The sequence below is a fragment of the Rana temporaria genome, chromosome 8 (genome assembly GCF_905171775.1).
Source record: "Rana temporaria chromosome 8, aRanTem1.1, whole genome shotgun sequence".
Lineage (NCBI taxonomy): Eukaryota > Metazoa > Chordata > Amphibia > Anura > Ranidae > Rana > Rana temporaria.
Genome location: NC_053496.1, coordinates 110,899,989 through 111,188,346, shown reverse-complemented (window position 1 = coordinate 111,188,346; position 288,358 = coordinate 110,899,989). Strand labels below are relative to the sequence as shown.

The window sequence follows — 288,358 nt, the reverse complement described above, 5'->3', positions numbered from 1 at the left end:
ACTACAAGTGGCAGTTTCAAAATTTGTTATGCAGACATAGCCTGCCTTTTCCACCATTGGGAAAGCCATCCATCCGACGCTGCACGCATGAAGTGCATGCATATAGACAGAGAGTGGCTACAGGAGATGAACACCCCCAAGATGCAGGATAAAAAAGGTGAAAACAGTATTAACAGTATGGAAGAAATAGTAGTTGTTTGTGTTATTAAGTGCTTTACCAAATTCCTTTTCGTTAGAGTTTACATCTACTTTAAATAATTATATTTACTGATTTCAGCAGATTCTATTTTAAAGAATGATTTTGTGACAATAGTTCTATAATATGCTGTTCCATAATTTGTTTGGCTCTTGATTGCTTTCTAAGTAGCCTCTATAGCAGATAAAACTGAAAATCTGGCATGAAAACCATAAGGGATATAATGTAAATAATGCTGGCATGAAAACAGTAGCAATCAGAGGCAGGTGGAAGCAAAAAGTTAGCAAAAGACTTTTTAAAAATAAACACCAAAAAAAAGTCAGCAAAACAGTTGTGTCTTATACAACAAGTAATCTAGAAGTGTCTGGCGTTACAAATGAAACCTATCCGAAAATTAAAAATGGCTTTCTGAAAACACTATCCATGAAATAAATAGTCATACTTTGCGGCACATCTGGCTGGAGAATTAGACATAGGGATGTTCTTGATAAATGATCCTAGTAAAATCTTTGAGTCACTGCAACAGATCTTTACAATATGCTATATATTTCAAGCAGGACTAAAATGTCTTACCGAGGAAATATTATACTAAAATATCGTAGAACAGGAGTAAATCAGCAAGCCCAAGCTGTTAATCATATTCTTATATTTACCACTGCATTTCTCTCTCTCACTAATTTATATTGCACCCAGAGTATAGTGGTAAACTAAGTAAGCCTGTCAAGGGAATTTAGGTATTGCAAATACGAATAATAATTCTAAATTTAATTTAAGTTGGAGTCCTTTGTTATATTCTGAGTTAAGTCTGCTTCTGAAATTGAAAAATTAAAACTAAGACAGTCCAAAAACAAGGCAAGCAAGTTCAACCATAGCTGTAATTTACAGATGCTGTTATTTCCTTTACACCACTTATTTTTTTAATATTAGTAGTAGCTTGTAAGGGTCCCTCATTGGATAACAATTCCCTCCATGTTGACTCAAGACCCACCCTGCATCTTCTTGGATAGGATAATCACCTACCTGTTGTTTTATGAGATACTCCGCCATGTTGTGTAACTCCTTCCAGTGACCAGAGACCCACCTCCTCCATATTCCCAGCAAAGAATAAGATAATGTCCAGTCCAGTTACATTTTAATGCCTTACTGCACAACTCAGGCTTACTCACCAATACACCTTCTTTAAGGTAGAATCACAGTGCAGAGCACATGACATTAGGCTAAGTACCTGCATACTCAGCCATCTTCCCACCCTATGACTCCACACATAGGGTGAACCAAGCCACACGACCTGCAAAGGTCAGGGGTGGCAAGGTTCCACCATCTTTACCCTAAATCTATAGCTAGTCTTCTGGCAGTTCAGCCCAACTAGGTTCCCTCTCTCAGCTTCACAGCACACAGACCTACATGGTGCATCATATTAGTAATGTAAGGGGTAACAACCAAAGGGACACTACATCTGCCAACTCGATTCTTTGTCAAAAAATCATCAATTTAACAAAAAAAAATTCAGTTAGCTGGATCGTCCCCACTAACCAGATACTTACATCATATTTGTTATGTAAGGACATGAAAAATATGCTCAATGGATTAACTGTTCATGCATTTTGGTACTCTTTCTCCCTGGAAAACACATGTGGAAACACATGAGTATCACATGTAAATAACACATGCATGCTGAAGTAACAATGAGCTAATCAGCTCTCAAAGGGCGAACAATCATGCAGGCATGATCTGACTGTTCTCGGAGCACTCAAAGACCTGCAAAGGGCACCATAACTTTATAAGCTCTCCCAGGTTTGTATGTATGCTCTGTAGAAAGGGCAGAGAGGAGAGAGCTGGTGTTGGTGTTTTTATCAGGCGAAAAATTACATTAAGAACAAATTTTCGAACTCACTGATTATCTGTTAACTCTAGTTAACCACTACTGGAATACTTGCTAATACCTGCTCTTACCTCCACACACTGTGGTTCCTTTTCATCATATATCACTATAAGACATAAGAGTAAGCAATAGGAACAACAGTATTCAGCGGGGTGAGGAAGTATTCAACAAACCTGCAATTACCATACTATACTAATAAAGATACTCCTTGAAAAAATAAATTCATGATAAATACATTTCTTTTCGGCAACCAAGGCCAATTAATAGATCCTCCGGAGTTAAATTTTAAGAACGAACAATGTGTGTGAATATATATATATATATATATATATATATATATATATATATATATATATAGTTGAAAAAAGTAGAAACACTTAAAAAGTACTCTTGAAAAATGACAATTACCAGCCAGAATCTTCTTTGAGGCTTTCACCTAAAACTATAAATAACATGTCATTTCCCTTTAAACAGATCTATGCTTCCCAACTATTTCACAAGTCCCCTGGTTCATCCTTTTCCCCTTCTAACATTAATCTTTGGCATAAAAGAATAACATTGAGGCGGAAATAAGTGCAAAAATCTGCTCATGTCAAGCATGCTTTTAATGAAATATATCCACTATATTTTATTCACAGTAATATGTTTCTATCCCCTGCTCTAGGAATTGCAGACACATTGAAAACAAAGAGACAAAATCCAATTAATCTTGAAAGACACCTTTATCGGGTTAGCTTGAGCTCTCTATATTAGATTTTTGCACTTATTGAAAGTATGCTCTACCAAGGCAGCATCTGCTAACCTTTAGTTCCCATGCAATTAAGAAATAGGGAATCATTTGTCTTTATAAAAAAAAAAGGTAACTAGTATATTTTTTATTATTATTTCAATTTATAGAAAAATTATAATCATTGGAACATTTATTAATTAAAGCTGTTACTAGTAAATTCAAAATTTCAAATAAACATTATTCTCTTAAACTGAGTTCATTTTAAGGATTTTGTCACTGGTGACAACAATGACAGGATTGGCAACAGACCATTTGCTATGTTGTCACTCCCTCACTAACCAGATCCACAAAATTTCACTCCCTCACTAACAGGTAACATCCTGCAATCATAAGAGTAACTCTATTACGGCAAGTGAAAACCCCTTCTTGGAAATTCTGCTGTTGGTAACACAAGTTTGCTTTTTTAAATAAATATACCAAAAATAACCAATTATCTGATTCAATTTCAGTAAAAAAAACACATATCACACATTTGTGTTGTGGTATTGTTGCAATAATAACCATAAATTAATCACTATAATAAGCTTTGATGGCATCACATAGTACATTTGTATCAGCTTGGCATTTGCCCATGATGCAATGAGAGCATTGCTATGTTCTAGTATTAGAAAAAGTTGAGCAAGCGAAAATGGGAGTTTAAAGTTGCAGAATTAATTAACTTTGAAACAATATCAATTTTATAATTTTATTGAACAAACATATTTAAAATTGGTATTTTTTTTTTTAAACCAGCACATAGAAATCATGTGGTCACAGTACAAAGGTGTGTTTCCTCTACATGTTTCGCCATAAACATGGCTTCTTCTGGAGCTTTTGTAACACTTTATATATAATATCACTGAAAATAATAAAAAACACGTTTTAATAGATATACAAATACTAGAAAACATCAATGTGTGTGTATATATATATATATATATATATATATATATATATATATATATATATATACATATACATGATAGATAGATAGATAGATAGATAGATAGATAGATAGATAGATAGAGAGAGTGAGAGTAGTGACTAGTAGGGATGAGCTGAACACCCCCTGTTCGGTTCGCACCAGAACCTTCTAACGAACCGAACGTTCGCGTGAACATTTAGAACCCCATTGACGTCAATGGGACTCAAACGTTCAAATTCAAAAGTGCTAATTTTAAAGCCTAATATGCAAGTTATTGTTGGAAAACGGGTTTGGGGACCCGGGTCTTGCCCCAGGGAACATGTATCAATGGATTTTTTTTTTTTTTAAACGGTATTTTTTTCTGGAGCAGCGATTTTAATGATGCTTAAAGTGAAAAAAAAATGAAAAATTCCTTTAAATATCGAACCTGCTGGGTGTCTATAGTAGTGGCACGTGTTTAGAACTGTCCCTGCACAAAATGAGATTACTATAAGAAAAAGGTAATTTAAGACTGCTTGCGGCTTTAATGTAATGTTTGATCCCTGCAATATGGATAAAAAATCACTGAGAAAAATAGCATGGGTTTCCCCGCCCCCCTCCCCCCAGGTCATTACAAGCCCCATTGGCCCTATATACTTTGAACAGCAGTATACAGGCGGTACAAACAAGACAGGGACTGTAGGTTTGTTGTTAAGTAGAATCTTTTTTTAATTTTCAACTGGTACTTCTTTAAACTGTAGCTTCAGTCATAAAAGCTTTTTTGAAAACATAGATAAGGGTTATCACCCCTGTAACATTTGTTTTGCTGTCTGTGTGCATCTGTTCAGAAGATTGCACCTCACTTTCTGTCCCAATGACAAACAATTTTTTTTTTTGTGAAACAAGGATTGTGATAAAGCATCAGTGGACAGGAGACACCTTTTACAGAAGAGAATATCCCTTCCTAGGGGTAGATTTCATCTCACTTCCTGTTGTCTCCTTCTGTTTGCAAGTAGGAGTCGTTTGTAAGTTGGATGTTTGAATGTAAGGGCCTGCCGTATATACTCTGTATAAATTTGGGCCCTAGGTGTTGGTGTTGCCACAACACTGTAAGCCCTCACAGTTAGTCTTGGTGGGCGCTGGAACGTCCTGCTGTGAAATATTAGATCAAGAATTGTAATTACATGCCCCTGTTGAACAGGGGCAGAAAAATTGGGCCTTAGGCTCTGGTGCTGGTGCCACAACACCGCAACCCCTCACAGATACTCTAGTTGGAGCGCAGCAATGAGCCCACTGCAAAGTATTGCATCAAAAATTGTAATTACACGCCCCTGTTGAACAGGGGCAGAAAAATTGGGCCTTAGGCACTGGTGCTAGTGCCACAACACTGCAACCCCTCACAGATACTCTAGTTGGAGCGCAGTCATGAGCCCGCTGCAAAGTATTGCATCAAAAATTGTAATTACATGCCCCTGTTAAACAGGGGCAGAAAAATTGGGCCTTAGGCACTGGTGCTGGTGCCACAACACTGCAACCCCTCACTGATACTCTAGTATGAGCGCAGCAATAAGCCCGCTGCAAAGTATTGCATCAAAAATTGTAATTACACGCCCCTGTTAAACAGGGGCAGAAAAATTGGGCCTTAACCACTGGTGGCGGTGCCTAGAACCAACAATGTTCTTACAAGCTATCAGCAAGATCATTAAGGAGGAAAAGGATATTCACTCAGCATAACAGGATAGTCACTCAGCATCAGCATAGGCAGTCTTGAAGGGATCTGACATTTAAAAAAAAAATACTCAGTTACATCAGCATCAGGTGCTTGGTAGCTGGTGGTGGTCCAAGCCTGATTAATTTTTATAAAGGTCAGACGATCAACCGAGTCGGTGGAGAGGCGCACCCTGTGATCGGTTACAAAGCCTCCAGCAGCACTGAATGTGCATTCTGAAAGAACGCTGGATGCAGGACAAGCCAGTAGCTCAATTGCGTACTGTGCAAGCTCTGGCCAGTGACCGATCCTCAAGACCCAGTAAGCCAGAGGATTTTCAGTGGGAAAGGTGTCCAAGTCTGATCTTGCCCCTAGGTATTCCCGCACCATGTAAAACAGATGGTTGCTGGAACCGGTCATACCTTGGGGCTACGGACTAAAAAATTGTCTGAACGCATCGGTCAGACGGCCACCTTCTCCACCGCTCCTTCTGTGACTGACCGAAGCCTCAGCAACATGTTGTCCAGGACCAGGATTTTGTAACCCCCCCAGTCTCTGGGAACGCATTGCACAGACCTTTCTGCAAGGCCTCCCGAAGATGTTTCATCTTCTGCTCCCTCTGCGCCGGCAAGATAAGGTCCGCACCCTTATTCTTGTAACGTGGATCAAGGAGAGTTGCCAGCCAGTAATGATTCCTCTCCTTGATAGCACGAATACAAGGATCCTTCCACAGGCTTTTCAGGATTAGGGAGGCCATGCAGCGTAGGTTTTCTGAGGCATTTGGTGTGGAGTCCTCTGGGTCACTGAGGACAACATGATCCGCAGCCACCTCATCCCAGCCACGTACAAGTCCATGGGTTCCTTGGGACTGTAATTGATCCCTTGAAGACTGCTGCTGATGATGAGTGCTAGGCTCCACCTCCATGCTGACAGAATCCTGCTTCTCCTCCTCCTCCTCCACCTCCTCCACCTCCTCCACCATAGGCGGGCAAGCAGGAACACTGTCTGGATAAAGGGGGCCTTGAGAGGTAAGGAAGTCCTCCTCTTCCTCCCTCTGTTCTGCCTCAAGGGCCCTTTCCATTATTCCATGCAGCGTGTGCTCCAACATGTGAATAAGAGGGACAGTCTCACTGATGCATGCACTGTCACTGCTCACCATCCTCGTGGCCTCCTCAAATGGTGACAGGACAGTGCATGCATCCCTGACCCAGTTCTGCTGCCATATTGGCACAGATACTCATTGATGGCCCTCTGCTGCGTGTGCAGCCACTGCAGCATGGCCAACGTAGAGTTCCACCTGGCGGGCATGTCACAGATTAGGCGGTTCTTGTGCAGGTTGTATTCCCTTTGGAGGTCTGCCAGCCGAGCAGTGGCATTATATGACCGTCGGAAATGCACACAGACTTTCCTGGACTGCTTCAGGACATCCTGTAAGCCCGGGTACCTGTCCAAGAACCGCTGCACCACCAAATTAAGGACATGAGCAAAACCGGGCACATGGGTCAGTTGTCCCTGTTGCAGGGCGGAGAGGAGGTTGGTGCTTGTAACAGAATGATCCGTGACACCCAGAGACATTTGAAGGATGGGGGGTACTCCTGTGCCAGCATCACTAATGACTCTTGGGTCTAGGGTCACCCTGTGCCCCTTTTGGGCATAGGGTGACTGAGAAATTCACAGTACACACCAAGTAGCTTTAGGTGCAAACTGCAGAGGACACGGGCAGTACACACCAAGTAGCTTTAGGTGCAAACTGCAGAGGACAAATACACCACATGAGAATACTGCAGCTAGCACAATCACCTGCCTGCCAGTAAATTAGGAAGAGCTGATCTAACTAAACTATACAGTGTATAAATATATATATACAACACCTGGGATGCATATATATCCTCTACACACTAACTTTAACTGACTAGCCTGTCTGCTCTATCTACCTAGAACAAAATGACACTCTCTCTGTCTCCAACCACCGCCGCAACACACTACACAAGGCCGACCTGCCGGTGGCCTTTTATAGTGTGGGGCGTGTACTAAACCCCCAGAGCCATAATTGGCCAAGCATGCGGGTCATAGTGCATGCTTGGCCAATCATCAGCCAGCAATGCACTGCGATGCTGCAGTGAATTATGGGCCTTGAAACGCTACTCAAATTTGGCGCGAACGGCCCGTAACGTTCGTAATTCGACGAACGGTCGAACATACGATGTTCGAGTCGAACATGGGTTCGACTCGAACACTAAGCTCATCCCTAATCCTGGCTTACACTCTTTTTGAAATCCTCCCATCTGACATGGCAATCCTTGTGTGAAGCAGACTTTTCATGCTGTAGTATTCCTTTACCAGTTTCGAGTGCATTTTTCCAGTTTTTGTACCCTATGTTGACAAACTGTACTTTTTTAGCATGCCCATGGAGATATTTTGATGTTGGAAAAAAAACGTCACGGGAAATAGTATGCAGCATCCTGGGACACCGAATATTCCAACCATTCAAACGATCCAAACCACTGTGGGCAGAATGACCTGAAGCATGCTCCCATTTGTTTCTGTGGGTATTTTTTTAATACAGGCTGTCTTGGCCCTTCACTAGCACACTGGCTGATATCATGTGGTCCTTGTACCTTTGTTTTTTCAATGCTAGCAGATGTTTGTGCACTCTGTGGCTGTTCAGCTTCACTGAATTGCTCTTCATAAGCACCGTGTTGAATATTGCTTTGTGAGGAGGTGCTTGCGTCCTCAACCTGCAATGAAGCTTTATCATTATCCGATATTATTTCAGCAGTGTCATATTCAACGTCATCCTTCTCAAGTTCTTCACACTCCTCAATGGAAGAAGACGGACCAGGCTGACTTTTTTCTTTTTGCTGCTCTTTTGGCATATCAGCCTTCTGGGCCTTAACATTTACCACGGAATAAAATGAATGGATGTCCATTTTTGAGTTAGATAAGAAAATGTTATCTGTGAAAAAAACATACATGTTGTTCTCATGGAACACTTAACATAAATGAATACCATTTGTTTTATTAAATGTCTTATTGATAAATGTAGTTGCCGATCCAACCAGCAACTAGCAATCAACTAAAATAACTAAAGCGGAGTTCCACCCAAAAGTGTAACTTCTGCTTATTTAATCCCCCCCCCCCTCCGGTGCCACATTTGACACTTTTAACACGTTTAGGTACCCTGTCCCTACTTCTGATGGACTTGGTCGCGGCGATGTGCTTCACCATGGCCGACTCCTCCTACCCCCACCACTGGGCCAACACAGAAAGCGCAGTAGGGAGCTGGCCATGAAGCTTAAAGGCTACACTGTTGGTATCCATTACCCGCAATAGCACCGGAAGCACCCGGGGGTGCCAACATAACTCGATTCCAGGACAGGTAAGTTTCCTAATATTAAAAGTCAGCACCTGCAGTATGTGTAGCTGCTGACTTTAAAAAAAAATTCTGGGCGTCGGAACTCCACTTAAATAAGAAACTGCATTATCACACACACCTTAATAAAATGTGCATTATTAAAAATGTCACCATAAAAAAAATCTGTGTATACACACAAGGTACATGACCATTGATAAATAAGAACAATTACCGTATTTATCGGCATATACCGCGCACCCCAAGCTGAGGAGGGAAGTTTAGGGAAAAACATAAATTTTGGATGTCTTGCCCGGCGTCCATCGGCGGCCTTGTGCGGTATCCGTCTGCGGCCTTGCGTGGGTCTGTTTGGCGGGGGGCAATGCGATGTGCTGGGACGATGCGATTTTGTTGGTGGGAAATACGATGTGCTTGGGCAATGCAATTTGGCAGGGGATGCTGCAATGGAGGAGGAGATGCGATTTGGCTGGCGTGCAATGCAATTTGGCTGGGGGCAATGCAATTTGCTGGGGCGATGCGATTTGGTGGGGGTGCGATGCAATGTGCTGGGGCAATATGATGTAATTTGGCGGGGGGCGTTACGGTGAAAGAGATGCGATTTGGCGGGGGCAATGCGATGTGCAGGGGCGATGCAATTTGCCAGGGGGCGCTGCGATGGAGGAGCACACACACACACACAAGAAATATATATAACAAGATATCTATATATATATTTTATGAATAATATTCTTTGAGCATGCGGTATATTTCCGGGTTCCTGCAAGGAGGAGAGGTTTGCATAGATAAGGACAACTTCCTCTAACAATGCCGTTGCTATGGAAACCTGACATGAAACCTATTACACCGCTTGTGCAGCAGTGAGCGTGTGCGAGATCTGCAAGCATGAAATCCAGGAAGTAATACAATCTGGCTTCAAATGCCCACACTTAAGATGGCTACGGTCTAATGCTAGTTTATAACCTTTCAAAATGCTGTAATAACCTAACAAAACGGACCTTAGTTTGCAGACTAACTTTACTAAAATACATTAAGCTTGTGTATTATAGGGGTATTTTTATTTAAAAAGTGTAATTTTGGCTAGAAATCCACTTTAAAGTGGTTGTAAACCCTTTACAACCACGTTATGCTACAGGTAAGCCTACAAATAAGGCTTCCCTGTAGCTACCCAGGATATCTCCTAAACCTGCACGCATACCTCCAAACTTTCTGAGATGGGAATGAGGGACACCTATCAGCAAAAGTATGCAGGCATAGGACACACCCCTTGCCACGCCCCCTTAAAGGAGAATTGTACAAAAAAATAAGATTGGTTAAACCCACAAGTGCTTTTTTTACCACTACTATTTCTTTATATTGGCTTTTGGAATTTACAAATGCAGCAATTTAGAAATCAGATGAAAGTTTAGTGTTGGGAAAAACTTTTTGATAGATAAAAAGTGCTTTTTCTATACATCTATATAGATCAGACCAAAATGAGGGACAAATGAGGAGAATGAGGGACAGAGGGACATTGCTCCAAATCAGGGACAGTCCCTCGAAATCATGGACAGTTGGGAGGTATCCCGCACGGTTTAGGAGACATCCCCTGTCCCCAGCATGTGCCGATGTCATCGGCACATGCGCACTGAAGCAAAGGCACGTATGTGCTGTTGCTTTAGTGAGCGTGCCATTAACGGGAGTGTTTTTGTTTTTACGGTTCACAACCACTTTAACTTTGTATAACATGTCAATGAGCAATACATGTTTACACTTGGTATATAATGCCAAAGAGCAGTAAGTACAGTAGGCCTCATATTCATGCACAAACTTAATTTCTTTAAATTTGCAGATTTTTTTTACCTTTACCTTATCTCACTGCAATAGTAAACTGGGACATATACCAATAACACGATTTACAAAAGCTCAATAAAAAAAAATCTCTCTCTCTCTCTATATATATATATATATATATATACAGTAGGTGTTTGTGATATTGTGTTTTTAGCATGACAGCATCGCGCTGATTCTCGGCGACATGGTGCCGAGATCTCGCCGACATCTCGCACTCACTGGAATAGTGACAGCACATTCCAACGTGCGCGTCATAGAAGCGACGGGAGATCCGACTTGGATTCCCGCCAATTCTACACGTGTGCGGCGTTTGTTATGAATCCTGAGGGGGAAGTCCCCGCCGGATTTTAAATAAAAATTCGTCATGGGTTCCCCCCTCAGGAGCATACCGGGCCCTTAGGTCTGTTATGGGTTGTAAGGAGAGCCCCCCTACGCCGAAAAAACGGCGTAGGGGGTCCCCCTACAATCCATACCAGACCCGTATCCAAAGCATGCTACCCGGCCGGTCAGGAAAGGAGTGGGGACGAGCGAGCGCCCCCCCCCCCTCCTGAGCCGTACCAGGCTGCATGCCCTCAACATGGGGGGGTTGGGTGCTCTGGGGCAGGGGGGCGCACTGCGGCCCCCCCACCCCAGAGCACCCTGTCCCCATGTTGATGAGGACAGGGCCCCTTCCCGTCAACCCTGGCCGTTGGTTGTCGGGGTATGCGGGCGGGAGGCTTATCGGAATCTGGGAGCCCCCTTTAACAAGGGGGCCCCCAGATACCGGCCCCCCACCCTAAGTGAATGGATATGGGGTACATCGTACCCCTACCCATTCGCCTGGAGGAAAAGTGGTAAAAACACAAATAAAAAACACAGGGTATTAAAATATTTTATTAGTCTGCTCCGGAGGCTCCCCCTGTCTTCTTTAGCTCTTTTACCAGGGGGAGCTTCTTCTTCCGATTTCCAGGGGTCTTCTCCTGCTCTCCGGGGTCTTCACCGCTCTTCTGTGACGTCTTCTCCGCTCCGGGGGGTCTTCTTCTATGTTCGCCGCTCTCCGCTCTTGACTCGGCGCACCCCGGTTCTTCCTCCCGCTGTCCGGTGCCTTCTCCTTCTTCCGCTGTTCTGTGACGTCTTCTCCTCTTCTTCCGCTGTTCTGTGACGACTTCTACTTCTCCCTTCAGGCCGCTGTGCTGTGACGTCTTCTCTTCTTCTCTTCTCCCGATGTTGACACGCCGGCTCTTCTCGCTGAAATGGCAGGTGCGCTGCTTTCATCGGACCTATATAGGCCTCACAGTCCCATCATGCTCTGTACCTACCCATGTGATACCTACCCACGTGGGTAGGTATCACATGGGTAGGTACAGAGCATGATGGGACTGTGAGGCCTATATAGGTCCGATGAAAGCAGCGCACCTGCCATTTCAGCGAGAAGAGCCGGCGTGTCAACATCTGGAGAAGTGAAGAAGATGACGTCACAGCCCGGAAGAAGAAGAATACGTCACAGCACGGAAGAAGAAGATAGACGTTCAGCGCTGAAGGAGAAGGCACCGGACAGCTGGAGGAAGAACCGGGGTGCGCCGAGTCAACAGCGGAGAGCGGCGAACATAGAAGGAGACCCCCGGAGAGTTGAGAAGACCCCCCGGATAGCGGAGAAGACCCGTCGGGATAGCGGAAGAAGAAGCCCCCCCGCCGAAGACGCCGGAGGAAACCCGCCGGGGGGTGGGGGCTTTTTTAAAAGCGACCCCCCCCGGCGGTGGAAGAGAACCAGACGGCGGCCCCCACCCACCCGAAGATGTCAAAGAAGAAGCTTCCCCTGGTAAAAGAGCTAATAAAGAAGACAGGGGGAGCCCCCGGAGCAGAAAAATAAATTATTTTAAAAACCCTTGTGTGGTGTGTTTATTAACTTTGACATTTTTCCTCCAGGTGAATGGTTAGGGGTACGATGTACCCCATATCCATTCACTTAGGGTGGGGGGCCGGTATCTGGGGGCCCCCTTATTAAAGGGGGCTCCCAGATTCCGATAAGCCTCCCGCCCGCATACCCCGACAACCAACGGCCAGGGTTGTCGGGAAGGGGCCCTGTCCTCATCAACATGGGGACAGGGTGCTCTGAGGTGGGGGGCCGCAGTGCGCCCCCCTGCCCCAGAGCACCCAACCCCCCCATGTTGAGGGCATGCAGCCTGGTACGGCTCAGGGGGGGGGGCGCTCGCTCGTCCCCACTCCTTTGCTGGCCGGCCGGGTAGCGTGCTTTGGATACGGGTCTGGTATGGATTGTAGGGGGACCCCCTACGCCGTTTTTTTCGGCGTAGGGGGGGGCTCTCCTTACAACCCATAACAGACCTAAGGGCCCGGTATGCTCCTGAGGGGGGAACCCATGCCGGATTTTTATTTAAAATCCGGCGGGGACTTCCCCCTCAGGATTCATAACAAATGCCGCACACGTGTAGAATTGGCGGGAATTACGGCTTTGTACGCCTTCGGGTCTTAGGCTGCAATACTTCGGCCACCGCTGGGTGGAGTTCGCGTCCTTTTCCATCGTTGGGTATGCAAATTAGCTTTTACGGCGATCCACGAAGCTACTCGCGTGCGTTACGTCGTCGCAAGTCGTTTTTTTTCCCGTCGCAAAGTTAAGCCTGCTTTTTCATGGCTTAAATTTACACCAGCAATGTTAAAGTATGGCCGTCGTTCCCGCGTCAAATTTTAATTATTTTTTTTTTCGGCGTAAGTACGTTATGCACGTCGCCATTTACAAACACGTCGGGGCGCCATAATTTTGCGCAAAGCACGTCGGGAAATTTACTAACGGAGAATGCTCAGAACGTTTGGCGCGGGACTGCGCCTAATTTAAATGGTACACGCCCCATTTGAATTAGGTGGGCTTGCGCCGGACGGCTTTACGTTACACCGCCGTAAGTTTACACGCAAGTGCTTGGTGAATCAGGCACTTGCGCTGAAAACTTGCGGTGGTGTAACGTAAAGACGATACGTTACGCCGCCGCGATTCTTTCTGAATCTGGCCCACTGTGCGGTCTTTTGTCCTTCGGACAAAAATTAGAGAACTTGCTTTAAAATCGAACCGATGGGCCGCTGACCGATAGGTCCAAACCGATGGTTAGTACACAAAAGTATCGGTTCAAAACCTGTGCATGCTCAGAATCAAGTCGACACATGCTTGGAAGCATTGAACTTCGTTTTTTTCAGCACGTCGTGTGTTTTACGTCACTGCGTTCTGACCCGATCGAATTTTGAACTGATGGTGTGTACGCACATCAGACCATCAGGCCGCTTCAGCGGTGAACTGATGAAAACGATCCGTCGGACCATTCTCAACGGATGGATCGACCGTGTGTACGCGGCCTCAGAGTTACAGTTACTCGCTGACTCCACCCCCGGGAGCTTAAGAATGTAGCCGGTGCCGCAGACTACATTTCCCATAAACAATAGCGGCGGCGCCACATCACGTGACACATGCTGATGCTGATGTATGTTAGTGAGTCAGATTCAGTCATTGTCAGTGCCATGTTGTTAAATCTGTTAATACAAGACAGTACATAACTTGGGGGGCACATGGGGGAGGCAAACTGTAAAATTGGGGGGGGACGTGGCCCCCTCAGGCCCCACCCCGGTGACGCCCATGTATTTAAGGAAACCTATAATAACATGCCTCATTATGCAATCACGCAAAACTAGGTGATCATGCAACTTTAGGCGTTCATGCATCCTTATGCGATTCAGCAGTTTTTTTTTTATTATGCTATCAAGCATTTTATGCATTATAAGCACCAGTGTACGAAAAAGTACCCTTGTGTGACCAAGGACTGTTGTATGATCAGGCACCCTTGTGCAATCCAGCATCTTTATGCAATCAAGCATTTTTATGCGATTTTAGGCATTTCTGTGAAAACAAGCCTCACTGTATGATCAAGTATCCTTGAGTAATCAAAGACTCTTGTGAGACCAAACATGTTTATGCGGTCAAGCATCTTATGTGACTAAGCACTTAAATGTGACCAAGCATCCTCATGCGACTATGTAAAACCATGTATATTCATACAAACAAAAAATCATGTATCTTTATGTGATTTAACATATTTTTACCCCACATGCATTTTGTACATTTCATACCCATGCATCTTTATGCAAACCAGTGGACTGGTAAAGAGGAAGTTATCATCTGCACTGTGCGTTTCCGCAATTATTCGATTTAGCTGATTAGCAACAGTATGCAGCAGTAACTGTGCATCCCTGCTCTTTTGTGAGGATGCTGCAATAATAGTAGATAACCTCTCCTATAAACCAACCAATGCAAATGCAAAAGCGTCCTCAATGACATATGCAGGGCTGCAATATTAGGAGAGGCTGTAGTGCCTGACAGGGCCAATGGCTCATCATGTGTGGCTGCCTCAGGTCTCTCAGGGGAGCCTGCTATCAAGCAGGCATGTCTAGAACCCCTAGATCCAGATGGCGACACTTTATTGCCCCCTTTTCCTGCCCCTGAACCCCTGAAATGTTTTTTTTTCTTTGTTTTCTTTGTCTGAATTTCTTCCTTCCTGTTACTCCTCAGTAAGGTGTTCAGTAAGCTGTTCTAAATGACTTTCCACCGCTCGAATGATGGTGGAAAGCTTACTGAGGAGGAACAGGAAGTGAGAGATTGAAACAAAGAAAAAAAACATTTAGAAGGGAAATCGAAGGAAAAGATAAGTGAACCAACAATTCACTAGCTTAAAGGAACCAATTTAGAAAATAAAAGATGAACCTTTACAACCCCTTTAACCGTGACCAACACCTTAGACACTGGCGAAAAAACTGAGGTGCTCCTGGTATGGGAGGGGTTATATAGGGAGGAATTCTTTATGATATGGGTTACTGGTGTGCAAACCTCAGCGGTTATACAAATCTACTACAAGCAGCAGCCACAACAAAAGGAGTGTTCACACACTTAATAATTGAAAGAAGGAGTGAAGTGGCGCTCACTCAAATTAATCTAATATAAATATATAACCAATAATTAAATGTATATAAATACTTCCTAAGTGTCTGTAAACAAATATTAATAAAGTGCAATACTTCAATCCTTTCTGTCTGTATACAAATGCTAAAAAAGTGTAATAATGCTTCAATCTTTTCTGTGCAAATATGCAAATGCAAATATTGCAAAATTCAAGCAAAACGATGTGCAAACAATAAAGTGCAAAGAATATATATAAAATGATAAATATGTGCAAACAACATTTAGTGTATAACAGTCTTGTTTGTGCAAACCAAACAATTTTCAAAAATACGTGCCAAAAAAAGGGAAGTCTCTGTGATGATAAATACGTAAAAAACAGTCCAAGTGATGTGAAATAAAATTCCAGGTGCAAAAATGGAAAAAATCATTTTAAGATGAAATATTCTCCAAATGGCAAGAAACAGTGCAAGTGCTTCAATCCAAAAACTGAAATAATCTCCAAAGGCCCAGAAAAAGCGCAAGTGCTCCAATCTTGTGCGGGTGCCCTGGTTTTCCCCAGCCTCTCACCTCATTTGGCTTAAAATTAAGCCTTTCTGATAACCTCCAGTAAAAAACGATCGCTTTTCCTATTCGATCGACCACGATCAGATTTCCTGTTAAAATGCTCAGGTAACATAGAGAGGATAGGGGGGACTCCATAGTGTAGTAATTCAAATAAGTATCGGTTCATTAAAAGGTAGAAAACATACTATTTAGATAATCACCAACAGCAAAAAACAATGTGTATTGAACTTCCGGACTTGGCTGCAACTGGAAGTGATGTCACCGCAGCTCTGACCCTGACGCGTTGCGTGACTGCTCAACGTCACTTTTGACTTTTTACCGTCGGTGTTCTGCCAAATAAGTTCCGCCCGGCAGATAAGGACCCCCCTGTACTGCGCAGGCGTGGCGCCTGCGCAGTACGAACCTCAAACGAGCCTACGAAAATAGACAAACATGTAGAGCTGAGAGTCAGCTCTACACGGCGCATGCGCAATGACTATGAAACATGCCGCATGCTCCCTATGCTAGTGCTACTCTGCAAGGGGCGGGGATGATTTTAGCAATAAAGTACACATCTTAGTGGGACGTGTTAAAACAAATGAAGGGCTGCTTTTGCAATGTCAATGGGCGGATTTTGCTGTATTTTGTGTACTTTATTGGTAAAATCACCCCCGCCCCTTGCAGAGTAGCACTAGCATTGGGACTGTGCGGCATGTGTAATAGTCATTGTGCATGTGCCGTGTAGAGCTGACTCTCAGTTGAGGTTCGTACTGCGCAAGCGCCTAAACAGTACAGGGGGGTCCTTATTCGCGGGGCGGAACTTATTCGGCAGAACACCGGCCGTAAAAAGTCAAAAGTGACGTTGAGCAGTCACACAACGCGTCAGGGTCAGAGCTGCTATGACATCACTGGCAGAAAATTTTCCAGCAGGACACCAGGAATCCTGTACGTGTGTACGAGGCATTAAGAGGTTGGTTTTCTGGGATTTAACTGATCTTGGTAAGGTGTACAATAGGGCTACTTTAGGGGAAAGGGCAATAGAGACATGATACATTATAAATCGTAACTATACCTTTCCAGAAGGGGTAAACTCTAGCGCTTTTGCACCAGATATTAAGATATGTGCCTCTTCCTCCATGACAGCGCCAGCAGGTATCGGTATGCAAGTGGATTGAATACAGATTTGAAGGGATATGGATTAGTTTGCACTTATAAAATATGTATTTCAAGTCTGCAAAAATCAAACCTAAAGCAAAAAACAATCAACTTTTTATATGAATATTAGTATAAACATTTGGTACATTAATGTACTCGGGCCAAAAAAATATAAATAAATAAAGGCATGGAAATGATGCTCCAGTATTTGACAATATAGTTAGAAGGGCCCTGCTCAAAGGAGTTTACAATCTACAAGGGTAAGACACTAACAATTAGACGGATTAAACAAATCACATTAAAAAAGCAGGGATACAAATCAAGCTAACAAGCATGACTAACATTTTTTGTGATCAGAAGTCCTCGCCCCAAAAGTTACATGGCAGAATTATCATTAGCAAAAACAGACAAAATTAATACAAAAGCCAAAAAGGCAGCGCACAAACTACACTGAAACACACAGCAGGAATGAATTAGCAGGATCCTCTCTTTTAATCTCAATCATTACATAGCAGTTGTAAGTCTAACATGTGACATTTAGAAGCATCAAACAAGAGTCTTAGTGGGGTGTGGGTCAGGAATTATGCACACCATATCTATTTGTAACCCAATATACACACTGCAAAGAAAAATTCAGGCCTGTTTTAATGCCAAACACCCACCACAAATGCTAGCTTTTAAATAACAAAGGCTAAGCTTGCTCACCTCCACCCACCCAGTAAAGGACACACCCACCAGTGTAATTGTTTCTGTCTTTTGAGGTAAGCCTCAAGTGCTCTCACCTGTTCATTTGGAATACACACTCTTTACAAATGAAAAAATGCCTCAACATTGATATCTGTGCAAGGCAAAGCTCAAAATAACAAATGTCCAAGGCTCTTCCCACGATCAGTGATCCCAAAAATCTCCATATCAAACTTGTACATTGTTGGGTATATGGAGGTTCCAAAACAGAAAATCATAAGCATACAAAATTAAAATATGTGTGCAGCATCACACCAGACTTAGACATCCATATCTGGGCCAAAATGTGGGCCAAAATTTATAATGTGATTTCTTGGGGTTCCATTATGTGAAACCCATCAAAAATGTTAGCACTGGTGAAAAAGAAACTTTAACACCACAACATACAAACCTCTAGCCAAGTAGCAGGATTTGGATTCAAACTCAGAAACTTAGGGCTGGCAGTCAGAAGTACTAGCCTGTTAGCCACTGTGCTGCAACATGTTTTTTATCTCCATCTCCGTGGTGTAAAACAGTCCTAAGTCCCAAGTGTGCAAGAAGTTAATCAATGCAGGTGTACTGTGGAAGGCCAGAGGGCCAGTGAACAACCTATTTCTGGCATATGCCATCTGTTTAGAAGGCTGGTTATGGCTGATTACTGTCAGCATGCTTAGAGCTTAACTGCTGTCATGTTGTGGGTTTAGTCTAGGTAAGAGGCTGCAATTAGTGCTGTTGGGGAAATGTTAAGGCTGATTAGAGTCCTTGCCCATGGAAAACATACGACACAATTTTCAATGGTGGTGGAACCCTCCTACACATAAATACTACATTTAGACATAATTTATGTAAGGCCCTGAGTCAGGAGTTATGTTCAACAACATAGGGAGATCAGACAACTTCTCTACGTAAAGTGGCATTTTTTGGATTCAAACACAGATCCTCAGGGCTACTAAGCAGAATGGTCATTCTTCTTGATTTATTCTGTTACATTTGGTGGTTCTTGGTTTGTGAATGTAGAATAGTGACGTTACCCTCTGATATTTGGGAATGACATTTTATTTCTGATGTTGGTACGCACAGCACATTTTTTGGGCTCAAATTAGGATAGTTTGGAAATAATAAAAAACACACAAAATTGTGACTCATTTAAAATTTCCATCAGCAATGGTATTGTTTGTGGTTTATAACACCTGTGTGAGTTTGGGTAAACATTTATTTGAGAGAAAGATACATTTCATCTCAACATGAAAAGGATTTATTTGGGGAAGTTACAATTGTACCATTAGAATTAATGGCAGAAACTTGCATTGGGCTACATAACTCAAATTTTCACTCCCAAAAAACACTCTTTAACCACTTTAAGACCAGCTGCCACAGTTGTACTGTGGCAGGTTGGCTCTCCTGGGTAAATCTCCCGTGATCACCTAGTACAGAGGCAGAATGGGGATCTGCCTTTGTAAACAAGGCGGATCCCCATTCTGACAGATGACATGACAAAGATCTACTCTTCCCAGTCAACCCCCCCCCCCAACAGTTAGAACACAACTGGGAAACAGTTAACCCCTTGATCGCCTCCTAGTGTTAACCCCTCACCTGCCAGTGTAATTTTTACATTGATCAGTGCATTTTTATAGCACTGATTAATGTAATAATGTCACTGGTCCCCAAAAAGTGTCATTTGGGGTCAGATTTGTCCTGTACTAGGGGAAGACATGGATCCATGTTCCTGCTTTTCAGAGACACAGGGTCCATGCCTTCCCTCCTGTCAGAACAACAATCTGTCTTGTTTACATAGGTAGACGGATATTCTGTGTCTCAGCAGGATGATTGGAGAGTGCCGGCGGACATCGAGTCCACAGTACCCACTGATCGGCTCCTGCTGTGTATAATCACAGCGGGAGCAAGCCTCAGTGGTTAAAGGAGTGGCCACTTAAACCCGAGAAAATATAAACATGTGATTATCATACCAGGAAATATATAAAACATCCATCATAAATGAAATAGTCCATAAACTTCTATAAGGCAGGTCATGCATGACTCATGAATCAATTCCCCATCCACACATTAGATATGGATTGGGGAGTTCTCTGGTCTATTCAAGTTCTCTTGTTGTCAACACATTCATCAGCACCTACTGCTATAGCCAAAGGCACTGACCGTGCAAACATTTTCCAACAGGCTGGTTGTATGGAAGTCAATCAAGAGGTCAACTTCTGTACAACCAGCTTGCCTATAGATGGATCAAAATCCTGCCAATCCTTGCTGAACCAACCAAATGTTGAGCCATCTATGGCCAGCTTAGGTCAATGATTAAACTCCCAAGATGCAAATGAAAAATCTTCTTGTCACCACTGTGCTGATAGTAGGAATTGAAAACCAGTCAGCGACTAATCCTATAGGAGAGCAGCTCTCTGTCACAACCTGCCCCTGAGGAAAGTCAGATGAAACTCTTTTGTGTAGAGCAGCTTCCCAGTGTTGTTATTAGCCTTTGCTTTTGAGCTACAGTATGGGAGTGCCTGGTTTGTGGCAGTTAGTATGTTAGTCTGTAGCACTTTGTGAGATGATATACTGGCACGTTTTCTGAATATTGAGTGTAACCTTTTAGTTTTTAATAAAAAAAGAAATACAAATAAAAAAGCTATACTTTACTATTGTTAGTTTTTTTTCCATGCATATGGGATTTCCATCTTGCAGTCCAGATTCATATATGAGGATGGCAGTCTGGAGTGGATTTTACAAAAATGCCTTCGGACTTTCCTTTAATCTTGGCAGTCAATCATGACAGTGAAGCTGCTCTCCTAAGTGATTAGTCACTGGGTATTTTTGATTTCTACTTTATCAGCATAGTGATGGCAGGAAGATTTTTCATTTGCATCTTGGGTGTTTATTCAAGGACTTATAGAGGTTTTCTGGACTATATTTTATTTATGATGTATGTTTCCTATTATGATATTCACATGTTTGTATTTGCATGGTATTCTGACTCCAATTGTTGTAATAGTGACTATTCCTTCCTGGGATCTCTGTGGTTAGCCTTTATATAGCAGAAACAATCACTGCAGACAGTCTTCATCAGATAGCTGGAACACATGGCATCCATGTGAGGGGTTGGGAGTACACCCCCTAAAGGACAGGTTACAAACCACAAAAAAAGTTAATTAAGTGTTCTTCCATAGCAAGACCACTTACTGTTATCTCACATATATATTATTATTCTTATTGTAGTCAAATTTACCACCCTAACTCCTCCCACAGCTTTTACACTACATAGAAAGTAATATACCCAAACATGTCCATTGTTCCCGATTGGTGTGCTATTACTTTGTGAAATGTTTCGCTGAATGGTTCACTAAATATCGTAATTTTTGTGGCGAAATTGGTCCCATAGGAATGAATGACGAAACTAGAGTGGGAGCTGACAAAAGCTGAAAAATCAGGACATGATTTCTAAATTGCCACCACTCCCTCATTTTCAAGCCCACCTACACAAATATTATATTAAAACATTCAGCCCTCCCTGCTGCCACTACACATGTCCACGGCTAAGCCATATTCCTGATAGTTTTCACAATATGACCATTTGTTTGCAACTCACGTCATCCATTGACATACATTGAATCTACACTCTAGACACCTAAAAGTTGAAGGGCAATATTTCAGAGACATACTATGCATCAAAATGTAGGTCTGGGTCTTGTGATTCTCACAATATAAAGCTCTTCGCTGTAGGATTTATAGTTTATATAAAAATATATTTTAAAATATAATCGTTTGAAGAATGAAAAGTATTCAGGAGATGCAAAATACTCCGACCTGTACTTAGAGCCTGCATAAACAGGGCATGAGCGTTGCCAGGAAAAATTGGTGTTCTGGCAACACTGAGGGGAATTATAGCTCAACCCACACAACGCTGAGGGGAATTGTATCTCCTCCCACACAGCTTTGAGGGGAATTGTAGCTCCTCCTACAAAGCTCTGAGGGGAATTGTAGCTCCTCCTACAAAGCTCTGAGGGGAATTATAACATTATTGTTCCTCCCACACAGCACAGCACACAGCGTGGCTCCATGCACTAACGTCACTGCGTTCAACGTGACCCCGGAAGCACAGGCTAACGTTACTTTTTTATGCTGGCTTTTTTTATCTGTTCATTTGAATTTGTGAATTTTACTTGTACATTTTTTTACTATTAAACCAAGGAAGTGGTTAACGTTATCACACTATCTCAATTTTTTTTTCTATTTCTCCCCTGATACATTCGAGTCCGCCAGTGATTTTTGATTTCATCAAAGGGAGGGATACTGTTTAAGGGACACAGAGGATGGAAGCAAGGTGTTGAGCAGCATACTTATCTGCGATCCATCAAGACCCTGTAGAGGGTTATATCTGCAGGCCTATATGACCTTGCTAATACAGGAGGTCCAACGTGTCTGGTAAGAGTATTCATTTTTTCTCCTGGTGTAATCCTCAAGAAGTGGCTTTCTTCATCCATCTTGGTGACGGTGGATCTACTTCTCAAAGTTATTTTCACGTTTCATCATTTTATTTATCACCATCTTTGGACTCTCATTATTGGGACCTAATTCACATGTACTGTATACATGTTCACATTCACATATGTATACAGTATTTGATTATTTAAGATCATCCAGTTGATTACTGTATGATTCTGTATATGATCATTTGTTGCTTGCACTATTTTTATTCACTTATTGTTTATGATCATATTTTTGTGCCTGCACAATTTGATCAATTTATTACCCCATATTAGTGCAACCTTTTTTCTCTATCAGCATAACTGAGCCTACTCCATGCAGATGTGACCTCGGGCCAACGTGGTTCCGAGGTTGAGATCACACACATGCCTCGCGCCAGGAGAGCCACGAGGCGAAGGACCCCGAAAAACGGCGTCTGCCCCTTGAGTATCTCTTCCAGGCATGCACAGTGGGGCACAACTCCACTGGGCTGCTGCCAAGGAGGGTCACTTTACACATCATGGTTCGCTTGTATTCCAACATGGGCCTGAGGTGGTAACGCCACCTACAGGCAACAGGGGAAAATCCTCTCAAGCACAACCATAGCCAGAACAGAGGCTAATTTGAATGAAATTCAACAAGGTCTGAGCCCACTATTGGCTCAGACACCCTCTAAATTTGAATAGCGCCCCAGTAATTGGGGGCAGGGCGCTACACGTTTTAATTATTTCTGCTTTAAAATTTGGAGCTTAATTACTCCTGACTAATAATATTAACAATAATACATTTTATCCCATTAGCTTCTTGCATATATATGCCAATTCAGACTTGGCTATTCCTACATTGCATGTTCTCAAATTCAATAATGACTCCATAGGCAAAAATATATTGTTATTGATGAGCTAATCTCTCAGCATAGCTATACGTACCTTATAATTGCCAATTTGTATTGTTACTTGCTAGACAGTGTCTGGAGTGATGAAAATTTACATATTGGCAGTTATCCTTTTAGAGAAGAATGGGGAAAGTGTTAATTGGTTATATTTAATAATTCATCAGCTCCTGAGAACAACATGCTGATTTTTAGTAAGACAAATATGTTTTTTTATAAATATTTAAACGGTTCACCCTCCTCACATCACAAAATAAAGGCATCAAGATTTCAGTTGGAAAGCAAAAAAATAAAAAAATAGGAAAGGTTATCACGGTTATCACTTCACTTAAAGCAAAACTGTAAGGCGATGAAAACAATTAGGGTGAAAGTTTCCTGTCATAGAAAAGCACTTATATTCCATTCCAGTGCTGCAGCTTCCACCAGCCTATGCTGTGTTCACGAGCAATCGCGGGTGCCCGGCGGACTAGTGGGCTGTAGAGTTGAGCGAACCCGAACTGTAATAATTGCTGAAAGTTCGGGTCCGGGTTCGGAAGTTCGGGGAAAAAAAATGCGCGGAGGTCCCCCCAAATTCAATAACCAGACCCTTTAGGTCTGGTATGGATATTAAGGGGAACCCTGCCGTCAATTTAAAAAAAAAATGACGTGGGGTTCCCCCTAAATATCCATGACCAGACCCGTTATCCGAGCACGTTGACCTGGCCGGCCACAGAAAAGAGGAGGGGGACAGAGAGCGCCCCCCCTCTCCTGAACCGCACCAGGCCACATGCCCTCAACATTGGGAGGGTGCTTTAGGGTACCCCCCAAAGCACCTTGTCCCCATGTTGATGGGGACAAGGGTCTCATCCCCACAACCCTTGCCCGGTGGTTGTGGGGGTATGCGGGCAGGGGGCTTATCAGAATCTGGAAGACCCCTTTAACAAAGGTGACCCCCAGATCCTGGCCCCCCCCTGTGTGAAATGGTAATGGGGTACACTGTACCCCTACCATTTCACGAAGGAAGTGTAAATTCTTGTAAAAAAAAACACACACACACACACTGTAGAAAAAAGTCCTTTATTAATAAGAAAAAAACTCCAGCGGTGATAATCCACTCGTTCCCGGCTTCCTGCTCCAACGTTGTCCTGATCCAGCAACGGGTGCGGGTGATCTCCAGCGATGAGAAGATCCAGCGACGGCTGCGGGTGATCCAGTGACGGGTGCGGGTGATCTCCAGCGATGAGAAGATCCATCCATCCAGAGCGCAGCATCGCTGACCTCCTCTCACCGCTGGACACAGCCCAGCGAATGACGCGCTAAAGCTGTGGCATTTCTTATATAGGGGAGGCAGGGCCACCCGTCACGTGACCCCGCACCCTCTGCTACGTCACTGGGGTAGCCCAGGAAGGGGGAAGACGCACTCTGTCCCCCCCTCTTTTCTGCGGCCGGCCAGGTCAACGTGCTCGTATAACGGGTCTGGTTATGGATATTTAGGGGGAACTCCATGTTATTTTTTTTTTAAATTCACGGCGGGGTTCCCCTTAATATCCATACCAGACCTAAAGGGTCTGGTTATTGAATAGTGCATATTTTTTTTTTTTTACTAAAAGTCTGTGTCCCATTGACTTTAATAGGGTTGTCCTCTCAACTCTAGTGGGCTGGGAAGGCGAGGACTTCATATGACGAGAGAACGAGAGCTGCACCAACCAGCTGTCATATGACGGCTGGCGGTAGGCAAGCAGTTAATATATAAAACATATGAAACGGTGTCTGAAATAAATAGAACAAATAAATAGAAGTGCTTTAATAAATACTGTCCATAAATTACAGTGTAAAGCAGATTACACACTCGGTTGTGAAAAAACAATTGTGAAAAAGATTTCACTGGTGCTTAAAAAAACTGCGAACCAAATGCAATCTCCCGCTCCCTCACTGTCACACAGTGCTATTCTATTATGCCCACCCGATTTGAGATCTCTATATTATAGGAGGTCATAACGGCTTAACTCCAGGTAATTCCCCAACAACAATACACCATATACTTAGGTGAACAAGTATGTTGCGCTTTAATGAAATAAACAGTAAATAAATTATATAAACAAGTGAGTCCAAGAGTCACAAACGTGACACAATAGTGAAAGTTTGAATGTTGTGTCACCAACTTTCTCCACCTTGTGCGACCATCACCAAAAAAATAAAGAGTGTTGACCACCTATTATGGGGGGGTCAACATAGGCTTATATGTCAGGAAAATGTCTGTAAAGAGGTCCACCCAACAGAAACTTCAAGCCACCACTGGGAACACATCAGGTTTCTTTTACTCCAACCGTGACATCAGGTCATATACCCCAAAAGAGAGACCAATGCCACAATAGTGTAAAACCTTTTTTACGAGGATTAAATGAAGGTAATGCACTTACATGAAAATACGATTAAAACAGCATGTACTGGACACAGTGGTTTCAGAGGTACATTCTCCAAATGCAAAGACAAGAAATGATGCTATTGCTCAATCGATTTCATTGCTTCATCAGACTTCTTCTGGAGCAAGGGCCAAAATACTTCCCTGGGAATTACAGACCAGCTAGCCTAACATCAATAGTATGCAAACTCTTGGAGGGGAAATTAAGGGATTACATTTAAGGCCCTTTTCACACTACAAAATAAATCCGTTTTAATAATCCGTATTAAAATCCGTCAGATAATGTTAAAAAACGGAAGTTATACGTCCTTTATAAAATATCATTAAAGTCTATGGGATTTTTTTATGTTCCGTAAAGATCCGTAATAGTCCGTTATAACGTACGGACGTTAGTTATAACGGAATATGTGACGGGTCTTGCACTATTTTTTGTCCATTTTTTGTCCGTTGCAAGTAACGGATATATTAACGTCCGTTATATTTTAACATTGAAGTCTATGGCGCACGGACGTTAGTAAATGTCTCCGTAAATGTCCGTTATGTTAACGGACGTTAATTTTACTGAGCATGCTCAGTAAAGACTTCTGGAGCTGGACTTCAAGAAAGGGTGAAATGGTTTTTATTAACGGACGTTAGAAAGGAATGATATAACGGATGTATACGGATATATACGGATAAACATTATCCGTTTTCAATAAAGGAAGATTGGTAAAATATTTATCCGTATGTATCCGTTATTAAATCCGTTAATAAACGTCCGTTAATAGGTGTAATACGGATATTATAAAACGGACATACAATCCATAGTGTGAAAGAAGCCTAAGATTTTAGTAATGAAAATTGTATCATTAGCAGTAATCAGCATGGATTCATGAAGAATCGTTCTTGCCAAACCAATCTATTAGCCTTCTATCAGGAGGTGAGCTGCCATCTAAAGGAAAGCCTGTAGACCTGTATCTGGACTTTGCAAAAGCATTTGACACAGTTCCCCATAAACTTTTACTGTACAAAGTAAGGTCCATTGGCATAGACCATAGGGGCAGTACATGGATTGAAAACTGGCCACAAGGGCGAGTGATAAATGGGGAATACTCGGAATAGTCAGGGGTGGGAAGTGGGGTCCCCCAGGGTTCTGTGTTGGGACCAATCCTGTTTAATTTGTTCATAAATGACCTGGAGGATGGGGTAAACAGCTCAATTTCTGTTTTTGCAGACAACACTAAGTTAAGCAGGGCAATAACTTCTCAGCAGGATGTGGTAACCTTGCAAGAAGATCTGAACAAATTAATGGGGTGAACAACTACATGGCAAATTAGGTTTATTGTAGAACATTTTTAAATAATGCATTTGGGTGGCAAAAATATAAATGTGTAACAGCTCTAGGGAACAGGAGTGAACCACAACTGCGGTAGCATGGATTTCAAAGCTCTTCTCTATGTGAGAATTCAGTATTAGACCCCAGGCGTCACTCCACACAAACAGGAGTTTGGGTGTTCTCTACATCATCTCTCTCTCACATAAAAATAGGCGTAGAGCTACTGAGCTTGGACGCATTACAACATGCGACCAGAGCTTAGCGTTTAAAATCATAGTATGCACTAAAAGATTCCAATGCACAACTGTATGCAAGTGATTATCAGTATTACATAGCATCTTGCATTAGGCCACTAAGGGAGAAGGTATGAAATACGTCAACCCTTAGCATAGAAAAGTTTAGGCGAACATGTTCCGCAACTTAGGGCATAGGCCCATAAACAAGTTACACTTATGTCAGGCATGTAGTAAATAGGAGTTGTAGAGACAACTAATAGTTGCATAAGAGTGGCAAATATAGCTCAGGTAATAATAGTTGCATATGAGAAGCAATTAAAGCTCAGGTACTTTGAGAGTACACGTAGTAATATAGGAGTTGTAGAGACAACTAATAGTTGCATATAAGAGGCAAATATAGCTCAGGAACTTTGAGAGTACACGTAGTAATATAGGAGTTGTAGAGACAACTAATAGTTGCATATACGAGGCAAATATAGCACAGGTTATTTGAGAGTGTATGTCCCTTTAAGATACTGCGCAACAAACAGCCAAAACACAACAGTTAGTCCCAAGTAGTAGTTGATAACTAATAAGCCAGCATTAAGTACAGTAATTGTTTAACAGCAATATGTGTAGCAGGTCTTCTTAAAGCACTACAAGTAACACAATTTGTACTTATCCGTTTGCAGGGCTTTAGGACTTGGGATTCTGTATGGAGGGTCTCCTGGTGGGGGGTAGCTTGGGGTGTCTGCAGCAGCTCAGGCATGTTGTCAGCGCAGCTCCAGGAGTGAGATTTCCTCCAGTTCAGGGATGGATGGTTGCAGGGGATGCCATGCAGTCCAGGGATTGCTGGTACCTGTAGTTCGTTGTAGACAATAATTGAACAGGGATTGTGTGGCCTGTGAATGCCTTTATAGGCAAGTAATCAGGTGCAGTGCATTAGCACTGATTCTAAAATATGCGCCGATTCGCGGCGCACTTCCGCGTTCCATGGCGAAACGCACACGGCGCCGGGCGATGACGTCATTGCGCGGTCGCCGTAATGCGTTCCAGCGTGGAACGCATCGCTGGGAGCGCCTGTTACAGAATTCAATCTACTCACTTGGGGGTGAACCTCTGGGGGAATCTAGGATGGAAAAGGACCTGGGGGTCCTAGTAGATGATAGGCTCAACAATAGCATGCAATGCCAAGCTGCTGCTAACAAAGCAAACATGATTTTGGAATGTGTTAAAAAGGGGATTTACTTCAGGCATAAAGCGATAATTCTTTCTCTGTACAAGACTCCGGTCCTGCCGCACCTGGATTATGCCACCCAGTTCTGGGCACCAGTCCTCAGGAAGGATGTACTGGAAATGGAGCGAGTACAAAGAAGAGCAACAAAGCTAATAAAGGGTCTGGAGGATATTAGTTATAAAGAAAGGGTTTGAGCACTGAACTTATTCTCTCTGTAGATGAGATGCTTAAGAGGGGATATGATTTCAATTTACAAATACCATATTGGTGACCCCACAATAGGGATAAAACTTTTTTTGCGGAAGGGAGTTTAATAAGACACGTTGCCACTCTCTAAAATGAAAAGAAAAGAGGTTTAACCTTAAACTGCGTAGAGGGTTCTTTACTGTAAGAGTGGCAAGGATGTAGAATTCCCTTCCACAGGTGGTGGTTTCAGCGATAGCGTTTAAAAAAACTATTAGATAAGCACCTGAACGACCGCAACATACAGAGATATACAATGTAATACTGAACTATAATTACACACATAGATTGGACTTGATGGACTTGTGTCTTTTTTCAACCACACCTACTATGTAACTATGTAACTATGTATCAAGATTAAGACTATGGCATTACATGTAATGATAGCATCAAAATGATATATATATATATACATAAAAAATTAATACATAAAAAAAATAAGTGACAGGCAAAAAACATTGGACAGAATGAGGGGAAGAATCTAATGTATCAATCACATATATTTACTAAAATAATTACATGAATAAATATATACAGTATATATATATATATATATATATATATATATACATATATATATATAATATTTTTGTATCCCCTTTTTAAGTTGTACGCATGTCCTTAACCTCACCCACTTCTCCTAGATGTATGCCCTATGTATCTATGGCTACAAGGGCACTCCAACATGTATATGATCCCTTCAGATACCCAAGAACGAAAACTTGCAATGTCAGGAGTCTGACATTACACCTGCAATCTACTGATCGTGGGTGCAATGCTTTGTAGGCTCCATTGTAAAAAAATAATAAATGCACATAGTTTACCTGCAATAATATGTGTATTTTGTTTATTTTTTAACGCTGAGCATATCCTTTAACAGGCAATTACTGTGAGTTACTGTGTTCTGCACATATCTGTATTGCTTTAGAAGCCTTTTACTAATAAATCCACTGGTGTGTGCATTATTTCTCCTAAAGGCCTTGCAATATAGTCTTCACCACAAGCAATGTATGGATAAATGAATCCAGGTAAAATAATGTTTTATGCATTTTTTCTAAGAATTCTAACATTTACAGTATCCTCTATAGACAAACAAAGAACTGGTAAATACTCACTAAATTCTTTGTTTCTGATTTCTGCAATTAAAATGCTTCATAAACTAGTATTTACTGTAAAAACATATCACAAAGAAATTTGTTAAAGTTAATTTCAGAGTTAGAAAAAAAAGAGGAAACAATTGGCATACTGAGCTTCAACTGTGCAATTATAGAGTTTTCAGCTCTCTGTGGCACTCTGATAAATTCATGACAGTTTTATTTCTGAGCTGAAAAACAGGGACTGAAAGATCCCGCATCCCACACACAGCCAGTTAATATAACAGCAATCAAATGCTGGATTATTTTTCTTCTTGGCAGCCCTGTTGGTTGCAGAGATGTCTTAAAGGAGCAACACTCATTAGCATTGTGCTGTTTTTCAGAGGTGTCTTAAAGGAGCAACACTCATTAGCATTGTGCTGTTTTTTCATATCACCATAGACATTTATAAGTATTAAGCAATGCAACACATCAACTTACTCAAACACAGCTGTGGATGGAAGGGTTTGTGACTGATCCAGGAAGACAGCAGAAAGACACATGATAAAAAGTATAATTGAAGGATAAGTTCACCTTCTTAAAAAAAAATGCACATCTTTTACAGGTAAAAAAAAGTGTGTATTATTTTTTTAATAGGAACCTGTAAAGCATTGCAACGGGTTCAATCACGGGTGCAATCTAAGGCTCCTGCAGACTGTTAGTGTAGCTGTCTGCCCATATCTTGTATGAGCAGGCAATTACTGAGTGACAGGAAGGATCAATGAACTACCTAAAGCTCTCATCAGCATACTGGTAATTCATTGAGAGATACAACCCATTAGCCGCAATGGCTGATGGTAGTTCTCCCATTCACAGAACCCTGAATTTTTTTAAATTGTGACAGCAGGTGCGAGGAGAAGATCCCCAATCAGCTGTCACAACAGGGACTTGGGGGGTCCGGGGGCTACTCTAAATATGTAAGTAACATGCATAGTTGCCAACTGTCCAGATTTAGCCAGGACATTCACAGATTTTAATCAGCTGACCTGACACAATCTGGTCAAAGGCTGTGTCCTGAATATCAAGGTCAATCACGGACAGCAGTACCATGGGTGCCTGAGTCTGTGTTTCACAGGTGTGCAAGCGGGTGGGGTCACGGTGCTCACAAAAGACAGGGAAGAACATGCCAGGGATAAATCCCCCCCCCCTCATCACCACCTCCCCCAGCAGTTGACATTGTTCAGGATGTGGCACACTCTTATTAGGGAGTCATTGGTGATTGAGAACATCCCTGGCAAAGGTGGAGCCTGCAAGGCCCACAGTTGATTGGGCGGGACTCAGGGAGGGGGTTCAGCCACAAGATGATCATGCCTACCTGTCTTCTGCTCAGTGCTGGTGCACATGGACAGTGAGAGGGAAGGAGGTAAGTTAGCGCACAGCTCAAAACTACCTGGGTCAATGACTGTACATAAATCAGAAAATACTGCGTTGTTGCTCAAATAAAGTATATAAAGCAGCCAGTACAGCTAAATAGCAAATAGTAACCCACAACGAAAAATGAAGTGCTAATATATACAATTTCAAATCTAATAATTGTGTGACCAAATATAACTGATAACACAATGTAAGTGTGAAAACACAAAATAAATAAAAACTGAAAAAAGATTCAACAATTGAAAAAACAATTCAAGTGATATAAAGTCCACCAATGTGAAGAAAAAGGTGTACAAAACAAGAGGGGGAGGATTAAATCAAAATGAACAGATGAACATTGCTAGTAAGTTGACATCACTGAGGCATTAATGGAAACATGACAGAAGAAAGGCTTACCGGAAACAGTGGACTTAAAGGGGCATATACCTCATAAGTCATGCAGGCTTGTGGTGATATTCACAGTTTAAAGTGATGATGTATCGTATACGATCACTGATCCAGGTCACTACGATCCCTGGTCCGGGTCAGAACAGTACTGGTCATCGGCAGGTTCTCAGTGGAACATACAGGTGACGTTCACATAGAGAGAAGGAGGATCAAAGGATATCCATGTTCTCACACGCTGTAACCAAAAATTAAAGAAAGGTTACACATAGTGTGATATTGTTTAAAAAATAGGTTTAATATAAAAAAAAAGGTAAAGCAGGAACACTCACATTTCAAATGAAGATAAAAGGCTCTTACAGAGACATGGAATAGTGCAATGATGTTGGCAGGACTGTACATATCTGCCGACATTTGGGCCTCTTAGATTTTTGCAGAATAAAGAACTGACATAGCAACCTGATCATTTAATTCATAAAATCCTCACCTTGAATTAATCATTAATCATGTGGACTTTTGTAGAAAGAGGAAGTTTGTGGATTCTAATCTAAAGGGGAACTTTAATGTATAGAGGGACTCCTTGAACCCTGATGTATAGGGCAATGCTGGGGATTTTGATACAATGGGGGACTCTGATGTAAACAGAGGGTTCATCTTGACTGCTTCTGTACGAATGAGCCAAACAACCCAAATCCCCCCCCCCACCCCCCCGGTTCGGTTCGCAGAAGAAAATGCGAACAGGCACAAAATTTGTGCGAACACTGTTAATGTCTATAGTACACAAACTTGAAAAATCAAAAGTGCTAATTTTAAAGGCTTATATGCAAGTTATTGCCATAAAAAGTGTTTGGGGACCCGGGTCCTGCAACAGGGGACATGTGTCAATGCAACTTTAAAAAGTGCTGTTTTTTCAGGAGCAGTGATTTTAATAATGCTTAAAGTGACACAATAGAAATTAAATATTCCTTTAAATGTCGTGCCTGGGGGGGGGGGGTCTCCTTAGTCTCCCTGTAAAGTAGCGCATCTTTGTGATGTGTTTTACTATGCCACAGCAAAATGAAATTTCTAAAGGAAAAAATGTCATTCAAAACTGCTCACGGCTGTAATGTCAGATCCCAGCAATATAGATATAAATCATTGAAAAAAATGGCGTGCCCCCCCCCCCCAGTCCATTACCAGGCCCTTTGGGTCTGGTATGAATATTAAGGAAAACCCGCTCCATAATTTAGAAAAAATGGCATGGTGGTCCCCCCCCAAAATCCTTACCAGAACCTTCAGGTCTGGTATGGATATTAGGGGAACCCCACGCCCAAATAAAAAAAAATGGCATGGGATCCCACCCAAAATCCATACCAGACCCTTATCTGAGCATGCAACCTGGCAGGCCGCAGGAAAAGGGGGGGACGAGAGAGTACCCCCCTCCTGAACAGTACCAGGCCACATGCCCTCAACATGGGGAGGGTGCTTTGGGGTCCCCATGTTGTGCCTCTTCCCCACAACCCTTGCCTGGTGGTTGTGGGGTCTGCGGGTGGGGGCTTATCGGAATCTGGAAACAAGGGGTCTGTAAGATCCCGGCCCTCTCTATGTGAATGGGAAATGGGTACATTGTACCCCTACCCATTGACCAAAAAAGTGTAAAAAAAAGTAGACAGTTTTGGACAAGTCCTTTATTAAAAAAGTGTCTGTTGTTCCAGAGAAAAAAATTTAAAAACTACGCCTTCCTGAGAGGAGTCCCAGCGACAGTCATCTTTTTGCTTTAACAGCTCTTGTATAGCTGAGGGCAGGGCCATCCGGGGTCACCCATTTATGTCACCGGGTGGCCCAGCCCTCAGCTATATAAGTGCTGTCAAAGCAAAAAGCTGGCAGTTGCAGGGATGCCTCCCATGGAGGCAGAGTTTTTCACTTTTTTTTTCTGGAACGGCGGGATCGGGGGACCCTGTTAAAGGGGGCTTGCAGATTCTGGTAAGTCCCCTGCCCACAGATCCCCACAACCACCGGGCAGGGGTTGTGGGGAAGAGGCCCTTATTCCCATCAACACGGGGACAAGGTGTTTTGGGTGGGACCCCAAAGGACCCTTCCAATGTTAAGGGCATGCGGCCTGGTACGGTTCAGAAGGGGGGGCGCTCTCTTGTCCACTTTTCCTGCCAGTTTGCATGCTTGGATAAGGGTCTGGTATGGATTTTTGCTGCGTGGTTCCCCTTAAAACCCATACCAGACCAGAAGGGCCGGGTTTGGATTTTGGGGGGACCCCTAAGCCATTTTTTTTTTACATTGTGGCGCAGGGTTCCCCTTAACACTTCAATAAACTATATTATATATACTACACTGCCTGAATATAGATTCTACACTGAAAATCTAATCTACACTAAATACAGAGTATATACTATATATATATATATATATATATATATATATATATATATATATATATATATATATATATATCAAATACGCTGCCTGTACTGACTGAATATAAATTCTAAACTGAATATCTAATCTATGCTAAATGCAGAGTATATATATTGATATATATATATATATATATATATATATATATATATATATATATTATTAGATTGTAAGCTCTTCTGAGCAGGGCCCTCTTAATCCTTTTGTATTTTATTTTATTGTATTGTAACTGTATTGTCTCCCTTTTATATTGTAAAGCGCTGCGTAAACTGTTGTAAACTATATAAATCCTGTATAATAATGATAATATATATATTGTGACAGGAAGTCAGGTAAATCTGTGGGTGTTGTCACAAACGGGACATACATTTCTGCCTTTCTTAGACAATACACTAATCATTATTAGGCGTCGGCTGCGAGAAATAGCCAGGAAAGGTTGGAGGGCGTTGGGAGACTTCAGCTGTTCAGAATGAGGCAATTAAGACCTCTATAAGTAGCCCAAAGGATTACCACTGAATTGCTGCATCATTCCTAATGCTTTGTGAGTAGGAGAGCAGCGTACTGAAAGTCTTCTGAGGAGGTGAGGAGAGGAGTGATTTTTCTGTGTGATAAAAATCAAAAGACTATTGTTTTGTGCTGTACGACCAGCACTGTCTGCCCAGCGCTAGGCTGAGTCAGACTCCATAGATTTTTCCTTTGTGGAAGGTAGACGCCCAGAGGGGCTAGGGTTTATTTTATGTTTGATTTTGTTTATGCTGTTTGGATGCTTGCAATTGTTTTCCAGCAAGATGGAAAAATAAACCAAAAATTTTGTTTTCAACCGTCTTCGACTGCCAGTCTGTATAAATTCAGTGTGTGGTAAACCCATCCAAGGGGTCACACACCCCGCTACCGAGCTAACCCCTTACAATATATATATATATATATATATATCAGACTGTATACACTATAATACACTGCCTGCACACCACTAACTAAGCTGCCAAAGCTCTCTTTATTCATTACACTATACGGCCACCGTGCAAGCAGCAGCCTTATATAGTGCAGGGCATGGACTTAGCCCCCTGAGCCATGATTGGCCAAAGGCACCCTGAGAGTGATAACACCAAATTTTACACACCTGCACCCCATTCACACCAGACACCTTGTAAAACTAACGAGTCACATGACATCTGGGAGGAAAAATGGCTAATTGGGCCCAATTTGGACATTTTCACTTAGGGTGTACTAACTTTTGTTATTTATTTAAATATCACAAAAATTTGAGGGGTGTACTCACTTTTGTGAGATACTATATATATATATATATATATATATATATATATATATATATATATATATATATATATATATACATATATATATATACTTTGATAGTGCAGCACATTTTTCGTCCATTTTTTACATGTACCGTATTGTTATGTACAGGCAGTGCAGCTGCCGGAAATATTGATAGCCCCTAATGGAGGACACATCATTCTAGCTGTGCTATCTAAAGCCAGTCTGTAATGGGTCCATAGGTGCAGGACCCTATTTGTCAGGCCTCAGTGCTCCCTGGTGTTTCCAGGTTGGGTGTAGCACCTTTTGGATGCTCCTCTTTATGATTGGCTTTTTTATTCAGGACAGCATACATCACCTCCAAGGTTGAGGGGGAAAGGCAAAAAGATCTGAGACCCTGATGAAGGAACTGTATAGTCTCTGAAATGTGTCGGGTGGAGGATACCAGATTGTATCATCATCTTGCTTTTAAGTTGTTGTATATTTAGTTGTCCATATCATGTATATTTCATGTTTCTTGTTTTTTACTGATGATCTATAAAAAAAACGTGCTTTTATAAATATATTTGTTATGTGATTAAAGTGCCTTTAAAGTCCCATAACTGGGGAAACTCTATGCCTATATTTAAATTTAGGGATGTGGCACATCATAAAGTTCAATATGTTTCACATATTTGGAGTGAGTTTCACACTCAGCGCAGAATATTTTCTTACAATTTTTTAATAATTATTGAACTATAAGTGCTGAGAAGTCACCTGCTGCAGTGGAAAATGAGACTTGTAGTCTTTCACGGAATGGATGAATGGTTGGTGCAGCTGTGCTGTAGGAATCACTCACAGTCACAGATCCTTCCAATTGAAAACATAACAGAATTTGGGGGGGGGGGGTGAGAGTGGAGGCTTGGGGAATGTGAAAATGTGAAAACATTACACCCTAAATATGGGAGTCATATAAGATATGGCCACAAAAGTGGACTTAGCCCTTAACAGCAATAAAAACAAATGTAAAGTTGAATAAAAAGAAGAAAAATAGAATTAGAATGAAATTAAATGAAATTTCTTGACATTCGAGCCTTGGAAACAAAATGATATACCAGTAGAATAAATTGGTTATGAGAAAGATATATAGAGACTGCTATTGCCAATCTCTCTCTCTGAAATTACTAGTTGATGGCCTGTCATGAAGAACCTCTTGCTTCACTTCTTGTGACATTGGCCAAATACAAAAATATGCAAAAAAAACTCTCTGACTTTTCTGATGTGCAAATGTATTTTAGAAAATACAAGAAATCCAGTGAACCTGCCCAAAAGCCAGACAAAATTAGGATGGCAATAGCAGCCTTAAAGTGTTACTATATCCACAACAATAAAATCAATCTGTATATGAAGTAAAGCATGCTTGTTATACTCACTGTTTAACCTAAAGGGTTAATTCTGCGCATTGTGTAAAAAGACTGTTTCATTCTGTCTTCACTGATCCTCCCCATCTTCCACTGTCAAAAATCAGAGGTACATTAAATTTAAAGGAAAACCAAAAGAAACAAATAGACTCTAAATCAGCTAGGTTGTTTACCTCCTGGCAGCACAAAATTTGGTTCATAGTCCCTGTTTAAGACAAGGCTACACTAATATCAGGTAGTTACTCCAGAAGGCCCAGATACTTTGGTGAGCCCCTTTCCAATTGTCACCAGAATACTCCCCTTTCAGTGGGAGGAACCTTTGCCCTTGGACCTTAGATCCCTCCAACTGTTTGGTTGTGTTACTAATGCGGAACTAATTATTTTCGTTTTCATTGACTTTAATGGGGAAACTCGCTTTGATATGCGAGTACTTTGGATTACGAGCATTCTCCTGGAACGGATTACGCTTGTAATCCAAGGTTCCACTGTAGCAATACAATGGAGAAAGCTGAAATTAGCCTTATAAAGGTGTGGGGGTGATTTTATGAATCTGCCCAGTCAGTCTGTGCCAGTGGCGGCACACTCTTTATCACAGTATTCACGTTGAATCTATATCTGCTTCTTTTCTTTATTTCTACCCTCTATGTATCTGTACCTTGTCCCAGCAATCTATGATGGTACGTTGTATTTAAATATTCTTTTCATGGATTGCTGTTGCATTATGTAGCTATAATGTGACTAGTTTGCTAACCTTGGCCTTGGCTGTTGTATTCATAATCCCTTTTGATTTTTGATTTTCCTGTGTCCCTCACCTGATATCAAAACATGGGACCTAAGTATATGAATCTGTGTTCCCTGACCTATATACCCTCCTGTTTTTCAAGACCTGTATGCCAGAGCCATGACATCATCTTTGCTAGCCTGGAAACCATTTTGCCACCTCCCCATAAATGTTACCCATGCATTATGCGTCTGCCTGTCAATTCTGTACCTTACTTCAGTGGGGCAATTCAGAATATTTTATTATTCCCAAAGGGAAATTATTGCAACACAGCCACACTCATCAAAGACAACACAAGATCCCAACAATGAACATAACAAGACACAATGACACAACAAAATTACCAATAACAGCAATTAGCACCAAATAAACAAATGAAAGCTACCGTGTTTCCCCGAAAATAAGTTTGGGTCTTATATTAATTTTGCCAACCAAAAACACACTAGGGCTTATTTTCGGGGTAGGTCTTATGACATATGCTGTCTTCTCTCCCCCCTGCCTGTCAGAAATCCCCTGTGGAAATTCCTAAAATGTACAGCACCGCATATTGCATAATGTGTATGTCTGCAGAGGAAGGGGGCCAGAGATCCCCCGCTGGGAGGAGAGGGGAATAGGAGAGCAGCGTGAGTACAGCTGAGAGCAGAGGGAGGTCAGCGCTATACCAAAAGGTATTTGGCACAACTACACTATATAATACTGTAATAGAGTGGACTCTAGTATTTCACCAGCACCTTAAACTAGGGCTTATTTTTGGGGGTAGGGCTTATATTGCAGCCCTTCCTGAAAATCGGGGTGGGTCTTATTTTCGGGGAAACACGGTATACTCCAATAACCCATCCATACAATTAAAGTACAACATAGAACAAATTAATGTTTTGCAGTATAACTAGTTTGATACCTGTTGAAATAGAGCTGTTTTATTCACCTCGAGCACTCCTGAATCATTATTCTCACTGACTTCCTGGTTTGCGGTGCGCATTCATTCTTGCTACATCACGGCCTAATGGGAACTACAGTTCCCATTAGGCCTAGCCTCCATGCCTGTGAGGGATAAGAGAGCATCTTCACGCAGGGCTGTAGTCATAGGGAGGGGGTGAGCACATTCTGCTTTCCACCATGCAAAACGGCTCAGATGCTGGTGGAAAGCAAGAAGAGGAGTGACAGGAAATTACATTTTCAAACCTGGATTACTGTATTTTGGAGGTCAAAAGGAAAAACGAGGTAAGTGATATTTAAATGTTCTAGCTTACAGCAATCAATTGATCTAATAAAAACGAACCTTAAGTGTTTCTTTAATATCAGTTTACTGTATCAGATCAGGCAGTGATTGTGATTGGTTGCTAGAGGTTACAGCATATCATTTCCACTTACTGACTGGTTGCTTGAGGTTACAGCACATGATTTCTTCTTGTTGATTGGGTGCTAGAGATTACTGTACAGTAATACTGATCACTGATTGCTAGAGGTTACAGCACATCATCTCTTCACTGCAGAGGGGCATGATATACATATGAATGCCGCCTCTATTTACATATGAATGCCACCAGCCTCAGCTATTTACATATGAATGCTACTGTTATTTACAAATTAATGGTGGTTATTTACATGTGAACACAGGGTCTGCAGGTGAGCCTCTGTACACAACAATAGGGCTAGGGCAGAGTTGGGCAGCATTATAGCAGCACATGACTAAAATTTCAAGGGAATATAAACTGGGATAGTTGGCAAGTATGCTTTGGGCAGAGCCACGACAATGACAGGGCCCAGGGCAGCTTCCCCTTTTGCCCTGCTTTAACCACTTGACCACTGGGCACGTAAACCCCCTTAATAACCAGACCAATTTTCAGCTTTCGGTGCTCTCACAATTTGAATGACAATTACTCAGTCATACAACACTGTACCCAAATGAAATTTTCGTCCTTTTTTTCACACAAATAGAGCTTTCTTTTGGTGGTATTTAATCACTGTTGGGTTTTTTATTTTTTGCGCTATAAGAGAAAAAAGACTGAAAATTCTGTAAAAAAAAAAAAAAATTCTTTGTTTCTGTTATAAAATTTGGCAAATTTAGTATTTTTTCTTCATTCTTTTGCATAAATGTGAAGGATGAAGTTACGCTGAGTAAATAGATACCCAACATGTCACCCTTCAAAATTGCACACGCTTGTGGAATGGCGCCAAACTTCGCTACTTAAAAATCCCCATAGATGACGTTGCAGGGTATTGTGGGGTATTGCGGAGTATTGTGGGGTATTGCGGAGTATTGTGGGGTATTGCGGAGTATTGTGGGGTATTGCAGGGTATTGCGGGGTATTGTGGGGTATTGCGGGGTATTGCGGAGTATTGCGGGGTATTGTGGGGTATTGCGGAGTATTGCGGGGTATTGCGGAGTATTTTGGGGTATTGCGGAGTATTGCGGAGTATTGTGGTGTTTTGGGAGGCATTGCGGAGTTTTGCGGGGGCATTGCGGAGTATTGCGGGGCATTGCGGAGTATTGCGGGGCATTGCAGAGTATTTTGGGGCATTGCAGAGTATTTTGGGGCATTGCAGAGTATGGGGGCATTGCAGAGTATGGGGGCATTGCAGAGTATGGGGGCATTGCAGAGTATGGGGGTATTGCAGAGTATGGGGGTATTGCAGAGTATGGGGGCATTGCAGAGTATGGGGGCATTGCAGAGTATTGCACAGGGAGGGATGGATGGCTGGATCTGTGACTACATGTGTCACAGATCCAGCCCGCAGCAGCAGCAGCAGCAGCTGCTGCTGCTTCCGCTCTCTCCCCTCTCCTCTCTCACACTGTACAGTTCGGTACAGAGAGGAGAGGGAGGAACCGGCGTCATCACATGACGCCGGTTTGTTTACTAGTGATCGCTCCGTCATTGGACGGAGCGATCACGTGGTAAACCGCCGCTATCAGCGGCGATTTACCGTGATCCGTGATCAGTCGGGTCCGGAGGACCTGGCAATCATGGAGACTCCCGTGTGCGCGCCCCACAGGGCGCGCGGGAGCGCGATTCTGGGAGGACGTACATTGACGCCCTCCCAGAGTTAAGCAACCGCCTTGTAGACGTATTTTGTCTATAGGGCGGTTGCTAACTGGTTAAAGACGGCCCTGCCCACGAAAAATAATTATTTAACTTGATGGCCACAGGCAAAAATTATTTCCTGTGTTGCTCTTTGGTACATCGTAGCTGTAACAATCTGTCACTGATGGTACTCCACAGACTGACCAGCATATTGTGGAGTGGGTGGGAGGAGCTGTCCATGACTGAACGTACCTTGAACAACATTCTCCTGTCCAACTATGTTGTTAAAGATTCCAACTCCAATCCAGCAACATCACTGTTTTTACATATCAGTTTGTTGATTCGCAAGGCCAGGAAGAAGTTTACCAGCTGGCCTCCCAATGGCTTTGACCGTATTCCAAGCCACCCAATGGCTTCGACCTGATTCTGACCCGTGCTAATAGCACTAGCATCTTATATCTCTGTGCAAACCACACTACGCTCCCTGTCTCTGGGCTCCATTGCTCTAGTCTAGAGGTCACAACATTTTCTAGTTAAGCTGCCCATGACAGCAATAATATGACGTTTCTCCAAGGAAATTATTTCCGATGTATAATATGTCAATGAGCCTCTACAGAGAAAACAAAAAAATAGCATACATCTTCACTAAATGCCATGTTGACAATGGCCTTCTAGGTTCCTGTATGCTATTGTAGAACATTTCCGAACAAATCGCAATAAAATGCAGAAAGTTGGGCTGTCAATATCAGTTCATCTTCGCTCTGTCCATTACCAAAGCACAGACTTATTTCTTAGCTGTATTACTATAGTAAACCCCTCCAGCAATGTCAACTTTGCTTCCATAGTTCCTTCTCAGACTATTCATTGTGTGTTTCTTTTTTAGCAAATAACTCACAGACGCTTTAAAGGGATTGGGGTCAAACTTGCCTGAGAGGAATAGAAATCTCTAAAATCCCTAGAGGAAATTCATTTTACACTGACACACAGAGAGAACATTTATGCACTCGAGCTCAGAAAATGGTCAGGACAACACAGGAGAATTAATCTGTGTGAAGAATACTCAGTGGATTTACTATAGGAAAATAAAATTGTTTCTTAAATACAGCTTTTAAATATACATCAGTAATAAGCATTTCAGAAAAAGTGTGAGTGTGTAGATTAGCTCAACATCACCGTCTATTAAGAAAAGTGGCATCAAACCAAATGCTGCTGAACAATTTAGATAAATCTCTTGGCTGAATAATAAAGAAATGGAACGCATGACTGTAGAATGTCACAGCTGTCAAATCTATGGGCCAGATTCTCAAAAGAGATACGACGGCGTATCTCCAGATACACCGTCGTATCTCTGAGTTGCGCCGTCGTATCTATGCGCCTGATTCTTAGAATCAGTTACGCATTGATTTCCCTTAAATCCGACAGGCGTAAGTCTCTTACCCTGTCGGATCGTAACTGCATATTTACGCTGGCCGCTAGGGGCGTGTACGCTGATTTACGCGTCAAAATATGTAAATCGGCTAGATACCCGAATTCACAAACGTACGCCCGGCCGACGCAGTACAGTTACGCCGTTTACGTTAGGCTTTTCCCGGCGTAAAGTTACCCCTGCTATATGGTGGCATAAGTGCGGCATACCAATGTTAAGTATGGCCGTCGTTCCCGCGATAAAATTTGAAAATTTTGCGTCGTTTGCGTAACTCGTCCGTGAATGGGGCTGGACGTAATTTACGTTCACGTCAAAACCAATACGTCCTTGCGGCGTATTAGGAGCAATGCACACTGGGAGATTTTCACGGACGGCGCATGCGCCGTTCGTGAAAAACCTCAATCACGTCGGGTCACAGAACATTAACATAAAACACGCCCCCCTGTCCCACATTTGAATTAGGCGGGCTTACGCCGGCCGATTTACGATACGCCGCCGCAACTTACGGAGCAAGTGCTTTGAGAATACTGCACTTGCCCGTCTAAGTTGCGGAGGCGTGACGTAAATCCGATACGTTACGCCCGCACAAAGTTACGTGCTCCTACGAGAATCTGGCCCTATATATGTAAAGATATTCCTACACCCAACATGCTTTTTTCTTCACTTCTCTCATTTCATTAAAAGGTAAACTTAAAGGTGTTGTAAAGGTAAAAAATGTTTTCCTAAATAGCTTCCTTTACCTCAGTGCAGTCCTCCTTCACTTACCTCATCCTTCCATTTTGCTTTTAAATGTCCTTATTTCTTCTGAGAAATCCTCACTTCCTGTTCTTCTGTCTGTAACTCCACACAGTAATGCAAGGCGTTCTCCCTGGTGTGGAGTGTTGTGCTCGCCCACTAACACACAGCTCCTTTCTCTATCTGCAACGTAGAGATCTTCCTGTAGTCCAAGGAAGGGGGAGAGCACGACACTCCACACCAGGGAGAAAGCCTCGCATTACTGTGTGGAGTTACAGACAGAAGAACAGGAAGTGAGGATTTCTCAGAAGAAATAAGGACATTTAAAAGCAAAATGGAAGGATGAGGTAAGTGAAGGAGGACTGCACTAAGGTAAAGGAAGCTATTTAAGAAAACAAATTGTACCTTTACAACCCCTTTAAAGTGGGAATTTAGTCAGAAAATAAAGTCCTGATAGATCACCTCAGGCTGGCTGGCCCCTTTTGCAATTTAAAAACTGTTTACAATCCAGTAATGTGCTGTCTCACCCCGTTCTGCACATGATCAGTTTCTCTCCACTTTTAGGCATTTTTAGGCTTTGCCAAATTTGTAGAGGTCGATCTGCTGGCAGACTTAACCACTTAACCCCTGGGCCATTTTGTTGCTAAAGAACCATGCCCCTTAAAGCGATTTGGCACTGCGTCGCTTTAACTGACAATTGCGCGGTTGTGCTTCGTGGCTCCCAAACAAAATTGGCGTCCTTTTTTTCCCACAAATAGAGCTTTCTTTTGGTGGTATTTGCTCACCTCTGCGTTTTTTTTTATTTTTTGTGCTATAAACAAAAATAGAGCAATATTTTTTACTTTTTGCTATAATAAATATCCCCCAAAAATATATCCCACGGCTGGGATTTTTTATTAGGTTATTATATCTGCTTTAAACTGATTGTAAAGTCTTGTTTGTTTGTTTTTTTTGCTTGTTTTTTAAATAATAAATTATACTTACCTGCTCTGTTGCAGTGATTTTGCACAGAGCAACCTGGATCCTCCTCTTCTCGGGTCCCTATTTGCTGTTACTGGCCCCTCCCTCCTGTTGAGTGCCCCCACAGCAAGCAGCTTGCTATGAGGGCACCCGAGCTGAGCTGCATCTCTGCGTGTCCATTCAGACATGGAGCTGTGGTTTGGTCCCACCCCCTCTCTCTCCTTATTGGCTAACTGACTTTGATTGACAGCAGTGGTAGCTAATTGTGCCGCTGCTGTGTCTCAGCCAATCAGGAGGGAGTGTCCATGGTGGATGAGACATTTGTGGTCATCGCTGGATAGAGATGAGGCTAAGGAAAGTATTAGGGGGTGCTGGGGCAGCTGCTGCACACAGAAGGCTTTTTATCTTATTACATAGAATGCATTTCTGCCTTTACAACCCCTTTATGACAAACAGTTGAATCACATTTGAAACATATTTTTGGAAACTAGTTACATGCCCAAAAATTCTGTCAGTCAGTTGTGTGATCCAGACATTCCTAGACAGTATGACCTGGTCTTCAACCTCCACTGTGCCAGCATCAAAGCTTGGTCAAGAACACATACCCAGCCCTCAATTTGAACAATGAAGGGGCAGATGTACAATATCAAGACATCAATCTGCTTTTTCCTCCTGCCAACATGTTCAGTGCCAACTAGGGTGACCACGTGTCCCGGATTGCCCGGGACAGTCCCGCATTTTGTAGGTCTGTCCCGGGCACATTCATTCCAGGACAATACAGTGTCCCTGAATGAAACTGACACGGCAACCCCCCACGTCCAATCTGATACCCCCAAAAAAGGCTGCCACATTACCACTTTACTCACTGACAGTACTTGTCCTGGCCGGGAATGCCTGGAGGAGCACAATCCCACCCCCTGCTTGTGATTGGAGAAATAATAAATTCTGCCTCTTGTGTCCAATCACTGTGCTGTGATTCTTTACAGCTCAAGCTGATTTTTGGGAAAGGAGGGTGTCCCTGAATGGTAGTTTGGAAATGTGGTCACCCTAGTGCCAACATGTGTACTGTAGCAAAGTCTAAAGCCAGCCATAGACAGTTCAAATCTCAGCTGCTTCAGCAGGATCCGTCCGAGAAACGAACCATGTATGGGCAGATTGAATGTACCCAAGTTGGTTGGGTACAACCAGCTTGCCAGATTTTTCATGCAATTATTGCCAGCGACTGTTATAGCCGCTAGCAATAATAACTGTGTTCTTCCAGCAGGGATGGCTTCCCTCGCTGGGAGAACACAATGGTTTGGCTGGAGGGATTTCACTATCAACACTGTCTGTGTTAATGGGGTAATCAAGCAAATATCTTTCCTGCAACCCTTGGTTGTAGGAGAGAAATTCCCTCGGTCAGTGGCCAGCCTAACTGACTCCAATTCTCTCGCTCTCTTTCCTGGCCTGAGTGCTACTTAAAGGGTTTGTAAAGGAATTTGTTTTATCTTAATAGCTTCCTTTACCTTAATGCAGTGCTGTTTTCATGTCCTCAGTGTTCGTTTTTGCTCTCAAGTTGCTGTAATTCTTCTCTGATCTCCACACTTCCTGGTTGTCTGTTTCCTGATAACCACAGTACAGGCATACCCCGCTTTAAGTACACTCACTTTACATACACTCGCAAGTAAGGACATACCCGCAAGTGTATGTAAAGTGCCTTACAATGACTGTACAGACATTTTGCAGCCACAGTAGAAGGAGCTAAAGCTCAGAGAGCATAGCCCTACCTGTTCCAGTGTGCCCCTGACACCCCCAATACAGACCCTGAGACCTCAATTACAGCTCCTGACACCCCTACTACAGCCCCTGACCCCCTACTACACCCTAGAAGTGAAAAAAGATATTGTTTCACTTTAAGTACATTTTCGTTTTACATACATGCTCTGGTCCCATTGTGTACTTAAAAGTGGGGTATGCCTGTACTGGGAGCTTTCTCTCTGTGGCCACTAATCAAGGAGGTGTGATTACTGTGTGTCTAAAACCCCTCAGCACCAATCAGTTTCGTTTTCCAAACCATCACTGCCCTGTATTGGCTCTGTGGCTCTGTACAGCACAGAGGCAGGAAACAACATGCAAAAATAAAACTAGAAACTACAGGTACAATATATAATTGATTTTTATCTATTTTTAATCATTTTTAAAAGGAATCAGTTAACTATTATGTCTCTATACCCTGTAAACAGTAATTTCAGCAAACTCCTTTAAAGAGAATTACAGGATGTGGATATGAAGTCAAATCTGGTTACCTGCATTGGTTAATTTAAAATATTTCCCAATAAATGCAGCAATGTTTAAGGCCCCTTTCAGGTCCACCTGTCAGTTTTTTAGGCGGACTTGGACGGACGCTCTGTGCAGGTCTATGGAGCGACGGATGTCAGCAGTGACATGTCCGCTGACATCCAACCCGCTAAAATGTGACAGATGGAAACCCTATTTTCCATCCGTCTGGCGGATCGGATCGGATGAAAACGGACTCTATGGTCCATCTTCATCTGATCCCCCATAGAGGAGAGGGGCGCTCTGAGAGGTCAGTCCCTGACAAAGCGTTCCCCGCTGAGAAAAGCGGAGCTTGTACGCGAACACCTCCGTGTAAAAAGGGCCCTTAACCTGCATTTGTTGCATCTGCTTGGAATTCAGCTCTTAATTCAGACAAGAAAGAAACAATATTTTGTAAAAAAATACCAGAAGAGATAACCCCTGAATTTCTCTGTCAGATAAAAAAGTGAGAATCTGAACTTCATAAGATCCACGTTTGATCTCCAGTGTCAGTGCATTAACCACTTGCCGACCGCGCACTGTCGAAATACGTCCACAAGGTGGCTCTGCTGGGCGAGAGCACGTAATATGACGTCCTCTCTCCCAGCCGCCATTAGGGGCGCGCGCGCGCGCCCCCCGCTTGCCCCCGACTCCCGTGCGTGTGCCTGGTGGGGGCGATCGCCGCCGGGCACACGCGATCGCTCGGTACAGAGCGGGGACCGGGAGCTGTGTGTGTAAACACACAGCTCCCGGTCCTGTCAGCAGGGGAAATGCTGATCTTCGGTTCATACACTGTATGAACCGAGGATCAGTGATTTCCCCTAGTGAGGCCACCCCCCCCCCACAGTAAGAACACACCCAGGCATACTTAACCCCTTCCCCGCCCCCTAGTGTTAACCCCTTCACTGCCAGTGGCATTTTTATAGTAATCCAATGCATTTTTATAGCACTGATCGCTAAAAAAATGCCAATGGTCCCAAAAATGTGTCAAAAGTGTCCGAAGTGTCCGCCATAATGTCGCAGTACCGAAAAAAAAATTGCTGATCGCCGCCATTACTAGTAAAAAAAATATAATAAAAATGACATAAAACTACCCCCTATTTTGTAAACGCTATAACTTTTGCGCAAACCAATCAATAAACGCTTATTGCGATTTTTTTTTACGAAAAATATGTAGAAGAAAACGTATCGGCCTAAACTGAGGAAAAAAAATGTTTTTTTATATATTTTTGGGGGATATTTATTATAGCAAAATGTAAAAAATATTCATTTTTTTCAAAATTGTCGCTCTATTTTTGTTTATAGCGCAAAAACTAAAAACCGCAGAGGTGATCAAATACCACCAAAAGAAAGCTCTATTTGTGGGAAAAAAAGGACGCCAATTTTGTTTGGGAGCCACGTCGCACGACCGCGCAATTGTCTGTTAAAGCTACAGAGTCCCGAATCGCAAAAAGTACTCTGGTCTTTGGGCAGCAATATGGTCCGGGGGGTAAGTGGTTAATAAATATGGTGTTAATATTGACAGTGCATGCATACTGATGGAATTCAAATAGGTCTATATGAATCTCACAGTAGATCTGGCTTGTTCACTCCAAGCCAGAGCTCCCTGGGAAATAGCAATTATATTCACCTGGCAGGAATAATAATGGGATCTGCTTCACCGAATGACTGGTGGAGACAATTTTCAGTTGTTCACTCACCTCTGGGTAATGATGTTAAAAAAAAAAAAATTAAAGTGTTACTAAATTCACAACAGTAAAATCAGTCTGTAGATGCAGTAAAGCAGGCTGGAACCTAAGGGGTTAACCCTCTGCATTGTGTAAAAAGGCTGTTTGATCCTGTCTTCTCTGATCCTCCCCTTTTTCCACAGTCTCCAATCCATCTCCAAATAGTACAGAGCCTTCGGAGTGCACATGCTCAGTTTGGTGTGTATTTGGTGTGTATTGCTAAAGATTTTTTATTTTCTTTGGAGGGTGCATGTGATCGAGCACAGGGCCAGTCAGCACTGTCTAAATGGAGGATCAGGGGTCCTACAGCCTCATAGGACAGTCAGAGGAGAATGAAAGCATCTTCTACAAGCTTTAACCAGACACTGATAAAAGTCAGAAAACTGCTATATATTGCTGATGAGAAAAGGGTCTTTATCAATTTTTGTATTTATTTATTTTCAGCTGGAACTTAGTGGAACTCAGTTCCACCACCTCCAGGTCAGGCCCTCTGCTCACTGCTCACCACTATCTGATCTGATCTCCTGTGTGGCTCCCACTGAGTGCAGGATGGGGAGAAGGAGGATGCAGGTGCCGGGGGGGGGGGGGGGGGGGGTCAGGCATGGTTGAGTTCCTGCACCTGTTCTCTGAGAAAAAAAGCCTTGACTAAAATAATTGCATTTCCATGTACTGTGGGAGACCATATATGGTGAATGCAGGATCCTGGGTTTAGCAACACTTTAATATTTCTCTAATGACAGGTTTACTTTTAACACTTAGTGCCGGTTCACACTACAGCGACTTGGGATCCCACTTGTCAGACCTCAAGTCGCCCCAAGTCGCTTGACAACGGTTATCTCATGTTAGTCAATGAGAGCCGTCTTAATGTACACTACTGAAGTCGCTCCGACTTCAGAAATGGTTCATGTACTACTTCAAGGCGACTTCTAGGCAACTTGTACCCATTGATTTCCTTGTCAAAAGATCTTTATTGTGTAGTTGACATTTGTACAAGCATGTTATCAAACAAAATCGACCTTAGGCGAAAAGAAAGTCCTGCTTTTACAAGTGAATTAACTAATAAAGAGTGGTGTCTTTACTTAGCTCATTATATTTCTCTAGCATCAATGGCTTAACTATTAACTAAACAGGGATCAAGAGGGAACAAACAGTACAGTTTATAGTCCAAAAACGTTCCGGTTATTGTTAGCAATTGTTGTTAGTCTTTGTGATTCGGTTCTATGCGTCTCATGGAACTTCCATCTTGACCAAAGCCTCGGGTCGATCAAAGAGGTATAGCTTATTATTTAGGTACTTAGTGCTATGAGAAAGACTACACAATAAGGTGAAACACATTCGAAAGTAATGTAAGTAACAGAAAACAAATAAGTAAATAAAATAAAAGGGAGAAGGAGAACTGAAAGGAGGAGGAAGGAGAGGGAAGGGTGGGGTCAGGGAGTCTGCAGGACTAGATCGGGGACATTTCAGTAGAGCAGAAGTTTCTGACAGGATACCTGTGTAATGGCTGGGCTACCATGGCATCAAAACATCACCATTAAACGTTTTTTTCGTGACATATTCCAACCAGGGCTTCCATGTATCCTCAAACCTGGCGATCGTGTCCATCTCTATCGCAGTTATCTTGGCGTATATCATAGCTGTGTTCATTCTGTTGATAGTTTCGTTTAGATTCACATTTGGGGACTTCCAAGCTTTCGCAATGGTTTGTTTTGCTGCTGTTAAAAGCTGCCTTGTCAAAGTGAATCGAGCATGTGAAATACCGTCTGGCTTTAAATTGAGCAGGGCAATTTTGGGGTCCATGGGGATTGTTTTATTCGTGAGGACTTTGATTAATTTGAAAATTTCCAGCCAAAACTCGTGCACTTTTGGACACGACCACCAGGTATGGAAGTAAGTTCCTTTGTCTAAGCATTCTCTAAAGCATAAATCAGAATATGTCTGCGAGAATTTTGCCACCCTGGTCGGGACTAAGTACCATCTGGACAGTACTTTGTAGTTTGTTTCTGCTGCTATTATATTAGTGGATACCGTTTTGGTATTGTTCCATATTTGATCCCATTCCGTTTGTGCCAGTTCAATTCCTAAATCATCTTCCCATTTACTCATGTAAGACAACTTCCCTGACCTCGGGTGCGTGAGTAGCTGGGAGTATAAGATAGAAATTACTTTTCTGGCATGAGGATTACAGTTACAAATAGTTTCAAAGGCGGATAATTGGTTTGACACTATTGTCGTGTCGGCTGAGGGTTGAAAGAAGTTTTTTATCTGGAGGTATCGAAAAATTTCCTTCGGGGGTATGCCGTGAGTTTTGTTTAAGGTTGGGAAAGGGGTCACTACTGTTGAGTCGAAGAATTGATATTTTCGTATGCAGCCTCGATCTGTCCATTCCTTAAAGGAGTTAGGACAGACCCAGGCTGGGTAAAAAGCAGGGTTTTTAATAAAAGACAGCAGGGGGGCTGAAGGAGACATCAAGCGGTGTTTATTTTTAATTTTGTCCCACAGGGAAAGTGAATGTTTCATGATGGGATTAGTAATGTGCTTTCTTTGTTTAGGGGTGATCCACAATAGGTTCGAAATTGAAATTGGGTCGCATTCCATCGCCTCGATAGACACCCATAATGGTGCCTCTTGCTTAGCATGGTATTTGACTATTGTGGCCATTTGTGCTGCTCGGTAATAATTTACGAAGCTAGGATAACCTAGCCCTCCTGCTGACTTTGGGCGATGTAATATTTGAGGTTTGATCCTTGGCCTGGAGGTACCCCATACGAAGGATGAAACTCTCCTTTGTATTATCCTGAAGTAGTGAGCCGGTATGGATATAGGGAGCACTCTAAAAAGGTATAGGAGCTTGGGTAGTAAGGTAATTTTCACAGCCGCGATTCTTCCAAACCAGGAAAGTGGGAGTAGGGCCCAGGATTTTAATAAAGTCGTCAAATGTTTCAGGAGGACTGGATAGTTATGCGCATAGAGATCTGAAATGTCTGCAGTCAAATGTATTCCCAGGTATGAAATGCTTCTAGTTGGCCACTCAAAAGGGAGGCCCACTTTTGCTGCCAACAGTTCCGTACTAGAAAGAGAAATGTTCAATGCCGAGCATTTCCTGGGGTTTATTGCCAAGCCTGATATGGACGCAAATTGGTGTAAGATTGGGAGTAAGTTTGGACCCGTTACTTGTGGAGATGAGAGGAACAACAGTATATCGTCAGCATAGAGGCAAAGTTTGTGATTAACGCCGCCCAACTCGATACCGAGTACTTTAGGATCCACTCTAATTTTTTGGGCTAAGGGTTCTATCAGGAGGGCGAATAATAATGGGGAAAGTGGGCAGCCTTGTCTGGTTCCCCTTTGTATATTAAAGGTTTCAGATTTGTAGCCCGCATATTTCACGTACGCTCTAGGGTTCTGGTATAATTGCAGGACCCAATTTGTAAAGTTGGGGCCAAAGCCCCATTTCTTCAGCGTAAATTCCATATATGACCATGAGACTGAGTCGAAGGCCTGCCTGACGTCTAGGGATAGAAAGCAGGCTGGAATTTTCCTCTTTTTAGCTATATTTGCCAGTAAGCATGCCCTTCTGATATTGTCCCCTGCCTGCCTATTGGGCATGAAGCCCACTTGATCACGGTGAATCAGGGTTCCTATGATTTTGTTCAATCTATTGGCTAAGATCTTACCTAGTAATTTTACGTCTGTGTTTAACATGGATATAGGGCGGTAATTGTCGCAGCAGGTGGAATCGGAGTGCGGTTTGGGAATCATGCAGATAGTGGCCGTGAGAGACTCTTGTCTAAAGGACCTCCGATTTAGTAGATCATTAAAGGCTTCCACCATCATGGGAGAAAGTAGGTCTTTGTATGATCTATAATAACGGGCAGTGAACCCGTCCGGACCCGGTCTTTTATTTAATTTTAGTTCAGCGACAGCCTGTAGGACGTCTTCTTGCGTGATCGGTTCATCCATTAGAGCACTTTGAGACATGTTTAGTTGTGGCAAATGTAAATCAGAAAAGAAGTCTTCCGTGTCCTGTTTGCTAAATGTGTTAGTTTCTGCGTACAGTTTTTTAAGGTGAGAGCTGAATTTTTGTACTATTTTGACTGGGTTACTAGAGATTATACCGTTTGCCGTTTTAAGTTGGATAGGCTTATATGCTTTGTTAATGGAGTTGAGCGACCTCGCAAGAAGAGTTCCTGATTTATTTGCGTTTTTGTAAAAAAAGTGCTTGGTCCGGAGTATCGCCCTGTCCGCCGAGTCCGAGAGGAATAGGTCATATTCCGTACGAGCTTTATCTAGTCGGGCTTTTGCTGTAGGTGAGTGATCGAATTGGAAGGCCTCAAAGGCCAAATCCTGTTCTTTTTCTAACTTATAGGAAAGTTGCTTTCGTTCTCTTTTAAAAGTCCCAGCGTGCTTCTGTATTTTCCCTCTTAGCACTGGCTTGTGGGCTTCCCAAAGAGTTAACGGGGAGACGTCAGGGGTCTTATTTAATGTTATATATTCACTTAACTCTTGCTCAACTATAGTCCTGTACATGGGGTGTTTGAGAATTTTGTCTGGTAGATACCATGTTGGGTCCTGTTTTTTGGGGATTATGGAGGCTAATGTAGTGAGAACCGCGTTATGATCCGACCATGGAATAGGCACGATGTCGGAATCCAATACCTCCGGCAGCATGCCTATCGTCAGGAGTATGTGGTCTATGCGGCTGGACGACTTATGGGGGCTCGAATAGTACGTGTACTTGCGTTTAGTGGGGTTCGTTTCCCTCCAGGAGTCCACTAAATTATATTTAGCCAACAAGGTGGATAGGGTTCTTTTGACTTGTTTCGCGGGGGAGAAGGGTGTTTTATCCAAAAAAGGGAGAAGGACATGATTAGTGTCCCCACAAATAATAAGGGATCCGAATTTATGCGAGTTTATCACTTGCAGCAGATGCGACATGAATGGCAAGGGATTTAAATTTGGGGCATAATACGATACAATTGTTACCGCCTTATCCAAGATGTGGCCAGTCAGGATGTTGTAACGACCTTCTGGGTCTATGATTTCAGACTTAATTGTGAATGGCGTTGATCTATGAAAGGCTATGAGGGTGCCCCTTTTTTTGGAACTAGCTGATGCGGTAAAGACCTGTGGGTAGGAGGCATGAAAGAATTTAGGGGTCGTACTGGGAGTGAAGTGCGTCTCCTGTAAACATATGATATGTGCTTTCTTAGCTTGGAAGTGTCTAAACGCCTTAACCCGTTTCTGTGGTATGTTGAGGCCCTGTACATTTAAGGTTAATACATTCAAAGGAGCCATGATAGCCAAACCATCTCAATGTTCTTACCTTGGTGTCCTGTATATCGATCTCCCGATCTAATCCATGCAGACTGAGGATAAGGGGGGGGGGGGGGGGGAGACCTAAAAACGAAAATTTCCAAAGAAAAAGACAGCACATTAAAATAAAATAAACATATGTGCATCAATACGTAGAACAAACTTGTAAGTCTGGTCCGTGAACGGTGGGGAGGTGCCCGGTCAGGGAGAATTGGGCCCACGTCAGACCCTCGCAAATAACTGCGGGGGTCAGAGGGGAGCCGTGTGTGGCGCATGTGGGTTCCGATCGAGGGAGACCCGCGTCCTAAAAATTTCCGGTAAGTATCCCTAATGGAAACCGTGAGTGCAACATTATAGGAGATTCCGTGTAAAAGTAGGGGCTACTGGTCTATCTATGGAGGGTAATTTGCAAGTCAAGGTGATAAGGTGATAAAGGGGAGCATCAAGAAGTGTCTGTGTTTGAATAAAGGGTTCTGGAGGAATCCTACATCCGAAACATTATGGTTGGGGCGATGGACTGATGCCATCGGACAGACGGCCTATTGTGAAGAATGACCTAAGTGCCGGCATTCCCATTTACTGTTGGTATGCTAAGTGTTGTGGAAAAAGGATGATGGAGCATTGCTTTAGGTACATCTAGGGTACCAGGGTGGCTTGGCCACCCAGTAGGTGGGGTAGTGTGCCAGTCACGCGGCGAAGAGATTAGGAGTTGCTGAGTGAATATGAGGCAAGATAAATAGCTCCTGAGCCTGGAAAGTCTGGGGAGATTGATAATAAAGAGAAAAGGGAAAGCACTAACTCAATTAAAAATGATAATAGGGAGCTTCTGCTCTAATAAATTTGCTAACTTAGAAACTCATGAACTTCTACTTAAACTTGTAAACTCATTGAGTCATACAACCAAGGTTTGGGTGAAAGACTAGAAGTCTAAAGGTGGGTAAGACTGACTTGCTTGCAGATCTCAGTCCATCGTGTCTTCTTGCTCCTGTGCTTGTTCCACAAATCTGCCTCTCTTATGTAATTGCTGGATGCCATTGTTGTGGTTCTGAAGCGGCGAGTTGTCCCGTGGCGAAGTGGAAGCTGATCTTCTGCGGGCTGCAGTTGCCGACGGAGGTCTGTCAATTATTTTGAAGTCCAGCAGGGCCTGTTGAAGCTGAGCTGGTGTTTTACACACAATTTTTGTGCCTTGACAGGTGAATCGCAGGGAGAAAGGGAAGCCCCATTGATATTTGATTTGGCGTTGCTGCAATTCGTATAGGAGGGGTCTCATTTCTCTCCTTTTGTTGATTGTCATTTGCGAAATGTCCGCAAAGATTTGATAGTCATTCCCCTGAAAAGTTAGCTTGCTCTTCTCTCTGGTGGTCTGCAGAATCAGCTCCTTTGTTCTATAGAAATGAAATTTAGCTATGATGTCCCTAGGGGGACCATCAGCCTTCCTGGACGTTAGTGCTCGGTGAACTCTGTCCATTTCCAGCCTGTCAGCTGGTATCCCAGGTAATATTTCCTGACACAGTGCCAACATTGTACCATTTAGGTCAATGATAGATTCCGGTAGTCCCCTGAACCTCAAATTTGATCTCCTGGCTCTGTTTTCGAATTCCTCCAATCTATTTTGCAATATCAAGTTTTCTTCTTTTAAGGTGTCAATTTCAGATACACAGTCCTGAGTGTAAGCTTCTAAATCATCCATTTTAGTCTCAAGTACTTCTGTGCGGCCCCCAAGCTCCCTAATTTCTTTAGTCAGGCTATTTGTTATCTGATCTGAAGTGGTCTGGAGCGCCTTGTGCAGCATCTTTTCAAATTGCCTCAGGAGACTTGTGGGTACCGCTGTGCTGTGACATATTGCTGTGGGGTTTGTCACATTGTCATCCTCCTCACTATCTGAGACAGTAGTATTGAGAGAAGCCATTTGTTTTGCGCTTTTAACGCTGGCCTTTTTCTGCTTCACTGAGGTGAATCCCTCAGAGGGGGCTGGCGCCTTTCTCTCTGAGGTGATTTTGAGATGCTGAGGAGACTGGGGATGCTGCGCTCCGCTGCTGTGAAGCAATTTCCCCTTTCCTCTCGTTCCTTTCAGCACCATAGCGTATAAAAATGTTCTCTCACCCTTCCTGAAGCTTTGCCCAGTATTCTGGGTGGTTATGCCCACAGTGTTCCACCGTTATTTGCGGGTCAATCTCTGTCACGGAGCGGAGCTCTAGCTCAGCATTGCCTACCCGCTAGGCTCCGCCCACATCCTCTGTACCCATTGATTTCAATGGAAGTTGCCTCCAAAGTCGAAACACCATCTTAAATGAAGCAGCTTTACAGGAAAAGAAAATAGTTTACTCAGGCAAACCCCTCCCTCCCACAGAGCTGATTATTCTGTGATTGGCCACAGCCAAAGTCGCCTGTCCTGGAGGCAACTTTACGTTACGTTGCAAGTTGCTCCAAGTCGCGCTGAAGTCGCCCTGCAAAGCCGCGCTGTAAGTCGGGTTGCCCCTGTGTGAACCGGCACTAAATCTACCCCCCTAATCCTAACATTAACATTATCCTAACCCTTTAGTTAGTGCTAACATAAAATACTGTAAAGTAAATATTTTATTGATAATAATCTAATGTTTAGATGCACAATGTGGTTGCAGGATCAATGGCCAAATCTGGTTGGAACTACTAGTTTTTGTACTGTATATGAATAAAAGTTTTGACTAGAGATACATTTTAAGCAACATCTAAAAATATCTTTAATAGTATAGCACAGTGGTCTCCAAACTGCGGCCCGGGGGCCAGATGCGGCTCTTTGTTTGCTTTTAGCTAGCCCTTGGGACTATTTCATCAACTGATACTTACATTGGGGCGTAATTCCTCCCACTGACACCCAAGATGGGACACAATTCTCCTTAATTATACCAATGATGGGGGAAAATTCCTTGCAATGACAGCAACGATGGAGCACAATTCCTCGTAACGACACTAACAACGGGGCTCAATTCCTCCCAACGACACCAATGATGGGGGGACAATTCCTCACAATAACACCAACAATGGGGCATAGTTTCTCTTAATGACACCAACAATGGAGCCCAATGACATCAGTGATGGGGCACAATTCATTTCAATTATACCAACGATGGGGCACAATTCCTCCCAATGACACCAACAATGGAGCATGATTCCTCTCAATGACACCAACAATGGGGCCCAATGACACCAATGAAGAGGCACAGTTACTCCCATTGAAACAAACAGTGGGGCATTGTTTATTCCCAATGTTGGGACCTTTTCACTGACCACTGCCTGGCCCTTGTAAAGTCTGAAGGACAGTAAACTGGCTCTTTGTTTAGAAAGTCTGGAGACCCCTGGTATAGCAGAATGGATTTGAGCATCAAGACTATACCCTCTTGCCCCAATGGAACTTGTCACATACAGCTTTAAATCTAATCTGTTGTCCACTTCTACACATTGCACTGATGTATTCTCTGTTTTATATTACATGCACAGTACCTTAAAGCAAGAGTTCACCCATAAAAATTGTTTTACCCTTAGATTAATGCTCATTTTGTCTAGGGGAGTACTTACCGTTGTAGAGAGCGATCTTGTCCGCTGCTTCCGGGTATGGGTCTTCGGGAGTGGGCGTTCCTTCTTGATTGACAGTCTTCCGACAGGCTTCCGACGGTCGCATCTATCGCATCACGAGTAGCCGAAAGAAGCCGAACGTCGGTGCGGCTCTATACGGCGCCTGCGCACCGACATTCGGCTACTTTCGGAAAATCGTGACGCGATGGATGCGACGGTCGGAAGCCTGTCAATCAAAATAGGAATGCCCAGTCCCGCAGCCCATACCCGGAAGTGGCGGAGAAGATCGCTCTCTACAACGGTAAGTACAGATTCGATTTTAAAACAACTAGCCGATTCCCTTAGACAAAATGAGCATCAATCTAAGGGTAAAAAATGCTATTTCCGGGTGAACCTCCACTTTAAATATGAGATTTTTATTTTTATTTTTTAAATGCCCTCACGTGATGTTAAAAGGACACATAAATGGGACTGAATAACTTTATAATCTAACAAAAAAAAAAATACATTCCTGAAACTCAAAAAATTCTTGTGTCTGACTTCTCAGTTCTGCAAGATAAAATAAGAGAGTGTAAATTTAAAGAAGCAGATGGTTATTATGATGACTACAATGCACACAGTACAAAAGAATTATGATCCTGAAAATTGTATTGTAGATACTTACAGTTAAATGTGTTTCTATTATATACTGCTAGCTTCTATGTGGAAAAAATGTTTGGTACCATTTATCTGGACAGGGAGAAAAAAGCAAAAGAAATGCATCAATTCTGTAATATTACAGAAGAATGATGAGCTGACAACGTGCTGAACAGTAATGAATTGGACTAAGTTGGCCACATAGATTAGGGTGTCAATGGTAATTAAACACCGACCGGAGACATTGCTCAATAGTCAATAGTAGCAGAGCAGTTATCCAGAGCTGTATAAAGGTTATTTGACTGACCAACGCTGTCAGATCAATTGAAGCTTTTGTACAATGAGTCATTTCAACATCAAATGTTTTTCCATTTTGTCTACATGAAAAATTGGAGCTTTTGAAGAATATTTCCTGAGCTCTGCAAGGTTAAGTTTCCACATCAGGATCAATAGCTAAGCTGCTTCGGCAGCTGCAAAAGGTCAGTCATAGGATAAAAATAATGCTGCCATATCGTTTGTATAAATGCAGCAATTCAATCAGTACAATGTCAGGCTTATTTAATTAGAATGTGCAAGGCGCAACGATGTATGCAGAATACAGTTACCTCTAGCAACCAATCGTTAATCATCTTTTATCTAAGTTGACTGCACTAATTTAAAATTTGATTGGTTGCTCTGGGTTCTCGCTAGTTATTGCTTTTTGCCTTGTTTTACTAACTAATGCAAAATGCAGAATATGTTGACCAATTAAGGCTGAAATCCGGGCAGATAAGAAAAGCCTCATACCCTATATTGTCAAACGTATTGATGCCTGCCTTTACACTTATATGAACTTTAATGGCATCCCAGTCTTAGTCCGTAGGGTTCAATATTGAGTTGGCCCACCCTTTGCAGCTATAACAGCTTCATCTCTTCTGGGAAGGCTGTCCACAAGGTTTAGGAGTGTGTCTATGGGAAGGTTTGACCATTCTTCCAGAAGCGCATTTGTGAGGTCAGGCACTGATGTGGACGAGAAGGCCTGGATCGCAGTCTCCGCTCGAATTCAAAAAGGTTTGGGAAAGGCTAATTTAAAGCATTCAGAGATTCAGCTTAATGATTTAAAATATATTTTTACTGAAAACACAAACATTGTAATGGAAATATTTACAGAAAATATATTACAAAATAGACAATTGGCAACAGTGAAAAGTAATTAATAAAGTTCCCCTGGTCCTTGCTTTCCTGCAGTGTACAATTCAAATGCAGAGTAATTTAATCCGGTATAGTCATCTGCTATCATGAATGACCCTATGCATTCCTTTATATTTTTAATGGAGACAGGAGGTCCAACTGCCAATTGCAGCCATGTGTTCAGGTCCCTGACGAGAACAGTTACAGAATTAAAGTGATGTCTCTTTTTTTTTTTTTTTTTAAATAACAAACATTCCTGACGATGCAGCCTTACTACATGCCTCTGCCATCCCTGCAAAAATGTATAAAAAATGTATAGTCTGTCACCTTTTGAATGCAGCCAGGTCTTGTATTCCCATTAATTGGAAAAGCTCACCGGAACCGACCATTGGTACCTGGTTACGTAAAGTGAAAGGACCTAATCCTCACAGTGCAACGTAAAATGTGAAAAATATTCTAAAACCTGGATTTTGTGGAATATTTTTTTTGTATACCCCTTTGTATGGCCCTTTTTCAACCATAGTTTGGCTGTCTGGCAATAGTGTCTGACCATTTCCTAATGAGATATACTACTTTGCCACTTCAAACCTTCCCTACCCCTTGCTACATTCCACCCCCCCCCCCTTTTTTTTCCCCCTCTTCTCGTTCCCCCTACCTCTGCTCTTTCTGCTTCTACTTCTTATCCTTTTAACAAAAAAAAAAAAATTGGAATGGGTAGTCCTGTATTTCTCCTTGAGTGGTCAATCCCATAGGAAATTTTTCTGAGTTTCGGAATTTTGTGAATCTATAATTGAACTCATATTGACGACTCTCTGAAACCTATGTATGTTTAGACTGCATTTTCTGGTTAGACATGTTTGAAATATGAGGATTGGTGTACTGTTACCTTTGTACTATTGTTTTGTTGACATTGTTTTGTTGACATGGAACTGCCTTTTTTCCGACCAAAATAAAAGAAATATAAAAAAATACGTTATACTTACCTACTCTGTGCATTTGTTTTGCACAGTGCAGCCGAGGTTCACCTCTTCTCGGGTCCCTTGCTGGCGCTCCTGGCCCCTCCCTTCTGTTTAGTGCCCCCAGAGCAAGCAGCAGTGCTATGGGGGGGGGGGGGATTTGCCGAGCCGCTGCTCTGTTTGTTCATTTAGACTCAGAGCCGCCGCCCTTCCCCGTACCCTCCTCTCCGCATTGGCTCACTGACTTTGATTGACAGCAGCTGGAGCCAATAGCACTTTGCTGCTTTCTCAGCCAATGAGGAGGGAAGTCCCGGACAGCCAAGACTCTCGTGCAACATCGCTGGATTGAGATGGGGCTTAGGTAAGTATTAGGGGGGCTGACGGGGGATGCTGCACAGTGCACACAGAAGGCTTTTTATCTTAATGCATAGAATACATTAGGATAAAAAACCTTCTGCCTTTACAACCACTGAGGAGTGTGATAAATAAGTGTTGAAATGTTTTATTATGCTTACCTCAATGCCAACTATTCTGTATTCATACTGTATTTCCATCTAACCATGTTTAATAAACTGACAAACAACATAATTCTGAACAGAATGAAATTATAATTCTTTAGAGACCAAATATGTACAGTAAATTATGAGAATAACTCCATCACAGCAGGAAATATTAAATATATTAAAATATAAATATAAAGTACAGTTTGGACTTGAGATGCATGAAAGTGTGGTTTTAGGTAAAAGAAAAAAAAACAGACTTACAACAGTGCTGTATTATGCCCTGTACACACGATCGGAATTTCGGATGGAATAAAATCCGATGGAATTTTCTGTCGGAATTTCGTTCAAGCTGTTTTGCATACACACTGTCAAACCAAATTCCGACCGTCCAAAACGCAGTGATTAAAAACACTACGACGAGACGAGAAAAATTAAGTTCAATGTTTCCGAGCATGCGTCGACTTGATTCTGAGCATGCATCTTTTTTTCTCCGTCAGAGTTCCACACAGGCGATCGTAATTTCCATCGGAAAATAATAAAACATGTTCTCAGGGGTCAAGTCCTGGGAAAAAAAGTGTGGGAACTGAGACTGGTCTCAGGGTGCTTGCCTGGCTGGTCTCAGGGTGCTGGCTGGCTAACTGGCCTCAGGGTACTCGGTACTGGCCTTGCTGGTCTCACGGTACTGCCCTGGCTGGTCTCAGTGCTGGCCTGGCTGGTCTCAGGGTGCTCGCTGGCTGGCCTCAGGGTGCTGGCTGGCTGGTTAATCTATATATATATGTGATGGTGTGAGGAGAGGAGACGCAGGCTCATCCTAGCGTTGCTGTGTGACTCTGCCTTCGCGTGATGTCACACGCAACCGGCCGCGTACTGAAGGACAGGTGGCAGGCGAGGTCGGAGCCTGGAGGAGGAGCTCCGAGTCTGCTCAGCTCAGTTCGCCTGCCCCTGACAGTGACTCGAGTCGAGTCTTTCACTATGCGGCGATGCTGGGCATAGCCACTTAGTGAAGGATCGGCAGGGCAGGGACCCCGTTCCCATGCGTTCCCGCAGGACTCGAGCCCTGCATGTTCTATTTCTAAACTCTGATGGAAAAAAGTCAGATGGGGCCCACACATGGTCGGAATATCCGATGAAAAAATTCCATCTGACTTTTATCATCGAAAATTCTGATCGCGTGTACAAGGCATAAAGAGACATTCCAGACTCTGTTAAGTACTATATATCATACTGCTAGAAAAACAAATAGAAAAAGCGCCTCTGAGTAAACTGTTTAATATAGTAGCAATAATATATATCCAACACTTACATAAAGTAAATGAAGCAGTGCTCATAAAGAGTGGGGTCAATGTCCGCGAGTCTTCGGTTCAGTCGCCATCTCCACTAACGGACTCAGCCGGCTTTCCCTCCGGCACTGTGCGGCTATCAGAGCCTGGAATTGGGATACTCCTGGACCTACTAAATGACCCTGGATCCCGCACCAGCTAGAACATTGACCCCACTGTATATGAGCACCGCTTTATTTACTTTATGTAAGTGTTGGATATATATTATTGCTACTATATTAAACAGTTTACTCAGAGGCGCTTTTTCTATTTGTTTTTTCTCCATGTTCATCTTGAGTCGGCTTCACTCCCGAGATAAGCAGCTCTGAGCACCTGTCAGTCATCCTCATTTGTTTTGAAGATACACTATTATTTTTAATTTTATTATTTTATGGACTGGAAAATTTGTCTTGTTTTTTGGACTGTCTCCTTACATTTGACTATTTAGCGCATATACATTGTGTATATATATCCCTCTTTGTGATTCACCATGCAGACATCCTGAGCGCTGTCATCTATTGTATATATCATACTGCTAAACGTTTTACAACACTCTTTCCAGGGTCGATCTGCCCTATAGGCTCACTATGCAAGCCGCTTAAGGCCCCGCAAAGCTGCGGAGGGCCCCTCAAATTACTAGAGGCATCGTCTGGTTAGAAGTCATTTTCGGCCCCTCACCCCACTCCACAACTCTCTGGCTGCATAGGAGAAGAGGTAAGAAGTCATTTCCGACAGCAGAACACCCCCCACCTGCTTCTCAACCTTAATCTGACATGTAATTTTCGACATCCCCCCCAAAGCCCCCCCCCACCGCTCAACTTTAATGGGACATGTAATTTTGCTTAGGGCCCCAGGGAGGTCAGGATCGGCACTGACTCTATCTAACATCTTAGGTTCTCTGTTTTGTGTTAATAAGGTTATCTGTGTTTAGTTGTGGTTAATATGAAATTTGGCATTTCTCGATCACAGGCATAAGATTTAAGTCAAACCTTTTACATCACAGACTTGCGAAGTTTGGAGAAATAAAGGTGATACTGTGTTTGGTACAACTTTCCCATTCTCCCCCATTGAATCTGTCCACCATTTGTTGCATGGACAGGAGACAAATTTCTAATATGTGTTTACAAAACTCTATGAACTTTGTGTATTCTTACTTAAATCTTGGCATACTTTGCACATTTTTCCACACCGGTGCAGAAACGCAGCTTGGAACTATTTTTGCACTTTGTCTCTGTGCAAAATGTCCCTGTAATAAAGACCTGCTACTGCTGCTCTCTCTCCCTGTGCAGACTGCTCTTGTAGCCATCCACTCTGTAGTTTTCTGCAGGCAGCCTTGTGCTGATAAACATGCTAAGCCTCTCTGCTATCTCTACAGGCTTTGTACACCCCAGTGATGATATCACCACAAATTTTACAAGATTTTCAAGGGTATTTCAAGGGATTTTCAAGGGTATTTGGTGCACACAAACTGGATTTATTTTGTGGCTAATTAAATTCACATTTTTACCAGGGATGACAGAGAAATCCTTTGCCAATCATTATGTTTACAATAAATGGCACCCTTTAACCGATTAACGCAGTGATGGTCAACTGTAACATTATAGAAGACCTCAAGTGCGGCCTCCAACACCTCCAGAGGGCCACACAATAGCAGCCCATTTTCATACCTCAACACCAAAAATGTTTGATCCTGATGCATTTTTTCACTGCATATCGCAAAGCACCCTAAAGGGGTTGGAGTACAAAAATCCCAATCATTGGTGTCAGTGGATACTATAACAACCCCCAGCTTTATGGTCAGTGGATGCAATAATAACTCCCACCATTGGTGTCAGTGAATGCAATAATAACTCCCAGCATCTGTGTCTATAAATGCAATAATAAGCCCCAACATTAGTGTCAATGGATGCAATAATAACCCCCAGCATCAGTGTCAGTGGACGTAATAATAACCCCCAACATTGGTGTCAGTAGAAGCAATAATAACAACCAACATTGGTGTCAGTGGAGGCAATAACAACCCCCAACATTGGTGTCTATAAATGCAATAATAAGCCCCAATATTAGTGTCAATGAATGCAATAATAACCCCCAGCATCAGTGTCAGTGGACGTAATAATAACCCCCAAAATTGGTGTCAGTAGAAGCAAAAATAACAACCAACATTTGGTGTCAGTGAATGCAATAATAATCTGTAATAATCTGTCAGTACTGTTACATTACCCCCCCCCACACACACACACACACACATCAGTGGCTGAAACTTCACACCCCCCCCCCCCCCGCGTTGGTGATTAGTGGCATTGAAACTTAACCCCTCCTATCCATAAATTCTTGTGGCTGAGAAATCAGATCCCCTATTCCTGCATTGGTGGTCATGGCAGTGGAAGTTATCCCCCACCTCCTGTGTTGATGTCATGCCCCTGAAAGTAAACCCCCCCCCCCCATCCCCTTTCATGCACTAGTGGTCATTGCATTAAAAGATAACTCATCCATTGGTCATGGCACTGAAAGCTATCTCCCCCATTGGTCATGACACTGAGAGTTAACCCCCCATTGGTCATAGCACTAAAAGTTAACCCCCCTCCCACTGGTCTTGACACTGAAAGTTAACAAATCCCCCCCTGTGGCCATGGCACTGAAAGGTAACCCTATTCCTATCCGGATATGAAGATGTGTAAACAGTTGTGCAGAATGAAGTAATACATTTCTAAAAATGTTTGTAATTTTGAGGTCTATGTGTAGACAACGTGTACAAATGTGACAAACATTCCCACAACCCCAACAAAAAAGATTTCCTGCCATATGAATATTTCCTTTTCTTATAAGTGCCATCTAGTTGATATAATGCAGTACTATTTTAAATAATGCAGTTATGAAAATTACCTCATGATGGCTTCTAAATGTCATTTATGATCATAAGAAATAACCATTTTAGATAAAATCCGATTTTTGTTGTGGCTGTGCGAATGTTTGTGACATTCGTGCAACAAAGTTTTCATATATAGACCCCTTAGTGTTTAATGCATTTCACAAATGAATAGCCAAATGTGAATTTGCAAGTCACGCATTAGAAGAATATAAAATACATATTTCTCATAGAAAATGTTGCCCATTTATGTTGTGTTTATAACAGCTGTGCAGCTTATCAAGGTCAGTTTGCTGTAAACTCCAGACAATGTAGCAAATCATTAAAAACCTAATTTAACTAATCTGTTCCGCATTTGGCTCTGACTTTGTACAACAGTTACTTTTATACAGCCGTGGATCTGTATAATGGAACAAGGCAGGCAATTGTCTTTTCACTTCCTAGCAAGAAATGCAACAGAGGAGACAGAGAAATTGGATGGCACACGTTTTCATTGTTTTTATTTGAAATACAGTCTATTTTCAAGGTTTTTGTAGCAGTCTGAATGAGCATTATTTTCATAGGAGCTATAACATTTGACAGCACTGCTTTTACAGACAATAATGATAACATAACAAAAAAGCATTGAATAACTTTTGTATCTACTACTTTTTTAACATCTAAAGCCAAGGCTGAATCACCCAAGCTATGATAAAGTGCAAATTAAGGCTTCATGTACACGGGACGTTGTTCAACCTCTCCTGAATGATTTAACTTGACAGCTAGAAATCGGCATCTAAAAACGGCCGTTTAGCCGCGTTTACATGCCGCGTTTAGCCGGATTTGCATCTAGAAGCGTTTGAACATAATTTGTATTTATTTTTTGGTAAAATGAAAAATGTCTGTAAACGAAACGCTGCTAAATGCAAGTTACTGCATTTGGCGCTTGAAATGCCTCTAAACACAGCTTCTAAACGCATTTTTATGGTTCCAGAAAAAGCCTCAACTCAACTGCCTAGAAACGACTATAAACGACCCTGTGTACATGTACTGAAAAGATAACAGAGGAGAGTTCAGGAGCAGTTGAAAAAAATGCAACTGCTCCTAAACGTTTGTTTACCAGTAGCAGTGTACATGAGGCTTGGGTAGGAATTATTTGAAGACTTTATGTCGCGTACACACGATTGGATTTTCAATGGAATAAAATCCGATGGAATTTTCCATTGGAATTACGATGAAGCTGACTTTCATCAGTCTTGTCTACACACGATCAGACTAAATTCTGACCATCCAAAACGCGGTGACGTAAAACACTACGACAAGCCAATAAAAATGAAGTTCAATGCTTCTGAGCATGCGTCGACTTGATTCTGAGCATGCATGGATTTTTCTCTGATGAAGTTCCACACAGACGATCGGAATTTCCTATCGTTTTTTTTTCCATCGGAAAATTTTAAAACATGTTCTATTTTTGGAAAAAAGTCAGATGGGGGCCACACACAATGTTTTTTTCTGATGAAAAAAGTCCATCTGACTTTTTTCATCGGAAAAAACGATCGTGTGTACATGGAATTAGGCCTCATGTACACTGCTGCTGGTAAATGGACGTTTAGGAGCAGTTGAGAATTTTTTTTCAACAGCATTTTTTTTGCAGCAGCTGGACAGATTCCAACAGGACCAAATGCTGCATACATGTCTTTATCCATAGGTTCCACATTTTTCTTGAATTTCGGAATATTGTTGCGTTCAATAGCTGATATTTTAGCATGGGACATTGCACAATTCATTCTGTTCTTAGTTTCAGCCAATGCCAGTATTGGTGATTTCCATGCTTTCGCCATTGTTTGCTTAGCAGCAGTTGAAAGTTGAACAAAAAGCTTAAATTGGGAGAATGTTAGATGATCTGGTTTCAGATTAAGTAATGCTATGGTAGGGTCTGTTGCTAGTGGCTTTTGGAACATTTTGGAGAAAGAATTTCCCCCAAAAGGATTGTGCTATTTGACATGTCCACCATATATGCATGTGTGTACCTGTATCTGTACAGCCCCTGAAACAGAGGGCTAAATGATTGGGAGTGTATTTAGCCACTCTGGCAGGTACAAAATACCAGCATGTTAGGACTTTATAATTTGCTTCCGTCGCGGTAACATTGGGCGAGGAAGATTTAGTAGTTAACCATATTCCCGACCATGCCGACCCTTTTTTTAAGCCAATTAGAGCCTCAGGCTCTAATCATTTGCTTTAAAAAAAAAAAAACAATTGGAATCTATGCATCTGGAGAACTAGGAACTTTTCAAGTGATTAGCAAACGCAAACCAATGAGCTCTTTCATGGCTGAGATAGTTTCCTGTGTACTAGAAAGAGTGTACCGCAAAGTGTAATATAAGGATTGGTAGTAATTATAAAAGGTGAGAGATGGCTTAAGAACATTGGGGGTTATTTACGAAAGGCAAATCCACTTTACACTGTCGTGTAAAGTGCAGTCACTGTAGATCTGAGGGGGACATGCAAGGAAAATAAAAACCAGCATTTTCGATTGCACATGATTGGATGATAAAATCAGCAAAACTTCCCCCCATTTCAGAGTTTCCCCTCAGATCTACAGCGACTGCACTTATAAGTGCACTTTTAAGTGTACTTGCAGTGCACTTGTACAAAGTGAATTTGCCTTTCGTAAATAACCCCCATTATACATATTGTAACACACCTTTTCATGTCTGTGTGCTAAAATGGGGGGTGTTTAGGAGAACATTTGTAAATAAACAAGCTCTTCTGAGCTTAAAAAGATGACTGCAGTTCTGTGAAAAAAAATGATAAACTCACAAAAATAAAATATCATGCCAGAATTGCTAATAATCTGTATTATTTTGTTTCTTCCAGTATTGACTCCCTTTGCAGATCTCTGCATGCGGATGAATTCTATCTCTGAACTGGAAATAAAGTTGGTGCTAGAAGATCACAGATCTGAACAGGGAACATGTTAGCAGGTTAAGCAGATTGTTCTCTGGGGACCACTGGGAAATTACCAGCCTCTAACCTCCGCATGGTTGACACTTACTTTGTGTGGATTAACAACACTCTCATGTTAGGTAGTACAGTTTAGGTGACATGGCAAGCTTGCATATAACTGTCACTTCCCATAGAGTGCAACATACTGGACCTGACATGTACTGTGCAATTCTTTACATGAGGCTGTCCATAGCTGATATTAGGGAAAGTTGATCTCGCTAGAAATTGTGTCGAGAGTCCATCTTTGTGGGGCCCATGACCAGGTTTCATGAAAGGATTACACCACTACCCTGAGAGGTCACATAGTACAGAGGGTCCTCACTACATCACTCCTATGCTGGAACCGCACCATGAGGCTCATCCTTCCCTGTATATATCACCTCACAAAGGGAAGTGAGTTACACACAGGGGAATATGTGACTTTTGGAATACATTGTTCATGTTTTTTGTGCAACAACTACATTAGCCAGTAGATGGCAGTGTTTGTAAGTTTGTAGCTGATCTCTGTGGTAAAACTCTGTTGTTTCTCTGTATGATAAAACGTTTCCTGTTTGTAGTAAAGAAGCGGCAAAGCTCATGTGGACTGTGCACTGTCTGTGTGTTCTGTAGGGCTATATACAGAATTAGGCCCAGGTTCAGCTCACAGCCAGAGAAAAAACTTAGAACCAAGTTATAGCCCAGTCATAGCCAGCTACAGCAAATTAAGTGCAAGATACAGCAACAGAAAGAAGACTGCAACAGAATTTAAGAGAAAATGGCCAGTAACACAGCTTCAACAAAGCTTTAATTTGCAAACCTGACAAACCAGAACTACCAGTCTCGAAAATTCAAGATGAAAATGCTGCTAATAAGAGAAGGTATGTGAAAATGTATAAATGAAGTTAGGAAAGGACACCTTTCAGATGAGTGGATAGAGAAAGCCCAAAAATCTCAGAGCATAATATCTCTTAGCATAGAGGATGATCAGATCATACATATATGTAAGTGTGAAACTGCTAAAGAAATGTGTGAAGGATTACAAAAGGTGCATGAAAGAGCTAATCTCAGCAATAAAATGTATTTAATTGGAAAGCTATACCAAATCAAGCTGTATGAAGGCCAGGATATGCATGATTACATGCATATCCTGGCCCTTTATATATTTGTACTGACCTTAGGGTACACCTTGGAAATGGTTAAATGCCTGAGAGGTATAGGAGAAGAAATAAAAGATTTTCATGTTGCAGTACTATTACTCAGTGGCTTACCAGAAAGCTATGAAACGCTTGTCACACTACTTGATGGTACTTGATGGAGGTCAAGATGATGAACTGACATTGGAATATGTTAAAGGAAAGCTTGTAGATGAAAATAAGCATAAACAGAAAGAAATAATAATGGTGGTGCATCTGTTGCAAAGTCTGCTTTAAAGACAAAAATTTGAAATAAAAATAGTAACATACAACAACAAAAAACAAGTGAATGTTTCGTGTGCAAGAAACAACGTCATTTATAAGCAGACTGCGCAATTTTAAAGCTGGAATGCACAAACAAACTAAACTACAAAAGGCCAAAAGTGTGAAGGAATAACCTAATTTTTTATTCAGACAATGAATATTTTTCAATCCAAAAGTTGCACCTCACCTTTGCAGGCATGGTGTGTTGATTCTGGAGGTACGAGTCACATCACATATTACACAAGTTTCTTTATTCACCTTGACCAGAGTAAATCAGAAAAAATCACCACAGCTAATGGGCAAATAATGGAATTAGAAGAAATAGGAGATGTTTTATTTACTGTCTTTTGTCAGTTTAGAAGCTCACAAAACAAGAAAATGTAGTGTCATTCCAAGATGACTGTTGTGCCATTACAAAAGGGGATATCTTACTTGCAAAGGCTATTAAATTACAGGTGAACTGTAAAAGCTGAACTGCAGTGAAGTGGTTAATACTGCCAAAGAGAAAAAACATTCAAACGGCATTCACACATGGCACAGATGCCATAGGCACAAAAGTCCTGGCATAATAAAGGAAATAACTGAGAATTACTATGCAAGTGGAATAAAAATTAGTCTACGTAATCAAACAATGCACCAGTTGTATAAAAGTAAAAATTACAAGAAAATCTTTGAATTTGAACCATCTAAAAAAAATTGTAAGCAAAGCCTATGTGCACTTTTTAAAAGAAAAACATCCAAAATGGGATGCTTGAACAAAGAAAGGTGTACTTGTGGGGTACAATGAATCTCAAAAGGGATACAGAATTCTACACCAAGACACAAACAAAGGTAGCCATCAGTAGAAGTGTAATTGTCGGAACTTCAGCATATTCAAAATTTCATAAACTAACACAAACACTTCAAACTGACAGAAATTCCACATCAGTGTCACATTAAGATAAAGCAACAACGTGACACAGAAATAGAAATTAATGTGGACAGTCAAAATGCTGTAAAAGAATCAACCAGGCCACAAGAGGCTTTAATCAAGAAATCCACCGGAAGCAATAAAGGCATCCCAGCCAAGTGTCTGTCCCATGCTCCTCGAGTAGCATTAAAACCAGAGCCAGATTCATGGGATGAGATGCAAAGACTTCCAACTCATGAGAAACAAAAGTGAATCGGAGCATTTGACAAAACCGCTTACAAAAAACAGATTTATAGAATTGAGGTCCGAAATGAGAATAATATAAGGAGCAGTTGTTGAGTGGGGGTGTTAGAATACATTGTTTATGTATTTTGTGCAACAACTACATTAGCCAGTAGATGGCAGTGTTTTTTAAGTTTTTAGCTGATCTCTGTGGTAAAACATGTTTTTTCTCAGTATAATATAAAGTTTCCTATTTTCTGTTTGCAGTAAAGAAGCAGCAAAGCCCATGTGGACTGTGCACTGTCTGTCTGTTCTGTAGGGCTATGTACAGAATTTCTAACAATGACACAACACAAAACCCTTAACTAATGCAGCATCAACCAACAGTTAACAGAACAGGCTTAATAATAATTTTAAGTAGGCACCTGCCTAAAAACAGAATGCCCATCTGCAGTAGCCTGTTCTGTTCTGTTTGAGGTGTGAATGATGAAGTATTTACACTTGTATCCTTCAGCCCTTTATATATTTGTACTGACCTTAGGGACAAAATGCCCACTTGTCCCCTGGTTATACTGAAATTACACACTTAAGCTATGCATTTTGTCATCTTTTAAAGAACTTGTTTGGCCTCAAAGATGTGCATTTGCAATTCAGTGTTTAGTGTTGACATTTCTGTTAAGCCTCTTAGCGCAGTATTAAAGATGCATTTGGTCAAAGTTGGAGCGTGTGACTCATTTCTTATCAAAATGGGCACCAGTTATGGTTTTACAACCTAGCCATTACAAACACAGGGAACATTTTTTTCTTACCCACAATAATCAGCTTCTGCTACATTGTCCTATTACATGCTTTAAATCTGTAATTATGTGATCTAAAATAATAATAATTTGAAAAGAAAGCATCTACTTTTTAACATACTGTAAATAATGACTAAATGTGATAAAAATAAAATAAATAATCAGCTGAACCTGTGCAAGACATGAAAAGCAAAATATGAATAAATCATAAAGGATGAAACATTTTACAAAGCTTCAAATAATAGACTTTATATAATCATTGCATAAAATGTCAAAAATCCAATCAAGCCACTACAGCCACTAATTCACCTTTTTAGCTAAGCTCTTTGTTCAAGTCAACAACCTGTTAAGCCTCGTGCACACGACCGAGGAACTCGACGGGCGAAACACATCGTTTTCCTCGTCGAGTTCCTTGTCAGGCTGTCGAGGAACTCGACAAGGCAAGTTTCTCCATTCCCGTCGACGAAATAGAGAACTTGCTCTCTTTTTGGCTCGTCGAGTTTCTCGACAGTTTCCTCGACGAAAATGTACACTCTTTGTTCAAGTCAACAACCTGTTAAGCCTCCTGCACACGACCGAGGAACTCGACGGGCGAAACACATCGTTTTCCTCGTCGAGTTCCTTGTCAGGCTGTCGAGGAACTCGACAAGGCAAGTTTCTCCATTCCCGTCGACGAAATAGAGAACTTGCTCTCTTTTTGGCTCGTCGAGTTTCTTGACAGTTTCCTCGACGAAAATGTACACACGACCGGTTTCCTCGGCAAAAAATATCTCCCAGCAAGTTTCTTGCTGGTTTTTGCCGAGAAACTCGGTTGTGTGTACGAGGCCTAAGTAGTCAGTATGTTGTCTGCATAAAAATATACTGGATTATTCTACTTCTTTTCTACATGAGACTGTAAGACTGCAGTTTTTTTTAGCACACGTTTGTTACATGAATTCAGGGTCGTCTTTAATATTGATTGGACCCTGGGCAAACATTTTCTTTGTGCCCCCCAGCTTCGCCCCCCAACTCAAAATCAGTTTACTGCAGCAGATCAGACAGTGATTGCGATTGGTTTCCAGAGGCTACAGGATATCAGTACCGCTCACTGACTGGCTGCTAGAGGTTACAGCACACATTACGATTCAGTGATTAGTTGCTAGGTTACAGCACATAATTTATGCTTGCTGATTGGTTGCTAGAAGGTACTGCACATCATTACTGCTAACCGATTGGTTGCTAGAGGTCATATGCTTACTACTCACTCGTTGGTTGCCAGAGGTTACTGCACATTATCCCTGCTCACTCATTGGTTGTTAGAAGTTACTGTGCATGATTACCACTTATTGGTTGCTAGAGATTACAGCACATCAATACAGCTCATTGATTGGTTGCTAAAGGTTACAGCACATCATCTCCCCACACCATGGACTGGGGAGGTGAGAAGAGCAGAGTCCACACAACCATGAAGGTTAACTGAGTGCAGGTAGGCACATAGTTCAATATGAGCAGGATCCCCGCGGACAGGCTCCCTGAAATAAATGACTAGTCATGCTACCAACAGTAGAGCAGTGTTGAGGGGTGAGCTATGTACAGAGTTCAGTATTCAGGAGTGTGCTTTGTATGGAGTGCAAGGCTGTCACTAAATAGGGAAGCAGCGCTTCTTTATTAACAATTGACAGTAGCGAGCAGCTGAGCTAGCAAGTGACAAACGCCGGAGCGGAACTCTGTCTGAAAATAAACCTAGCAGGCAGCTCGGGCTTCAGGGGCAGCTCAGCTGCTTTGGGGGCCCCCCTACAATGGCTGGGCCCTGGGCAGATGCCCCGCGTTGAAGACAGCCTTGCATGGAGTGACCACCCTTCCAATGTGTGTTTTTGTAGAAGTAAAATTTTTTCCAGCTAATTTGTGATCCTACTGCACTTGAAATTATGGCCGCAGAGATTATTTTTAGCAGGGAGTGAAAATGTATGGTAAGAAAGAGGTGCAGCAAGGGTTCAAGTACTTCTCTCCTTCAGTGTTAACCTTTATATCGTGTCAGAACCATTGACGTATCTCGGCATAGAGCCTACATATACCATCAGAATGTTTTAAATCTGTGCTTTGGGAGATATACACTTTTCCTACCATACAAGATATCAAAATTCTTTTATCCGTGCTATTTTGAGGACAAGTAATACAAATGAATATTTAAAATATATATATTTATTAACTAAAGATATTGGGCAAAAGCTAAAATCAGGTACAATTCGTGTTAAAACAAATACGATATGCTTCTACAATCAGAGATAAATGACACTTGATTGATCAGATAATATTTACATTATATGACAAGGTATATTCATAGCTCTTATTTAAATCATCTTGGCATATTTAAAATCTTTTAGCTTTTAGTGACATAACCTTGACCTTGTATTATCTCTTCTCAATGACAAACAGATCTCTTGTTATATATGTATACAGAACAAATGTTATATTTGTACACAAGCTCTGCAATGCAAACAAGCTTAATTTTAAATTTAGGAAGAATTTATTTTCATATACCTCATTCCAAAACCGATTTACTATCGTTGGCACTTAGCTTTTCAAAGACAAACGTAATATGTATGTCTTTAATATTTGGAATACAATTACGTCATACTGCAGTTAGACATAACCAACTCCCAAATTATATTTGCCAAGTATATTTAAACGGTCTTGGTTGTGTGTATGTGGAAACCTTCAAATTACCAAAAGGTAAATAATCAAAATTATACATTACCAGTAATTAAGAGCTCTGTCTGTTTGAGAAGTGAAAGTCCTATCTGGGACCCTCTTCATTCCCCTACATCTTTGCGGTCACTCTCTGCCTTCCAGCTTCCTTCAGAGATCAGAGATCAGAGCAGCTCCAGCCATCAGCCCTCCAGAGCTCAGCTTGGCCATCTCTCTCCCACAGAGCTTTTTCAGAGATCCCTTCTCCTGTCTTGTGTAATCACTTTTATGTCCCCAAAGAAGTGGGTGTGTATTTCCTATCACGTGACAATATGTTTTGGTGGGTGACCATCTTGAACCATGCCGATATTAACCTGTAGGGGGCAGTAGCGTAAAAGGAATTATTCATAATGATAAGGTTATTCAAAGTTAATCAGGATTTATGACCCCTCTGACTTGGGCCTATAAAAACTGCCATAAGTTGTCCTGTATGTCAAACAATTGTCAGACATCTTGGCGTTCTTAGTGAATTTTGGGTTGGGAATGTTTACCTATCATTAGCTCATACATCTGTTTAATTCTTAAGACTAGTGAAAACCTTTGAAGTACCTTTCACAAGGCAAAACCTTTTTGCTCTTCAAATATAGATTCTTATTGCCAAGTGATCTCACATTTGTAAGGATTATACTATTATGGGCTTAATGAGTTATAATATATGAACTACTAATACACATATATTGTTATGGCATTATAAAGAAACAATACTATAATATATATATATATATATATATATATATATATATATATATATATATAATTCCACCGGGATTGTGAATAAGCCCCTCTGGTCTCATCGTACAAAGACCACACTGTGTTTTAAAAAATAAAAGGGTTTAGCTTATATAAGGGGAGGAGGAAAATCTCCTCTCCAAATATAGGGATTTTTACGTGAGGTGTGTTGCTCTTAGTATCGAAGGTAGGCGCACAAAACACAAGGTTTTTAGATATCAAAAATAATTTAATTAAATAGATATAAAGTTTCACATTTCATAAAATAAGTTAGCAAAAAATGAAATATACATGATCACGACCAAATTTACATGATTTATACAAAAAAGGAAATGAAGGTTATAATTAGAAGAAAAGTAGATGCGATATTGCCAACTAGTTTCGCACTTAGGTGTGCTTCATCAGGGCTTGCATGATACTTCTGTTCCTTATTTACATGTAATGGTCAATATGTGTTTAAAAAGCTCAAAAACCATGGCAGAACAAGCTGCCAAGAAAGTAGCGGAGGCGAACCCGATGCGGGCGGAAGGCATTGACTGCTGCACTTTCAATCAGTGGAAGCCAGATCCACTTGATTTTAACAGGTGCGGACAATGAGATGTATAGAGGGGGTCACCACAATTGAGGAGGAAGAGATACAGGTATTTGTACGTTGTATCTAATTCTCTCCTCAGTAGTAGTGAAGTTTAGATATAGGGTTAAAGCTGTCAATAGAGTCCAGTGTAGTTCATACTGAATTCATAATATATTCTTAGATGGTTAATAACATGGAGTATATAGTGCTATAAGCTGATGTCCTAGGGGGATATGCTATCCCAGTGGCATTATACTTAAAGGCAATACTGTCAGAATGGTCCAAGGGCCGTTATATCTATTTAGGTTCCGATTCTTATTTGTGTTGTAACACCAGAGAGCTGACTGAAGCAAACTTCCACGTGTACTGTGATATCTTCCCTCACGCCGTCCAAGTCAGCGTCAAACCACACTGTGTTTTGTCATGCAGTGCAGGGCCTTTCATCTCATATGTGAAACCAGAATTCCTCATCATTCTCTTATCTTTTTAAGTGTCAAACCCAAAGAGATATGACCTGGGAGATGGCACAGGCAGGCTCTTTACAACCTAAAACCAGTGTCTATTCATGCCTGAGAACCTATGTTTAAACTTTAACAGGGAAAAATGTCTGTGCTTCAGTTCATCATATCCATGTATATGGAACACTATGAAACATATATTATGTGCGACTTTATATGTATTCTTTTAACCCCAAATGTTCTGACAATCTATATAGCCAGTAACAGGGATAGAATGATTGATGTTCTGATTTGCAGCACTTCTTGCTGTTCATAATATGTTGCCACAACCCCTCACTACACAGATCTAAAGCCGATATGTACCCACACCAGAAAAATGCAAATTAAAGGAGGGTCTGCATGGAGGAACATGTCAGAAAGGGGTTAAAATGTGAGTTTAATTAATTTGAAAGAGACTGAAGGTCAAATGGGCAGGGTGGAGCCACAAGGAGTGTTCATGTGAAGGATGATGTGTATTCATTCTGGAAATTTCACTTAATAAGGAGGGTTTCATGTGGTTTTGCAGATAGAAAAAGAACACAGTGAGTGCTTTAGAGGCCTGATTGGAACAGGACAGAACAATGGCTGAAGTTAGAAGTCCACAATGGCTTCAGCAGCAGCTGACTGACATGATGGGGGTTCTGGGGTCAACCCTGCTTCTTATTCCCCACTCTTTGGGTTCATTATCAAAAAGGGAGCCTGAGAGGAATCCCCACCACCAGTGGGACTCACAGGAAGATGGGACACACATAACTCACCCTCCTCCTTTCTAATCTTCATCCTCCCAGGAGCTTAAGACTAGCACTGCTGCTGAAGACTGAAAAAGAGGGACGAGTCATCGTAGGAAAAGTTCAGCAGCGGGCAGCAGTAGGAGGTTTAGTCTCCATGGGCAAAAGATCCAGGGGCCACCATGATCATTAAATAAACCCACACATTTACCCATCCTGCAAACGCAGGCTACAGGTACTCCTCCCGTCAAGATCAGAGAGAAGCTCAGCATTATAAGAGCAAAGTTACAGGCAGCAGGAGGGAACTGGCATCCTCTGCTGTTTCTCTAGTGCAAATGGCAAGCAAAAAATACAGCAGTAGATTGAAGGCTACAAAGGGGAGTGGCCAGAGTCTCCCACAGCTCTTTAATGGTCAGCAACACAGCTAGGGTGTAGAAGGAGGTTTCAGGGAGCCATGGGCCAGCTTCTGCAGAGCAGAGGACAGAAGAGCTAAAGGAGTCTTATTGTGAATCCGGTGAGCTCACAAGCGATGACAGCTGCAGGCAGTGTTAAGAATGGCTCATCACAGTTTATCGCAAAGGCAGCCTGGTAAGATCCCTTCTTCGGTTTCTCAGGGGCAAGGAGTCAAGATTTAGCTCAGAGGGAGGGACAGGATAGAAGCCTGGGAGAAGTGGCGGGGTAGTAGGGCATTCAGGAGTCTCTGGGTCTGCAGGTGACACCAGGGATTGAGGCCTAGCAGGATTTTTTGCTGGTTTTAAAGACCTGTTGGTGAGTTGTGACTTGGCTGGAACTTCCCAACCCATGGTGGAGCATAGGCACCTGTTCTCACTGTTCTCACTGTGCCAGGTAGGTTAGAGATGATTCTCTGCCACACACCCTGCAGAGTTGACATCAACAATGATGGTAAATGGATACAGGCTCATGAGGGAGGGCAAAAGAATGCAGCAGTTGGAACAGATGCAACAAACGAACAAGCTTCCTTTACAACTACTGCATCAGCTGTGCAAAATGAGAAGATGAGTGACTCAGAATCTCACAGGAGAAAATAAACTGGGAAGTAAGGGACTGCTTGGAAGATTCAGCCAAATGTAAGGGGAAAGGGGAAGTGGATGGGAACAAGAAGAAGGAGGAGAAGCATGGTGACGGCTTATCCCCAGAACCTTTTCTTTTTTCTTTTTTTTTATTCCCACATCAGACTCAACCAAGAAGCAGGACAGCGAGACATGCTCACGGTGACTCCGTCCTTCACATCTCCTCTGTGGTCTATTAATTTATTTTCCCCTTTTTTCTTCTTCTTCTTCTTATTTTTTTTTTCCTTTTTCTTTTCTCCTTTTTTTTTCAACTATATCCCAAGAAAGATCACTCTTACATGCACATTGTTAGTTATGACCCTCATTACTTAGAGAAAGTCCCGCCCCTGAATTACTACTCTTCTTTCATCTTTTTTTTATTTATAATTTTTCTGATGTTTTGAAAGATTTCCATTTCTCCCAGACTGTTCTGCTTCTAACCTCTCCTCCCATTTCTCCTTGTCCCAAATATTCCATTTCTGATATGTAATCAACTCGGTGTATCCATTCTTTTATGAATGGCCTCTGTGGATGTAGCCAATTTTTGGGGATTAAGCCCTTTGCTGCATTCAGCAACACCGGAACCATTGTCGATCCATACTGTTTTTTTGACCTATCCGTTCCGTGGAACAAACAGGTCAAGGGATTTCGTGGGATCTTTTCACCTGTAATTTCTTCTATATACTCTAGGACTTCTTTCCAGTACTCTTGTATTCTCAGGCAGTCCCGCCACACATGCATTGTGGTTCCTACTTGATTACATTCCCTCCAGCACAACGCAGAGTTATTAGGATGTATTTTATTCATTCTCTCAGGGGTAATTTGCCAACGAACCATACATTTATAATTTGTCTCAATTGTGGTGATGTCAGTAGCATAATTGAACACTGCACCTATCATTTCTGAGTTCTCTAGGTTTTTCCTGGTGTCTTGTCCCCACTTTTCTACGCATGTCAGTGTTCCCTTCGTCTCTAAGTCTGTTAATATCCCATATAGTACTGCAATTCCATGTTTTAATGGTTTTCCGATGGAGCATAATTTTTCTATTGAGTTTAATGTTTTATCATCTCTTATCGGCTGTGGTAGAGTGCTCACAAAATGTTTTAATTGAAAATATTCCCAATCACTAAAATGTTGAACCCCTTCCTGTGTTTGGAGATCGTTTCTTGACCTTATTTTCCCTTGTGTGACCAGTTCCCCTAATCTTTTGGTACCCAAAAACTTTCCCATTCGTGTCTTGTTGCCTGGTGGAAAAAAAAATTGTGCCTGCTAATGGGATTAATGGGGAGTTATATTCCCATTTTTCCCGCCTATATAGTGTGTCCCATATTTTAAATACATTCTTCGTTATACTGTGTGTGTCAGTGCCTATTTTTCAAAAATTTGGTGGAATCCAGACATTCTTGTTTAATTGTGTCCTGCTTTTTATGTCTTCCATCTGTGCCCACTTCTTTTTAGTGTATGTGTTTGTCCATTCAACTAACCTTGATAAAATTGCAGCCTGGTAATATCTATTTATATCAGGGAGCGCCAGCCCCCCTTTTCTTTTTTCGACTTAGAATAGTATAGTTTACTCTGGCCTTTTTGCCCTGCCAAATATATTTCAAAATTATAGTTTTTATTATCTTGAAAAGGCTTTGTGGAATTTTTATAGGGAGCATTTGGAACTTATAGATTATTTTCGGTAAAATCATAATTTTAAATGCATTGATCCTACCTACCTAGGAGATCTGTCTCTTTGCTAGATTTTTCAAATCTTGTTTTATTTCATTAACTAGTGGGATATAATTGGCCACGTATAGTTTTTCTACTCTAGGTGTAATCTTTATTCCTAAATATGTTAATGTTTTTTTCCCCAAATAAATGGAAATTCTTTCTGTAAGTCTTTTTCTTCGTTAGCCTCTATTCCCAGGTTCAGGATTACCGTTTTTATAGGATTAATTTTAAAATTGGAAAGTTCCCCATATTTTTTTATTTCTGTCATTACATTGGGGAGAGAGAGTCTTTGTCACGTATAGGAGTATGTCGTCTGCGTACGCCGCAACCTTATGCTCCTCCTCTCCCACTCTCACCCCCCCTATACCCGGATTACTCCGTATCCTGGCCAATAATGGTTCCAATGATATTACATACAGGAGGGGCGAGAGCGGGCAGCCCTGTCTGGTTCCGTTCATCATTTGAAACACAGACGACACACTCCCGTTGACCTTCACCCTTGCTGTCGGGTAGTTGTATAGGTTTTCCACCCATTTCATGAATCTAGGTCCCAATCCTATAGTTTGCAGAGTTTCCATCATAAACCCCCAGTCGACTCTGTCAAAAGCTTTTTCAGCATCTATCGACATAAGTACGACTGGGGGTTTCTTCTTTTCATCCTCCTGTAGAAGCAGTAAAGTTCTTAAACTATTATCCCTCCCTTCTCTCCCTATTACGAATGCAGCCTGATCTGCGTTTATTAAGTCCGGCATTAATGCCTTTATCCTCGTTGCCAATATTTTTGCATAAACCTTTATGTCAGCGTTTAATAATGATATTGGACGGTAGTTGGAACAGAGAGTACCATCTTTTCCCATTTTAGGAATGATTGAAATATTGGCGAGGAGAGATTCTTTCCTTATTTCTTCCTTTTCTCCCAACCTATTAAAATAGTTACATAGCTCTGGGATCAAGAGTTCTTTACATTTTTTATAGTGCTTAATCGGTAACCCGTCTGGACCTGGACTCTTTCCTCCAGATGTTTCTTGGATGGCTTTATAGATTTTCTCCTGCGTTATTGGGTCATCTAGGAGTTCAACATTATCTTGCGACAGCTTGGGTAGATTGGCTTCCTCTAAATATTCCTTAATTTTTATTTTCCTAGTTTCTTTCTGCTCCTGAGTTTCTCCCTTTCTGAAGGAATGCAATGCTCTATAAAAAGTCTGAAAGGCCTCTGCAATTTCAGAGGTCTTACATTTTATCTGCCCTACTTGTTTTTTTATTTTTTCGATATAGTTTATGTTTTTTCTTTCCTTAGATAATCTAGCAAGATATTTCCCCGGTTTATTTCCCCATGTGTATCTTTCTTTTGCTACATTCCTGAATATGTTTCTGGTTTCAAGTTCCATCAAGTCTCCAAGTTGGGCCCTTTTTATAACTATTTTCTGATATATTTCACTTTCTCCTTGGTTTTTATGTTTTTGTTCAAGGTCTTGTAACTCCCTTATTATATTCTTTCTATTTGCTTCTCTTGCCTTTTTTTCCCCTGTCCCTATAGAGATTAACTTACCCCTAATGCATGCCTTATGGGCTTCCCATATTGTCGCAGAACTAACGTCCGGTGTATTATTTATCAAAAAATATAGCTCAATCTCTTTTTTTACTATATCACTTACTTCTATATCATCAATCAGATCTTCGTTTAAATTCTACATCCCTTTTCTTTGTTCCATATCATTGAAACATATTCTAACTATTACCGGGGCGTGGTCAGAGATTGAAATTATACCTATTGAAGTTTTATTTCGATGTTCCAATACACCGTGATCTACCATTAGATAATCTTATCTTGAGTACGTGTCGTGCACAGATGAATAATATGTATAGTCCCTTTTATTGGGATATGCAATTCTCCACGGGTCTATTAATTGATGGTTGAACAATTTTTTTTTCAATAGTCGCAATTGCTTAGAGTCTCGCATCTGTGCTCCAGACGTACTATCAAGATGATGTTCCAATGAGAAGTTAAAGTCACCTGCTAGAATTACATAACCTTGTTTAAAATCCATTAATGCATTTAGAATCCCCCTAAGATATTTTTGGGGGTGTTTATTGGGACAGTATATGTTTGCTAACGTGTATTTTTCCCTTGTAGGGCCCCTCTTAAAAACAGGTAGCGACCCTCTGGGTCAACCCTCCTTTCTTCCACCTTAAAGCTAATATTTTTACCTATCCCTATGGCGACCCCCCTAGATCGTTTCTGTGGGGAGTCTCCATAGTACCAGGTTGGGACTGCCCGAGAATAAAGTCTGACACTGGAATCTACTGTTATGTGTGTTTCTTGTAAAAAGAGTATCTTTCTATTTATTTTAAGACCATGTGTAATTTTTCCGGGGAACAGAGGCCTCTTACATTGTATGTGATAAAATTTACATTAGACATGTTTTCTTTTTCTTTTTTCTCTTTCTCTTTTCTTTCAGACAGATAACCAAATCTAAACTCCTACCCGCCCCCTCCTCCCCTCCCTTCCACCCCCCCAGTCCCTCCCTCCCTCCCCTCCCCCCATGATGGAACCTTGACCCTATGATCTTGTTATGGAGCATCTCCTCTTGCGCCCCCTTTGGCGCTCTTATGCTCCTCTCTATAGGTGGAGAACTATCCGCCGCGGTCTCCTGTCCCCTATTTCTGGGGGATTAGCGCCGGGGCGTTGTGGGGTCTCCGGACCCCAGATCCCTTTCTTCCATATATCTTACCTATCCCCATTATGCTCCCTCCCCACCCTCCCCCCCCTCTCTCACCCCCCCCCCATTCCCCGACTTATATTTTCATTTCGTTAACTGGTGGGTATTGGAATGTCTAATTTTTTACAAAATTCTGGTATTTCTTCAATAAATCTTAGTCTTGCCGTAACCCCTTTCTTCCTGCCAATCAAGCATGCTGGGAATCTCCAGTTGTACTGTATTCCTAACTCTTGCAGAACCCTTAATAGTGATCTTAAATTTCTTCTTCTTCTTCTAAGCGTCTCTTGTGATAAGTCCTGATATATTTGAATGTTATGCTATTCAAATTTTATTGGAGACTTTCCTCTCAGGTTTTTCCACAGTTGATTTTTCTCTTCCCAGCTTTCAAATCTTATGATGATATCCCTAGGACTCTCCTGAGGTATTTCTCTTGGCCTTCTTATCCTATGTGCCCGTTCAATTCTTAGTGGAGAAGTTATTTCTCTGCCCAATAGTGGATTGCAAATTTTCCTTATTATTTCTGGGAGATTTTCTGAATGAGAGGGGTCTGGCACTCCGCGCATTCTAATATTTTTCCTTCTGTCTCTATTCTCTTGGTCTTCGAGTTTGTACGCTTGTTCCTGTTCTTTTTTTATAGCTTTAATCTCTTCCTCCAGCTTTCTAATGGTGCTTTTATTCAGATCTGTTTTTTTTTCCGCTTCCTCTAATCTTTCCAGCATATGTCCCATATTTCTCCCCATTCTCTCCATTTGAGATGTAAGTGATTTTTCTAACGCAGCAAACATACCTTGTATTTCTGTTTTTGTTGGTAGTAATGCTCTATCTTGTTGTTCCTCATCTGTTCTCTGTTCAGGCGCCGTTTCCATCTCGTAGTCAATCCTCGTCTCAGGCAGTGTGTCCTGTTCTGCTGTATTTTTAGGAGCCATTTTTGTCTTGTCTTTTTTCTTATCCTTCTCCTTCTCGGTCTGGGTGTTTTTAACACCTTGTTGTTTTTCAGCTGCTTGTTTATCTCCGTTACTTCTGTGGGTTACAAATTTATTCATCGGGCCCGGATTTTGACTTAATCGAGGGGTTGATGTACCCCCACTCTTGCTCCTCTGGCCCTCCTCTGGCCCGATTGGCTCTAGCTTGATGCTTACTATCTGAGCCTGTCTGCCCCAAAGCCTTACCGTAACCTCGATTTGTGCTACTGAAATGCTCCCTTGTCTCAGGGATGAAGGGGGTCTGCGAGGGCGAAGGTAAAGAAAAGGAGGCAGGGGGAGACCCAAAACACCTAAAAAAAAAAAACCCACCTGGACCGCTCGGGACAAGAGATGACCAACGATTATCTTATAGTATATGTGCAGTACATACAATCCTAGATATAGGATTGTATGTAGGAGTATAGAGTTATGGGAATCACAGTGATTTGGCGTGTTTGGGGTACTTGAGTACTTGATTAATTCGCAGTTCACGGTTCCCGCTTGCCGCTGCTATATTTCCATAAGTACATAGGGAAAAAAGGAGGCTCTATCTTCTGCTTTTTTCCTCGCAGAATATAGCATCCGTTAGTCCTTTATTGCATCTTCTGCTTGACACTTATGGCTTTCATTTCCCTCTCTCCATCCTTTTTTTTCCCCTTCCCCTCTATGTGGTGGAAAAGAGCTATCAAATCTTTTCACCAATGGTTTTCTCCTCACATTCTCCTTACTGAAGTAAATTCAAAAGTGCAATGTTAAACTGCCCTGGAAGCTATGCCAACCTAAGGAGGTTGTGGTCTTCTGCCTATTAAATTCAGTTAAGTTTTGCTTATTGACTCAAGTAAGAATAATAAAGGAGGGGGAATAAACCAAAGAAATAAGTCAAAGGAACAAGAGAGTCATCTAACGCAGTAATACTTTCATGCTTCTATGAGTTCATTCCAAACATTTATTCCTAACAAAATAATATATATAAAATAATATAGTCCAATAATAATATAGTCCAGATAGCAATAGCTCCACTTTTTTTTCTAGTAACCATATAACCATATGACATGTGATACTCACGCTTGTTGCCTCCAGGACGTGGAAAAAGTTTTGGTTACTTACATATCTTGTCTTTTTATCTTTTTATCTTCAGAGACTAATGCAGAGCTGGGGAGCAATAAGCAGTTGCCGCTTGATTCATAAATCCCTTTTACCGCACATATTGTTTTCGTGCTTCCTACTTAGCACCCCCAGCATGAACAGGGCTGGAGCTCTCCTGCTGACCCCTTCTCCAGCACTCCTCGTCCCCAGCTGCAGCCATCCCCGTGTCACACTCCACGTGGAGCGTTCTCCTCACCCGGGACGCCGCAGGGGATCGAGGTGTGCCACTGGCGGGATCCCTCTCTGACGGTGTTAGCGGATGTCTACGGGGAGGTAAGCTGCTGACGAGCGGTTGACGAATGGGAGGGGGTGGAAGAGTGAGCCTCACTCCGGAGCCTCACAGAGGAGGGGGGTCAGCGACGGCGTGCAGAGAGAGCATTGCTTTCGCTAGGGACCTGATGGTCGGAGCTCTCCAGAACCTTTTCTAACTGGCTTCAGACCTTTGCTATTTTGACAAGTGTGATTGGTAAGAAGATGCCAAAAAAACTACTCCCCCCTAGGTCTTGTTCTATTTAATCTATTTAAAAGTGAAATAACTAAGGCTGGGTTCACACAATTGCGAATCACTGCATTCAATTCGCAATAGCAGGAGATTGTGACCGGCTCTCTATGTAGCTGGTTCAAATATCTCCGGTGCTAATTTGCAAGGCAGCCCTGTGTGTCTTTTGGTCCATTTGGCCCATTTCAGGTCCAAATTCAGCTCAAAATTTGGGCTGAAATCGGACCAAAATGGTGAACCAGGACGGATAGGACCCCTGCTGTGGCATGCAGTGTAAACTAAGCCTAAAGGTTTGGTGGGTAAGGTATATCTTTTTGGTGATTACACAAAGGTGTGTAATAGGGTTGAAAACCTTGGAGATGCCTGTATCATGGAGCATGATTTGACATTGCTGAAGATTGGTCAAAGCAGTGGAAACTGAAGTTCATTGTTTTTAAATGTAAATTAATGCCCCCAGGAGGAAATAAAAAAGATTTGGGAGTACTTATTTTAGATGATTGCAAAGTGAGCAGTGTGTTACAAAAGCAAATAGAATTCTAGGCTGCATCACTTGAGGGGTCACCAGCAGAAGGAAGGAGGTTCTGATTCTCCTATATACAGTGGATTTTTAATTAGACCTCATTTAGAATAGAATAATCTCCTACTGCCCAGGGGCCCCATAATCTCCTATTGCCTGGGGCCCCATGAGTTGTCAGTCCGCCCCTGCTCTGGACAACCCTTTCAGGGGGAAAGCAGTGGTTTGGAAGCAACTGGATAACTGGCCACACATAAAAAAAGCTATTGTCCGTGGTTCAATATAGGAATGTCACAATCCTATGACTTCGCTTAAAAAAAAGAGGACGTCAATAAAATTACACATGATGCTACCATGGCTTTAAAATTCCTTGTTCTTTACATGCAAATTTGTTTTTATTGGCTAAGAATTTGAAATCAACGTTTTAGTTTCCTGAAGTAATTTATGGAAAGAATAAAGGCAAAGCAGGTAGAACTTAGTAGAAAGGCAGATCCTTTAGATCAAATGCCCATTCTTTTTTTGCACATAATTCCATTGGGTGCGAGTCCAAAAAGCCACATTCATGTTGTATGGATGTCCACATACATGTTGTATGTGGCAAAAGCTAATTGTAAATGATAACCATTCTATGCCACAGCCAAATATGTGCTGCTAGTGTACAATGTCTCTAGGGCTGTTTGTGGAAATCGTAATGTTAGGTAACACCAACGAATTTTGTTTCTAATTCCAAGAATAAATAAGGATAAGAAACTGATATCTCCATGTGGACTGTTTGCTCTCTACTATTTAATGCCAATCTTACATTAAGATTTGTACATTAGTACCTAAGAATAGCTTTAGTATCTGTTTCCACACATGATATAAAAGAAGATCATAATTACTGCATATGTGTCCAATATTCCACCTTATTGTCATATGATATCATTTTACAAGACATGCACTAATATTCTGTTGCAAAAATAGAAAAAAAAAAAGAAAATAACGGGGCTGATTTACTAAAAGCATAGAGGCTGTTCAGTTAAAAAGTGAAAGTAAGCAAATAAGGCAAACCTGTCTTAACCATATCATATGTGAGGGAAATAAAAAAAAAATGTTTTTGCAAAGACATGGTTGGTCTCACGTTGCAAAGTAAACAACCTCTACTCCTTTAGTGAATCAACCCCAACCCTGATTAATCTGTTATCTACTGATTATTTTTCATATAAATAATCTACCCCAATTGCATCTACCATTGCCTAAAAAAAGCAAATGTTCTAGTTTCTAGAGTAGCTCAGAAGTGGTTAACTGAAACAACTTGTCGTTCCTAATTACACTCATGTTATTAGGTTCCCTTTATTTTTTTTATTTTTTTGCGACAGCACATTACAATTAAAGGTAATTGTGTAAAAGTCAACAGGGCCACTGTTTCATGGCACAAAATAAGTAGCTCATGAAAGGATCATTAAAATTCAATGATTATGTACTAACATGTTGTGCTAGCTGGCACTTCAGCCAAAAAGTCAAATGAATATAAGAGCATCAGCAAAATGGCCAGACATCTGCACACAGACCAGAGGGCTCAGGAGACGTACACTGTGCCAAAGCTTCTTTGATAAATCTATATCTTTTTCTACAATAACATTAGCATTTTTTTACATTTAATATTTAATTATTGTAATTAAAATGAACTTTGGAAGCCAAGCTTTTTGTAAAGGGCAACTCCACTAAAAAAAATAATAGCAAATTGCAAACAGTTTTCCCACTGTTTTAATACATTATTAAAACGGGATGGGTAGGTAGAATCCCTCACGATACTAATAGCTTTGCTGGAGCATCTTGTTTGGAAAATGTCCAGAAAGGAGGAGAGAGACACCAATAATCTTTTCAGCCATCTTCACTATCAGCTGCAGGGTCTTGCGGTCAGAACAGCAGTTCCCATACCAGACAATGATGCAGCTGGTCAGCACGCTCTCAATGGTTCCCCTATAGAATGTACAACACTGATGAAATGGCAGCACTCCAAGATCCATCAAAATTCTTATTTAATGAACGAACATCTCAAGTGTTTACAGACAGTTCAAATGGTATAGAATGTAGTAAGGATGGGTGGAGGGTGACTGGCCTTTTTAAGGCAGCTGAGAAAATATAGGCGTTGTTGTGCCTACTTGGTTAGTGATGTGATGTTGGTTGTCCAGGTAAGATCCTCTGAGATGTGCACTCCCAGGTATTTAGTACTGCTGACTCTCTCCACAGTCAAGCTGTTGATGGTCAGTGGGGGTTGATCAACAGAATTTCATCTGAAATCCATCACAACTTCCTTTGTTTTGCTTAGATTAAGGGACATGTGTACAACACCATTTAACCAGTCGTGCCACTTCCTCTCTGTAGAGTGTTCCATCATTGTTGCTAATGAGACCTACCACAGTTGTGTAATCTGCAAACTTGATGATATGGTTGAAGCTGAACTTGGCAGTTAAGTTGTGGGTCGGCAGTGTGAAGAGCAGCAGGCTGAGCACACATCCCTGTGGGGCACCCGTGTTCAGTGTGGCAGTGCTCGAGGTGCTGCAGCCAACACGGATTGACTGAGGTCTTCCGGTTAAAGCGGAGGTTCACCCTAATAACATGTTCGTAACAAGTATAGTCCGCAATTTTTTTTTTTTTAATGCTTTACGTACCTTGTAATCCATCTTTTCAATCTACTTTTCCCCGCGGGAGTAGGCGTTTCTATGCCTCAGGGGGATTGTCATCTGGGAGGTCGCCCAGATGACTGACGTCTGTTCCCCCCGGCGGTTAAGGCCCCGCCCCCCGTATTGCGTAGGCACGCACGAGTTGCGGGCGTTTCCAAAAGAAGCGGAACATGCAGAGATGTGAGTCGGCTCTATACGGCGCCTGCGCTCTCCATGTTCGGCTTCTTTCGGAAACCCCATAACTCATGTGCGCCTACGCAATATGGGGGGGCGGGGCCTTAACCACCGGGGGGAACAGACGTCAGTCATCTGGGCGACCTCCCAGATGACAATCCCCCTAGGCATAGAAACGCCTACTCCGGCGGGGAGTATTAGATTAAAAAGGTGCATAACAAGGTACGTAAAGCATAAAAAAATAAAAAAATTACGGACTATACTTGTTACGAATGTAAGGAAGTTGGTCAGATATACATGTTATTAGGGTGAACCTCCGCTTTAAAAAGTCCATGATACAATTACTGAGGGCAGGTTGAGGCCCAGCGAGTTCAATTTAGTGATAAGTTGCTGAGGGATTATTGTATTAAATGCTGAGCTAAAGTCAATGAACAACATTCTAACATAAGAGTCTTTCTGTTCTAAGTGGGTAAGTGAGTCAGGTGGAGGGCAGAGGATACTGCATCATCCGTGGAGCGGTTTGGATCGTATGCAAACTGATATGGGTCCAGCGTGTATTGGAGACTGGACTTAATGTAATGTGATGCATGACTAACCTCTCAAAGCACTTCATCATTATTGGAGTTAGTGCTATGGGATGATAGTCATTCAAGCAGGACACCGGTGTCTTCCTTGGCACTGGAATTATGGTGGTGGATTTAAGACATGTAGGGGGAACCGCCTGGTTTAGCAAAATGTTAAAGATATCTGTAAGGACATCTGTCAGCTGGGTGATTGTCATATCATCTATGCACGTTTCTATGTAAGCAGTCACTGTTTCAGGTAATGATTAAGCACACAAGATGTATGTGTGAAACGCGTCTACGTGACTTAATGTTGGTGTCTTTGGTGTCATCACTGTGCACAATAAAAGGCAATCGGAATCTCTGGATGTGAAGCCGTTTCTTTTCTTCTCTCACTGTTTCAGTGTACTCTTGTAAGTCTGTATGATTGTTGTAAGTGACTGCCTCTTTAACCGTTTTAAGACCAGCCATTGACATTTGGCTCACCTGCGTGAATCGCCGTAGCTGTACGAGGTTTGCGCAGCCCACGATTTACTTTTACACAGGCAAAACGGGGTGATGCAAACAAGGCATTTCCTCGTTCTGACAGGTGACAGCACAGGGATCTACTGTTCCCAGTGGTTGGGAACAGTGATCTCTATCACAGGTAACCCCTTTATCGCCCCCTAGTGTTAACCCATTCCCTGCCAGTGACATTTATACTGTAATTAGTGCCTATTTTTAGCTCTGATCGCTGTATAAATGTCACTGGTCCCAAAAAAGTGTCAAAAGTGTCTGATCTGTATGCTGCAATGTTGCAGTCCCAATAAAAATCGCAGATCAAAAAAATGCCATAAATGTATTTCCTATTTTGTAGACACAATAATTTTTGCGCAAACCAATCAATATACACTTATTGGGATTTTTTTTTTACCAAAAATAAGTAGAAGAATATACATACGTTTTCCCAGAAGGACGGGTTGTCTGTTTTGTGCACCGGCCGGCACTTCAGGCTCAAGGCTTCTTTTTTTTTATAATAACATTTTTATTAATCATTTTTTAAACAAAGGCAAATACTTTACAACATAGAAAAACAAACACATTCTTACATTAACCCTCTTACAACATCATACACATGGTCTCCTTATAATCCCTTATATATACTAATCTATGCTAATCTATGGTTGCTCTTTTCCAAAAGTGCATGGTGCTTCCTCCTAACCTCTTCTGCCCTTCTTTGGGGTATTCCCCCATATTCACTTTAATGACTCTCTGGGATAAGTGCCTGTAGATACAGAAAGGCTCCGGGTACAGAAACTAATAGAGATGAGAGTATGGAGGAAGGTGTGGAGAGAAAGAGAAGAAAGAGAAGGAAAAAAAAAACAAAAAAAATAAAAATAAAAAAAGGGGGTGAAAAAATTATTATATTATAACCTTCCTATTTTTAAAACTGAAAGGTTCTGAAATATTGTGAGTAAAAGGGCATTCTACCACCCTCTCCGTCCTCTTAATGTAAGAGAACAGGGGGGGAGAGGGGGAAAAAATAAAAAATAAATAAATAAATAAATACATAAAAAAAAATAAAAAAGAGGGACACCCGTGTGAGCTGAAAATTTAATTTAAAAATTATCTTATGACCTTCATATTTCAAAGTTGAAGGATTCTAAAGTATTTAAAACTTTCAATTCTACCATCCCCATCCTTTTGAGATGAGAGAGAGAAGAGAAAAAAAAAAAAGGAACCCCCGTGATAGCTAAAAGTTTAATTTAAACAATTATAATTATGACCTTCATATTTCAAAATTGAAGGATTCTAAAGTATTTGAAGGTTAAAGGGGATTCTACCATCCCCGTCCTCTTGAAGTGGAAAAAAAAAAAAGGAGGGGGAGGGGAAAAAAATACCAAATATTAATATTTCTACCTCAAGTATTATCGGTCTAACTAAATCATTCCCGTAGTGAGGGGCACCCATGTGATATACTTATTAAGTTTAGGATTTCTATTCTAACCTAACTTTCTTCATTTCTAGATGAAGGATTCAAAATAATGTGGAAAAAAAATAAAAAATTACTCGTGTGTGAAAAGATTACACTCTAGCCTTCATATTCAAAGACTGAAGGATTTTAAGGTATTTCTGCCATCCCCGCCTCTCAAGGTGGGGGAGCGTGAGAGAAAAAAGAAAAAAGAAAGACAAAAAAAAAAAGGGGGCAGGGGGAAGTGATCCGGTGAGACCTCACAGCTCCACCTCCTCCTCCCGCTCCCCCTCCATCCCCCTCACTTCCCTAAACCTCCTCCATCTCTCCCACAACTCCTCGTGTCTCATCCTGGAGTTCCTATGGAACGACCATAGTTCCTCCATCCCTCCAACTCTATCCATCTCACGCAGCCATTCCTCTACGGTAGGTGCCTCTTTTTTCTTCCAATTCCTGGGGATAAGTGCCTTAGCTCCATTTAATAAATATGGGACCAATGAGCCTCTATATATTTTCCTTGTCATCCCCGTATTATGAAATAGACATTCCCAGGGATCTTGTTTCACCTCATGTCCACATATCCTCTTTATCTGTGCCAGTACTTCCTTCCAATATTCTTGTATCCGGGGGCATTGCCACCATATGTGAGCATGGGATCCCTCCCTCCCGCACTCCCTCCAGCACAAGGGTGACATCCCGCTATCTATTCTGTGCATTTTCGTTGGGACATAGTACCATTTACAGAGAAGCTTATAATTCATTTCCTTGATCTTAACATCCATTGACGTAGAGTGGACATATTCCAGTACCTTCCTTTTTTTTCCCATACCTATTGTTTGATTCAATTCTACTTCCCAACTTTCAACCATTTTTAATGCCTCTAGCTTTCCATTAGGTGTCAGTATCTTATAGATGTTAGAAAGTCCCTGCTTTCCTATTCCTCCCCGGAGTGTACATTTTTCCCATTGGTTTAAATCATTAGGGGCTCGTAATGGCTTTGGCAGGGTAGATATAAAATGTTTGACTTGTCTGTATCTCCAGGTATCTCCTGGAAATACTCCATATCTTTCTCGAAGTTCCGAAACAGAGCATAGAACCTCACCCTTCATCAAATCCATCAATTTTAATGTTTCTGAGGTTCCCCACCTCAGATATATGCCTCCCTATCTCCCTGGCTTAAAGTAATCTGTACCCGTAAGAGGCATCAGTGGACTATTATATGGCCATTTTTCCCTTCAAGGCTTCTTTTAAACTACAACTTTGTAAGTTTTAAATACATTTTTAATATGGTAATACACTATATGGAGCGTTTATATTTTCTATGTACCATGTGTATCTACTGATGGTTCATTGGTCGAGAGGTTAATACCAAGGACCTGTGATTGTGTTTTCTGTCTCTTGGAGTCAAGCTGTGATTGATTACATGCATCTTTTGATCCTCTGTTATGGGGGATTTCGACAAGTTGGTAAGAAGTAATTTCTGCTATTTGGTGGTGGATTCAACACATTTTTCTCTGGATACGACATTTCACACTTGTGTGGACTTTTTTAACAAGAGCAGCGGTGTACAGTTATATTTATTGTTTTTGTTCACTCATTTTCATTATATAACTTTTTTTGGTTGTTTATTTATGGACACAATTTTTGGGGATTTCATTAATCAACACAGTTGTGGACTTTCTTTACATCATTGATTAATCTGTCACAATTATCAATTTGTGTATAGGACATTTTTTATATTTTGAATATTGGTGGTTCAATCATCACTCCTATTTTGTTCTATAGTACATTATTAATTTATTATTGAATGATCACAGGGTTAGTGCAATTTATTTCTTCTTCGAAATTTTGGTCTTGTATTTATGTTTTACATGATAATCGCAGCTTCCAATTGAATAACTGGGAAACGATTTTTCAGTTACCGTATTTATCGGCGTATAACACGCACTGGCGTATAACGCGCACCTACATTTTGAGAGGGAAATTTCAGGAAAAAAACGTTTTTAACTAAACAACTTTGAATTAAAATAAGGGGCAGTGCTCATCAATGCAGCCTGTTTAGTGCGCATCTGCAGCCTGATCATTGCCCATCTGCAGCACATCTCACCAATGCATCCTGATAAATGTGGCATGATCAATGCCCATCCCATCATACAGCCTTATCAATGCCCATCTTAGCATGCAGCCTTATCAATGCCCATCTCATAATGCAGCCTTATCAATGTCCCTTTTTAGCCTGAATGCAACCTCACCATTAATGCAGCCTGGACAGTGCATAAAATCACAGAGCCGTCATCTCATGTTCGGCTCTCTCACTCAGCTTTTACTCGGCAGTCACAAAGACACACGCAGTCCCATCTCTGCCATTGGCATTGGACCAGCTCCGGTGATAGACAGAACACTGGTCCAATGCCAGTGGCGGAGGCGGGACTGTGTGTGTGACGTGAGAGTCGAGTGAGAGCCGAATAGGAGATGGCCGCTCGTGAATTACGGCTGTGTTCGTCCCCCTCCTTACCTTCCAAGGTACACTATTGGTGTATAACACGCACCCGCAATTTCCCCCCTATTTTCAGGGGGAAAAAGTGTGTGTTATACGCCGATAAATACGGTATTTGTATAGTTCTTCTTATCGCAGTTTCTTTCTTTTATTTTTTACTGTATATAGACACCATTGTCTCTTGCACTCATTACCATCTTTAGTTCAAGGATCTGTACAAACATATCATAGACACTATATACAGACATCTTTGCCATACAGTGTTCTGCTGTGTCTTGTAGTTCCACAGAATGTAACATCTTCAAGTCAGTGATCACTGTGAATCCAGTTACAGTATTGATTTACACAGGAAGACTATGCGCTGATTATACACAACTTATTGTTTCAGTTACTTTGTTTTACCATCCAAAGTTTCTTGCATGCAATTAAACATCTAAGAGCTAGCTGAAGATCAACCGGATTGCCACACAGGATTACTTTCACTTTCAAGGCACTCTGCCTAATACATAAGTGTATTCAAGGCAACGCCCCCCAATATCTATGCGAAAAAATAAAAGCCCATAACCCCAATCGCATTCTGCGATCCACCAATCAAAACCTCCTCCAGATACCCAAGGCCAGATACAAGTCCAAAGGAGATCGAAGATTTGCAGTCCAGGGACCTCGCCTGTGGAATGCACTACCAACCACCATCCGACTGGAGTCGGACCACTTGGCCTTCAGGAGAAAGATTAAAACCCATCTCTTCTAAAGTCAAGGGGTTCCTTACCCATGAAATGGATACAGCGCCCAGAGGCGATTCAGTTCGCATGTGTTGCGCTTTACAAGTCTCTCTCTCTCTCTCTCCCCCTCCCCACTTTAGGGATTTGTTTTACCGAAGCTCTATTGCCGTGTACAAACAATCAGTCCATCCGATGAGACCGTTTTCATCGGTTAACTGATGAAGCTGACTGATGGTCCGTCGCGCCTACACACATCGTGTCAGAACGCAGTGACGTAAAACACAACGACGTGCTCAAAAAAACGAAGTTCAATGCTTCCAAGCATGCGTCGACTTGATTCTGAGCATGCATGGATTTTTACTTCCAATAATTTTTATTGTTATTAATAACTGCATAATACAGCCGATCGTACATACATTCGTGAGAAAACACTTCTCATCATTGAACCATAAGTTGTAAGTCATACAAGTGCACAACAAGGTATAGCATTTTTCAGACATATCAATTTCCTTCTTAAATATAGCTGTCTTGTTAACAATATGAAAAGGTTAAATTCTAAAATTAAACGGTTTCTAACATATGGGTCACACATAATCTGTTGACATGTAGGTGAAACTTACACCATTTGTGTACTTATGAGCCTGGTCTCAACCGAACCGAAGCCCGTCAAAACGAGACGGGTCCAAGCTCAAGTTGTGCCCCCCTCACCGTCAGCGCCCCTATCGGGAACCAAACTGCGCCGACAGCTGGGGGACATCGCCTATCCATTCATGCCTAGTGGCCGCCAGTAGTGTGTCCCAATAATCAGTAGATATCTATATCTGCGGAATCAGTTATGTATCTAACTGTTGTGTATGTATGTGGAGTATGCAGAAGATGTTATTTTAAGTAGTATAAGAAAGAGGAAAAGGAAAAAAAAGTAGAGGATATGAGGAGTGAGGAGGGGGAAGTGGGGAAGGGGAAGAAAAAAAAAGGAAAAGAAAACAAAGGAAAAAAGGGGAGAGGAGCCTATAAAGCTTAGAAAATTTAGAGACACTGGATATGTTTCTTGATGTATATTTGAGAGATGGTAAGGTATTAGATATAAAAGGGAGAAAATTCCATTAGATCTAAAATCTATTTTCGTTGGCATCGTACCAATCAACCCAGGGTTTCCAGATCTGGTCCCCCACCCTAGAGCTTCGTTGAGACTTCTCAAACAGTATTTCGTGACTAATGTGAAGGTTGGTGGATCTAACTACTCCCCTCAGAGTAGGGGTCTTGGTACTCTTCCACTTTCTGGTTATTTCAAGTCTGGCGCTCAGGAGGATATGTGTAACTATTAGCCTGTGGGGCATAGTGAATTGATCTATTCCTAGGGACAGGATAGCCAAGTCTCTTTTGAAGGGACATGCGTGATTCGTGATTGAACTGATAAGGGCGAACACTTCATTCCAATATTTCCTCAACCTAGGACACTCTCCTAATATATGTAGTAGTGATCCTCTGTGGCCACATAATCTCCAGCACGCAGGGGAGGACTGAGTATAGAAGCTTGCCAATCGTGAAGGGGTTAAATACCATCGTAGTAAGATCTTCTGGTATAATTCCCAGAGGTTGGCGCATTTAGTGGCTTTGTACACCGAGGTAATTGCACTTTTCCATTGGGATATGTCATATTTGTCTCTGAGGTCCCATTCCCAAGATCTCATAGAAGGTGTTTTAGTCAACAGGGTCTTTTGTCCTAATATGTTGTAAAATAGGGATATTCCTTTTATAGAGGTAGTTAAGTTAGTGAGGTAGAGGAATACTCTCCATGGGACTACAGCTGATAGTTCTGGAGTGTTTTCTAGAAGGTGTGTTATTCTCATAGTCGTGTATTGGTCCTTAGTAGGTAGGCCATATTCTATTTGTAGTGCCCTGAAAGTCTTGGTTGCAGAGCATGCATGGATTTTTAACCGATGGTTGTGCCTACTAACGATCGTTTTTTTCCCATCGGTTAGGAATCCGTCTGTAAAATTTAAAACAAGTTGGCTTTTTTTTAACCGATGGTTAAAAAAACCGATGGCGCCCACACACGGTCGGTTTTGACCGATGAAAATGGTCCATCAGACCATTCTCATCAGTTTAACCGATCATGTGTACGCGGCATTAGAGGTATAGTATAGTAAGAGCAGGCTGAATTATAATACAGTTCCTGTTTGCTAAAAGTTTTACTTGTTCGTCTACTGTTCTGTATTTATGTGTGAAGGAGCAGTAGAGAAGGGTTTGACACACAAAAGAGCCATTCCTCTGCTCTCCTGTAGCCTATACACATTATTTGAGCATAGATATTAAAGTGTTCATTGCTGAATGTTTGACTCTTATGGGTGATCGTTGTTTCATTACCAATAACATTCCTGTGGGAGACAACAATTTAGGCTGGGTGCACACCTATGAAAATTTAATGTGGGTTTCCCCGCATTCCAAATCGCATAGCAGGAGAATGCGACCGGCTCTCTATGGAGCGGGTTCACATATCTCTGGGGCAGCTGCAGAGTGCACTGCACAGAAACACGTCTTTGGCTTTGTTTCAGGGTCGAGTTCAGGCAAAGATTCCACCCTGATTCATCCCTGAAACAGAGAACAGGGGTGCACAGCGTTGCTGTGCGACCCACAGCCGGTTTAGGTGTGAACTGAGCTTAAAGTGTAAACTTAACTTTCCTTTTATCTCATCTAAGTAAACTATTGCTGATTTAATCAATTCTGGTGTATTTCCTTTTTACTGCTGTTATTTAAAGGGGGAAAAAATTTATGAACCCAGGGTGTTAGGCCTCGTACACACCAGCGGACATGTCTGATGAAAACGGTCCGCGGACCGTTTTCATCGGACATGTCCGCTCAGAGATTTCGGTCTGATGGCTGTACACACCATCAAACCGAAATCTGCGCGGACAGAGAACGCGGTGACGTAGACGACACCGACGTTCTCTCTCGAGCAAGTTCAATGCTTCCACGCATGCATCGAATCAATTCGACGCATGCGCGGGATTTCGGTCCGCTGGTTAGACGTACTAACCAGCGGACATGTCCGCCGGACAGCTTTCCAGCGGACATGTTTCTTAGCATGCTAAGAAACATTTGTCCGCTGGAAATCTGTCCGCTAGCCTGTACACACGATCGGATCTGTCTGCTGAAACTGCTCGGCGGACCAGTTTCAGCGGACATGTCCGGTCGTGTGTACGAGGCCTTAGAGGTCTCACAGGTTCAGGGCAACCAGATGGGTACTGATTTATCTTGCGACCCTCAAGAGGGCAGCGCTACATGAAGAAAAGATTATTTATTTGTACAGTTGTATAACAGTATCAAAAGGAAACATTTTTATTTATTTTTTACATTTTGATCCTTTTCCTTTTACAAATGATAAAAATCAAATGGTGATTAAATACCACCAAAAAAATATATGAAATAAATTTGGGCACAGTGTTGCCTGACCAAGTATTTATTAGTATCACAGTGCTGAAAACTGAAAAACGGTCTAAATAGGAAGGGGTTTTAACATCCTCATGTGGTTAAGGGTGTTGCATTTTTTAACACAAGTAAAACCCATATCAGACTCAAAGGTATAAAATAACACTGATCATGGGCGACACTTGTACCTGCTGACACTCTACTGGTTACTGTACTGGTACTAATGACAATCAGGGTTCTAGTTATGGCTGTAACTGGTAGCTACTGACACTGACACTGTACTAATACTGCTGGCAATTAGGACACTGGTTCTCACTGTAACTGGTACCTGTTGCTGGTGAGCTTAACATGGATTTGGTTTGTGGTAGGTTCGGTAAACATGCATAAACTTTGGGCGCTGAATCCGGACCCCACTGGAGTCAATAGGAGCTGAATGTAAAAAACATAATAGACATTTTCTAGAAAAAATAGCAAGGAAGAGATGCTGTAACAACGCAAAACAAAAAAAAAGTTTAAAAAATACCACTTGAGAGGGAGCAGAGAATTTAGTAATGCCTAAAGTGAAACATTAAAAATAATTCTATTAACTCCTACATAAACAAAAGTAAACAAATCCTAAATCCTGAAACAAGTTTTGGAACTTTGGAGTGTGTTATTAAAACTGTTCATATCACCACAACTACCTAGTGTGTCCCGGAGAATTACACCAGTCAAAAGATATTTTTTAAACAATATTCAACAGGGAAATTGTATTTGGCTGCAGTTTAAGTGCGAACATTAAATACACAAATCTTAGGTAACATGGCTAGGGGATGCCTTCAAAATGCATGTAAAGTAATAGAACAATACAAGTTAACCCTTTAACATTAGAAAAATATAACAACCTAAAAAAATCACCAACGCCCTCCTCTTATCACCTGGTACAACTCCAGTAATGACTAACCCCCCCCCCCCCCCTGATCACCAGATACCTCAAGATAACTCTTACCCACCCTTCTCAACCAGGTAAACCCTTGTCACGATTAACACCCTTATCTAGGTCAACCCATAAGATCACCAACACTCCCCTTTATCTCCAAGTTCAACCCCTGCCATGACTAATACTCCTCCCTTCTACATTAGCACTCAGGTAAACCCACAAGATCAAGAGCAACATGCCCCCGGTGACGGCTTTCTAAGCCGAAACGCGTCGGTTCCGCTTTACAGCATCCCATACTGCTTTTATAACTTCATGTGATCACTTGTTATCTGCTTATTTTTGTTATATGAAATTTTAAACAAAACCTGTCACGGTTTATTTTTGACCTCCACCATTTGGAGTACTCTTTTTTCTTTTTTCCGTTGCTCTGCGAGCCTGTTGGAATTTCTTTATTTTGGATCCTGCACTGGAAGGTCCATCTGTCCGGTTCCTGTTGAATGTGATATCCATCCCATCTGGGTGATTGAATGATATACCATCCGGGGAGTCCTTGGTTGCAGCGATCCAGGTCTGTCGGGACCACTAAGCGCATGAGACTTACTGTTGCCACACCCCATGGTAAGAGTACCTCAATATACTTATATCTATTGTTGGATACCTTGGTGATCTCTTCAGGCAACGAGACATTCCACATCATATGTCAATCATTGGAAAGTTACTTTTTCTCTGTGTGGACTTTCACTTCACGCATTAGTTTGTGTGATCGTTTCACCCATCCGCCATCACATTTGTGTGGTGCATGGTCTCCATATGGACTTTTTTTCACTTGTTTATTTGGAATTTAAAGCTAGTTTTTGAACTTATGTCACTATAAGTATTGTGCACAACATATTTCAGCGCCGCACTATTGCTTTTTATCCTTTATTTACTTTGTTTGAGTGCTGGCTGCTTTTGTATTTGTTTTTCCCCACTGTTTCTAAACCCACAAGATCACTAACCTCCCCTTTATTACCCAGGTAAACACCCAACATGAATAACACCAACCTCTGGCATGATAAACACCCCTTTATCCAGGTCAACCCCCTAGATCACGAACAATTCCCCTATCACCCTGTTCAACCCCACCCTGACTAACCCACCCCCCTTCCCATCAATCTCCTGTCATAATTAACACACCCACGCATCCAGGTTAACCCCCAAGATCACTAACCCCCTTTATTACCTGGGTCAATTCATTCATTCCAATGGGCTGCCCTACTCTCACACATACAACTGTGAGATGCAAAATGCGCACAACTGTGAGACTAGCCTTAGGCTGTTAATTACTTAATTACTTTAATTAATTAACTGAATTACATTTTAGCATAGTGTAACACAATTCAGTCACCAATATTCAGTCATAAATTTTGGCTTATATTGTGTTATATATGTTATATATGTGACAGTGGGTTTGATGTTATACTGCAAAGCAAAGGTACTATCCACAAATACAAATGCAATCACTGTTGTGCTATAGTCTTACAATACACAAAAATATCAGCTCACTGCACAACCTGATGCCAAATAGGAGTCGTGCTGGCGTGCTGGCGCACGGGCACTAGCAACCACTTTTGGCCCTCCCCCCATCCATGTCTGTATTCTGACAGAAAAGCATGCTCCCGGCATGCACACACGCCGCTGTCATGGCGGAGCCCAGGAGACGAGGAAGAGGGGGAGAGATTACTAGGGGCATCTTGCGGACCCCTGTATATGTATCGTGGCAGAGCCTGCAGCAGAAGGAGGTGAGTGGTGTTATATTTGACCGACTTCACAGAGCAAGGTGTCACAATAAATATCAAATAGATCAGAAAGGATATGGTAAAAAACACAGACCTAGATTCACGTAGGGCGGCATAACGTTGTGCGGGCGTAGCGTATCTTATTTACGCTACGCCGCCGCAACTTAGAGATGCAAGTGCTGTATTCACAAAGCACTTGCGTCCTAAGTTACGGCGGCGTAGCGTAAATCGGCCGGCGTAAGCGCACGTAATTCAAAGTAGGCAGGTCGTGGGAGTGTTGTATTTAAATTAAGCGTGACCCCATGTAGATGCATGGCCGAACGATACACCGGCTCAATACCTGTGACGTGAAGGTAACCTACGCACAGCCCCATTCACGTACGACTTACGTAAAAAGATACGCTTGTTCCGAGTCCGACGTCCATACCTTGCATGGGCTGCGCCACCTAGAGACCAGCTTTATCTTTACGCCGGCGTATGTCTTACGTAAACGGCGTGACTAATTGTGAAGGGCGTACGTTCGTGAATCAGCGTATCTTGCTCATTTACATATTCGATGCGGAAATCAACGGAAGCGCCACCTAGCGGCCAGCGTAAATATGCACCCCAAGATACGATGGCGTAGGAGACTTATGCCACTCGTATCTTGGCCAAATCTATGCGTAACTGATTCTATGAATCAGGCGCATAGATACGATGGCGGCCATTCGGACTTACGACGGCGTATCTGGAGATATGCCGTCGTAAGTCTTTGAGAATCTGGGCCACAGTTTATTGTTTAACATACATAATTGATAAAAAAGGAGATTCAAATAACCATGATTAAATCCCTAAGGACATAAACGGCTTCAACAGAAAGCCACAGCAAAACCTGTATGACAGATGCCCAACATGTTTCGCTCTAATTAGAGCTTAAGTGGGTTTTCAAACTATGGCCCTCCAGTTGTCCAGGAACTACAATTCCCATCATGCCTAGTCATGTCTGTGAATGCCAGTGTGTTACAATGCCTCATGGGATGTGTAGTTCAACATGTAGTTCAACGTGTAGTTCAACATGTGTAACAGCTGGAGGGCCGTAGTTTGAGGATCCCTGTTGTAGTCTCTCTAACTTTCACACAGACTAAATAATATCCACTAATTTGGGTTATTTTTTACCAAAGATATGTAGCAGTATACATGTTGGCCCAAATTTATGAAGAAAATTACTTATTTGCAAAATTTTATAATAGAAATGAAGAAAAATTCATTTTTTTTTTACAAAATTTTCAGTCTTTATTCATTTATAGCACAAAAATAAAAAACCCAGAGGTGATCAAATACCACCAAAAGAAATCTCTATTTGTGTAAAAAAAAAAAGGGACAAAAATGTCATATGGGTACAGCGTTGCATTACTGAGCAATTGTCATTCAAAATGTGAGAGCACCGAAAACTGAAAATTGGTCTGGTTAGGAAGGGGGTTTAAGTGCCCAGTGGTCAAGTGGTTAAAATAAATGGCTGGGGCATGGCCAGGCAGCAGATGTAGACGGACGTGTGTTCAGAGAGCTCCGCCGAATCTCCGCTACATTATCCTGGGAACTCACTTATTTTCCGCTGAACTTTGCTCCACGATCGCCAGAAGGTCCCCCGTCACTACTCTGAGCCTGCCTTCACTGATTTGTCCCACGATGTCGGCTCCGAGGAAGCAAAACCAGCCCCGGCCTACAGACCTCATGGCGCAAGATGGCGCCGCGGAACAGCGTACGGCCAGAGATAGACACAGAGCAGGGGCAGAAAAACTATTCTCCAGGGTACTCACCTCGGATGCAGTCCCTTCGGTCAGCACTCCTGAACGCATGCCCCAGGATGGCTTGGAGGCGGATGACACCGTCCCTCTGGAGGATCCGACCGGACCTACCTTCCCTTGGGACGCAGTGAGTACTCCAGAAGGGGCCCCTGATAGACCTAAGGCCCGAACGAGTCCTAATGCGGATGCAGAGCCCACACTAAGGGACATTTTTGCGGTGGTCACCTCAAATAACCTGTCTATAACAGCGCTCTCTACTGAGCTTAAGGGTCTAAAGACAGAGATCACATTCTTGCGGCAGGATAACCAGAAGCTTAGGGAGAGAACAGCAGCCATAGAGGGGCGGGTGAGCTCTATAGAAGACGACATGGCGCCCATGCAACGTGACCTAACCTACAACAGCCATCTGCTAGCTCAACATTCCTCACGTTTAGAAGATTTAGAAAACAGAATGAGGAGGTCTAACGTGAGGGCGATAGGGTTCCCTGAGAAGATTGAGGGCAAGAACCCGGTGGACTTTATTGAGCAGTGGTTATGTCAGGCCTTTGGCAAAGAGGCCTTCTCCCCCATGTTTACGGTGGAACGGGCTCATAGAGTCCCCGCTAGACCTCCCGCCCCAGGGGCCCCCCCTCGGCCTTTTCTCTTCAAGCTCCTTAATTACAAGGACAGGGATGCGGTGCTGCGCCTAGCCAGAATGAACCCGGATGCACTAAAACTTGACAACACCAAAGTTTCGATGTTCCCGGATTTTTCGGCTGATCTGCAGAAACAACGAGCTAAATTTATGGATGTCAAGCGCAGGCTCCGAGACCTGGACCTGAAGTACGCAATGCTATACCCTGCCCGTCTACGACTGGAAGTGCATGGAGCCGTTCAATTCTTCGATTCCCCCTCAGCGGCTGCACAGTGGCTAGATAGGGAAGAACACTCGCTACGTGAGGTCCGAAATAGGCGACAGGCTCATATGTGAAGCTGAGTTCATTTGATCCATGATATGGATATAAGTTCCACGGTACTCTCTCAAGGTGGAACACTCTGTTGCCATGTTGGCATCTTTGGATTTACTACGGTCTATTTACCGCTGTTGCACGAGAAGTATTTAAGACACTGAGGTGCGCTTCCACTGTTGCCCCCACGATGGCCCAGTATTGGCCTAGAGCGGGTTATTGCTCTGCTCGTTTGACCATGTTGGTCAGTTCTTGTTACCACAACTTTGATAAAGCTACCACCTGTCCGATAACGCCGGCATCTCTTATTTTTTATTATCATCATAATTTTTTTGCCCTACTGTCCTTTTTGTTTTTGTCTCTAATACCACCTCATCTCACCGAACATATCAGAAGATTTGAACTAGTACATGTCCGGCAACGAGAAATGTGGCCCATTGGAATTCTTTGCCTGCTATACCCTCAAGATCTACCTCCTCGAACTGCCTACTTACTGCTCCTATTATTTGGGTATTTATGCTCTGTAATGTCCTGGTTTAATCTCAGATTTGTTTTTCTCTTATGGCTAAGGTAACTAGATTCATGTCCTGGAACGTTAGGGGATTGGGGAGCCCAGTTAAGCGTTTAGCGGTGACACGTACGATTAAACGGCTCGGGGCAGACGTGGTCTGCCTGCAGGAGACTCACTTCTCCCCGACCTCTACACCACAGTTTGTGGCTCGACAGTTCTGTCACCAGTACCACGCCACCGGTTCAGTGTACTCGAGAGGAGTGAGCATCCTTATTAAGCGGGATACACAGTTTTCGCCTTTGGATGTTAAAACCGACCCGGAGGGCCGTTTTGTATTTATTTTGTGCTCCCTCTATGGGACTAAGTGTATATTAGCTGGTTTGTATATCCCCCCCCCGTACTCATCTAGTATACTTAAGGTGCTAGCTGATTATGTGGCCAAATATCCAGGGGTACCTGCAATGGTCCTGGGAGACTTTAACAATTACTTAGATTACACGAAGGATAAACTGGCCTCACGTCTGGCTGGGCTGGGGGGGGGGACCTACGGGCCCTACTCCCTTTGCCCGCCTTCTGATAGAGATGGGCCTCACTGACGTCTGGAGGGTGCGTAACCCGGAGGCAAAAGTATATTCATGCCAATCGGCATCGGTTGGGGGCTTGTCGAGAATTGATATGGTACTTGGTACTAACACGATGTTGCCCTTGGTCCTGTCCTCCCAATATCATCCCAGGCAAATTTCCGATCATTCCCCGATCACAGTAGACGTTAAATTAGGGGCCGTCAGGGGAAATTGTCTATGGAAACTTAATCCCTTTTGGCTGTCTCTCATACCAGACCCTGATCCAATCCCGGCATTGTTGAAGGAGTTTTTTATTCATAATATGGACTCTGCGGGACTGGGTACGGTGTGGGAGGCGGCCAAGGCATTTTTACGTGGCCAATTTATTAGGGTTATTTCCCAGATCAAAACTAAAACCAAAGAATGGGAAAAGTTTGTGTTAACTGAAGCCCAAAGGCTGGAAGCCGCCTATATAGAGAATCCTAATGATTCTACTAAGAGATCCTGGTTGGCTTCCCAGTCATTGTTAGAGCAGCTCTCCCTACAACTGGCAGAAAACAAAAGGTTCTTTTTACAGCAATCACACTTTGAAGAAGGGGAGAATACAGGGCACATGCTGGCGATGCTGGCCAAGTCTCAGCAGCCCACCTCACATATATTGGCAATTCAGGACGCTGGGGGGAACACGTGTTACTCCACCCGATCTATCCTAGATACGTTTTCTAATTTTTTTCAGGATGTATATACTTCTAAGGTACAGCCTACCCAGGAGGAGCTTTTTTCCTTTCTGGATAGGTATCCCATTCCTAAGTTGTCCCCATCCGACGCGGCGCTCTTGAACGCCCCGTTGACTGAGGATGAACTATTGGAAGCCTTGGCACATGCACAAAACGGCAAGGCACCGGGAGCGGATGGTTTGCCTGCTGAGGTTTTTAAGAGATATTCAGAACAGCTCCTACCAATGCTCCTGAAAGTCTATAACTGTGCCCTTGAAACTGGTGTGCTCCCCCCTCTATGAGTGAGGCTATCATAGTGGTGATATTGAAACCTGGCAAGGATGCAATGTCACCGGATGCATATAGGCCGATCTCCTTATTAACATTCGATATTAAATTACTTGCAAGGGTTCTCGCTAACAGATTGTCCAAGTGCATCCAACAGGTGGTGCACAGGGATCAATCGGGATTCATCCCAACCAGGTCTACTGCCCAGAATCTGCACAGACTGTTTCTCAATTTGCAGGTGCCAGTTGACAATCCCGGAGATCGGGCCATTTTTTCGCTGGACGCAGCTAAAGCGTTTGATAGCGTTGAATGGCCCTATCTCTGGGAGGTCCTGGAGAGATTTGGAGTGGGTAGTACATTTATTAAGTGGGTTCAACTATTGTATAGCGCCCCAATGGCCAGGATGCGGGTAAATGGCGAGCTTTCCAAACCATTTCGACTTTTTCGAGGCACGCGGCAGGGGTGCCCTCTTTCACCCCTGTTGTTTGCCTTGGCCCTGGAACCTCTGGCCATACATATTAGAGCTACACGAGATATAGTAGGTTTTTGCAGAGGACCCAGGCAGGACATAGTCTCCTTATACGCGGATGATACCCTAATATATCTTGGGGACATGGATGCCTCCCTGAGCAAGGTGATGTCCCTGATTGCCGCCTTTGGGCAGTTGTCAGGGTTTAGTATAAATTGGAATAAGTCGGTGCTTCTACCGCTTTAACCCCCGACACATCGGTTACCTGAGTGTGCTAGAGATATACAATTAGTGGAGGAATTCAAATACCTAGGCATCCAGGTTACGGCTGACCCGAACCAATATCTCCAGCTTAATTTAGCCCCACTGTTACGAAAGTTTCGGGCAAAGTGCTCAGCCTGGCTTAAGTTACCTCTTTCAGTTACAGGAAGGACTAACTTGGTCAAGATGATTTGGGCCCCGCAGCTGCTTTACATATTTCATAACGCCCCGATATGGATCCCCCATATGTGGTTTGCTCAAATAGATGCCCAATTCAGGAGTCTGATATGGGGCAATAAAGTGGCTCGTATCAGTCTCTCCTCTTTGCAGCTAGCCAAGGATCAGGGTGGCATGGCGGTTCCACACGCTAGATATTACTTTGTGGCCTCGCAGCTTCAGCACCTTGGGGGCTGGGGTGGCGAGGACACAGAAGATCCTATCCGCTTGTTAGTGACGCCTTGTGGCTCGGAACTGACTGCGCTTTCCCATCTAGAGGCAGGACTTACGCACATTTCGAGCTCGTTGCCCACTGTTAAGCTATTGAATTCGGTATGGAAGTACACCAGGACGTTGCTACGCATAACAGGTATATGTTCATTTACACCAATATGGAACAACAAATACTTGACTGAACTCTTTAAACTTAAGGACTTTTGGTCTTGGGAGATGGCAGGCATACGATACATTTCACAGCTGTATAGAGGAGCAATTTTTAAATCATTTACAGATCTTAGAGAGGAATTTGCACTAAATAGGTCCCAATTCTATCGTTATCTACAACTCAGGCATGCGATACAAGCTGAAACTAGGCTTTCACAACTTAGACTTTCAACTCACCCCTTAATGGCAGAGGTATTTATGAACAAGGACAGGAAGGGTATGATCTCTAATGTGTATAAGACACTGCTGGGCTGCACACATGACGCCTCCTCCCTACCGTGTAGGAGGGGTTGGGAGAGGGATTTAGGTCCAATAGACGGAGAAACTTGGGAGCTGTGCCTTACCTCAGCTCCATTGGTATCTGTATCGGCGTCTCGCAGACTTTCTCATTTGTTTATGCTTCATAGGGTGTACAGAACCCCAGTACGCTTGCATAGGTGGGGGTGTCGGGACTCTCCCCTTTGTCCAAAATGTAGTGCACAAGAAGGGGATTTGCTACATATGCTGTGGAAATGTCCAAAATTGTTCCATTATTGGAACTTTGTTGTTACCACCATTTCCCAGGCATACCAAGTGCCAATCCCGCAAGATCCGATTATATGTTTACTCGGTGCTCTGGAGATTCCATCGCTCTCGCCTAATGGCCACACTGCAATACTCCGCCTGCTATACATAGCTAGAACGGCGATTGCGAGGCTCTGGATATCTCCTAGGGTACCGACAAACAAGCAATGGACGGATGATGTTAATAGATTGCTGATCAGGGAAAAAATTACCTACCAACATAGAAATGCGTCACGAAAATGTTATTCTATGTGGCAACCCTGGCTCAATGTGCCGGGACTAGGGCCCCCACAACTTATCATGGATAGATTGTTGATGGGATAATGCCTTACCGCATTGAACCTATGGAAATCTATGGTAGTTTGGAGACCACTGAGATCTGGGTTTGTGCTCCCCCTCCCTTATTCGTTTACCCCCTCTCCCGACATCCTCCCTTCTCCGGCCTTTACCTTCTGCAGTCAGGCCTCACTCACTGTATATGTTTTAGGTGGTAGTGCTAATTGATCTTGGGTAAAAGTGAGAGAAAAAAAAAAAAAAAAAAAAAAGGGGGAGACAGACAAGTTGGTATTGGTATCACCCAGGTCGTGCTTAGTTCCGCCCCAGAGGGGCACTGTTTATATATGTTTCGTACTTCTATATATGTTGATGTGAAAAAATTAATACAGGATGTTTAATTGCAATTTTTATCTTGCACGAGGGGCGGGTTGTTTTGCTGGGTGGAACTCTCCGTGTATCTCTTTTGTGGGGAAATGTCTCTCTCCCTTCTGATGGAAATGTCAAAATGTTTATACTGGTATCCAGAAATATGTATAACAGTGTATTGTGTAGTGTGTGATTTACATTGTCTATACCAATAAACATCTTTTGATTTAAAAAAAAAAAAAAATGGCTGTTGCATGTGATCCCAAGGTGCTATACCCACTGAACTTTACAAACCAGAACAAGGCCTTAGAGAAAGAAATATAAACATTCTGAGCTCCATGGGTATAGGTCCCTTAAAGTTGTGCTATACCTATGGCACATGCCAAAAGAAAATTATTAAATACAAAAATGACTAACCCAGGAGGACTTAAAGTACAATAGCATCACTTTCAGGATAAGTGCTGGAGTATGCATTAGTGAAAATATTTCAATTCAAATTATTATCCCAGCTGTGAAACTTGAATATATTATGATAGGCACTTCATTCATCAATAAATTGAAACACCATATTGCAGCAAGTAAAGGAAAAGAAAAAGTCTCCACACACCATTGCTACACCTTTCTAGAAAAACAGCCAACCTGCACACACTGCCGCTGAAATTTCCCAAACTCTGAAATGTTCCAAACACTAAACTCTGGTTTAAAAAACTAAAATTATATACAAGTATGTATTCTTAACTCAAAAAAAGTTACTTCTGTTGCTCTCTGCCTCCTTCAACCTATTATTTCTAAAACTATCACTTAGATGTGGAATTTCTATTGTTTTGCGCGACAGGGCCATCTACTGAAAACTTTATTTTCTCGTCAATTATTTTTATCTTACAAAGTGTGATTTTATCACCACTGCAAACCATTGGTGGTCAAAATGACCAAAGGACCGGGGGCGTGACAAAGATGGTGATGGTGCAGGACGCTTAGTCAAGGAGCTCTGCAGTCATTGCGGGGAAATCATCCTTTTACCCAATCCTGACAGACTCCTGAACCATTTGTACCTGCTCTGGTCCCTTCCTTGCAGATGCGGACACGAAACCGGAGAAGCTTGGACCACCGAAGCCCAGGAAATAGCCTTGTTTCTTCTGGACGGGCCACTGTGCACATGGTGGTAAGCAGCAGGAGGAGAGTCAAAGGAGCTCGAGTCTGACCAGGATCCACACAGGTCGTTTGTCTAGGAGTCGGTGCCCATTATTTTTGTGGTGGAAATTTTTCTATTCTTGAAGTCCCCCCAGGGACTGCCCCCTCCCCCTTTTTCTCTACTTTGGAAAGGCATCATCTGCAGCCTCAGGAGGGGCACAGGCATTAATTATTGAGGATTCATCTTTGTATGTCTCTGGGCAAAGTAAAACAGAGCCAATTTGATCTATTTCATTTTGTGGCCGGTTGGAGCTCCCTTTTGGATGGATAATTGAACAATCAGAGAAAGGCATCTCAAGAGGTTTTTGACTAGTATGGTTGCTTCTCATCCCCCCTTACGGAAACATTTGGAAATTTTTTGAATGGAGCTGAACCTGAGACGAGGAGGGGATTGGTTCCATTGCAGTGACCTATGTATCTCTATGAGCTGAATTTCTATTAAAAATTTATTTAAAGTTTTCTTTCGCATCCAGTCCTGATAAAGCCTTACAGGCGAAACTGTCGAACAAAAATGGACGCTACTTTCAACTGTATACAATCCATCACTGTTACATGTTAGGTATTAGATGTATGACTGTAACAGTCAATGATTAGCATTTATCAGTTTTTTAATTGCTGTTATCAATAAAATATTTTCTTTTTGTTATAAATTGTGTTGTATTGACTATTATCTCTAGCAATAAAATTGCAATTTAAAATTCCATATCCCGTTCTTTCAATATTTTGGTAAGCAGCATGGCGACTCAGACGGACAGCTCCGAGCCCGCTCTCATGGAGCAGAGCAATTTCGCTGCTCTCATGCAAGCCATCACGGGCTGTCAGTCTTCTCTCTCTACCCTTACCACTAAGACTGACACGTACAGCTGGAGATCGGGCTCATTAGGCAGGACTTTGAAAAGATCCACCAACGTGTCACTGAGGTTGAGCGCCGAGTAGGGGATACGGAGGACACAGTTCGGGATCATTCGGCCTCTCTGCATACTCCTCAAGTGCGGGTGAAACACCTGGAATCAAGGGCTGAGGATTCCGAAAACCGTAATCAACGCGAAAATCTGCGCATCATTGGTCTGCCTGAGGGATCCGAGGGCTCAGACCTGTCTGCCTACACTCAGCGGCTGCTCTGTTCACTGTTCCCACAAGTGGCTTTCTCCTCCTTCTTTGCCGTCGAAAGGGCCCATAGGATGCCACCGGCTCGCGGCAACCCTGGGACTCCCCCTCGTACGTTCATCTTCAGGCTCCTTAACTTTAGAGATCGTGACCTGATCCTGCGTGAAGCCTGCAAGCTAGCTGAAATCCGCCATGAGGCTGCCCGTCTGATGTTTTTTTCCAGATTTTTCGGTGGATACACAAAAACTCTGCAAATCCTTTGATGATGTGAGGAAGTGAGGTACAGTATGCTGTTCCCTGACCGCCTTTGGGTACAGGATAGGGAGAGTGTTACATCCCTGTTGAAGCTTCGCAGTGGCTGAACACACTGCCCGACATTGGAGGTCCTGCTCTGACATCTCCACTTGGGGGGGGGGGCATCCCCCGCCCTGAGCTGCTCCATATATGATTGGGATTGCACATACCCCTATGCCTTGCACCTATTTGCCATCATCATCGGACAGCTTTGCTCCCTCCCTTCCTCCCTCAGGCTTGGTGCTCCTGATGTGGACTGTGTTCTCCCCTGCTAGCTGCTCCTATGAGCACAGATTGTTCTACAGTCGCCTGTGAGCTGTAGCTGCCTGTCCTGCTGAATGGAGCTCCCCTGACTACCCTTGCCTCTAATATGCTGGCAGTTCACTGTTCCCCTGGAACCGTTGCAGGATGGGACCATGACCCACCAAGTGCTCTTCTGCAGCCTTTTACTACCTGATCTATTGCAGCGACCCCTGCATCTAGGAACACCAGCTGATGGTGCCCTCTACCCTGAGTTCTGGGCTGCTTAAGGAAGTGCCCCCAGTCTCGGCCGGGCAAAAACTCTGTAAGAGTAAAACGTGGGTGGGCCATTACTACCACGCCACATATTGCTCCTATGCCAGGGGGGTGAGTGTACTTGTACATAAAAACCTCTCCTTTGCCCTGCTGGACCTGCACCCCGAGGGAAGATTTGTTATTATACATGCTGTCATTGCTAGTATCCCCATGGTGGTGGTGGGGGGGTTGTATATACCTCCGCCAGTGTCGTTGATGGTGCTGCATAGGATTACTAAGTGTATAGCTAGCTGCCCCACTGACAATGTGATTATAGCAGCAGATTTTAACATGCCTCCCTGTCCTAAACCCCGGACACGGCTGTGGAGTCCCCGCTTTCTAAGTGGGCATCCACATTTGATCTCACGGATGTCTGGCGATGGAAAAAAAAACTCCTAGAGGCGCCTACACTTGCCAGTCTGCTTCTTATCTTGCCATGTCCCGTATTGACCTAGTGTATGCCAGCGGCCCTGCCCTTTCCAGAGTACAGGAGGTGTCCATGCTGCCTAAAGGCATATCGTACCATACCCCCATTCCGCTTCGACTAAACACGAACCTAGCCCCGACCGACTGCCTCTGGCGCCTATCCAGATTCTGGGTTTCAGATGACCGTATAGTTCCGGATGCTGAGGCGGCTGTGCAGGAGTATTGGGCCTCCAATCCACCTGCCACCACTCCTGCATCCAGTTGGGAAGCCTTCAAGTTTCATGCTAAAGACCATTACCAGCTGGCCATAGGTCGCACTCAAAGCCATACTGGATTGGCTCTGATCCAAGCTGAGCAGAGAGCCATTGCCTTGGAGGCCCAGTATACTGTAAATAGGAAAGAGAACACCAGGGCAGACCTGCCGTGTGCCATGCGGGAGGTGACGCTCCTCTGAGTGACGGCTGCTAAGAAATTGCTGCTACACCAGTCGCAGCGTATATTTGAACAGGGTGAGAGGACTGGACATCTGCTGGCATGGCTGTCCAGAAAGCAGTTGGCGACGACCGCTATTGCCAATATTAAAGATGAGGCGGGGCAGCTGCTAACTGACCCCAGAGATATCAATGGTCATTTTTCCTCCTTTTACCAAGATCTTTATACATCTAAAGTGAGCTACTCCACTGATGAGCTTTGTGCCTATGTGGATGACATTGAGCTGCCATCCTTCTCTGAGATGGCCTGCCTGGCGCTTGACGCTCCTCTCACCCTGAAGAAGTTTCAATGTGCTATTAGCTCCCTACAATCAGGAAAGACCCTGGGAGATGACGGTTTCCCAGCAGAATTTTACAAGGCCCACCTTGAAACCCTGGCTAGTAGGTTGTTGGAGATATTCACTGCCTCCTTTGAGTCTGCCTCTCTACCTCCTTCTATGTCCAGAGCTGTTATTGTGGTGGCTCCCAAGCCTGGCAAAGATCTGGAACTCTGCACTTCATATAGACCCATCTTACTTTTTAATGTGGATGCGAAGATCCTTGCTAAGGTCCTGGCGACCCGTCTCAACAAAATGATCCTCTCCCTGATACACTGCGACCAAACTGGGTTCATGCCGAGCAAGGGGACGGAAATCAACCTACGGAGACTCCATACTGTGATTACGGGCTGGCCATTGGCGGATGGGGGGCCACTGTGGCCTCCCTTGATGCCGAGAAGGCTTTTGACTCGGTGGATTGGGAATACCTGTGGCTTGTTCTGCACAAATGTGGTACAAGGCCTAATTAAATTTCTTGGCTAAAACTAGGCCATACAAATGGTATTTTGTCGTCCTCCTTTCCCCTCCACCGAGGCACTAGGCAAGGCTACCCCCTCTCCCCGGCCCTCTTTGCTCTGGCCATTGAGCCACTGGCTGTGCTCCTGAGGGCTTCGGAGGTGGTTGGAGGTATTTAATTTCCCCCGCTGGTTGAAAAAGTCTCCCTGTATTCCGACGACATGCTTCTGTATCTCCGTGATGCTGGGCAGTCGTTGATTGCGGCGCCATCTACTATCAACCGCTTCGACTCATTTTCAGGAGTCAGAGTGAACTTAATTAAGATGACTTTCCTTTCAAAATTCCTATATGCTTTCCGCCACACCCCAGTCCCCATCCCGAACGCTTTCTTTGTCAAACTTGACCAGGTGAGGACACGTGCCCTAAGTGCAGGCAGTTGGTGGGGACATTCCTCCATGTGGTTTGGTCATGCCATGTTCTTCAAACATATTGGCGGGTAGTGGTGGCGGATATCAACAGAGTTGCTGTCCTGCGCTTAGATATTGACCCACTTGTCTTCCTCCTGGGTGTTACTGACAATCTGGCAACCACCAAGCATGTTAAACTGTTTGTGTTTTATGTGGCCTACTATGCCAGGAAGGCAATCTTACTTAAATAGAAGCTCTCAGACCCTCCCACGCTTTCGGCCTAGCGAGCCCATATAAATGCAGTACTGCCGCTGTATAAGATCACTTATAAGGGCCGAAACTGCCCACAGAAGTTTGATCAAATTTGGGTGGCGTGGATGGAGGCTAGACATCTTACGATCTAAAAACATTGCTTACATTCTTTGTCAATGGCAGTGTGGCTCCCTGACGTGAAGTTTTGAGGTTGCCCCCCCCACCTGGGACTATTAGATGTCCTGCCGTTTCAACTGTAGGGTCTTATTTGCAGACCCTCCCTCATCTGGTGCTTCCCCCCTCCCCCTGTCTTCTTCCCACCCTTTCATGCCCCCCCCCCCCTCGCCCTCTACCTCTCCAAAGGGACCCTGGAGCTGAGTAGCAGCCCCATCTGCTCCTAGGCTTCATTAAGTCTGCTGCTGGCTCTCTGTTATGGTGCCTAGTCTTTATGCAGAAAATATTGGTACCTTCCTAGATACAATGTTTTCTAGTACCTCTGCTGTATGTGTTCGCACTAACCTGTTTTGTGTAACCTGTTCAATTGAGTTCCTGTATATTGTATGTGTGCTGTATTCACAAGTGTATTACTGTACTGCTTTAATAAACATTCCTCATGTTAAAAAAAAAAATAAAATACCAAAGGACCTCCGTAAAAAAAAAAAAAAAAATGTTGGCCCTACGTTCTACTGCGCAAGTAGGAAAGCACTGTATAGATAGATGCAGATGAAGGGTAGATTTTGTGTTGCACTGAATTCTCTCATAGTTCATGATATTCAGTTGAGATTAAATGGTCCAAACAGCGCCAAGAGGAAAAGTTAAAATTAGTCGGCTTCTTTCAGTTGCTTCTAAAAGGAACAAAGAAACCTTTTGCTGCCTGATACCACTTGGCCAAAATAAACCAAGAGCATGGCAGAAAAAAGAGGCACACTGACAACGTCATTCTCCATCAACTGTGCTTTGCTCCGGTGGTCTAAGGTCCTCTGACATCATCAAGTCCAATGTAGGGACTGTAGCCCTGTGTTGGATGTGAGGACGGGGAGGAACTGTCCACTTCCCGGAGCATATGGGAGCACTGTCTGCTTGGGGAGTAGTAGATCAAGTAAGTAAAGGCACGTACACCCGATTGGATATCCCGACAACAATTCTCAGACGAATGTATTTTGTCGGATAATCCGACCGTCTTTATGCTCCATCAAACAATTGTCGTCGGAATTTCAGACAACAAATGTTGGCTGTGCATGCTCTCAAATTGTCCGACAAGTGTGTTACGTTGGATTATCCGACTGACTAAAATCCAAAGTACAAACACGCATGCTCCGAACCAATGCTAAACATCGGACAACAATAGCAGAAGTATCCCAAAGGATGGCAGTAAAGAGCTGAAAAAACACATGGTTTGGTGTATGTTGGCTGAAAATGTTCTGCCGTCTGTATTCAGAACAAGTTCATGGACAACGCCCTTCGGACAAAAATCCACAAATTTGTCTGATGGAAGTCAGATCGTGTGTATGAGGCTTAAGAGTACATTTCCTGAAAGCAGGCGGCACAGGAAGGCTCGATCACGTACATGTACATGATCCAGCCTGGGACACAGTGGATTTCGGCTGCTTTGAGTGCCCCAGGGAGCACCCAGTGTCAACATTCTATTATGAATAAATATCATTCATTACAGCTATGCTTCCTATACAGTGATGTTGTAAATTGGCCCACAGCTATCACATGGTCCATGATAATTTGGCCCACAGTTAAAAAATGTGTAAATAAAAAAAAAAATGTTTTAATAAATTATTATTATGAGGACTAATTTCTGAGATATATACCTACCTTCGAAATGCTACTGTAAGTGATAAGTGATTGACGGTGCAAGCTAAATAAAAAATAGTATGCATAGCTATAGATCAATAAAGAAAATGACAAAACACAGATAAAAATAAGTAACACTCGATTGAAGGATGATGTCATAGGAATATGTTAATAGTCAAGGAGAATTGTATTATATGTACTGTATCCCCTGAAGTTTGCTGTAAAATATTTATACATATTGTATTAATATATTACACATCTAAGTGTTCCCATAACAAAATGAGAAGCATCAGTTGAATGCATTCAATATCATAAAACGGTCTAAGCAATCATTTCAAATGGTGATTCAAAGAACGGACTACTTTACAACATTACACGGTGTAGCTGTCATAGATGTCTAATTTAAGAACAAGCATATCAAAGCTCTTCCCTCAGGTGGCCACAAGGTGTCACTAGTGCACTCACAAAAATGACATTTGCAGTAGCAGTAAAAATACTATACAGTACACAAATGATTCAGAAAATGTATGTGATTATAATGTTGTTGTGACTTCTGTTTTTGTTAAAGATGCCTCCGTTGGTACACACCACAAGCTTTCACTTAAATAAATTCCTCAATAGCCACAAAGGGTATACATACAATTTGTCAAATAGCTTGAAAAGGTGGTGGTGACATCATCAAAGAACTGCTTATAGCTTCAGCAGACAGGAGAGCTATGTAGGACCAAGCACATGCCAGGCTGTGGCAGAAAAATACAGGGGGGGGCAAGCAAGACCAGTCACCCTGCACTTGGCGAGAGAGCAGCAATAACTGGTCTTTATTAAAGTAAACTCCTGGACAGAGTAATAGTGCAGAAGTAATTTCATGCCGAATTACTGCAAAGATCTGGAAAAGAAAATACAGATTACACCTAGAAAGTTAAAGGACACATGCCTTAAGAGTAGACAATATTTACTATCAAAATGAAGGTATTGCTAAATCTCCAAACCAACATTGATTAACCACTTACCAACTGAGCCAAATCTAAGACTTCTCACCTACATGAAAAAAAAAAATTTTTTTTGTAAGAAATTTACTTTAACTCTGAAACAATATACCTATTATTTTTTTGGCAGAGGCCCTAGAGAATAAAATGGTGGCTCTTGTCATTTTTTCATGTCGTGGTATTTGCGCAGTGTTTTTAAACGCAATTTTTTGGGAGAAAATACACTTTAATGAATTATATTGCACCCAAACACAGTGCACTTTTTTTGTAAAATGTAATAGATGATGTTATGCCAAATAAATAGATACCAAATAGGTCACGCTTTAAAATTGCATATGCTTGTGGAATGGCATCAAACTATGGCAGCCTTTCTCAACCAGTGTGCCGCGGCACACTGGTGAGCCGTCAGAGGTTCTCAGGTGTGCCGCGGGGTCAGTGGAGAGAAGGCTGTCAGATGAGCTGCTCTCCTGCCGAACTGTGAGAAGCTCTGTCGGCTTCAAAAGTGAAAGTAAAGTGCAGAGGAGTGTGCTGTGCTCTCTGCTTCCCCCTAGAGTGCAGTACCTGGCTGAATGAGGAATCTGGAAAGGTACTGAGCTAGAAGCTAGATTCATTTTAAAATGGCTTTATACATGTGTGTGTCTGCATATGTGAGTGTCTGTCTATATATGTGTGTGTGTGCATGTATGAATGTATGTATGTATGTGTGCAAGCATGTGTCTGTATGTTACTTTTAATCCTGACCCCCTCCCCCCATTCCTGTACCATCAGAATGGCTTTTGTAGGGCTTGTTTGATAGCAGCAAGGACTGCTGCTCCACTGAAAAGCAATCCATGCACAGATCGCTTTTCAGAGGCATTTGACAGGCGGTAAAGAGGCATTATGTTGCCTCTTTACCACCTGTTTTAAGCCCATAAAAGCAGCATCACTACACCGCAACCGTGTAATGCACACAGTTGTGGGGTAATTGCAGTGCAGCCCCATTCACCCTCGGTATACCTCCAGTTGCAGCCACAGCATGTGAACACCCTCAGCTGCTGCCTCTGCAGCTAAAGGTGGAGAAGTTGGGGGTGGTAAAAACAGATCAACCATGTGGTTTTACCGCCCCTATGACATGTGAACAAGCCCTTGGTTCACATCTGTGTAGCTGCATGTAGGGCAGTCCATTCATTTCCGTACATACAAAATGCAGGGAAACAAGTCCTCAAACTTTTTTTTTTTTAAATTGCACTGCAGCAAAAGCACCCCACGTTTTCCAATGTGTGGGGGTACCATAATTAATTAATGGTACCCCTAAAGAGCAGAGCATTTGTCTGTGTCAGGAAAGAGCGCGATTTTGCGCGTGTTCTGCGACACACACTCCTATAAGAGTTATCATGGGAAAAAGGTGTCGCCACTGAAGCTTTATCACCAAGGCTCATTTCCACAGCAACCCAAATGTTTCAAAATCCAATTGTCATTGGGACAGAAATCTTCTGAACAGGGGCAGACAGCAAAACAAATGTCACAGGGGTGAGAACACTTCCCTATGCTATCCAAAAAGCTTAAAAATAGTTTTTTTGGCTGGAGCTACACCTAAAAAATTTACCTGTTCTGACGAGATTCAACTTAAGAACAAACCTACAGACTCCATCTTGTTTGTAACCCGGTGACCGCCTGTATACCGTATGCAACAGTGATCGAATCTAAAAATTAATATGGATCAGAAAATGACAAAATTAAATGTGCTAATCAATGTGAGATCAAAATAAAGTCTATGTGAAAGTCCAATCCCACCTGAAAAAAATGAATGGTCAGCATGTGTACAGTACATAGCTTATCCAGGATCAGTTCTCCTCCAGCTTCTTCAGTTAAAATGCAGCCCACACTCAGTAGAGCCCATGTATAAAAGGTAATAAAAAAAATACTGCAATATCATGAAGTGAAATGTATTCCAAATGTGTTAAAAGCACTCACATTGTGATATCCCTTGAGAACGTTAACATCTGATGAAACACTTAAAGGGTCACTAAAGGAAAAAAAAAAAGTTGCCTAAAATTAATGTCTGCAAGGTAGACAGACAGAATAGTGTAATGATTCTGTTAAAAAAATGAGTAAATACCTATTAAATTCCTTCATCTATATCATCTCCGGCATTCTAGTTTCTGTTCTCTCATTCACTTCCTGGTTTGCATCGCTCGTTCATGTAAGAACTACATTTCCCAGTATGAATTGCGGCACGCCCAGTAATTCACACCTCCTTGAAGTCTCTAACACGTAGAGAGCGTCCTGCCGCACAGATGTAGTTCCCAGGAGGGGGAGAGCACGTTACTGACCACCACAGTAAAGCCTCCCATCACTGTGGTCAGTAAAATCAGACAAGCAGAAAGTGAACAGAACAGAGAAGAAATAGAGCAACTTCTGAGCAAAAACGAACAATGAGGAAGTGAAAAGAGGAATGTCTGCAGGTAAAGGATGCTTATTATGAAAAAACGAAAATTCCTTTACAACCCCTTTAAGGGGGTGGACTGAATGCAGTGACGTCATCACAAACGTTGGCTCTGCCAATCTGTCTTATGCTATGCCCGTTAGCTGTATTCGGGGGTCATGGAGTTCCAGTAAGAGTTCCTACTTAAGGGCACAGTGGGCTCACATGTGGTGCTAGTGTCTGTGTACACTGGATTAAGAGGATTTACCTGTTATTTTTTTTTTCATGTGGGATTTGGATATCACCTTTTATGGACTTTATTTGGACCTTCTCACTTTGATTAGCACATTTAATATTTTTAATATTTTCTGATCCATATTAATGTTTAGATTTGATTACTGTTATACAGTATATCAGTGTTGGTTTGTTATTACACTAGGCTGAACAGGAGTTCTCTTAAAACGTATGGCATCCTCCCATTCATGCGCCTTGCAGAGCAATCAGTACCAGGCCACTGTGATTCGCCCAGATACCATGTGATTGCTATGACCAAAAAGGGTAAAAATGTAATTTGGGTAGTGTTGCATGACCTATTCTCAATGTGTGACAGCACTGAAAACTGAGAGTTAGCCTGGACAAGAGGGAGGTGAAAATGTCCAGTATTGAGGTGGTTAATCATTTCACAAATTTTGCATATTTAATCAGTGTTTGTTTTAGTGCTACCTTCATTTGGATAGTTTGCATTTATATCTGTCTATTTACCAGGACATATGGTCAGCTACTTTGTCCCTCCATGATTTTGTGAACTTTAGCGAGACAATATTTGCTTAGCCCTCACCTAGTATTAAACCCAAACCCAAATATATTGCAGCTTACAAAACATTAGATGCCCTCCACAGTGAGGTCACGTCCGGCGTCATCTTGTGTTCCATGCTGGTTACGGCAGCGATTGGCCGCTTCCTGCGTCCACCCCAGTGCTCGAGGCTGCTACGACATCCAGAGGGCTCAGTGAGGCCAGTAAAATGAAGAGTCCCAACTATTGAGCCTGTATTACTCATCTATCTTATGAGTTGCCAATTGTCTTGCTTTTATTAAACTGTTGATTTTAATACTGAAATTAGTCTGGCACTCCTTGGTTACTGCTTCCACTATACAGTCACTTGCTTCGCTCTAAGGGTGCTGCCGGCAGGTGCTGTCTGATTACTTTTCATCCCATGGACTTTCATCATGGACTTGCCTATTACATCATGACGTCTTGCTAAGTTTATGTTTATGATACATCCCTCTAGCACCACTATACATTTTTTTATTGTGACACCTGCAAATGCACCTTGCCTGCGATTAGATGCAAGAACCCCAGCAGGGGTTCCCGCGATTAGATTAACGTAGCCAACCCCATTGAAAGCAATAGGAGGCGGTCGGCTCTATAAGCTAATCAAGCCACTCGCATGAAAAATTTAAAGCAGCGATCACATGCGAGTGATCGGCCCTAGACACAGTCAGTCTATCTTCATACACTGCGAGAGCTGACAGACTCCCATTGCTTTCAATTGGGCTTCCTACTTGAATCTAAATCACACGAACCCCCACTGGGATTCTCACATCTAATCGCGAGAAGGGTGCATTCGCATATGTGAATGTACTCCAAACATTTGAGTGGGGCAGACTGCAGCTGGATGGCCCTATGTGCAAGGGTTTAAAGTGTACCGCTTGTCATTATAAGATATAGAGACCAAACATTCTATGAAGTAGGGGTGAAGTGGGGCAACTTCAAAGAAACCATTTGTACATAAAAATAAATGTATGTGTACAGAACAAATAAACTCATTAAGTTTAGTATACCAGGAAAAAACAGGAATGCTACAAAGATGTGTTGTATTTATTTCTCTTTAAAGATCATTTAGACACAGCAATTATAAAACAAGTACATTTTTATTATTTTACATGTAAAGAAAGCCAAACAATTGGAGGCAAGTAGATAATTTTAGGCACAACTCCAAGCAGTAAAGCTCATTTAAAGTGCATATTGTTTTCTTTTGTTTTATCACCTTAATTAAATGTTCTTCTATTCCACATAAAGTACAGTAGTTATATAGTTAGTCTTTCCTCTTACAGATATTGCACATATTATTATACAAGAGACTTTAAGATGTCAGTAGCTTCTAGAGCAGCCTAAATAGAGTGAGAAACAAGCAAACTAATGGAATTCTCATATCAGAGCTGGATGACTGGTTGACAAGTCAGAGAAAGGCAGAAGAATGCAATCCAGCTTATAAACAACTGTGCCTAATGTTAGGTAACTTATTAATTGAAGGCACTCGCCTAACGCTTTTCTCCAGAAATTGTCTTTTTTTTTTAACCGTCAGAAGATTAAATCAAACTCCCAGTACTAAATAAAGGATTGATGCACTTATCTTAACCTTTACAATAGCTGTGATTGTTATAAGCATAGTGAGGCAGCAAGAATAAGAATTGTACACTAAACAACAAACTAATGAAAAACTAAAATGGACAGTATGATCATCCAATCTGAATGTTTAGGGATGGCCTTGGATGCAAAAATGGAGGTCTGCAAGTGCTGATTAACCCGTTATCCATCATCCGATATACACAGGAAGGTGTTGCTGCTCTGTCTGGACCCGACTTGTCACTGGAAGACTCAACTATATGGATTGTCTCCTGGTCGAACAATCTTTTTACGTAGCCTGGGCTTTAAAAATGTAGTTTGTGGCTCCCAAGGACCAGCATATTAATGTGCAAGGCTGCATTTGTTTGCAAATACAACAGATCTTGGTGACCTGTGTGGAGAATTACAGTCACTATTCCAACAAAGACTGATAATGGTCTCATGTTAGTAGTCACAACGCTCAGGTTTGAATGGCTGAACCCCAAATTAAAAGCTGAAGCACCTACAGATAACCTTTTGCATTATGCATGTAAGCGGCAGAGGTAAACTCTTACTGATGTTTACTATGGAGGATCAAAATCTAAACATCTAGGTAGGCCAGGTTTCCTAGAGAGCTCTTATATTTTAAACGCACCATACCAGCAGTTTTGAAAACTGTCAAAATCTAGACGTATTGATATCAGCAAAACAGTGACAGTGTGGTAAAGGTGGCCCCATTTTGCTAGACAGTGGGCATTAGGCAAGGTATGATTTTCTAGAAAACTTATTTTGTCAAGAATAAAATATTAGTGCTGTCCTTAAAACTAAAAAGGTCATATGCACGGATTTCAGATTTGCCTATTTAACATGGACCAACTAGTACCAAGTGCGGGCCTACTAAAAAAAAATCTTCCAAGGTCCAGAATCTATGATAAAACGAATATGCACTACTGATAAAATATACCTGTATTATAGACTGCAACAGACCAAACATTGTGTATATATGAAAAACTAAAGAAAAATAAACTATCAGAGCTGTGTACCTTTAACGATTGTTTACTGTACAAAACTTGTTAAAACACCATGATTGTACACTATAAAATCTCACATCTGCTTTGCGTGTCTGTGAAGAGCCACACATGGGTATGAATTATATGTAAGCTTTTTAATATAGGCTCTTACTGATAATTAGAGGTTTGTCAAAAAACAGTGCAGTGCATCAAGAAATCATGAACCAAGCGAAATGCATACAATCAAAAGTATATAACAAAATAAAGTGTATCAATCTAAAATTCAATGTTAAAAAGTAATATATAGTGCCAATTAAATAACCCTAAAGTGCAAGTGCTAATAGTGCATATGAAAAGTTCAAATAAATGTCCATATATCAAGCAACATCCACTAATGAAATTTAAGTTAGGTGATATACAGTGCAGCAGATAAGTAGTGCATTCAGTGTATAAAACCACCACAACTATGCCCAAGGATACATATTCCCTGAAGACGTGCATAGGCAGGAAATGTGAGGGGTGGAGCCTTACGTGCGGAGGTCATGCCGCCATTTCCGGATCAGCGACCATCTTAGTAAGTGCAGCCGCATTTGTTTGTTTTGTCCCGCGTTGAAGTTACCCTTTGTTTTTAGTCAACTATTTTAGTTAATACTACACAATAACTTCACACTTTGGGCTTCATGTCATGAGCATTTTTAGCATAGGGCCCTGCTCTGGATACATTTGGTTCATGCTGAACATCTAAGCATGAAGGATCTGTTAAGCGGATCTGACAGCCTATGCTAATTTTCATCAGATTTCTTGCGAGTGCATAGTGGTGGTGGTTTCATGCACTGATATCACCTATCTTGGATGTTGCTTGATATATGGACATTTGAACTTTTCACATGCACTATTAGCACTTGCATTTTATGATTATACAATTAGCAATATATATTAGTTTTTATAATTTATTTTTGGATTGATGCACTTTTCTATTTTATTATGTACTTTTGATTGTATGGCTTTCACTTCATGATTTCTTGGTGCACTTTATGCGTTGCACTGTTTTTGATATACTTTGACTATCAGGTTGATCGCCTTTTTGATCTGAGCACTCACCGTTTTCTGTATTCTTATTTATAAAATTGTTTAATAATAAAATGCTAAAATTACAGTACAGATCTGAAAAAAGGATGCAAGATAATTGAATGTTCTTTACTATGTGGCAAAGAACTATACTGTTATGTTAGGAAACTTGCTATTTTATATATGTAACCAGTATGAGATTCAAGAACTGAAAGTTTTTTTTTCTTCTAGAGCAGGGGTCTCCATACTTTTCAAGCAAAGGACCAGTTTACTGTTTTTCAGACTTCAGGGGGGCCAGATTCTGACCAATGGGGGTAGAACATGCCCCAGGGCCAAGCATCAGCGAGCATAAATATGGCCCCAGTGTTGGTGGGCAGTAGGAGGAGGAATTATGCTCCATCATTGCTGTTAGTGGAATAAATAGTGCCCCATTGTTGGTGTCATTGGGAGGAATAGTGCCTCATGGTTGGGAGCAATACTGCCCCAAGGGCCGGATAAAGGCTAGCAAAGGGCGGCATCCGGCCCTAGGGCCGCAGTTTGGAGACCCCTGTTCTAGAGAACTGCCTACTGGTTTGAAGACCGTCATATACTAAATGGGGAAAAAAATCTAAATGCAGAGGAGGAAATGATGAAATTTTCATACAGATAGGCAGCCAGAGAAGTGACCGCAATATTTTTCCTGTAAATATTGAAAAATTAGGTGTTACGGGTTTACCAAGTGAATAGCTCAAATATTTTCTAAATCTATGAGAGGCTATCATGTTCAGCAGATTAAATGAGTATTACTATTGCTGGACAGAAAGAGTATAAGTTTTGCATAGCACATATTTATACAGGCATTATGTACTATTGATAATGATGCAATTCAAACGAGCCATCTGATGACATAAGCTAACTCATGTTATCCTTAAGCTGTAGCACCAAGTTACAGCCATACAAGCCCACAGTAATTAATATTTTTGGTGATACCACTTTCATAGTTCATTCTATCATCTTTACAGAAAGGTAAAATATTAGATATTGACATATTTAGCACAGTGAGCCTTTTAGGCATTATTGGAGCACGCTTTGTGATGTGTTTGTAGTCATGACTTCCCACCCTAGTATTGATTTTACGCAGATGTTTTGAATACAGCATTACAAAAAGTCCCTACTCCATGGAAAATGTAATACAAAATTGGCTGATTTGATATTTAGGTAACCATAATATGGCTTTTAACCAATAGCTCCAACGATATTCATTACTGGTCTGAGATATAAGTGATGTTTCGTATATGCTCATTCCATAAATTAGGAAGACATTAAATAAAAGCAGCCCCAGAGTATCCAAGTAACTTGCTTAAACCAGTGGTAGCTCCCACATTATTGCTTTCGTACTGCAATAAAAGAATAGCTCTAAAAATGAACCCTCACTCAACTATAGTAATTTATCATATAGCCAAAATTGTAACTTTGCTGGTCTTTAGAACATTTTACCAGTCTACCAATATTCTACCAGTGACATGTTTACTAGTTGTTTATTGAGAAGCCATATAATGCTGCCTTCATTTTACTTTTTATACCTCAAAGATTTCAACAGGACACCCAAGAAGGGCTAGCAAATGATCATCCTGAGCAACAGCTCATTGTAAACCTGTTCCTTAGAAATGTACTCCACCTCCATATATATAATAGATTGTATAGCAAAGTCAGAAGTCAACTATAAATAACAAAACAGCAAGTGCAAGGTCATTTTGCATTACTAAATACTCCAAATATAAATAATATAGTGATTAACATTGAAAATACCCTCATGTGCAACATAAGATCTAAAGTCAGTTTTTACCAAGGTACGCATTTTTTTTTAGTGACCCAAAAGCACCAATTTTAAGTCTAATACATACAGGCTTGTGAAGTGGTCCAGCGAGAGCTAAAGCACCGCTGCTAGTGAATGCTATAGGGTTGTTAACTAATGTCAGTGTATGTACCTTTGCCAAATCAGAAATAAGTAAATGTTTAAACTGGGCTATCTTTCCTGCAATCCTCTGCTGAATATTTGTAGACACAGAAAAGAAAAGAAAATACAGGATGTATGCTGCACAGCTATAAGACAGAGATTCATAAAGTATAGGAATCTTTGACATTGGGAAAAACATGGTACTGCACAAGGGCAAGTGCTGAACTTCTCTTTCCCACCCCAGGTATCCCATTTTCAACGATATGCTGCCTAGCTCAAAAGGCATATTTACAGAAGAAACATCAAGTACTCATCTCTTTCATCTTGGCTTCTAAAGTAGAAAGAGGGCAATGAGATCTAAATGCAGAAGCCCTTCATTTTTCTTCTATTAAACATCAATAGATTTTGGTGTGTACTAACACTTTGATTTAGTGTAAAACATAAGCAAACAACCTGAACTTCTGTGAAAGCTTTCCTGCAGCCTTCTGAAGCTTATTTCTATGCACCGTATAATCTATCGAACAGTTTTAATATTAATATCCACAGAATAAAATGTAGAAATCTGTGCTATTTAACTTTAAATAATTAACTTAGAGCTGAAAGTCCTGTTGATAATACTGTTATGCCACCCTAAAGCATTTTATGCAATGTTTTTGGTCCTAACTTTGCAAGGAAACTGAACAAAGGCCACCAGATACCTAATATGAATGTGAAGGAAGAGTTATTTCATAAAGACTTATTCACAAAGGATTAAAAATGAGGGAATCAATTTCTTTATGTAGCGGCAAATTAGTTTGTTTGTAGACTGTGTCCTGTGTGGATGAACTCCACGATACAAGTACAAAATTATAGTATGCAGATCTAAACAGGGTAATGTGCAAAATACAAATATCAACTTAATAAATACAATTTATAATCTTAAGATAGATAAATAAGTGACAAACTTGCATAGAACTTGAAAATATATTGTACAACTGGCAGTAAATTATATATTATGCATAAATATATGGTTTATATTTGCACTATGTGATGATCAGGACTCAGAAGAAAATCTGTAAAATGGATGAACACATCTGCAGCATATAGTTTATAACCGTTGAACTGCTGTAGAAGGCAAACTGGATACTTAGTCAATGTCAAAGCCAAGATATTTTGTATAGGTCAAGAATTTTTTTCCCCCCATGATGTTCTTGGTAACCCAACATTGACAATAAACTGTATTAAAACCCTACCATGGCCACTGTCATTCCTTAAAACAGGAGACTACCATTGTACCCACTATTACGTTTAAGCATACAGTATAACTATATTATTTTCATTTAATTTGACTTTGGTTGAGGGAGTCGGGATAGCCTCTTTGGGATGGAGCAAGTATCAGCTTCGCGCATACCATCTTTTTTATATGAATGGGGTCTAGGGAGAACTGAAGATGAAGCCTTTCCTGGGGGTTTTGGGGGTTCTTTAGGAACATCTTGTGAAAGTACATCAGGCTTGGAAATATTTGGTGCCTTTAGTTTGGAAGGAAGATTACTTGGAGGTCTGAGCAATGATCCCTTGGGCATTAGTTTGCTTACTAGCTTTGAGGATTCAGCTGCTGGAGCTCGCAGATGAGAAGATAACTCTCCTTCACTTGACAACTTATCAGTGGATGGCAACGTACTGTGAATTAGGCGTCTTCTATCTGGCATGGGTTTAGTCAATGGGGTCTGACTAGAAGGTGAATTGATCCTTTCCAGTTTGCTAGTGTTGGAGTCAGGAGTGACATTTACAGTTGTCTGATGCACAGGATTGGTATTCGGTATGATCGGTTTCTTTTTGGTATGGAAATTCTCTTGTTGAACAGAAGGGCTTAACGAATTCACCAAAATTTTAGAGTCTGTGGAGCTACAGTTTGGGGAGGATAAAGCGTTTCCTCGATGTGCCAAAGTATTTTGCAGTTTGGGCTTTGGGCACTGCAAAGTCTTTGGGCTTGAGATTTGTCCAGGTAATGATGTATGTACACTTGTTTTAGACTTTACATCCTTTTGTTGACTAGGTGAAAATTCGTGTAAAATGTCAGTAGAATACCGTTTAACATTTTTGTTCTCATCAAATTGTGCATGATTTTTGTCTTGTTCCTTTTTATTTTTAGGTTTGTCTTCGCCATCATTTATCTTCAACTGCATGCTTAACAGATCACTTAGTTCATTTGCAGGGATGATGGAGCTGGCACCAGAATCATCACTCTGGTAATTAGATAAAGATTCTTGGATTTGCTTTTCTGGTTCATTTGGGACCTCGATAAGTTGACATGCTGTTAATTTTCCCGAGGGGAGGTCTGTGGAACTGAGGGTGCTGCTGGAACACTGTAGTATTTGAGACTGCAGAAAAAAAAAAGAAGGAAAAAATAATTATTTGAACTGCACCAAAGTGTATATATTTTTTTTATTATTGTTTATTTAAAGAACTTCTAGTTCGCCAAAATGTGCAAGAATTAGTTACCATGACAAAACTTCATAACAACAGTTATTAAGGTTGGCAAACATGCTTAAATAGTGTCAGGAATAAAAAACGCAATTAATAAAATGTACACATTTACTGTAAAACTAAAAACAGTATGTACTGCGGCAAATGTTTTTTCAATGTAAATGTGTGCTTCATTAGAATGCTTTAAAGTAACGTAATTGAATTTGTTAATTCAAGAAAGTAATCTATCCTATACTGACATATTAAAACTGCTACTGTTAATACAACAACCTGAAGTAAACACATTAACAGGAGTCGTTTATGAGCACAGTAAGCGTGTGTCCAGGATTTCACTTGCTGAGGCTAGTAGAAAAAAAAAAGGCAGGTGAAATGGACAATGCTTCTGAAAAGAATATGGTTGGTAATCTTTCAGTGATGCACACCTTATGATATCTTACTGATAGAATGCATTTTGCTGTAGAATAATACCTTAAAGAACATATGGGCTGAGACAGTATATGAAGGCTACTACCTGCATGGCTGTCTTTGATTTCAATAACTTTTGCATTACTAACACAGACCAAGTATGCAATCAGAAAGTCAGAGACCCTGATTTACATACCGCTCCTAAGAAAGTATTAAAGTCATTACATTACATGAGGACCTGTACCTGCCTCCTGTCTACACTGCCTTGCTTAGACTGCTATATTTGGCACGGAAACTTATAGCAAGATACTGGTTGTCTGCTCGGGTTCCGTCGAGCCGACAGTGGGTACAGGAGGTCAATAGGATCCTTATAAGCGAGAAGAACACATACTTGCATAGAAAGGCACCACAGAAGTTTGCCAACATATGGCAAGGGTGGCTGGGGTCTCCGGAGGTAGCCCCTCCACAACTGGTACTTGACAGGCTGTTAATAGGTTAAAACCTTGTTTAAGTAGAATGGTGCGATGGGGTCATCTATATAAACTACTGGGTGAGAGATAATTGGGCTGTGTGACCTAATGAATGTGGTACCTATGGCATCAGGCTGGCTGGTTTTCCCCCCCTATTGTTTTTTCCCCTGTTCTTTGTTCCTTTTTTGCCCCCCTCCTTTTATTATATATATATTTTTTTTTTTTTTTTTTTTTTTGTTTTGCTTTTTTACCCCCCCCCCCTTTTTTTTATTTTTTTTTGTATAATATGTCTAAAGTGCCTATAGTTGGAACACCAGATGTACGGAAAGATCGCATCAGAACTATTACTGTGTCAATGTATTGCTCCTTGGCTTTATGCTTGAATAGCTTTGCCCCGGGTGTGGCATTGCTTTCTTTAGGTCATTTATATGCGATGTACATGTCTGTTATTTTGTACTGCTACTGTTTTTATTTTTTTTTCGAAATAAAAACTTTACTGATTTAAAAAAAAAAAAGTCATTACATTACGGCAGCAGAGGGTTTAGGGATCAGCCTCCTGAGCTGTAAATCAAGCCCTAGGCATGAAAAAATGTCAACTGTTAAATTGCCTTCCTCTTCATTATAGAGACTGACATAGCATGTGACCCAACAGTTAATACAAATACTGAAAGATGTCCGAATTTCCCAAAACAAGGTTTTTCAAAGTACACTGAACATGGAGGAGTCTGGCTTTTTTTTATTTTGTGGCCATGAACGCAGTTGAATGGTATTTAATGTGGCCATGCACATGCTGGCGTTTATGCATGCATCCATGTGCAAGATTCAGGGGCAATCAAAAGAAAATGCCCCAAACCTGCATTCAGAGAGCAGGTTATCAGTTTTTTTATGCACTTAAGCACATACAATTATTTTAATTGCCAGAATAAATTACTATTCTGGTCAGTAGAATGCATTTACGCTAAACGCAATACACATACAAATGCAACATTAGAGACATTTTTCCCAGCATATTTGGAGTATTAAGATGTACATGAGGCCTAAGGGCTGCTCACATTGCCAATACTTGATATACATGTAAATTGATTTATCTAGAAAAACATCCAGCACAAGTGTTCTATTTGTTAACACAAGCTAAGGGTTTCTTTCTAAAAGATGATATTATTTTAAACATTAATTACCACACAAATTATTTACAAAAAATGTCACTTAAGGTTGTTTGGACATGCTGGCACAATTTGGCTACCTTCAGGTATCTGTACTAGTGAGCTAAGAAATAAGGTAAAACTCCCCAATGGGACACATATTACAATACAGCATTAACCCTTGTCTGCCCACCCAGGCATTCCATTAAACCGTTAGAAGCACCCGGGGGTTAGAGAAGGATCAGTGATCATGTAAACACTCTCCGCACATAACCATTGGCTGTTGACTCATGTAGGAGTGTGGTGTGTGGTCATTCAATCCCCCCCCTTTTGTGGCTTCACATATGTGTTAAGCACTCGTAAAAGGGGTTAGAAAAAAAGAGAACGATCAATATCAACTAAAAAAAGTTTCAGAAGTTTAAATTCCAGTCAGTTTGAAATGATATGTTTTATTGCTTTATGCAACTACTCAGAATCAACTTATAGGGACTCATAGGGATGTCTTATGTAGTTAATAATTTAAAGAGATCTAAACAGGCCAGACTGTAGAAAGAGATGAAAATTACCAAGACTGCATTGCCTGGCCTTTTGAAAGTAGGCATACTATTCTAAGGTTTAAAATGGAAAAATTTCCCCTCTGTGTCCTACCGCTTCTAAACCATTTACAGGCTAAGTTCCTGACAATTTTTTTTTCACCTAAAAAAACAAACATTCAACAACTTTTACAATTATTGTACTTGAAAGTAGGTACCCGTCACGATGGTTCTGGAACTCCCATTGTCAGCGATAACCTGAACTGCACTCACAGAAGGGTAATTTATTAAACAAGATACCACCAGAATAAAGCATGTACAGTTGCCTCTCATTTGAAGCAGACCTTACAACTAATATGCAAGGTCCATCGTTCAGGTTTGGCCGTGACCATCCCCCTTCCTTAACCACTTCCCGACCTCCTCATGTACATTTACGTCAGCAGAATGGCACGGACAGGCACATCAACGTACCTGTACGTGCCTGCCTAGACGTGGGTGGGGGGTCCGATCGGGACTCCCCCCCGGTACATGCGGAGGTCGGGTCCGCTCGGGGAGCGATCCGGGACGACGGCGCGGCTATTTGTTTATAGTCGCGATCGCTCCCCGGAGCTGAAGAACGGGGAGAGCCGTGTGTAAACACGGCTTCCCCGTGCTTCACTGTGGCGGCGCATCGATCGAGTGATCCCTTTTATAGGGAAGACTCGATCGATGGTGTCAGTCCTACAGCCACACCCCCCTACACTAGTAAACACATACACAGTGATCCCTAAATGTTACAGCGCCCCCTGTGTTTAACTCCCAAACTGCAACTGTCATTTTCACAATAAAGAATGCAATTTAAATGCATTTTTTGCTGTGAAAATGACAATGGTCCCAAAAATGTGTCAAAATTGTCCGAAGTGTACGCCATAATGTCGCAGTCACGAAAAAAATCGCTGATCGCCGCCATTACTAGTAAAAAAAATAAAAAAAATAAAAATGCAAAAAAACTATCCCCTATTTTGTAAACGCTATAAATTTTGCGCAAACCAACCGATAAACGATTATTGCGATTTTTTTTTTTTTACCAAAAATAGGTAGAAGAATACGTATCGGCCTAAACTGAGGAAATTTTTTTTTTTTTATATATATGTTTTTGGGGGATATTTATTACAGCAAAAAGTAAAAAATATTGAATTTTTTTTTAAATTGTCGCTCTATTTTTGTTTATAGCGCAAAAAATAAAAACCACAGAGGTGATCAAATACCACCAAAAGAAAGCTCTATTTGTGGGGAAAAAAGGACGCCAATTTTGTTTGGGAGCCACGTCGCACGACCGCGCAATTGTCTGTTAAAGCAACGCAGTCCCGAACTGTAAAAACCCCTTGGGTCTTTAGCCAGCATATTGGTCCGGGGCTTAAGTGGTTAAGGAACAACTGAAAAATAGTATACAAAACACAAATGCAGAGGAATGGGGAATGCAGACTGCTCCTAATCTCGATGGGAAGATGCTCCCAGCATTGTGTTTCAGCATATTTCTGCGACTACTCAGCATTCCCAGGATCTTATTGGATGATGATGTCATCACTTCTATATCACGGAAGCCGGAGGAAACTTGAGTATATCTTTTTTTTTTTTTTTTTTGCCTACAGGCGTTTTGTTCTCCGCATTTACAAGAGAGGAAGAATGTACACAGAAAATCTTGCACTGCATGGAAGATTAGATTTAACAAAGAATTTGCAATAGATTTAAGTTTGCGATCACTGCACCTTTAGCCCTGAACAGCCTACAGATTTTTCACTGAACTTCCAACAATAACTCAGACCACCTATCATTGTACTTGCAATATTGTTAGGGAGATTTGGAAAAGTTTACTAATCCTACTGAAGGTTTAGAGTTTTTCTTGTGTGGATTCTTGTGACAGTTCAGTACTGGTTCACATGGAAAAGCCGATGACAAAAATGAACAATTCCAAATATTTTTTCCACTGCCCAGGACCCTGGAAGATTTAGGAAAAAACTCATCCAGGCTAAACTGTATCTTTGTATCAAGAGTTACACAATTAACAATGGCAGCCATAATAACATGATAGAGATGGAGGCTGTCATATTGGTTACCATCGAATACTATTAGAAGAAATCTGCTGGTGGAAAGAGTCTTGAAAGGGCTAAAACGGTTTTATTTCTCTTTATCAACCAAAGTTACTTAAAATACATTGACATGTGAAAAATCGACGCAGACCTATAGTAGCTTGCTCATAAAACAGTATAGAATGTATTGAATACTATATGTATTCTTTTGTGCTTTGCAAATAACCAACAAGCAAAAAGGAAATATTTCTGTAATTTCTATAAATTTGGGTTATGCATTGCCTTTAAAACAGATCTAAGATTTGGCACTAATCTTTTTGCCTTGCTGGAGCCATTTTTGTAACCCGTTTTAAAATGCACATTTTAGCCCGAGGATTACTTAAAACAGAAGAAGCTTTGGGGTATAAATCTCACAATTGGTTCTAAAGCCTAAAACCTCATACACACTACCTGTTTTCCCAGCAGGAAAACTGCCAGGAGAGCATTTGACCGGGAATCCTGGCCGTGTGTATGCTCCCTTTCCCGTTAGGAAAACAGCCAGGAATCCGACGGGAAAATAGAGAACGCTGCTCTCTATTTTCACGTCGGGATTCCCGACAGAGTGTTTCCTGCCGAGAAAATCGGTCGTTTGTATGCTTACCTGCCTTGTAATGAAAGGTTAGTGTGGAGTGTAGCAAGATGGCAGTGACGGCATCGAATGCGACGAGCGTCAGCTTTTTGTAGTCGATGACGTCACGCGTTCTTGCCATTCAAAAGAAAGACGGTTCTTTTGAATGGCCGTCTGTATGCGCGGCTTTGCAAGAAAAGCTTGCCAGGAATCCCGTCAGGAAAACCAATGTGTTTTTCCTGACGGGATTCCCGGCCGTGTGTACAAGGCCTTAGGCTACTTTCACACTGGGGCATTCCTGGTGTTGGCGGTAAAGCAGGGCTATTTTTAGCGGCGCTTTACCATTGTTTTTGCTGCACTTTTCAGCCAATAGCAGGGGCGCTTTTAACCCCCGCTAGTGGCCGAAAAGGGTTAAAAACGCCCACAAAGCCACGCACAGCAGCGGTTTGCCAGCGGTTCGGAGGCACTGCCCATTGATTTCAATGGGCAGGGGAACTTTAGGAGCGGTGTATACCTCAAATGCGGCTAGCAGGACTTTTTTTACCGTCCTGCTAGCGCACCGCTCCAGTTTGTAAGCCCTCGGCTTTCACATTGGCGTGAAAAAGAGAGGCTCGTTCAAGGCACTTTGCAGGCGCTATTTATAGCGTTATAACACATGCAAAGCGCCTCGTTGTGAAAGTAGCCTTAGGGTATAAAACTTTCTGTGTCCAGGATCCTCCCCAAGCCCACCCATACTTATCTGAGCCCAATCTCATTCCAGAGTTGTGCACAAGAGTTCTCTCTCGCTCCTTACAGGGCAGACTGATAGCAGTCATTGGCTACTGCTGTCAATCAAAGCATATGATGAGGACGTTGGGCTGTGCCTGTGTCTATAGTTTGAGCCATGCTAGTACCCCCAGCAACAGCTTGCTAGTGGGGAAGTACTTAGAGGAACCAGGAGCTCTTTTTTCGATTGGGCATCGCGTCGTTTTAACTGACAATTGCGCGATCGTGCGACGTGGCTCCCAAACAAAATTGATGTCTTTTTTTCCCCCCACAAATAGAGCTTTCTTTTGGTGGTATTTGATCACCTCTGCGTTTTTTATTTTTTGCGCTATAAACAAAAATAGAGCGACAATTTTGAAAAAAAATCAATATTTTTTCCTTTGTGCTATAATAAATATCCCCCAAAAATATATAAAAAAAAACGTTTTCCTCAGTTTAGGCCGATACGTATTCTTCTACCTATTTTTGGTAAAAAGAAAAAAATCGCAATAAGCTTTTATCGATTGGTTTGCGGAAAATGTATAGTGTTTACAAAATAGAGGATAGTTTTATTGCATTTTTATTATTACATTTTTTACTACTAATGGCGGCGATCAGCGATCTCCTTGTTCTTCAGCTCCGGGGACCGATCGCGGGACTCCAGCCACGATCGGATCTGGATTTTGACTGGATGTTAGTGTAATACATACATACATAGGAGAAAATGCATGTGGACAAGGGGAGTGTAGAGATGGGCGGGGAGTCTACTGACATCACGACTCCACCCACGAGCTCCAGACAACAGACCCACCCACACAGAATCTGCTGTTTTTAAGTTCTTATAACAGACAGAGGGGAGACATTTGACAGGTAAGGATACATGCAGGAGGCATGTATATCCTTATAGATCAGCACTATGGCAGTAGTTTAGAAAGGATGAGAGTGGGTTTACATCCACTTTCAGGCTGACTCAAAAATTTTCTTGCAGCAAAGGTCGCCTGTACTGATGCTGAACACAGCGCTGCATACTGTATGTAGCTGATGCTACTAAAGTACGATACAGCACAACAGAGCGCCCACATCCAGAGGCGGCTCTAGGCTTTGTGAGGCCTTAGGCAAATCTTAGACATGAGGCCCACTCACTCCCATAACGGGAAAAATACGTCAAGTGAAAAAAATGAACTGTATAAATTGCATATATTAAAGGGGTTGTAATACCTCAAGGAGTCGGGGGAGGGGAGTACATGGAGCCACCCACTTACCCCCTGGAACCTCGGGCAGTGCTCAAGTGATCAGTCCACAGGCAAGGCAAAACTAGTTGCAGGCAGAGAGACAGCCCTGGGGACACCGATTGGGGGACATTCCCTCCCACTCTCACCGACACGTCAGGCAAATTAGGTGGCCGCGAGGCCCCTGGTAGTGCAAGGCCTAAGGCGACTGCCTAATTTGCCTAATTAGAGAGCCACCTCTGGCCACATCATTTCGTAATGGAAAGAGTATGTTTGGGCCATCTTGGCTCAAGCAAACCATTTAAAATGGCAAAAAATATATAATTTCAGTTTTAAAGCTGATCTCCAGGAATTAGACAAAGTACACCCTTGTGGGGTGGGCCCGAAATGCAAGGGTTTAATGTCAGTTTAGTATAGAGGTGCAGAAATAAGTTGTATTAGTTACTCTATCCCTAACTGTGGAAACAAGCATCAACCCTTAAAGTGCAGGGGATCCTATTGCAAGGACAGAATTTGTGGAGTTCAGCTTTAATATAGATACACTAAGGGGATGATTTTGGTTACTTTCACAAACATTTCCAATAAATTTATTCAGTGCTATATCAATGTTCCAGTGTTGGTACCCACTTGGGTAAAAAAAAAAGCTTTTGTTTTTTAAATTGAGTGGCTTGCCACTTTTGTATCCATGTCTGTACATTCACAAAAAGTACAACACAGGTCACAAAAACATTTAAAAGAAACAAGAGCACACTGTGTAAAAACTTGACTGTTGCATGCAAGACGATATGGATCATGCAACATGCAGGAGTATATGATTCCACAGTGTGATGTCAACAAACAGAGGAAAGCAGTACATGGGAAGTAATTTTAAATAGTACTATACCACGCTTTATCAGAGAAGTAATGGACTAACTTCTCAAATCCTTTCCAGTGGCAAATAGGGAAGCAGCAACAGGGAGACAAGGACAAATGGCATCAGAGAAGCACACACAACAGTGACTATTAGGGCTGGGAACAGAACAGGAGATCATGTATTTCAACTAATTGATCAAACCATTTTGGGGCTCATGCATCAAAGATGTGGTAACCAGGGGGGGGGGGGGGGGTGCTTCCTGTGGCTTATAGCAAATCAATCATTACTAAATCTAAAACCCTATTTTCAGAAAAGGAGCTGTAAAGTGTTCTATATCACACTATAAAATAATCTGAATCACAAATATCTAAATTGTTTATTTCATACAGTAGGTGTTTGTGATATTGTGCTTTTAGCACGACAGCGTCGCGCTGATACTCGGCGACATGGTGCCGAGATCTCGCCGACATCTTGCACTCACTGGAATAGTGACAGCACATCCCAGCAAGCGCGTCATAGAAGCGACGGGAGATCCGACTTGGATTCCCGCCAATTCTACACGTGTGCGGCGTTTGTTATGAATCCTGAGGGGGAAGTCCCCGCCGGATTTTAAATAAAAATCCGGCATGGGTCCCCCCTCAGGAGCATACCGGGCCCTTAGGTCTGTTATGGGTTGTAAGGAGAGCCCCCCTACGCCGAAAAAACGGCGTAGGGGGTCCCCCTACGATCCATACCAGACCCGTATCCAAAGCACGCTACCCGGCCAGCCAGGAAGGGAGTGGGGACGAGCGAGCGCCCCCCCCCCTCCTGAGCCGTACCAGGCTGCATGCCCTCAACATGGGGGGGTTGGGTGCTCTGGGGCAGGGGGGCGCACTGCGGCCCCCCCACCTCAGAGCACCCTGTCCCCATGTTGATGAGGACAGGGCCCCTTCCCGACAACCCTGGCCGTTGGTTGTCGGGGTATGCGGGCGGGAGGCTTATCGGAATCTGGGAGCCCCCTTTAATAAGGGGGCCCCCAGATACCGGCCCCCCACCCTAAGTGAATGAGTATGGGGTACATCGTACCCCTACCCATTCACCTGCAAGAAAAGTGGTAAAAACACAAATAAACCACACAGTGTATTAAAATATTTTATTTTTCTGCTCCGGAGGCCCCCCCTGTCTTCTTTATTAGCTCTTTTACCAGGGGGAGCTTCTTCTTTGACGTCTTCGGGTGGGTGGGGGCCGCCGTCTGGTTCTCTTCCACCGCCGGGGGGGGTGGCTTTTAAAAAAGCCCCCACCCCCCCGGCGGGTTTCCTTCGGCGGGGCTATTCTTCTTCCGCTATCCCGACGGGTCTTCTCCGCTATCCGGGGGGTCTCGCCGCTCTCCGCTGTTGACTCGTCGCACCCCGGTTCTTCGTCTCGCAGTCCGGTCCCTTCTTCCGTGCTGTACGTCTTCTTCCGTGCTGTGAGTTCTTCTTCCGCGCTGTGACGTCATGTTCTTCACTTCTCTTCTTCTCCCGATGTTGACTCGCCGGTCCTCCTCGCTGAAATGACGGATGCGCGCCTTGCATCGGACCTATATAGGCCTCACAGTCCCATCATGCTCTGTACCTACCCATGTGATACCTACCCACGTGGGTAGGTATCACATGGGTAGGTACAGAGCATGATGGGACTGTGAGGCCTATATAGGTCCGATGCAAGGCGCGCATCCGTCATTTCAGCGAGGAGGACCGGCGAGTCAACATCGGGAGAAGAAGAGAAGTGAAGAACATGACGTCACAGCGCGGAAGAAGAACTCACAGCACGGAAGAAGACGTACAGCACGGAAGAAGGGACCGGACTGCGAGACGAAGAACCGGGGTGCGACGAGTCAACAGCGGAGAGCGGCGAGACCCCCCGGATAGCGGAGAAGACCCGTCGGGATAGCGGAAGAAGAATAGCCCCGCCGAAGGAAACCCGCCGGGGGGGTGGGGGCTTTTTTAAAAGCCACCCCCCCCGGCGGTGGAAGAGAACCAGACGGCGGCCCCCACCCACCCGAAGACGTCAAAGAAGAAGCTCCCCCTGGTAAAAGAGCTAATAAAGAAGACAGGGGGGGCCTCCGGAGCAGAAAAATAAAATATTTTAATACACTGTGTGGTTTATTTGTGTTTTTACCACTTTTCTTGCAGGTGAATGGGTAGGGGTACGATGTACCCCATACTCATTCACTTAGGGTGGGGGGCCGGTATCTGGGGGCCCCCTTATTAAAGGGGGCTCCCAGATTCCGATAAGCCTCCCGCCCGCATACCCCGACAACCAACGGCCAGGGTTGTCGGGAAGGGGCCCTGTCCTCATCAACATGGGGACAGGGTGCTCTAAGGTGGGGGGGCCGCAGTGCGCCCCCCTGCCCCAGAGCACCCAACCCCCCCATGTTGAGGGCATGCAGCCTGGTACGGCTCAGGAGGGGGGGGGGGCGCTCGCTCGTCCCCACTCCCTTCCTGGCTGGCCGGGTAGCGTGCTTTGGATACGGGTCTGGTATGGATCGTAGGGGGACCCCCTACGCCGTTTTTTCGGCGTAGGGGGGCTCTCCTTACAACCCATAACAGACCTAAGGGCCCGGTATGCTCCTGAGGGGGGACCCATGCCGGATTTTTATTTAAAATCCGGCGGGGACTTCCCCCTCAGGATTCATAACAAACGCCGCACACGTGTAGAATTGGCGGGAATCCAAGTCGGATCTCCCGTCGCTTCTATGACGGCTCTGTCTCCATCGCGGCAAGCCAGCTTGGCGCTGGCTCCCACGATGGGGCTCGTAGGTGCTCAATCTCGCCGAGAAAGAGAGCGAGATTGACACAAAATCGGGTTCACCTACTGTAATCAAAGCCAAGAACTACCCTAAAAAGGTGCCTTGAGGATCAAAACAAATTCTATTTGCCCTAAATCTTTACTAGACTGAATCATAACTCATTTCCCCACCAATACAAGTGACAATTCACACTAAATACCATGAGAGGACTTCTGTGCATTTCACATTTTTCTTTAAAGGATACGTTTACCTTTTTTTTTTTTCTAAATTCCAGCTCCTCATTGTACCAATACAGTAATACCTCGGATTGCGAGTAACGCAGTTAACAAGCATTTTGCAATACGAGCTATTAATTCTTTTTAAATCATGGTTTGCGGGTGTTGTCGTGCAAAACTAGCAGGATTGAAGCCTCTGCGTTGTGCAGAACCGCAATTGGCCAGAGGAGCGGGAGCGCCTGTGACACACGAAAATACTCGGTTCTCTAGCCTTTCCGAGTGCATCCGAGCCGTCTCCAAGTATTTCTGATTCTCTCTGGCGCCCCCACCTCTGTCTACATGCAGTACTGCTTACAATAGAAGTCAATGTGGAACAAATTATCTTTGTTTCCATTGACTTCTATGGGGAAACTCACTTTGATAGGCGAGTTCTTTGGAATACAAGCATTCTCCTGAAACAGATTATTCTCGTAATCCAAGGTTCTACTGTATAGCATTCATGAACTTTTTTGGGGGGGAAAATATGAAAGCTTTCCATAAAATCTACAGACAGATATCTCATTGTCCTTAATCCATGTTTCCAAAAGTATCTATTGCTTCTGTCTGTCTTCCATACAGACTGTAGGTCATGACACAGGAAGGAGTTGACCAGCTGACCTCATTAGCACACACTCTGCATCATCCACCCTCCCACTCCCAACTGCACTTTATTTTAAATGAGATGCAATCAGTGATCACCCTTCTCACTAAATACACAATATACAATCAGACTGCATAACGTACGGCCATCTTTATGCAAGAACATAGGAGGGAGTAGACAAACACTCAGCTGTCAAGCACCATTCACATCTCTGCATAGTGGGAATTCGCATTCCCACAAATGCGTTTTTTTTTTTTTTTTTTGCGAGGGTGTGGGGGGGGGGGGGGGGTGTTTTGGAGCATTTTTCAGTCATCACACATAGGGCAGCCCATTAACCAAAATGGGCTGCCCTACACACAGCAATCGCCCCAGAGAAGCTTTTTTTTTTTTTTTTTTTTTAAGAGTGGAGCTTGGTGTGTTTTTACTGTGATTTTTGGTGCAGTGCATTTCTGAAATGCAAGGAAACACACAGATGTAAGTGGAGCCTCATTTTTCTTGTGTTTCTGCACTAATTTCACTTTCAGGCTCCATTCACATCTAACATAGTGGGAGCAAACGTTTTGTGGCTGGTTGTTCCCGGGACACACATAGGACAGCCCATTGATTTAAATGGGCTGTGTTATATGTGGTTAGAAATGTTGGCATTTTGTGGGTTGCAAGTTTTTTTTTATTGTGCGTTTTGCAGCATTTGCCACTCGTTTTTTCACATGGAAAAATGTGTGTTTGCTTCTGTGTTTGGTGTGCCGTTACCAAGTAATGCCACTGAAATCACAACTAGCAAATTTAGGTGTATAAAGATTTTTGCCATGTGAAAAAAATGCTGCAAATGCTAAATAACATGCAACCCACAAAACGCCATCATGTCCCATAAAAAACGCAGCAAGTTCCACTCCATCAAAAAAATTATGAAGCTTCTTTAGGACTATTGCTGCGTGTAGGGCAGCCCATTCAGGTGGATGGGCTGCCCTATGTGCGATGAGTGAAAATGCTCCAAAACATCCCCCCCGCTAAAAGAAAAAACAAAAAAGCATGTGTGAATGCGAGTAAGATTCCTACGCAAGTCTTGACATTCTAAAACGTAAGAGACTAAAGCTGACCATACACAAAACAGGACTTTTTCATTTAGCCTGCAAGATGAACAGAAAAAAAAACAAAAAAAACACTGATCAGATTTGTTCATCCACACTACGTGCTGCAGATGCTCCAATCTCCCACTGTGGATATTATATTTTGACAGCAGGCCACGCCTTTTGTCAAATACCCTATCAGCAGCTGTATCCAATTGGATGCAGCCACTGTTCAGATGATGATTTTGTGTCCATCTCCTTTTTAAACTGAGAAATGCATGGTGGGTGGTGACTGACAGGGCCATTCCACTGAGTGAATTTTGGGCGATTCATAATATACTGGCTAAAACCTGCACAGGGATTGGTCAGCTTTAGTCAGTGAAAGAAATGCTATGTTTATGCTCACTCCCTTCACTGAGTGTTATGGCATGCTGCTGAGGTGGTTCGTCATATAGAATTCCCTTTTTTCCCCCCAATACTTGCACATTTGTATGACCGTTGTGAAGCATATATTCAATGTATTTCTTTCCACAGAACGGTTTGCTGTCTTCTGTATATTGAACTGGGTTTATATTGTGTTCTAAGCTTAGCTGCAAACTGCGTTTAGCAGGATTGGCCATATAACCATGAAATAAAACAAGACTTCTTTACTTATTGAGTAAATATGGAACAATTCATTACAGCCCAGAGGACAGTGGGAAAGATCTTGTAGCAGCTGCAAAAAATCAATATACTTCTCTTCGTAGCTAGGAAAAACAGAATTGTGGCCAATGAATAGCTGTGTATCGGGATTATTCCAGTAATTGTAGCTCAGCTGATTGACATTTAGAGGCATTGGAGATATATACAAAATTGCAGCTATAGTAGCTATTCATGTTATCCAATGTGGCTGCTAATAGTCACCTATACAGTGCGCACTTCAAATCCCAGGCAAGTTCAGGTGAAAGGAAACAATAGAAGACTCACCTGAACCTGATAACAGAATACAGTCTAGCATAAAGTCCCATACACACTATTCGATTTTCTGCAGATTTTTGTCTTCAGATTTACCAAAACCAAATAATATGGAGGTCAAACCTTAAAGCGGAGTTCCTACTAAAATAAAATATTAAAAGTCAGCCGCTACAAATACTGTAGCTGCTGACTTTTAATAAGCAGACACTTGCCTGTCCCAGGGTCCAGCAATGCGGGTGAAGGAAGGCCCCGCTCATCTCCCCCTCTCCATGGCACCGGCATCACTACTGTGGGCGCCCGGCCTTGGCTTTACAGCCGGGCACCACATGTGTGAGCCGTGCTGCGCACCATGATTGGCCGAGCAATCATCTGGGACCTGTGACTTGTCCCAGATGATTGCCAAGAGGGAATGGGGAGAGGTGACCTTCCTTTCGGCTCTGCTGTGCCCAGGGAGGAAGTGGGAGCTGAACCCCCCCCCCCCCAAAATAAAATGACATGTCAAACGAGGCAATGTGGCATGTCAGGGGGTCACCTTCCCATGAAGCAGAAGTTCCATTTTTGGGTGGACCTCCTCTTTAAGAGTTGCAATTTGTATGCAATCACTACACTACATTGCACTACATTGTTTTGGTAAATATGAAGACAAAAAATTGCAGAAAATCTAATAGTGTGTATGGGGTTTTAGGAGGATTCACTAAGCCCTCGTGGACACCAAGCACTTTGCGCCAGTTCATGAGACTCTGGCATTTAGATGAAGGCAGAAGGCACAGGCGCAAATCTCGAGTTCTGCTACCAGCAGTCTGTAAAACTCTATAAGAGTTTGAAAGCTGCTTCGGCTGGATGGGGCTGGAAGGTACACCAAGTGCTACAAATGTTTAAAGCAGTATGCACCCAGAGACACATGTCTGGATTGTAGTCTGTGTTCCGAGGATGGGTCCCTGGGCGCATGCTGCCCTAAACATTAGTAGCACTCAGTGCACTGTGATGCAGCTTTCAACCTCTAAGGCCGCGTACACACGGTCGTTCCAAACCGATGAGAATGGTCCGACGGGCCATTTCCATTGGTTCACCGCTGAAGTAGCCTGATGGTCTGATGTGCGTACACACCATTGTTCCAAAAAACCGATCGGGTCAGAACGCGGTGACGACAAACACACGACGTGCTGAATAAAACAAAGTTCAATGCTTCCAAGCATGCGTCGACTTGATTCTGAGCATGCGCGGGTTTTGAACCGATGCTTTCTGTACTAACCATCGGTTTGGTCCGATCAGGCAGCGGTCCATCGGTTCGATTTTGAAGCATGTTTTAAAATTTTGGACCGAAGGAAAACAGATCGATGGGCTATACACACGGTCGGTTTGGACCGATGAAACTGAACCTCGGTCCATTCTCATCGGTTTTGTCCGACCGTGTGTACGCGGCCTAAGAGTTTTACAGGCTGCCAGCAGCAAGGCTGGACAGAGGGTCCGAGTCTTCCCCTCGCATCTAAATGCTGGGATCTTATGCACTGGGGCTAAACATCCAGCCAACCAAGTCTTTACATAGGCCTGGGCTGGTAGCACCGTTATCCCAGGAAAGATAAAAATGCAGCTTGGATAGACCATGCTGTCTTTATCTGCTGCAGTAATTCAATAGTTCTGGATTACATTTTGTTTGCACCCAGGCCTGCAGAGCATTGCACTCACAACCAGTGTTTTACAGATGCAATAGGCAGGCTCCTGCAAACTCTTCCCCGGCCCCACGTTCACATGGAGATGCAGAGTTTCTGTAATGGGACTGGAGGAAGTAATCAATGGACTGCAAGTGCAGTCACGTCAGGGCCCTGTGCTCCATTAAAATCTGTAAGTCCCTCTGCCGCTGTCCCTCTGAAGGTATCTGTAATTGGATAATCTGGCTGTGTCACTGTCTGCATTGAGTTATACAAGAATAATTTGGCAGATGATGGCCTTTATAGGCATAACACAAATTTAAAAAAAATATGTAAATTTATTTGGAAATTTCAAAACATATATAACATATTGGCCGCTAAAAAAAGGACCTAAGAATACAAAGAATATGGTGACACACCACCTACAAACCAAAAAAGGTACAACATATCTTGGAAAGAAGGACACCAAGGTCACTTCCTACTGGTAGGTATATATAGAACGTATAATTTAAGGAAGGCAATGTGTCATGTACAGCTCAGCTTGACATGTTACGCGTATTGAAAAGACGCTTCTTCAGGAGCTTATGGCGTGTTCTACAAATGAAAATTTGATTTGTAAAACCTTTTCATTTGTAGAACACGCCATAAGCTCCTGAAGAAGCGTCCTTTCAATACATGTAACATGTCGAGCTGAGCTGTACATGACACATCGCCTTCCATAAATTATACGTCTATATATACCTACCAGTAGGAAGTGACCTTGGTGTCCTTCTTTCCAAAATATATTGTACCTTTTTTGGTTTGTAGGTGGTGTGTGACCATATTCTTTGTGTTCTTAGGCCCTTTTTTTAGCGGCCAATATGTTATATATGTTTTGAAGTACTCTGTATGTTTTTTCCAAATACATTTACATATTTTTTATTTTATTTGTGTTATGCCTATAAAGTCCATCTGCCAAATTATTCTTATATAACTTAATCTATCGGGACGTGGCACTGTCTTACCTTGTTTTCAAATTCACAGTGCCACTCTGTGATGATATGTTTTTAAATTACTGTCTGCATTGAAACAAAAAGCTGTTCTGTTACATATACAGCATATACTGTGTATTCTACCATACCGTCACAAAACAACTCCTGTTTAGGTCTTTATACCTGTTCTCATATAATTACTCTTAGACCACTGATGATTGTGCTAGAAATATTAGTTCCTTGCAGAAGTTAAAAATACCCAAAGGAATCACTAAAATCCTCTCTTCAGAACATCAAATCCACTAGGAGGGTTATAGAGCACTGAGCGCAAAAGAACTGCATGAACAAAACAACCACAACTGGTGTTGTGCAGAATTATGCAGTTGCAGTTATCGCAATGCAAGAACAAGGTAATCTGCCGTATATCCAATGCTTTCAGTTGACACCAAAAACAGTGTTTTGTTGTGCACCGAAAAAAATATTTTGTATTTTTTGTTGAGCGCTTACTGACATGCCGTAATGAAATGCAATGCACTGTGGCACATAAAAATCACAACAAAGTAAACAAAAAAAAATCACTACAATGCATTTCAACACTATTTTTCAGAATATGTTGTATATTATGAACACAGATCTCAGATGCAGACCAGACTCTGTTCATTACATGAGTCAGTGCAGCGCCCAGCAAAGTTTACAAAGCTTGTTGTTCCAGCTGCTCTGCATCAGTTCACACATCCGCCTTGGCTATAAATCTTACACATAAACAAGGCGGCTCACGTTAACAAGCTCAAAGCTGGAAAAAACGGCAGAAGCCAAGAATTAATTTCATCAACATTGCAAAGAACACCCAACTGTTTTCACTATTGCTGCAAATTGCCTATTTTCTTGAAGAAATCAACAATCAATCCCCACAACAATGAATTATTTAACCAATTCCATGGTATTGAGTAGTTGTTTCTGCTGATCGAATTTAAAATGAACTGTCTGTGGCTTGTCCTTGGTAATGGAACTTTACCAATGTCAGATTGTATGAGCGCTAATTTGGTGATGGTTATATGACCTGCCACTGGAAGGACCCCAGAACACTATTGTCATCAGAATAGGCACAATTATCCTTTGGATTTAGTGAAGCGCTAATGGTAATACAACACTAAACTGCATGATAGTACAGATCTGCTTGAAGGTGGGTACACACCAAGTTTTTTTTTTGTGCAACCCCATCGGCTTGCATGAAAGAAAATTGACAGCTCTGGCCGGAAGCCACTGAACTAACCATGCAATGTTAGTACAGCGATCCCCCCTGCTGAGCTATTATGTTCTGACAGGGGGACGTTCCCCTGCCAGAACACTCTGATCAGCGCTATCTGCCATTGGCTGAGGGCACTCATTGGGAGTCAGCCGGCTGCTGGGGTTCCAGAATGCACACAGTTGTCTTCCGACATTCAGCCTGTGTGTACGGGGCTTTAGGACTGACCTCCATACAGAAAAAGTATACTTTTTACTGGTGTTAACTTTTAAAATGACCCCGTCATGAAATAAAAAACAGGAGCTAGCTTGTTCTAGATCAGGGGTGCCCAACCAGTGGGCCGCGGAGCCCTCTGCTCTGGGATGGAATAGAATACGGTTATTAAAGGTATGTTTATTACTAAAATCACAGTGTATATCTGGGCATATCTGTTCTGCAGTGATTACTAGGCTGCTTTCAAACTGTGCAAACAGTGCACCTGCGTGTTACCTGCACTGAGCCATAGGCCCCTTTGACACAGTCAGTCCGACCCAATTGGACCCTCCATTCACCTCTAAGGAATAGCAGATGTAAATGGACTTGTGTCCATTTACAAACGACTACCTACAATACGATCCGCAAAAAAAAATTAAAAATAGAATGGGCACTATAGAGTAGAGTGGACTGCCATCCACCCGCTCCGCAACCGGTTACCCAGTCGCTTAGGTGGCACTCGCTCCTCAAAAGGTTGGGCACCCCTGTTCTAGATCAACAATTCGGTAAGTAGGGAGGACGGAGAATAAGAGGTTCCCTTCAACGTTCCAATAACATACCATTCTATAGGTTTTGGCCCATTATGGCCAATTAGACATTAAAGTCGTGTTCCAGTAAGCAGTATTATTCTTACTATACAATATGTTATATACATTTATGTTTAGTATACAAGTGTCCTCTGGCAACACAATTAATCAGCAGATAATAAACCTAAAAATATTGGAGTAAATTTAGCTTTGGCTAAAAATATTCATTTTTTCTTTAATACTTGGTATTAAAATAATTTGTACAGTTAAAAAAAAAAACAATAATGCACTTACCATCCCATTGTGTAGAAAACAAATACACTCTGCTTGGGGGATAAAACAAGGCAAAAATGCAACCATGAAATGCTGGCATGCCATTATAAGAAATGCACATGGGCTGTTAGCACAAGACAAAGGTGACACATGCTCCAAATGTTACGGTGTAGTAAAAATACAAAAAAGAAAAGAGATAGTAAATGAAGCCATCCTGCTTCTGCTTCTATTTCCTTTACAGCTTTCTTTTCAGTGGCCTAAGACCATTCAGAAGACTGAACTCTACATTACAAGAATGTAAATATAAGGGGGTCTAATGTAAAGCAGTGTTTCTCACTTCCAGGCCTCAAGGCGCCCCAACAGGTCATGTTCTCAGGATTTCCCTCAGATGAAACGGCTGTGGTAATTACTAAGGCAGTGAAAAGAATCAAATCACCTGTGCAAAATAATGGAAATCTTGAAAACATGACCTGTTGTGGCGCCTTGAGGACCGGAGTTGAGAAACACTGATTTAGAGAATGCTCATGTTATTACTATTTATTCAGATAGCTCCAACTAAAATCAGGTACTTTAAGTCATAATGTCCCTGGGCAAATGACTAAAAACATATTTTAAGCTGCAGGAAAGTATTTCCTGTGTCTGAAATATGAGCTGTTTGTATTGCCATGCAGAAAGCACATTTCAGTAGACATGAATATTGGGTGTCAGAAGTTAGAGCTTTTTGGTTCCATAGCCAAATGCTATGGAAGTTCTAAGCCCCTAAACCCATATTTGGGTGTATTAAAGGTTTAGCAAAATCTGTATTAAAAGAAATATGGAGGAGGCCACTGATGGCATAACTACGATAGTCCTAGTTGCCCTGGCTGTCTCTAGCTTTAAACTTTCTGTCAACCTAAAACAAGAATACCAATCAGCAGAATGAGCTCAGAGATCCTAATCTGCTCGTTCCAAGTCAGTGCTTCAAAATCCTGGATCAGCAGATCAACTTGGCTACCAGGGAACTAGTATTTTCAAAAGAGATGGTCCGCTATTACAGCCTCCATGCTTCATAACTACAGGTTTCCTCTAAAATGAATAGGAACATAAATGTCCTTCTACTTGAAAACCTGGACCGAGTAGTACATATGAAGGCTGTCATTGATGACTTCTCATTCTGAGAATGCTACTTGTCTGGCTCTAATGCTGATCAAATAGCGTAGGTATTTGAGTCACAGAAATGAAACATGCAGATTATGATCTTTCCGATTTCACTCTGGTCTGGTTCATTGAGTCAGAACACACCGTAGCCCGAGACAGCCAGGCCACTAGGATTATTAGGTAGATGTCACAGATGGCAGCCCCTGTATTTCTCTTCATGCAGGCTTCTTTCAAAGCTTAGAGTTCATGCACACGGGACGTTTTTACAGCTGCCGTTAGGAGCATTTGACTTTTTTTTTTAACTGCCTCTAAAAGCCTCTCCATGTTAGCCTATGTGTCCATGCACACAAACTGTCAGAGGCGTTTGGAAGCATAAGTGTTTAGTGGCAGTAAAAAAAAAAAAAAAAAAACAGCCAGCATGTGCTTCCAGGAGCAATTAAAACAATAGAGAGCGTTTTCAATAAAAAATGCCCAAAACCGCCAACGGGGGAAAACACACTGCTGTAGCGCTGCCATTTTTAAAACGTTCTGTGTGCATGAGGCCCTTATACATCCTTAAGTACCCAGTTGCACGAGACCGACCAAGTTAACTGCTGTCAATTAGGGATGAGCTCTGGCGTGTTGGCACAGTCCATGTGCTGAGCCCATCAGGAAGTCTGTGCGGCGCTGCGCAAACCAAAGGCAGGGAGACATTGTCCCGCTGCTCGGCTGCAGAGATCAGGAAGGGTCTCCCTGCCTGTGGTTAGCGCAGCGCCGTGCAGACTTCCTGGCGGGCTCTGCACGTGGACTGTGCGAACACAACGGAGCTCATCCCTACTGTAAATACGACTGCATTCCAGCCTTCATTGTGCATTTCCCATTTCATTTCCATTCCCATTACTTGTAAAGAGAGGAAATGAAACTCAAAAGATAAAAGAAAAGTTTGAGTGAATATTCTGGACTAACTCCTCGCTTAAACCTGTAACTCAAACCGCTACATGCTTTTTATGTCTAATTGCTAATACCAAATTCATGTCATTTTATTATGGAAGAGGTAATTATTTTAAAGGCTAGGTTCACCCATCAGAGAAAAATGCACATATTTTTGCAGAAAGAAACATCTGCATTCACTATTTTCTTCACAGGAGCCATGATCCATGATCAGTGGCTGTCAGGCTCCTACAAACACTTACTCCAGCTGTCTTTGTGTACCTCTGCATGGGCTTTCAGCTTGAAAGCTGGAGGAGGAGTGAAAGGACTACAAGATTCCAGTGAATGAATGAGGAAGACAATTTTAAAATGTGATAGTGGCTGTGGGAGAGAAGAACTATCGCCCGCTGTCACAGAGAAGAGAGGGTGAGGGTGCGCTACTGAAACATGGTTACACCATAAATACTGATGTAACAGGTTCCACAGATGAACCTTTTCTTTTACACACAATGGCATTACAAAACTCCTTTAAAGTGCAGATGCTGCTACGGGAATGTTCTCCTTGTTGTAGTATATGTTCTATTACCTAAATCAGCTACAAAGCAGAATACCCTTTAAAGAGATCTCAGATGGAAACTGCCATTCTCCCACTCCCCGCTGCTTAGTAATGCCAGTCATAAGTAATATGACTACCCCGGAAACTGTATATGGCCAGGGACAATGGCTGCCTCCATCAAGATTTCTAAAACAATATTTTGCTTTAGGAAAGACTCTTTATGTGCACTGCTATACAAATTTGTATTGGTAACAATTTTTTTTATTTTTTTTCAGGTTATGCTGGAAGTCTTTATAGGCCATAGGAAAGGAAGCTCCTTGAAAAAGCGAGAGAAATGCAGGATATGTTGGGTCAGGTTTGTCTTGATAGGCAACTTGTTCAAAACCAGCTCAATAGGAGACTCCATGCATCTCACTGTTTCAGCCGTAATGAACAATTGAACAGATAAAGCACTTTGGTTAAGGCAAGTCTTTTTGGCATTTGGGCAGGGTGCTAGTGGAGAGGTGGTGCATGCACATCTAGTAGGCAGACATAAAAGGTCAGGAGGGATGAGTGAGAGGTGCACAGACTCACTCTGTCTGCGGTGCGGTGGACCGATCCGAGGACTCCCCTGGTACAAGCCCTGCCAGGGAGAGAAGGAGGGAGCAGAATACCCACTCTGTGCAGAAAAAAGAGGGAGATTTGGATAATAAAAAGTAGGAAACGGGGAGGAAGAAAGCCACACAAAAGGCAAATTGTTATGTTTCAGCTAAGAGAGGAATTCCCTTAGTGCAACATTTCCTCAGATGAGACAAAGTCCTCCAATAAAACATGTTTGTTCAAACGAATCATTTGGTAATACAAGAACAACGAATGCTATGTAATACCTTTACCAGTCAAATAATAACACATATATACCAGAAATTCTATACATAATACAAATAAAAATACAATTATCAGAATAAAAGAGAATAATCAAATCAACCCAAAGTGACAACAATGGAGACAACCACAGTGTGCAGGATTAACATCTGGAATGGAGAAAATATGAATGAGAGGATACATAGCAATGTTAGTGCAGGGATGAATAACTTCACATTACGTATACTCTATTTCAAAAGCTATGGCAAGTTGCGATGTAAAGCCTCTTAAAGGGAAAGTATAGGGTTATACAACGTATTCAATAGGTGCAAAGTACAGTGACCCATAGAACCAATCAAAATTAATTTCCTTGAAGCCACACTAGCAAACCATAGACCCAGATTGGTTACTAAGCACTTTGCAATATTTTATTGAAAATTTTGATGCAGCTTCACAGGGTCAGATGTCTCAATGGCTGAATTTCAGTGAGATCTGAAGAGTCCCCCTCTAGAAGTAATTTGTAATCTGGTAGTGTATTGGCCATTCCTCAATCACTGCTGGGATAAAAGTGGCTCAAATATCTTCAAGCAATCAGTCAGTGCAGACTGATATATGTGTATTAGAAGAGTAAAAAGGTAATTACAATCACTGTACAGCAATAATAGATAGGAAATGTGGCGTGCAGATGTAATGCATATATACAGTGGATATAAAAAGTCTACACAACCCTGTTAAAATGTCAGGTTTCTGCGATTTCAGAACTTTTTTTCACATTTTAAGGGGACTTATAAACTGTACAACTCTGTTGAACAAACAACTGAAATCTTTTAGGTGGAGGGTAGTAAAAAAAAAAAAAAATATTATAATAATAATAATAATAATAATAATAATAATAATAATAATAATAATATGGTTGCAGGTTTCTTAACACAGATGACGTGGTGCACGTGAAGCACGCACGTCGGAGGGAGGAGCAGCCAGCGCGACGGATCTGACCCGGCTATGGCGGCGAGAGATGGAGGGAGCAAGACCCGGCGGTGCGCCAGCAACGGTGGACGCGTTGCAGGGCGGGAGCCCGCCGAGCGGCTAGCCCGTCCACTCCGCTGACCACATTAGCCCTCGCCGCTCTCCGGGAGCCCCTCGTTCCCCGGCCCCCCCGCTCCCCCCCGGCGGCAGAGGAAATCATCGCGTGGAGAGATCTCAGGGAGGCTTTCTTCTGCGGCTCACCTGTCAGCTGCGCGCCCCCCCTCCCTGCTCGGAGTGACTTCGGGATTCCCCGGCGTCCCGTGGAAGAGAAGTTTTCTTTTTTGTTATTTAAAAGCCAGATGACCTGCAAATAGGTAATATTAACCCTTTTCTTACCCATGGGGGACTGTATGGTGGCAATGTGTGGACCTTGGGACTCAGCCCTGGCAGTGTTGATGGTGTGGGATGGTGTGGCTCACTTACTCTACTTTACATTATTCCAAGTGCTATAACGGTGTCTTGCTTCCTTATATATACCTTAAGAATCTAAGCATGTGTGGTCTACTAGCAATCAGCGTTGCTCGCTGCGGACATTGATACAGACACTGATACTGGCTAAAGGGGATAAGTTGAAAAATATCGGATACCTCAGAGTCATTGTATCTGCCTTCATAGATAATAGTCCGGCTACTTATTAAATGTAAAAAAAAAAAAAAAAAAGGGGAGAGAAAGTCAAATTGCAACAGAAGCAAAAGCATATACGGACGATAAGTTCTCGGTCCACACACACAGCCGTAATAGCCCCCGAGAGCAAGTTGGATAAATATCAGCCACTTAAGCGTCACCATACTTACCTTCGCAGGGCTCTGTTAAACCACTGGGGCACAGGGCTAGAGCACCAGTGGCAACGTCAGAGAGGTCTCTCCCTTACCAGGTCTGACCTGGATTGTGGGGCTGACTTGCTAGACTGGGGGCAGCCAGAAAACCGAGAGCAGAGGTCAATACCAGGGCATAGCGTCCAGCAGCCCCACTTTTTTCGAGGTCCCTGCACTCCCCCAAAGGGGGAAAGTAACGGGGGAAAAGGGGAAGGAAGAAAAGAAAAAAAAAACAGAAAAGAAAGGGAAAGGGGTGTATACACCCCCTTCCCCGCCCCCCCCCCGGTTTGCCATTGCTCGGGAGTTGCTGGGGCCCTCACTGTGGAAGACCCCCCAAAAAGGTCTCTGGCTCTAAGGGGGTGGTCTCACCTTCCTTCTCTTTTGTATACATCCCAATGTCCTGGGTAATTTACTGAAAACTTCTGAACTGTCAAGATTCCCCGGTGTCAGCCGGAGCAATGATTTTCCTTCCGTCTCCCCTTTTCATTTTCATTTTATTTTTATTTTTTTTTGTGCCTTGGCTGTGTTCTTTAAATTTATTAATAGATGCAATCAATATCTCCCCAATATTTTCAACTAGCCCCTCAGTAAACGATAAAAATTACCGTTAAAGGGTAAGGGGAAAGAGGAAAGGGGGGGGGGGGAGGCCTGCCCCTTCTTATCCAAACTGGGGAAACGCATTAGAACAATAAAGAAATATAACATGAATAGGTCAACTAGGGGGGCGGCCCCGAAAATCCCTAAAGAGGCCTCTTCTACTAGTACGATTAGACACTACATGACCCCGGATGGGAGCTCTAAGAGTCCAGGCACGACAAAAAAAGTGGAAAAAACTGGGGCTAACAAAAAGGGAGTGGGGGGGGCGGCAACCCCAATTGCGGACAATTCAATAGAATCTGAACACGTAGCCAGCCAAATGGCCGATACCAGCCTGGACTCCCATGTCCCCACCATAGGAGAAATGGAGGCTATGTTAAAAAGGTTGGAGAACGTAATAAGAGGGGAAATCAGCACATTAAGAACGGACCTATTCCACATGTTGGAGCGCGTAGAGGAAGCAGAAAAAAGGATTGAAAAGCAGGACCTTGACCTCATTGAATTAAAAAATCAACATCTGTCCCTGAAACAAAACCAGAGGTGGCTGCAATACCGCTTAGAAGATCAAGAGAACCGCAATAGAAGGCAAAACTTAAGAATACGATCTATTAAGGAGGAGAAGGGCGAAGACCTGAGAAAAATTCTCAATGATTTGTTTCTCCCCCTCCTTGAAAATGGTTCGGGAGGTCCCCTCAAATTAGAACGGGTTCACCGGGTGGGGAAGATCAGGGAAGGAGGAGGAAACTGGCACAGGGATATTATTGCTAGGTTTAGACATTTCGAACACAAAGAGGAGATCTGGCGAAAACTGAGAAGAAAGCCGCCGTTATCCTATGCCGGGACGGAGATTCAGATTTTTACGGACTTGGCCTGGGAAACCCTGGCCAGAAGAAGACATCAAAAGCCCTTACTGGAACAAATGCGATTATCCAATATAAACTACCAATGGGGATTTCCGGCCTGTCTGATAGGCCACAAAGAAGGGGTGTCAGCAAAATTAATATTCCCTGAGGATCTGGCGGGGTTTTGCCGCAAATTGGATATGCCTGCTGTGGACTTACCCGGATGGGTCGAATAGTTAATTGAAAGCAGCATGGCCCCTGGGGCGGCCCAGAGGGAAGCGATTTGGTGCTGGGGGGGGGGGAGCGGGGGGAGGGGGGGGGACGACCGGAGAGGGGAATAGGGAGGGTAGATCCGTCACCCCACCCACATAAGACCTAGTACCCGGGGATTCCTGGGGAAAAAGGGCGGGAGGAGCGCGGAGGCGCCCCACCTCATCCAAAAGAACCAATGGGTAGGGGATACCAAGGATCCCTACGGTTCACAGGCGACGTACTGGCCTGGGTAGGGGGGGGGGGAGGGATAGAGGGGGGTGTGTGGGTTTGGAAGGGGAGAAGGAGTCTCCATCTCCAAAACAGGGAGGGAATAGGGAAAATGGCTCCCAAGGAATCTCACGGAAAGTTCAGCAGGAAATGATTTTAATATAGAAAATGACAGAAGTAAAATTCTTATCTTACAACGTTAAGGGATTAAACTCAGTCGTCAAAAGACTAAAGGTCCTTGGCGAGATTGAACAACTTAGAGCGGATGTTGTCTTTATCCAGGAATCCCATTTAACCAGAGACGCGAATATTAAGCTTTTCTCCCCTGCATACCCCACTTGGTTTTATGGGGATTCCATCTCAAAACGCGCTAGGGGCGTGGCAATAGGGTTTACAAGGGGGTTCGGGTTCACCCTTGAGGCAAGGCTGACAGACCCAGAAGGGAGATTTATATTTCTTAGGGTAAGGATTGATAACATAATCTATACCTTAGCAAATATATACGCCCCAAATGTACACCAAACCCAATACTTAGGGAAAATCCTGGGAAAATTGAATGATTTTGCCGAGGGGTATATAATCCTGATGGGTGATTTGAATTTCGTCTTTGATCCGAAAGTAGATAGCACGTTCCGTGGGAAGGAGACAAGAAACGTGCATTTACAAAGAATTAAACGAAAGATTCATGATTGCCAACTAGTTGATGTCTGGCGGATTTTCCATCCAAATGAACATGATTACACGTTTTACTCTCCTCCCCACGGAACATACTCCAGAATTGACTACATCCTGGCGGATCATAGGCTGCTGGACTCCATAACGGAGACGGACATAGGTATAATGACTGTGTCAGATCATGCACCAATCTCCATGAAAATTAAATTATCGATACAAAAGAGACAGCGGCCATTGTGGCGCCTAGATGATAGCCTGATACGCGATGTAGGAGGGGCAAGTAGGGTGGAGGCGGAATTAAAACAATTTTTTCTTATCAATGAAACGGAAGGAATTTCCAGCGCAACCCTCTGGGAGACGCACAAAGCTTATATTAGAGGAATTCTAATTGCGGAGGGCGCCAGAAAAAAAAAAGAGAGGGAAAGTAAAGCAAACACCCTGATCAAAGATATAGAGTCCCTAGAATCCAAACACAAAGCGCAGGGATCAAAAGAGATTTATCATAGTCTAATAATAAAAAGAGACGCTCTCAAGGAGATCAGGGAACAGGAAGCGAGAAATAAATTAAACTGTATTTCCAAAGAGAGATACCTTTGGGGTAACAAACCAAGCAAGCTCTTAGCTAAAATGGCTCAAAAAAAGAGGGCTAGAAATTATATTGAAAAAATTAAAAATAAAGACGGGACCATGGTCAACGCTACCAGAGAAATTGCGGAAACATTCAAAAAATATTATGAGGAACTATACACATTAAAACATCCAGGGCGGCAGGCAGGGGAGAGGGAGAGAGATGCCCGAGATTTCCTTGGCAGGGCAAGACTCCCTAAATTAGAGGAGATGGAAAGTTCCAACATGGACCGCCCCATAACTGAAGAAGAAATAAAAATAGCTCTAAATACCACCTCTGGTGGAAAAAGCCCAGGTCCGGATGGGTTTCCCTCCCTGTACTATAAGAGATATAGTAACACTTTGATACCGAGGATGTGCAAATATTTTAATGGGCTAGGGTCCGAATTTGTAACCAGCAGCGAAGCTACCGCGGCAGTGGTCGCTATAATTTTGAAAGAAGGAAAAGATAGCTCTCTCTGTTCGGGATACAGACCTATCTCTCTGTTAAATACAGATATTAAGCTTTTTGCCAAAATTCTTGCGGGGCGCCTGAAAGGGGTTATGCACTCCTTGGTACACCCCGACCAGGTAGGCTTTGTGCCCAACAGAGAGGGCAAAGACAACAGTCTAAGGGCAATTCTCCTGATGCAGACCATAAGGCAGAATGAGCCCCCAGGACTATTCCTGTCAGTCGATGCTGAAAAAGCTTTTGATAGGGTAGACTGGGGGCTCATGATGGAGACTCTTAATGTTATGGGAGTAGGAAATAGGATGTCCCGGTGGATAAAAGCACTCTATCACCATCCCACTGCAAAAATAAAAATTAATGGTACACTATCTGACCCATTCGAGATGAAAAATGGGACAAGACAAGGTTGTCCCCTCTCCCCTCTCCTTTTTATTCTATCTTTAGAGCCGCTGTTGTCTACCATACGTAACGACCCTGACATTAACGGAGTTAGAGTAGAAGGGGAGGAACATAAATTATCGGCTTTTGCCGACGATATTTTGTTTTTTTTAACCAATCCGGCCCACTCTATTCCAAAGCTCTTTAAAGTTTTGCAACAATACGGTGCGATCTAAAACTTTAAAATCAATGTAACTAAATCTGAAATTTTGAATATTAATTTAAACAAACAGGAGGTGTGTCGTGTCAAGGAAATCTGCGCATTCCCCTGGACCAAAGAACTAAAGTACCTAGGTATCAAACTGGCCAACACAGAGCAGAAGATGTATAAAATAAATTATGTTCCCCTACTAAATGAGATCAAGAGCGAATTAAAAAGAACGATTAATAAACCCATATCATGGATCGGACGCATCAATATGCTGAAGATGGTCGTAGTCCCAAAAATTCTTTATAAATTCCTATTAGTTCCCATAGCCCTCCCTCAGCAATTTTTGAGAATCCTTAACACCTTGCTACTAAACTATGTTTGGAAAAATAAGAAGCACAGAATATCCCTCTCCACCCTAAAACAGGGTAAGTCACTCGGCGGTCTGGCAGTCCCGGACATTAAAAGTTATTATAAGGCGGCGGTTTTAGCCCGCGCGGTAGAATGGGCACGGGATAGGACTGATAAAAGGTGGGTGCAAATTGAGAAAGCACTAACAAGTAAATATTTGAAAAATATTATCTGGATCCCTGCACAACACAGAGCACTAGATCACAAAATACATGATTTAACACGGGATACTTTAAGAATGTGGGACAGGACTTTGACACAATTAGAAGGGAAATTTAATTCCCCATTAATGAATCTAAAAGAAAACCCGTACTTTGCCCCAGGCGAAAATAAAATTGGAGGGAATTGGATTAAGGTAGACACTGTTCACTTAGGGGAGATTATTAAAGATGGAGAGATAATGTCCTATGAAGATTTGAGATCCAAAACGGATTTATGGAATCTGGATAGGTGGCATTATTCCCAGTTGCATCACTTCGTGCGACACCTCCCCCGACCATTACGGACGGAGGCGGAGCTAACTCCATTGGAGAAGATCTGCAAATCTAAAAATTCAAAGGGCACTATCACTAAATTATATGGGATATTGATAAAGATAGGTTCACGGAGTGTAGCACCTTTCATAGATAAATGGGAAAGAGAGTTAGGAATCACAAGAGGGACAAACAGTTATAATAGGATCATGCACTTAACCCATTCTTCAGCAATCGATATACGAACTGCCGAAACAAATTACAAGTGTATCTCCGGGTGGTATATCACCCCGGAGAAAGCAAACAAATTTAAAGCGGGTCAGACCGCAGAGTGCTGGCGGGGTTGCTCAGAGAGAGGCACAATGGCCCACCTTTGGTGGTCATGCCCAAAAATACAAACTTATTGGGACAAAATTCTGAGTCAAATTAAAACTATCACGGGCGAAGAATTAAAGAAAGACCCCTGGGTGGTGCTCTTCCATTGCAGCCAAGAGGGGGTAAAAAAATACAAGCAGTCCTTACTTCCTCACCTTTTAAACGCCGCTAAGAAACTTATACCCAAAAAGTGGCAGGAGATAGAATGCCCGCACGTCTGGAATTGGATAGACGAAGTGGAGGAAACGTATAGGTTGGAAGAGTTAAAGGATAGTCACCTAGAGACGATCGGGGATCATAGGGCGAAATGGGAAAAATGGATGGAATACAAAAAAACATGGAGTTATGCCGAGAGAGTCAGGGTATGCTACTAACGAGTTGTACGTAAGTAGCTTTATAGTAGAAACTATATCATTCTCTTCTATGGTCATTACATAAAGCGATTCATATGTTTTTTCTAGTGTTCTTTTTTCTTTCACTCACGGATGAATGTTTGAGACTGTCCTTATACTCGAGTGAAAAGCTATGAGATTCCTGGGAGCCATGAGGGGGAGGGGGGGGGTGCAAATAATTTATAAAGTTGGCTATAGGGTAACGTGTCCCGCTCAGCCCAGCTGGGACGTGGAGGGCAAGGAAGTGGGGCCAGGTCTTCACAGCCCCATCGGGTGGCTGATACATATATTGCCAAGTACACTAATAATTTAAAGGTGGAAAAAAAAAAAAAAAAAACACACGCAATGAATATATACCACACATGATGCAAACCACAAATTGAGACGTAAGAAGCATCAAATCATGAGCTGGTCTCTAGAATTTGGTAAAAGCTGAGGTGGGAAAAAGAAAAAAGAGAAAAAAAAAAAAAAAAAAAATAATATGGTTGCAGAAGTGTGCACACCCTAAAATACTTTGTTGAAGCACCTTTTGATTTTATTACAGCACTCAATCTTTTGGGTATGAGTCTATCAGAATGGCACAAGATGTGCCAAGATGACTTGCCAATATTTGCCCACTCTTCTTTGCAAAAACACTCTTCAGATTACTGCACAGATTTTTAAATCGGATTCAGGTCTTAGCTCTGACTGGGCCATTCCAAAATTTTAATCTTCTGGTGAAGTCCATCCTTTGTTGATTTGAATGTATGCTTTGGCTCGTTGTCATGCTGAAAAATTAAGTTTTTCTTCATGTTCAGCTTTCTAACAGAAGCCTGAAGGTTTTGCGTCAATATTGACTGGTATTTGGAACTGTTCAGAATTCTCGCTACCTTGACTAAGGCCCCTGTTCCAGCTGAAGAAAAAGAGCCCCAAAGCATGATGCTGTCACCACCATTCTTCACAGTGGGTATGGTGTTCATTTGATTATGTGCAGTGTTGTTTTTGCACCAAACATATCTTTTAGAATTATGGCCAAAAAGTTCACCTTGGTTTCATCAGACCATACCAAATTTTCTCACATGCTTTTGGGAGAGTTTAGATCTATTTTTGCTAAATTTAGCCAGGCTTGGATGTTTTTCTTCATAAGAGAAGGCTTCCGTCTTGCCACTCTACCCCACAGCCAAGACATATGAAGAATATGGGAGATTGTTGTCACATGTGCCACACAGTCACTATTTGCCAGATATTCTTACAGCTCCTTTAAAGCAGAGTTCTGCCCCCTCCCCTTTAAAAATGAAGTCAGCAGCTACACATACTGTAGCTGCTGACTTTTAACATTCGGACACTTACCTGTGGAGTCCAGTGTTGTCTACACCACAGCCAATGTTTACATTGGCCGGTTTGGGTACTGCCGCCACCATTGCGGGAAAGGGAACCCGGCAGTGTAGCTTTTTGGCTTCACGACCATGTCCCTACTGCACATGCGTGAAGCGCGCTGCACTCTCACTGGCCCGGCAGAAGGGGAAGGAGAAGGGGGGCCGCGCTGCTGATGTAATTCGCTGCGGCCCAGTCTCCCAGAAGTGGGTACAGGGTACCTGTAAAAAAAAGTTACCCCCCCCGGAGGCACCGGAGGGGGGGGGGGGAATCAGATAAGCGGAAGATCCACTTTTGGGTGGAACTCCACTTTAATATTGCTGTAGACCACTTGGCAGCCTACCGGACCAGTTTTCTTCTCGCCTTTTCATCAATTTTGGAGGGACGTTGTGCCATATTTTCTACAACTTGATGATTGTCTTCACTGTGTTCCATATCTAATGCCTTAGAAATTCTTTTGTACACTTCTGCTGACTGATACCTTTTAACAATGAGATCCCTCTCATGCTTTGGAAGCTCTCCGAGGGCCATGGCTTTTGCTGCAGGATAAGAAAATGGCAGGAAAGACCTACTAGAACAGCTGAACTTTGTTTGGGGTTAATCAGAGGCATGTTAAATGATGGCAGGTGTGTACTGACTATTTAACATGAGTTTTGAATGTGATTGCTTAATTCTGAACACAGCTACCACCACATTATTTAATTTTTTTAATTTTACTTCCCTCCACCTAAACGATTTCAGTTTGTTTTTCAATTGAGTTGTAAGTTTATAGGTCACATTAAAAAGGTGGAAAAAGTTTGGAAACTATTCATCTTTGTCTCTTTTTATATCACAGAAACCTGACAATTTGACAGAGGTGTGTAGACTTTTTTTTATCCAAGACAATGTACATACACAATTTCAAACTATACCATGGCGCACCCATGTGTTGCTTTAACTCATGCTGTAAGCTTATCACATTTATATGTATGTGTAAGACTATAGATTCCCTTTAACATGAAAATAAAATGTTGGTATTAAAACGTTAGCACATGAAAAACGCATAGGAGATGTACAGTTATTTCCAGGATTCATTCTATGAGTGTATAGCCGTTAACAAGCTAGTCATGTATTAGGAGCAGAAAAGTTAATAGGAAGTTCATTTTGCAAGTCATTCAGCAGTTAAATGCACATTCAAAACAAAAGCTGGCTTAAGAACTAGTATATTAATATCAACCTATGTGCTCATGGGTGCTTTCCTCTAAAATTCTGTTCTGACTCGGTGAATTAAAGTTTAATAAAAAGCTGAAAGGGTCCATTTGTGTCGCAGAGTTTTTTGTGCTGTGTATATAGGGCTGTTCATGATTGATGCAATAACTGAAGCTTGTTCCCAGCATGTGCAGAGCTAGGCACAGTTCAGCAAAGCCAAGGTAAGGCAACAAGAACATACAAACATGACTGAAGGCTACTTTACATACAATATGACTACCAGAAACAATTTGAACATATTTCCTCCGGCCACAATGAATATTTTATTGGCCTGTGCATACTATCTGTGAACTTGTTTTAAATAAATTTGGATTTAAAAAAAAAAAAAAAAAAGAAAAAGATGATGATGACTACTATACAAACATGGTATTGCAGTTGTCGGAAGATGTCAGCGTCTTGAATTACCCATTTAGTATTATAAATGTTCTGAGCATTTTCAGTGAACCCCTTGAATTTAATAGGTCAACACATACAGTATAATATTACTCTATCAGTAATGGGTTTGGTTTGTGCTCCTGGGATGCTGAATGGGATACCTGAACATAATGCCTCTTGCACACTGCAGCTTGAAAAAGCCCAGGACAGCTTTTTTTTTTTTTATGAGCTAAAATACAGCCCATTAATCCATTAATTATAATGTAGACACGCACACAGGCACGTCAACACGCGCTGTGCAATCTTCAGTAAAAATAAAATAGAAAAATACATAGAAAAAAAAAAAGTCTGAAAAGGTAGATGCTCACACAGGAGTATCATGTGCAAGAAGGCCTAAGAGTCAATAGGATAATAATCTTAAAAGGGGTTGTACACCCTCATGTTTTTTCACCTCAATGCATTCTATGCAGGTTTTGTTGTTATCTGCTTTAGCCTTCCAATGCTACTTACTGCTATGGCCAGCTATAGATGGGGGCGGTGGACATGTTTATGTTTCACCTGTGGTGCTTGTATTGGTCCAGCAGCGCACCAACACCTTTGCAGCCATTGTGCTACATGCTGGGTGTTTGATGTGCTCCTGTACCTTTACAGGAGATGAAGTAATCAGGAGATTTTGACCCTAAACGGCAGAAATTTGAGTTGTCTATGTCCAGCCTTAGAACAACGCTCAGCTCTAACTCTCCTCAAACCCATCAGAACAACTAACACGAATCATGATTAGTTGCTATGTTTTGCTGCACTTTGCACAATCCAGTTTACAATACCAAAAAAATTGTAAACCTGTAAAGTTTTACATTATCATATGCAGCCAATGTCTGTCTGTGTTGGAAACCAACCATAAAAACCTTTTCAAATATACATATGCAGCCAATGATAAACCTCAAAACACTACAGCAATCAGGGTAAACAAAGTTAACTTTACCACACTCAGTTGCTCACTTGTCTCACTACCCAAGGCCGGCAATAGACTGAGTGAAATTCTTTCCTGCAACCACGGGTTGATTCCCCCACCAACACAAACAGTGTTGACAGGGAAATCCCTCCCGTGGAGCCATTGTGTTCTACCAGAAGATGGGCAAAGGAAGCAGCCTACGCCGGGGAGAACACAGCGATTATTGCTAGCCACTATAACAGCCACTAGCAATAATCGCATGTAAAATCCGGCAGATCGATCAATTTGGATACATTCAGCCTTCTCATACATGGTTCGAATCTCAGCCGGTTCCTGCTGAACCAGCCAAGATTCCAGCCGTCTATAGTCGGCTTAACCCATTCCAAACTGGATGTCTTTATCAAATACTTTATGTGCAATTGCTGTAGGCTGTACAGGTAGCAATTGAACCTAAAGTGTACCTGTTGGCCATATTCAGGTCCCTGTATGCATGTTTACTTTAAAATGAACTAGGACATTAATCACCTGGGACAATAATGCAAAATATCCAAAAAGCTCTTGTGGTGATCCCACTGTGCCCTAAAATTCTTACCAGTTGGCTTTAAAGTGTGATGGGTGGCCTCTCTGGCCAATAGGCAGGTAAAGAGGGAGATAAGTCACAGTGCAACTATCTGAACTCTGGTTGCTATCCGCATATTACAGTTCCCCTGAGTATAGGGCGTCCTGGGGTGCTTAGAAAATAAACTAAGCATACAAGAAGGCACATGGAGGTGTCTGCATTACTATCCTGTAGCTTAGCCAAGCACACAGGTTTGCCATTATTCAAAAGTTTCACTATGTTGCCAAAAAAATAATAAAAATAAAGATATTTTAAGCGGAATTAAGGAGCTTATTCAGCCAGCAAAAGATGAAAGCGTATGAGCTGCTTGATCCAGTAGTTTATGCATGTTATGTGGAAATAAAGAATGACTGGTTAATGAATATGGTCTGCAAAAACACAAATGGTATAACACATGGTAAATGTTATTAAATAGAACTGGCAAGAGGGACTCTGCAGTTAGGAAGGACTCTACAGTTGCAGCATGTTAAACACTGCTTGGTTTCAACACAAGCTAGAACAGGGGTAGGCAACCTGGGGTCCTCCAGCTGTTGCAGAACTACAAGTCCCATCATGCCTCTGGGAGTAATTGTAACTGCCAGCCTTGCAGTGCATCATGGGAAATGTAGTTGGAGGGCTACTGGTTGCCTACCCCTTCGTTTGAAGAATTGATAAAAAGGTGTTTTGGTTATAAGAAATACACAATTTCTTTCAGAATCATGAAAGGAATGTATAACATAGTGGCAATTAGTTCAGAGTTGATTTTTTCTTTTTTGCAGTGTTTACTTTCAGGAATTTTTTAATTAATTTTAAAGCAGCGTTCACTTTTATGTTTTTATTTTAAATATAAAGACTGTCTAATTAGACACTAGAATACGTTTGCAGTGGCTTAGTATAATTATACTATCTATCCATCTAATAAAAATTGTCCAGATAAGCCACACAAGTGCAATTGACCCACAGATTTAAGCTGGCAATACACAAAGATGTTTAGCCATGCAAGCAGAATTCCCTATCCATGCTATACAGAATCTCTTCTGCCGGTTATTGTATTCAGACAACCCGCAGATGTCAGAGTACCTAAACTGTGGCTGTATGTGCTTGAATGCAGCCATTGTTTGGACGACAACATTCTGCCCAGCTTCTTCAATTTCCAGATTTAGCCCTGGTTCACACTGGGCTGCGGGAGTGAAGCCGTGCAAGTTCAGCTGAACTCGCACGACTTCACTCCCGCTGGGAGCCCCGATTTCGGCCGCAATTTAAGAGACATCTGTGCAGGTTTCTGCATAGATGTCTATGTAAATCGCGGCCCGAAATTGCAAAAAGTAGGACAGGAACTACTTTTTGAAATTGGTGCAGCGCCGCAGATGCGGCGTCGCACCGATTAGGATAGTGTCATTGGCGACAATTGGCGGCAAATGCCGCCGATTTGAGATGCGATTTCACATGTGAAATCGCATCTCAAATCAAAGGAAATTGTACCCAGTGTGAACCTGGGCTAAAGGATATCAGGTGGGAGTGTGCCAACAGGCCCATCCAGGTTGAATTTTGATAAAACCATGCAAAATTTGCTCTTTGTACACCATTAAAAGGAGCGGTAAAGCAGTCTGTGTAGCACTGCAATGCAGGAAGAATTACCCTTGGCTATAGATAAAACTTTGATTTCAAAATATAATAACAAGCACTAAATATACACATTTTCTTTAACCTCTTGCCAACTACTCAATGCATAAGTTTGGCAGCACGGTGGCCGTACATATGTGTCCATGGGGCTCGGAGGTTCCGTAAACGCACCGACAACGTCTGGTAACAGATTGCTATTGGGCGCTTTATAGTCCGCCTGCTCCACCTCAAAGCATTAGCACCCAGTTAAAGGGCAACCAGGAGGTAGAGATTAATATTAACACTGCTTCAATTGCCTTTTTGTAATAACATGGATGGGTCTCTTAAATTCCTCCAACAGATACAAGAAGAACTTCTGGTATAAACTATCACCTACAGAACAGGTCTTGCAAGATGAGGGACTCCATTTGTTAGGCAAAATACTTATTTAAGAATAATAATAATAATAATAATAATAATTATTATTATTATTATTATTATTATTATTATTATTATAATAATAATAATAATAATAATAATAATAATAATAATAATAATAATAATAGGGAAATAAATGTAATCCCCTTTATTTTTAAACTTTTTAATGATTTTATATTTTATTGATACTGACACAAGGGCGTCTACTGAAGAAATTTCTAGGGAGGGTTCTGGCATACCCATTGTCTTAGAAAGCTGATGCAGAAATAGTAAGTATTGGCTATAAAATGAATTGTAAGGAACAATGATTAATAAAAATCTGTGTTTTTAGCGTTGGTAGGATTATGACCTTCAAACTGACTTGATATAGTAGCATATTTCCAAGCATTTCTCACACACACTACTCACTGAACTCCTTTTCCAGCTGGTCTGCGTAAACTTCTCGTGCTGCTTTGACGCCTCCACCTTGGGCTCTTGGATTTCTTTCTGGCATTTACATCCTATTTTCTGCAACATTTACACAGGGTGCCAAAAATCAAAATGTGTCACGAAAAAAAAAAAAAATAGAAATCTATACGACATTTAGGCATTCACTATAAAAGCATTCTAAAATAGTTCAAGTATCTGAAATCTATCCGCATATCACTTTGCCACAATCCACTGCACAGCACAAACCAAAGTGGAAGGCCAAGCACTGTGATCATATCAGGTTCCATCTCATTACACAATGCTGCCAATCCAACTTTATTTCAGATAGTGAGAACAGGAGGGAGGTTTTGCCAACACATGGAAGACAAGACAGTGTGAGGATGATCATTTATAGTCCAAAAAGCAAGCAGGTGACCCAAGAGGATGCAGCATTTCGATAGTGTATAGTGTGGTCACACTGCTAGCTACATAGTAAAGCCAGCCATAGATGGATCAAATCTCAGCCAGTAAAGTAGGGACTGGCCGAGATTCAAACTCACTTCAGGCAGGCTGGTTGTACCCAAGTTGATCCATAGATTGACTTGCATAAAACCATAAAAATATTTTTTTTAGCAGAGAATCTAGAGAATAAAATGGCGATTGTTGCAATATTTTATGTCACATGGCATTTGTGCGGTGGTGTTTTAAACGCAACATTTTGGGGGAAAATTTACTTTCATGAATAAAAAAAAAATGAAAAAGTAAAGTTAACCCGATTTTTTTGCATAATGTGAAATATGATGTTATGCCGAGTAAATAGATACCAAGCATGTCACGCTTTATAATTGCACCCACTCGTGGAATGGCGACAGTACCTAAAAATCTCCATAGGCGACGCTTTTCTTTGTTGCGCAAGCTCGCGGGAAGAGGGGCGCTTTAAATTTTTTTTTTTTTTTTAATAATATTAAATTGTGTATTTTTTTCACATTTTGATCACTTTTATTGCTGTCACAAGGAATGTAAACATCCCTTGTGACAGGTACTCTTTATGGAGGGATCGGGGGTCTAAAAGACCCCCCGATCCCTCCTTTACACTTCAAAGTATTCAGATCGCCGAAAATAGCGATTCTGAATACTGCGTACTTTTTTAAATCCGGCGCCATTGGCAGCCGAGAAACCCGGAAGCGACGTCATGACGTCACTTCCGGGTTTCTCGGCTGCCAATGGCGCCGGATTTAAAAAAGTACACAGTATTCAGAATCGCCGTTTTCGGCGATCTGAATACTTTTTCAATGCGGAGACTGAATCAAAGCCGTTTACGGCTTAGTGTCAGTCTCCGCCTGGACACAGAAGGCGCCGGATGGAGGATCGGGTCCCCTCCCGCTCCTCCGGCATAACAACCGAGTGGCTTTGAGCCGCATCGGTTGTTATATCTGGATAGCCAATCGCCGGCTCTAAACAACGGTACCGGAATGATGCCTGCAGCTGCAGGCATCATCCCGGTATAACCCCCGAAAGCCGAGGACACATATGCGTTCACTCGGCGTGAAAGGGTTAATACACATGAAAAAGGTGTAGCGCTATTACTACGCCATTATTTTTCAAAATATGAAAATGTAAAACACAGTCTTTCAATAACACTCTATTGTGATAATGCATTGTAAGAGCACGTATTCACAATAGAGTGTTAAAAAAAAAAGGCACAAATGAATGTTTTACATGGACAGTTTTGTATTACAAACAAGAAAAATTGATTTGTATTAATTTTTGTGTGTACAATTGAGATTGCCAAAGGGTGTGGGTAGCTGCAGTAATTGTCTTAATTATTTCACAGGGAAGCGGCATAAAAGTATTTTTTTGTTGTTGTTTTTTTAACACAAAAACTGGTTTTCCCATTGGAAGATTTTGAATTTACTCTCACTTTCATTCCTGGTGACGCTGGTGATCAAGACAATCAGAGAAACGAATCTTCCTTAAGACGACACAGACCACAAAAACAACCCGACAGTGGTTCTAACCCATCACCACTCAACTTTACCAAAATCTAAGATCCCTTTCACACTGTGGCATATTTCAGGCTCTTCTGGGCTAAAAATAGCACCTGAAAAACGCCTCCCCTGCAGCCCCAGTATGAGAGCTTGAGTGCTTCCACACTCGTTAGGGTGCGCTTGCAGGACATTAAAAAAAAGCATCTTTCGGGCAGCGCTTTTTACCCTTTTTTGGCCTGCTAAAAGCTTTACCACCAACACCCCCCAGCCAGTGCTACAAAAAAAAAAAGACAGAAAAGAAACAAAAAACACACACAAAAAAAGTTTTTCCTAGTTTTTCTTTGTTATAAAACTTTGTAAATAAGCATGTTTTCTCATTCACTTATGAGCACCGATGAGGCTGCACAGATTTTGAGGCACTTATATGCAGCACTGATGGGCACCCCTAATGGGCACTTAATGGCATCCCTGGTGGGCAACCTCGATGGGTCTGTACTGATAATCAATGCGCTGATTATCAGCACAAACCCCCCTGTCAGGAGAGCCGGTGACCGGCTCTCCTCTACCTGCACTTTGTCAGTGCAAGTAGAGGAAAAGCCAATAAACGGCACTTCCTGGTTACCATGTGATCAGCTGGACATAGCTGATTACATGGTAAAGAGCCAATGTCGTAGGCTCTTTATCTAGCTCAAAGATGCGGTGAGTCACACCACCGATCCCCCGCGGGCATGCGCTAGCGGCTTATCCTGCTGGACGTCATACAGCTCCCAGTCTGGATAATACAACAAATTTTCGGCCGTTATTCTACCATATGGCAGGCGGGAAGTTGTTAAAATTCATCTAGTTTGCGATTTAACCACTTGTTGAGCATGACCACATTTGAAGCACACAGATTTCAAATGCTGAAAGTCAAAATAGGTTAAAATGACAGACAGCATGAGATTAAAACAGAACAGCTGTCTGCCCGGACCTCCGAAACAGGCAGGAAGTTACTTGAAAGCAGGATCATCAATGAACTACGAGAACACTCACCAGTGCCCTTACAGTTCATTGAGAATTACAAGCCATCAGCAGCAATAAATGATGGTAATTCTAGTCTATACATTCACATGAAACTGAATAAATGATATGGCCATGTGGGCTGAGCCCTGTACGGCCATTATGTTTTCAAAATTGTGACAGCGGGTGCGGGGAGAGGATCCCCTGCCCGCTATCAGAGGGGGAAACGAGGGGAGAGGGCATGCTTGCTGAACATGTTATATGTGTCACACATCATACCCTAAATACAGGTGTAACATATAACATGTTCAGAAAGGTGAACGTATCGTAGCCTGAATATACAAATACATAATAAGAGCGGATTTACTGCCAAAGAATTTGTATTTCTGTACACTCATTCCCAATATTTGCAAAGCGGACCAAGACTGCACAGCCAGACTGGAGACCTGAAGCTGGACATAGATCAGGGGTTGACAAATTTGCTTGGAATCTAGGAGCCAGCTAAAAAAGTTAGGAGCCAGAAAACGCACCCCGTCCTGACGAGCTTGCGCACAGAAGCGAACACATACGTGAGCAGCGACCGCATATGTAAACGGTGTTCAAACCACACATGTAAGGTATCGCCGCGATTGGTAGAGCGAGAGCAATAATTCTAGCCCTAGACCTCCTCTGTAACTCAAAAAATGCAACCTGTAGAGTTTTTTAAACGTCGCCTATGGAGATTTTAAAGGGTAAAAGTTTGACGCCATTCCACGAGCGGATGTAATTTTAAAGCGTGACATGTTGGGTATCAATTTACTCGGCGTAACATTATCTTTCATAATATTACAAAAAATGGGGATAATTTTACTGTTGTCTTATTTTTTAATTAAAAAAAGTGTAATTTTTTCCCCAAAAAAGTGCGCTTGCAAGACCGCTGCGCAAATACGGCATGACAGAAAGTATTGCAACGATCGGCATTTTATTCTCTAGGGTGTTAGGATAAAAAAATATATATAATGTTTGGGGGTTCTAATTAGAGGGAAGAAGATGGCAGTGAAAATAGTGAAAAATTACATTAGAATTGCTGTTTAACTTGTAATGCTTAACTTGTAATACCAACGGCGACCACCAGATGGCGCCAGCTTACACATCTGGTGGTAATAACTTGTAATACCAACGGCTCACCACCAGATGGCGCCCCCTTCCAAGCCAAGTCGCCAGGACCCTATTTCTAGTCGCCATGTCGACCTGGCGCCCGGGATTTGTCAAGCCCCGACATAGATGGATCAAAAATCTGCAGGTTAAGCAAAGACCGAGCCAAATTTTGATTCATCTATGGCCAGTTGAAAGGAGTTCCACTGTTCGAATACAATAGCACAGCAAGGAGAATTCCTCTACTCACCCGGAGACTGATGAAAAATAAAAAAAAAGAAGACGTTCCATCTATGGCTAGCTGTGTTTTTCGCTACTGCAGTAAAGTAATGCAACTAGGTCTTGCTCATGTCCCCACACTGTAACAGGACAGTGAAAGGAAAGCAGCAGACTAATGAGCTCATTTCACAGTCACTCTCTTTTTCCTTATTAGCACTTGGTCACTGCAGCACATTCACAACTGATTTTCAGTAAACACATACCTATATGATTTGGTAGTTTTACCTAAAGATCAGCCTTAAAATAGATCATGCAATTAGGCTGGAGAAAAGCAAAGATAAAACACACAATGTAACCATAAATGATTGAACCGTGACATGGCTGCTCACCAGTTGTTCCTGTAATTGTTTTATCATCTCATCCTTTTTTCTAGAATCCTCTTTTAGCTGCTGGATCTCAGTCAGCAGGTCTTCAGTCTGAGCCAACAAGGAAACAATAGGAATACAATCTTTAAAACAATACACAACGTTTCTAAGCTTTTCCTAGTGAGAACACATTTAATTGCTCAGATTACGTAGAATCAATTGTATACAACGAAAACATAATTAAAAATACAGCCTTGTCCAATAAAAAAAATCATTAAACAAAAATCTCCTTTTTGAACGACAGAAATGTACTTAGTGTTGGGATTATGTGCATTTACTTCAAATCATATATAAGATCTGTTTAATTTTTTTTTATAAAATATGCATATTTGAAAAATTGTATAAATAAGAAAGTTGGCCATTACAAGTCGACTTGCTTGAACAGCAAGAGCTATATATGTAATAGTGACGGTTTTACACATGCCACATGAAATAGTTTCTTCCCAGCCAAACGTGTACCATCTCATTTGCTTACCCACATACCATTTTGCATACCTATGAACACAAAAATAGCATAGATATGGAGAACCTTGCTTTTTTTAAATCAAGGGTTTTGGAGGATCACATAAAAGATAAAATTATTTTTTTTACAAAGGAAATGCTTGGTTATTATTATGCCATGTGCTGAGCATTAAAACGACCCTGGCACCAACAACTGCAGGTTAAAGCACATAATAATTAAAGGAGGAGAATAATTAAACATTTTCTGGCTAGAATTCTTGTTTGTGTTACAAGAGTACATTTATCAATCTACTCATGTGACCCAGTCAGCCGACAGCAAGCCATTGCCCTTGAATCTTCCCTCTAGTTCAGATGTCTCCAAACTGTGGCCTTGGGGCCAGATGCAGCCCTTTGCTTTCTTTTATCCGGCCCTTGGGGTACTATTTCATCTACGGATACCAACAATGAGGCCCACTGACACCAACAATGGGGTACAATTCCTCCTACCATCACCAACGATGGGACATTGTTTTTCCCAGTGACATCAGGACCTTTTCTACTTCCAATGGCCACAGCACACCAACATCAAAGCCTCGTCCCAACTGTGACGTATGGTGATGGGGGAATCATGGTAATGCGTAATGTTGCAATTGATGGGGCACCGTAATGCGGCAATTGATGGGGCACAGTAATGCGGCAATTGATGGGGCACAGTAATGCGGCAATTGATGGGGCACAGTAATGCGGCAATTGATGGGGCACTGTAAGGCGGCAATTGATGGGGCACTGTAAGGCGGCAATTGATGGGGCACTGTAAGGCGGCAATTGATGGGGCACTGTAAGGCTGCAAGTGATGGGGCACAGTAAGGCTGCAAGTGATGGGGCACAGTAAGGCTGCGTTCATGGGCACACTGAGGCTGCACAGATGGGTACTGATATGCTTTATGTTACTATTGTTAAAGTTGTTCATATTTATTTTTGGAACTTAATTCTGCTTAAAATATTTAACAGTGTAATATCATGAGATGGCGTGTTTAGGGGCGGGGCAGGGGAGGTGTTGGGTGGGGCAACTGGTGGCGAGTAACTCTTAAGGCCTGGCTAGTGGCTCAGGACTTGAAATTTTGAGGTGTGTGTGTGTGTGTGTGTGTGTGTGTGTGTGTGTGTATGTGTGTATATATATATATATATATATATATATATATATATATATATATATATATATATATATATATATATATATATATATATTACTGCATATTGTTTTCTCTGCAAAAACGAGTGCATTATTTGTTTTTCAGGGTGAACCTAGTCTTTAAGGATTTGGGCCAGTCAGCTGGGAAATGCTACAGAGTGGGAAGAGAAAACAAAATCTGATCAGAATATTAGGGTCTATGAGAACAGAGGCCAGACACTGTTAGGAGAAGAAAAAGGTAGGATCCTTTCATTTTAAAGGGAACGCACAGCCACCATCATAGGTGTGCGCAGCCTATTGTATTAGGGTGTGCACCTCAAAGCTCCAGCACATACAATATGCCTTTGTGACATATTAACCGGCCTCTTCCCCACTCGTCATCCTAAAACAATGGGGGGAGTAGGTGAGCACACGGGGGGACCTGGGCAGCAGAAAGAAAGGAACTGGGACAAGAGGGGTGGCACACATTGGTACCAATCTCCTATATTTTCCTCCTGTGGCAGATGAATATCAGCGAGAGGAAGAGGAGGAGAAGCCTACTTTCAGCTGCTGCAGAAGAACATACAGATTGGTCCATTCATTTCGACTCCAGCCACCTATCCTCTCCAGGTTCTGGGGGTCGGCAAGTAAGGATCGCGGCTTACATAGTTACATAGTCAGGTTGAAAAAAAGACACAAGTCCATCCAGTTCAACCCTGTCACCTTACCACAATTGATGGGTTGCCAACTCCAGGATTAGGGTGTGCCCAGGCACACCCCTTGTGCACGCCTATGGCCACCATTATAAAGTAAATGTTTTGCCTCTGTATGGGTGAAACAACTGCTGACTGGAATTTAGCTATTGGGGTTCTCCTCCTTTTCTAGGGAAGGGAGGACTCTGCATTCAAAAACAAGTCCTCTGAAGGATTTCTAACAGATTGACAAAATGTTAGGCACCTCTGCTTCAGACTCCACAGCTGAATGCAGCGGTGGGTGTTTCACAACTTTGTGATTAGGGGACCAACAAGTTGCACTAACAGAGCAATAAAATCTTTTATAACAAAAAGGAAAAATGTTCTCTTTCTACATTGTGAAGGGCAATGAGAACCCAATGAAGAAGGGGGGGGGGATAGAAACAGCTGCTATTGCCGGTAGTTCCAACTGAAAAATAGTAAGGCCCCTTTCACATGGGGCAGTGGAGGTGTGGCGACGGTATAGCGGCGCAATTTTTAGCGCCGATATACCGTCGTATTTACCGCAATATTCGGTCGCTAGCAGTGCGGTTTTAACCCCCGCTAGCGGCCGAAAAAGGGTTAATACCGCCCGCAATGCGCCTCTACAGAGGCGCATTGCAGGCGGTATTACCGCGGTTTCCCATTGATTTCAATGGGAAGGAGCGGTATAGGAGCGGTAAACACCCCGCTGCAAAGATGCGGCTAGCAGGACTTTTGGAGCGGTCCTGCTAGCGCACCGCTTCAGTGTGAAAGCCTTCGGGCTTTCACAATGAAGCCTGCAGGGCACGATTTTTTTCAGGCGTATAGCAGCTCTATTTTTAGCGCTGAACCGCCTGAAAAATGTGTCAGTGTGAAAGGGGTCTAAGAAGTGCAAAAGCACAATCTTTCCTTTTGCCAAGCTCAACCTCAGCACAGAATGTCTTACAGGTACCGTATTTATCGGCGTATACCGCGCACTTTTTTCCCCTTAAAATAAGGGGAAAATCGTGGGTGCGCGATATACGCCAATCCCATCGCTGTGTTTGAACGCCGCCGACATATACCGAGCGCAGCACACTCGGGTGCACTCGGCCAGGCTCGGCTCCCCTCGCAGGCACGCCCTGTGTCGCCTCCTAACCTTTATGTGAGAGGAGCCGTGCGTACCCGAGTGTACTGCTCTCGGTATATGTTGGCGGTGGCGTTCAAACACAGCACGGGAAGCGGGGGTATTGGCTCAAAAACAGCGCGGGAGAAGCGGAGAGGACACCACCGATGGACGCCCGGCAAGACACCGATGAGGGGCATTCAAACTAAGTATTTTCTTTTTTTCAGGAAATTTCCCTTCCAGGTTGGGGGTGTGCGCTATATGCCGGGGCGCGCTATACGAAGATAAATACGGTAATTAAACATGTTGTGGTACCTTTATAACAAGCTATGCCACTCCTCTAGAAATAATTATAGACCAGATGAGGCACTATACCCAAGGCTATAGGTAAAAAAAAAAAATGGCTGTGAACACTTGTCATTGCAAGTGGAGTAAAATCACTCAGGCTGCGTCTACATGTCTACCTAAAGTGATTGTAAAGTCTCGTTTTTTTTTTTTTTTTTCCAAAAAATAAATAAATGTTAGAATTACCTGCTCTGTTGCAGTGGCTTTGCACAGAGCAGCCCAGATCCTCCTCTTCTCGGCTCCTGGACCCTCCCTCCTGTTGAGTACCCCCACAGCAAGCAGCTTGCTATAGGGGCACCCAAGCTGAGTCACAGCTCACAATCAAACACAGAGCTGCGGCCGAGCCCCGCCCCCTCAGTGTCCCAATTGGCTGGCTGACTTTGATTGACATCCGCAGGAGCCAATGGCGCATCTACTATGTCTCAGACAATCAGGAGGGAGAGTCTCGGATGGCCAAGACACCCGTGGACATCGCTGGACAAAGATGGGGATCAGGTAAGTATTAGGGGGTGCAGGGACGGCTGCTGCACACAGAAGGCTTTTTATCTTTATGTATAGAATGCATGAAGATAAAAACCCTTCTGACTTTACAACCCTTTTAATCCCAATACAGACTGTCAAAAAATTGCAGGCTTGCATGCTGCTGTAGACTTCCACTGCAGACCATGCAGGGCCCCTTCTGAGGGGAGAGATGGTAAAAGATGGTGTTTATTGTGTATCTAAAATATATAAGAAGCAAATATTCACTGGAACTTGTAAACCAGCTAGAACAATCTACCTTTAAATGTGTCTCTGCCTCCGTTTGCTCAATCGTAGTTGGGATGCATAGCTGTACATCTTGCACTGGTGACTCTGAATCATCCTCCTATTAAAAAAAATAAGCAAATGATCACTTGTTTAATTGCTACATAGCACATAAAACATTCTACAGATTACAGTTTTATTATGAGACACAGAATGAACATCACATGTCAGAACTAAGACTGTTAGAACATGCGTTCCCCAGTGACGACGTCTATGTGAGACGAAACATGCGTCAGGAGGTTGACACGCTGACGTCATCGCAAGTGGATGGGCGCTCGTATGACGGCTGGCTTTTCTACAACGAACGCCCTTTGTATTTTATGAATGCTTCCTTTTCTATTCTCGAAATTGTAAGTGCACATTTGAAAACTTTTTTAATAAATATTTGTGTCATAACTGTATTACGCTACGTGAGTTTCCAACATTTTTGGTTACACGGTGGTGATTCCTTGAGTACTAGAAGTGCATCCAGTCCTTAGTACTTGTCTGAGCCGGAGGAGTGTGACCGACATCTGCAGCTTGCATTATACAGGTGGTTTATCAGCTTGCCTCTGGTAAGCCTAAAATCCTTATGGTGGTGGATCATGAGTGTTCTGTGGTGAATTCAATATATCTGCTGGCACCCTCAAGTGTGTGATTTATTTCACATTTAGGATCCTATTGGACTTTTTTCCTAAGAACTTTTGCTTGTATGGTTTGTTCTATTTAATCACTTTTTATTCACACAAGCGATGGGATTGTGGGATTGGCTAATTTCTATTACTCAATTATTGTTGGTTTTTATGAATTTAGTCACTGTATTGTAGCACAGCTTTTCTATCTTTTCATGCGTTTAATGCCAACACAGCTACATACACTGCTTTACCTGCAAAGAGATATGAAATGTATCAGTCAGACAATATATCCAGGTCAATGTACTGCATCAGAATTTAATTATACTTGTCACTTATCAAAAATGTTCATGGATAAATACATGAATGCGATTTATCCACTTATATGATGGCAGCTTTACTGGCCAACAGAGCGTATTGTGAGGGGATGGATAAGCCCTATACAGTACATTGCAAGGTAATAATGTCTCCTGGTCGTGTTTCCTCCTCTATGTAGTCTGGGGAAGGTCACTGGTGATGCTTTGTTCTGTGTGTGTGGTCATGATTCCACAGCACCTAGTCATTACCCACCCACAGCCACTAATTGGCAACTAAGATAATGGCTGTTCTCTGTAGCACAGCATGTCAGTACTTTCCCATGGTTAAGGTGATTGTAGCTGTACTGCTTGACATTAGAAGGTAGCTTGTCCTGAAAATGTAACAGTGCAAATAAAATAAACAAAATACCATGTTATATGAAATCATGGGGAATGTAGTCACTATTTACCCCTTGGAAACATAAATCGCTTAATTAGATCGCCCGAGTGCAGTAAACTATAAATATGGAGCAATAATTAACCAAAAAAGTAAGCGGTTTTAGTGTTTTTTATTTGTAAGCGTTTTTGTTGTGCATGTGGAACAAAAGCTAAAAAGGTAAAAAATTAGAAGTTCTCAGTGAGAGAGGTGTCTGCCTATAGAAAGATACTCATTAAGATCATGTCTGACAAGTAGGAGTTAGGATACATCTACATTATTTCCTTTACATGGGGGCCACATCGCACTAGCAATCAATTTTAACTAACAGGATTATTGTATTAAAAATTGTGGCAAAAACAAATCTCATAAAGCATCTATTCTATAACCAATTAATAATTCACACACATTTGATTATATATATATATATATATATATATATATATATATATATATATATATATATATATATATATATATATATATATATATATATATATATATTAGTCCATAAGAATATATTCCAAAAAATATAAGATGCATGACTTTTCAAATGGAGTCCTACTAGGCATTCCAATGAAATGGTCTAAGAAACTGCAGCTGGTGCAGAATCAAGCAGCCAGGCTTATCTACAATCTCCAAAAGGAAGACCATATCAGCCCTGTGCTCAAAGAACTTCACTGGCTCCCTGTTACAAAACGTGCCGATTTGAAAATCCTCTGTCTGATCTACAGGGGCTACCACCAGCTGGGTCCACGGTTCCTATCAGATCTGACTCCACACTATATACCTAGACGCTGTCTTCGCTCAGCCAACAAAGCTCTACTCATTGGTAATACTGACAGGCTAATTTCTACAGGAGGAAAACAGATTGGCTCCGCGGGGGCGACTCTCTGGAGCCAAATCCCGCTTAACATTCGCATCTCCCGAAGCCTATATACGTTCGGGAAGAAGCTGAAGACCTGGCTATTCTGCCAAGCATTTCAATCCTAGGCCAATTTTTCTTCGTTCATCTACTCGCTGATTTCTCATCCAGGCTATTTTGTCACAAAGCGCTTTGGCACCACCGACCGGTGGTATATGCGTGCTTCCCAAACAAATAGTAATAAATAAATAAAAATAAGTGTAATCAAAAAATGTGAAACTGTTTAACCAATGTGAAGCCTGTTTTTCAGACTCAGTGTTTACAATTTTTTTTTTTAAAAAGTGCGCTTGTAAGACCGCGGCGCAAATACGGTGTGACAAAAAGTATTGCAATGAACGCCATTTTATTCTCTGGTGTGTTAGAAAAAAAATTATGTCTGGGGGTTCTTTGGGGGTTTTAAACTTGTAAACACCGAGTCTGAAAAACAGGCTTCACATTGGTTAAACAGTTTCACATTTTTTGATTACACTTATGCATCTTATATTATATTTTTTGGAATATATTCCTATGGACTTTATTTTTCACAAGACAATTTTGTTTGAATTTATATGTTGATTTATAAGCACTGTGCACTTTAATGTTTTGTATATATATATATATATATATATATATATATATATATATATATATATATATATATATATATCAAATGTATGTGCATTATTAATTGGTTTTAGAATAGATGCTTTATGAGATTTGTTTTTGCCACAATTTTTAATACAATAATCCTGTTAATTAAAATTGATTGCTAGTGCGATGTGGCCCCCATGTCAAGGAAATAATGTAGATGTATCCTAACTCCTACTTGTCAGACATGATCTTAATGAGTATCTTTCTATAGGCAGACACCTCTCTCACTGAGAACTTCTCATTTTTTACCTTTTTAGCTTTTGTTCCACATGCACAACAAAAACGCTTACAAATAAAAAACACTAAAACCCTTACTTTTTTGGTTAATTATTGCTCCATATTTATAGTTTACTGCACTCGGGCGATCTAATTAAGAGATTTATGTTTCCAAGGGGTAAATAGTGACTACATTCCCCATGATTTCATAGAACATGGTCTGACACTTGAAAAATGTGAGTGCAAATTTTAAATGTTTTAAATTGTTTTACAAGCGGTATCACACTATTGGAGCATTTCTCTTCCTGCATGTGTGCGTGTGCATATATATAACGGTATGATTCAATGGAGATGACCTGGTGTACTTGCTAAACGAATACCTCTGATTTGAGTACGGATTGCAAAAGGGTGCAAGTTACAACTGCTGGTTTATAGTTTGGATCTGGCGAGTCAGTTTGGTAAGGCTGGTGGAGGATCACACACTGTTTTGGGTGGAACTGTCCGTTTATCAATAGATGTGATTATGCATCTTTTGGAATATATTATTATGGACTTTATTTTTCACAAGACATTTTTGTTTGAATTTATTGTTGTTGATATAAAAGCACTGTGCACTTTAATGTTTTGTATATCTATCTATCTATCTATCTATCTATCTATCTATATCTCAAATGTGTGTACCTTATTAATTGGGTATAGAATAGGAATAGATGCTTTATGAGATTTATTTTTTCCACTGTAAGGATGAGTACATTGTCACTTGTGTGCGACATTCTGCGGTATTTCTCATTCATCCCATGAGGGAGCAGTGCCTGGAACCAAGTATATACCTTGGTCTGTGCAGTGATCTTGTTGCTGGCGAGTGGTCACCAGTGATGGGATCTCTAGCAAGACATTAGCCCTTAGAAGTTTCTAATGACATCTCACACAGTGCTCAATGAACAACCTACTTGTTGCAGAAACCGCTTTAGCTTTAAAAGCTGCGTCTTTACAGTGGTGCAGTCTTGGACCATGTGTCGGAGAGTCATTTCATCCAGCATGACAGTGTTTTCTTGTAAGCCAATTGCCTGAGGAGACCTTGGTGACAGCGGACTACAATAGGGACTTCCATAGCCATCTTTTTGATCAGATGGAGACTCCAAGCAAGATGATCCCCTGTAATACAGAAATATAGATTTCAACTAATTTTTACATCTAGGCCACTTTAAGGTTTGTTCACACCATGTCCGTTGAGCTGCTTTCCTTACTGCAACACCACTACACATGTATGTTGTAAACAGGGCACTGTTTTCTATATGCCCTGTGCATACCATGTGTGTGTGGTGGTGGTGTGCAAAAAAAAAGCAGCTTAAAAAACAGACAAAGGTGTTTTCAGTGTGCCCTGTTCACACTTAAAAAGCAGCCTTCCGACTCCCGTTTTTTACATATATGGTGGACCTGACCAAGGGCTTGCAAGCTATGGATTTGAGTGTCTTACTACATAAACTATACAGGTGGCGCGTAAAAAAAACAAGCAAAACAAAATTACTCATTATTGCCACTAAGCAAATTATTGTTCATTACTGGAAATCACCCATACTGAATTAACAGGAGGTCAAGGCCAGCCTAAATGTAAGAAACAGTCTAGCTTCTCTTCCATCCTCCCCCCCCCCTTTTCTTTCCAGTACCTTTTACACCCCCACCACCTCCATTTTTTTTCCTCACGTTTTGTTTTGTCATTTTATTTTGGGCTGCTCATGTTTTTGAGCTTAATTTTCGATTGCCCTGGAGGGAAACCGTACTGGCATCCGTTCTTTTGCGGTCCTCTCACCAAGATAGGTCAAGCATTGACATACTCTGAAGGAATATGCTTTTCAGGGCCCTCCTTTAGATTGTGCTAAATCTTAAATCGCTCCCAGATTTGCCGGCCGTCCTTTTATACGCAACTCCTCTGCCTATTGACTAATCATTTGTTTGTGTATTTTTGTTACCGGTGTAGGGGCGTTATAACCCTTCCTTCTGCACTTCGTGCAATTTCATAATGTTTTTGTATGCAATTCTTGTAGAATTACAAACTTTTAATAAAAAAAACATGTATTGAGTTATAAAAAGCAGCCTTCCAGTGAGCTGTGGTTTAGCGTGGAAATCTGTCAGCATTTTGCCATCCCACACCCCACCCTACCCACAGCTCAGTTGTCTGCATTTCTACAAACTACTGCTCAGCTACAAAAGTGTAAGGCACAGTCAAAAACAACGCCAGCTACAGGCACTATCTGAATGGAAAAATGCTGTGTTCTAAAAAATCACCCAAAATTAGAGGAACATTTCACTACTTCAGAGTAGGTGTCCACATTGGAAGACATAGATTGACAACTGTAAAAGTTAAGATTTCCTCTGGTTTTCACTTTGTGGCAATAGCCACTATGACAGAGTGAGAATGGGTCTTTTTCTTTTTAATAGACACACAGACAGAAAAAAAACCCCTAACAAGTAGGGCTGTGGAAATTAACTACTAATTCATCGATTTATCTTTAATTTTTTTTTGATCGATCAAAATTCTCCGCCGGCTTTCAGGCCTTCAGGGAGTTCCATCGGAGATCTGGTGACGTCACGGACACCGGCGGGGCTTGCCGTGTCCATCTGAAGGGCTCCTTTGCTGTGCCTTCATATCTGCATGCCGGTGGGACCTTACTATCTGCCACATGCAAGGGCTGTTACACTTCCCTCTATCAACCTGGGATTCTACAACCATCCACTGTTAGTTGTGATAGTTCCCTTCATGGGACATCTAAATGCCGACGGACTGATGTTAACCTCTCCTCATCTGGATTCAGCAGTGGTATCGTTGTACACATTTTTATACCAGTATCATACTTAGCTACATGTTTTCATGACTGCTTTTGCTACCATTTGGTATTACTCACACCATTTTTACAGTTTATGTAGCTACATCGATTTGATCTCCAGTGCAATATTTATTTTGTTACCTACTTGAAGACTATAAAAGTTTTAATGCTATTCCCATCGAGCGCTGCCTTTGTGCGTTTTTTGTATACTGCTATCCATTTTTCCAGTGGTTGGAAGCTGCACTGGGAATCAGCCTGCAAAAAGATCAGCTAAAAGTAGTTGGATCTGTATGTGCGTTATAATTAATCGAAATTAGTCGATTAAAAAAAGAAATCGATTAATCGAACACAAAAATTTTGATCAGTAACAGCCCTACTAACAAGATATTCTCATGTTTTTCTGCTCTGTTTAAAACTAGTAAAAAAACTATTTGGCTGGGGATCTACTGTACTTTGAAAAAACAGATTATAACAATGACTATATACACCCATTATGTTGCACACCTAAATGAGATATTGTTGACACTAAATCATGCACGTTAATTTTAAAATGCTTTGAATAATATTCTATGGGAAAATAAAACAGAACATATGTTGTGGGTAGAGAGATAAAAAGGAAGAAATGACACAACTAACAATGATGTGAGGGTGCTTTATCTATGAGGACAACAATAATTAAAACGTCACAACACAATAGGATTAGAGCACTTAGCCAGAGTGGTAGAAATACTTATTTAAAAAGACATCTATGGCACAATCAATAGGATAGCAAAGTTTTTTATTTTGTCAACATGAAATACAGACGCCATTGGAGAAGATTCCATCTCTTCTGTCTCTTTGCACTGAAATCAATAGCAAAAATAACACAGCTTGGATAGCTGCAAAAGGTCAACACAAAATATAAAAAGAACACTGATGATAATTGTATCCAAATGGATCTAGTCAACCATTGCAAGTGCATCAATAATACTTCATATGTTGTTGAAGGACGAAATATGTATGGAATTCTGACTACTAATTATGGCATATACATTAGACCAATTAATGCCAAGCCTACATTAATAATGGAAATTAAGTGGAGGGACTTGTTGCTGCTGTAATAATAGAAATGCTTTATTTAGAACCCAGCATCATTTCCCAAAGTTAGGAAATCTTTCTGCCAGGGAAGGGTTTAACCGTGTGTAAAAAAAAAATCAAATACCCCGTGTGTAATATAAATACAGTACACACACATATCTGCGTGCCTTATACCAATTGTAATTCATGCTTGTTCATATTTTTGTATAATACATAATGACTGTAAATTCAGACAGATAGTCACCAAGATTCCAACAGCCACGTACATGTAAAAGAATTCAAAGAATTAGTAGGTGAGAAAAGTAACAGGTTCTTGTGAATGCCAAGCCCCCAGCTCACTGATACTCATTCTCCATTGCACAATTCTAAAGCTTTGCTCCTCTGTCATAGCTGTGGCTCACCCTGTGTAAGCTCCAAGCTACCCTATTTCAGAGCTTACAGAGCAATAAAAGCCCACTTTGCTCCCTCACATGACCGTGTTTGGGCCTGCCAACTGACTGCTATACCCTGAGCACTGGATCCTGGAAGAAAGAGAAGCAGGTAATATTCTCTCTCATGCCTGGAAGAACCAAGTATTTCAGATGATGGAACTGAGCATAGCGAGGCATGCAGGGCAGGAAAGTATCAATGAGTGAGGGGTGACCTTATATGAGAACCTGTCTCATTGCCATGATTGGGCAAAAGTGACAAATTATCTTAAAGTCTAACTGCAGCCAATGTTCTCAATTGTATTCAAAAGGTATGATGAACAGTTGACACTTTTTTTCCCCTTTCTGTGACCCTTTGGAGAAATTTTCCCTACTTTGTCCTGAAACACCAGTTGTCACCCAGACAGAAAAGTACAGCGGGATGAAAATACGTAAGTGTGTATATAGGTGCAGGAACTCACCCCCCCAACCCAACTCCCTGCCCAAACTCCACCCCCAGCCACACCTTCTTTAAAGGAGAGAAGTAATGCGGCACCAAATAACTGTAACAAGTTAAGGCTTAGAACTGCCTATCACACAATACACATGGTTTATAAATGTGTATTGTGCAGTGGTAAGAAGTGCGTATCACACAAGCCACAGAAAAAATAAAAATAAATCAAAAGGGATAGTACTTACAATCAATGCAAAGCAGCCCTTGTGCTCAGGTATATGCAGTATATAAATACAAAAAAGTGCAGCGCTAAAAAACATTAATGTGAAAAAAATGTTATATAAACAAACAATTGAGGAAACACTTGTGTAGTGAATGGTAAATGGGAAGTTAGCTCATGAGAGCCAAAGTATATGTGTCTAGCGATCAAGCTAGTGGAAAACACTGGATAAATGCAAAAAAGCAATCAGAGTTCAATGAGCTGTAGGGAGAGTTCATGAAACTGCTTCCAGCTGGAAAGGTGAATGCACTTCACAGATGATGTAAATTCAAACAAACAGTGGTAATGGCTTGTCTGTAGCAATCTCCACGTTGGTATAGGAAATAAAAAGGGTACTCTTACCAGCTGTGGTGGACTTGCGTGCTAATACTAGCGCCAAGTCAGGTAAAGCGTGGTGGTCACAGCGGACCCTGGGTTTTGTGCAGATGGATGGCTCTGTTGGATGGTTCAGATGGTCGCTCCACTCAGGATATTGGAACCGATCTGGTCAGACGCTCTCTCCAAGGCAGAAACCCCAATGGGTGAGGCCAAATGATGGAAAAGGCCACACTCGTGGAACACAGCATATGTGAGAAACAAATGAAAAAATGCTCCAATGGTGCAGGTCAAACAAGTAAAAACCGTGAAGGCTTTATTTTGTTAAAAAATGTAGCAGTAAAATCACGTGAAATTAGGATCATAAAAAGCAGTATGGGGTACTCAGTACCCCATACTGCTTTTTATGATCCTAATTTCACGTGATTTTACTGCTACATTTTTTAACAAAATAAAGCCTTCACGGTTTTTACTTGTTTGACCTGCACCATTGGAGCATTTTTTCATTTGTTTCTCACATATGCTGTGTTCCACGAGTGTGGCCTTTTCCATCATTTGGCCTCACCCATTGGGGTTTCTGCCTTGGAGAGAGCGTCTGACCAGATCGGTTCCAATATCCTGAGTGGAGCGACCATCTGAACCATCCAACAGAGCCATCCATCTGCACAAAACCCAGGGTCCGCTGTGACCACCACGCTTTACCTGACTTGGCGCTAGTATTAGCACGCAAGTCCACCACAGCTGGTAAGAGTACCCTTTTTATTTCCTATACCAACGTGGAGATTGCTACAGACAAGCCATTACCACTGTTTGTTTGAATTTACATCATCTGTGAAGTGCATTCACCTTTCCAGCTGGAAGCAGTTTCATGAACTCTCCCTACAGCTCATTGAACTCTGATTGCTTTTTTGCATTTATCCAGTGTTTTCCACTAGCTTGATCGCTAGACACATATACTTTGGCTCTCATGAGCTAACTTCCCATTTACCATTCACTACACAAGTGTTTCCTCAATTGTTTGTTTATATAACATTTTTTTCACATTAATGTTTTTTAGCGCTGCACTTTTTTGTATTTATTTGCCTGGACTTTGTTTGTTTGTGTGCTGGCTGCTTTTTGGGTCATACCTCTTATCACTAATTTTTCTAGTTAGCGCAATTTTTCCCCCCACATATCCATATGCAGTATATAGCCCTGTGTACAGAGTGCAGGGGTCAGGAATATGTAACAGAGGGTATCAGAGTGCAGAGGTAAAGCGTATGTAATATGCAGACCAGCATACAGAATGCAGGGCTCAGGAGTATGCAACGCAAAACCCATTGTACAGAATGCAACATGCAGTAGTACCATTCTGAGGCCTTTAATATGTAACATTCTTGCTCACTGAACTCTGTATGCTTTACTGTCCCCCATCCCTGGTCTTCCCCAAGCAGAAATCCCCCTTCCCTCAGGTATCCTTCCTCTGTGTCCCCTCTTCCACAGTTCATCTTTGCCCATCCCCCCCCCCCCCCCCCCCCAACATCATCTCACTTCTGCACCACTAGAACCACAGCTTACACCCCCCAGTCCAGTCCAATTTACCTCTTCACCCCATCCATATTATCTCTGCACCCCCATCTAAAGCTAACCCTAATCCACAGCTCTCACGTTTGCCACCCCCCATGTTTCAGCTCTGCAACCCCAGCTTCCCCCATGTCTCACCTCTGCAAAACCTGCCCCACCCTCCACAGCTCACACTTTGCACAACCAGCCTTCTGCAGCTATCCCCTCTGCACAAAGCTCCCCTTGCAATTTCTCCTCTCCCTCTTTGCACAAATACAACCCCCCCCTCCATCCACACTGTCCCAGTTCTCCTCTCTACACACACCCCCCCCCCCCCCCAGCTCTCCTCTCTGCTAAACTGCTTCACTGTTCCCTCTGCACAAATTGACACCCACACTTCTCTCAGCACTTATTCCCCCCACACCTTTAGGCTACTTTCACACTGAGGCACTTTACAGGTGTTTCAGCGCTAAACATAGTGCTGGGAATAGCAGGGAATTGGTCTTCTGACAGGGAATTTGTGTTGGCTGAGAGCGGTGATCAGATGCCGATCAGCAGACCTTTTTGCGCCCCTTCGACAGAAGGCAGCCGAACGATGTCACCAAATATTCGGTCCGTGTGAACAGCCCTTTACATAGATTAGTCAGCATAAGTGTTAGAAGGGGTAGGGGACAGTTTTACGAGTATTCAGAGTTAAGTCAGTAAACCCAACAATTCTGGGGCAGATTTAAAAAAAGAAAAATTACAATAAAAATCCTTTCTTGAGGGGTTCTATGCTTAAGAGGCTGGGGGTTTGCACTTTCTAGGTCAGATTCCATCTTTCTTTCGAGCCAGCTCACACCATGAATCCCACAAGAATACACCAGGTGTAGCACGATTTCAGCCTATTCATTTAAATGGTCTGAAATCGCAACAGACCCCACCAAAATAAGGTAATACTACTGTACCATGTGAATTGGTGCAGGCAAACGCACTACGTTTGCCATCAGCCTTTGTGGGTTTGTTAAATTGACATTGAAAACCACTGCAGATCGCAAGTGCAGTGCATTGTGAATGCGATTAATACGCACAGAACGTGGGTTTCCTTCACCGCAATCAGCTGTGAACTGGCCCTTCTTGCGGTTGCCACAAGATTGCAACATTTGTATACAGGTAAGTGGCTCTGCATTTGGCTTCACAAGCAGCAGGTCTTCGAAGAGCTGGGAAAACTAAAAAAGGGAAGATGGAAGAAGACTGGGTGGCGGGAGTGGTCTCTCCATTTCATAGATCCTGCAGGTAAGCATTATTATTTGTTTTTTTTAATGCCGAGATTGTAGTTCAACTAACAGGCTATGCAATATAAATGTAGTTATTCTTTAAAAAGGACAAAACATCTTCCCTTTTCTGCTTTTGTTTTATAAATCAGCCGCACATTCCCCGACTGGTATGGAAGTGGATGGCTGTTCATACCTGCCATTATGGTAGTGTTCAGGATTGCTCAGGTGGTATTGCTCTTGCCCATTAAGTCGGGGAGGATTCCTCTTCCAAAACAGTTTTTGTTGCCTCAGACTTCGCTCAGATCTATCAAACCGGCTCATACTTTCACCTTCACCTACAATTCATGAACAGAAAATTCAGTACAACTGCAAAAAACCCATGAAAATATTTTTGTTTTCATGAAAACAAAAAAACAAAAAAAAAACAATCAATATCTTTGTAATACAAGAACATTTCATGATCCTGCAAGTACAGAACAATATCTCCTGATCTGCCAAAAATGCACCCAGCTCCTAATGTCTTGTGAACCAACATACAGGATTACAGGAATAATACAGGATTTTGTGCACCAAGCATTCATTCACACCTTGTAACTGCTTATGAAAATGCCCTTTTTTGTGCATGTCTTTACAAGCATTTTTGCACATGTATGCAAGCTCCTGTGTGAGAGGAGTGTAGAGGAAGAAGGTTACTCAGCGCAAAAACATGTGAAACAGCTTGTGTTTAAAGGGGTTGCAAAGGTTTGTTTTTTATTTTGTAAATAGGTTCCTTTAAGCTAGTGCATCGTTCGTTCACTTACCCTTTCCTTCGATTTCCCTTCTAAATGTTTTTTTTCTTTGTCTGAATTTCTCACTTCCTGTTCCTCCTCAATAGCTTGCCCCCATCATCCGAGCCTTTCTGGTTGGGGGTTAGTCAGCGTGCTCGCCCCCTCCCTTGGGACTACAGCCCTGCGGGGAGACGCTGTGGTCATGTAGTCAGATGATGGGGGCAAGTTTACTGAGGAACAGGATGCCTAAATTTCTCACTTCCTGTTCCTCCTCAGTAAGCTTGCCCCCATCATCCGAGCCTTTCTGGCTGGGGGTTAGTCAGCGTGCTCGCCCTCTCCCTTGGAACTACATGAACACAGAGTCTCCCCACAGGGATGTAGTCCCAAGGGCGGAGGCGAGCACGCTGATTAACTCCCAGCCAGAACGACTCGGATGATGGGGGCAAGCTTACCGAGAAGGAACAGGAAGTGAGAAATTCAGAAAAAAAAACAACATTTAGAAGGGAAAACGAAGGAAAAGGTAAGTGAACAAACAATAAGCTTAAAGGAACCCATTTACAAAAAAAAAAAAAACCTTTACAACACCTTTAAGTACTTCCATTGATGAAGTCAAAAACACGAGGTCCATAAAAAAAAAAAAAAGCACACGTAGTGTAGACATGTCAACAGCCTGTAATGAAAATATTGGGCAACTACTGCCAAGCGTGGTTGCGCTGAGCCGCAAAAATGCTCATGTGTGAATGGGGCTGAATTGTATCAGCAATGCTCAGTTGTCTTTTCCCTCGACTGTTATAATTTTCACAAAGCAAAGTCCAATTACAGGCAGTGCCCAAGTTACCGTATTTATCGGCGTATACAGCTCACTTTTTTCCCCTTAAAATCATGGGAAAATCGTGGGTGCGCGATATATACGCCGATCCTGTTGTTTCTGGGCGCCTCCGAAATAGACCGAGCCGAGTGTACTGCGCACTCGGCTAGGCTCAGCCACACTCAGCTCCACCCGCAGGGCCGCGAGAGAAGCCAAGAGAAGAGGAGAGGAGCCGAACAGACAGGAAATCTGGCTCTGTACAGCTCGGCTGAGGCGCCAAACTCAAAAATACATGCCCGGACAAGACAGCAGACGGACACCTCCAAGCAAGTCCGCAGACGGACGCCGGACAAGGTCACCGATGAAAGCCGGACAAGGCCGCCGAGAGGAGCCGGGCAAGCCGCAGATGGGACACCCACAAGGCTGGATGGACTCTGCGTAAGTCCGCAGACGGACGCCGGACAAGGCCGCCGATGGATGCCGGGCAAGACAGCAGATGGACACCGACAAGGCCGCACTGACGAGCATTCAAAATGTAAGGTTTTTTTTCCTTAAAACTTCCCTTAAGCTTGGGGTGCGCGTTATACGCCAGCGCGTGGTATACGCAGATAAATACGGTACATACATCCGACTTGCATACAACTTCTACTTACAAATGGAGGGAGACAACAGGAAGCGAGAGAAAATCTACCCATAGGAAGGGAAATTTTTGACAGGAACCCTGTCCCCACTTCCATCGGGACCTCACCGCAGTGAGGTATGTCAGACGTTCAGCCCCTCTTTCCTTGCCCTACTGCCGGGGCCAGTAAGAGAGCGCAGCTCGCTTAACGCATGGCTGTGAAGCCGCAAGTCTTCACTGCCTCCTTCCCTTACCGGCAATCGTGGCGACAGCTGATGGAAACATCGGCTGGGGTGCGGACATCGCTGGATTCCAGGACAGGTAAGTGTCCCAATATTAAAAGTCAGCAGCTACAGTATGTGTAGCTGCTGACTTTACATTTTTGGAGGGGGGGGGGGGGGGTGAAAAACCGCTTTAAGAACAAACCTACAGAAGCCATCTTGTTTGCAACCTGGGGGCTGTATTCTGGAACTAAAAGGGGCTAATTACAGAAGGTGGGCACAGGACAACACTGAATTTATGACAAATTATTTTTTACACTCAAATAGATCTAACAAAATGCTTTCAATGATATACATTTATTTGTCCGAAAGGAAGTGAATAAGAAGTTAACAGAGAGTTTACATAAACTAGGTACAAAACGACAAGCCTGGAATTTTGCTCTCCGATGCCATCTCTTGAAATCAAAGCCAAAAACAGCAATATATATATATATTCCTTTTTTTACATCATCTACATATGAACAGCAGTAAAATGCACAGTATACAGAACACAAAGTTATAATGTTCTTTTCCCAGTAAGAATTCTTGCTTGCTGCATTCTTTCTCAGAGAAAGGGCTGCTCTGTTTAATGGCCGATCATTTAACACAGAAGTGAAAACCTCCCATTTCACTAATGAGGATTTAGTAGAGAGTGTTCAAAACAATGTCAAAACAAGCCCTAAAAACTTGAACTTTTCTAAGAAGCCGATATAAAGCAAGCTGCAATCTACAGTACATGTCGTACTGTAGAAAATAACATACCGGAGACAGCAGAGATGAAGGAAGACGACCATGATCATCAGTGCGTTTACACAGAACTTTTCCATCTAGACGCCATCAGCTACTTACCCAAACAGCAGAGTTACACAAGGGAAACATTGTGTCATTCTCCTGATGAGTCCTGCATACAAGACATTTAACAAACAGGCCTTCCTCCCTACTGTATCCCCACCCTCCGTGCGGCTGGGAATAGGGCCCAGTTTTGTCCTGTGACTTGAAAACTCTGCCCTAACTAACCACTTGCATAGCTAGCACACTAGAGCGGAGGCTTTAAATAGCAGCACCTCTCGCACTCAGGCAAACTTGATGCGGAAGGATTCTGCCACACAGCACAAACTTTACCGACTGGATTCCCAGACTTCCTCGCCAGACGTCAAGAATGTAAGCAAAACATCTGATTTTATTTTAATAAGAACTGCTGCTGCAATCAACCACGGGAGGTTAACAAGCACTGCATTCCCGTAGGAAAAGGATTGGTGAGATTAAGAGGTTAAAGACGCGAAGCAGGATTCTTCATGTAATATCACGCTCGGTCTGCATGACAAAAAACTGAAACAGTCATTAATTAGCTTGTCTGCTACTTAAAGGCTTAACAAGTCATCTGAAAAACATTCTAGAAGGAAATGGTAGAACAATTCTAATGGGCATAATTGTAATGTCGTTTTTTTTCCAGTGTAAACCGATTCAGCTGTATAGTAACAGAAGGTGGCACACGGAACCTGCAAACCACCGACCCCAATGCCTGCTACACACAATCAGATTATCAGACCAATGATCTTCCATTTTTTTTTTCTTCTAAATGCTAATCTCATATCAAAAATTCAGAGTTACAAAGTTACAAAAATTCTCATACGACAGAAGCGATGTAATGTTTTGTAGAATCGTTGTATTGAATTTCCGAATAATAACTGTACTGGTTAAACGAAAATTGTACGATCGTGTATCGCACCAAAACATTTTTGGGCTCGTCTGATCGGATAATATCGGATGGAATGATCACTTGGAAAGTGGTATTTTTCATACGATTTTCTGATCATGATTCGGAGCCTAAAAGCATTTGTTAGCTCAACACTATATATTCCTGATTTCATACATGCCAACAGTCCTGATTTTCCCGGGACAATCCCAATCTGAATGCGTCCTGATCAAAATCTATTTTTCTTTTGCTTTTTCACAGGTATTGGGCCTTTTTTTGGCCGTGTCACTGCCCTGTTCAGTGGAAAGGGGAGGGGCCTCCGACCCGCACAGCCAACCGGCATCAGTGTACAAGCAAATTGTCTACTTGACACTGAAGAGAGAAACCGGTTAGCTGTCTGAGTCGGAGGCCCCTCCCCTCTCCACTGAACACAGGGGAAAGAGGCCTGCTAGTTAGAAAGAGATCTTGCGGCCACGTTTTCATAGCCAGAAGCTGCAGCCAGTGACATGTTGCCTAATGAATACCAGGAGATCCCGTGGGCACCACAGAGCTGGAGGTGCAGAGGAAGATGCTGCAAGCACCAGTGACCACAGTTGCAGGTGAATGGCCATGGGTTGATCTGCTGGACATTCTGTGTGTTGGGGGGGGGGCAGAGCTGGGTTGGAGGTGCACATCAAGTTCTGCAGTAGCACTGCATCTGGTGACTTGGCAGGTGACAAGCTGCATCTAGTGACAGGTGACATAGCTAGCAAGTGACATGCAGCATCTGCTGGCAGGCGACAGTGGCAAGTGACATGCGGCATCTGGTGGCAGGCAACAGTGACAAGTGACAATCCACAGAGGTGATCAAATACCACCAAAAGAAAGCTCTATTTGTGGGGAAAAAGGACATCAATTTTGTTTGGGTACAGTGTCGCATGACAGCGCAATTGTCAGTTAAAGCAATGCAGTGCCATATCGCAAAAAAAACGGCCTGGTCATTAAGGGGGTGAAACCTTCCTGGGGGTGAAGTGGGTAAATGTAATTTCCATTTTAAACTGAATGGGTTGTTTTACAAGTGATCATTTACAATCACTTTAGGTAGCGGTCTATATTTTTATTTGTGGAGAACTACAGCTCTGTGTTCCTGGATCAAGGCAGCCACAGAACAATGTGTAGACACAAAAGAGTCTTAATTAAATGCAGAGATCCAAACAAAATGGAAATAGGGCACACGTTTTAAGGTGGCGTTTTTCATTTTATTTTTATTACTGTCTAAATGCAGCACATTGCTTTCAATGGACCTGTACAGGCACATTAATAACAGTAAACGTGAGCCACGTTTAGAAGTGTTTAAAGATGATAAAAACAAAACTGCATTACTAGCCAGTGTAACGGTCACCACCGTTTACGACCTTCCATCAACTACGACAGCTTATCGACACTCCACAATCAGGCAAACGAACACGACCCATAAGAATTCCCCCCAGACACGAGACACACAGCTCTGGGTTCTGGTTTCAAATGCAAGACAACTTTAATGGTTAGCTGTTATATACAGTTTAAGCATGAAAGGAACAATCAAACTCTCCACCCACACCTCACACCCTGGGGGGGCTTCAATACACCTTCAGATGGCTAATTGCTAAACATTCCAGACACCTCGGCGCCGGGCTATTATTATCATGTCCTAATCACTCCACCTGAGAAGTCACATTCCTTCATTAACAGAATTCAAACAAAACACCATCACACAATGATTTCTTCTCAATCCACATCTTTAGACAGACGGTCCGTCTCCGACAGAAAGGTATTCACACCTCTGAGCATCAATAGGCTTTAAGCAGTGTTATCACACAATGAAAGGCCTTTCAAGAGCCAGCCACATTTAACATGTCAACAGTCTACACAGAGAGATGAGTCATAGAATAAACCAACACTTTGCAATATCTCCAATTGCAATATGAGCTATCAGTAATGTCTCCTGTCCTGTAATTTAGGATATAATTTCTCAGTCACCCTATGGCCCTATCGGACATAAGGTGACCCTAGACATAAGAGTTATTAATGACGCTGGCACACTCATCCTTCCAAAGTCTCTGTTTGTCCTGGATCATTCCGTTCCAGCCAGTATTTTACTTAAGACGACGTACCCCTTGAATAACAGATTATATTTGAATGTCTGGCATTCTTGGAGCTAGAAGAATCTTTACACACTATACAGACCATACCTCATGCTCTTCTTTTTGCAAAAGATTTAAGATATATACATTTCTAAAACAAAATTTTTAAATATTCTTATTATGACCTATTTCGTAACTTTGTTCATCATCATGTCACTGACCAATACTGCTAAACTTTAATGGGACCTCTATTCAAATCACCAGGCCATACAATAACTGGACACTCCCCTCTTTCTAATAAATACATAAAAAAGGTATTCCTGTGCTGCTAGAAATATAGGGATTGCTAGTGGAGACCTCCAATTTCAAATTGCCTGGCTGTCTCCGACACAGAGAAGTCCACTGACACCAAATAATCATGCATATCAGACAGAGAGAAGTCAGGGATTCTGATTTGAATGCACCTTTTGCCAGCGTCTGCCATCTTTACAGCTCCAACGCTGGAGACGCTGGAGATTCAGAAAACGTCCGTGGGCATGGGGCCTTAGTGTTGATTGAACGCTGGTTTTCCAGTAAAAGAGTTTGACAGAAGCATATCATTAGACAGGCTTTCTATTGAACAGACATCGATACGCATGTGCCGAAAATCATCCACTTCCTGATAAACCGGCCATCTTATGGTACATGTGTAGCGGGCTTTAAAGGAGAAGTCCAGCCTGAGCGTTTAAGCCTGGGCTTCTCTTAAGGGTTACAGGAGTGCAATTCGTTTTGCACTCCTGTGACCCGTTTTCAGCGGAGAGCGGTCTGAAGTCCACTCTCGGCTGACGTCACTGCCATCAGTTGGGGCAGCGCGTCATCCCGACTTCCAAGTTCACATCCGCCAGCTGCCCTGATTGATGGCATTCTCAGCGAGCCGCTGAGACAGCCTCTCCCCGCCCCTCCACGGCTCAGCGATCCAATGAGCGTGAAGAAGCAGAGAGGAAAGAGACTAACTGGCAGTCATCAGCTTTCCTCTCGGGAATCTGTGAGAACCGAGCCATCGGCAATGTTCAGTGGCTCGGTTCTTAGTGCAGAGACGGCGGGGTGATGGAGCATCGGTATGATGCTCCATCCACCGAGGTAAGTATGAATAGAAAAAGAAGTTAAACCCATACTTCTTTTGAAACATATTGCAGTCACTGTAAAATGTGAAAAAAGGGGAAAACACTGCACTAAACCAAACATATATGTGAAAAAAAAGCAGCCAGCACACAAACAAAGTAGCAAAAATGGTAGAACAATAGTGCAGCGCTAAAAGATGTGCACAATGATTATAAAGGCACAGAAGTGAATACAAACAAAATATGTATAAAGTCCGTGTAAAGACCCCTTCAGACAACCATATACCCCATGTTCATGTCAATGTCCCCATTCATCACTCCTCCTATGGAATTTTATTTGTACACTGAACTGTGTGATCTATTTATTAACCCAGTGTCACATTTATTGTGATATAGGGTCTTTACACAGACTTTATATCAGGGCTCGACAAATCCTGGGAACCAGGTCGCCATGGCGACTAGAAATGGTGTTCTGGCGACTTGGCTTGGAAGGTGGGCAAAAAAAAAAAATGTGTTTTTGTGAGCTGGCGCCATCTGGTGGTGAGCCGTTGGTATTACAAGTTAAACAGCAATTCTAATGTAATTTTTCACCATTTTTCACTATTTTCACTGCCATCTTCTTCCCTCCAATTAGAACCTCCAAACATTATATATATTTTTTATCCTAACACCCTAGAGAATAAAATGGCGATCGTTGCAATACTTTCTGTCACGCCATATTTGCGCAGCGGTCTTACAAGCGCACTTTTTTTGGGAAAAAAATCACTTTTTTTAATTAAAAAATAAGACAACAGTAAAGTTATCCCCATTTTTTTTAATATTATGAAAGATAATGTTACGCCGAGTAAATTCATACCCAACATGTCACGCTTCAAAATTGCGTCCGCTCGTGGAATGCCTTTGAGTTACAGAGGAGGACTAGGGCTAGAATTATTGCTCTCGCTCTACCAATCGCCGCGATACCTCACATGTGTGGTTTGAACACCGTTTACATATGTGGACGCTGCTCACGTATGTGTTCGCTTCTGCGTGCAAGCTCGTCGGGACGGGGTGCGTTTTCTGGCTCCTAACTTTTTTAGCTGGCTCCTAGATTCCAAGCAAATTTGTCAAACCCTGCTTTATATATATTTTGTTTTAGGGTCTTTATACAGACTTATACATATTTTGTTTGTATTCACTTCTGTGCCTTTATAATCATTGTGCACATCATTTAGCGCTGCACTATTGTTCTACCATATTGCAGTCACTATCTTAGCATGTGGCAGTAGGCAACTAACATTTGAATGGCAGGTAAGCAACTCCAGTACAGTTTCCCTTCCTGTTCCATAATGGATGGGGGACCCAGGAGCTCCATCTTTGGTTCCCTCTGGTCAGGACTGGAAAGAGGTTGTGGGATTATATCTACCCTCACCAGTGTGACAGACTGTCCAAGAGACCTACACATTTCTTGTACACCTGACTTGCATTGAAGTGCATTTTAATTATTTAACACATTGCAAAAAAAAGTTAGTGCACTCTATGCAATTTGTGCTGTGTTGTCCCTTGCCGACTTTTTTGGTCTTTTTACACGGACACTAAAGCCCTATACACAAGTGCCTGGGGCTGTAAAACAAATTGCTGGTATATTTCTGCACCCAGGATACACAGGTGCTGTGTAGAGCTGAGCATAGTTATGAATGCCTATATGCAACCACACACATATGTGCATCACTACTTCCATAAGTCTGTGCATGCGCACAGCCAGACACATACAGAAAAAAAAAACACTTTCAACACTTTCCTATTCTACCTATACTAGGATTCTACATGTCATCTATTTGTCACTGTATCCAGAAAATAGGAACATCTTAATACAAAGCATATTGAATCCTGGCTTCTGTAGCAGGAAAGAAAGGAGGATTAATCTTGCAACTCAAGCCAATAAGAATAACTGGGGTCATTTACTAAAACTGGAGAGTACAAAATCTGGTGAAGCGGTGCATAGAAACCAATCAGCTTCTAACTTCTGCTCGCGCAATTAAGCTTTGACAAAAAATAAATAAAATTTAAAAAAAAAAAGACGCTGATTGGTTTCTATGCACAGCTGCACCAGATAATGCACTCTCCAGTCTTAGTAAATCATCCTCAAATGTGTGATTCTAGTACTAGAGTACACATAGGGCTAGATTCAGGTACGGCGGCGTATTAGTGAGTCGGCGTAGCGTATCGTATTTACGCTATCCTGCCATAAGTCCGAGAGGCAAGTGCTGTATTCACAAAGCCCTTGCCTCCTAAGTTACGGCGGCGTAGCGTAAATGGGCCGACCTAAGCGCGCCCAATTCAAATGTGGAACAGAGGGGCGTGTTTTATGTTAATGACTGGTGACCCGACGTGATTGACGTTTTTAACGAACAGCGCATGCGCCGTCTGTGGACATATCCCAGTGTGCATTGCTCCAAAGTACGCCGCAAGGACATATTGGTTTCGACGTGAACGTAAATTACGTCCAGCCCCATTCACATACGACTTACGCAAACGACGTAAAATTTTCAAATTTCGACGCGGGAACGACGGCCATACTTAACATTGGCTAGGCCAGCTATTTGTTCGACTAACTTTACGCCGGAAAAAGCCTTACGTAAACAACGTAAAAAAAACACGCCGGGCGCACGTACGTTTCTGAATCGGCATATCTAGTCATTTGCATATTCTACACCGAACTCAACGGAAGCGCCACCTAGCGTAGGAGACTTACGCCGCTCGTATCTTAGCCTAATTTAAGCGTATGTTTTCCAGAATACGCTTACATTTACGACGGTGTAGATTCAGAGTTACGACGGCGTATCTACTGATACGCCGGCGTAACTGTCTCTGAATCTGGCTAATAGACAGTAGGGTGGATAACAGAGCACACACACAGAAGAGTAGGGTAGGCAACAAAGAACAGACACGATGGATGTTCAGCATCCTGCAACGCACAGATAAAGTAGTATAGGTAGCAAAGGACCCCCCATATAATAGATGTTCATGATTTAGACTACACAGAGATGGGAAATGGGAACAACAGAACGAGCGTGCGTGCACGCACACATACAAAATTGGTGTTCATGGTCTGGGGCAGCGTTTCTCAACCTTTTTTTCTGTCAAGCCACTCTTCAAATTATACACAATCTTGAGGCACCCAATTTGAAAAGGTAAAAAAACTAAAATATTTTTACATAATCTAGCAGCATCCACAAACTTGGGCCACCAAACATTAGAGGCAATTCATTTTTATAAAGCAATATACCTTTGCAAACTGGCACAGTTTTGTATTCTAGCATTTCTCTTCTCCCTCAGTTTCCCCATCATTCAGTGAAGGTAACCCCAATACTGAGGGAGAGGTGCAGGGAAGAGGCAAACAAGACTTTTTCAGGCCGGCAACTGGCCCACATGGTGCCAAAGGTTGTAAAGCTGCACAACACTTGTGGGCTTGTGTAGCAAAAAAAAAAAACAGGCATGATCCAATTTTTGCCCACTTTTTAGGCATTTAGATTCTGAAAGAATCAGAAGGCACTCTGGTTAAAAAAGGTTGGTCTGGAGTACATAGAGACAGGTAATGGGAATCAGAGTGAGCATGCGCACACACACAGTTGGTGTTTATGGTCCTGGAGTACACAGACACAGTAGATGAGTATCAAACAACACATGTGCAGTGGGTGTTTATGGTCCAGGAGTGGACAGAGACAGTAGTGTAGGTATCAATTGATCTTCAGAATGCTTAAACCGCGGCTGCATCTGATGGGATGCAGTCACTGTTTTGCCAGCAATTATACATTCAATTTCTTCAAATATTCAATAGAAGGATGTTGGGGGGTGGTAGGAACACCCATGAAGCAAATTTCACCCCATTCATCAGAAGCCAGACAAAATTTTAATGGTGCATGGCAAGCTTAAGCCTTTTCAATGTCCCCAAAACATCCAATAGGCATGAGATAAACTGCCTGGTTATAGTGACAGCAAAACACTAACCAGGGTCACATGGTGGGTCTTCTGGTATTTCCACATCCAGCATTAGGTCATCCTCTTCCAGGTCACAGGTCTCTATATTATTGAGGATGTCCTGTAAATAAATACAATGCAACAGTGTCAAACTTGAAATAACTGCAGGCACCAAGAGGCATGCAACATTAGAAGGGTTCCAGAATGCCCAAGAGCTCTGACATAAGAAATGGTTAATTATGAAAATACACAGCTTCAGAAACTTGAACCAACTCTTCCAAACTGGCTTGTCCAAATCAGTAAGGCCCCTTTCACACAGGGTGGATCCACTAGACGGACTCCGCTCTGTTTATCCCCACTGAGCTGGTAGATTCTTCGCTCCAGACCTGTCAGAGCCCCGCTGTCCTCTATGGGAGATCGGATGAAAATTAATGCTTCTGTCCGTTTTCATCCGATTCCATCTGCTGGATAGATGGCAAACATATCGACAGCCGTCTGTTTTCACCGGATCTTGTCAGGTGGGTGTCAGAGGACACATCTCCGCTGACATCCGCCTGCCCATAGACGTCAATGGGTGGCCCGCTCAGATCCGCCTGAAAAACGGACAGGTTGATCCGAGCGGGCCGATCGTGTGAAAGTGGCCTAATGGGCTCAATACATGTGGGAGGGAGCAGGCTTTACTTTAAGAGATGAAAAAGTTATCTGTATAATTGAGCACCTTGAGTTTTAGGTCCCATTCACACTTGCGAATGGGTTGTTGGCGATTACATGAGAAAGGCCCAAGCAGGGGCTCCCGGTGCTTAGCTGCAGGCAGAAGCCTAATTATAAGCAATATGAGGCTGACAGATCCCATAGCTAAATCGCAGCCGCTCGCATGTAATTGCTTATGGAGACCGACTCGTTGGGTTCCCACATGTAAATCGATAACGACCCATTTCACAAATGTGAATGGGGCGTTAGGGCTCCAATTGTGGAGTCTATAGGTACCAGGCTCCTCTCTGAACAGAAGGGGCAAGCCGTCTCCTGTTAAAATCTAAGCAGCTCAAAAAAGTACAGACTAAAAGATATGTAAAATGTCAAACGGAGAATAGTAAACACCAATGCAGACTAAAGAGAATAAAGTAACCCATTTCCCCCCATTTTCAGTAGGCAAAATTACTGGTCAATTTGTTTTCACTAGAGAGAAAATATTACACGTTACAAATGAAAAGCCAGTGGATCTGTAAGGCAGATGAGATTGGGTACCAATAAAATAAATGTTCATTTTACACACACTTATGTAACAATTTCAGTAGCTGTTTGTACAGCTCATCAGAATTTATTTGAACTGAATCACTCTAAAGTAGACACACTGTAGCAAATCATTAAGGACTTCATCTAACTAGCCGGTTTTACAATTGGTTCTGACTTTGTACAATAGTCTCTTTTATGCACCCAAGGTTCTATATAATGGAACAAGACAGGCAATTGTCTTTTTACTTCCCGGCAAGAAATACAATTGCGGAGACAGAGAAATTGGAAGGTACATTTTGTCACTGTTCACATTTCACACTCAAGCTCTTAGAAATCAGTAAAACAACCTGCACAAAGATCCTGCACAGATTGGCAGAATACACCAAAACCAGCTGCTTTTATGTTCTCCTGTAACTTTTAGATTAAGTTGGCAAAAGACAGGACCTCCAATGGATCATTATTGCCATCTGTGACCCAGCGGGGTCAGATCTATCCTCATTTCCTTTGTGTTCACTGAGAATATTAGGAGAAAGTCTCCAATGAGGGCACAAATAAAAATGTCCCCCCCCCCTTTTTCTTACCTTAACCCGATCGTTCCAGCAAAGAGAATAAGCGCAGCACCTCCAGACACTTTTGGGTCCTCATTCGATAAATTGATAGCAACAGGAGCCATTGGTTCCCGCTGCCGTCAATCAAATCAACTTCCACCCCACCCCTCCCATCTGCAGGGGTCAGAAAACCTACGAGTACTAAAAAAAGCCTTAAAAAAAAAAATAGTAATTTTCTGTTTACTGTTCTTTTGCAGGTCAGCAATGATATCTCTCAAGTGTGCTGTGTATTGGGGGGGGGGGCTGAAAAGGGGGAAAAAATAGTCTAGCTATACAAAGTGACGTACGGACATACTGGTAGTTTTAATTTATTTTTTATTTTTTAATAAATACCTTAAAATTACCAATTATGACTGTCTTTATGCATAGACATTTTCTCAGAACAATCAGCATGTCAGATTCTATTGATGCACACGTTTGATTACATGACAATGACATTAATTGAAGAAAGCTACTTTGTAGGTGTTAAACAAAAGTGACAAAAAAAACAAATCAATCAAACCAGAGCAGAAATGAAAGGCAAAACAAATAAATAAATCACAGGGTGAATATTTAATAACACAAACAAGAAACTTGCACAATTCTCACAGAAAAAATAAAAACAAAATAAAGCTGCTAGACTCAATAATTCAACTCTTTGTTCAGATTACTGCTTTATACCCAGACTACATTAAAAGGTGTTACTGTACTACCAATGCGATTTTTATTATAACTGCCTGTGTTATGGCAATAGACTGGGCAACAGTCTAACCTGTAGGTTAAGCTAGAAGGTGTGTTTTTTGTTACTGGCAGCTTTGCTTTCAGAATTGTGCTAGTCCATGAAAACACGTACATAGTTACCATACATCCAGGTTCATCTCATAAAATTAGAATATCATCAAAAAGAATATCAAATTTCAGTAATTTAAAAATTGCATATTTTATATCCATGAGTTACACATAGTGATATATTTTAAGCATTTCTTTATTTTAATTTTTTTTTTAAGATTATGGCTTACAGCTGGTTAAAACCCAAAATTTAGTATCTCAGAAAATTTGAACATAAGGCTAATAAAAAAATAATTTTCAATACAGAAATGCTGGCTTACTGAAAAGTGTGTCCATGTACAGTATAGTATGCACTCAACACTTGGTCAAGGTTCCTTTTGCATGATTACTGCATCAATGCGGCATAACATGGGGGAGATCAGCCTGTGGCACTGCTGAGGTGGTATGGAATCCCAGGCTTCTTTGATAGCGGCTTTCAGCTCATCTACATTGTTGGGTCTGGTGTCTCATCTTCTTCTTGACAATAACCCACAGATTCTCTACGGGGTTTAGGTCAGGTTAGTTTGCTGGGCAATCAAGAACAGTGACACCATGGTCATTAAACCAGCTATTGGTACTTTTGGCAATGTGGCAGGTGCCAAGTCCTGCTGAAAAATGAAATCTGCATCTCTATAAAGCATCTCCATGTCATCTGCTGGTGTTGGTCCACTGTTTTACCAAGTCCAAAATCAGCGCAGGTCAGGAGTCAGGAGATTCCAGGGAGCCCGCAATGTCATCGGAGCAGCTGTCAGGTGCAGCCACCATCCCTGGTAAGGGAACCTGTTCCCTACTGCGCATGTGCAAAGTGCGCTGCACCTTCTACTGGCCTGGCGGTGGAGGAAGAAGGAGGGAGCCGGACTTTCGGAAGACAAGGCCGCGGCTCCATCTCCCGGTAATGGGAAACAGTACCGGTTAAAAACAGGTACCTGTTCCCCCCCGGAAGGTGCCAAATGTGACAAGAGAGGGGGGGGGGGGACAGATAAGCAGAAGTTCTACTTTTGAGTGGAACTCCGCTTTGTGGAACTCACTGGTGAGATTACGAGGAGGCGTAAAAAAACACAGTAAAAACTATTTACTAAAAAATTAATTGCAGGGCCATTAAGCAATAGATGCTTATGGGTTATTTTTTGAGAAGATACTGTTTATAGTGTCACTTTAACTACATTTTTAATTAAAGGATGTACAGGTACTCAGCATGCCATGTCAGGTATTAAAGCCCAACCCTGGGCAAAACATGAACCTCCACTCCTTGTAGCTACAGTCTTGTGATGTTCCAGTCCAGAGTGTTCTCTCCTCTTCTGTTTACATGGGATCCTGCATTAGGTGTCCATGTCACTGCCTTTGTGACATAGACACTTCTTTTTGGCTGTCCGGGGACAGGGTCCCTTTAGGATCTAGAAGAGGAGCCCCATCAGCACAAGGGGATTGTCAGAGACAAGCCAGTTTCCCCACCTGAAAATAATACCAGTGAGGCACTTGGACAATGAACATAGGCAAGTATACCTTGCCTCATGATAAGAAGAAAAAGAAGAAGAAAGAAAAAAAAAAAACACAAATTGCAAGAGATGGGCTTCGTTATGGTACTGCCAATAAAATCCTCCATGCTAGCAAAGCCAATGAAACCCTGTCGAGAAAAACTAAACCAACATGCACCATCACCACTAACCAGCTGCTGCGTGTAATATAATCTTTCAGCATATGCCATGAATGGGAAATGGAGGATCTTGGCTGTAATTAACCTTAGATAGGTCATGGCTGCCATAGTAGCATTTATCTAAACTGTAATAATAATGCTCATAGCTGTGAATATACCAATATGACCACTAGAGGGCATATAACTACAAGAAATACACACATCCACACTTAGAATAGAGGAATAAAGCACATAAAGGGCAATGATAGATTTAATCACTGTGATAAAGAACCTTGAGTCTTCTCTGTAGCAATACAGAAATAAGAATTGTGACCCATGTAAAAACAAAGGGATAGGTTTATGTGAATTTGTAGCTTATTTTACATTCTTCAGCAATATAAAGACCACTCCGTTTTCATCCGAAATTTAAATACAAATCAAGCTAGAAAACTTAGAAAATTTAGATTTCCTTGTGCGCAGAAAGACCAAAAAGTGCCTGAGGGGGACACAGTGCTACAAAACAACATATACAGACATCAAGGAGCAGATAACACACAGATACTGTATTATACAAAATAAAACCTACCTTTGTCCTGTCTGTAGCCCTTCCATCATGAGTGAGGATGAAGTCAATCATCGGATCAGTAGCTTGGTTTGATCACTATATATTATTTCATGTATTTGCTTGCTGGAATCATCAAGGCATAACCTTTACCAGTCACACACTTCTAGCTATGGAGCAATGTAGGAAAGTAGGCCATGGCAAACCATCTCTGATTATTTAAGGATATCTTCCCAAACATAAAGCTGACTTAGGAGGAGGGGTTGGTAAGGTGGGGGCTTCACAGGCCATCTGATAACCAGATGTCAATCTCATGTCCATTTGTAATGTGATACTAGATGACGGAATCTTACACAGACACCACATAGAGGTTAATGGAGACGATATTCCTAAAATATAGCAATGGCCAGACAGTCTCCTACAACTATTGAAGTATACAGGAAGACCAAGATCACACATATGCAATGCACTTATGTCATGCATTAACATGTGTTGCACAAAGACAACCCATTCATTTGGATGGGCTGCCTAATAAAAAAAAAAAAAAGAAGATGTACTATTTTACTGTAAAGTATTGCAGCACAACATATGGTACTGCATTACTGTTTGTTCTAATGCCAGCACAGTGGCATGGTATGTTGAGGTACCACAGTACACCAATATGCAAAACACTCTACAGCAGCACAACATTGTAAACACGGCTTTAAAGTTGAAATAAATTGTATCTAGAGTAAACATGTTACATTATATTACAGTTCAGAATGTGATATCAGTAAACAACTGAAAACAGGTCGAGGTTAGAGAGGCTCTAAATGCTGAAGGTTTTTCATGAATGCAGCACCGCGCCCCCCCCCCCCCCCCACAATACTTCCGTGGAGCCCGATCTCTATCCAGCATTGTGCATGAGAGCAGCGACTCTCTTGGTTCTCTCCATCCTTATAGGCTCAGAGACATGCTTGGGGGCACTCAACAGGGATTAGGGCTGCTTTGTGCAAAGCCATTACATGGAGTAGGTAAGTATGACATGTTATAAAAAAAAATTGGGCATACGGAACAGCCTCGAAAGAGGCCACCAACGGACCCAGACCCTTCCTGCAGAATCGCAGAGTTGACCGCTTCTGGGTCGGCAACTGCTGCACAGCAGATTCTGAAGTTTTTCCGTTAGGAGAAAAACACTTTCGCCCCGGCGGAATCCAGGACTAGTCCCAGGTATTCCAGTCCCTGAGACAGAACCAACCCTGATTTCAGGACAATCCAGAAACCAGCCGAACTCTCGGAGAGCCTGACACGTGATAGACACGGCTCCACCAATTCAGAGCTCGAAGAAGCTCGTAGGAGAATGTCGTCCAGACATCCCATAACAAACCCCCGCTGTCACAGCCTGGCCAGTATCGAGACGAGCACCTTGGCGAAAACCCGCCGAATAGGAAGGACACCAATTGAAAATGGTCCCCCCCGACCGCAAAGCACAGAATCTCTGGTGCTTAGAGGATATGGGAACATGCAGGTACACGTTCATGACATCCAAGGATGCCAGAAAAATCCCCCTGATGGAGTGCCGCTATTACCAAGCGAATCGACACCACCTGAAAGTTTGCACCTTGACAAAACAAACGAGGGACTTGAGGCCCAGGATTGACCGGGCCCCATCCTCCGTGGGGACACAAACAGAATGGAGTAAAACCCCCGAGACCGTTCCAACGAGGGAACTGGCACAATCACTCCCCCGACCAGAAGATCCTGGACAGCCCCTGACAGAGCCAACCGGCGAACCGGAGGAGGTCAGAGGCCGGAGGGAAAAAACCTGTTTGGCAGACAAGAGAGAAACTCTGTCTTGTACCCCAAGGAAACCACTTTGCAACCCCAACGGTCGGAAAAGGGGAGACCTCCACCGAGCCACGAATGAGCGAAGCCAGTCTCCCACCCGAGACACGGGCGGGAGCAGACCTTCAGGCAGAAGCAGGTATGTCCGCAGACTTGTTAGGCATGCGGTATCAGGTGCGCTGCTGCCCCGCGGCGGGGGTTTAAGCACCTTGTAGACCTACCCCCACCGCACAGGGCGGGCGAAAAAAAGGTAGTCAAGGAGGGTCCTTGCACATGGCGAGGTCCCTAGCCCTTCCCAGACTGTGGGAACAGCATGCGCTTACCACCCGTGGCATCCTCAATGATGCCATTCAGGGAAGTCCTAAAAGGACCGTTCACCCTTAAAGGCCATCACCAAGGCCTCCTTAGAGGACTAGTCCGCAGACCAGCTCTTCAGCCACACAAGGCGGCGCAGAACCACTGCATAGACGGAAGCCCCGGATCGTATCCATGGCCGCCTCGCAGCGAAATGTCTGACCCTGAACCAATCGTTCAGCCAGGTCCCTAGAGGACTCGGAAGCGTCCCCTTCTTCCAGCTCCTGCAGCAGGAGCTTCGCCCTTTCAGTCGGGGCCTGTGCCACCAGGGCCCGGCCAGAGCCGGCCTCAACGCCGAACCCACCACCGTGAAAAGGGAGCGGGTCACAGCCTCCACTCTCCTATCAGGAGAACGTGGTGGCCTTGCTCAGTCTGGACAAAGGGGCGTCCACTGGCGGAGGAGAGACCTACTTTTTTTAAAAAAAAGTCCCCCTCCAGGGGGTAACGGGTTGCAAAGTTTTTTGACAAACTTTTTTGTCCCTTTTTTTAAAGGAAGGGTATGCAAGGCAGTGACTCTACCACTGAGCTATAAGCTCTATTTGTCGTATAACATATTGTCCAAATAAGGAACACAAGGAAACACATTAGCGGTACGTGGCGGTCTGCGGAACCCCAAAAGGTACGGCTGGTGTCACCGCCACATCCTCAATTTTTACAGTCTCACGCACCGCAGAAATCAAAAGCTCCAACAAATTCCTTGCCAGCAACTGACTCTGCAGCAGAGTCATCCTCACTATACATGTGGAGTAAGCCTCTGACATAACAGAACCAGAAAACAGCAATTCTGCGTCAGAGACATCCCCAGAAGCAGGCTCAGGGAGGGGGCGCTTTTTACCCCCCATCCGGACACTAGCTGCTTAAAACCTGGCAAGAAACCCAGGACAGCCAACATAACAGATGTGGCAGGGGAAGGGGCGTTAAGGGTTAACTCAGGCATAGCTGGATAGGGAGACATGGCCCAGGTTCCATAGTGTCAGCGCCGTGTCACTCACCCTGCAAAGCAGGACAAAAACCCCCACTGGTCACCTCCTTTACTGCTATTGCAGAGTATGGGGGCCCCTGGTACCACCACCAGCGCGGCCTGAGAAGGACTAGGTGTGCTGAGAAGCCGCGCAGCGCTGTGTCTGTCTTCTCCTCAGACAGATCCGCCAAAGCCGTCACACGAGGCAGACGAAAAAGCAAGATGGCCGCCGAATGCTGAAAAACAGCATAGGACCACAGGAAAATGGCAGCCGAGCAATATAGAGCGGAGCTCCGGCAAAATGGCGGCCGTTGCGCAGCATTTAAAAAGACAGTGACACAGCAAATGCCAGCACAAAAAAAATCACCTCACAAGACACATGAAAGGCCCTGTAGTGAACACCACAGCCCTCTGTAGTGACAACACACAGCCCCCGCTACACACACACACACACACACACACACACACACACACACGAGTCCGGGTGTATATGAGCCCCAGAAAAAAAAAACACTCACAGCCGCTACCCACAAGGGAAGGAGGGAGAGGAATAAGGGAGAAAGGAAAGCAGCGAAAAAACCCTCAGTCGACCTCCCCCGGGAACATTCCAGCCAGACCACTTACCTGAGTAAGGGTACTTACCCGTCCTGCGACTACCCGGCTGGAGGTATCCCAGACAGAACCAACGTTCGTAAACGGCATGGCTGTCGGCCAGACACACTGACAAAGCCATAAAAGACCGGTCATATGTGTGCCCTAGAACCGAAGTTCCCCGGCCGCCCCTGGAGCAACGGGGCCTGTCGTGGACGTCCCAAAGCTGAGCTAAGGGTCGGCACACGCTCGATAGCCGAACATGGGGGGACTACAAGAGTCGAGGACCCAGCCTGTCACCCAGTCGGCTGTTGATAGAAGAATCACAGGATTCAAAAATGCAGGAACAAAATAATAAAAAAAACTCCAGAGTACGGGACTCTAGAAGTGCCTGACTCCTCTCCTGTCGTTGGGCAGAAAAAGACTGAGGCTCCTAGAGCAGGGTGTGGGTTATGCCTGGGGGAGCCACGCCCCCTGGGAGGAGCGGCACGAAGGAAAGGTTTTAACGATTTAAGTGCTGTTAAATTCTGCCTAAACTCTCCTGGTAGGAAGAAGCATAACCCTAATGTCAAAGAAGGCTGTGTCCGTCTATGAACGGAAGAGAAAAGTTGTTTCTGCACTACTTTTGTCGATTTCAGGTGAGACTCAGGGATGGACTGGCCATCGGGACTACCGGGAGCTTCCCAGTGGGCCGGCCTGGTTTCAGAGGACTATTTTTTTTATTTTCGGTGCTCAGGCAGCTAAAGCCTGTGGCGCAATCCCACTGCCCAGTCTAATGTTCTGGTCAACAGCCTTTCCACGGCGGAGTGATTTCTTACTGTGCTGAGGAGGGAGGAGTTTAAAGTTGTAGCCGGGTGGCAGGAGGTGACAGTGCGTAGAGGACGGTGGCGGGCGGTGCACTACAGTGGTTGCAGTTCACAGGCAGGCGGCACATCGTATGTATTCTGCTCCACTTCATTGAAGGTGTAAGCAGACCCACAGCACAGACTGCTAATACTGCAATTGGGAAGTCAGTGCAAGCAGTTTTTCCATGTGACAGACTTCAAACAGCAACTGCTGTGCTGTGATCATCAACATGATGATAATGATCACAGCAGAGGGAGAAAAATCCCCAGTGGCTGCAAAGGTGTTGCCACTGCCACCATAGTACATATTACGACAGTGATGGGAGTGTGTGTGTGTGGGGGGGGGGGGTTACCCACAGTCCCCCCAGCTGCTGCCACCATCACTGCCATCATATGTACTATGGTGGCAGTGGCAACACCTTTGCAGCATGAGGGGAATGGTTGGGGGTATCAACAAGACCTGAAAGAAAGCATCTTAATGAATCTGTGTCATAAATCTGGCAAGTTGACTTTCAGATTAAAACAACCTGGTGGCTGTGCAGCTGCTTGATCACTTTGCGCACCCATCAGTGGACCTGGGACGGGCATTGCAGGTGCCGCCAGGTAGAGGGAAGAGAGATCAGAAAATGTCCACTCGCTGATTTCCCCTTCCTCTTAATGACCCAGAAGTGGCGTGTAAAATTTACACCTCCAGGGCCTGGTGTCGTCCAGCCAGTATGGAAGAGACCCGTCATGCGCACTGCCCATCACCTCACTTCATAGTGCGCAACTCGGCTCAGCCTCACGTTAGCCCTCCCACTTCACGCAGTGATGTGAGAAGGAGGAGAAAAATCCAGAGGAGAATAAGTGAAAAAAAAAAAAAGGATTGAGGAGTTTGAGTATATTTTCAGTTAACACAATTTCATACAAAAAGCCATTTATAATTACAGTGGAATGTTTTTACTTTTTTTTTTTTTTTGCGCAATTTGTATAGTTTATATACTGTTTTTGTGTGTGTTTGCAAAATTAAAGTGGGCCGGTCTGGATGAAGTCCAGGGCCAAATTTTTGTCCCAGTCCAGCCCTGGTGCGACTTGCATAGACATCTGTTCATGAAGTCGCACAGAAGTCAGCCAAGTCGTACCGACATGCGGCTTTGAAATCGTGCGATTTCAAGTGAAGCCGTACTCAATGTATACAATGTCTACACAAGGAAAAAACTAAGTAAAACACACTCTTCCTTTGCGTTTGGATTGAGTGAGAACAATCCTGTGTCGATGGGCTTTTGCTCACATCAAAACAGCTTCTCTTCCCATGCATGTCTATCGGAATTGCAAAAGGTTATTAAAAGGTTAAATTTAGGGGCCGAAACAACTAATCGATTAATCGACAACTAATCGATTATGAAATTAATCAATTATCATTTTCATAATCGATTAATCCGCCAGTAACATAATCGGGTTAAAAAAAAAAAAAATGAGTCCATTATAGTACAAAAAGAGCAAATCGCTACTGTAAACATTACTTTCACTGCCCCACAGTAAAAAAAGAACCCCTTACTGTAGCGATTATTTGCTCTTTTTGTACTCATTTTTGTTTTTTTAACCCCATTATGTTACTAAACATCTCAGGCCTGGGTCACACCTCTGTGTTGAAACACACTACAGTTCATTTACTGTACATGGTTTCCTATGGGCCATGTTCACATCCATGATTTTTTCAGCTGCTACGTATTTGAAAAGGGCTTTTTTTTTTTTCTTTTAACACAAAAACAGTGCTATTTTGGTTCAATATACTTCAATGGAGAAGCTGCAGAAAAGCATGTAATGCGTGTTTGTGGCAATTCGTGTTTTTTAATCTTCCCAACAACAATAAATTGGCCAAAAAATATATAATTTTTTTTTTCTTTTTTAAGGTTGTCAACCAAATAATCGATTAATCGAAACAATAATCGGCCAACTAATCGATTATGAAAATAATCGTTAGTTGCAGCCCTAGTTAATTCACCTTTTGCACGGGTTACACAAGCAATCTGATAGGAAACCCCCCTTTAATGACTGAGCACCTGCATGGGAGTTACATCATCTCTTGCCAGCCAATCAAGAAGGCCAAAGATGTTACCACCATACTGCTGGAGCAGGGGTTTCTGTGGATTTGCGCTCTGCTTTAGGTGAATCTATACATAGGAAGATTGCTAATAAATGCTATGGAAACTTGTTTAGCTCCAACAGCACATTATAATTAAAGGCAATTATGAGTAAGTCTACAGAGTCTATGCTCATGGCAGAAAATAAAAAGCTCATAAAAAGACCATTATATGCAATGATTATTATATTTAGTACTAACACTTCATTCAGGACACTTCAATTCAAAGATTTTTTTTCTCCCTAAAGTCACGTAAAAACACAATGTTTAGCGAATTGGCCAGACATCCACACAGAACCCAGCAAGCATGAAATACATTCACTGTGCCGAAATCTCAACAGCTACAAAGACATATATGACGGTGAAATTAAAGGGAAACACTTGTCAGCTTTTATTGCTGTCTGTACAGCTTAGAGACATTTCACCCTCTCCATTTATCTAGTTAACAATTATCATCGAACGTGAAAGTAAAAGAAAATCTCAAATTTTGGGTTGACATCCGAACAGGAGGGGAAATCTTCCAATGGGGACACTAGTTTGGTGACGCACTGCGATCCCCGCATTTTGGGGGGGATGTCTTCCTACTTCCTGTTTAAGCTACGGTGAAGGGAAATCTCCCCAATGGGACACAGATGGCAAAAAGAAAAAAAATGGACATGGGGTATACTCTATCCAAAATGAAATAAAAAAAAAAGTTCTGCCTTTAGTTACACTTTAATATCTTCAACCGTGTTATGTGAAAAAAAATAGTTTGTGTAATTTTACCTTTAAAGATACCGAGAGTAAAAAACTATTAAAGTGGAGGTTCACCCCAATATATTTACATCTGACTAACTTCCTTATAGTTGTAAGAAGCACAGTCCGCAATTTTTTTTTTTTTATGCAGCCCGTACCTTGTAATCCATGTTTTCAATGTACTTCTCCCCGCGGGAGTAGGCGTTTCTATGCCTAGGGGGATTGTCATCTGGGAGGTCAGCCAGATGATTGACGGCTGTTCCCCCAGCGGATAAGGCCCCACCCCCCATATTTCGTAGGCGCGCACGAGTCACAGCGTTTCTGGAAAAAGCCGAACATGCAGAGCGCAGGTGCCGTATAGAGCCGACTCACATCTCTGCATGTTCGGCTTCTTTAGGAAACCCTGTAACTCGTGCGCGCCTACACAATACGGGAGGTGGGGCCTTAACCGCCGGGGGGGAACAGCCGTCAATCATCTGGCCGACCTCCCAGATGACAATCCCCGTAGGCATAGAAACGCCTACTCCCGCGGGGAGAAGTACATTGAAAACATGGATTACAAGGTATGTAAAGGATAAAAAAAAAAAATAATAATTCCGGACTGTACTTGTTACGAATATAAGGAAGCTGGTCAGATATACATGTAAATTAGGGTGAACCTCCGCTTTAAATAAAAGCTACGCTATATTACCAAAAGTATTGGGATGCCTGCCTTTACATGCACATGAACTTGAATGGCGGCTTAGTCTGTAGGGTTCAATATTGAGTTGGGCTCCCCTTTGCAGCTAGAACAGCTTCAGCTCTTCTGTCCACAAGGTTTAGGAGTGCGTCTATGGGAGGTCAGGCACTGATGTTGGACAAGAAGGCCTGGCTCGCAGTCTCTGCTCTTATTCATCCCAAAGGTGTTCTATCGGGTTGAGGTCAGAACTCTGTGCAGGCCAGTCAAGTTCCTCCACCCCAAACTCGCTCATCCATGTCTTTATGGACCTTGCCTTGTACACGGGTCCAAATAATTTGGTGGAAGGGGGATTATGGTGTGGGGTCGTTTCTTCAGGGGTTGGGCCTGGCCCCTTATTTCCAGTGAAGGGAACTCCTAAGGTGTCAGCATATAAAGACATTTTGGACAATTTCATGCTCCCAACATTGTGGAAACAGTTTGGGGATGGCCCCTTTCTGTTCCAACATAACTGAGAACCAGCACACAAAGCAAGGTCTATAAAGATATGGATGAGTCAGTTTGGGGTGGAGGAACTTGACGGGCCTGCAGAGTCCTGACCTCAACCCGAGTTCATGTGCGTGCAAAGGCAGGCACCCCGATACTTTTGGTAATATAGTGCAACTGTTATGGCTATTTGAAAATATGACGTGAATCGCTTTTCGGATGACACTTCACAGGTCACCACCTGTGAAATATCATCTGAAAAGCGATCCATGTCCAATTTTCAAATTGAAATTGTTAAAACAGGCAAGAGGCCACATATCGCCATATGTGACCTCCTGCCTGCCTGTTTTAACCCTGAAAATGCCAACCCACCCACATACATTGCACACACTTGCAGCACAGCCCCATTTACTTGAAACAGGGGATTACAATTTTGCCAAAGTGTTGCTTTGTATCGCGAGCCCTGAGTAGCTGCATGCCCTTGCTGTGGGGAGCTCAACCGCCTGCTTCTACTGCCATCCAGTGGCATGTTTGAATAAGCACTTACCACCAAGGTGGCTAGTTTATCCAACATTATTACATTTTTTGGAAGTTGCAAGAGGTGTTAAAGAGGAACCGGACTATGTAAAATGTACCCAAAATAGAAAATGTGCTCAAAAGATAGATAAGCAGTGGGCACAGGACTCGTCATCAGCATTGCCTGTGCCTTTTACCATTACTGACATACGATGATTTCTTCTGAAGGGTCTGTGTGGAAGTGGCCTCCTTGGCAGAGTTTCCTTGTGTCAGAGCCTCCAGCAAGCAGAATGGTGATCAGCAAAGCAATGACATCTCAACATCTCCTGAGACAATCACAGGCACAGCTAGGAGTATGTACGGTAGGTACATGGCTTTTTAGGTACCCTTTTATACCAGAAGTGCATTGTTATTTGTTAACAGAAATTTTATACAAAAGATAAAATATTTCTGGTGATGGTTTATGAACAATTAAAAACAAATTCCTGGTTTCCTGGCAGTTAAAATAACTTGTTTGGGCCATCTTGAACCAAACAATTTATCTGCACAATAGAACGGATTGGCTGCTGCTTAGGCTCCAATAGACTGTAGCAGCTGTACCACAAGTACAGTAAGTGGTGCCGTGTTCTGGCAGATGTATCAAAGACATAATCTTTACCGTTGGATAGAGGTAGAGATTGTACCACATCACTGCCATTTAGGAAAAGTTGTGTGTTTCAGTGAATACAAGGATTCATGTGACTGGCCAAGGCGTAGAGGTGGGCAGGTGACATCACAATCTCCACCTCAGCCAATCAGAGGAAATCTTGTATTAGTTAAAAATATACATGTCTTTTTCTAAATGATGGAGATGCAGTACAACTGACTATGTCCAGCGGTAAAGTTAAAGTCTCTCATGCTGCTGGAACACAGCTCCGCTCACAGTTGGCGTTTTGGTAGCTTAAGCAGAGTTGGTGCGATTTTATCAGTGAACTCAAATCCAACTACAATCGCAAAATGCATGTTCGCGTGCCATTCATTTTCAAGTCACCTAAAATGTGGTGGGGGTTTTGCCGCAATTTATGCACAGGAAAAGCAAGCAAGCCAAAATGAGCCAAGCTCGTCACCCAAAAAAGAAGTAGCTTATCATATGATTATCATGGCAAAACCGCACCACATTTAGGTGCCATTTAAAATGAATGGCACCCGAACATGCATTTTGCTATTGTAGTGCAATTTGAGATCGCAGGCAGAATCAAGATCCCAAAACACCAAAATGTGAATGAAGCCTTACGGTATTGCAGCACAAACTACTACAGTATATTACAGTCTGTGCACCAGCCAATCTGTTCTGACATACAAATAATTTGTTTGCTCCAAGCTGGCCCAAAAAAATGTAAAGTGCCAGAAAATGCTTTAGACATCTCTAGATCTTCGTTATAATATAGTGAAGCTTCACTATACTTAAAATGATTGTAAAAAGTTCATATTTGTATTTTTTTTTTTTAAAACAAACAGGTTATACTTACCTGCTCTGTGCAAGGGTTTTGCACAGAACAGCCCCGCTCCTACTTTTCTGGGTTGCCCCGGTGGCACCACTGGCTTCTCCTATTCATCGAGTGACCCCACGGAGAGCCGCTTTCCATAGAGGGCACTCACGAGTCCTGCTGCTGCATCCACCGACATAGACAGCAGGACTCGGCCCCGCCCCTGGCTTCCAGGTCACTGCATTTGATTGACAGCAGCAGGAGCCAATGGCAATTGCAGGATACAGATGCTTGATGCTGAAAGCCTAAGAGACCGCAACAGCCCTGGTGGATAGATCTCTGTAGGGAGGAACTCTTTTCCTAAGGGCTAGAGATAAGTTGCCGATTCAACGCCTAAAATAACAGCATGGGAAGCTGATGTCCTCATCGACAACTCAGAGGCTGAACAAAAACGGGCTCAGTCTTGCCAACAAAGGCCATGGCTGCCAAGTTGCCCCTGAAAGCAATCACTATACCTAGGCAATGTAAAACAATTTCCTTGTCATGTTTTGAGGCAGAACAAAGAGAAAGAAGAAAAATGTCCTCATTGAGGTGGAAGGAAGAGACCACCTTAGGTAGGAAGGTTTCAGTCTCAAAAACCATCTTGTCCGTGTGCAAAAGGAAGGGTTCTTTACAAGGACTACCTCGGAGGCGGCTTTCATAAAGCCCAAAACCCTCATGCAGAAGCAAACAGAGGTGTTGTTTTCACCTGAGGGTCCGCAAGTATGACCTTGGTTGAAGGCTTAGGCTTCCCAAATAGGCATCCACTGCTAAAAGACATGCGTAGAATATCTTTTTGACAAGCAGGATCAGCAGAACAAGCTTTTAGCCACAAAATACTTTATATATGCACGGTGTAAAGAGACATTCTAATGACTTGGTTAAAGTCTTACTAAACCCACAACATTAAAATCAGTCTGTATATGCAGTAAAGCATGCTTGTTATACCCACTGTGGAACCCAAGGGTTTAATCTTCTGCATTGTGTAAAAAGGCTGCTTGATCTTGTATGCACAGATCCCCCTGGAAAAGTCCGGAAAAGACAGAGCCTTTGGAGTCAGGCTGCACATGCTCAGTTTGGTGTGTTTTGCTAGGAGAGTTTTTTTTGTTTTTGTTTTCTTGGGAGAGTGCATGTGATAAGCACAGGGCCAATCAGCACTGTCCATACAGAGGGTCAGGAGCCCTGCAACCTCATAAGACAGCTCATTGCAGTATGAAAACTTCTCCTACATGCTTCACCAGGAACTGATAGAAATCACAAGACTGCTAAATACTGCTGATGAGAAAAGCTATTTAGCAGTTTATATTTACTAAAATAATTGCATTTCCTTGTTCTGTGTACTGTGGGAGACCAGATATAATGAATGCAGGGTTCTGGGTTTAGTAACACTTTAATTACATTCACTAAAGCATCAACACAAAACCAAAAAAGAGCTGCAATTCTTCTAAGAGTAGGGTCAAAGACAGATTCCTAGTCTCTGTTCATTTGTCAGGCAAAATGAACAAGGCAGCATTTGTTGGCTGCAGGGCTGGACCTGTAAGAGTGAATACAGCCTGTAAGAGGGCTTTAAAATGCCTAACGACAGAATCCTTAAAAAGATGGAACTGCAAAATGTTTACAGAGAACTAAAATTGCAGGATCCACTTCTGGAATAGTCTATTCTCTCCCTAAAATCCTTTGTTGGATAAATCTCAGTAAAAAGCTTAGTGAAAACACTCAAGGTTGAGCCAGTCCCTATAAAGTGCACAAACTGTGTGTATATGGGAAAAGCCTTTTGACTTAGCCAGTCTCTTAGTGTACACAGGGACTTGTTTTGGCTATGGAGAGCCAGATGCTGTTTTGGGCAAAGACAGGCATTCACTGTATCAATGAATGCGTCCATGGTAGAGAACATCACAAGTGGTGTTTTGAACTGAGTAGGCCATCTGCAGAATGCATACCATTTGGCCCTTTTGTCTCAGCTCCCTATTGCCTGTGAGCACTCATTACTAATCAAATCTAGATCTCTCCAGTGGAGTACAGAGGAAATAGAGGTCAGAATAGATGGGGTTTGCATTTCTGGATACAGGAGCTGCTATAACACAGGCGCTGACCATGTTCCTCTAGCTTTTTCTCTGTAGGAGATGGCAGCAGGACAGAAAAAGCAATGTCCATGAATGTGTCACCCTGAAGCATAACATAGTTACATATGTTACATAGTGTGTAGTCTGCACAGCCAGACTACACACCACTGAGAGGCGATCCACTGCAGGTTGTAACTCCAAGGCTTTGTGTTGGCATAAGGTCCAATCCTCGTGGACTCCATCGCTTTGTGGTGCTCATCAGCCTTTAGGATGCCTCCTGGTTATTTTTGCCAGGTGTCACCAATACTTTTGATTGATGCAATTCCTTCCAGCAAGCTGTAGTTCTAAATAGTAGTTTTTACATGTGTATATGCATTCATACACTGAATGGTCATTCCATTAGGGGTATCATTGACCTGCCAGAGTCTTCAACCCAATTGGGAATACTCCTTAGACGGCGTGCTGTGACATGTCTCTCTGTATCATCCTCTGTGTTACGGACACTTCCTGGTACAGGACCCGGGCTGGGTTATAGCCACAAGCCTTATATAGCTTGCTTCTGGTAAGCTTAAAATTTATATGGTGTTGGTGCACGAGTTTACCTTGGTGGATACCCTATCATTTTGAATATGGGGACTGTTCATTATTCATCTCCTTCACCTCCCCAGACTTTATATATATATTTTTCTGTTTACTATATGTATTCAAGGACTTTTTTTATTCATATTATCACTTATTTCCTGTATCGATTTACACTTCAGAGTTTATGGTGATTGGTAAATTCGTTTTGGTTTTGTTTCGCTATCCAAATTGCTTATCAATTTATTTCTAGATGTTGGTTCAATATAACACTAGTCACCTTTTCCCATTTATATAGTGGGATCTTTCTTAGCACAGCTTTAAATTTTTGCATAACATTAATCGCCTCCTCCAGATTAAATCTGGGTACACATGGACAGAAATTCTTCCAGCTTAGCAGGAACAGGCCAAACTTCAATCTGTGTGTATCCCTCTCTGTTCAACAGAAGCCAATTGCTAGACCGGTTTCTGTCAAACAGTCCTAGGGAAAATCAGCATTCAATACCCCGAATAGGCTTCAGGCTCTGAGAACTATAGAAAGAGGCCCCAGCCCTGGACCTATATAGCACCTTGCGACTTGATACGTAGATTGCACTATATGCAAAGGTGAACGGCAAATGCAGGATCCGGTGCCTGAAGCAAACTCTCCTTAAAGGGGTTGTAAAGGTACAATCTTATTTTCCTAAATCGCTTCCTTTACCTGCAGTCCTCCTTCACTTACCTCATCCTTCCATTTTGCTTTTAAAATGTCCTTATTTCTTCTGAGAAATCCTCACTTCCTGTTCTTCTGTCTGTAACTACACGCAGTAATGCAAGGCTTTCTCCCTGGTGTGGAGTGTCGTGCTCGCCCCCTCCCTTGGACTACAGGAGAGTCAGCACGCCCACTAACACACAGCTCCTTTCTCTATCTGCAACGTAGAGGGCGTCCTGACTCTCCTGTAGTCCAAGGGAGGGGGCGAGCACGACACTCCACACCAGGGAGAAAATCTTGAATTACTGTGTGGAGGTACACTATACAAAGGTTTGGAAGTAGGGCCGAAACAACTAATCGATTAAATCGACAACTAATCGATTATGAAATAAATCGATTACAATTTTCATAATCGATTAATCGGCCAGTAACATAATGGGGTTAAAAAAAATAAAATTAGCCCTTTATAATAAAAAAAAGCAAATCGCTACTGTAAATATTACTTTCACTGTCCCACGGTAAAAAAATGAACCCCTTACAGTACGATTATTTGCTCTTTTTGTACTTATTTGTATTTTTTTAACCCCATTATGTTGCTAAACATCTCAGGCTGGGGGTCACACCTCTGTTTTTTGGTGCTTTTTGCAGAAACACACTACAGTTCATTTACATGTTTTCCTGCAGAAAAGCATGTAATGTGTTTTTGGGGCAATTTGTGTTTTGTAATCTGCCCAACAACAAATTGGCCCAAAAAAATGTAAAAATTCTATTTTTTTTTTAAGGCCATTATCCGATTAATCGAAACAATCTGCAAACTAATCGATTATGAAAATAATCGTTAGTTGCAGCCCTATTTGGAAGTATTCTGGCCTCATAGTTAATAGAACAATGTATGTATACCAAGCATGAAGCACCGGTTTCAGATCACTGTACAGTATTTCAGCATATCAAGACTCATTGAAACACATTAAATCTCATTTAAAAAACACCAAATTTTGTTTAAGTCACTGTTTTAAAAAAAATCTACAGTTTGAGATCATTGCCATGTTGCAAGACTCAATTTTTCATTTTCAAACATATACAAAAAATCTTTTCTGCTACAGAAATTCAACATACCACTTAGAATGCATTCCTCTGTCAATCAAAAGTCCAGATCCTGAGTTATCAAAGCAGCTTCACGTCCCATTGTACTCTATGAGGAATGTACAATATGCCCTTGCACTATTTATAGGTCATTTTACAATAACAATGATGCAGATTTTCTTCCACTGGTCACCCGACTTAGGATTGCACAGTTTGCTCCTACACTGATCTTTGTACTGGAAATAGCAACAGTGCTGAATTTCCTCAGTAATGCAGCATCTGAGGCCCAAAGCTTTGAAAGGAGTTTTAAAAAGACATTTTAATATTCGGAGCTTTGGTAATTCCTCTCCTGAGGAAGAAGACGACAATGGGGGCAAGCAGGCTCCTACTCGCTTAAACCTTTAAAGGGGGATTCTCTCTGTGCATCGCTTCTTCACCTTTATTGGACAGCCCTGCCACCGCACTTTTACCGCCTCAGCTCCCGGGGGGTTTGGATACTACTCCACGAAACGCGTCAAGCGTTTATATTTGATGTCACATGACAGCAATCATGTGGTCACCATGGGTTTTAATTGCTTGAGTCGTTAATTTATTCAATACTATATGATATCATATCTTTTTTGGGTACACTGCTGATATTAATATAAATCATGTGTTACTTTGTATATTGTGCAACTGTTTTTACTATCATGATGTGATTTACCAATCATGTTTTACCTTACTTTGTATCATATTTATTGATTCAATATGATTGTCATTCTATGCATTATGCTCCAATTTGACACTGTTAAATAATTAGTTTATCTTATAATGATTGACTCATCCTGCCTTAGTGTGAGTTTCATACAAAGTCCCACTGCCCCCATTGTCACCTTCTTTCTCATATAAATCAGGGATGGAGACCAGTGTGCTGGATGGCCATGGCCTCATATAAAGTCCCAACGATTCTTCTTTTCAAGCCCTCTCCTGAGGCACAGTAAAAAAAAAAAAAAGTTCTCTGGCACTTCAATAGAATTCTTTTGTGATGAATAGGAACAGGGCTAGTGCAAGGATTTTTGACAACCTAGGCGAAACCTCTTTTTGCCGCCCCTGGCTCCACCCCCTTTGCCCTGCCCATGTATACCCCACCTTTTTAATGAAGTGTCCATTAAATGCAGCCTCACCAGTGCCCATCAAATGCAGCCTCACTATCGCCCAGGTAGAAAGAAGAGAGTAGGAACGCCAGTGGCTGGGTGTCCTAGGCAGCAGCGCGGTCTAGGCAGCTGCCTAGTTTGCCTAGTGGCAGCACCAGCCCTGAATAGGAAACCAATTTTATCAAATAAAAAATCAAAATGCAGTTTTCAGAAAAAAAAAAAACAATCTTTAGAAATGACAAACGTTTTGTCATTACTGTAAATTAAGTTCATCACACATTAGTGATAATGCTGCAATTCCCCTACAACCGAACACACCAAAATACCAGTGAACCTGGGCAATAGATAGCTGAATATATAGGGAAGCAATATTGGAATAATGGAATGACTCTAGGACAAATTCTAAAACATACCAGGCTATTCATTTCTGATGACTCGTAGCTCTCGCACCGATGGACATTTCCAATTGGTTCCATTCCTTCTTCATCCCACATATAAGTTCCACCAGAGCTGTCGGATGGAGAAAGCTCCAATGAAGATGGTGGATCTCTATAATCCATGTCTGGAGATACGCCGCTCTCCACATAAGAATGGCTTTTGGGATCTGCTTCATTTTGTACTAAAATAGAGAGAGAGAGATAAATTATGAATAAAAAAAACAAATCTAACTTTATATACCGATGTATTATACATTTTAAATATGCTGTACATCGGGATATGTACATACTTCTACAACTGCTGTAATGCCAAATCGCGACTTCACTACTTAGTGTGTCACCTAACTAGATCAGTACAGAAGTATACCACTACATGGTGAAGCCAGAATGAAATGATGGCCCCAGACATCTTAACAAAAAAACAGCTACGGCACTCCCAACACTTCTAACCCAACAGGTTTCTTTTAAAGTGATCTCTCCAAATGTTGCCATTGTATGGATGATACCATCTCCCTAGGCCCACATTTTGTGAGGCTCTCCAGTTTTAATACCATCAAAAGTCATAAGACCTCTGAAGCTGGATTCACGAAAGGTAAGTACTGTATATTGGAAAATGTAAACGGTCTTTTGATTTTTCAAAAAGAAAAAGTACAGTATCTTTTACACCAACTACAGCACCAGATATTAGAGCTGCTTAACTACCAAGCCAGGTACAGATCAGGATACTGGGGCTAAATCAAGGAGCACAGACTTCACTACCTGTGTGATTCTAGAGCAGGGGTCTCCAAACTTTCTACATAAGGAACAGTTTTCTGTCCTTCTGACTTTAGAGGGGCTGGACTATAGCCAGTGGGAGGAATAGTGCCCAATCGCTGACGTCAGTGGGAGGAATAGTGCCCCATCGCTGACGTCAGTGGGAGGAATAGTGCCCATCGCTGGCGTCAGTGGGAGGAATAGTGCCCATCGCTGGCGTCAGTGGGAGGAATAGTGCCCATCGCTGGCGTCAGTGGGAGGAATAGTGCCCATCGCTGGCGTCAGTGGGAGGAATAGTGCCCATCGCTGGCGTCAGTGGGAGGAATAGTGCCCATCGCTGGCGTCAGTGGGAGGAATAGTGCCCATCGCTGGCGTCAGTGGGAGGAATAGTGCCCATCGCTGGCGTCAGTGGGAGGAATATAGTGCCCCATCACTGGCGTCAATGGGAGGAATATAGTGCCCCATCACTGGCGTCAGTGGGAGGAATATAGTGCCCCATCACTGGCGTCAGTGGGAGGAATATAGTGCCCCATCACTGGCGTCAGTGGGAGGAATATAGTGCCCCATCGTTTTAAGCAACAGGAATTATGCCCCATTGTTGAAGACAGTGGGAGGAACAGTGCCCCAAGGGCGGGATAAAGGCAAGCAAAGGGCCGCATATGGCCCCCGGACTACAGTTTTGAGACTGCTGTTCTACAGAATAAAATTACTCTTGCCTTCAGAATACAATAAAGTATGGAATAGCCTAGATGCCTGAATCTTTTACCACTGTCAAGAGCAACAATAGATTGGAGACAAGTGGGGGCATTATCTGTCTTATCTGAACAATTTCTAGTGGCGCACTTAAGCCTGGTACACACTTTTTTTCCGTACAATCCTGCATCATGCATCCAGTCAGGAGCCACTGTACTAACCATGCAAGGTTAGTGCAGCGATCTCCCACGCTGAGCTGTTGTGTTCTGACAGGGGGACGTTCCCCTGCCAGAACACTCTGATCAGCGCTCTCTGCCATTGGCTAGGAACACTGATCGGGACTTGGTCGGCTGCTGATATTCCAGCATGCATGTCCGACAGAAGCCAAACAGCTGGCTTCTGTCGGACAGACCGTCATTCATATGGGCAGAGTGTCGGCTGGTATTTTTTTGTACCAGCAAATGTCGACACGATGCTTTAGATCAGACGTCAATTAGACGGAACACTACAGCTTGACTATAGTCAGCTTCGCCTATTTTACAAACTGTCCTGAAATTCCTAGAAAGTTTATTTTCCATCCGTTATAAAAATCCTTAAAAAAAAAAAAAAAAAAATAGGAGGATCCTCCATTCCTGGAGTAGCCCATTAAGGGGAAACATGTTGGAAGGAGATGGGAGCCGTGATGAGATGATCCATACTTGTTGATGATCTCTTGGTTAGATCTCTCTATTGCCTAAATGTATCCTAGTTGCTGTAAGTGCATTATTTTAGCTTTAATAAACCTTTTTGTCAACGTATCATGCGATGAATCTTCCCAATGTTTAAACCCCACACATACACCGAGTGTAGAGCATCAAGCAAGTCCATGTTGGAGTGGGCGGGGAAGCCAATTAGGAGGCTGCTGGATTGATCCATCAAGGAGGTTGGGTTACACACAGGAAGAATCCACATATCTGTTCATCTCATGCGATATATGATCTCTTAATAACTTGGAGACCATGGTAAATGGCACATTTAATTGTATCTGAAAAACGGATTGAAAATATTTTCACTTGATTTTATAGAAAGATTTGAGCATGGATTTAAATGAAAAACACCAGGACATTTTATATGTATATTTTTTGATGGAAAAAATATATAATTTTTATTTTTAAAAAAATTGATTATTTTTTGATGAATAATTTTGGTTTCATATTATGTTAATTTAATTACATGGTGGTATTTTTTGTGTTTGTTCATAATACTTCATTTTATTGATTCACACGAGACAGCGCATATCTTTTATAATTTGAGCACTGTATTTCAGGGAGTAGTAAAAGTGCAGCAGTACCTATATTTAGCTCAAGGTTCTTCTTTACTATGTGCTTTTATTGACAAGTGCCATATTACGTTTTTCATATAAATTTCAAAAAATCTTGCTTTAACATCATTTTGGTGGTGTTGTTACCGGTTAAAATTCCATATTAGGGTAGGGTGACCGGACATCCCCAGTTTCAGGGGACAGTGCCCTGATTGAGGACACTGTCCCCGGACCAAGTCTTTCCCTGGTTTTGTCTCCAGATTGTATTTAATAGGGGCAGGGGCAATTTCAAAGACAATCAGTGCAGAATTAAAATAAAAAAAATTTGAATTACACACCCCCGCTCCGCCGTGCCTACTAGGGAGGTTGAATTTCTCCCATTATCTGTGCCCCTTTCTGATGATCATGTGCTGGTCGGAGCGGAGGGAATATTTCTTCAGTTTCGGGTGTATGCCCATTCAGCTTCGCTCGCATGTTCTTCTGCCTTGGCTCAAATCCTGGCCAGCCACCTGCCAATCTCCTTGCCTTCCCTGGTGGAGTGATCTTCCTCCGCTCCCCATTCAGTAGTAGCCGGGGGCCCAAAGAGTAAGACTTGAGAGGCTGTGAGGCGGGCGACGACGGGCAGAGAGTCGCTGATTGTTGCCATTACTAGTAAAGAAAAAATATGTCCCCTGATTTCATTTTAAAAATCTGGTCACCTTAAATTAGGGGGCATTTCCATTTTCCCCCACTGTAGTGGAGAGAACATTTATGTGACTATCCGTTTGTATGATTGAAAGTCCATTGCCATGCATTTGAAGAAACCAATAACGCAGCCCCCCCCCCCCCACACACACACACACACACACACACACTCTTGCTTTACTTTCCAGAAACTCTGCCTCTTTTTCTATTGAGATACATACAACCGCAGGGGCAGAAGGAATATGTTTCATAATTTATGGTCAAGACGTATTGAAGAGTCTGCCACAGAGGACGACTTTAAACTTTTTCTTTGGCAAACTTTTGGAAACTGTATCTCTGCAAGCCTCTGGCATTTATCTAAGCATACCCATAGGGGACCTTTTTGAGTGCCGTGGAATGGTTTATGAGGCATCACGTTAGGGGTATATGTGTGGTCCCCCCCACGTGGGTGAGGTCATTGGGGTCTGTACCCTTTTTATTATCTATTCAAAAATCGAAAAAAGAAAAAAAAAAAGGATTTGCAGAATAACAGAACAAAAGAAAACTATTGCTTTGACCAAAAGTTTTATTTTGTTTTGGATAGTAAGGAAAGGGTTTGAATCTGGCTTTTATGGCCATCTGGCATCAGGTTATACAGAGAAATTGTCCCTAGAACTGTAAAGCTGACAACATGCTGCACTGTTATAGTTTCATGAATACCTTGTATTTTTCAACGCACATGCACGGTTCTGCCGCCATCTTGATTACACCTGCAGTACACCCAGGAGCTGCAGCCCATATTCTCCAGCATACCCAGGGAGATGCTTAGGAAAGGCACACCCACAGCAGAACTTTCACTCCTATCATTTGGTAAACCGATCAGTCATGTGACCCCCAGCTTTCAAATGATTGGTCTGTTTACTGCATGGATGTGCAAGTCATCTCCTGCAGGCAGGTTTCCCAGACAAGAAACGCTCACGACATCTGCGTCAAGGGAGGCCTACACTTCCATTAGGACCTTGAAAAACTAGAACTAAAAGGATTCTTAAAAAGGTTCTAAGAATGCTAATTAAAGCTTGCTAAAGAAGTTTGTAAATCGTTTTACAGAGGCTTGCAGTTTTTTAGACTAGTATTTGGAAGCTGAAGCCTGTGTGAACTAGGTTTAAGAAAAAGAAGTGTGCTTGCTTAAGAGCTTTGCATAAAAAAACAAAGTGAAAAAAGATACGGCAGCAAGCTGTAGAATTATGGTGATTTCAGCTGCAATAATCAAAAAGCAGCTGTCCCAATCTGTTCACTTCCATCACAATGTGCAGCTGTTATAATAGATCTTTTTCTAAGTTACAGTTACTACGGAGCAAATGATTAGGTCATTTTCCTAATGAACATAAAGGTTTCTTCTCAGTTACATATTTGAAACCGTAAAGATAGAGAAGTTTTACATAAACGCTAGCTTGCATGTAAAAGAGCTATAGTATTTTTATTGCGTTTGGATACAGTATGTGAGAAAGATCAGCCGAATGCAAATAATCCTCTGAATGCCTTTGAATTATCAATATACATGGGGACAACCCCATTTATTTATTATATATTCTCTGTCTTTCTTGCTGCTGATCTTGTTGTATATACTTCAAGTCTACCTGACATTGTTCTTGGATCTCAATGCGACAGACTATCCTCTGAAGAGTCAAATGAAATGAAACAGCCTGTTTAGCTCATGCAGAGCAAAGCAAGAGATACGACTCGCATACAACTTTCCTTTTTGCTCCACTTTCAGTTTACTTAACTGCTGGGAGCGATGCAAACGCACAGTATTTTCTATACGAAAGGGAATTCAATCCATGCATCCATGGTGCAGTAATGGGCCAAATGTCACATGGAGAAAGTCAATAGCCTTGTGTAAGAGAAGACCTAAACAACTCAAACATGGGCTGTGTGGTGCTGTGGAGGAGAGATTAAAGTAAACCTGTTGCTTGAACTGCACTTGCAAAGAACAGCTTCACTTTAAGTGACACTAAACAATATCCTTGTACTCCAAAAAAAAAAAAAAAAAAAAAATCTATACACATCCACTACTTAATAGCCCTGTAACCTATTTTTCAGGAGATGGTTTCTTACTGTTTTTTTCTGCCTCCTTATAAAACCCTCCACAGGCTCCTGAACCTCACCTCAAGGGAAGTGCACATTTTGGACATGGACACTGTTCTATGCACACTACAAATCCCACAGTACTTAGTCCCTACTCCATCTCGGGAGCATGAGCCTAAGCCAACCTCTAACACTGTGCTGCCATCTGGGAGCGCTCCTTTTTAGAGTGCGGTGATAACCCATAGAACGGCCCACAGTAAATAGGAAAACAGCCCCCTACCTTAGCCTTGTTGGTGCCTTGGCTTGCCCCCTTATCCGCTGCACTTTCCTTCATTGCAGAGCGCACTGCGATCGCGTGACCGAACAAGGGGGGGGGGGGTTTCCAGGATACAAAAAGGTCACCGCGCCGACCAGGAACCAGGCACCTGGGCGGTCTCTTTTCCCTCTAACTTTTTGCTCTATATGATTGGCCTACGGAGACCGCCTCATATTGGTGAGTCCGCAATTAATGGGATACTGTGCTAGATTTATTGATACTGCACAGTATTTAAAGGGGTTGTAAAGGTTTGCTTTTTATTTTCTAAATAGCTTCCTTTAAGCTAGTGCATTGTTGGTTGCATTGTTGGTTCACTTACCTTTTCCTTCGATTTCAAATGGTTTCCCTTTGTCTGAATTTCTCACTTTCTGTTTCTCCTTAGTAAGCTTGCCCCCATCATTTGGCTGGGGGTTAGTCAGCCAGAACAGGTTACTGAGGAGCAACAGGTAGTGAGAAATTCAAAGGAAACACACACAAAAAAAAACATTTTGAAGGGAAATTGAAGGAAAATGTTAGTGAACCAACAATGCACTAGCTTAAAGGAACCTATTTAGAAAAACAAAAAAAAAAAAAACCTTTACAACCCCTTTAATATCTAGTGAGCAGATGACCTTTCTTTTTTCTTAACCTGTTGACTTTGCTCTCTCCCCCTGTGAAAGGCAAGCAGGGGCCTTTGCACACTGCCCATCTGCCAAAAACACAGGGCAGCACTTTCAGGCAGTACAGGCTCTCCCCGAGCACAGAAGGGGGAGGGAGAGCTCAAGGCAACCATCCAGCTAGAGGCAAGTGGGAGGATCACAGTCTCCTAGCAAAAAAAAAGAAACGATTTTTGGGCGAGAAGCTCTCGTCTCCCAGGTCTTGAGAGATCCTGATTCCTACCGGCTGAATGAAACACAAAAAAACTGAAGGAAGCTGGGTGGAGGCTTCCTATTAAAGTTTTGGATGATGAGGCATTTCCTGTTGTGGGAGGAGCCATGATCTCACAGGTGCTGTCCTGAAAGACGTTTTTGAAAAATATGCATTTATGTGTTTTTGTAGAAGCCTGGAAAGCCTTGTACCGGTTATCAGGACGTCGCTGGTGCCATGCAAGACTCCTACAGACTGTTGTGAATATGATTTGACCTTTAAAGTTAAGGAAATACAATCAAATAGGGGGTGTACCATCGTCCTAGTATTTTAATATGAATTGAGGGGTCTCAGGGATTCCCCACAAGCCCTGAAGCTCCAACAGGAAAAAAGTGGGCGGGGAGGACTATATCGGTACTACATAAATTGGTTGCTGACAACCGGAGTAATTCACATTGGGTAAATTTAGAAAGATTTATTCACATAAAGACATCAAACAAGATAAAAAATACATGACATTAAAATACAATACAAACACATTTGACCACAATCAGGTCACCGGTCGTGCAATCCCTTCCATTGAAAAAGGGGGAGATATCGGTGAGAGATTTGAAGTCATGAGACAGGCAGTCTCTAGTCTCAACTAGTTTCGGACTTGGATCCCAGGACTTGTGTATCATCATACACAAAAAAGAACCAGCGCTGCTACCAGCAGGAGATTGGTAACTTACTTACCACCTGTTTTTGCACAGACCTGGATGTATTGGTCATTCAGGTTCAATCACTCTATCACCTGAGCAATCCCATTCAACGGGACCTTTGTGTCCTGGGACCCCTACCCTCCTTATCTTTCCATGCCCGTTCGGGCACATAGGTCCGTTCCAAGAATTTATCTTGGCCTACTTGTGAGTTATTCACCCACTGTCTGCCTTGGACCTTCTTGGGGTCAGAGGACTCTGTGCCTTTAGACTGTCTCCCGACGAAGCAAAAACAAAATTTGCGAAACTAGTTGAGACTAGAGACTGCCTGTCTCATGACTTCAAATCTCTCACCGATATCTCCCCCTTTTTCAATGGAAGGGATTGCACGACCGGTGACCTGATTGTGGTCAAATGTGTTTGTATTGTATTTTAATGTCATGTATTTTTTATCTCGTTTGATGTCTTTATGTGAATAAATCTTTCTAAATTTACCCAATGTGAATTACTCCGGTTGTCAGCAACCAATTTATGTAGTACCGGTATAGTCCTCCCCGCCCACTTTTTTCCTGTTGGAGCTTCAGGGCTTGTGGGGAATCCTACAGACTGTTGGTGTGAACTGTCTGCCTGTACGGGGAAATCTCGGTCCCTCCCGCTGTAGCCTTTCGATCGAAGGAGAGCCACCGGAGGTCACGTGACCGGTCACAAAAGACCCGCAATAAGGTATTTACAGGCATCGTTTTCTAAAAACACATGCACAATATAGGATAGATCAGGGGTCTCAAACTCAAATTACCTGAGGGCCACAAGACAAGTTTTCATATGCCATGGGGGGCCGCATGCAAACTTTCAAACTTCAAAGACAACAGTACTGGTGTCAGCGAACACATTATTAACCCCCAGCACTGGTGTCAGCGAGCGCATTATTACCACCTGCACTGATGTAACTCAGGGTTTGACAAATTTGCTTGTAATCTAGGAGCCAGCTAAAAAAGTTAGGAGCCAGAAAACGCACCCCGTCCCGACGAGCTTGCGCGCAGAAGCGAACACATACGCGAGCAGCGCCCGCATATGTAAACGGTGTTCAAACCACACATGCGAGGTATCGCCGCGATTGGTAGAGCGAGAGCAATAATTCTAGCCCTAGACCTCCTCTAACTTAAAACATGCAACCTGTAGATTTTTTTAAACGTCGCCTATGAAGATTTTAAAGGGTAAAAAATTTGTCGGCATTCCACAAGCGGGCGCAATTTTGAAGCGTGACATGTTGGGTATGAATTTACTCGGCGTAACATTATCTTTCATAATATTTAAAAAAATGGGGATAACTTTACTGTTGTCTTATTTTTTAATTAAAAAAGGGTAATTTTTTCCAAAAAAAGTACGCTTGTAAGACCGCTGCGCAAATACGGCGTAATAGAAAGTATTGCAACGATCGCCATTTTATTCTCTAAGGTGTTAGGATAAAAAATATATATAATGTTTGGGGGTTCTAATTAGAGGGAAGAAGATGGCAGTGAAAATAGTGTAAAATGACATTAGAATTGCTGTTTAACTTGTAATGCTTAACTTGTAATACCAGCGGCCACCACCAGATGGCGCCAGCTCACATCTGGTGGTAATAACTTGTAATAACAACGGCTCACCACCAAATAGCGCCAGCTCACAAAAAAAAGTTTTTTTTTGTTTTTTATTTGCTCCCCCCACTTCTGCCCTGCCTGGGGGCCATTTATAACTGGTCCGCGGGCCGCAAATAGCCCGCGGGCCGGTACTTTGAGACCACTGGGATAGATTGATTGATAAAACAGAGGGGCTAGCAGTAATATTTATTTGCCTTTACAACCATTTTAAGTCCCATCTCTACTATTGCAACTCGCATCAGTTTTGATTGCCATGCTTGCTGCCAGATCCATCCGGCTCTTGAGCTATCCTTGTATCCTGTTCCCTTTATGCTGCTCGCCTTGTTCCTGTACCCAGTCCTAATTTTCCCTTTCTCCTGCATTGCCCGTGCTTCCCATATTGTATATAATTAGTTTGCTAGGTTTCTGTCACTTAGGCATTTTTGGCTGTGGGTCATATTTATGTTCGCAATTTACTGGTGTGTGATTGTCTCCTGTTTCAATGTAAATAAACCCTACTTTAAAGATATGTACATATGGTCTGGTCTGCAGCTACATACATCTGGTCTCCCAGCTGCTCACTCCTGACAGTCACAGCCAGAAATGCTAGGGGCTGTTTTTCAAAGCGATTTCTCAGCAAAATAAAGTATAAAAGACATGGATGGATGAGTGAGTTTATTTGAATATAAAAAGGAATTAAATATTGTTTTTGATTTGTGGGGTGCTCATATGCAGCGTAGTTCCGCTTTAAGTTTGTTGTGTCATTTCTCTATTGAGTTTATTTTGTATTGTAGTTTTTTTACTGTGCGGCACCATGTTATACTGCATCACATATATGGAATTTCAGTAATGTACATTGTGATTTTACTCACATATCTGATAAAGTGCAAACAGCTTTTTTCCTCGGTTTTTGACCCATCACAAGTTACTGCATTTTATAGAACTTCACAGGCCGACACCTAATCAACCAAGTGCCTTTCAGTGGTGTGGGCAGAGAAGTTTTTTTTTTATTTTTTTTTAACACCGGCACAGCTGTTTGCCACATTTAATGAAATGCCCACTTTAAGTAGTATTTTTTCATGTGTTAAAGCGGGAGTTCACCCGAAAAACAATTTTTAACACTAGATTGAGGGGAATCGGGTGTTTTTTTTTTAAATCGAAGCAGTACTTACCGTTTTAGAGATAGATCTTCTCCGCCGCTTCCGGGTATGGGCTGCGGGACTGGGCGTTCCTATTTGATTGACAGGCTTCCGACGGTCGCATACAGCGCGTCACGAGTAGCTGAAAGAAGCTGAACGTCGGTGCGGCTCTATACAGCGCCTGCGCACCGACGTTCGGCTACTTTCGGAAAATCGTGACGCGCTGTATGCGACCGTGGGAAGTCCGTCGGAAGCTTGTCAATCAAAAAGGAACGCCCAGTCCCGCAGCCCATACCCGGAAGCGGTATGGGAAGATCTCTCTCTAAAACGGTAAGTATTGCTTCGATTTAAAAAAAAACACCAGATTTCCCTTGACAAAATGAGCCTCAATCTAATGTTAAAAATTTAGTTTTTGGGTGAACCTCCACTTTAAAATTCAATGAAATTTACCTGATATAGTCACATCAATCCAGTCATCTGAAGTATTGCTGTTGCGTTGATTTCTAGCTTTGATTTCACCCAATGAATATATTGGCTCTTCTGGTAAGGGTTTGTCAAGTTTTTCATCACTAAGTGCTTTATTCCCATCTTCCAAATCTATAAAATAATTGAAAAACACAGAATTTTCTGAATTCTTTAAGTTTTATTTTGAAACACAAGAACGCAATGAACGATTACGGAAGCTTGTACTGCAATGAGTTCTTTAGGAGTATTAAGTTAGCCAGAAAACAATTACTGTCATATGCAGTGGTTTGCAGACAACACCCAAACAGAGAGGAGCTTTCAGTAAAAGAAAACTGAACTGGATCCAAGGAGATAGGAAAAAAAGACTCATACAGTTATGCATTCATTAAAAAATCATTAGATGTATTTTAAAAAGCATCAAGTGTAAAGAACTGAATTTGAGTTGGTATCTTAAAAAACCTACAGCAGAGCTCAGAATGGGGGAGGGAGAGGCAACACCAACAGTCAATGGGAGTTGCCGTGTTCATGTACTAACAATGAACATGCTAATGGCAGAAAGGGGCAGAGTCAAGCTAGGTTCACACTTGACTGCACTTGAGCGGGAGGTGGAGGGTGTGGCGAACGCGGGTAGCAGATTCTTGCCCTCCTCACTAACTTGTGACAAAGGACCGGCCAATCTCACATCGCACTGTCCCTTAGGCAACAATGCCATTTTTGGCTGCACCCAACACAAAGATTTTTCAGCTTGTGGGACCACGATCTAGGTGCCAGCAGCCTGAGAGCGATGGTCACTGGGCTAATCAAACAATTAACCATTTAACTGCCGCCACTGCCTTTTAACCTCCCTGGCGGTAATCCCGAGTCTGGCTCGGGGTGGAAATCCAGTACCATTAGCGGCATCCCCAAGCCAGACTCGGGATTGCATCACAGTATCCAGGCGGAGACTTGCCTTGTCCCCTGGATCCTGCGATGTCTCCCCGCTGCGTGACTGAGCGGTCTCCTCGCTCGATTGACACAGTGCCCGTGTGCCGTTGAGCTCCATTCCCTGCAACGTTACGATGCACAGGGGCGGAGATCGGCGGAAAAAAATCAAAAAATAAAAAACACAGTACACTGTAATCTTATAGATTACAGTACTGTATAAAATAATTACACACCCCCTTTGTCCCTAGTGGTCTTCCCAGTGTCCTGCATGCAGTTTTATATTATAAAGACTGTTCTTTCTGCCTGCAAACTGGAGATTGTCCATAGCAACCAAAAAGTGTCCCTTTATGTCAAAAGTGGTTTTAGCGATAATAAATTAGAATCACTTGCAGAATTGAGCGATAGCGATTTGTGGGGAAATTTATCATCAAACAATAAAAGTAATGACAGCGACAATTCTGCAACTGAGCAAATTTCAGTGTTTTTAATTTGATTACATTATTGAATAATTTTTTATAATAATTACATTATTAATTGTTATAATTATTACATTATAATTTATGATTTTGTGTTTCAAATGTTATCATACCCGAGATCTTTTTTTCTCAGAAAATAGGTGCAGGAACTCAACCACGACCCTGTTCAGATTTCACAAACAGTAGAAGGGTCTTAAAGGGGCATTAAATACCAGGATTGCATTACACACAGAGTACAGAGTTTAGAGGGGTTACACACAGAGTGCAGAGCTGTCACTTGTAAACACAGAAACCTGACTTCTATGTTTACAAGTGATTGTAGTGAGCAGGCACCAAAGGGTCAGAGCCAGAGGTGGTGGAACTGAGTTCCCCCTGAAAAAAAGCCCTGCCGAGATGTCTACTAGACTAGTTTCGTCAGATTTACGCGAGTTATTTCTAAGAATTACAGGCCTACAATATAAAAACGCCAAATTTCCATGCAAAATAATGGTACCCCTTTCAGCACCTAAAATCTGAAATAATCATACCGCCAGGGAGGTTAATCAAGAGTCAGGACTTCCACCAATTTAGCATTACAAGTATTATTTTAGAATAATCATCTGTAACACACACTCACTACAGACAGGTATGTTCATAGGATTTATCCTGTACAGTACAATTCTTCAAGAGACAGGTTATTTTCTAGCTTGCATTAAAGCGGATCTCCACTCTAAAGTGGAGTCCCGCTGATCGGCACCCTCCCCCCCTCCGGTGTCACATTTGACACCTTTCAGGGGGGAGGGGGGTGCAGATACCTGTCTACAGACAGGTATCTGCACCCACTTCCGGCCCTACGATACGGGCAAAGGACGGGTTTTTTCTCCGCTTCCCGTCGCCCCCCCCGTTGTATGCTGGGAACACTCGGCTCCCAGCACACAGCGGGAGCCAATCGGCGGGCGCAGCGCGACTCGCGCATGCGCCGTAGGGAACCGGGCAGTGAAGCCGGAGCGCTTCACTTCCTGGTTCCCTCACCGTGGATGGAGGGGGGAGCAGCAGGGTGACGAGCGATCGGCTCGTCATCTGCTGCGATCACCGCTGGACTCCAGGACAGGTAAGTGTCCTTATATTAAAAGTCAGCAGCTGCAGTATTTGTAGCTGCTTGCTTTTAATATAGTTTTTTAGTGGCACATCCGCTTTAAGAGCTTAGGGACAAGGTGTACACTTTTCAAAATAAGGTTTTAAAGTGGTTGTTAACCCACCAATGTAACTTTAACCACTTCCATACCGGGCCTATTCTGGCACTTTTCTTTATGTAAAAATCGTAATTTTGTTGCTTGAAAATTACTCAGAACTCCCAAACATTATGGCCCGGATTCACAAAGCACTTACGCCGACGTATCTCGAGATACGCCGCGTAAGTGTAAATATGCGCCGGAAAACCGGTCGTGTGTACGAGGTTTAAGACTAATCTATCTAGCCTTGTAAAGCAAAAATTGCTATACAAACCTTTTCTACAGAAGCTTCAGTTCAGTCCCATGCTGAGCCGTCAGCGGAGGATTCTCTGTATAAGAGTGTGCAGGAGAAGCAGCCGACAATGGAAGCCTCTTTAGCAACTCTATGGGTGTTGTCACTACCCTGGCATTGTTCAATAATTGTTGGCCGTCTCTTCTGCACACAGCATCCGCCGCTGGAGACCGGACCGGAGCGTCTGCAGAAAAGGTATGTATAGCGATTTTTGCTTTCCGGGGTTAGGTAGATTAGTCATAGAATGTGGCTGCCAGTAGATTTAGAGTTTGTTTTTGGCTGAACTTCCACTTTACCTGTGCAAGGTGTGCATTTCCCTGTTTTCTCTTGTCTTTTGCTCAGATCCAGTGCATTCTCTTGTGCATGGTGTAATCAGGGACAGCTGCAGAAGACTTTGCTTCAGTTTTTACTGAAGACTTGGAACTATATTTGGATACTGTGGTGGTCTTGTTTTTTTATCTGCCAAGTTGCATGGACAGTTACTTTTTACTTTACTTGTTTGTTTGTCGTTTGCTCTTCAGACATTTGTAGGCAATAACAAGCCCATAACAAAGTGTTGTTTCAACTGGATTCTCAGATAATTTCACAGAATGTATCAGAATAGAGCCCACAGCATTATTTGTCTGTTTTGCATTGTTTACATCAGGGGTGGCCAACCAGTGGCCGGGGGCCACATGTGGTCCGCGGAGCCCTCTGATGTGGCCCGCGACCTCCCGCTCTGGAATGGTGGGTTGGCAAGCCCATATCGCAGGTTGTCGACCCGTCATACCACAGCATCAGTGTTGTGAATGAAGCTGGTGGTAGAGGAAGCAGAGCCCCATAAGCTGATACTTCCTGTACAACGCTGGCTTTTTCCACAGGCGGAGTCTATGGCAAAGTTCAGCTAACCTGCAGGATAGACATAGGTGCACTACCGCAGCACATCAGTGTGAAAGCAGTCTTAGGCCCTTTTCACATGATCAGCCCTACCCAATCTGACCCTCAATTCAACTCTACAGAGTGGCAGATGTAAACAGACTTTTGGCCGCCTACCTCCAATCCGATCCTCTAAAAAAAAAAAAAAAATAGAAGGGAATTCTCCCCTTCCATCTAAGCAGATCAGATCAGAGGGCCTATAGAGTAACCGTGACCTGTCATCCGCCTGCTCCGCTCATTGTGGCCTGCGACTGGTTACCAAGTTGCTTTAGTGGCCCTTGCTCTCTAAAAGGTTGGACACCCCCGGTTTACATGATGCTCACAAATCTGCTAGGATAGCTCACCCCTGGAATCTAGAAGAGGCATAAAAAGCCAGCAAGTCATTTTGTTTTCCAGCAACCATGGATAATAGAAACTTTGACCAAAACATGGCTAACTCCAGAAAAATACTTTCTGAATAGAGTAGTCCTAGTTTGAAAACATTTGCAATTTAAAAGTGGGGAAGGAAATTAACAAATACCGACAAAGTGAAAACAACATTTCTAGCGGAGTAAGTAAAGTTTAGAACTCTTTAAGGATATGAAAGCCGTCTGTCATCATTAGGTAGATTTTCTTTCATTCACTGTCCCAATGACAGTTGTCAGAGCAGAAAGTGAGGGTAAATCTTCCCAACAGGGACATAGATCAGGGGTCTCCAAACATTCGAAACAGGCAAATAACTTAATTTGAAAAAATATTAACAGAAGAACAAAAATCGACTAAAAAAACTGTCAAAGATATATGATCCATTACTCTCCTCTGGATCTCTAATGCCCTGTACACACAAGCGGAATTTCCATCTGAAAAAAGTTGGATGGTTTTTCTGACGCAATTCCGCTCAAGCTTGGCTTGCATACACACGGTCACACAAAAGTTCTCTGAACTTTCGAGCGTTAAGAACGTGGTGAGGTACAACACTACAAAGAGGCGAGAAAAAGAAGTTCAATGCTTCCGAAATTCCGCCAGCAAAAGTCTGATGGAGCATACACACAGTCTGAATTTCCGATGAAAAGCTCACATCAGACTTTTGCTGGCGGAAATTCCGCTCGTGTGTACAGGGAATTCAAGATTTAACAGGAATGAAAAAAAATGAATAAAAATATTATAATGAGATGGTATTGGAGCCCAGTAGCCTTAATAAATAAGGAAAAAATAAAGGAAAATATGGAGACCTGCTGGAGATGTATGGGAGGAAAGGGGAACCATGGATCATATTTGGTATGGGCGTCATTTGGTGAGGAATTTCTGGAAAAAGATATTTGAGATTTATCAGAAGGTATCTGGAGTGGAGATGAACCCAAGTATAAATATTTCAATATTATCCCTTAATGTCAAGATCAAAAGCTATTAAAATGGATATTCTTCACCATTTGACATCCGCAGCCAAAACAATAATAGCTCGTAAATGGAGAAGTACAAAAAGTCCGACGGTAACTGAATGGATATGTGAAATGAACAAAATTCAATATATGGAAAGACAGAAGAAAGGGAAAGAAGGGAAGAAGGATATATAGAAAAAAAATGCCAAACATATGGCAAAGTTGGGAAGAATTTCGGTCCTCAACAAAAGTGATAAAGTATCTATAAATGTGAGCAAATAATTAACCCCAAAGGAGGGCTTAGGTGGAGAGGAAGGAGGAAATAGGAACTAGAAAAGGTTTTTTAATTTTGGGGTGTGGGTGAATGTGCTTTGGATGAGAGTAGAAGTGTGTGGATGATGAGATTGAGATGAGAATAGGAGATAGGAATAAGGAAAATTTTCAAAATCTTAGATAACAATTATGGACCCTAACTGACATACAGAAGAAAAAGTATCTGTATAATATAAATGAAACTTGTATAATTGTGACATTTTGTATAAACTAATAAAAGGAAATTGAAAACAAAACAAACATTCAAAAAGGCCTGTTTCCTGACCTTCAAACTTCAGGGAGTTTAACAAGACACATGGCCACTCATTAAAATTTGAAGAAAAGTGGTTTAACCTTAAACTACGTAGAGGGTTTTTTACTGTAAGAGCGATTTGGATGTGGAATTCCCTTTCACAGGCGGTGGTCTCAGCGGGGGGCATCAATAGTTTAAAAAAACTATTAGATAAGCACCTGAACTACCAAAACATACAGGGATATACAAGGTAATACTGACATATAAATCACGCACATAGGTTGGACTTGACTTTTTTCAACCTCATCTACTATGTAACTTTAAGGGGCCAGATTCTGACCAGTGAAAGTAAAAAATGCACAAGTATTACGTCACTGGTGTCAGTGGGAGGAATAGTGCCCCGTCACTGGTGTCAGTGGGAGGAATAGTGCCCCGTCACTGGTGTCAGTGGGAGGAATAGTGCCCCGTCACTGGTGTCAGTGGGAGGAATAGTGCCCCGTCACTGGTGTCAGTGGGAGGAATAGCGCCCCGTCACTGGTGTCAGTGGGAGGAATAGCGCCCCGTCACTGGTGTCAGTGGGAGGAATAGCGCCCCGTCATTGGTGTCAGTGGGAGGAATAGCGACCCGTCATTGGTGTCAGTGGGAGGAATAGCGACCCGTCATTGGTGTCAGTGGGAGGAATAGCGACCCGTCATTGGTGTCAGTGGGAGGAATAGCAAACCATCATTGGGAGGAATAGTGGCCAATATCACTGGAAGGAAAAGTGCCCCAAGGGCCGGATGAAGACATGCAAATGGACACATTTGGCCCGCGGGCTGCAGTTTTGAGTTGTTGGCATAGATAGTAGGGTTTAGGTTATCCTAACTCTGGTAAAAAAATTGTTTAGCTGTACTTGGGCTTTAAGAACCATGTGTAATTATTTCAAATTATTATTATTATTATAATACAGGATTTATATAATGCAAATAAGCAAATTTACCAGACATATTCATATCAAGCCACTCCTCCAGGTTATTGCCAATATTCTGTTTTTCATCGTGCAGTTCAGTCAACGAATGTGATGGCTCATCAAGCAATGTCTTCTCTGGTTTTTCCACAATAGTGATTTTATTCGCATCTTCCAAGTCTAGAAAATCATCGCTAAAATCCTCACTGAAATCATTCTTGTCAGACGATGACAAAGAGGAAATAGAAAGTTCATCCACATCTTCACTGAAATAACCATCCTTGAAGTCTTGCCGCTCTAGATTATTGCACGAAGAAAGAATATCGATGTCCAAGTCCGTGTCTTCCCCTTGGTGTTGGTCCATTCCTTGACATGTCCCATTTGATAAGAATTCTATTTTGTGGTTTATAGGAGTGACGGAAGAACCTTTTGTTCCATCAGGAATGATTTCCGTGGTGTACGGTGCTCTGCTTGCTTTCTGCAAAGATGGACGGGTTAATTTGTAACCTAAAGGAGCCAAAGCCACAGGACTATTTGTAAAAACGGGTTTCTTTAGACTAGATGTTATACCTGTAGGATATGTCCTTGTAAACATAGATTTAATGTGTGGCTCATTACCATTTGACAGACCATACTGCTTTGCAGTCCTGGATCTAAGATCTGCCCGTGTAAGTAAATGCTGTGATTGATGTATTTTCGGCATATCCGTTTCTCTGTGAAGAGAATAAGACCTGGTCAATCCTGCAGCTGGAAACTTGGGATTTTGAATAGAGTGGGAAAAGCTCTGTGATCTCCTAACATGGGAGAATGTCTTGTTGTCAGGAAAGACGTTATTGGTGAAGTTTTGACTTGTAGCAGAATTGGCTCTTGGTCTATATAAGCCGGTTGGGGGCTTAGCTGTGTAAACTCCATTAGCCAGAGGTTTATGTCCACTCAACCCAGGGTAGGGAGTCCTTCCAAACTGGGTACCTTTTGTAAATTTACTTGAACTAGACAGTACATGGTCACTCAAGTCTTTTTTATGCGACACCAAAATGTTGCTTTGCTTCCCAGGTTTTGTGATACTTAATCTGGGTGCATCATTATGCACCATTACCTGAAATGAGGCTTTTTCAACGGCAAGATTAGGAGGTGCTCTTGAAATTTGGTCATTTTGTGGATATCTTGATTTGCTCCAGTTTAAAGTGAATGCAGGTGTCCTGTCATGTTCAATGTGCTTTTCAACACTAAAGGTTCCCTTAGCGGATAGTCCATTACATGTGCCATTTTGTGCCCGTTGCAGTAAGCTTCCTACAGGCTTGGATGTACCAAATTTCGGTAATTTAGAACCTATAGAGGCCCGCAGCTGGAACTTGTCTTCCATGGGAGGGCAAGTGCATTGGTGATTTGAATCAATTCAGATCTGTAAATGATAAAAAAGAAGAAAAAAAACTTTTAGTACCAACAATATCGTAGCTATATATCCAAAACAGATCATGGCAGCAGACAAATAAGGAATGTACATACAGCACATAAAAAATAAAAAAAACACACTCCTGGACACAATACATAAGCACACTTCCTTGAATCCAGACCCTCAGCGGTTTGCAATAATGGTTGTCAAGCTATTTGGAATTATGCACCCCTTTTTATAAGTTTTATCATGGTAAATATGCGTGCAAAATATTTATATACATAGAAAATAACCCTTAAAAATGTTAAAGCATATCTGAAGCCAAACCTTAAACCACTTCCTGCCCAAAGGATGTTCCTGTAAATCCTTGGGTTGAAGTGGTTATACCAGGGCCATGGCTGCAGTACTGATCTTGGCATTTTTTTCTTTTTTCTGCCAGCAATGTACGTCTAAAAGCGATCCTAGTGGCACGAGGGAATCCAGGACTGAAGCGGGGCACTTCCACTGGCTCACCATAGAAATTATAGACCGGAACTTTCCCAATCATCTCTATGATCTAAGAAACGGAGTGACAAAATCCTATTCGCTTCCGGTTCACTCAGATGTAAATAAGCCATTACTGGTTTGTGAAAGCATCTGTTCAAACTAATCTATACTTAATTAGATGCTTTCTAAAAATGTAAAGATAACTTGTCACTGCTCATGCTATCACAGGGGATATTGTTCATCCCTTGTGATAGCAATAAAAGTGATAAAAAACAAAAAAGTTAAATAACGTTTTTTTTTTTTTTTTATAAAAATAAATTTAAAGCGCCCCCTCTGCTCACGCATAAACACAATCCTAGGTTGCACATGCAAGCGTTATAGCAAGAGCAATAATTCTGGCTCCAAACCTCCTGTGCAACTTTAAACTGGTAACCTGTAAAGGCTTTTAAAGCATTGCCTAGGGAGATTTTTAAAGTATTGCAGTGGGTCGCCATTCCACAGGCATACTCAATTTTCAAGTATGACATGTTAGGTATCTATTTACTAGGTGTAACATCATCTTTTATATTTTATCAAACAATTGGGTATTACATCGTGATTTTGTGCATTCAAATTTATTAAAGTGTATTTGTTTTTTTAAATATTGTGCGATATTAAAAAAAAAAAAAAAAAAAAACTGCAACACCCACCATCTTACTCTATAGAGCGAATGCTTAAAAATGTATGTTTGGGGTGTTTCAAGTAATATTCTAGCATAACATGTCGATTTTTACTATATGTAGGAAAGGAATGTCAGGCCAGGAGGGCAATTGAATAATTTTAGAGACAATAGGGAAGGGTTAAAACAAGTATCCCCATTATAAAACACTTCTCTTAATATTACTGATCTATTCCCGTTAAGGTTACAATTCAACATTTTGGATTTTTTCTCACTTTGAATCCTAGTGACTAGGGTCACTTAGACAAATAGAGAGGATGAACCTCCCCAAAGATAGGCGCACACAGCATTAAAAACCTGACAGCATTGCCAAAAAGTTTGGGTTCTCGATATGCATACTGACAGAATCTGCCTTGTAATAACAGGATACTACTCCAAGTTACCCTCTATCATGATTTAATACTTGTACAATCATATGTTCAATTTAAATTTAGCTAAAGAAAAAAAAATCCACATTGTATACAGAAGTACCCATGGGGCTATATCACAAGTAGATAAAATAGACAAATACAACAAATGTAGTCTTTGACAAACAGAATTATTATTTTGCCCGGTTTACTGCAAATCATCCGCGGGAATCACTTTGATTGTTTTAAGGATGCAGCAATTATTTATTCTCTACAATTATACTAAATCAGCTTGTACCTCACATAGGCGGTAAATACAAATTTATCAGTTAGTAAGCAAATAAAGAATTCTACCCCCATCAAATCATTCTTTGCAGCTATTACCTTTTGTACCACCACTGCCGTCATTTAGAATGTAAGCTCTATGGGCAAGGCCCTCCTGTATCTTTTGTATTGAACTGTACTGTAATTGTGTTGTCCCCCCTATACATTGTAAAGCACTGTGTAAACTGTTGGCGCTATATAAATAGTGTATAATAATAATATTTTTTTTTGTCTTTCCAAAATGTGTGGGGGGGGGGAAGTACTGACAGGAAGAACACAGATCGCTGTTCCCCATTACTAGGAACAGACGATCCCCATGTTCTCCCCTGTCAGAGCAGAGATCCGCCTTGTTTACATCTGCCTCTCTGTGACTCCTCCGCGCAGTGGGCGTGTGCCCACACTATTACATGAAACAACGCACAGGTACATTTTCTTGCACAATAGAGACACCCTGCCGCAGTATATATGCTGCGGGCGGTCTTTAAGTGGTTAAAAGATGGAAAAAGTTCTGAAATTATTTATCTTTGTCTCATTTTTTTTTATATATATATATATCACAGAAACCTGACATTTTAACAGGGGTGTGTATACTTTTTATATCCACTGTATGGCTGTTGTTCAGCCCGCTGGGTTGAACAGGAGAGACCTTTACCTGTATAGCCAGTTATGTTTACAACCGCTCATTATTTGTCTTATTTAAAAAAAAAAAAAAAAAAAAACATACCAGGAACATTCCTCAACTGGTCAGATGCATAAATACAAGTTTATTTAACTACTGTATGAAAGTGCAAGTATGCATCTTAAAAATGCTAAATGTCACACTCTCCTTTATAAATGTATTCATCTTGTGTCAATATGTTCCAATGTTCATCAATCACTAAAACTGAAACTACCTGTTCACAAATGCTGTGAATAATTGTATTTTTCAAACAACTTTATAAGACGACCAACACTTTGATCATTTATTGCCTATCAGTTTAAAAGGGGATTTAAACAGCATTTATTTAAAACCGTTTTGCTTAAAACACAGTTTAAAAAAAAGTAAACAATCATCCGTGAGGTTTGATTTAGTAAGTAGCAGCATCCATTACCGGTCTATTTGTTAGTGCTGTGATAGTTTGACTGACATTTTGTTGGTCCCCCAAATTAACTTTTTATATCATTTATTTTAAATAGATGGCGCTTTCTTTTGGTGGTATTTATTAAACCATTGTGTGTTAAGATTAGACACAGAGGGAGGAGGCGAGAAGGGCAATGTACTGGTCACACACATTGCAAGGTTAATAAGCAGATGTGCAGGATAAAGGAGGTGAAGGGTTAACACACAGGTAGATCAGTAGTTTAAGAAAGGGTTAGAAATGTGCCATGGGAGTGGCATTATGGTTGCTCGGTCATTCAAACGGCTGAAGCGTGCGAACCCGGAAGGCCAGGTGGAATCCCTGTCAGCGGTCACAGCACACCTCTGGAGAGATGTTTTTTAGGAAAATCTGTCATAATGTGCTGGCGTGCAGTGCATACTAGCACATTATAATAAGAGCCTGCAGGGGTCCAGTTTGTTTGTGTTTTTTTTTTTTTTTATGTGATTTGCGATTACTTTAATTCCTGGCCTTTGGAAAGTAAACACTACGCCAGGGTGTGGCAAATACTAGACGTCAGGTCGCCATGACGACTACAAATTGCGTCCTGGTATGTAGGCTTTTGTCAGCCCATTAACCATTGGCGTAGCATCAGGGGTCGCACCTTCGACCTCAACCATGCTTCAGGGGCCCCGGGAGGCCGCTGCCTGTCCAGTAAAGCGATTCCTCACTGAACCGGCAGCCACTCTCTGTGACAAAGTCGGATCACTAGCGCTGTGAATGCCTCAGGTAAGCAACACGTCTTTCTGGGAAGCCTCCAATCAGCACTTTTTATGGGCACTCTGTAGCCAACCAAGGCTTCTGCCGGGACTGGGTAGCACTGCCATCCTTACTGTGTATTCTGGGGAACTACAGGTTGGAAGATTAGTCCAGGATCTCAGGAATGTGAGCAGCGAGAGACTAATGTAGGCATCTTCAGTGTGCAGCCCACAGCATCAGCTTTAACTCTTGCCAGGCAGAGCAGTAATTAGTGCGACATCTCAGCCATGTTTTTGGGGACAGTGGGCAAGAAGGCAATGTGTAGGGGGATGGGGGCTAGTGTGTACATGGAGGGGGCAATATGTACAGGGAGGGGGCATTGTGTATTACAATTTTTTTTTTCTAAACGCACAGCACCCCTTCTCTTATGTAGCCCTGATGTTTCTCTTTACAGATGCACGACACAGGTTTACACACAGTTCTATGCAAATAAATTGGAATAAACAGCACTTGTAGGATATAGAACAAAGCCCTAGGGCAATGAACAGTGAAAACAATATTTAATTTGCAGAAGCTATAACATGGGTGCTAGACCATGGAATATGGAAAAACAATGAAAACAGTGAATGAATACCATAATATACATACAAATACTGCAGCTGCTGACTTTTAAAATAAGGACACTTACCGTACCTGTCCAGGGAACTCACAATGTCCTCACTTGAAGCTGACCTGTCCCTCAGCTTCGGGTGCAGGTGCCGGCATCTTGCGGCTTCACAACCTGGTTCCCTACTGCACATGCGCGAGTGGCGCTGCATGCCCTGACTGGTCCCTGCTGTCTACAGGGCGATATGACGTATTGCCTAAGCGGTCCCTGGGACGGAAGGAGGAAGTGGGACAGAAAGTCCCACTTCTTCTGAAGCCCCCTCCAAAAAAAGTTACATGCCAAATGTGGCATGTAAGGGGGCGAGGAGTGGTTTAAGTGGAAGTTCCACTTTTGGGTGGACTCCGCTTTAATGTTTCACACACACGCCCCACGTTCCTCCTCCCTTCTCCACACTCTGCTGACACAGATGCGGGCAGTGTTAAATATCGGCCTAATTTGGGTAATAATATATCGTCGATCTTTTTATATTATATATATATATATATATATATATATATATATATATATATATATATATATATACACATACACATACACTACACACACATACATACATACACACTATTATATACACATACATATATACACACATACATATATACACACTGCCCTATTTACTGAGCATAGTCCTGTTTAACATCAGCCACGCCATATAAATAAATAAATAAATAAATATATATATATATATATATAAACCCAAAAGAAGAATATAACAAAAAACATACTTTCATCACATTTCCGCCAGTACAACTGATGGTGTGGATCTTCTACATTGCCAGGTATCTGAACGGGTAATTTAGTAACACGAGTAGCCCACTACTCCACCTGTAATTTTATTAAGATAGCAAGAACATGCACAGCGTTATTTGATCGGCCACAAAATAAGCTTTGCATGTTTCCAACGTTGTATTTCAATGCTGGCTAAAATAGACGGACGTGGACGTTTCATGAGATTCATCCAAACCTGGTCTGTTCTCAGCATACAAAGAATCACATTTAAAAAAGCGATTCAACTGCTCAAATGATTATTCGGATACAATGGTCACAAGCCAACAGGCAGCACTGAGCACTTTTCACACAAAAGTTCCAATTATTTCTGCCTTATTTAAGCTCTGTTCATACAATTTCAATAGCCGGTTAAATAACTCAACCAAGCATTATCTGCAACTAAAAACTGACCATGTAACATAACCCCAATATAACACTTGCTGACCAACAATGTGACTACAAATTATTATTATTTATTATTTTATTTTTTTCTGGTTGAATGTTTGGATACTAGGATGAATGGGTATGGAAGGCAATAGGAATATATGTAGGTAAATGTTGAAGGATATTTTGTTTTTATGATAAAGAAATTAATAGATATAGATCAAGACTCTGTATAATGAATAATGAGAAGGAACAAAAAGCATATTCGTACATTTTTGTAAATGAGAAAAAAAAGATTAATAAAAAGAAATTTGAAAACAGTATTTTTTCATTAAACAACCCAACAATGCAATGCTTAATACACAGCAAAAAATAGACGTGTGTGGAGTCTCATGTTTCCCGTAGCAGAGTACCATGACAACTGCAGGATATGCTCTATATACTGCACCTCAGGAGAAACAATAGCACAGGTTGCTGGAATTCAGAAGGCACAAGAATAAGACATCAGGATGCTAAGCTACTATAACTAGAGCTGGAACCTCAGACAAATGTGACTATAATAAAACACGTACAAGATCTTTTCTGGTGGTACGGTTCGGTAAATCAGAAAAATATATATATTTTAACCATTTTAAAGCTAGTACAGCATATTCTAACAGTGTGCACTTACATGTTTCCGAAGGAGAAGTCGGGCCACAACAGTCCAATATCACAGTTTTGCACAGATTAGTAGGTATGACTATGAATCACTGCATCAAAGGATGGTGCTGAAAAGAATTCTTCTGTCCAAAGCACTTCAATGCCTATTGTATTGTACTAATTGCATAGAGCAAATACATTAAATCAATGTTTCAGAACTAGTTATTCATAACCCATAAACTGGATCTAAAACTTCAAGAACGCCAATAAAGCAGTAATGCATATCCCTAAAAGGGCCAAGTTTACACTGCAAAGTCCTTATTGTACAGTAGGAGAACTTAATGGACCAAAACAGTAAACACAAAGCAAATAGCATAAAGGATGTGGCAGCCCTATGCGTGTGACAACAAGAAGAGGCACAAAGACTTATTGTTTAGTGTGTCTAGACAGATCCTAAAAGAACAATGAAAAAAAAAAAGTCTCTAAATAGGACAACTAATAAAACTAATATAAATAGTCTGAAGTAAAAAATTATTTAGCATAGTTTAAAAAAAAAAAAAACCCCACCACAAGCCTACTAATGAATCCAGAACTTCTATAACAAATTATCATGCAGATTGCAGAAGGTAATAAATGTAACAACTTTTTATCTTGGGGATTTGGGTGTCACGAGGTCGAGGACAAACACATACAATATTACAAGTTCCACTCTAATCACCCCTGCAGACAGATTTCTCTGCCTGTACTAGAAGATCTTTATTTTGTTTCAAAACTACCTCTTATAGCTGCCAAGTACACCCAAAAATAGATACAATGATTGCTCAAAGGCCAAGACAAATTATGGAGCTAAAACTATTTAGGAAAAGGCAAAGTCATAACTGTCTATGTAAAATCATACTTCTTCCCCAGGGCTAGGTTCAGACTAGGCGGCACTGTGCGTTCCGGGTATCGCATTGATTCCCACACCTGAAGCCGAATCGCGTTGCTTTTACGAGACGCACACGGGTGCCATTCATTCTGAGTAGCACCCCCATGCATCCCAGCCCACAGCACGATCGCAGGTGCGGGAACCGAAGGGAAAAAACATGGTCAAAAAGACTATGCCATTTCCCTGTGGCCGCGTTTTTAAAAAGTTGCATACACCTTTTTCTGCGGTTCACAACAGCCCATTCAAATGAATAGGATGCCGTGTCCGAGCAAACGTGGACCACACTGCACCCACTGTGTGAACCAAGCCTTCACCTTCTAACTACTAGTTTTCATTTGCCAGATGTTTTTATTTAGCTGGGTCCTTTTTGGCCTTACATTGTGTTTCCTAATCTTGTCAAATAGAAAGGATCCTGCCACCGACTTAATAAATGTTTTAAATGCTTACTTGCAGCAATATTTTTGTTCATTAAAGTGGAACTTTAGTCAGAAAATGTAATCCTGCTAGATTGCTTTAGGCTGGCCCCTTTAGCAGGTATAGCTATGTAAAATGTTCAAAATAAAAAAAACAAAAATACACTGCCTCACCCTCTGCACATGCTCAACTGCTCTCAATTTTTACTCACTGAAAATGTAGAAGTTGATCTGATGTGGTCTAAAGATTTACTGCTACTTTGGGGCTCTGGGCTTCAAAAAAATGGCAGCCACATTCTGACTTCTTCAGAAAGAGTCATTTTTCTAGTACAGCCACAGTTCCCCCCATCCTAGTGCCAGGTCATAGCCCTCTATCCTTTTCTATATGCTATTAGGGATTGACCGATATAATTTTTTCGGTGCTGATACGATATCGATATTTCGGCTAACTCTTAGGCCGATAGCCAATTATATGTGCTGATATTCTGTACATTAAAAAATGAATTAAAAAAAAAAAAAGTGTAAAAAAATGAAATCATGGTTATTGCTGTCACAAGGAATGTAAACATCCCTTGTGTCAGTAACAGGCAGTGTCAAAGTACTCTTTACGGAGGGAACCCCAAATCCCTCCTCTGCACTTGAAAGTAATCAAAACGAAAGTAAACAAAATCTAAACTAGCGCATTTAAGATGCCAGTAATCCGGGAATTGATGTCATGAAAATGCTTCCGGGTTACTAGATCTGAGATAATGCTAATGCTTCATTCGGGTCTTTGGCCACCCAGCGGATGTGGAGGCTGGTTGCTCAGGCCTCCTGATTGAATGGGAGAGTCCGAGCAAGCGGCGGAAGGAGGGGGGGGGGAATGTCCCCTCCCACTGCTTGAAATAACAGCAGAGCGGCTGCTGAGCCACATCTGTTGTTATTACAATGAAGCCTACTGTCCACTCTAAAGAACAGTACCGGGGTGATGCTTGCAGCTGCAGGCATCACCCCGGTAAAACCCCTTGAAGCAATATCGGTTTAGTTTGCGACCGATACCGATTTTACGGAAAATGATATCCGCCTGCAATAATCTGCCTTATCGATAATCGGTCGATCCCCAATTGCCATATGCTGGTCCAGCTCCCATGCCCAGCCCCTTCCCACATATTTATGTGGCAGCCGGGGAGAAAGAGTTTATGTTCCGAGTCTGCCTACCAACATTCAAAATGGCAGCACCAAAATCGCAGTCTAAGGGCTCTTTCACACGTCCGTTCAGTTTTTCAGATCAGTTTTTTTTTTTAATCAGTTGATCCGTTTTTCCATCAGTTTTTCGTCAGTTTTTCATCAGTTTTTCATCAGTTTTTCATCAGTTTTTGCATCAGTTTTTCCATCCGTTTTTTCATCCGTTTTTTTTTTTATTTTTTTGGGCTTTTTACATAGAAAAACGGATGTTAGCGGAACGGATCATCCGTTAACGTCCGTTTTTCGTCCGTTCCGTTTTTTAGACGGAAGAAAAATAGGGTTTTCTTCCGTCCAAAAAAACGGAACTGAACGCAGACGGATGCTAACGGACGTTAGCGGATGCTCATCCGCTAACGGACGCTAGCCCATAGGGAAGCATTGCGGTCCGTTAACGGACGTCCAAAAAACGGACGAACGGAACGGACGTGTGAAAGAGCCCTTAGGGCTTTAGCCTGCTACAAAAGAGAGACTTCTAAAGCAAAAGAAATTAGGGCTGCAACTAACGATTATTTTCATAATCGATTAGTTGGTCGATTATTGTTTCGATTAATCGGATAATAGCCTTAAAAAAAATAGCATTTTTTTTTTTTGACCAATTTGTAATCGATTAATTTCATGATCGATTAATCGAATAGGTTCGGCCCAAAAAAAAATGCTTAAATATATTAAATGTCATATAATTTAATCGGAAAATTGTTGTTAAAATAGTCTGACAACAGGGTTTCTGGTCTTCCCAAATAATCTAGTTGCTAGTGAAAGATTGCTCTATATCACCATGAGCCAGACTCTGCAGCACTCTGTTGCTCACTAAGGGAAGTTGTAGCTACACCACGGCGATACTGCCGTCACCGAAGCGTCTCCAGTGGCAGAATCATCATTGCGACATCCACCTAAAAGTACTTGGGAACAACTATTCTTGGAAGACTGGTTTCCAATTTCATTGGCTTACCCTGATCATAGTAAAAGAGAATCCATCATTACAGTTACAGTAGGGCAGTGTATCTAAGGACACCAAAGCGGATTCTGGATGCACGCCTGCAGTCTTACATAAATCTGATTCAAGTAGTAGACGACACACAGGTATACTCTAATAATCCCATATTGCCATCTCTTTGATAGACTAGCTGTGTAAAATGTGCTTGTGAATAGGTATGAATCTGCCTAGCAGTAGATAAAACTTTCCAAAAGCTTCCCTGTAAATAATTAAAGGGAGAGACAAACATGCGGATAAGGTAAAGGGTGTTTCCAATGTAGTAATAATGACAATGATTATAAAGTTTCATTTACACACAGCTAGTCATCTAATTTAATTATATAAACTTTGCAAGCAAGCACAAAATGACAGAATTAATAAGAGAGACATGTTGTCCCAGTGATTGGAAATATTTACCTAATGCTATGTAATATACAGTATATCAAACAAATGCTACATACAAAAGGTACTTAAGGATTACTACTGATCTTTTATAAACATAACCTACTTTAAATCTTATGGTTAAAGAATGCCAAGTGAATATGGACAGAAAGTAAAGCTTGGCATGCTAGTAGTTTTTTGACGTGGATGTAAAACTCAGACATGAAACATGTACAAAGCTCTATAGTGTGTACTTGTCTCAATCCAGAGCACCAAGTGTCATTGGTGTCTTCTGCTTCGTTCCTGTTATCTGCACAAGACACTTCTGACCAGTTTTCCTGACACCAGGAAAAAAAAGTAGTTACGGGGAGAGAGCTCCAGCTGATTGACAGCCTCAGATCTGTTCTTGTGTGCTGTGTGAAGGGGGTGTGTCTCATTCCTCCAATCAGCTCTAAGAGCTCGCCACCCCCTTCTTTTCAGAGCTGAGAGATCCTGTGTAAATTCTGCACTTTAAACAGATGTAGGGGAAAGATGGCCACAGATAAACAGGTACAACTTGTGTAGGAGGACTGGTTTCATCTCTGTGTCACCTGAGGCCAGTCACTTCACTGGCTATAGGGAAGGGTTTACAACCACTTTAATAAAAGTTAAAAGGTTCTCCTCTTAATAACTGTACTGGGTTAGTTACTCAAAGCATTTATGCCTGACAGTTGGCATGACAGCCATGCAGCTAGCATTTTCAGAATGAGCCTTAATCAATAGCAGCCTCTATATTTTTCAAAGGTACCCTATAAATACAGCCAGCATTAAAGTGGATGTAAACCCGATTCATGAAATTTGAGCTGGGCACATATATCTGCAGTATTTTGTTATATCTTTTTAATGAGCCAAGTTGTATAGCTCTCTCCTGAACGGTTCCTCTGTTATCAGCCTCAGAACTCCTGACATATTTTTAGACTTTTTAGACAAAAGCAGCCTGAATCTTTCATCAAAGGAGATTGCTAAAATAGAGTAGCAGAGAGCAGCCCCTATTATAAAACAGCTCTGAGAGTCTCTGCCTATGAGGAGAGGGGGTGTGTGCTTTTCCTCCAATCAGCAGTGTTAGCTATCTTGGCTGTACGCCCAGACATCACACTCTGTGTTAACCAGGAAGAGAAAATCTAACATGATCCCAACATTCTAAACAGTATATAAATGTGAACACAGCAGATATATATTATATATATATATATATATATATATATATATATATATATATATATATATATATATATATATATATACATACATATATATACACACACACACACACACACATACATACATATATATATATAAAACCTATATAGGGAGATCTGGTTAATCGCTGTGTATCATCTGAGGCTGTTCACTTCACTGGGTGTATGGGGGGGGGGGGGTTAGATCCACTTTAAGTGAACCTGTGTTTTGCCCAATTTTTTTTTTTTTTTTTTTACAGTGTTACCAGAGCAGGAGCAGTTCAGATCCATGGAGATAAATCTCTCAAAGACAACTTTCCCAGTTAGGGGAGGTTTCTTCTCACTTCATGTTGTGTCTCAAGACAGAAAGTGAGGATTAATTACCCCCAAGGGGACATGGACAGCAATAAAAGCCAGATAGACACCCATTATTTTTGTTCAAAACTAGTGCAGGGTACCAGTTCCATGTGTTGTGGTGGGCATGAACACAGGCATGTTTGCTAGATGTATGGGGGTGCCATTAAGAATTTACAGCACTCGCATGCTTTTGTAAAAGGCAGCATGTTCTTGTGCAGTGTGGGAAAACGCGCAATTTTGCAAACATTCCTGCACCACACCAGGTGTGAACAAACCCTTAAAAGGTGGGTCAAATACCCATTTCTCTCGCTGCACACTGTGGTTCCTCCCACCAGTTCCCACATTCTATAGTGAACCATAAGCTGACAAGCTTTTTTTTTTTTTTTTTTAGATTCGGCTATTATAGAGTAAGAAAGGATTAGAACCCACCAGATTTTTATTTTTTGCCATCTGTGTCCCATTTTGGAGATTTTCCTTCACTTCCTGTCCCATAGCCAAACAGGAAGTGAGTTGAGAGGAAATTTCTGCAAATTAAAGGGAATTCCTTGGGAACCCCCAGGACACCAAAACTAGTTTCCCTATTGGAAGATTTTGAACATTTGCGGGAACAAACCAATATTTGGGGGTTTCTTTTACTTTCAATGATAACGGTAAACAGGACAAAAAGAGAGTGCATCTCCTTAAAAGGGGACACAGACAGCAATAAAAACTGACAGGGGTTCTAATCCCTCTCCACTCTATCCAAAACTAAAATAAAAGTTTTGCCTTTAGTTATACTTTAAAGCAGAGGTGCACCCTAAAAATGTTTTTTAAAGCCAGCAGCTACTAATAGTGCAGCTGCTGACTTTAAAAAAAATGGACACTTGCCTGTCCAGCGTGCCCGCGATGTCAGCAGCCGAGGCTGAGCAATTGCTCGTCCCTCGGGTGCTGCCGCCAACATCCTGGGTGAGGGAATCAGGAAGTGAAGCGATGCGGCTTTATGCCCGGTTCCCTACTGTGCATGCGCGATTCGCGCGGCACATAGTAACTGGTCGCCGCTCTCTCCTGGGAACAGTGCGTTTCCCAAAAGACGGCGGGGGGAGTGGCCCATGGGAGTCTATGCCTGGAAGTGGGTGCAAATACCTGTCTTAGACAGCTATCTGAACCCCCCTCCCCCCTGAAAGGTGCCAAATGTAAAACAGCACAGTGGAACTGTAGCAGATGCAGAGACCTGGGAACTACATAGATCTAAACAAACTACCCCGAAGACACAAAACTTTTGCAAGATACACAGTAAGTGCTTGTGTTAAGGCAGCTCATTTGAAGGGGCGATTTAAAATCGCAGCTGCTACATTTTTGTTAGAGCAAGTGTACTGTCTAGGTGCATTAGAGTGCCATTAAAAAATGACAGTAATGTCACTATGGTGCATACATGCGGTACCTGGCAGCCCAAGCCACTCTAACACATGGCCCATTAATGGAAAAGGGCCCCAGTACTCGTGTAAAAGTGGCCTTAAAAAAATAAAAATCGGTCATGAAAGAAATATGGCTGCTGCCATTTATGACGTCCTTGGAAAACACAAGTTGCCTGGCTGTTATTCTGCCCCGTGTCTGCTCCGAGTACCATCATAAATCTTTACCTGAATACTTCTTATGTAGGACTAGTTGGCTTTCTTGTGTTTATTTTTAATCAGAACACAAACACTTCTCTCAGCTGATCAATATTACAGCAAACATTTTCCTAATAAAAAACGCACACAATACATGAACAAACACCCACTAAACCTGCAGAGAGAAACCATTTGAAAAGCATTAGCTGAGAAAAGAAAAACATTGACTGTATTAAGCCTTAAAGAGGAAGTAAACCCTCTTAAAAAAAAAAATAATAATAAATAAATAAATAAATAAATCTGAAAAAAAAAAAAACCCTGCAAGAAAAAGGCATAATGAGCTAGTATGCATAGCATATTAACTCATTATTTATTACTTACCTGGGATCAAAGACCCCCAGCGGTGCTCATTCCTCACCTTCGCCGCCATCTCCCCCCCCCCCCCCCCCCGAGTTTCTTCCTCGTATCGCGGCTATGGCGCTGTGAGTGGCCGGAGCCGCAATTACGTCACTCGGTGCGCCTGCACACCATTGTCTACGGCACTTGCGCCGTAGACATCGGTACATGTCTTTTGGAAATATCTCCTAAACCGTGTAGGTTTAGGAGATATTTTTGCACTTACAGGTAAGCCTTAAAGGGGTTGTAAAGGTACAATTTGTTTATCCCTAAATAGCTTCCTTTACCTTAGTGCAGTCCTCCTTCACTTATCTTATCCTTCCATTTTGCTTCTAAATGTCCTTATTTCTTCTGAGAAATCCTCACTTCCTGTTCTTCTGTCTAACTCCACACAGTAATGCAAGGCTTTCTCCCTGGTGTGGAGTGTCGTGTTCGCCCCTTCCCTTGGACTACAGGAGAGTCAGGACGCTCTCTACATTGCAGATAGAGAAAGGAGCTGTGTGTTAGTGGGCGTCCTGACTGTCCTGTAGTCCAAGAGAGGGGGCGATCACGACACTCCACACCAGGGAGAAAGCCTTGCACTACTGTGTGGCGTTACAGACAGTCCTCTCATCCTCGGACAGTTTCCCAGCAGACACTGTGTTCAGTGTTCCACCAATCATGGATGTCCTCTAGTCCAGTGTTTCCCAACTCCAGTCCTCAAGGCACACCAACAGGTCATGTTTTCAGGATTTCCCTCAGATGAAACGGCTGTGGTAATTACTAAGGCAGTGAAACTGATCAAATCACCTGTGCAAAATAATGGAAAGCCTGAAAACATGACCTGTTGGTGTGCCTTGAGGACTGGAGTTGGGAAACACTGCTCTAGTCCGAGGATGAAAGAATGTCCGCGATTGGCGGAACACTGAACATAGTGTCTGCTGGGAAACTGAGTCCGAGGATGAGAGGACCTCCATGATAGGAGGAACACAGTGTCAAATGCCTATCACGGAACGCAACGCCAGGAGGAAGCTGCGACGCCTGTCAAGAATTTAGGTACTCGGGCACAGTGAGACTGCAATGGGCACAGTGAGGTATGGCACAGTGAGACTGCAATGGGCACAGTGAGGTATGGCACAGTGAGACTGCAATGGGCACAGTGAGGTATGGCACAGTGAAATTGCAATGGGCACAGTGGGGTATGGCACAGTGAGGTTGCAATGGGCACAGTGATGTATGGCACAGTGAGGTTGCAATGGGCACAGTGAGGTTGCAACGGGCACAGTGAGGTTGCAACGGGCACAGTGAGGTTGCAACGGGCACAGTGAGGTTGCAAATGGGCATTGTTGACCCTCTTTTCCACTTACAGTAGCTGCTGCATTCTCACCCTAGGCTTATACTTGAGTCAATACGTTTTCCCAGTTTTTTTGTGATAAAATTAGGTCCTCGGCTTATACTCGAGTATATACGGGTATATTACCCTTTTTACCAAAACTAATCAAGATGAGCAGTTAAACAGTGGGAAGGGTAACCAACTGCAAGGGTATACGTTTTTCCATTCCAATAGTTCCGTTTTAAAAGGTTTGGGCTTCAGGACTGTCATCACGACCTGTTGTGTCGGTGATCTAGCACCAGCATGCAGGAAAGAAGAACAGTCGTTTCCGACTTCAGAAATGGTCTGCTGGTTTCAGGTCGGTAACTAGCCAATGAGTAAAACCAGATTATAATCGCATTAGAGCCTGCACCTTTTTAGAACCAAGTCAGAAATGACAGCCTCATATTTCCAGGTTTCCTGAAAACCACCGTTTATGTATTTTTTTTAATAGAATGTTATTCTACATTTTACCAAAATTCATACAAATTTGCTTACTTGATATGAACGTCCCATAACTACCGTATTTATTGGCGTATAACACGCACCCTAACTTTAAGAGGGAAGTTTTAGGAGAAAAAAAACGTGCCACAGCCCCCTGCGTATAACACACAGGCACAGTTTACTCTCTATTTTCAGGGTAAAAAGTGAGTTATACGCCAATAAATACATTTTACAATAGAAGTAGAATTCAAGAATACAGTGAAAAGCAACAGGAAATCAACAATACTGTGGAATAAAAAGAGAACTGAACAAAATGAATAAAGCATGAAAAGAATTCTTGTCTGCGAGAGTTAACTGTCAAGAGGAATTGTAAACTGTAATCTCTTTCATGCAAACGCATAAAATATTTTTATTGTCTGCAGATTTCTGAATGTTCGCCATAAAGATGATCTGCGCCAATTTTGTAGCATGACCTACTTTTACCCAAACACACAAATTCAGTCAAGGAGAGAGATTAAATATATTGCAACGTGTTTCTATTACCTTTCCTTTAATTGGGCTGCTAGAGAAAAGGCCTTCATCCGATTCCCGGCCTTCACAGTCTAATTCTGAGGCGTTTATAAAAAATGCATTCCCTCCCAGTAAAGTACAAGACATAGAGCAGACTCATCCTCCTCATGATAAATAGTTAATGCAGAGCACAGGTTGAAGGCGAGTCCTTTGTGAGCAATGACACATCCTCAGGCCTATGAGGTATCTGCTATGGCTGCAGCACCACACACACGTCAGACTCATCACAAGGATACCAAGCCCTGTATGTCCCAGCCCTCTGCAATACAACTCAGTGGATTATATCACTGGCTGCACAGTCACGCCACAATGTACTGGATCAATCATGAAATCGGGACAGGGCCAGGCGCTCATTTGTTTCAAAGTGACTTTGAATGTAAAATGTCATTCAACTTAGTCCAGGTTTTAACCACTTCAGCCCCCAGAGGGCCCCCCCCCCCCCCCTTCATGAGCAGGCAATTTATTTTGTGTGATACAGAACTGCGTTATTTTAACCGACAATTGTGCGGTTGTGCTACGCTGTACCCAAATAAAATGTGTATTTTTTTTCCTCCACAAATGGGACTTTTTGGTAGTATTTGAGCAACTCTGCAGTTTTTATTTTTTGCACTGTAAACAAAAAAAAAACAAAGGGCCAGATTCACGTAGATGGGCGCATTTGTGGGTGGGCGTAACGTATTTGATTTACGTTACGCCGCCGCAAGTTTTTCAGGCAAGTGCTTTATTCACAAAGCACTTGCCCATAAAGTTGCGGCGGCGTAGCGTAAAACACCCGGCGGAATTCAAATTTGTCGCATAGGGGGCGTGTTTCATTTAAATGAAGCGCGTCCCCACGCTGAAAATATCCCGGTGTGCATTGCTCTAAATGACGTCGCAAGGACGTCATTGGTTTTGACGTGGACGTAAATGGCATCCAGCCCCATTCACGGACGAGTTATGCAAACAACGTAAAATTTTCAAATTGCGACGCGGGAACGACGGCCATACTTGACTTCGGATATGCCACCTAGGGGGCATGTTTATCTTTATGCGGCGTATCTCTTACGGAACCGGCGTATCTTTACTGTGACGGGCAAGCGTACGTTCGTGAATCGGCGCAACGACTCATTTGCATATTCTATGCCAAACTCAATGGAAGCGCCACCTAGCGGCCAGCGTAAATATTGGCGCAGGCCGTCGTATCTTAGGCATGTTTAAATGTATCTCAGTTTGAGCATACACTTAAACATACGATGGGCTTAGATTCCGAGTTACATCGGCGTATCTACTGATACGCCGACGTAACTCTTTGTGAATCCAGCCCAAAATGTTTTACTTTCTGCTATAAAAACACATCCAATGAATTTCTATAGAAAATGTAGGCTAATATGTATTCTGCTACATATTTATGGTAAAAAAAATCCCACTAACCATATATTGATTGGTTTGCACAAAAGTTATTGTGTCTACAAACTATGGGATTTTTTATTTATTTACAAGTAATGGTAGCGATCAGCGATTTATATCGGGATCAGTGACATTATTACAGAGATCAGTGCTAAAAATATGCACGGTTACTGTACCAACACTGGCAAGGAAGGGGTTAACATCAGGGGCGATCAAAGGATTAAATGTGTCCCTAGGGGGTATTTGCTAACTGTGTGGGAGTTGTTCTGACTTGGTGAAGACAGAGATCCATGTTCATGCTTGGGAGGAACGCAAGATCTCCATCTTCTCCCCTGTCAGAACAGGGATCTGCCTTGTTTACACAGAGCAGACCGCAGTTCTGCCTCTTTTTAGGAACGATCGCAGGTGGCTGATGGACATCAGGTCTGCCAGACCCTCCAATTGGCTCCCCCACTGTCCAATCTGCGCAAGATTGCGCCTCCCAGTGGGGGCCAATGGCGCCACTGCTGTGTCTAAGCCAATCAGGAGGGAGAGTCCCTGACAGCTGAGGGACTCGTGGACATCGCTGGATAGAGATGGGGCTCAGGTAAGTATTAGAGGATGCTGGGGCGGCTGCTGCACACAGAAGGCTTTTTATCCCAATGCATAGAATGTATTAAGACAGGGCTCGACAAACCCCGGGCGCCAGGTCGCAATTGCGACTAGAATTAGCGACCTAGCGTGTGGGGCGGTACAGCTGGTACACTTTTTTGGGAAAAAATACACTTTTTTTAATAAGAGCCAAATTTTATTTTATATTGTGAAAGATAATGTTACACAGCGTAAATTGATACCCAACATATCACGCTTCAAAATTGCGTCAAACTTTTACCCTTTAAAATCACCATAGGCGACGTTTAAAAAAAATTCTACAGGTTGCATGTTTTGAGTTACAGAGGAGGTCTAGGGCTAGAATTATTGCTCCCGCTTTAACAATCACGGAGATACCTCACATGTGTGGTTTGAACACCGCTTTCATATGGGGGTGCTACTCACGTATGCGTTCACTTTTGCACGCAAGCTCAGCGGGACGGGGCGCGTTCCTGGCTCCTAACTTTTTAGCTGGCTCCTAGATTCCAAGCAAATTTGTCAAGCCCTGTTAATTACGATAAAAAACCTTCTGCCTTTACAACTCCTTTAAACTTCACTAATGCTGGAGATCAACTTTGAAATTGTCATTAAACTCACATCATTAAAAATGATCAATAAATAAATGCTGTTCATGGTCACTATGAGATTAGTTTTCCTTATTCTGCAAAAACCCTGGTTGATTCAGCTGTCCTGTTTCCACCTTCTGTCCATGTCCACATTGCAGTTGGGGATTTTGCAGAACAGGGCTGGCAGCTCTGCACATGCTCAGTTTTTAGTGAGTTTCTATGCTGAGCATTTACTCTATCACATCTAAGAAAGCCCATGAAACTATAGAGTTTGGGTACAAATATTTGTAAAAGACAGCCCACTCCCTACACGGCTCACCTCCTCCTGAACGGCTCTTGGTGGTTGACATAGGCCACTGCTGTGGCATTGTCGGACTGAACCCTTATCGAGTAATCCTGTAACCTGACTGACCAGAATTTCAGAGTCAGTCGCACTGCCCGCAACTCTAGAACATTGATGGACAAATTTTGTTCCACCAGAGGGCACCATACCTGGACTGTGGAGTCTTCTAGGACTGCCCCTCTACCAGAGAGACCGGCATACGTGGTCACCATCCAAGAAATTATTTGCCCTGTGTCAGTTTCTGTTCTACCAACCACCACCTGAGGCTCAACCAAATCCTGGGGGATAAAGACATCCAACAATTCAGGGCTTGCACCTTTTTGTTCCAAACTGACAGAATATTCTGTTAGAATGAAATTGGGCATAAGGAATTGCCTCAAATGAGAATACCATATAAAAATGGTGCCAAGATCTTTGTGAAGACTCAGGGAGCTGGAAGACTGGAGCCGAAGACTGGAAATTACAATCTTCTATTGCAAAACGCAAAAACCTCTGACAAGGTTGAAAGATTGGCACATGCAGGTATGCATCCCTGATGTCTAAGGATGCCAAGAAGTCTCCTACCTGGACCATAAGGCCACAATCCTGTACTCCTCTCGGCCATTGGAACTTGCGCAATCACCCCTTGAAGCCTCTAACAGTCTAGTGCCTGAAACCATAAGCTCTTTATTAGAGGATCTGATCTTAGGAAATGTTAAGGAGGAAAGACTTAAAATTCCAGTCTGTATCCTTGAGACACCGTGGAGGTGACCCACGTGTCCTGAATCAATGTTTCCCAAATTGTTGAAAGATACAGCAGAACCCCCCCCCCCCCACACACACACACACACACACAAGTGGGGGGCATCCCTTTAATGACAACTTCAGGACCCAAGGTTTATTTTGCCCCTAGCCCCAGTTCCCTGCTCCCGCCAAAACTAACTAGGGGCTGAAAAGTTGGAAGAAACAGTCCCCGAGCCCTTTAACGGAGGGCTCTTGACATTCCTTTTAGGGTAAAGAAGAGCGCTCTTCTATTTATGCAGATTTTCACCTCGCCTGTGCTCCTGGGAAATTATGTCATAATTTCCCACGAGTCTCTGGGCAGTACTGTGAACAGCCGCCAGTGAACTGCGTATGAGGGAGATCGAGAGGTGGTTACCCAGCACGTACCTCTCCAACGTTTATCCAGGAAGAATTAGCGATTGGGCTTCAGATGCCCACAATCATGATCGAAACAGGAGGGACAAAATTATGAGTATGAGATTTAGATTTTAGCAACATCCAAAACGAACATTGTATAATCGGGTTTTTAAATTAATAATTATTAATGCTCTGATCGATAAAAAAACAAAAATAATAATAGGCATGCAAAAAGGTAAAGTGCAGACCCCTTTGTTCACCCATAACAGGTCAGCACCACATGCCATACATGTCTTAAAATGGCTTTATTTGTAATCAGAGTCTTCGAGTAAGGAATGCGATAACCCCAATAACCAAGGCCTGAGGTGTGCCTTTGGCCTGCTGGTCGGTATGCCTGAGAAGAGGGCATACCCTGAATGTAAGAATAAGAAAAATGTATGAGAATGGGGGGAACGGGTGGGTGGGAACCCTGAAAGAAAACGCTGACACAGCACCTAGCATGGAAGGAGTCTTAGTCTCAGACTCCTCCCACAAACTCAGGCTGGCCTGCGGCCCGTTTTACAACTTATTTTTTTTACCCTTAATGCATTCCCTGCATTAGGGTACAAAATGTCCCACTATTTGCATCACCCACTCACCGCCTTTATAATTACCCAAGTCCTATCTTTAGCCAGTGCTGTGCCCATTTGCAGTGGTACTGGTCTCTCTCTCCTCGCAGGCTCAGAGACAATAGCACTGTCAAACTGTACGGGAGTACTAAGCCAAGTTTTGTGCCTCAATGGATGCACACAGCCTGGCTCAGGAGCAAGCTATCAGATGTGCCACCACTGGCTTCCTATGGTGGCACAAAGAGAAGAGGAAGAGACGGGAGCACCGATGGAAGACCCCAGAAGAAGAGGTTTTGGGCTGCTCTGTGCAATACAATTTTTTTATATTAATAATAAAAAAATACCCTTTACAACCACTTGAGGACAACATATAGAATGTCACTGCTGAGATTTCCAACTAACCCCTTTCACTATTGTCAGGAATTGTGACACACACACACATATACCACTCAACAGCCTCAATAATCTTGCAGAGTAGCACAGGAGTAGAATACAGAAGAATAGCATCAATCTATTCAGCACAATCATAGTAGTAGTACTGTTGTGCCACCACATAATGCTTTAATGTGCCAGTTCATGGATTCATACCTACTGTGAATGTGGTCTTTATGGAACATTGAAACACCAGTGACAAACCTGCCGAAAGATCTTAAAATGTATTCAGGCCTTAGAAGGGCGATCTTCTGAGCATGCCATAAATATACAAAAACCTGCACACAGAAAATCACCCCATAATGCACTGCTATACAAGGGCTCTGGTAAGAACATAACCGCAGAAGTAATTCTTCATGAAGTTCTGACATAGCGATAACTGCTTTAAATACACCCCATGCATGTAGTTCTAAGAAAAAAAAAAAAAGGAAAATATCAGGTTGGAGTGCTACTAGCTTTAGGAGTCAGAAGTACATTTTCTGTAAGTAATGTGAAAAATATACTACAGCGCTAATTAAATAATCAATTCCACGTGCACCTAAATAAAAAAACAAATAATATAGCTGCTATCTTGAGTGATACCAAATCCAAACAGTGAAACATATAAAATATAGATGCGCTAATATTAACTTAAAAGGTGATAAAACGTACAAAGAAAAACTAATCAGGGAGAATACTCCATAAACTGTGAATTACTAATATGTCCTTAATTAGTGCACAGTGATTAGCAGGATTCCATGCAGGGAAAAAATCACTCTCTTCAATCTGAATGCTAATCCAGCCCTCCACCGCTGTGATCAGATGATACAGGCACTCACAGACAGGGATTGCATGAAAGAAAAGAGAAAAAATCTCATTGCGCAATATTCGATGACAGATCAAAAAATGTAATCAGAGCATTGACATATGCACTCACGAATCCCGGCTTTCAGTAAAGCATGAAAACGCCACTCAGTATGTTGTTTCCTCAGCTCGATCCGATGCACTCGGATTCGATCGCAGGCTCCTCCCTACGCGTTACGTCACAGGCACGCGACTTACTCATGGGTTCATACGTTATGAGAATGGCTTGGGGTTTAGATAGCCTTCTCATTGACAGCGTTTACATTAGTGTGAGCAACCAAAGGGAAAGACAAACATCATTGCGGCAAAACTTTACTCACATAGCTGAATTCTAGTGAGATCAAATGTCGATGCATAGACACACATAATTTTAATAAACAAATTTAAAAAAATGTAATTGATATAAAACTTTAAAAACATTCTATGTAGTTTGCTATGTGAATGGTGCATTTGCATTTGCATTTGCATATGCAATCTACTGCCCTCTTGTGGCCAGATATACAACAAGCATAGAATAAGTAGATGAACATTTAAAAATACAATTAAATAGATGCATCAACACTATTCAATATTATCAATAAAACATATAAAACCATCAAAAATATGTAATAAAAATTGTACTAAAGAGTTAAAAGATTATTACTATAATAACAGTAATAAAAACCATCATAATGAATAAAAATCAATATATATTAATAAAATTAATTATTAATACAAAACCAAGAGTATGTTTACGAATTGGAAATGAAGCAATTTAAATCAAATTCGATATTAAGGCCATTGGGAGATAGAGTCTGCATCTCATGTATCCAGCGAGACTCAGTTTTACTTAATTCCCTTACTTTATGACTGCCCCTCCAGTGTGGAGTGTATTTGGCAATGGCCCAAAATTTCATTTCCTTGGGATTGTTGTGGTGGCATAGATCAAAGTGCCGAGACACATTGTGTTTGGGGAAGGCTTTTTGGATATTTTGGACATGTTCTCTGATGCGCTTCCACATTGGGCGCTTCGTGCGTCCAACATATTGGAGTGAGCAAGAGCACTCCAATACATATACTACCCCTTCAGTCCTACACGTGATCAGATCCTTTATGTTGTATTCCTTCTGAGTCACTGTAGATTTGAATTTAGAACATTTTTGTCCATTGAAATTGGTTTGCCTACACGCAAAACATCGTTTACATGGAAAAAAACCTTTTCCTTGGTAAAAAGTGAGTAAATTGTTTCTCACTGGTGGGTCAGGAATATTTTTTGCCACCAAATCCCTTAAAGTTGGTGCTCTTCTGTACACCACCCGTGGGTAACTCGGTAAAATTCCCTGTAGCTGTCTGTCTGCTTTCAAAATTGGCCAGTGTTTCTTTATAATAGCTTCAAGTTGCTTGTGTTGGGTGTTATAATTTAGAATTATGGGTAATTCAGTTTCCAGCCTTTTTGTCTTGATTTTGTCTTGTGTTAGAGAGGTACGTGGAGTTTCATACACCTTTTGTATTTGTTCCATTATAAAGTCCTTGTTATACCCTTTATCAATAAATTTTTTCCCGATCGTTTTAGCTTGATCCAAAAATACCTCAGGGTCTGAGCAATTCCTGCGAATCCTTAGCATTTGACCCTTTGGTATATTGATTAGCCACGGGTCATGGTGGCAGCTATCCACAGGGATATAGCTGTTCCTCTGGACCGGCTTAAAGTGTGTTCTAGTTTTTAGTTGTTGATTGTCTATAGTAATCTCTAAATCAAGGAACTGAATAGTAGTGTTGCTCAAAGTGTAGGTGAGTTTTATGTTCTTCTGGTTATCATTTAATTTCTCAAAAAACTGAGTTAGGGTATTCTCATCCCCCTTCCAAATGATGATACAGTCGTCTATAAATCTTCTGTAGAGTATGAGCTGCTCCGGCATACCTTCATATATGGACGACTCCTCCCACTCAGACATGTACACGTTGGCTACACTCGGTGCATATTTAGCACCCATTCCTATACCATTCAGTTGCCGGTAATACTCTGATTTATGCCAGAAGTAGTTGTGCTGTAGCCCATATGCAAGACATCTCAAAATAAACCTTTTTTGTTTCGATATGAGATGACCAAAACTGTTCAATGCCCATTTTGTGGCCCCAATGGCTTCTTCATGGTTTATCACAGTATACAATGAGGCCACATCAGCTGTGGCCAACAAGTAACCACAATTAGGTTCCAGTACTGTGCTCTCAAGGATCTGTATTAAATGCTTTGTGTCCCTGAGGTAAGCCCTAGTTTGGGGCACTAACGGCTGAATAAATCTATCCACATACTCCCCTAGGCGTGAGTTGATGGATTGAATCCCATTGATAATGGGACGTCCAGGGGGTTTCTCAGGATCCTTGTGGACTTTGGGAACAGTATATATAATGGGTACTCGGCACACCTCAGGTATTAGGTATTTAGCTTCTCTTTTGTTCAGCACTCCTTTTTCTTTTCCTCTATAGATCAAGTCAACTAGCTCCTCCTTGTATTCTCCTGTCGGATTGGAGCGTAATTTGATATAGGTATTGGTGTCCTCGAGTTGCTTGGCCAATTCTTCATAGTAATAGTCTTTGGCGAGGACCACAATGGCTCCACCCTTATCGGCTGGTCTTATTATAACCTCTTTGTTTTCTTCCAACATCTTAATACCCTTATGTATGGCCATGGGGTTCGGTAACTTCTTCACTTTAAGTTGGTCCAAATCTTTCAGTACCATCTTTGAAAAGACCTCAATATGTTGATTATTTACAACTTGCGGGTTGAACAGTGATTTGTTTCTCAACTGACTATGTTCAACCCTTCCTGGCATATTAGGTACAGCCTGATACGTTATTGGCTGTGTTAGCATGTATTTCTTGATGTTTAGTTTGCGTGTAAACTTTTTGATGTCTACATAAGTATCAAATTTGCTCAAATTCCGCTTATCATGCACCCCCACAATACCATCATACAGGGGGACAGCCGCATGCCTACTATCAAAGGGGACCACCAAATTATGAACATCACCAATATGATGTGAGAAGAAGTCCAGTACCGACTCACAACCAATATGAGCCTCTATCTAGTTATAGAGAGGATGTGGATCCTCGTTCCTCATCTTTTTTAGAGTATCGCCGGGAGGAGAGGTCCTCACCCACGCGTCAAAGGGAGTGCCGAAGCCCAAATCGAAGAGGGGATGCAGAGGGGGACACAAAAAGAAGAAAACTAGAATAGGAGAAGGCATTATCAATCTAAGTGGGATAGACCTAAGCCCAACAGAATTGATAACACTTGATAAGGGTCTCAAGTTTGCCCCTAAGCGGAATTTGAGCAAATTTGATACTTATGTAGACATCAAAAAGTTTACACGCAAACTAAACATCAAGAAATACATGCTAACACAGCCAATAACGTATCAGGCTGTACCTAATATGCCAGGAAGGGTTGAACATAGTCAGTTGAGAAACAAATCACTGTTCAACCCGCAAGTTGTAAATAATCAACATATTGAGGTCTTTTCAAAGATGGTACTGAAAGATTTGGACCAACTTAAAGTGAAGAAGTTACCGAACCCCATGGCCATACATAAGGGTATTAAGATGTTGGAAGAAAACAAAGAGGTTATAATAAGACCAGCCGATAAGGGTGGAGCCATTGTGGTCCTCGCCAAAGACTATTACTATGAAGAATTGGCCAAGCAACTCGAGGACACCAATACCTATATCAAATTACGCTCCAATCCGACAGGAGAATACAAGGAGGAGCTAGTTGACTTGATCTATAGAGGAAAAGAAAAAGGAGTGCTGAACAAAAGAGAAGCTAAATACCTAATACCTGAGGTGTGCCGAGTACCCATTATATATACTGTTCCCAAAGTCCACAAGGATCCTGAGAAACCCCCTGGACGTCCCATTATCAATGGGATTCAATCCATCAACTCACGCCTAGGGGAGTATGTGGATAGATTTATTCAGCCGTTAGTGCCCCAAACTAGGGCTTACCTCAGGGACACAAAGCATTTAATACAGATCCTTGAGAGCACAGTACTGGAACCTAATTGTGGTTACTTGTTGGCCACAGCTGATGTGGCCTCATTGTATACTGTGATAAACCATGAAGAAGCCATTGGGGCCACAAAATGGGCATTGAACAGTTTTGGTCATCTCATATCGAAACAAAAAAGGTTTATTTTGAGATGTCTTGCATATGGGCTACAGCACAACTACTTCTGGCATAAATCAGAGTATTACCGGCAACTGAATGGTATAGGAATGGGTGCTAAATATGCACCGAGTGTAGCCAACGTGTACATGTCTGAGTGGGAGGAGTCGTCCATATATGAAGGTATGCCGGAGCAGCTCATACTCTACAGAAGATTTATAGACGACTGTATCATCATTTGGAAGGGGGATGAGAATACCCTAACTCAGTTTTTTGAGAAATTAAATGATAACCAGAAGAACATAAAACTCACCTACACTTTGAGCAACACTACTATTCAGTTCCTTGATTTAGAGATTACTATAGACAATCAACAACTAAAAACTAGAACACACTTTAAGCCGGTCCAGAGGAACAGCTATATCCCTGTGGATAGCTGCCACCATGACCCGTGGCTAATCAATATACCAAAGGGTCAAATGCTAAGGATTCGCAGGAATTGCTCAGACCCTGAGGTATTTTTGGATCAAGCTAAAACGATCGGGAAAAAATTTATTGATAAAGGGTATAACAAGGACTTTATAATGGAACAAATACAAAAGGTGTATGAAACTCCACGTACCTCTCTAACACAAGACAAAATCAAGACAAAAAGGCTGGAAACTGAATTACCCATAATTCTAAATTATAACACCCAACACAAGCAACTTGAAGCTATTATAAAGAAACACTGGCCAATTTTGAAAGCAGACAGACAGCTACAGGGAATTTTACCGAGTTACCCACGGGTGGTGTACAGAAGAGCACCAACTTTAAGGGATTTGGTGGCAAAAAATATTCCTGACCCACCAGTGAGAAACAATTTACTCACTTTTTACCAAGGAAAAGGTTTTTTTCCATGTAAACGATGTTTTGCGTGTAGGCAAACCAATTTCAATGGACAAAAATGTTCTAAATTCAAATCTACAGTGACTCAGAAGGAATACAACATAAAGGATCTGATCACGTGTAGGACTGAAGGGGTAGTATATGTATTGGAGTGCTCTTGCTCACTCCAATATGTTGGACGCACGAAGCGCCCAATGTGGAAGCGCATCAGAGAACATGTCCAAAATATCCAAAAAGCCTTCCCCAAACACAATGTGTCTCGGCACTTTGATCTATGCCACCACAACAATCCCAAGGAAATGAAATTTTGGGCCATTGCCAAATACACTCCACACTGGAGGGGCAGTCATAAAGTAAGGGAATTAAGTAAAACTGAGTCTCGCTGGATACATGAGATGCAGACTCTATCTCCCAATGGCCTTAATATCGAATTTGATTTAAATTGCTTCATTTCCAATTCGTAAACATACTCTTGGTTTTGTATTAATAATTAATTTTATTAATATATATTGATTTTTATTCATTATGATGGTTTTTATTACTGTTATTATAGTAATAATCTTTTAACTCTTTAGTACAATTTTTATTACATATTTTTGATGGTTTTATATGTTTTATTGATAATATTGAATAGTGTTGATGCATCTATTTAATTGTATTTTTAAATGTTCATCTACTTATTCTATGCTTGTTGTATATCTGGCCACAAGAGGGCAGTAGATTGCATATGCAAATGCAAATGCAAATGCACCATTCACATAGCAAACTACATAGAATGTTTTTAAAGTTTTATATCAATTACATTTTTTTAAATTTGTTTATTAAAATTATGTGTGTCTATGCATCGACATTTGATCTCACTAGAATTCAGCTATGTGAGTAAAGTTTTGCCGCAATGATGTTTGTCTTTCCCTTTGGTTGCTCACACTAATGTAAACGCTGTCAATGAGAAGGCTATCTAAACCCCAAGCCATTCTCATAACGTATGAACCCATGAGTAAGTCGCGTGCCTGTGACGTAACGCGTAGGGAGGAGCCTGCGATCGAATCCGAGTGCATCGGATCGAGCTGAGGAAACAACATACTGAGTGGCGTTTTCATGCTTTACTGAAAGCCGGGATTCGTGAGTGCATATGTCAATGCTCTGATTACATTTTTTGATCTGTCATCGAATATTGCGCAATGAGATTTTTTCTCTTTTCTTTCATGCAATCCCTGTCTGTGAGTGCCTGTATCATCTGATCACAGCGGTGGAGGGCTGGATTAGCATTCAGATTGAAGAGAGTGATTTTTTCCCTGCATGGAATCCTGCTAATCACTGTGCACTAATTAAGGACATATTAGTAATTCACAGTTTATGGAGTATTCTCCCTGATTAGTTTTTCTTTGTACGTTTTATCACCTTTTAAGTTAATATTAGCGCATCTATATTTTATATGTTTCATTTTCTGTAAGTGCCGGTTCACACAGGGGCAAGCGCGACTTTGCAAGGCGACTTCAGCGCGACTTGGAGCAACTTACAACGCGACTTAAAGTTGCCTGCAGGACAGGCGACTTTGGCTGTGGCCAATCACAGAATAATCAGCTCTGTGGGAGGGAGGAGTTTGCCTGAGTAAACTATTTTCTTTTCCTATAAAGTTGCTTCAATTAAGACAGCGATCCGACTTTGGAGGCAACTTCCATTGAAATCAATGGGTACAAGTTGCCTACAAGTCGGCTAGAAGTAGTAAGGGAACCTTTTCTGAAGTCGGAGCGACTTCAGTAGTGTACATTAAGACGGCTCCATTCACTTCAATTGAACTTCTCAGGTCGGGCGACTTGAGGGCGACACAAGTCGGATCCCAAGTTGTGGTAGAGTGAACCGGCACTAATGGAAGGAAGACAGTGCTCAGGACAAGCTTAAACTGTACGTCAAAGCAAAACAAATACATATGCAGCACATCACTTCCATACATTCACATTTCCCCGTTTTGTATCCCTTTAATGGCAGTGTTGATCAGAAATGCACTCAGCTTTTAATTTCTTATTATGGACCAACCACACAAGTTTGTAGACTTACTGGTGTCAGCCCTGCCCGTTGTCTTTTGTTATATTACCTGTACTCAACCATTTTCAGTGTCATATTATCCACAGCATAGGGACAAACTGACTTATAGTCCAAGATAAGAACAGAAGAGCCTTTATCTTCTGAGATAATACAAGCAGAGAGCACAGGCCAAAGGACAGTTCTGAATTTCAGGTCGTTTTTGGGACCTACATACTGAAAAGGAGCAACTAAGCAAAAACTAACTGTATTGTTAGGGGATGCATATACTTTGAGAGATTATTAAACCTGCATGTAATGGCTCACTAGTAAACAGATTTCACACACATGAAATCGATGGGAAGGATAAGCACTTGAATAAAGCAGCCATGCATAGTGAATGTACAAAAAGAGTCAGGAAAAGCCCAGAGCCCCTCCTGACTTTCTCCCTCCAGTACAGCATGGTGGTACAGGCCTGCTTGGAGCGTCACCTCAGAACATACAAAACATCATATAAGCTGCAATAAACATTTGCTGCCGATTGAAGCTAAACTCAAGAGAGTGGTTGGTTTAATTCTTATGCATCTGTGCCCTTTATTACTGTGTTCTTTCATTTCAACTTCCGTTTTTTTCTAGTTTTTTCCTGGAAAGTACAGAAGCTTAACCACTTCAGGATCGAGCCTCTTTATGCGATTTGATGTTTACAAGTTAAACACAGTTTAGTTTTTGCTAAAAAATTACTTAGAACCCCCAAACATTAGATATTGTTTTTTTTGTTTGAACACCCCAGAGAATAAAATCTCCCCCTCACTCGTCTCCATATCCAGGCAGGGAACAGACGCGATTGCCTCTGCCACTGACAACAGCTCCGGCCCTGGAGAGTGGTGGGCCCTCTCCCGCCGCCGTTAAAAGTAATCTTGCTGTGTACCCGCCGCAGAGACCACTTTTATCTGAAAGAGGACTGCCCGCTGAAGAAGAGGATACTGGGGTTATGGTAGCTAGCTGCTACCATAACAACGGTATTCCTCTTCAAAGTACCAACGTATTCCTGCGGCAGGCGGTCCGTAAGTGGTTAAAGGCCCCTTTCACACTTGTGCAACTTGAGACTGCAAAGTGGCATGACAAGTCGTACCCCATGATTTATAATGAGTACCATTCATATATGCAAGACTTCAAGTTGCACCGACTTCAAAGTAGTCCCTGTACTACTTTGGTCTGACTTTGATGCAAGTTGAGGTCCATATACCTCAAGTTGACACAAAAAAAAAAAAAAAACACATCAGAGAGGCTTCTATGACAGACATTGGTGCCAGTGTTTTGCCTCCTCCCCATGGTCCACAATGTACTTCAACCACTTGCTGTCGCCCCCTGTCAAATGACAGCTGGGCGGTGCGGCTCTTGTTCTGGGTGGGTGTCATACGACAGCCTCCCAGAACGACCGCTCTCGTGTGCCACGGCTCTTTTATCATGCGATTGGCTGTGTCAAATCACAGTGGGTCACATGTAAACACGGAGATGCCGGTAATCGGCACTCCTCGCCTCACACTGTTAGAGTGAGAGGAGAGCCGATCAGCGGCATCTCCTCACAGAGGACATCTAAGGATATAATCAGGGCACCGATCATCAGTGCCCTGATTACAAATAAGTGCCCATCAGTGCCAGCAATGTGTACCCACCACTGCCAGCAATCAGTGCCCACAAGTGCCAGCAATCAGTGGCCATTAGTGATGCCAGTCAGTGCTTCCTATCAATGCTCCTCGTTGCCACATATCAGTGCCACCTATCAATGCAGCATATTAGTGCCTCCTCATAAGTGCCACCTAATTAGTGCCACCTCATCAGTGAAGGAGAAAAAAAAATTACTGACAGAAACTAAGAATTTTTTTTTTCTCCCTCTCTTCAGGAAAAAATAAAAAACCCAGAAGTGATTAAATACCACCAAAAGAAAGCTCTATTTGCATGGAAAAAAAAAAAAGATAAAAAATGTTACATGGTTAGTGTAGCATGGCCGTGCAATTGTCATTCAAAATGTGACCGCACTGAAAGCTGAAAAAATAGCCCTGCAATTGAGGTGGTTAGGTGTATGTCCAGATTGTTTTTAGTTTTGGATAAAGTAGGAATGGATTAGAATCCCAGTCATGCTTTCACTGCTTTATCAATAAGCTCAGTTAGATGGACTGTCGTTCACATTCTGTCGAGGTGCCAACAGTTTTACCAGACAAGAAGTGGAAATTTACAAGGATACAGACATCAATTAGCTCCCGCTGCTGTCAAAGCCAGTGAGCCAATGAGGGGAGAGAGGAGGTGGGGTCAAGCCGCAGCTCTATGTGTGACTAGACATGCAGAGCAGTGGCTTGGGAGCGAGTTTGCTCGGGTGCCCCCATTGCAAGCTGCTTGCTCTGGGGGCACCTGGCAGGGGCCAGGACCAACGATGGGTGACCCGAGAAAAGAAGGCAAGTATGAAATTTTTTAAACAAGGGGGAATTGCCTTTAATGCAATTTTAAGGCCTGCTTCACACCACTGGGCTGTGGTAACACACTATGAATGTAATATTTACAACACATTAAGGGGGTTATAAACCTTCCTTTTTTTATATAAAAATAAAAAAGATGCTATATCTACCTGCTCTGTGCAATTGTTTTGCACAGAGCAGCCTTGAGTCTCTTCTAGTGTCCCCCGTAGGCCCCTCCTGTTCATCGGGTGCCCCAACCGAAAGCCACTTTCCCTGGGGGGACCCGTGGGGGGCTCACCCCCAAGACTTGCTACTGCGTCCATTGACACAGACAGCAGGACTCAGCCCTGCCCCTCGCTCCCGTGTCACAGGATTTTATTGACAGCAGCATGAGCCAATCAACCTGTTCAATGAGGAGAGAAAGAGCGGCTGGACCACAACGCGTGTGCACAATACTGGATTGGATCGGGCTCAGGTAAGAAAAAAAAAAGGGGGGGGGGTCTGGGAGGCAGCTGCAGCACAACGTTTTTCACCTTAATGCATAGAGTACATTAAGGTGAAAAGCCTTACCTCAACATTTCATACTCCTGATATGTCCCTGCTGTACTACAGTATGTACTTGAATGAGAAAGTATCCTGCTCTCTTTGTATTGCTCCCTTTGTGTGAAATTCCTGGTGTTCCTGACAATCCCTTTGCTGTCCTATTAAAAACTGGACACACCAAGCAGAACACACAGTGGTCAGTTCTCTAGCTGTCCTGGGAACTCAGTGTGTTCTGCTCCAATCAGACTTGTCATGACCCCCCCCCCCCCCCCTTCCCACCCCCACTGCACAGCCCGTCACTGGGAAGCTCAGTGTTCTGCTGTTTATCCTCCCTCCACCAATATGCAGCTGAGAACAGGTGGAATGTGATTAAAAAAAAAAAGAAAAAAAGAAGGATTTAAATATTTTTTTAAATCTATATAAAGATCTTTTGCCTTTCATTTCTATTTTAAACTGAATAGGTTGTTTTACAATGCTATTGTTCACAATCACTTGAAGCCTTTAGAATCACTTTAAATCAAAGCACGGTAATGAGCGACTATGCATTGTGGTGCACTGGGCTGCTAAAAAAGGGTCAGATGTAATGCTAAAAAAGTAAGATGTGCTGAGGCTCAATAGCTGCTGCTAAAAGTCAGCAGCTAAAAACACTGTAGCTGCTGACTTTTAATAAAGACACTTACCTGTCCAGCGTGCCCGCGATGTCGACTGCCCCACCACCATCCTCGGTGAGGGAATCAGGAAGCGTTGCGGCTTTACTGCCCTATTCCCTACTGCGCATGCGCGAGCCGCGCGGCACTATGTGAATAGGCGGATGTCTCTGGGGACACACAAAAGGTCCCAGAAGACACCGCTCCCCATTTCCCAGGAGGCAGCATGACGAGGAGAAGAAAGAAGACCCACCTGACAAGGAAGAGGCAGATTAGGAGATCTGCCTACAGTGCCTAGTAACAGAAACTTTTTTTGTCTTATTTTTTGTAGCCTTTTTGGCTATTTTTTTTTTAGGGTGGACCTTAGCTTTAAGTGGCTTGTTTGACCATTTCTTGTGCAGGACTGACTGAATGGGAGTGTCAATGCTTGATAATCCTCTGCAACAAAAATGCAATTTTGGTGAGATACTCCCCGACTTGCATCTCAGTGCAGAATATGACATTTCTGGAGGCGTTCCATACACCAACTGTGTACAGAAGGTCTGTAGGTTGCCATATTGTATAAAATGTATAGAAAATGAAAACAGCTGCAGGTTGGAAAGGTAATTTATTAATAATGGTACATTATAATATGGCTTCTGTAGCAATTGTATATGCGGTTTTATTTTTTCTTTGCTATATTTTTCTCCACAAAAGTAGAGTTATCTTTTAAGTGTAAAGCTGAAATAAATACAATTTTTCTGCACCTGAACCCTGTAGTTTTACCTTTCTCCTAATATCCTGCTGATGGGGTTTTGCACCAAGGTCGTCGCACACAATATACAGAGTTAATGCTTCCTACTTTGTAAGACCCTTATCAGTAGAAGCCTTTTCTAGGTCATGAACAAATATCTCCACTTACTGCCTGTAGTTTATTTTTCCAGCAACTTACTCAGATGAAATTACTGTTTGTTAAACTGCAGGTCAGGCACAATACAAAGCAAAAGAGAGAAGAGATGAAAAAGCAGGTTTCCATTTAGAGACACAAAACAGGAGAATAAGTTCCCTTGCCCACGGGACCGTCTAGCTGGAGTGCGTCTCACCCGATGTTGTAGTGTACCCCAGGAGGGACAGGTGCAGCGTTTAGCATGGCTGGAAGGGGATGAATGTAAAGGGGTTGTAGAGGTTCGTGTTTTTTCACCTTAAAGGAGTTGTAAAGGTAAAAGTTTTTTTACCTTAATGCATCCTATGCATTAAGGTAAAAACACATCTGACAGCACCGCCCCCCCCCCCGAGCCCCCGTTTTACTTACCTCACCGTTCGAAAGTCCCGGGCGCGTGCTTGTCATCCTGCTCGGTTCCCAGCCTGGCCGTTGATTGGCTAGGCTGGGCGGATTGATAGCAGCGCAGCCATTGGCTGGCGCTGCTGTCAATCACAGCGGATGACGCGGCGCGCCGGGGGGCAGGGCCGAGTGATACAGTCGGCGGCTATGGCCGCTGCTGTATCACGGGAGCGCGCTCGCAAAAGCTTTCCACCATGCGAGGGAGCTCGCATGAACGTGGAAAGCTTTTGCGAGGAGGAGCCGAGACAGCCGCCGAGGGACCCCAGAAGACACGGATCCGGGTCACTCTGTGCAAAACGATCTGCACAGTGGAGGTAAGTATAACATGTATGTTATTTTAAAAAAAAAATAATTGTACCTTTAGTGTTCCTTTAATGCATCCTATGCGTTAAGGTGAAAAAACATTAAGGTGAAAAAACACCTCACTGTCATGGGCCCATGAGCCCCCCCCCCCCCCCATTTTACTTACCTGAGCCCGTTCACCTGCTGTGCGTGTCCCCCGGCATCCCCTTCTCCACTGAGTCTAGCCATTGATTGGATAGATTGATAACAGTGCAGCCATTGGCTCCCGCTGCTGTCAATTTCATCCAATGACGCGGCCCCCAGGGGGCGGGACCAAATCATACAGTTGGCGTCTATGGGCATGCTAACCCCCTCTGGACTTTAATAAAAAGGACACGTGCCTGTCCAGGGATCTAGCGATACCCTCACTCAAGGAGATTCTTCAATCGGCTTCGGGTGCAGGTGCCAGAATTGCAAGTAAGGGAACCTGGCAGTGAAGTCTTAGTTTGATAGTGTTTGTAGCTGCTGACTTACCGGTATTTTTTATTTTACCGCCGGACCTGCACTTTAACTGCTTGCCGAGCAGTTATACGGCGGAAGGGTCGGCTCTGCTGGGTGAGATCACGTAGCTATACGTCATCCCGCCGAGCAGCCAATAGGGGCGCGCTCGCCACAGACTCCGGCTGGCGCGATCGCCGCCGGGCACCCGCGATCGCTCGTTACAGAGCGAGGACCGGGAGCTGTGTGTGTGTAAACAAACACACAGCTCCCGGTCCTGTCAGGGGAGAAATGCCTGACCATCTGTTCATACAATTTATGAACAGCGATCAGTCATTTCCCCTAGTGAGTCCACCCCCCCTACAGTTAGAACACACCCAGGGAACATACTTAACCCCTTCCCTGCCAGTGGCATTTTTATAGTAATCCAATGCATTTTTATAGCACTGATCGCTATAAAAATGCCAATGGTCCCAAAAATGTGTCAAAAGTGTCCGCCATGTCGCAGTACCGAAAAAAAAAAAAAAACGCTGATCGCCGCCATTACTAGTAAAAAAAAAAAAAAAAAATGGCATAAAACTACCCCCTTTTTGTAAACGCTATAACTTTTGCGCAAACCAAACCCTTTTTGCGATTTTTTTTTTACGAAAAATATGTTTTTTTCAAAATTGTCGCTCTATTTTTGTTTATAGCGCAAAAACTAAAAACCGCAGAGGTGATCAAATACCACCAAAAGAAATCTCTATTTGTGGGAAAAAAAGGACGCCAATTTTGTTTGGGAGCGACGTCGCATGACCGCGCAATTGTCAGTTAAAGCGATGCAGTGCCGAATCGCAAAAAGTGCTCTGGTCTTTGACCAGCAATATGGTCCGGGGCTGAAGTGGTTAATGAATTGGTGAAATATTTGTACACAGATCATGTATTATAGTTCTAATGTGACAAGGCAGTAGGTAGAAGTGTAAGGGTCACTATATAGGTTACAGTCAGAACATACAATCAACTTTATTGATTTAGTCTGTGGCCAGTCAGGCAGGCCTCTGCATCACACAGTTGTTGGATCGAAAGGAGATTATACATTCAGGTTGTAATGTGGGTGATGAATTTAAACCAGGACTAGGCAAATCTCAGAAGCTACCTGCAGTAAACTAAAGCACCATTTTGAACTGATAGATATATTATTTTATTATTGATTATTAGCCCCCATTCACATCTAGGCGTTTTTACGCCTGTAGTGCTACGCCGCTGCCGCCAGAGGGATGAAAACACATGTCCCTCTATGGAGATGGTTCACATCTCCACGCCGAACGCCTGACGCCTGCCGCCTGAAAAAAGGTCCCGGACCTTTTTTTCAGGTGGCTTTCGGCTAGGAGATGGGAAGCATCTCCATAGAGGGGGTCAATCTGGGGCACATCTAGGCGGACAATACCGGCGTTTTGACACCGCAAATCGCGGTACAAAACGCCGCTATTTGTACCGCGATTTGCGGCGACAAAACGCAGCGAATTTGTCTGCCTAGGTGTGAATGGAGCCTTAACCTGTATTCTCATACTGTGCCCATTAGGTGCCAACCTGTAAGACTGTCCCAACACTTGTTATGACATATTTTTGAGTGTCTGTTATTGCCACTAAGTTCAGGCAAATGTACTGCCAGGATTACATGAGAGAATACTAAAGACATAGTAATTGAGAGTGTGTCAGTTTTCAGGCCTCGGCTTAGTAAACCTTCCCTCATGGGGGCCTTACAACCCGACACTGATTTGACAGGGAAAGATGACATTAAAGTGGAACTATGGGTATAATAGCGTTTCCACCCTGTTATAGGAAGTGGAAATAGAACAAAAGTCAGGATTAATAAAACTACATTACAGGGAGATCTCAAAAAAGTGAAAACTGCCGGGTTTTAAGCTAGCATTGGACTCATTCATGTTCTTTTTTTCCCCCCATAGTTCCCCTTCAAATGGCAGTATGCGCACCTATCCCACTAGATTAGCAATAAAACTAGAATTTGGCTTATTACAAAATGTCCATAACTGACTGGCTCTCTTTAGATACTTCAATATTGCGCTATAGCCAAAAGAAAGCTACGGGCGAAACCACTTCCGGTATGGAGTAATTAAACAATCAAGCACAATATGGATTTGGTGTATAAATAGCAAACAGAAGAGCATACCCATAGCTTCCTGATGACGCATGCGTGCATGCGAAACGCGTCGAGGCTCATGGGTAATACTCTTCAGTGAATACGTCACACTACTCAGACCTCCTCCACGGCATTGCACAGGCACTTCCGCCCGCTGGAACGCATTACGGCTGAGGCTTGGAGCACACGCCGAGGAGTAAGCAGTAACGCTGGATAGACTAGTGCCGGCTTGGGCACACGAACATGTGAGTGAATTCTTTTATGTTTTACTATTAAATTGTTTTAAAAATGTTCTGCACCATATGGAGTTTTTCTTTTTTGAGAGCCCAAAGACCCCATAAGGAGTTGGAGCACAAGAGTCTTGAATCAGCAGTGGGAACGTATACCAACATATCATTACATGCTGTATACTTTCTTGGATCTGGTGAGCGCATAGAAAAATAGGAGGTGGCGGTGACACTTTTGATAAGGGTGGAAAAAGACACGAATTTTGCGGCAAGGCACCATTTTCCTCACGTTTGGAAACACACTTTGAGGATATTGCAACAGCGCATGATCACATTGGACTTTATTTATATTATATTTTTTGTCTTTGTCTTTGTTACCACATATTATTTATTGCTAGCGCATTGGCGCTTCTTATGTTGATTGAGTTTGATTGAGTTTGTGCAATTAGGATCACTAATTTAATTAAGGAGGACCACAAAGTAGAGATTCACTCACTGACGTGAGGGTCTCATATTTTCTGATAATTAGATGTATAAATACATGACTGACACTTGTAGTTTAATCACATTACATAGGTGATTTAAGTTTCTTTGAAGTCAGCGCAGTAGTGCATTTTATGTACGAACATTCACAACATTTTCAAAAGAAAGCTACAGCAAGGTCGCCCAGCCCTGGGAGGGCTTCCATGGACACGGGTGTGCAAGGACACTGGGGCAACGTCATATGACAACAACCCAGAACAAGAGAGCGCCCAACCCGTCATTTGTATATATGGTGGATCATTTGTCATCGCCACAAGACTCCCCGCAGGGGGGGGGGGGGGGGTGGTCGGGAGCACGCAGCAATCGTGGACACGCTGTGTCACTGGCACACGGCGAGATATCCTATTCTCATTAAAAAGAGCCTATGACGCGGCTCTTTACTCATGTAATCGGCTGTGTTCAATCAAGGCTGTTCACGTGTAAACAAGGAAATACCTGTTGATTCTGCCAGAAATCCAGTGAGCTCTTAAATGATGCAATTCCAAGCAGTGCTATTAGCCTTGCCAGAGATCTATTTTCTGGACCATAGAACAACCCCCCCTTAAGTTATGAAGATGAGAAGGGGGATGTAAGGGATAAAACATGGGAAAATGGGCATGTATTACAGGGATGAACTGAATGTCATCTCTACTTTTCCCAAACACGTTTAACAAAAAAATCAAATTTTACAGCATTTGGCTGCGATTTTCTTTTTTCCATTGTCACACGCCTCCACTCTGAGACATGCTGGAACATGTAGGAGCTTCCTCGTGGCTTTTAAATTTCTCCAAATGACAGGATATAAAAAGCCTTAGTGTAAATCCACCCTTAAACTAAAAATCCCTGCATCTACAGACATCCACGATCCAACAGTAACCTATCTAGCCCTGTAAAGATGAAATCACTATACATACCTTTTTTGAAGCCAATCTGATCCAGTCTCCAGTGGCAGAAGCTCTGCAGAGGACATGGCCCACAACGGCTGTGAAATGAATGGGAAGTGACGTCACTCATAGACTTACTATGGGGGCTTCCATTGTCGGCTGTGTCCTCTGCACCCGCCTACATAGCAAAACCGCAGCTGACAGCTCAGCATGGGATCAGGTCGGATCAGCTTCAATTAAAGGGTGTAGTATCTCACAAAAGTGAGTACACCCCTCATATTTTTGTAAATATTTTATTACATCTTTTCATGTGACAACACTGAAGAAATGACACTTTGCTACAATGTAAAAGTAGTGAGTGTACAGCAGGGCTCGACAAATCCCGGGCGCCAGGTCGCCATGGCGACTAGAAATAGGGTCCTGGCGACTTGAATTGAGCTGGGGCCATCTGGTGGTGAGCCGTTGGGATTACAAGTTATTACCACCAGATGTGAGCTGGTGCCATCTGGTGGTGGCCGTTGGTATTACAAGTTAAGCATTACAAGTTAAACAGCAATTCTAATGTCATTTTACACTATTTTCACTGCCATCTTCTTCCCTCTAATTAGAACCCCCAAACATTATATATATTTTTTATCCTAACACCCTAGAGAATTAAATGGCGATCGTTTCAATACTTTCTGTCACGCCGTATTTGCGCAGCGGTCTTACAAGCGCACTTTTTTTGTGAAAAAATTACACTTTTTTAAATTAAAAAATAAGACAAACAGTAAAGTTATCCCCCTTTTTTTTTTATATTATGAAAGATAATGTTACGCCGAGTAAATTCATACCCAACATGTCACGCTTCAAAATTGCGTCCGCTCGTGGAATGCCGACAAACTTTTACCCTTTAAAATCTTCATAGGCGACGTTTAAAAAAAATCTACAGGTTGCATGTTTTGAGTTACAGAGAAGGTCTAGGGCTAGAATTATTGCTCTCGCTCTACCAATCGCGGCGATACCTCACGTGTGGTTTGAACACCGTTTACATATGCGGGCGCTGCTCACGTATGTGTTCGCTTCTGCGCGCAAGCTCGTCGGGACGGGGCGCGTTTTCTGGCTCCTAACTTTTTTACCTGGCTCCTAGATTCCAAGCAAATTTGTCAACCCCTGGTGTACAGCTTGTATAACAATGTAAATTTGTTGTCCTTTCAAACTCACTCAACACACAGCCATTAATGTCTAAACCGCTGGCAACAAAAGTGAGTACACCCCTAAGTGAAAATGTCTAGATTGGGCCCAAAGTGTCAATATTTTGTGTGGCCATCATTATATTCCAGCAGTGCCTTAACCCTCTTGGGCATGGAGTTCACCAGAGATTCACATGTTGCCACGGGAGTCCTCTTCCACTCCTCCATGATGACATCACAGAGCTGGTGGATGTTCGAGACCTTGCGCTCCTCCACCTTCCGTTTGAGAATGCCCCACAGATGCTCAATAGGGTTTAGGTCTGAAGACATGCTTGGCCAGTCCATCACCTTTACCCTGAGCTTCTTTAGCAAGGCAGTGGTCATCATGGAGGTGTGTTTGGGGTCGTTATGTAGGAAAACTGCCCTGCGGTCCAGTCTCTGAAGAGAGGGGATCATGCTCTGCTTCAGTATGTCACAGTACATGTTGGCATTCATGGTTCCCTCAATGAACTGTAGCTCCCCAGTGCCAGCAGCACTCATACAGCCCCCGACCATGACCCTCCTACCATCATGCTTGACTGTAGGCCAGACACACTTGTCATTGTAATCCTCAGCTGGTTGCCGCCACACACGCTTGACACAGTCTGAACAAAACAAGTTTATCTTGGTCTCATCAGACCACAGGACATAGTTCCAATAATCCATGTCCTTAGTCAGATTGTCTTCAAACTGTTTGCAGGATTTCTTGTGCATCATCTTTAGAAGAAGCTTCTTTCTGGGATGACAGCCATGCAGATTAATTTGATGCAGTGTGCATCATATGGTCTGAACACTGACAGGCTGACCCCCACCCCTTTAACCTATGCAGCAATTCTGGCAGCACTCATACGTCTATTTCCCCAAGGACAACCTCTGGACATGACGCAGATCATGTGCACTCTAATTTTTTGCCTCGACCATAGCGAGGCCTGTTCTGAGTGGAACCTGTGCTGTTAAACCGCTGTATGGTCTTGGCTATCGTGCTGCAGCTCAGTTTCAGGGTCTTGGCAATCTTCTTATAGCCTATGCCATCTTTATGTAGAGCAACAATAATTTTTGCCATGAGGTGCCGTGTTGAACTTCCAGTGATCAGTATGAGAGAGTGAGAGCGATAACACCAAATTTAACACACCTGCTCCTCATTCACACCTGAGACCTTGTAACACTAACAAGTCACATGACACTGGGAAGGGAAAATGGCTAATTGGGCCCAATGTGAACATTTTCACTTAAACCCCTTTAACATTGAGGAGTTTTTCAGGCGGTACAGCGCTAAAAATAGTGCTGCTATCCCGCCTGAAAAACTCCTCCCTAGCTACCTAAATGTGAAAGCTGAAGGGCTTTCACACTGAGGCGATGCGCTGACAGGAGACAAAAAAATCTCCTGTCAGCAGCATCTTTGGAGCGGTGAGAGGAGCGGCATGTATACCGCTCCTTCACCGCTCCTTCCCATTGAAAACAATGGGAAACCGCGGCAATACCACCCGCAATGCGCCTCTATAGAGGCGGTATTAACCCTTTATCGCCCACTAGCGGGGGTTAATACCGCACCGCTAGCGCCCGATTCCCGCGGCAATCCCGGCGGTATAGCGCCGCTATTTTTAGCAGCGATATACCACCGCCGCGGCTACAGGTCCAATGTGAAAGGGGCCTTAGGGGTGTACTCACTTTTGTTGCCAGCGGTTTGGACATTAATGGCTGTGTGTTGAGTTATTTTGAGGGGACAACAAATTTACACTCTTATACACTCATTTCTTCAGTGTTGTCACATTAAAAGATGTAATAAAACATTTACAAAAATGTGAGGGGTGTACTCACTTTTGTGAGACACTGTATGTATTCCGATTTCTTCTTTACAGGGCTAGATAGGTTAGTGTTAGATAGTGGATGTCTGTAGATGCAGGGATTTTAGTGTTAGACTGGACTTCTACTTTAATAAATTGTTATAGTAGCTTAAAAAAATAAATAAAAAAAGAATGCCCTGTAAGCTGTCATGATGTCAACAAACAACTCTTTTGAAAATGGAAGGGGGGGTCACAGTTATGTCCAGACTAAAAGGTGACCCAAAGGCTCATTCACACCAGAGCATGATGCGGGAAACCCACGTGCATTTCTCCCACACCACGTTCCAAGCTCTTTGGGTGTGTGATCTGTTGCGATTGTCAATGTATTCCTAATGCCACCTCAAGTGCAGATCGCAAACACTTTGCATTTTCCTGCACCAGATCGCACTGTACAACAGAACCATGCTATCTGGTGCAGCGATCCAGTGCGATTTCATCCCATTCGAATGAGCTGAAAATCCCACTGCACTAAATTCAGGTTTGAACCCACCTTAAAGGAAAAGTCCAGCCCAACACAAAAATCACTACATCTCTAGACATCCATCATCTAACACTAACCCTATAAAAGAAGAAATCAATATAAATACCTTTTATGAAACTGCTCCAGTCCCAAGCGGAGTTTTCTGCCGCAGTTTTGCTGTGTAGGTGGGTGCAGAGGAGGCAGCTGACAATGGAAGCCCCATAGTAACTCTATGGGTGAAGTCACTTCCCATTCATCTAAAAGCCGTTGTCAGCCGTGTCCTCTGCAGAGCTACCGCCACTGAAGACTGGACCGGACTGCTTCAAAAAAAAAAATGCATGTATACCGATTTCTTCATTACAGGGCTATATAGGTTAGTGTTAGATAGTGGATGTCTGTAGCTGTAGAGATTTTAGCGTTAGGCTGGACTTCCACTTTAAGGCTCCATGCACACTGAAGCTGATAAAAGCTATAAAAAAAAAAAAACGCCAGTAGCTTTGCAGGGACCCTTCCAACATTTTTTTGCGTTTTTGCAATAGCTTTAATTAGCGTTTTTCAGTGTAGCTTTTTTTTCCCCCCCTCAATGGATAAAAAAAACGCAAAAAGCGTTAAGCGTTTTTGGGCGTTTAAGCGTTTTTCAGTGTTTTGCCTTTTTCCCGCCAAAAAATGGCACTTTGAACGCAAATTTCAGGCGTTCAGAAAAAAGCCATTAAACTCCATAGCTCATTAACACAAAAAAACGCCCAGGTGTGCATGAGCACATAGGCTAACATAGAGTTTAGTTTATGGGCTTTGAAAAAAAAAAAAGCCAAAACGACAATAAACTGCAGTTTATCAGCTTCAGTGTGCATGGAGCCTAAAAGGTAATGACGCGATTATACAATGCAGCCTGATGTTCCACAACATCTTAATGACTGCCTCCAAATCATATCAGGGTATCAGCATCACGGGTCCAAAGTTTCTGCTCACAAAGCACAAAGAATTTCAATAATATTTCTACCCAACAGGGGATGACCCGACACACACTGAGCCGTGATTAATCGCACTGGGCCAACAGGATATTACGCATACATCTGTGAACGATCAACTGCTGCCTGCCATCCAGGAGTAGATACACATGGTATCAAAGTGCATCCCTATCAGCTACACTATATTGTATATTCATATTACAATCTAGACTTACTCAAGCTACGCAACGCGGAGGAACACTTGAAAGAACTTTCAGGTCTCAGGGAAAACCTGCTAACAATTACTATATCTACAGCTCATGGTGTATTCGTGTGAACAGTACCTTCGAGGTGGAGGAATAAAAGAATAAGGATTGTGGAGTAGTTAACCACTTGAGCTCGGAAGGTTCCCCCCCCCCCCCTCTTCATGACCAGGCCATTTTTTGCTATTCTGCACTGCACTACATTAAAGTGGAGTTCCACCCATAAATATAACATTACATCAGTAGTTTTAAAAAAAATGTCATTAGTCCTTTACGAAATTTTTTTTTATTTTTTAGATGCCTTTAAAGTGTTGTTGCTAGGCAGAATAGTTAATCTTCCCACTTCCTGCACCTAGGTGCTTAAGCTTCCTAACCTACACCGCACAGACTCCTGGGAATGTAGTGGGTGTAACTTTCCAGGAGTCTGTGCACTCCCCAGTCTTGAAGAATCATGTGACTTGGACAGTACAGGTGCTGAAACCTGATCTGACACTGCTTGCGCAGCACTGAGCATGTGCGAGGATCTGCAAGGCTGAAATCCAGGAAGTCATACAGTCTGGCTTCATGATGCCCACACTTAAGATGGCCCCAGTCAATTTCTATTTTATAAAGTGTCTAAATGCTGTAACAACCTAACAAAACGGACCTTAGTTTACAGACTAACTTTACTAGAATACATTAAGCTTGTGTATTACAGGGGTATTTATATTTAAAAAGTGAAATTGTGTCCGGAACTCCGCTTTAATTACCAACTGCGTAGTCAACACTATACCCAAATGAAATGTATATCTTTTTTTTTTTTTTTACACACAAATAGAGATTTTTTTTGGTGGTATTTGATCACCACTGTTTTTTTTTTTTATTTGTTGTTTTGTTTTTGTTTATATCACAACATTAAAAAAATAAAAAAAAAAAAAAAAACATAACCAATAAATTCAAATTTCTTCATAAATTAAAGGTCAACATGTATTTAAAAAAATAAATTGGTTTGTGTGAAAGTTATAGGTTCTACAAACTATGGTGTATAATTATATACATTTGAAAATTGATGAATCCCGGTACTGCAGGCCAATCACAAGCTTGAGGTCCCACAATGCTAGGACAGTACAAAAACTCACTAAATTACACCTGTTTGGAAAATTAAGAAATGTATTTATTTATTTTTATATACTATCACCAGTGCAGTACAGAGCATCGTCATGTGACTAGCGTGATGGTGATCGGGGATACTAATGACAGCGTGCAAAACAAATAAAAAGCTTTAATATGCTTATATCAGAGTATTTCACTGTTACCATAGTGACACTGTACTTCTCTGAGCTGATCAGGATTTAGTTTACACTGTTACTGCTCATATAGTGATGATCACTGTATAGGCAATAGCTTTAGCAGTCATGAATGGGACAGGCCACCTAACATTGATGTTTAGTGGGAAAAATGTTACTTGCAATAGTGGTAAAAGAACCCATCACCCTGGTGCTCTGGGGGAAGAGCGCTCCTTACATTCGTTCAGTTTGTTCCTGGTGGACACAGGTGGACACGTGACAGCTCTATGGGTAGCTGGATGTAAATGGATTCCATCTTCCCTTTATATCAGGCTACCTCTGATCCGTCATCCTAAGGCCCACAAAAATGGAAAAAGGATGCAGTCCAGACTCCAGACAGACTCGGGAGGTAGTCGGATCTAGATGGAAACACGAGTGTCCATTGGGGATGCAGCATGGAGCTTCCAAACAGGTCCGCCTGAAAACAGACAGATGGACCCGATTGGATAGTCCGTATGAAAGGGTCCATACATTGGTGGCCAATGGGAAGAATGCTCCTTCTATTGGCACTCAATCGGAAGCAAACTGAAAGTCAGAGGAGCCCATTACAACGGCGCTCAGCGGGAAGAGGGGTCAGTACGATGGCGCTCAGCGGGGTACGTACGATGTCGCTCAGCAGAAAGAGGGGTCCGTACGATGGCGCTCACCGGAAAGAGGGGTTCGTACGATGGTGCTCACCGGAAAGAGGGGTCCGTAAGCTGGCGCTCATCGGGATACGTACGCTGGCACTCAGTGGGAAGAGTGTTTCAACGCTGGTGCTCAGTGGGATCCGTACGCTGTCGCTCAATCGGGAAGAGGGGTCCATACACTTAGCACTCAGCGGGAAGAGAGATCCGTGCGCTCAGCGGGAAGAGAGATCCGTGCGCTTATCGCTCAGCGGAAAGAGAGATCCTTACGCTCAGTGGGAACCGTACGATTAGCGCTCAGCGGGAAGAGAGATCCGTACGCTTAGCGCTCAGCGGGAAGAGAGATCCGTACGCTGGCGCTCAGCGGAAAGAGAGATCCGTACGCTCAGCGGGAAGAGAGAACCGTACGATTAGCGCTCAGCGGGAAGAGAGATCCGTACGATTAGCGCTCAGCGGAAAGAGAGATCCGTACGCTGGCGCTCAGCGGAAAGAGAGATCCGTACGCTGGCGCTCATCGGAAAGAGAGATCCGTACGCTCAACGGGAAGAGAGAACCGGACGATTAGCGCTCAGCGGGAAGAGAGAAATGTACGATTAGCGCTCAGCGGGAAGAGAGAACCGTACGATTAGCGCTCAGCGGGAAGAGAGAACCGTACGATTAGCGCTCAGCGGGAAGAGAGAACCGTACGATTAGCGCTCAGCGGGAAGAGAGAACCGTACGATTAGCGCTCAGCGGGAAGAGAGAACCGTACGATTAGCGCTCAGCGGGAAGAGAGATCCGTACGCTTAGCGCTCAGCGGGAAGAGAGATCCGTACGCTTAGCGCTCAGCGGGAAGAGAGATCCGTACGCTCAGCGGGAAGAGAGAACCGTACGATTAGCGCTCAGCGGGAAGAGAGATCCGTACGATTAGCGCTCAGCGGGAAGAGAGATCCGTACGCATAGCGCTCAGCGGGAAGAGAGATCCGTACGCATAGCGCTCAGCGGAAAGAGAGATCCATACGCTCAGCGGGAAGAGAGATCCGTACGCATAGCGCTCAGCGGGAAGAGAGATCCGTACGCATAGCGCTCAGCGGAAAGAGAGATCCGTACGCATAGCGCTCAGCGGAAAGAGAGATCCATACGCTCAGCGGGAAGAGAGAACCGGACGATTAGCGCTCAGCGGGAAGAGAGAACCGTACGATTAGCGCTCAGCGGGAAGAGAGAACCGTACGATTAGCGCTCAGCGGGAAGAGAGAACCGTACGATTAGCGCTCAGGGGGAAGAGAGATCCGTACGATTAGCGCTCAGCGGGAAGAGAGATCCGTACGCTGGCGCTCAGCGGGATCCTTACAATGGGGCTCAGCGGGATCCATACAATGGGGCTCAGCGGGAAGAGGGGATCCATACGCTGGGGCTCAGTGGGATCTGTACGCTGGCGCTCAGTGGGATCCACACAATTAGGCTCAGCGGGAAGGGGGTCCGTACGATGGGGCTCAGCGGGATCCGTACGATGGGGCTCAGCGGGATCCGTACGATGGGGCTCAGCGGGATCCGTACGATGGGGCTCAGCGGGAAGAGGGGTCCATACGCTGGGGCACAGTGGGATCCATACAATTAGGCTCAGCGGGTAGGGGGGTCAGTACGATGGGGCACAGCCGGTAGGGGGGTCAGTACGATGGGGCTCAGCGGGAAGGGGGGTCTGTACGATGGGGCTCAGCGGGAAGGGGGGTCTGTACGATGGGGCTCAGCGGGATGAGGGGACTGTATGATGGAGCAGGACTGTGTCAGTGATGGAGCAAGCAATGACAGAATGTGAAGATTCCCCCATCACACTGGTACACCCAGATGTGAAATCCATGCTCCTCTCTATATATAGATGACATGATGAGATGGCAGACAGACTCAGTGCTGTACACACCGGGCTCGGTTATCTCCACTCTGTCCTGACTTGTGGCCGAAGGTGAGCTCCAGCCTATCCCCCCTCCTGATCAGGCCCCGCCCCTCTCCCCTCCAGCTGACGCATCCCATTACCCACCTCTGCTGGAACGTCTGTACCCGGCTTCCTCTCTTCCTGTACCTCATTCACATCCTTCCTCCATTACAGGACACAGCGAAAACACAGCAGCTGTCACACGGCCATTATACGCCACACCAGGTCCCGAGCGTGTGTACCTCTATGACTCCGGACGTGCCCTCTCTACGGACACCGGGCACCAAGGATACTCGTTCTCAGTGCGCGGGCATGAGCGCGTGATGTTAGAGTGCCGAGTACGCATGCGCGAACCAATGCCTTGCCTTTGCAAAGCGCAAGTACGTGACATGACGTCAGCAGTCGGATGGTGTGTGCAGGGAGCAGGCGGGGTACTCTATGGCTGTATATTAGTCATTATTTACCTGCTGGGCACTGACTTACATTACATGTGGGCTCAGTCACTGCAAATGTGCAGCAAGCATGGCTGGGCTGAGCGATATTTAAAGGTCTGTTTACACAACGCAAGGCAAAACTTGAATAAGGAAGGGTTATAACACCTGTCAGGGCAATATTTCCTATTGTATACAGGAAGTGATTGTCACCAGAACTAGTGTCCCCCATAGGTAGATTTCTCCTCTATTCCTGTTTTAGTGAAAATCACAAATTTCTGCTAAGGGGACAGGGCAACTTCACTGCATCAAAGGGACGAAGAATGGGGCCATGTACCATCAAATCTTGGGCGAGAACCTCCTTCCCTCAGCCTGGGCATTGAAAATGGTTTGTGGATGGGTATTCCAACATGACCCAAAACACACAGCCAAGGCAACAATGGAGTGTCTCAAGAAGAGGCACATTAAAGGGGCTGTTAAGGATTTTTTTTATTTTAATAACACACTGGTTATACTTGCCTCTTCTGTGCAAGGGTTTTTGCACAGTGCGGCCCTGATGCTCCTTTTCTGGGGTCCCCCGGCGGTGCTCCTGGCTCCTCCTCATCAGTGCCCCCACATTGAGCTGCAATCTATAGGGGCACTCGTGCAGGTGTGCTCCCGAGTCCTGCTGCTGCATCCATTGACACAGACAGCAGGACTCGGCCCCGGCTCCCGTGTCACTGAATTTGATTGACAGCCGAAGGAGCCAATGAAGGATAGGCGGGACTTTGCATAGTTCGCCACACAGATTGCAGCGATCTTTCCCCGGAAGTAGGAGCAGATACCTGGATTTAACAGGTATCCGCTCTGCCCTGAAATATGCCAAATGTGGCACGGGGGGGGGGGCAGAATCTGATTCACAGAAGTTCTATATCTGTGTGGAACTCCACTTTAGGCTCGGTTCACACCTATGCGAATTGAATGCGCGTTTTATCCGCATCCAATTCGCATGGCAGGAGAATGTGACTGGCTCTCTATGGAGCCGGTTCACATATCTCCGCAGCAGGTCTGGTGCGGTTTGCAGGAAAAACGTGTGCCTTTTTTGGTGCGTTTCAGGTCCAAAATTCAGGCTGAAATCGGACCTGAAATGGTGGACCAGCACGCATCGGACCCCTGCTGTGCGACTGATGCGGCGATAGTGAGGACTGAGCCTTAAAGTGGAGGTTCACCCGGAAATACCACTTTTTACCCTTAGATTCCTGCTCATTTTGTCTAGGGGAATCGGCTAGTTGTTTTAAAATCGAAGCAGTACTTACCGTTGTAGAGGGCGATCTTCTCCGCCGCTTCCGGGTATGGGCTGCGGGACTGGGCGTTCCTATTTTGATTGACAGTCTTCCGACAGGCTTCCGACGGACGCATCCATCGCGTCACGATTTTCCGAAAGTAGTCGAACGTCGGTGCGCAGGCGCCGTATAGAGCCGCACCGACGTTCGGCTTCTTTCGGCTACTCGTGACGCGATGGATGCGACCGTCGGAAGACTGTCAATCAAAATAGGAACGCCCGCTCCCGAAGACCATACCTGGAAGCGGCGGAGAAGATCGCCCTCTACAACGGTAAGTACTGCTTCGATTTTAAAACAACTAGCCGATTCCCCTAGACAAAATGAGCCTCAATCTAAGGGTAACAATTTTTTTATGGGTGAACTCCCGCTTTAAGGTCCTGGAGTGGCCTAGCCAGTCTCCAGACCTTAATCCCATAGAAAATATGTGGAGGGAGCTGAAGGTTTGAGTTACCAAATGTCAGCCTCAAAGCCTTAAAGTGGATGTAAAGCCACTTTCATCCTTTCTAAACTCCTGCCATAGTGCTGATCTATACGGATATAGATTCCTCCTGCATGTATCCTTACCTGTCAAATATCTCCCCTTTGTCTGTTATAAGAACTGAAAAACTGCAGATTCTGTGGGTGGATCTGTTGTCTGGAGCTAGGTGGGTGGAGTAGTGATGTCAGTAGAATCCCCGCCCTCCTCTACACTCCCCTTGTCAACATGCATTTTTTCTTGTGTATTCCTTACACTAAATTCTGCTATGATCACTAACATCCAGTCAAAATCCAGAAAAGAAACCACATGACTTCAGAAAAGGAGTGGGGGTGGGAATTTAAAAATAATACCTGTTTCCAGCCTAGTGCATGAGATATATAAATAACCTGTCATTCACAGTAAGGGGGCGGAACGGACTAAGGTTTTTCTCTGTAAGTCTGTTTTATTTCACTGAACAATAAAAGAGGATTGCTCAGAGTTGGATTAACTCTGTGTGGCAAGACTGGGCACAGATGATAGGAAATCTTATATTATACATTATGACATAAAAAATAAATAAATTCGGGTTTACATACACTTTAACCACTTGATCACTAGGCACGTAAACCCCCTTAATAACCAGACCAATTTTCAGCTTTCGGTGCTCTCACAATTTGAATGACAATTACTCAGTCATACAACACTGTACCCAAATTAAATTTTCGTCCTTTTTTCACACAAATAGAGCTTTCTTTTGGTGGTATTTAATCACCGTTGGGTTTTTTATTTTTTGCGCTATAAGAGAAAAAAGACGGAAAATTCTGTAAAAAAAATGAATTTTTCTTTGTTTCTGTTATAAAATTTAGCAAATTTAGTATTTTTTCTTCATTCTTTTGCATAAATGTGAAAGATGAAGTTACGCCAAGTAAATAGATACCCAAAATGTCACCCTTCAAAATTGCACACGCTCGTGGAATGGCGCCAAACTTTGCTACTTAAAAATCCCCATAGGCGACGTTGCAGGGTATTGTGGGGTATTGCAGAGTATTGTGGGGTATTGCAGAGTATTGTGGGGTATTGCAGGGTATTGTGGGGTATTGCAGAGTAGTGTGGGGTATTGCAGAGTAGTGTGGGGTATTGCAGAGTATTGTGGGGTATTGCAGAGTATTGCACAGTATGGGTATGGGATGGCTGAGCAGGGATGGATGGCTGGCTGGATCTGTGACTGCATGTGTCACAGATCCAGCCCACAGCAGCTGCTGCTGCATGCGCTCTCTCCCCCCCTCTCCTCTCACACTGTACCGTTCGGTACAGAGAGGGGAGGGAGGAACCGGCGTCATCACATGACGCCGGTTTGTTTACAAGTGATCGCTCCGTCATTGGACGGAGCGTACACGTGGTAAACCGCCGCTATCAGCGGCGATTTACCATGATCCGTGATGCGCTGGGTCCGGAGGACCCAGCGGTCACGGACATTCCCGTGTGCGCGCCCCAGAGGGCTCGCGGGAGCGCGATTCTGGGAGGACGTCCATGGACGTCCTCCCAGAGTTAAGCAACCGCCTTGTAGACGTATATCGTCTATAGGGCGGTTGTTAACTGGTTAATGACTTGGAGAGGATCTACAAAAAGGAGTGGGACAAAATCCCTCCTGAGATGTGTGCCAACTACAAGAAACGTCTGACCTCTGTAATTGCCAACAAGGGTTTTGCCATCAAGTACTAAGTCATGTTTTGTGATGGGGTCAAATACTTATTTCACTTATTAAAATCAATTTATAACTTTTTTGAAATGCATTTTTCTGGATATGTTTGTCGTTCTTCTGTCTCTCACTATTAAAATAAACCTACCATTAACATGATATACTGATCATTTCTTTGTCAGTGGGAAAAAGTACAAAATCAGCACATTTTTCCCATATATTCAGCCTGCCCAGACAGAGAGATCACCCAATGTGCCATACACATAATGATCATATATCACATTTTAGTTTTCCTACAGAACCCACTAAATTAGCCACGGCCACACTCCATACAGTGGGGAAAATAATTATTTGATTCCCTGCAGATTTTCTTAGTTTGACCACCTACAAAGCAATGAATGATCTATAATTTTTATCATAGGTGTATTTTAAACACTTAAGGGCCAGCTGCCGCAGTTATACTGCGCAATTTGGCTCGGTCCTGAAAATCGCCATAGGTGTACGTCGGGTCTTGTACACAAAGATTTGTGGGTGCACGGCGCTACCATTGGCCAACGGGGGAGCCAATCAGCAGGTAGGGCGGACTCGATGTCCGCTGGCGACCCACGATCTTTCCCCGCAATGACAGAACGGGGATCTGCCTGCGTAAACAAGGCAAATCTTCGTTCTGACAGGAGAGATCACACAGATCCAGTCTTTCTGCTATGCAAGAAGACGGATCTGTGTATTTCCCCAGTCACACAGTGAGGGAACACATTTCTGTCACTACTCTTCTGCACCATTATGGATTAACCCTATAAGGACTGACCGGTTTCATTTTAACAATTCACATCCAGGATTTATTTGTTAACACTAATAATTTGGGACTATTTTTATTTCTTTATTTTATTTCTCTTTCACAGTTGGGAATCATAATTTTTAATTATTTCTATATGCCAGCCGCATTTTAAGATATATGTGAAGTTGGTGTTTATAGTCTTTTCACACCCTAAATTTTTTTTGATTCACACTTACATTCTATGATTATTACTTTATTAGGTTCCCTCAAACTAAGTTTGTTTTCAATATTTAGCGCTGTATCTATTATCACACATTTTCTGAATTTTGTATCCAAATTTTGGTACTGGCAGCTTTTTCTCACAATCACTGTACAGTTTCTTATCTTATTTAGTTATTATCTAGCGCAGTGTTTTCCTATTTTAGGTCAACAGAGGAGCCCAGGATAAGGGAGCAGAGGAGGAACTTTTTAAGGAAGGATGTATGGGGCCCTGTGATTTCTAACAGCAGCCTTGACCACCACTTCCTGTCTACATGCACTCCAGTGATGGCTGCATGTCATTTCTCAGGGTGGGTCTGCTGATGGCGCCATTAAAGAGAAGTATGCTGCATCTGTCCCCCGACACCTCTAAGGCCGGGTACACACGAGAGGATTTATCCGCGGAAACGGTTGTACTAACCATGAGATCAAAATCCCAGCGGAATTCCGTCCGTGGTGACGTGTCGCGCCGTCGCCGCGATGATGACGCGGCGACGTGCGCGACGCTGTCATATAAGGAATTCCACGCATGCGTCGAATCATTACGACGCATGCGGGGGATGGATTCGGATGGATTGATCCGGTGAGTCTGTACAGACCAGCGGATCAATCCGTTGGACTGGATTCCAGCGGATCGATTTCTTAGCATGTCAAGAAATTTTGATCCGCTGGAAATCCATCCCCGGGGACAAAAATCCGCGGAAACAGATCCGCTGGATCGTACACACCAGGGGATCTATCCGCTGGAGCCGGTCCGCGGATCAATTCCAGCGGATCGATCCTCTCGTGTGTACGGGGCCATACACTGAGAACAGAGCAATCGAACACCACCAATCACTCGGTTCTCAGAGCTCCGTGAGCAGAGAGCTGCAGATTGTCAGTCACAGCTCTCTGCTCTGCCCCTCCTCGTTCATTGGAGCACTGGTCTGTGGAGGGGGCAGGGGCGGCCAGGTCAGGCTTTCAGCGGCTCGCTGAAAGGCTGAGCCATTTGTCGGTCAAGGGATCTGGCGGGTCCTGACTCAATGGTTGTGATGACGCGGAGCCTGGACCAACTTCTGTGACGGCTTCAGAGACCAGGACTTCAGCCCGCTCTCTGCTGAAAACGGGTCACAGGAGTGCAAAACTAACTGCACTCCTGTGATCCATAGGATAATCCTAGCCAAATGAGCTTTGGCTGTACTTCTCCTTTAAGAATTAATGGCACCCCCATGCATCTGCTATAGAGCAGTGCTTTTCTCTGCATGTCAAGAACATGCAATTTTGTGCACGTCCCCAACTTCTAGATATTTGAACCAAGTGTTCAAGGTAGACAACGGCGCAGGCGATCGTGCCGTGACTGGCGGCTGCCGCAGGCATGTGCGGGAGTGACGTCACCGCAGCTCTGGCCAGTCACAGCGCCGGAGCCGCGATACCTGAAAGTCACTCCAGGAGAGATGGCAGAGACGGAGGAGGGGAACGAGGACCGCTGCGGGGGCTTCGATCTCAGGTAAGTACTTCATAATGAGCTAGTATGCTATGCATACTAGCTCATTATGCCTTTGTCTTGCAGGGTTCTTTTTTTTGTGTAGAGGGTTTACT

At 42.6% G+C, this 288,358-nt stretch overlaps 1 protein-coding gene across 4 annotated transcripts; it reads right to left on the bottom strand.

Moving 5' to 3' along the window:
* Positions 1–123,788: 123,788 nt before the first annotated feature.
* On the bottom strand, positions 123,789–282,177 carry CCSER2 (coiled-coil serine rich protein 2). Of its 4 annotated transcripts, XM_040320509.1 has the most exons (13): positions 281,941–282,177; positions 233,382–234,750; positions 226,647–226,793; positions 216,061–216,266; positions 194,671–194,761; positions 183,522–183,663; positions 176,123–176,327; positions 172,033–172,119; positions 167,444–167,530; positions 162,715–162,813; positions 147,724–147,808; positions 134,015–134,054; positions 125,661–125,826 (listed from the first exon to the last, which is right to left on the bottom strand). In XM_040320509.1, the coding sequence occupies exons 2-13, from the start codon at positions 234,709–234,711 to the stop codon at positions 125,763–125,765; spliced, it is 2,583 nt and encodes an 860-aa protein (XP_040176443.1). In that variant the 5' UTR covers positions 234,712–234,750; positions 281,941–282,177; the 3' UTR covers positions 125,661–125,762. The 4 variants fall into 4 exon arrangements, with proteins under 4 accessions (XP_040176441.1, XP_040176442.1, XP_040176445.1 ...); XM_040320511.1 differs by lacking the exon at positions 134,015–134,054 and having other exon boundaries at positions 125,647–125,826; XM_040320507.1 differs by lacking the exons at positions 134,015–134,054; positions 147,724–147,808 and having other exon boundaries at positions 123,789–125,826; positions 281,941–282,175.
* Between the last annotated feature and the right edge of the window lie 6,181 nt (positions 282,178–288,358).

Coding starts and splice junctions, on each gene's coding strand:
- CCSER2 (XM_040320507.1), bottom strand. CDS start 234,711: ATGGAAGACAAGTTCCAGCTGCGGGCCTCTATAGGTTCTAAATTACCG. Junction 194,762..216,060: donor CATCAGAAATGAATAGCCTG/GTATGTTTTAGA, acceptor ATTTATTTACAG/GACATCCTCAATAATATAGA. Junction 167,531..172,032: donor AGGCAGAGACACATTTAAAG/GTAGATTGTTCT, acceptor TTGTTGGCTCAG/ACTGAAGACCTGCTGACTGA.